The 286,049-nt window shown below is 43.2% G+C and overlaps 17 protein-coding genes, 1 long non-coding RNA gene and 1 pseudogene across 35 annotated transcripts in view; 11 read left to right on the forward strand and 8 right to left on the reverse strand.

The window, feature by feature from the left end:
- Positions 1–11,364: 11,364 nt before the first annotated feature.
- LOC112214753 (PHD finger protein 23B) lies at positions 11,365–16,814 on the reverse strand. Its single transcript, XM_024373745.2, has 5 exons — positions 16,252–16,814; positions 15,071–15,102; positions 14,847–14,939; positions 14,033–14,666; positions 11,365–13,377 (listed from the first exon to the last, which is right to left on the reverse strand). Exons 1-5 carry the CDS (start codon positions 16,277–16,279, stop codon positions 13,184–13,186), a joined length of 981 nt encoding a protein of 326 aa, XP_024229513.1. The 5' UTR covers positions 16,280–16,814; the 3' UTR covers positions 11,365–13,183.
- A 630-nt stretch (positions 16,815–17,444) lies between these two features.
- elp5 (elongator acetyltransferase complex subunit 5) lies at positions 17,445–19,789 on the forward strand. The gene is made up of 8 exons (XM_024373746.2): positions 17,445–17,802; positions 17,900–17,960; positions 18,061–18,141; positions 18,251–18,462; positions 18,667–18,842; positions 18,942–19,037; positions 19,129–19,229; positions 19,317–19,789. Exons 1-8 carry the CDS (start codon positions 17,748–17,750, stop codon positions 19,423–19,425), a joined length of 891 nt encoding a protein of 296 aa, XP_024229514.1. The 5' UTR covers positions 17,445–17,747; the 3' UTR covers positions 19,426–19,789.
- A 6,600-nt stretch (positions 19,790–26,389) lies between these two features.
- On the forward strand, positions 26,390–43,358 carry LOC112214756 (CTD nuclear envelope phosphatase 1A). The gene is made up of 8 exons (XM_024373747.2): positions 26,390–27,165; positions 30,761–30,827; positions 32,688–32,806; positions 32,939–33,010; positions 36,687–36,803; positions 36,947–37,058; positions 41,920–42,004; positions 42,123–43,358. Exons 1-8 carry the CDS (start codon positions 27,061–27,063, stop codon positions 42,181–42,183), a joined length of 738 nt encoding a protein of 245 aa, XP_024229515.1. The 5' UTR covers positions 26,390–27,060; the 3' UTR covers positions 42,184–43,358.
- Positions 43,359–44,438: 1,080 nt separating this feature from the next.
- On the forward strand, positions 44,439–51,533 carry LOC112214757 (gamma-aminobutyric acid receptor-associated protein). The gene is made up of 4 exons (XM_024373748.2): positions 44,439–44,749; positions 50,110–50,188; positions 50,288–50,406; positions 50,714–51,533. Exons 1-4 carry the CDS (start codon positions 44,660–44,662, stop codon positions 50,792–50,794), a joined length of 369 nt encoding a protein of 122 aa, XP_024229516.1. The 5' UTR covers positions 44,439–44,659; the 3' UTR covers positions 50,795–51,533.
- Positions 51,534–58,320: 6,787 nt separating this feature from the next.
- On the forward strand, positions 58,321–65,477 carry LOC112214758 (G protein pathway suppressor 2). Of its 5 annotated transcripts, none has more exons than XM_024373750.2 (10): positions 58,321–58,527; positions 58,807–58,924; positions 59,158–59,267; positions 59,367–59,479; positions 59,707–59,786; positions 60,024–60,103; positions 62,004–62,208; positions 62,354–62,511; positions 64,506–64,601; positions 64,969–65,477. In XM_024373750.2, the coding sequence occupies exons 2-10, from the start codon at positions 58,831–58,833 to the stop codon at positions 65,062–65,064; spliced, it is 1,032 nt and encodes a 343-aa protein (XP_024229518.1). In that variant the 5' UTR covers positions 58,321–58,527; positions 58,807–58,830; the 3' UTR covers positions 65,065–65,477. The 5 variants fall into 5 exon arrangements, with proteins under 5 accessions (XP_024229518.1, XP_024229519.1, XP_024229522.1 ...); XM_024373751.2 differs by having other exon boundaries at positions 64,972–65,477; XM_024373754.2 differs by having other exon boundaries at positions 58,323–58,527; positions 59,047–59,267.
- Positions 65,478–68,154: 2,677 nt separating this feature from the next.
- Positions 68,155–77,081, reverse strand: LOC112214759 (eukaryotic translation initiation factor 5A-1). The gene is made up of 6 exons (XM_024373755.2): positions 76,711–77,081; positions 74,571–74,740; positions 74,183–74,287; positions 73,224–73,355; positions 69,807–69,879; positions 68,155–68,329 (listed from the first exon to the last, which is right to left on the reverse strand). Exons 2-5 carry the CDS (start codon positions 74,736–74,738, stop codon positions 69,817–69,819), a joined length of 468 nt encoding a protein of 155 aa, XP_024229523.1. The 5' UTR covers positions 74,739–74,740; positions 76,711–77,081; the 3' UTR covers positions 68,155–68,329; positions 69,807–69,816.
- A 4,375-nt stretch (positions 77,082–81,456) lies between these two features.
- On the forward strand, positions 81,457–86,169 carry LOC112214761 (Y-box-binding protein 2-A). Of its 2 annotated transcripts, none has more exons than XM_024373758.2 (9): positions 81,457–81,638; positions 82,920–82,983; positions 83,168–83,201; positions 83,417–83,518; positions 83,816–84,058; positions 84,336–84,418; positions 84,555–84,771; positions 84,870–85,019; positions 85,184–86,169. In XM_024373758.2, the coding sequence occupies exons 1-9, from the start codon at positions 81,560–81,562 to the stop codon at positions 85,217–85,219; spliced, it is 1,008 nt and encodes a 335-aa protein (XP_024229526.1). In that variant the 5' UTR covers positions 81,457–81,559; the 3' UTR covers positions 85,220–86,169. The 2 variants fall into 2 exon arrangements, with proteins under 2 accessions (XP_024229526.1, XP_024229528.1); XM_024373760.2 differs by having other exon boundaries at positions 81,461–81,638; positions 83,417–83,506.
- A 46-nt stretch (positions 86,170–86,215) lies between these two features.
- On the reverse strand, positions 86,216–106,291 carry LOC112214760 (solute carrier family 2, facilitated glucose transporter member 4). 2 transcript variants are annotated; one of them, XM_024373756.2, is made up of 11 exons: positions 105,856–106,290; positions 101,928–102,023; positions 95,791–95,951; positions 92,753–92,877; positions 92,404–92,519; positions 91,972–92,134; positions 91,533–91,720; positions 89,907–90,011; positions 89,397–89,498; positions 88,021–88,224; positions 86,216–87,857 (listed from the first exon to the last, which is right to left on the reverse strand). In XM_024373756.2, exons 1-11 carry the CDS (start codon positions 105,886–105,888, stop codon positions 87,633–87,635), a joined length of 1,518 nt encoding a protein of 505 aa, XP_024229524.1. In that variant the 5' UTR covers positions 105,889–106,290; the 3' UTR covers positions 86,216–87,632. The 2 variants fall into 2 exon arrangements, with proteins under 2 accessions (XP_024229524.1, XP_024229525.1); XM_024373757.2 differs by lacking the exon at positions 101,928–102,023 and having other exon boundaries at positions 105,856–106,291.
- Positions 106,292–111,085: 4,794 nt separating this feature from the next.
- On the forward strand, positions 111,086–126,377 carry LOC112214763 (cellular tumor antigen p53). Of its 4 annotated transcripts, none has more exons than XM_024373767.2 (11): positions 111,086–111,242; positions 112,762–112,947; positions 113,053–113,119; positions 113,343–113,579; positions 116,134–116,320; positions 116,610–116,722; positions 117,163–117,272; positions 124,567–124,697; positions 124,767–124,864; positions 125,003–125,106; positions 125,274–126,377. In XM_024373767.2, the coding sequence occupies exons 2-11, from the start codon at positions 112,859–112,861 to the stop codon at positions 125,359–125,361; spliced, it is 1,224 nt and encodes a 407-aa protein (XP_024229535.1). In that variant the 5' UTR covers positions 111,086–111,242; positions 112,762–112,858; the 3' UTR covers positions 125,362–126,377. The 4 variants fall into 4 exon arrangements, with proteins under 4 accessions (XP_024229535.1, XP_024229536.1, XP_024229533.1 ...); XM_024373768.2 differs by having other exon boundaries at positions 113,373–113,579; XM_024373765.2 differs by having other exon boundaries at positions 124,567–124,864.
- Positions 126,378–127,221: 844 nt separating this feature from the next.
- LOC112214762 (receptor-type tyrosine-protein phosphatase eta) lies at positions 127,222–138,463 on the forward strand. Of its 2 annotated transcripts, XM_024373762.2 has the most exons (13): positions 127,229–127,708; positions 129,043–129,138; positions 129,257–129,319; positions 130,127–130,215; positions 130,504–131,089; positions 131,300–131,557; positions 131,765–132,022; positions 132,303–132,429; positions 136,078–136,226; positions 136,596–136,856; positions 137,140–137,409; positions 137,610–137,707; positions 138,119–138,463. In XM_024373762.2, exons 3-13 carry the CDS (start codon positions 129,289–129,291, stop codon positions 138,209–138,211), a joined length of 2,220 nt encoding a protein of 739 aa, XP_024229530.1. In that variant the 5' UTR covers positions 127,229–127,708; positions 129,043–129,138; positions 129,257–129,288; the 3' UTR covers positions 138,212–138,463. The 2 variants fall into 2 exon arrangements, with proteins under 2 accessions (XP_024229532.1, XP_024229530.1); XM_024373764.2 differs by having other exon boundaries at positions 127,222–129,138; positions 131,807–132,022.
- Positions 138,464–152,328: 13,865 nt separating this feature from the next.
- Positions 152,329–163,084, reverse strand: LOC112214765 (nuclear factor 7, brain). The gene is made up of 8 exons (XM_024373769.2): positions 163,009–163,084; positions 162,558–162,605; positions 159,704–159,843; positions 159,242–159,340; positions 157,450–157,731; positions 156,842–156,970; positions 153,955–154,060; positions 152,329–153,664 (listed from the first exon to the last, which is right to left on the reverse strand). Exons 2-8 carry the CDS (start codon positions 162,595–162,597, stop codon positions 153,132–153,134), a joined length of 1,329 nt encoding a protein of 442 aa, XP_024229537.1. The 5' UTR covers positions 162,598–162,605; positions 163,009–163,084; the 3' UTR covers positions 152,329–153,131.
- Positions 163,085–168,282: 5,198 nt separating this feature from the next.
- On the reverse strand, positions 168,283–182,980 carry capgb (capping protein (actin filament), gelsolin-like b). 2 transcript variants are annotated; one of them, XM_024373771.2, is made up of 9 exons: positions 182,842–182,980; positions 175,758–175,951; positions 173,378–173,532; positions 172,759–172,920; positions 170,498–170,647; positions 169,860–169,946; positions 169,494–169,626; positions 169,190–169,281; positions 168,283–168,843 (listed from the first exon to the last, which is right to left on the reverse strand). In XM_024373771.2, exons 2-9 carry the CDS (start codon positions 175,948–175,950, stop codon positions 168,778–168,780), a joined length of 1,038 nt encoding a protein of 345 aa, XP_024229539.1. In that variant the 5' UTR covers position 175,951; positions 182,842–182,980; the 3' UTR covers positions 168,283–168,777. The 2 variants fall into 2 exon arrangements, with proteins under 2 accessions (XP_024229539.1, XP_024229538.1); XM_024373770.2 differs by lacking the exon at positions 182,842–182,980 and adding an exon at positions 180,084–180,421.
- Positions 182,981–184,563: 1,583 nt separating this feature from the next.
- On the reverse strand, positions 184,564–188,373 carry LOC121838717 (annotated as a pseudogene).
- Positions 188,300–209,402, reverse strand: LOC112214767 (DNA-directed RNA polymerase II subunit RPB1-like). The gene is made up of 28 exons (XM_042298394.1): positions 209,064–209,402; positions 208,048–208,180; positions 207,736–207,872; positions 207,024–207,200; positions 206,551–206,832; positions 206,275–206,436; positions 205,688–205,908; positions 205,269–205,401; positions 205,024–205,148; positions 204,497–204,707; positions 204,140–204,349; positions 203,833–204,001; positions 203,549–203,643; positions 203,148–203,351; positions 202,608–202,830; positions 202,188–202,371; positions 201,448–201,619; positions 200,636–200,741; positions 199,410–199,615; positions 198,905–199,168; positions 198,555–198,762; positions 198,225–198,430; positions 195,052–195,234; positions 191,325–191,528; positions 190,803–190,989; positions 190,389–190,502; positions 188,824–188,973; positions 188,300–188,664 (listed from the first exon to the last, which is right to left on the reverse strand). The coding sequence occupies exons 1-28, from the start codon at positions 209,148–209,150 to the stop codon at positions 188,435–188,437; spliced, it is 4,983 nt and encodes a 1,660-aa protein (XP_042154328.1). The 5' UTR covers positions 209,151–209,402; the 3' UTR covers positions 188,300–188,434.
- Positions 209,403–209,831: 429 nt separating this feature from the next.
- On the forward strand, positions 209,832–212,083 carry LOC112214768. The gene is made up of 3 exons (XR_002948150.2): positions 209,832–210,225; positions 210,328–210,381; positions 211,563–212,083. It is a non-coding gene; the product is annotated as an uncharacterized LOC112214768 (long non-coding RNA).
- A 16,203-nt stretch (positions 212,084–228,286) lies between these two features.
- On the forward strand, positions 228,287–243,349 carry LOC112214769 (zinc finger and BTB domain-containing protein 38). Its single transcript, XM_024373773.2, has 2 exons — positions 228,287–228,565; positions 233,908–243,349. Exon 2 carries the CDS (start codon positions 233,924–233,926, stop codon positions 239,645–239,647), a length of 5,724 nt encoding a protein of 1,907 aa, XP_024229541.1. The 5' UTR covers positions 228,287–228,565; positions 233,908–233,923; the 3' UTR covers positions 239,648–243,349.
- A 9,198-nt stretch (positions 243,350–252,547) lies between these two features.
- On the reverse strand, positions 252,548–256,176 carry LOC112214771 (UDP-glucuronosyltransferase 2A1). The gene is made up of 6 exons (XM_024373777.2): positions 254,542–256,176; positions 253,930–254,078; positions 253,686–253,817; positions 253,345–253,432; positions 253,024–253,243; positions 252,548–252,923 (listed from the first exon to the last, which is right to left on the reverse strand). The coding sequence occupies exons 1-6, from the start codon at positions 255,263–255,265 to the stop codon at positions 252,641–252,643; spliced, it is 1,596 nt and encodes a 531-aa protein (XP_024229545.1). The 5' UTR covers positions 255,266–256,176; the 3' UTR covers positions 252,548–252,640.
- Positions 256,177–257,952: 1,776 nt separating this feature from the next.
- LOC112214770 (protein ALP1-like) lies at positions 257,953–265,337 on the forward strand. Of its 6 annotated transcripts, none has more exons than XM_024373776.2 (5): positions 257,953–258,558; positions 261,655–261,770; positions 262,529–262,637; positions 262,777–262,910; positions 263,383–265,337. In XM_024373776.2, the coding sequence occupies exons 3-5, from the start codon at positions 262,553–262,555 to the stop codon at positions 264,514–264,516; spliced, it is 1,353 nt and encodes a 450-aa protein (XP_024229544.1). In that variant the 5' UTR covers positions 257,953–258,558; positions 261,655–261,770; positions 262,529–262,552; the 3' UTR covers positions 264,517–265,337. The 6 variants fall into 6 exon arrangements, with proteins under 6 accessions (XP_024229544.1, XP_024229542.1, XP_042154329.1 ...); XM_024373774.2 differs by lacking the exon at positions 261,655–261,770 and having other exon boundaries at positions 257,953–258,365; positions 258,473–258,558; XM_042298395.1 differs by lacking the exon at positions 261,655–261,770 and having other exon boundaries at positions 257,953–258,302; positions 258,473–258,558.
- Positions 265,338–274,613: 9,276 nt separating this feature from the next.
- The window catches only part of LOC112214773 (equilibrative nucleoside transporter 2), a 39,346-nt gene continuing 27,910 nt past the window's right edge, over positions 274,614–286,049 (forward strand). For both annotated transcript variants that reach the window (XM_042298399.1, XM_042298400.1), the window contains exon 1: positions 274,614–274,960. The gene's annotated coding sequence lies outside the window, so the exon portion shown is untranslated. The remainder of the gene's footprint in view (positions 274,961–286,049) is intronic.

Raw genomic sequence — 286,049 nt, forward strand, 5'->3', positions numbered from 1 at the left:
CTTGTGAAAAAGAACTTACCACTTAAGGCCTTGAATTGTGTGAAAGATAAATTTGGTCGCTTTGTTATAATTAATGATACTTTATAAGGGCAGAACATTTCCATAATTAATATTGACTTCCCCCCTGCCCACCCCCCTGATTTCCTCACTAAGGTATTTCTAGACTTTTCAGAATTAAACTCAGACACTGCAGTGGTTGGAGGAGATTTTAATTGTTTGTTGAACCCCCTTATTGATAAGTTTCCCAGCGGTATAGCTTCACTCTCTCCTCAAGCTAAGTCACTTAAAGTTATTTGTGATGATCTGGGGGTATGCTGATGTTTGGAGAACTTTTCATCCCTCCAACAGAGAGTTCACTTTTTTCTCTGCACCTCATGGATGTCAGACTAGAATAGATTCCTTTTTATGCCCAGGATGTCTTTGCAGTCTGTTTTATCCGCTAGGATAGGAAGCATAGTCATATCTGATCATGCTGAGGTGATCCTGGACATAAAACTCAACGGGGCATTCAATCGGTCAAGACATTGGAGGTTGAATACCACCATTCTTAAAGACCATACATTCACATCATATTTTATAACAGAGTTTAAAGCATTTTTCTCTATTAACTCTCAATCAACAGATAACCCCTCGCTCCTTTGGGAAACCTGTAAAGCCAGGGGTCTGATTATGTCATACACAGCTACTAAGAGACGGAAAAAGCGGGAAAAGCCAAAAATGTTAGAACTCCCACTCCTGCCCTACTAAAGGAAATATCAGTCCTTAGATCAATGTTGGACTCTCTCCTAACACAGGACGCTGAAAAGAAAATGAGATTTATCAAGCAAAAGCTATATGAACATGGTGATAAGCCACGAAAGTACTTGGCATACCTAGCTAAAAAAGAAAAATGACTCTCAGTCAATTGCCACTATTACTGATTCTGATGGCAATCAATTATATGAAAATAAATGTATAAATGACTCATTTAAGACATTTTATGCAAACCATTATGCCGCAGAACTGCCAAATGATTCACCCAAATTAATGGAGAACTTATTTTCTAAGATTGAGCTCCCTACTATCTCCGAAGAACAGAGGTCTCTCCTTAATGCCCCTATTACCGAGGAAGAGATAATGTTTGCAATTAAGAATTTGCAAAATGGTAAGGCCCCAGGACCAGACGGATTTTGTAGTGAGTTCTATAAAGAGTTCCATGGTCTGATCCTTGAGCCATTGCGTGATATGTTTAACCACTCGTTTTCAAATGACCAGCTCCCTCAAACGCTGAGAGAAGCCAACATTCACTTATTCTCAAAAAGGGAAAATGTCCAGAGTCTTGTTCCTCCTACAGACCAATTTCCCTTTGGAATGTGGATAGAAAATGGCTTTCTAACATTTTAGCCACAAGATTAGAGGACTAACTGCCACTAAGTGTGAAAGGAGACCAAACTGGCTTCATTAAGGGCCGTAAGTCATGCAACAATGTCAGGCGGCTTCTTAATGTAATTCAAGCCTACCAACAAAGTGCTACGGATGGTCTTGTGCTCTCCCTAGATGCTGAGAAAGTATTTGATCGTGTGGAGTGGTCTTACCTATTCTTTGCTCTAAATCAATTTGGTCTAGGGGACAACTTTATAAAATGGGTGAAATTTTTATATGATGATCCTCAGGCTGCTGTTCTTACTAATGGGCTAAGGTCAAAAAGCTTCTCTATATACAGAGGTACCAGACAGGGCTGTCCTTTGTCCCCTCTCCTCTTTGCACTCGTTATGGAACCACTGGCCGAGGCCATCAGGGTAACGCCTGCTATACAGGGGCTGCTCATTGGTGATGTTCACCATAAAATAAGCTTGAATGCTGATTATGTCCTGATATTCATCTCTAGTCCCGAGACTTCAATTACATCTCTTATTAATATTATTGAATTATTCAGCGAATTCTCAGGCTACAAAATTAACTTAACTAAATCAGAGGCTATGCCAGTTGGTAACCTTCACTCTGTACCTAATAACTCTCCCCCCTTCCCTTTTAAATGGTCTCTCTCAGGTTTTATGTATCTGGGTATATTTGTAACTCCTAAATTCCAGCAAATGTACAAAGCCAATTTTGTTCCCTTGTTTGATACAATAAGACAGGATCTGGAGCGCTGGAACGCTCTCCCGATTTCTTGGTTTGGTAGAATATCTCTCTTGAAAATGAACATTTTACCTAGACTACTTTACCCAATCCAAATGATCCCAGTATTACTCTCCAATAAGGTAATAAAGGATGTAAATGGATGGCTAAGTTCCTTTATATGGAGTAAACGCAAGCCAAGGCTTAAGATGGCAATATTGCAGCTACCAAGTTCTATGGGTGGCTTGGATCTGCCCAATATCAGGTTCTATCAGTGGTGTGCCCACCTATGTTATATTTCTGACTGGATCACAAACGATGACTCCTCTGTTTGGTTAGACATTGAGACTTCTTTTTCATAATACCCCTTACAGGATCTTTTATTTTTCAGAAGTTTCAAGTCTGTAGAAGATCACTGCAATAATCCCATTACACTTAACACACTCAGAGTATGGAGGTCAGTTCAACGCTTCCTGGGAAGGTCCAAACTAACCTCTGCTCTTACCCCAATTGTTAACAACCCAGATTTTGGTCCAGGATTGCTGGATGCTGGCTTTCACTTTTGGCTTAATAAGGGCATACGCAGACTAAATGACTTATTTGCTGATAAGATTTTATTGTCATTTGAGCAGATGGTCGACTCCCAAAGCAGGACTTTTTCCGCTTCCTACAAGTAACACATTATATTCTGAAGAGCACCACCTTAATTGGTAACCCTGATATGCCTGTCATTGAAAGAATGCTTTTTTTCCCCCACAAAGGAAAATGTCTGTAAGTCTGTTTTATGATGCTTTAAGGTCCTTTTCTGCTGTCAACACACAGAGGGTGAAACAAGTGTGGGAGAAAGAATTGTCTGTTACTATTGACGAAGAGATATGGGAGGACATTTGGAGATATGCAAAAACAATATCTATCTGTAATCGTACTAGAGCAATCCAATTAAGAATAACACAAAGATTGCATATATCCCCAAATCGCAGACATGCTTTTAGCCCCTCTTCCTCTTCTCCTCAGTGTCTTAAATGCAAAACTGATACAGGCACCCTAACACATTGTTTATGGTCATGTACCAACATACAAAGATACTGGTCTGGTGTTCTGCAAGAAATTGAAAAGATCCTAGGGGTTGATCTAGAATTGGACCCAGTGTAACGGCATTCCTCCTCCTCTTCTGAGGAGGAGAAGGATCGGAGGAACAATGCGCAGCGTGGTAAGTGTCCATAACGTTTATTTAAAGACATAAATTGAACACTACAAAACAATAAATGTGAAACGAACAAAACCGAAACAGTACCGTGTGGCAAACAAACACACACACGGAAAACAAACACCCACCACTCAAAAGTGAAACCCAGGCTACCTAAGTATGATTCTCAATCAGGGACAACAATTGACAGCTTCCTCTGATTGAGAACCATACTAGGCCGAACTCAAAAACCAACATAGAAAAACAAACATAGACTGCCCACCCAACTCACGCCTTGACCATACTAAAACAAAGACAAAAACAAAGGAACTAAAGTCAGAACGTGACACCCAGTTTCTTTACTGTTGGGTCTCCCTAGTAGGCATGTTACTTCTGTGGGTAAGAGGAGGCTTTAAAATATCCTTACCTTTGCAGCGAGGAAAAACATCCTTTTATAGTGGATTAGTGATAAGGTTCCTTCCATTAAAGATTGGCATAAGATACTATTTGAATGGGTGCCTCTGGAATATCTGACATGTACATTGCATTCTAAAACAGATCAGTTCTACAAAGTATGGGAACCTTATCTAAATGACCTAGAACCTGAGGTATCAGCTATTATGCTGCAAGGATTCTCTTAGAATGGTGGTGATCTATGTATTTCAGAATTACACTGTACGTTCCATGTGTGGAACCTAACTTCTTGGTTTAAACTGAGCTTTTTTGTTTAATTTCTGTTTGTACATTTGTTTAAAATGTATGTATTGAGAGACGCAATGATGGGGATGGGGTGAGAGAAGCGCCGAGCGGGAAGAGGAAAATAGTGTACGTGTATGTGTGTGTGTGTGTGTGTGTGTGTGTGTGTGTGTGTGTGTGTGTGTGTGTGTGTGTGTGTGTGTGTGTGTGTGTGTGTGTGTGTGTGTGTGTGTGTGTGTGTGTATGTGTGTGTGTGTGTGTGTGTGTGTGTGTGTATGTATGTATATACACTGCTAAAAAAATAAAGGGAACACTAAAATAACACATTCTAGATCTGAATGAATTCAATATTCTTATTAAATACTTTTTTCTTTACATAGTTGAATGTGCTGCAAAAAAAATCACATAAATTATAAATGGAAATTTAATTTATCAACCCATGGAGGTCTGGATTTGGAGTCACACTCAAAATTAAAGTGGAAAACCACACTACAGGCTGATCCAACTTTGATGTAATGTCCTTAAAACAAGTCAAAATGAGGCTCAGTAGTGTGTGTGGCCTCCACATGCCTGTATGACCTCCCTACAACGCCTGGGCATGCTCCTGATGAGGTGGCGGATGGTCTCCTGAGGGATCTCCTCCCAGACCTGGACTAAAGCATGGAGCGAGACATGATGTCCCAGATGTGCTCAATTGGATTCAGGTCTGGGGAACGGGCGGGCCAGTCCATAGCATCAATGCCTTCCTCTTGCAGGAACTGCTGACACACTCCATGTCAGAGATATGTGTATAGGTGGCAGGGAAGTCATGCGCAGGAGAGTCAAACAGAGTGTAAAATGGAGTCTTTTAATAAATGTCCAAGTAACATGCTCCATAACACTAAATAGAAAAATGAATATAAACAAATATGGGTACGAAGACCCGTCGCGCACCTATACAAAAAACACTACACTGACAATAAACAATCTCTGACAAAGACATGAGGGGAAACAGAGGGTTAAATACACAACAGGTAATGAATGGGATTGAAAACAGGTGTGTGGGAAGACAAGACAAAACCAATGGAAAATGAAAAATGGATCAATGATGGCTAGAAGACCGGTGACGTCGAACGCCGAGCACCGCCCGAACAAGGAGAGAGTCTTTGACAATTTTTAGGGCCTTCTTCTGACACTGCCTGGTATAGAAGTCCTGGGTGGCAGGAAGCTTGGCCCCAGTGATGTACTGGACCGTACACACTACCCTCTGTAGTGCCTTGCCTTGGAGGCCGAGCAGTTGCCATTCCAGGCTTTGATGTAACCAGTCAGGATGCTCTCGATGGTGCAGCTGTAGAACCTTTTGAGAATCTGAGGACCCATGACAAATCTTTTCAGTCTCCTGAGGCTTTGTCGTGCCCTCTTCACGACTTCACGACTCTTCACGACACTTTGGATGATGTATCTATACACCCAGTCACTACAAAGATACAGACGTCCTTCATAACTCAGTTGCCAGAAAGAAAGGAAACCGCTCAGGGATTTCACCATGAGGCCAATGTTGACATTAAAACAGTTACAGAGTTTAATTGCTGTGATAGGAGAAAACTAAGGATGAATCAAGAACATTGTAGTTACTCCACAATATTAGTCAAAATGACAGAGTGAAAAGAAAGAAGAAAGTAAAGAAGAGAAAAATATTCCAAAACATGCATCCTGTTTACAATAAGGCACTAAAGTAAAACTGCAATAAATGTGGCAAATAAATTAACTTCATGTCCTGAATACAAAGCGTTTGGAGAAAATCCAACACAACACATCACTGAGTACCACTCTTCATATTTTCAAGCATGGTGGTGGCTGCATCATGTATGGTATGCTTGTCATCTGCAACGACTAGGGAGTTTTTTTAAGATAAAAAGAAACAGAATTGAGCTAAGCACAGGCAAAGTCCTAGAGGAAAACCAGATTCAGTCTGCTTTCCAACAGACACTGGGAGACAAATTACCTTTCAGCAGGACAATAACCTAAAACATAAGGGCAAATATACACTGGAGTTGCTTACCAAGACGACATTGAACGTTCCTGATGAGTGGCCTAGTTACAGTTTTGATTTAAATAGGCTTGAAAATCTTAGAAATAAAAATAATAATATGCAAATATTGTACAATCCAGGTATGCAAAGCTCTTAGAGACTTACCCAGAAGAGACTTACCCTTCAAGTTCCTTGGTGTCCACATTATCAACAATGGTCCAAACACATCAAGACAGTTGTGAAGAGGGCACGACAATGCCTATTTCCCCTCAGGAGACTGAAAAGATTAGCCATTGGTCCTCAGATCTTCAAAAGTTCTACAGCTGCACTATCGAGAGCATCCTGACTGTCTGTGTCACTGCCTGGTATGGCAACTGCATTGTTGGTTAAGTGCTTGTAAGTAAGCATTTCACAGTTAGGTCTACACCTTTTGTATTCGGCGCATGTGACAAATATGATTTGATTGATTTGAAAGAATCACAGCTGTAATCGCTGCCAAAGGTGATTCTAACATGTATTGACACATGTAAATGAGATGTTTCTATATTTCATTTTCAATAAATTAGCAAAAATGGCTAAATTTTCACTTTGTCATTATGGGGTATTGTGTGTAGATTGGTAAAATGTTTTTATATTTAATCAATTTGAAATTCAGGCTGTACAACAACAAAATGTTGAATAAGTGAAGGGGTATGAATACTTACTTAAGGCACTGTAGAAATATATATATATACATATATATATTTATTTTGGGGGGTTTGGGGTCCCCGTGGATGTTGGGGTGTCACGCCCTGATCTGTTTCACCTGTCCTTGTGATTGTCTCCACCCCCTCCAGGTGACGCTCATTTCCCCCGGTGTATTTATCCCTGTGTTTCCTGTCTCTCTGTGCCAGTTCGTCTTGTATGTTCAAGTCAACCCGCGTGTTTTTCCCGTGTTCCTGCTTTTTCTATTCTATTTTTGCAAGTCCTCCCGGTTTTGACCCTTGCCTGTTTCTGGACTCTGTACCCGCCTGCCTGACCATTCTGCCTGCCTTGACCTCGAGCCTGCCCACCACTCTGTACCTCCTGGACTCTGAACTGGTTATGACCTTTTGCCTGTCCATGACCATTCTGTTGTCTACCCCTTTTGGTTAATAATAAATATCAAAGACTCAAACCATCTGCCTACCGTGCGCACATCTGGGTCTCGCATTGTGCCCTTATACAGGGGCCCCCAGGTAGTTTATGAACACGTCATAAGCAATGTCAAAATGCAGGAAATTAGCTTCAATGGTTGACATTGGGCACGAAAAACAGTCCATCACCTCCTCTTTCTCAATTTTCAAATAGAAATGGGGTGTGCCTTTGGTGATTCATGGATGTGTCATTCCGGTCATGGTGTAGCTAGTTTGTTAGCTAAGCTAAGCTGATTGTAGCTAGCCAGTAACTCCTCCAGTATGTGTTGACTCATATCATATTCATCCATTTGTTTTGTTTTAAGCATGAAATGACTTGGTATGATCGTGTATTGATTAATTATACAGTTTAAACCGTCAACCTTTATGACATAGTTTTCCTTACAAATGTGTTTCTTAAGCATGTTAAAAAGCAACTTTTCTGTGTTGGAAGGGTGTGGGTGTACCCCAACAACAGAATGGTGTGGCCTTATACCAGTCAGTAAAACTATTAATGTGAGTAGACCGCTGATTAGCCAGCTCATCCTCCTCAGGAGGATTACATCATCCTCTATTAGAAAATAGCAAGGATTTTTGTTTAGGATGAATCAACAACCTTATTGACAGAATATTAACTTTTAAAAGTGAGACTTTCACTGGACAATTACTTTCAAACTCTCAGCCTCATTTCGAAATGTGAAGGGTAGCAGGAAAATTAATTTAAAACTGCAACATTTTCTCTTATCCTCATTGAAAATGTTGAAAAAATAGTATGAGATGAGCTATAAAACAGAAACAAAAAAATCTGTGACCCATGGCAAAATGTGTAGAAACTGGAAATGCCTGAAATTAGCTTTAAAGCGGCAACATTTTCTCTGACACATGACAAAATGTGTGGAATAGCATTACAAAACTGCATTTTTTTCTCTCTCCCTAAGGCAAAATGTCTTGAAATGCAGGAAGTTAACTGTTATCACAAAAATAAATCTGTTTGGAGGGTGGCCTTCCACTTATTCTTCCACTTATACTGTTTTCAAAATACCCGTTCAGATACTCCTCAAAATACCTGTCCATATACCCCTCAAAATACTCCTCAAGAGAGGCATAATAAGTCATGTCAAACTGAGTAGAATTGCAGGAAATACATTATTAAACGTTTTTAAAAATTCAGGGGGAGGACTCCTAAACCACAATTTCGCATTGTGATTTATCAGCTCTTGTTCTAAATTTTGCACACACCGTCATCCCGGATACTTATAGGGCAGCCGGGTGTGGGGAAGCAGGGGGGCGTCATGCTGGCCACACACACACATACTTACAGTTAAACACACACACAATCACACACATTTGGGTGGAGGAGTCTAGAATGAGTCGACCGCACACGCACACACAAACACACACTGGTAATGACCAGCGGTACCACGAGTTGTGTCTCCATAGCTCTGTGATAATTAAGGTAATCAGTGCTGCCTATCTAGTCTCTGCCCCTGTTGACAGACTCCCGGGCGGGCCTAGCAGGGCCACATTCAGCCCCGTCAGTTGATTTTTTTGCATGGCGATCTATCAGCATGGCTCTACGTTAGGTTATTTGTAGTGGCCCCGAAATAGAAATAATTAAGACATGGGCGGGAAAAGAGGAAAAGTGAAAACGTGTCAGACCACGCATACACTCCATGCACGGCCCTTAGACCCCCTCCTCCATCTCCTTCTGTCCTTCCCTCCCTCCTTCACTGTCTTCCCTTTGTTTCATACTCCTCTGTGTGTATGGACAGAGTGTGTGGGTGGTTGGAGGTCGCAATCCAATGCTGAAATTAGGCGAGACGAGGTAGTCAGGTTTTCCAGTTGGCCACACACACAGCATAGACATCCATCTGATCTGATGCTATCACTCACTGTGTCTGTCTGTCTGTCTGTCTGTCTGTCTGTCTGTCTGTCCGTCTGTCTTCTCAAAGTACTGACCAGGTGATGGCTTATGTGTAAGTCTAAGATGGAGAAGTCTACAAGTGATTTATAGATCTCGATGATTCATGTCCCTCAGAACACTATTATCATATAGTATCCTATAGTAAATATAACACAGGAAAACCCAATAGCCTACAGTTGTTCAGAGTACTGTATTATGTCAAGATGAAGATGTCCTTTCTAATGTCTTCCCTATGTGAAATATAAGATATGCAGATAAGGATATAAAGAAAACATGACATCTTTACCAATCTTATCTCGATAAGCACAAACAGATGAAAACCAGTCTGAACCAGTTGGAACTAGTGTAAACAATGAACTGTAGCATCCCATCCCCAATGATGGCCTAATCATTACCTCATCTTTCTTCCTTAGTCCAGAGGAAGGTGGAGGGTGGAAGTGGTGGAGTGGTGTGTGTGCGTGCGTGTGTGTGTATGAGTGTGTGCATGCATGTGTGTACATATGCGTGCATGTTGGTGCGTGTATGTGCAATTATCTAAAGTCCTGAACCGCCTAAAAGCTTTGACCCCAAGTTCAGCCATGGCGAGGCCGGGCATGAGATATATGAGATATAATTGTCACGTCTGAAGTCCCATAGTCTCCCACACACCCCCCTTCATCCTACTCCAATATAAACCCACCCCAACCGCATGCCTACAAATACCCTTAACACCAGCAGTCTGCAGAGAAGTCAGAAGCCAACAACCCAGAGGAACTAAATAATTTGCACCAACTATCTTCACAGAACAGATAAGTCTTAAGGTGAGTACATCTTTGATTGCACTCTTTCGTTGACATTGTGGAAAATCTTTACATGCGTTTTTTTCACGAGAACGTTTTTGTGTGGTATCAGAATTTGAGCTACTTCAGTATATTTGGATTGTGTTACCTATTTCACAACACATCAAGTCAACAAAAGAATGATGATCATCATCTAATAAACTGATGAATGTCTAAAATATAATATTTTCTGTCTGCCATACAGATGCTTTACTCAAGGTGTGTGTTAGCTGTCCTGGGACTTTACCTGATGTTGGGAGACTTGTCTGCCTTCCTGCTGCCTGATATGCTGAGACAGAAACGGGTAAGGAAGTTACACATGCTCAGTGGATTTTCTTAAACAGTTTAAACATGGATAGTGGCAAAAAATATCCTTCATCTTGGAAACACCATGATGCCATTCTTGTATTGCTTTCATATATAGTTGCTCTTTTGTGTGACTGGTGCATCTACTTCAATGAAAATAACAAGGTTTCAAATAAATCCAGATTGGTCATTTTATACGAACTGCATTGTCTGCTTGTCTGAAAATAACCTCCCCCTCCATGTCCACAGGACGTCAATTGGCTGGACCAAGAGTTCTTCCCACACCTGTCTGAGGTCTCTGACCTCGCCATCCTTTCGCCACCCGGAGACGCCGGGGAGATGACCCGGGATTGGGAAGAACGGCGTTTTCAGTCTGCCACCTTCCTCGCCCCTCTGGAACGCATATCCACCTCCGGGGAACGCAACCCCACCCCTGTGGAACGCATCTCTGTCCATCATCACAACCACCACCGTCGCAAACCCAAGGACAAGAGGTGAGAGAATGGAGCAGTGGGCGATGATGTAACAACGTTGAGACAAGGAGTATCCGCTGATGTAATAGTGTAACGTTGTAGCGCTATATTAGTGCTGTGTACTTGCATCACTTTAGCTACCAAAGAAACAAGTCCAGTCTGAGTTATGTAAGATCTTTCTCTTCCCATCACTCCAGGAGGAAGGCAACAGTTCCTCTGGATTCTATTGGAAGCGGCCTTATGTCCAACCAGCGTAGCAGAAAGGTGAGAGCACAGAACAAGGAGGGATACCATCTGTTTATTAGGATGTTTGTCCAGAATGTGAACCAGCTAATGTGTATCTGTTTGTCTTGCAGGATGAACCAGAAAGCTGAATGAAGGAGCAACAATAACAGCTTCCAACCCCTTCAGTCTCATCCAATACTAACTTTACTGTCTTACAGTCAATCCAAATCCAATTAGTTGGTTGTTTTGTAAAGATGCACTCCCACAAATATGTTATAACTATTTATTTATATTTAAGATGCTGTACTAGTGTACTAACCTGCTTAGATGTTTGGGACTCATCCCCCTCTAGTGGTTCTGTAAGTATGTACAATGACAAACACATCATGTGTGCCTAACTTCAATAAAATGCATTCCTTGCAATATATTAATCTACTTTGCATATATTGGAAAGATAAGATACAACACAGGTGCTCCCCCAAAAAAGAAACATTTTTATTTTTCAAGCTACAGTTAAAGAAAAACAATATCAGATGCCGAAAATATAGCATTTGCTTGGCTCTTTTCCCCTCTCTTTTCACTTTCACATATGTACAGTCATCGAAGAACAGGGTATATACAGAGAATCGAAGGGAAAGATGGTGGTGAGAGTGCATTTGCTTTTTGGGGACTAAACATGACTCTCCCACCAACAAAAACAGGTAAAACCTACCAACATAAACTGCCACGAGTCCACTACTCCGATATCAACTGATTTTTCTGTACACTACAAACAGTCAACTTTGTTTTTCGAATGAGAAGATCATGAGTGGAAGAGATTTGTATGCTATTCTGATTAGGGAGCAATGTCAACCAGCATTTTCTGAAAAGTTAACCAAAAAACAATAACATGAAAAAAAAACACAAAAAAAAACATTTTTACAACCATTCATGCAAAAAGATGTTAGAGCCACTTCGACAAGGTAAAGCGACGATTCTCCAACTTTCCCACCACGACAGTTCACAACAATGACATATTTCCAAACCAGAAGTATCTTGATGAAAAACAACATACAACACAAAATGTAAATAAAAACAAAACAAGCATTATAGATTGAATTTGAAGGCTGTAGCCATGTCAAACTGTAACCAAATGGGCAGTCATAGGACGCCATTGTCATGCTGAGGGAACTCAAAAGTTATGAAGCTGTGCTGTAGCAGATGTCTGTTGACAAAAAAAAGAAAGGGCGAATAAATCAATAAATACTTCTGGATATGGGCTGCATCAAAAACACTTTACGGCACAGCCCCCAGTTTATGAGTTACAGGCTCTTAGCAGTTGCTGAAACTAAAGAAATTAACTTTCCAATGAAAAATAACACCTCAAAGGGGTGTTTGGTTTGGGCTCGCCTTTTAAAACGTGCACTCTTGTCGCACCAACTGTCTTTGCATATGTCAATGGAATAGATTCAACATTTCAGATTTGATCTGGTATTTGTTAGAATCTGAAAACATCCAATGAGAGACATCTCATAGGGGCTTAACACTCAGTGATAAGGTACTGAGTGTTATATTAGACAAAGAAATTAATAAACAATCGCAAATCGAAAGCTTACACGAGAAAAAAGTAGCTACAAAAACAATCAAATAAAACGAGAGCTGCCCTTCTAACACTAAAAAGAGAAACTTAAGGACAAAAATAATCAGGAGTATCCGTTTTCTTTTCAGAGAAAGAAGGGGGTTGTGCCTGTGTCATGGTGTAGCAGTCGCATTGCATTGATTACTGGTTGCAGAGGGTCTCACAATAGTTAATGTACCATTATAAAATACTAGCTTTTTTCCTTGAACGTTGACAGACAGAAAAGTTGTCCATCAATGTCCTAAATAAATAATTCTCTATAACTTGTCATGCACCTTATGCTATGACCTTAACATGAAAACCAGGAGATGGATATCTGTTTGGGAGTCTAACATTCCAATGAAAAAATCTCAATTTAGTAAGAATACTGAGCAAGAGAAGCATATCTATTTGTATGTTACAGATAATAAAGAGATCTCCCCCCAATGTCTTCCTGTTTTAGCCCAGTTTTCACAAAGGCAGAAAGTGACAAAGAACCTACATGAATAAGTAAGGATAGTGATTGTCAAAAAATAACACCTAGAAAACAAACGATACAGTTGCTGTCCAGGTGAGGATTAACAATCAGCTGCAGGCATCGCAGAAAAGAACATGGATGTTGTAGTGGAACACAGAAAATAGGGTAGATTGAAAAGGGATATAGGAGGGATATAGTCCCTCCCACCCCCTCTCTCTTCAGGGATCTTTCTTTTGCCCCGACCGTCGAGTGTCCCTGCACTTGTGGCAGTAAAAGATGTCAGGGACGTTGGACTTCTTGATCTTGGCGCACGACAGATGGACCCACACGCCGCACTGGTTGCACTCGATCATGGGTCGCCCCGCAAACGGCTTGCCGCAGTAACAGGTGATTAAGTCCCAAGAGTCGTCACCTGTGTGAGGAAGGAGGGAGAGAAAAAAAGAGGTAAGAGGGGGCATATCATAGTGGGACAAGTAGCATTGGGTTCAGTGGGCACCTAACAGGGGCAAATGTTTTCAAAGAAGAGGAACTTCAACTGTTTTTTTTGTTGAGGTTTTATTTTATGGGCCCCTAATTACTTATTTACTTAGAAACTACATGAAACTACATGAAAACAGAGTAATTACAGTTATTATCCATTCATTATTTATTGGTTACATGATGACTCAAGCTCCAGAAAGTACCAATCATTACCAAGTTGTTTCTCATTAAATACAATGTTTCCCCTGACGTGATTCCTTATTCTACATATCAGAGAGGCATGCTTGTTCAACATAACATTTTTTTATTTAAAAAAAAATCTGAAGCATACAAAACATTGTGTCCTGCTGAACACACCCCAGGTATGAGCCTCTGGTTTAGAACCCACGGAACAGACCAGTGCATTAACATTGATGAATTACATGCCAAGCATATTACCAGCCATCACTGCAGCCATAGACTGACACTGAAGTGATGCATCTTGTGTGAGGAGATTACTGCACTCGCGTTTACAACTTGTCCACGGCGTGGTCAGTAATGAAGTAATGTAATGAATGAAGTAGTAATGAAGTAATGAAATGACTTACCCGACTCCACCATGATGTCCTCATCAGCGATCCAGGTCTCGCCTTCACTCGAGCTCATTTCTGCCTCCCGGTTGGACTCCTCCACCTGAATCTTAGCCAGCCCCTGTATTCCTGGTGAGGAGACCCCGTGCCCTGTCAGGTCATCTCGGACCAGGCGCTCCCCGGGATGGGCATGGCCCGTCTCAGAGTCTGTCTCACTTTGGGTGGCCGAGCTCTTAAGCTTTTTGAGGGCTTTGGCCTGCTTAGGGTTTTTGCTGCGCTTGATACGGGCCCTCTTCTCCCCGCCGCTACTCCCACTTTCACCCCCGCCGCCAATGGCAGAACCCATCGACAACTTTTTTAGCTTTTTGTCCTTCTTGCGCTCTGCCTTGCTGCCTGCCTGGCTGTCGTACAGGGAGTCTTTCAGGCGCATCTTGTCCAGCAGGGAGCTGTCGGAGTGCATCCGGCGCATACTCTTGCCCTTGTTGGCGCGGGCCTTGCGGACAAACGTGTGGATGGTGTGCAGGTCGTTGCCGCCGTCTCCCCAGCTGGCCCCCAAGGAGCTGCCGCCGCCTCCTTCACCACCACCCCCGCTTTCCCCTGACGCCCCTGAGCTGTGCGGGGAGCTGGAGGACGCTGGCGACCATGGACCTTCCTACACAGCCACAGGTGTAGCAGAAGAAAAATAAAGAAAACAGTACAGGACAAACAATAATTGATGCATAGGGTCATAAATGTTGTTTAAAAATGCGGTAAGTTCTCAAACCCTATTAAAAGACACACACACCATCAATAATGGGGTAACTTGATGTCCTGGTGTGCCTAGTTATCCTACCTCTTTAGGATTGGGGATATAGCCTGCATATGCCAAGACAAAGTTGCAGAACTTGTTAAAGTCTTCTACGGTCCTCTTTCTCCTCTCTGGAGGCTAAAGAGATAAAAACAATGGCATTCACACAAATTAACCAAGCTAATAAGTCTTGCATACAACACCCAAAAAATTGTGAACAGGATCAGAAGGGGGGATTAAAGTAAACGTCACATCAGAAGTCTATTTACCAGAGTATCCGTTTTGCACTTCAATAACGAATCTGTGTGGAAGAAAACAATATTACTATACTATAATCTGTTCAGATTTGTAAACAAAGTCATTACGTATAAAAACAAATACTTCATTATCTCCACTAATCCATCGGCAGTGAAGTATTGTTAGCTGCTAGCTTGCTGTTGGTCTATTTTTGTTCGGCCTTGCGATGTATCTATTCTAGAGAATATAACGATAACTAGCTAACATTAGCAATGAAGCATGCAATGAAACAACAACCAGGCAATGATTCAAAACGCCAAGTCTGCAACCTAACGTAGCAGAGGGGCATTTCTATTCTAAAAGTAGCAAACTAGCTAAGTTGATGTCTAGCCTCGTGCTGCAACGTCAGTCAGTAAGGATAACGCATTGCCTTTTTAGCTAGCTAGCGTTTAGTTGTCTAAAAATGAGTGAATACCTTCTCTGCTCACAAACTAGCCAACTACCGCCAACAACGTTGTCGTGGTAGTTTCTACTAACGGGTGACGCAAAGTGAATACGGTTTAAGTTATCCATGGTTGGCTATGTTGGCTAACATTAGCTCGTTAACAAACGTGAAACATGCATTGTGAGCCAACATTAGCTCACGGCTGCGATGGCGTGGGAGCCTCCCGAATTTTGAACATGGCTAGGTAGCTAACAGCATTTGGCTAACTAGTTACAGTAGCTTGTTAACCAACGAGCACTGTTTGCTAGCTAACTAACGTTAGCTACTCAAGACATGTTAACGTTAGCTTGCTGGCAAAACAACAGACATTATGGCTCCATTTGCTTAGCACAAACTTCTAGTTAGCTAGCCAGCGGTTAACATACCATTAGCTACCAATGGCATGGTTAGTTAACAAACATGTGCTAACTAGGTACAGTAGCATATATATAGTTATCGTTACTGCATAAAAAAGATAACTGTGTATATAACTATGCAAGCTAATTGTCGTTCTCGACTGTTAGTAGAGATGTAACAAACTTCGCTAACTAGTAACTGCCAGGTAATGTTAACGTTGGATAGCGTTAGTTCGCTAGCCAACTAGCATGGCGATTGAACAACCAACAGTTGCTTCACTGACTGAGGATTTTTAACAAAACTGATAATGTCTGCCAACTAGCAATGAACTCAATATAAATCTACTTTGTGAACTGACACTTTTAAACGTACCTTGGTGTTCAGACATTATTTCAAGCATTGTCGCCTCAGCAACAAGGCCCGTGATGGTAGCTACCAGGTAGCTAACAGCGTCTGTGCTTTTCTCCTGACTTGACTACTGACTGTGCGGGAGAAGCCCTAGCCAAGAACGGAGTAGTCAACACCACTCCTCGAAGACAAGCGAATTTATTGGAGTTTTTTGGCTTGTTTTCTGGATAGCTTAGCCGGCAAGGTACCGGGCTAACCAACAAAAAAATGCAACAATAATTCCGATTAGCCCGAGATAGCAAGATAGCTAGCTAGCTAATTGCTAATTTCTTCGTCACAGCTATTGCATACATAATCCTGGCAATAAAACTACTTTAGTTAACTAACGAGCTAAGTCACCGGAGAAAAACTGCAGCAGGTGCATCCATTGTATAGGACAAAAGCATTCAGGTAACATATTTTTTAGATGAAGTTGACGTTGTTCCATAACACGAGCAACAATCGACAAGAGTTTAACTAAATATACGTCTACTCCGTCTAGCCCCTTGCGCGCCTCCTCGAGCCATCAGCGATGTCAACTGATTGCAAAAGCCCCTTGTGGTTGCCACAACGCAGTGACAGCTCTGCGCTTTGCTGGGTAGTGTAGTTTAATGTGTGAATATTCTTCTTAATGAGGACGGACGATAAAATCCCTAAAACTACACTACCCATGTGCCATTGCACCTACCTGAGGTTTATTTGTATCTAACTCAGTGGTCTGTAAAGCAAACATGTAAAAATGGTTTATTGCACCAAATACAACCACCACACCATCCAATTTCAGTAAGACCACAGTGTCGTTTCACTAAGATTGAAATGCCTGTTCTCCGAGCATTATCTGCAAGAAAATGTGGTCAAATAGAATTCTAAACTTTTGACAGTTAACAATGACCCTTACTGAATCAATTTCAATGTCAGAAAACATGCGCAAAGAAAAACAAATTGTCTGCATCTACCATAAGAACCTTCATTAGGCCCCTGCAGGGACCATCAGAGGGGTATATATAAAGTAGTATCAACGAGTTAACTTAGATACGTATTTTTGGTTGTTGAGTCAGTTAGACTATGCGCTTTTCAAGGTTATCTTTCAGGCAGGCTTGTATAAATCATGTAAGAATCAAGTTTAATTTACTACATTAATGATGTCATGACCAAAATATAGACAAGAACGGCATCATGCTCAGGCGCAAGCGCGAAAGGGGATACAAACCGGATGCTTATGGAGCATTGAGTTTTCCCTGGCACGAGCTGCGTGACTTGTACATGGAATACAATCGTACAACTTCATTATTCTCCTAAACGCAAATTTCGATGCTCCATCTATGTCCAGCTGACAAACGCTTGTCATGAGAATTGTCGTCAGATTTGTAGGGCAGCATCAATATTTGAAGGCGGATGAAGAGGAATCACACGTAATAACCGACACTCTTGCTACAACGTTAGCTAACTACCTGGGCAGCTAGGAAGCCTGTAACGTTAATATGTTGTTGGAAGTTTTGCAAGGAACAGAAGCGGGAGGATTCATTTTGATACAAGGTAAATATACTTGCTGATGGTAAACTCGTCATTGTTTTCAGAACCACAGACATTAGCTAACTGACTTGCTTTTTTTGCCTTTGCGTTACTTTGACAGATTCTGTGAATTACTGTGGTCGACACCTCCTGAAAAGCTGCATCAATGCAGCACTTAAACGGTAAATAACTTAGCCGTGACATGAACGTTTCCGCTGTTATCTAGTTCGTATTCATTTAGTTTGTTGTGCGCTAATGTCATACCAATATATTGTGTTTCAGGGAAGAAGTGGTCCATGTATTGGGGTTTGAAGTTAGTCAAGAGGAACTCAATGATGGACTGGACAAAACATCTGCACAGAGGTGACTATAAACAAATAAGAAACTCCCTTTAGGTGGGAGTCAACACAACAAGCAGATTTCTTGAGATCAAGTGTTAACTTGCTCATGTTTTCCCCAACTTTGAATATAGGCTGCACTTTCACAATGCCTACTCTGACCCTCTCGGCTGGACCGGTAATTCACCGTTTACGGTCCACCAGTTTACCCTAGAGGACATCGGCACTCTTCTCAAACAAACACCTCAGGCCAAAGCAGTGACACTTGTCATTGACTCTCTGTCATGGATTTTGAGGCATCACGACCCTGCTGCTATCTGCCAGAAACTTCAGGCTCTCAAAAAAGGTTTGTCATGGTATTTATAAACACTGTCTTTCTGACTTGACCAGCTCCGTTTTATTTCAGCGCTGCAGAAAGAGGTTAGCTAAGTTTCTCCAATTGCATCTATATTGATGCCATGTTGTACATTGAAGTCAGTGAAATTGTTAGGCTCCGGTTCAGTTCAGGCTCCAGTTCAGTTCAGACTCCACTTTATTCACTCGTCTTTAGGTGGAGTTGTGAGAGCTGTAATTGGTCTGCTGCACTCAGACCTGCATCAGCGAGGCACTGTGGGAAGCATATGCCACTTGGCTACCTCAGTCATCACTGTGGCCCCAGGGACCAGAGGACTAGGGGCCTTCGCCAAAATAACAAGACGCACCAAGTCGGGCAAGCTTATGCAAGATGTAAGAGCAGTGGAGCATGGAGTGCTGCTGGTTTGAATTGAAGAATTTAACTGTCTTAGCCATTTTCTGCTGATTGAAGTGTTGTGTGTCTGTTAACAGGAGGAGATATTCAGCATCAATGAGGACCTGACAGTTACAATACAGAGCAAACGCAGTCATCCTGGAAGCACACCGATGAATACAGACGAATCTGAGGTAGCACAGCTGTATTGATTCCTGACATGCACAATGTGAGAATGATAAGGAAAAAGCCAATGGTATTGTATTATTCTCTTGTTTTCCCCAGGTGGATCCGACAGCCAACCTGACCTTTAACCTGCGCCTGTCTGATACACAGAGAGAGGCCAAAGAAAAACTGCCGCTTCCCTTCGTCTTCAGTAAAGAGAAGTGAGATTTTGTTTTCTGCCATGCCTTATGCTGTCTTGCTACTGTCTGAGGTGTTTTATCGAACTCTCCCCATTTGTCTTCTTCCAGGAAGTCAGCACTTCTGCACCCGGGCACCGGTTCAGGACGGATCCTTTACGAGCCTGATGCCAATGATGATTATGACCAGGAGGATCCTGATGACGACCTTGATGTCTAGAGGACAGGCTACTAGCCATGTAGAGCACAGCTCCTTGCAGTTAATGCCACTTTTGGACATTTACATGCCGGAAACCACAATAATAGCCTGGGTTCCTGCCTGAGATATTTATTTTACTTGAAATGATTTAAAGATTTAAATGAAAGTTTAACAAAATACCAGGCTTACCGAATGCCAGTTTTTGCAGTGGAGGAAGTTTATTAGGGTGGAGTCTGTAAGTATAGGAGATATATTGCTTGTTACTACAATCAATTCAGGAAAATTTCAGCGTAAGGACAGAAGGACACTGAGATCAGATGCCTACAGCCTAAGACAGGTCTCTGTTTAAATAAAGGCTACTGTTTGCAGTTTGTATATTTTCTAACAATTTAGTTATTCTTTTGTACTGAAAATCCCTATGCTATCACATTTGTAATGTCTCAAATTGACACCTTTTTTTTTACAGAATGCTTACAGTTTCTACTGCAAACCACTGGAGTGTGAGCTTGAGTCTGTGGCCCTATTGTTCGGTTCTATGCATGTCTAGTCAGACCCAACACATTAGCTACATGAACTCACAGAGACTTATGAATAATGATAAAATAGTTCCTGTAGTTTGTTGCTACTTTTAGGCCTTTAAAGGAGCAACTGAGTTCTTGTGATGGCCCTTAACGATGCAAGTGTATACCAACTTAATAATGGTCAATAAAAGCTTGGCCCTGGTCTACTCTAAAAACAATCAACAACATCACTGGCATGGAATAGTCAGCAATGAATATACATGAATACAACTTGAATAGCTTGGCTGGACTTCTACGTCGTCATCATCAATGATGACAATATTAAACAACACAATGCTTATTGGAGTGGCAGGTAGCCTAGTGGCTAGAGCGTTGGGCCAGTAATGCAAAGGTTGCTGGATTGAATCCCCGAGCTGCCAAAGTAAACATTTATCGTTCTGCCCCTGAACAAGGCAGTTAACCCAGTAGGGTGTCATTGTAAATAAGAATTTGTTCTAAACTGACTTGCCAAGTCAAATAAAGGTAAAATAAAAAAAGATTATCTGTGTATTTCACCATGTTTATTCAGGGTAATAATTGCAGGTGAATAGTGGGGAACTGCCACTGAGAATAAGGCAGGACAAACTTGCATTAGTGTACTGGGTGAGGTTGAAAGGGAGTTCAGAAGGACATCCAGTGGTCACTGCAACTGGGGAATGCTGGGAGCAAGGAATGGGTAAGCAGAGGGTGTACATGTGGACAATCGGCCAGAAGGTGGTAGAATTATGGACTGGGAGAGAGATAGGGTGACAATTGTGTTGGGGAACGTTCCTCTGTGGCTGCTTCCAAAACCAAGTGTAGATGTGGTTATGAATGGGGTGAGGATGTGAGACGGTGTGTGGAGAGATATATAGATAATCAGTTTAAAAAAGTTTTACGGATATTTATTGCTTCAAAGGATCCAGTCAGTGGTAGGGTGGGGGGCAGGGGTGTATGTCCCAGATTTCAATGTTAGTGTATGTGAGCGGTTAACTGATTATGTGTCAGTGTATGCGGCAGAGTTTATGGCCTTGACTTTAGGTTTGAGATGGGTGGAGGAGGTGAAACCACTTAAGACAGGCAGGTTGGATATGGGAGACTTGTTTGCTTAGCATTTGATTTGTTAGTGGAGATGATGTTGCTGTTAATGGGATTGGAGACAATGGGAGTGGTGGTAAGCTTTTGCTGGGTTCCCGCCCATGTGGGTGTGAAGGGTAATGAGAAGACCGATGTGGTGGCTAAGAGTGTTGCGAGGAGAGGGGGTAGATATTCAGGTCCCACTGGGCCGCCGGGAAGTCCTTAATCCAGGCAAAAAGGCTTGATCTTTGGTAAAGGGAGTGGGATGTTAGTAGTAAGGGGAGGCAATTTTATCACATGTACCGGTCAGTAAAGGAAGAAGTGGGGAGTATTGGATACAGGACAGAGGAAGTTGTGTAGAGTAGACTACGGTTTGGGCACACAGGTTTGAATGCCACGTTGTGGATAATAGGGAGACATGAAACCAATCTGTGTGATGACTGTTTAGTGGAGGAAACGGTGGAGCATGTGTTGATATTTTGTGAACAGTATGACGTAGACAGGGAGAGATTGTGTGAAGGGGTTAGAGAGGCTGGATGGGGTTGGGGTTTGCATGGTGTAGTGGGGGGAGGGAAGTGGTGTCTAAGGTTCTATTTCACTTTCCTAAGTGGAACAGGACTAATGAGGAAAATTTAATGTAGGTAGGCTGTAACACGCCACATACTCCAGTACAGTAGGTGGCGGTGTTTGCACCTTAAAAGTTGTGATCCACCAACCCAACCCAATCACACATAATCAAAACACATTTTTAGAATCCAGAGAGACACGTAAAGTATATTACGCTATAGACAAGTTACATTTTGAAAAAAACTGTACACACTTCTTTGATAATTTGGTATTTATATATTTTGGGATGTTATATAATATTGTAAATCCATTTTTAAAATATTGAAACTTTTTTTATCCCATGAACTTTTTTTATTAATACATTTTTTTCCCAATAAAATCAAGAAATTCAAAATCCAATCAAATTGAACACATACCAATATTTAGCAATGTCATTGCGGGTGTAACGAAAAATGCTTGTGTTCCTAGCTCCAACAGTGCAGTAGTATCTAACAATTCATAATAATACACACAAATCTAAAATTAAAATAATATATTTAAGAAATAAATATTAGATTGGATTCTTGTTAACAAACTATAGTTTTGGCAAGTTGGTTAGGACATCTATTTTGTGCATGACACAAGTAATTTTTCCAACAATTGTTTACAGACAGATTATTTCACTTATAATTCATTGTATCACTATTCCATTGGATCAGAAGCTAACATACACTAAGTTGACTGTGCCTTTAAACAGCTTGGAAAATTCCAGAAAATTATGTCATGGCTTTAGAAGCTTCTGATAGGCTAATTGACATAATTTGTGTCAATTGGAGGTGTACCTGAGGATGTATTTCAAGGCCTACCTTCAAACTCCAGCCTCCTTGCTTGAAATCATGGGAAAATCAAAATAAATAAAAATATTGGACACGTCTGGTTCATTCTTGGGAGCAATTTCCAAACGCCTGAAGGTACCACATTCATCTGTACAAACAATAGTACGCAAGTATATACACCATGCGACCACACAGCCGTCATACCGCTCAGGAAGGAGATGCGTTCTGTCTCCTAGAGATGAACGTACTTTGGTGCGAAAAGTGCAAATCAATCCCAGAACAACAGCAAAGGATCTTGTGATGATGCTGGAGGAAACAGGTACAAAAGTATCTATTTCCACAGTAAAACGAGTCCTATATCGACATAACCTGAAAGACCGCTCAGCAAGGAAGAAGCCACTGCTCCAAAACCGCCATAGAAAAGCCAGACTACGGTTTGCAACTGCACATGGGTACAAAGATGGTACTTTTTGGAGAAATGTCCTCTGATCTGATGAAACAAAAATAGAACTGTTTGGCCATAATGACCATCGTTATGTTTGGAGGAAAAAGGGAGAGGCTTGCAAGCCGAAGAACACCATCCCAACCATGAAGCACGGGAGTGGCAGCATCATGTTGTGGGGGTGCTTTGCTGCAGGAGGGACTGGTGCACTTCACAAAATAGACAGCATCATGAGGATGGAAAATTATGTGGATATATTGAAGCAATATCTCAAGACATCAGTCAGGAAGTTAACCTTGGTCGCAAATGGGTCTGCCAAATGGACAATGACCCCAAGCATACTTACAAAGTTGTAGCAACATGTCTTAAGGGCAACAAAGTCAAGGTATTAGAGTGGCCATCACAAAGCCCTGACCTCAATCCCATAGAACATTTGTGGGCAGAACTGAAAAAGCGTATGCGAGCCAGGAGGCCTACACACCTGACTCAGTTACACCAGCCCTGTCAGGAGGAATAGGCCAAAATTCCCCCAACTTATTGTGGGAAGCTTGTGGAAGGCTACCCAAAACATTTGACCCAAGTTAAACAATTTAAAGGCAACGTTACCAAATACTAATTGAGTGTATGTAAACTTCTGACCCACTGGGAATGTGATGAAAGAAATAAAAGCTGAAATAATTCTCTCTACTATTTTTCTGACATTTCACATTCTTAAAATCAATAAAATTTCAATCAAATATATTTATAAAGCCCTTCTTACATCAGCCGATGTCACAAAGTGCTGTACAGAAACCCAGCCTAAAACTCCAAACAGCAAGCAATGCAGGTGTAGAAGCACGGTGGCTAGGAAAAACTCCCTAGAACCTAGTAAGAAACCTAGAGAGGAACCAGGCTATGAGGGGTGGCCAGTCCTCTTCTGGCTGTGCCGGGTGGAGATTGTAACAGGACATGGCCAAGATGTTCAAATGTTCATAAATGACCAGCAGGGTCAGATAATAATAACCACAGTGGTTGTCGAGGGTGCAAAAGGTCAGCACCTCAGGAGTAAATGTCAGTTGGCTTTTCATAGCAGATCTTTCAGAGTATCTCTACCACTCCTGCTGTCTCTAGAGACTTGAAAACAGCAGGTCTGGGACAGGTAGCACGTCTGGTGAGCAGGTCAGGGTTCCATAGCCGCAGGCAGAACAGTGGAAACTGGCGCAGCAGCACGGCCAGGTGGACTGAGGACAGCAAAGAGTCATCAGGCCAGGTAGTCCTGAGGCACGGTCCTAGGGCTCACGTCCTCCGAAAGAAAAAAAGAAAAAGAGAGAGAGAGAATTAGATGGAGCATACTTAAATTCACACAGGACACCGGATAAGACAGGAGAAATACTCCAGATATAACAGACTGACCCTAGCCCCCCGACAAATAAACTACTGCAGCATAAATACTGGAGGCTGAGACAGGAGGGGTCGGGAGACACTGTGGCCCCATCCGACGATACCCCCAGACAGGGCCAAATAGGCAGGACATAACCCCACCCACATAATCCCACTAGAGGGATATCTTCAACCACCAATTTACCATCCTGAGACAAGGCCGAGTATAGCCCACAAAGATCTCCGTCACGGCACAACCCAAGGGGGGGTGATCCTAACTGACCTAAAACAGGGAATTTTTACTTGGATTAAATGTCAGGAATTGTGAAAAACTGAGTTTAAATGTATTTGGCTAAGATGTATGTAAACTTCTGACTTCAACTGTATATACAGTACCAGTCAAACGTTTGGACACACCTACTCATTCAAAGGTTTTTCTTCATTTGTACATTGTAGAATAATAGTGAAGACATCAAAACTATGAAATGACACATATGGAATCATGTAGTAACCAAAAAAGGGTTTAACAAATCAAAATATATTTTAGATTCTTCATAGCAGCCACCCTTTGCCTTGATTACAGCTTTGCACACTCTTGGCATTCTCACAATCAGCTTCACCTGCAATGCTTTTCCAACAGCCTCGAAGGAGTTCCCACATATGCTGAGCACTCGTTGGCTACTTTTCCTTCACTCTGCAGTCCAACTCATCCCAAACCATCTCAATTGGGTTGAGGTCAGGTAATTGTGTAGGCCAGGTCATCTGATGCAGCACCATCACTCTCCTTCTTGGTCAAATAGCCCTTACACAGTCTGTAAGGGCTTTATATTTCCATACTTGTACAAAACATTTCACTATGTAATCAATCACAATATAAATGCTCTAGAATGACATTTTCCAATTCACAAAAGCTACATTAATTACATATTTAGAAATAAGACTATTACAAGGATAACATCTGTGAAGGATCATGTAAGAGACTTCTCTGACTTGATAATTTAGCAAAAATGTGTGTGGATTAGTTCTCCCACACTGCCATTTCATATCAAATGAAGATCCCCACCGAAAATTTGCAGCAGCGGTAAACTTGCTGTTAATAATTTCTCGGACTAAATCGTCGTTACATTTCTTATTTAATATATTGATGCCATTAATTTATACACTATCACTGTAACTTAGTGCAAGTAATGAAAAGCTTAATCGATCTATCAGTTAAGTAACGATTCAATTGGGAATAGCTTTCATTAAAATGTCATATTCTTTACACAACATAACAAAGTTAGATTTGGCTAAACATTCATTGTAAGTATAAAGATTACCTTTGTAATTTATAAGCTGATTAACCACGAAGATGTTATTGGAAAACCAATTGTGAATTTTTTATATTATTTCTATATTTAATATCACTGTTATTGTAAATAAAACATTTGTGTGGAGAGAAGTGGTGCTTGTATAAGATAACAAGGACCAGCACATTACAGGTTGTTTATGAAATTTGACTTAACTTAACAGGAAGTTTACCCACAGCATTAGGGCATTGGAGTAAAAAATGAAGCCCCACAATATTCTGGAAAATAAAATGTGGTATTATATTCAAAAGAGTAAGGTTTTTGAGATACCTTTTAACCCAGTTCACTTTTGTAGTCTGGTTAAACAGCGTAAAATCTAAAACATTAAGACCACCGTCACATATCTTGTTGGAAATTACATCCTTCCTGATCTTGTCTGGCTTATTTTTCCCAATATTAATGAATAATAATTGGTCGAGAGTGGTACACATAGATTTACGAATCTCTTAATTAAGATGTAAAAATATAAAAAGCTAGAGATAAACCCTCCGCCTTTGACAACAGAACTCTAACCTGAAGAGAAAAATCTCTCGTCAACTATGATCATTTTTTATTTTTTATGTTTATATATTCAATTCAGCGATGTACATTAATTGCTTTCATTTCGTTAGTATTTCGTGTAATTTTGACACCTAAGTAGGTTACTACATATTTGACAGCAATTTCACATATTCTAATAGTCACTGCATCTTTAAGTGCGCACATATCACATTTTACAATATTCAATACCAAATCTTACACTTGAGATAATTGCTCTACTGTATGTATAGCTACTGGAGCCTGATTTTAATTACTTAAAAATGTACTGCTCGTTCACTTTTTGTTTGTCTGCTTTCCACGGGGACGTGCTGCGCGCAACCGTCAGTTTCGAATCGGTTTGAGAATACTTTTCTCCCCGCGGAAGTGACGGCAAGGCGGCTCGCAGTTCGATTCCGGATTTGCTATAGACTGCAAGCAGTTTTCATGTTGACGTTTGTTTGTTTTCCATCATTATTTTTCTTCAGATACCACGGAGCAAATACGCGCACGAATTACTCCTTTCAAATTGCAATGGCCGAAAGTTTTTAGTTATTTTAGTCAAGGGTTCAATCAAGGTGGTGGTCAGCCTACCGAGCGAGCTAGCTACTAGCTTGTCAGCGAGACGAGCTGCGTGGTATATTCTGACCGTAGCTAGCCAGATTGGCATTGGATAGCAGTCATCGTGCTAGAGTAACTAGCTACTTCTGTTTTAGCTATTGTTTTTATAACATAATTATTCTGCTACACAATGCCAATGCATTCCAATCGATGAGAGTTGTGCAGCAAGCGTGCAGAGGCTCTCACGTTTGCTTGGTCTAGTTTGGTTGATTTGGACGCATTTGGTTCGTTTTGGAGAGGTTGTAGCGAAAGTATACCGATTCAACTCTACGAAGCCTAGGCCGAACCAAATTGGTCAACTTTGTTGAGAGGGCTGGCTTGTAGTCCCTTCAATATCCTGTTCCTGTGTGGGTCCCCGTGTGGTCGCCGACATGCTGAAGACCCGACAGTGTCTACTTGGCATCCGCACTTTCCTAGGTGTAACGTCCAGAATATGGGGCTTCTTCTTGTACATTCTCAGGAAGCACCTACGCACGGTAAGCATTACCACAGATAGAACAGGGGTTAGGTATAAAACATCTTTGACATTATTATTGTGAAGTTGTTAAACCAACTCACTCCTCGATTCTCACGTTATTTTTGCTATGTCTGGAGAGTGGGTCCAATGATATATACACTGAACAAAAATAAACTCAACATGTAACAATTTCAAAGATTTTACTGTTAATACGGAAATCAGTCAATTTAAACAAATGCATTAGGCCATAATCTATGGATTTCACGACGGAATACATTTGAGTCTTGGTCACATAACTTTTAAAAAAGTTAGGGGAGTGGATCAGAAAACCAGTCCGTTTCTGGTGTGACCACAATATGCATCATGACATCTCCTTTGCAATAGAGTTCATCAGGCTGTTGATTGTGGAATGTTGTCCCACTCCTCTTCAATGGTTGTGCGAAGTTGCTGGATATTGGCCGGTGCTGGAACACTGTCATACAACTCGATCCAGAGCATCCCAAATATGCTCAATGAGTGACATTTTGGTGAGTATGCAGGCTATGGAAGAACTGGGACATTTTCAACTTCCAGGAATTATGTACAAGCATGGGGCTTGGCATTATCATGCTGAAACATGAGGTGATGGCAAAGGATGAATGGCTTGACAATGGGCCTCAGAATCTGGTCACGGTATCTCTATGCATTGAAATGACAATAAATTGATAAAATGCAGTTGTATTCGTGGTACAAAGCTTGTGCCTGCCCATACCATAACCCCACTGCCACCATGGGGCACTCTGTTCACAACGTTGACGGTAGCAAACCGCTCGCCCACACACGCTGTCTGCCATATGACCGGTACAGTTGAAACCGGGATTAGTCCGTGAAGTGCACACTTCTCCAACTAGTGGCCATCCAAGGTGAGCATTTGCCCACTGAAGTCGATTACAACCCCAAACTGCATTCAGATCAAGACCCTGGTGAGGATAACGAGCATAGAGATGAGCTTCCCTGAGATGGTTTCTGACAGTTTGTGCAAAATTTCTTAGGCTTTACAAGCCCACCGTTTCATCAGCTGTTTGGGTGGTTGTTCTCAGACGATCCCGCTGGTGAAGAAGCTGGATGTGGAGGTCCTGGGCTGGCGTGGTTACATGTTGTCTGCGGTTGTGAGGCCAGTTGGACGTACTGCCAAATTCTCTAAAACAATGTCGGAGGCTGCTTATGGTAGAGAAATTAACCTTATATTCTCTGGCAACAGCTCTGGTGGACATTCCTGCAGTCAGCATGCTCCCTTAAAACTTGAGACATCTGTGGCGTTGTGTGACAAAACTGCACATTTTAGTGGCCTTTTATTGTCCCCAGCACAAGGTGTGCCTGTGTAATGATCATGCTGTTTAATCAGCTTCTTGATATGCCACACCTGTCAGTTGGATGGATTGTCTTGGCAAAGGAGAAATGTACACTAACAGGGATGTAAACCAATTTGTGCACAACATTTTAGAGAAATAAGCTTTTTGTGCATATGAACCATTTCTGGGATCTTTTGATTTCAGCTCATGAAACATGGGACCAACCCATTACATGTTGCGTTTTATATTTATATCATGCGTCATTGGATGTGTGAGTCTGAGACAGACACTCAACTCGCATATTCAAATGTCTTGGTTACAGCTGTCATAACCCTGTCACAAACCCAAAGCACAATCAACCTAAAATTAGAACCAATCATCTCACCAAGAGCACAAGCCTTATCAGAGCCATAGTCAGAATAGAATTTGCTGGAAATGTGCTTCCAGTGGGGCTGTAGGAACCATTGATATAAACACAGACAGAACCTATGCTATGGACTCACATTAACCCTTCTGATTCTGACATTTGTTAATTGAATGCCGCTGCTCATGTTTGTGGGTTAACTTTTGTAGCCCACTACTGTAGTGTGATGTGAGTGTTAAGGTGACAAAGAAAGGATCTTGTTCGACAGAAGTCTTTGATATATGGACTTGACCCAGAAGACTCTGGTCACCTACTGGTTCACTGATGCTCCTAATATAAACTTGACATTTTGAGGTGTTCAAGGATCCACCTGTTCAAGTAATGCACAGTCGGGTCGGGTGATGCATATTGTTTGTTTATTATATACTGTCTCTAGGCTGTAAACTCAATGCCGCGGTATCAAATTATTTAGTTTCCGACTTAGTTTTGCAGCGAGGGAGGGGGAGGTGTTACGTCTAAGTATGGTGTAATATTAGTTTCAGTTTATTTAGCTTCTGGGTTAACAGAGGGTAGTCCACATTAGGGCCAAAGGGTGAGTGATTACTGAGCCACAAAGACTACCCTGCTACTGTTCACTCTCTCACGGTTTAGTCAAGCTCCAGTGTTTACGGCTTGTACTGTATTACCTAACAGTAATACATTGTCACTGACCAGAAAGCCTAAGGGCCTAGTCGGTGGGTTGCAGGCGCAGTGTTTGGATAGAGATACTCTATGATGTGTGGGGTTGATGTAACACATCATGTAACACATAGTGGGAAATAATTTATTCCACAATGTATCAACCTGTTACTCCCCTGAACGAGTGGTTTAATGTTAATTCTCTGGAGTATGATATTACTGGTGCGACGGTGGTTTTCCCACTCCCAATGACCAAGGTGACGACGGGCCTAGCTGTCTGGCTGAAGCAGGTTGCACATTCATACAATAGAGAGCCTGGTATGCTGTAGCCATGTAGGTCTAGACCAGGGCTCTCTGACCCTGTTCCTGGAGAGATACCCTTCCATAGGTTTTTTGCTCCAGGTTGGAGGGCTGCAGAGTGGTTCCTGGGTTAAGGGGGTGGCATACAGACAACACCCCAGGGGGGTACAGAAAGTGGGGCTGTGGGTTCCCCCCATGGCTTCCACCAGCTGCTCATGAACAGGCTATCCCTAGGCCTGGTCAGCCGTGCCAAGCCCCACAGGGCATGAAACGGGCCTGGCAGGGAAGTGCTGTCGAATGGTTTCGGACAGAACAAGTTTTTTTCCTGCCCCAGTCAGTCACCCTGCGGGTCTCCCTTTTCCACTTGGTCCCCTATTCTAGTGACAGCCGCGGACAGCTGGGGGAGCTAAATATAGCCCTTATGGAAAACAGGGCCCTGGGGCCACTGAGTCTGAAAACTGTCAAAGAAGCAAGGAACCATGAATGAATGAATGAATGAATGGAGTGAAGAAAATGGGTGTGAATAATCTGATATTGCTCCCTCTCGTCACATCCTTTTCAACAGGTGTCTCATCTGCACTGACGGGTGTAAGCAAATTCCCAGTAGGCATCCACAATACTACATAGTGCTGACAAGTAAATGCAGCAGGTGTAACCACAACTTTTCAAATGCACACAAGGATAGCAGCATAGGTAGCAGACAATGGAATGACGAGGACTTTTACTGTAAAGTGGGGTTTGATGCGTTCCATCCTCTTGTAATAGTTATCTATAGCTTGGATTGTTTTTGACATTTTTAGTCCTGTAACATGGCCAATACCACAGTAACCAAACATCGTCTTCTGTTCTGTTTTCAATTCTTGAATTTCATGCTCACAGATGGACTCTGTCGTTGGCTGAGTTTACTATGTTTAATCTCTTTCGGTCTGTCTTTCTTTCAGGTTATCCAGTACCAGACAGTGCGGTATGACACTTTACCCCTGTCCCCTATCTCCAGAAACAGACTCAGTGAGTATATAGTCCACTTGTCTAAATTTAGTTAAGTCATTGTTCAGTAATGCCTGTAAACTGATCTGCAAAGAAAGAGCTGTAACTTTTTCAGTTATTTTTGTATAAAAAAAAATATATAGACAAACAAGCAAAGTGAGAAAATATTATCACAAATACAGAACACACACACACACACACAAAAACAAAAATGAAAAATCAACTGGTACAATCTGTACAAGGAAGCTAGTACAACAAAGTGATGGGCATCTAATGGTATACATATTTAAAGACAACCTACTGTATGTGCATGAAACACGGGTGCTCTCTGGGCATTAGGAGGTCCAAATACTACTGTTTTAAGAGCTTGTCTCAATAAAGGAAAACGGGGGACTGTGCTTTCACAAATGTGGGTTCTTGGTCCTGTAAATCCATTGTTAATTTCAGTTCTTAGGCTGAAGAGTATGAATGCACCCCAGTCTTTTCAAATGGCTTTTCCGTAGGACAGCCCTGCTCAACTGTCTTATCCTGTGGTGCCTGGAGAAGTGGGTATACTCAAATTTGGCACAAAAAAAAATATCAGAAGCGGGGGGGGGGAAAGCTGTTGACAAGCTCTGCTTTCCCATAGTTTATACAATTGGATGTTCTAAGTTCACAACAATGCTTAACTCTCATCCAGAGACTATTTTTTTTAGGTCCAGGGAAAAACATTTCAAATATAATTTTGGGAGGGTGTAGTTGCCCTTTCATTTAATTGCTCACCTAGCAAGAGACCGTTTTGCTAGCGGTGTTTCTGTCCAATGTAGCTAGCCCTACAATTTAGGCTACAGGTGATGGCAGAGTTTGCAAAACAAATGCCCTCCCGATTGATACAAAGACCTACTTTGCAGTCAACATTTAATTGGGAAGGTTTTTTGGGAAATCGTTTTGAATTTAAATTTGAACTGCCATGATGACCGAATTACACATCGCAAAGATTCAACTAAGATTTAGGACCAAACTTATTGAATAACTGGTTTGCATACCCATTGTTGCCTAAATTAGCATTTACTGGTAGATATAATCGATTGAAACGTCTTTCCTAACCTTCCGGCTACCGATGTCGTTAAATTCTGTGAGCTGCTCAATGAGAACCAGTTGAGAGCTACATGCTCTTGCTGCCTGATATTCTGCTGAAACTAGATGTGTGCTGCGGGCATGTGGATATATTTCACGTGCTTTGCAATTGTGTAGGATACTTTGTGCATGATTTCTCTTTTGCGCTATATAATTGATACGGCGTATATACTTGCACTATACTATTGTGATACACATCAGTGTGGATTAAGTAATGTGTGTGTGTATACGCAATGCCCACTGAAAAAAAAAAAAAAAATATATATATCACTGAACTTATCACATATATCGGATACCTTCTGTTGAAGCGTGTGTTCACAAAACAAATATGTGAGCGCATTGGCGCAAACAAACCATTTTTTCACTTGTAAGATGTAAGATGGTAAAATCATCGCTATTACTGTTATGTTATTTTATGGTCTTATAGATTAGACCTAGCATGGTGTGTGTATTAAGTAAGCCATGTTCAAGCTAGAGCGGCCCATAGTGCACACAAGCCTCTCCTGTTTCCGTAGCGCCAGGCAGCTTGATGTACAGTACGCCCCCTGGACAGGACACTAGTCTCTCACAGGGACTTGCCCCCCAATCTTCTTTATGCTGAGTGCCAAGCAGAGCGGCATCGGGTCCTATTTTTTTTTTGTCTTTGGTATGATTCGACCAGGGAGTGAACCCCCAATCTCGGGGAGGACAATCTAACCACAAGGCTAAGTTGGTGAGGTATATATTATTGAACAGGTAATAAGCAGGTGTGTGTTTGGTATTCAGATGCAGTAAAGAGGAAGATTCTGGTGCTGGATCTAGATGAGACGCTGATCCACTCTCACCACGACGGGGTCCTCAGACCCACAGTGAGACCTGGCACACCACCAGACTTCATCCTCAAGGTAAACGCATGCGTGTAGAGAATTGGGGGGGTAGCCAAACCTGGACCCTCTGGTCCAGAGTCAAGCATGCTGCGCGTACACCCATCTGACCCAAGATGATACTACTCCTAGTCTGTTTCCTCTCTCTTGCAGGTAGTCATTGACAAGCACCCTGTCAGATTCTTTGTACATAAAAGGCCGCACGTCGACTTCTTTTTAGAAGTGGTGAGTAAAAGTTAGCAGTTTTTGTCCTTCGTCAACTATGAGTTCTATTTTGTACGTCAGTAGCTAGGTTCCCATCCAATTGGCGACTGATTTTCATGTGAAGAGTCTAAAATCCTCAAAGAAATTATGCACTTTTTCACACCAGTGGTGTTTCCACCAAATTGACTTGTAGCTGATTTATAAAAAAAATATATATATATATATTTATTCGGTACCTGAACTTAATGTTCAATGTGTTTACATCGCATTTTCCACTTGAGTGATAGTTTTGTCACAAACTGTTGCATTAAATAGCAAATGTGCCTACTCTGGTGTTGACACGTGGCCAACAGCTGGCAGATACAGTGAGGGTAGACTAGTGATGAGGTTATGGCTAAATCAGTCATGCATCGATCACCATGTCACCTGAATCAGACCCTCAATATTTATTTAAAAGGAGCACCAAGATCACCATGCACTTTCACCGCCCTGTGAAGTTAATTTATTTTATATATAGCCTAATAAACTGCATGGTTTCCAGAGTCGTAGTGGGAGGGCCACACAACATGTCATCGCGTGACTTGATATGATAGTTTTATAGTAATAATAATTATTTGTGTGTCCCTTATTTGTGTGTCCCTTACTGGAAATGTCTCAACAAACAGCACAGCATCACCAATTGGTGCATAAATGTGGATACAGTTCGTAATTCAGTTAGTAAATTCTCCGGGGGAGGGGCATCGAGCAGTTATTTATTCAGTTGATTTATATTGGTAGGAATTAATTATTTCTTGGCTCTGTTGGTTTTGTAAAGATGGACTCCGTGTCGGCGGCCTGATGGTAGGAGCTGGTACTCCTGGTTGAGTGGGAGTGTCAGGTTGGTGGCGGTCTTGCCCTCACCACTCCAAGAACAGTGCTTTCATGTTCTCGAGATGAATTTAATTTACAGCTTTACTACTATTTTGTGTAGTGGGTTTTTATTTGCGATATACCAGGCTTTGAAACCAAGAGTGATGTCTGAGCAAAGGATGTGTAGAATATGGTTGTTATTCTTTTGACCTAATTTATTTAGGGTGCGTTTGTAAATTCACCTTGGCTATCAACTCCAATTTCAGAACAGTCTCATTTCAGTATGACAGAGCCCAGAATAACTGATGAATTTACGGACACTTAATATGAATATGACCGGAGTCAGTGAACGTCGGCAAAAAAAACATATTGTTGTCATTGGCACAGTTGGTCGCCAACGCTCTAGATAACATGAATACAGCCTAACCAGCTCTGCTAGGGTGAGTAAAATGGTCAGTTGAGGGATTCTATTAATTGTGTCTGGAAGTAGCTAGCTAACTTTAGCCAGTTAACCCAGTTAGCTTGGGTTCTGACTGTGAGGTCAGAACGCTCAGATCAACCCTACTCCTCGGCCAGAGTGTCCAGTATGCGCTCTGAATGGTCCGAGAGCGAAACACTCTGAATTTACAAACGGCCTGAGCGCACTCAAGTACATCTACGAACACCCTTATTCTCCTCATGAAATAGTCATTTTCCATTTTTGTATATCTGTGTGTTGGCATTCCAGGAGAGTTTTGAGTCAATTATAGTTCAAAGATATTTGTATTGCTCAACTGACACTATTTGTTCTGAGTCAATGTGGATGGGCCCGCTGTCATCTTTTATAGATCTAAAGTCATTTCCTTGGGGGGGGTTTCACATTAAGAATGTTTTCCTTGCCCCATTGGGTGGAGTGTGCTATTTCTGTCCTGTAGTCATCCTCTGACCCCTTAATTAGACCAACGATTGCTGTATCTTCTGCGTACTTTATTGTTGCACATTCTGATGTTATTTGGGTGCAATCGTTGGTGTAGAGCAGGGGTGGGGAATTTGGGCCACAAAAAAGCGGTGGGGGGGGCACAGTGGCTCGTGGGTCTGAGAATTAAAAAAATATATATATTGTCTGCGTCCCTAAAAAGGGGGGCATACAGGCCACCAGTTGCCCATCGCTGGTGTAGAGGGTGAACAGAACCGGTGAAAGGACACTGCCCTGGGGTACCCATATATTGGTGGTTAGTGTGTCCGATGTATTCACATTGAACCTCACTGTTATGACACAACTGGTGAAAATACCGGATCCAGTTGATTAGAGGGGCAAGTTTTTTTTAACAAGTATATCAAGGTGTAATAAGTAGAAGGCAGATGAAAAATCCACAGTTCTGGCATTTATCTGGGTGCATGTAGATTTTATGGAGAAGGAAGAGCAGTGCATCCTTATCTCTGGCCTGGTTTACATGCAAACTGGAATGGGTCCAGTAGGCTCTCCGTGTGCTGGAGAATGTGTCCCAGGACAATGCTCTCCAAGCATTTGATTATCACCAAGGTCAAGGAGATGAGACGATAGTCATTCAGGGATTTGGGATTATTCATTTTAGGAATGTGCACAATGGTTGCAGTTTTCCAGAAAAAAAGGATTCTGTGTATGTCACTTGCCATTTACACTCCCTGATAATCCGCACGCTTAGACCATCAAAGCCTGTTGTTTTCCGAAGATTGAGTTTAGAAAGGACAATTTTCAGCGACGATTATGGGACTGTCATTCGGGAGGGTTAAGTCATTTACAGGAAGCCTGTCCGTTGTTTAAAATCTAGGTTCATTGGCTAGGTTGTTGTCATTTGTTTAAGATATTTCCATGCCTCCCTTGCTTTGTTATTTTCAAGCGTGTTTTCCATTTTGAGTTTGTAATCCAACTTACTATTTTTTTAATCTATTTTAATGTCTCTCTGTATGGATTTCATCAGTTGTCCTTCGCACACATTGCTTTTCACTTTTGGTCAATTAACTGTTTTAGTTACTTAGTTATCCAGGGTTTTGCATTTTGGAAAAATGTTTAGTGGTCTTTACTAGAATTACAGAGTTAATGCAACAATGTAGCTATGTAGTCAGTAATAGTTCAGTCCTTTAATGTTTTTGTTCGTGTCACAGAATTTCTTCCAAATGGTAGTCAAAGCAGCCTTTCAACATGTCCATATTTGTTTCGGACCAATCCTTCACATACCTTTTTATACAAGGTTCCTCAGATTACATGTTCTGTTTGTAGCTAGGTGAGAGCAAAATGGAATTGCGATCCGAGTCCCCAAGTGGTGCTGTATGCTTTTATAGCCATGCTTTGTACTTAAATAACAGAGATCTCGAGTTTTTCGATTGCAAGTGTGGCAGGTTACATATTGTTAATAATTTGGGAGGGCTTTGCTTAAGGTAAGGTTTTAAGGTTTTAATATCATTGCAGATGAGTTGTTTGGGTACCTCTGGTGCTACGTTCTCCAATCTCCTGATGAGATCATGGATTATGTCAGCAGCCTTGTCGTAGTTGGCTTTGGTGTGTGTGTACATTTTTGAGCATTAAGGCATTTCCAGCGCCATTTCTCGTACAATTCATTTTACCAACACAAAGATCCCACCATGTAGAAGGAACAAATGATCTGTCGGCATTTAAAAATTGTACCAAAACTTCCTTTTTCCATCACAGCTGTTGTGGTGATAAAAAAAAAAAGTTTTTAGTTATACAAGATGACTAACTTAAATAACTGTGGATGGAAATGTGGTTGTCAATGATGTTTACCTCTGTTCTGCTTGGCCAGTTCTTTGACTGTAAATGATGGCGTGAGCCTTACATGTATCCCTGGATGTGTGTCACCCCTGTCTCCAGGTCAGCCAGTGGTATGAGCTAGTAGTGTTCACAGCCAGTATGGAGATCTACGGCTCGGCAGTGGCAGACAAGCTGGACAACAACCGGAACATCCTGAAACGCAGATACTACAGACAGGTATCACTCTCCCCTTTTCATATGAACACAACTGATTTATGTCCATCCATAGTGACCGAATGTACTCTCTATGGAGATAGAATCGATCAATCGTGTATTTGCAATCTGCTTACATCCTGTGTGTATTTTCCCTGTGTCTGCAGCATTGTACGTTGGATCTAGGTAGCTATATTAAAGACCTGTCAGTAGTACACGACGACCTGTCTAGTATCGTCATCCTGGACAACTCGCCCGGAGCTTACCGGAGCCATCCAGGTGAGACGACACACACACTCATATGGTGGTCCTGTATGGCTCAGTTGGTAGAGCATGGCGTTTGCAACACCAGGATTGTGTGTTTGATTCCCAGGGCCACCCATAGATAAAATGTATGGATGCATGACTAAGTCTCTTTTGGATAAAATGAAATCCAAGTTTATTTGTCACCTGCACCGAATACAACAGGTGTTTCACCTTACAGTGAAATGCTTACTTACAGGCTCTAACCAATGGTGAGAGAAAAAAAAGGTGTTTGTGTGTGTGTAGGTAAGTAAAGAAATAAAACGATAGTAAAAAGACATTTGAAAAAAGAGTAGCAAGGCTATATACAGACACCTGTTAGTCAGGCTTATTGGGGTAGTATGTACATGTAGGTATCGTTAAAGTGACTATGCATATATGATGAACAGAGAGTAGCAGAAACGTAAAAAGAGGGGTTGGCGGGTGGTGGGACACAATGCAGATAGCCCGGTTAGCCAATGTGCGGGAGCACTGTTTGGTCAGGCCAAATTAGGTAGTATGTACATGAATGTGTAGTTAAAGTGACTATGCATATAAGATAAACAGAGAGTAGCAGTCCGGGTAACCATTTGGTTACCTGTTCAGGAGTCCTATGGCTTGGGGGTAAATACTATTGAGATGATGCAACCGGTCAGGATGCTCTCGATGTTGCAGCTGTCAAACCTTTTGAGGATCTCGGGAACCCATGCCAAATCTTTTAAGTTTCCTAAGGGGGAATAGGCTTTGTTGTGCCCTCTTCACGACTGTCTTGGTGTGTTTGGACCAATCTAGTTTGTTGTTGTGGACACCAAGGAATTTGAAGCTCTTAACCTGCTCCACTACAGCTCTGTCGATGAGGATGGGGACGTGCTCGGTGCTCCTTTTCCTGTAGTGCACAATCATCTTCTTAGTCTTGGTTATGTTGAGGGATAGGTTGTTATTCTGGCACCACCCGGCCAGGTCTCTGACCTCCTCCCTAATAGGTTGTCTCATCGTTGTCGGTGATCAGGCCTACCACTGTTGTGTCGTCAGCAAACTTAATGATGGTGTTGGAGTCGTGCCTGACCATGCAGTCGTGCGTGAACAGGGAGTACAGGAGGGGACTGAGCATGCATCCCTGGGGAGTTCCAGTGTTGAGGATCAGCGTGGCAGATGTGTTGCTACCTACCCTCACCACCTGGGGGCAGCCTGTCAGGAAGTCCAGGATCCAGTTGCAGAGGGAGGTGTTTAGTCCCAGGTTCCTTAGCTTGGTGATGAGCTTTGAGGGTACTATGGTGTTGAATGCTGAGCTGTAGTCAATGAACAGCATTCTCACATATGTGTTCCTTTTGTCCAGGTGGGAAAGGGCAGTGTGGAGTGCAATAGAGATTGCATCATCTGTGGATCTGTTTGGGCGGTATGTAAATTGGAGTGGGTCTAGGGTTTCTGGGATAATGGTGTTGATGTGAGCCATTACCAGCCTTTCAAAGCACTTCATGGCTATGGACGTGAGTGCTATGGGTCTGTAGTCATTTAGGCAGGATGCCTTTGTGTTCTTGGGTACAGGGACTATGGTGGTCTGCTTGAAGCATGTTGGTATTACAGACTCAATCAGGGACATGTTGAAAATGTCAGTGAAGACCCCTGCCAGTTGATCAGCAAATGCACGGAGCACACGTCCTGGTAATCCGTCTGGCCCCGCAGCCGTGTGTATGTTGACCTGTTTAAAGGTCTTACTCACGTTGGATACGGAGAGCGTGATCACACAGTCGTCCGGAACAGCTGACGCTCTCATGCATGCCTTAGTGTTGCTTGCCTCGAAGCGAGCATAGAAGTGATTTAGCTCGTCTGGTAGGCTTGTGTCACTGGGCAGCTCGCAGCTGTGCTTCCCTTTGTAGTCTGTAATAGTTTGCAAGCCCTGCCACATCTGACGAGCGTCGGAGCCATTGTAGTATGATTCAATCTTAGCCCTGTATTGATGCTTTGCCTGTTTGATGGTTCGTCGCAGAGCATAGCGGAATTTCTTGTAAGCTTCCGGGTTAGAGTACCGCACCTTGAAAGCGGCAGCTCTACCCTTTAGCTCAATGCGAATGTTGCCTGTAATCCATGGCTTCTGGTTGGGGTATGTACGTACAGTCACTGGGGACAACGTCCTCAATTCACTTATTGATAAAGCCAGTGACTGATGTGATGTATTCCTCAATGTCATTGGAAGAATCTCAGAACATGTTCCAGTCTGTGATAGCAAAGCAGTCCTGTAGTTTAGCATCTGCTTCATCTGACCACTTTTTTTATAGACCGGGTCATTGGTGCGTCCTGCTTTAATTTTTGCTTGTACGCAGGAATTGGGAGGGTAAAGTTGTGGTCGGATTTACCAAATGGAGGGCGAGGGAGAGCTTTGTACGCGTCTCTGTGTGTGGAGTACAGGTGATCTAGATTTTTTTCCCCTCTGGTTGCCCATTTAACATGTTGATAGAGATTTGGTAGAACTGATTTAAGTTTCCCAGCATTAAAGTCTCCGGCCACTAGGAGCGCCGCCTCTGGGTGAGTGGTTTCCTGTTTGCTTATTTCCATATACAGTTGACTGAGTGCGGTCTTAGTGCCAGCATCTGTCTGTGGTGGTAAATAAACAGCCACAAAAAGTATAGCTGAAAACTCTCTAGGCAAGAGTACTGGCCTGCAGTTTATCACAATATACTCTACTTCAGGCGAGCAAAATCTAGAGACTTCCTTAGATTTCGTGCACCAGCTGTTGTTTACAAATATGCACAGACCGCCCCCCCCTCGTCTTACCGAAGTGTGCTGTTCTATCCTGCCGGTGCAGCGTGTATCCCGCTAGCTGAATATCCATGTCGTCATTCAGCCACGATTCCTTGAAGCATAGGATATTACATTTTTTTTATGTCCCGTTGGTAGGATATTTGTGATCGTACCTCGTCTAGTTTATTGTCCAATGATTGCACGTTGGCGAGTAATATTGACGGTAATGGCAGCTTTCCTAGTCTTCTGCGGGTCCGGACGAGGCATCCGGCTCTTTTCTTCCGTAAGATACGGCTGCAGAAACATTATGTACAAAAAAACACATAATAGCACAATTGGTTAGGAGACCGTAAAACGGCGGCCTTCTCCGGCATCATTCCTAAAAAGAGCCTGCTAAATGGCATATACTGTATTCTATGCATTTGTATGCTACTGTTCAAAAGTTTGGGGTCACTTAGAAATGTCCTTTTGAAAGAAAAGCACTTTTAAGTCCATTTTAATATAACATCAAATTAATCAGAAGTACAGTGTATATTGTTAATGTTGTAAATTACTATTGTAGCTGGAAATGGCAGATGTTTTATGGAATATCTACATAGGCCCATTTTCAGCAACCATCACTGTGTTCCAATGGCATGTTGTGTTAGCTAATCCAAGTTTATCATTTTAAGACTAATTGATCATTAGAAAATTGCAAAAGGGTAATGTTAGCACAGCTGAAAACCGTTGTCCTGATTTAAAGAATCAATAAAACTTGCCTTCTTTAGACTAGTTGAGTATCTGGAGCATCAGCATTTGTGGGTTCAATTACAGGCTCAAAATGGCCAGAAACAAACAACTTGCTTCTGGAACTCGTCAGTCTATTCTTGTTCTGATAAATGCAGGCTATTCCATGCGAGAAATTACCAAGAAACTGAAGATCTCGTACAACGCCTTGTACCTCTCCCTTCACAGAATAGATGTCTCTAACCAGAATAGAAAGGAGTGGGAGACTTCGGTGCACAACTGAGCAAGAGGACAAGTACATTAGTGTCTAGTTTGAGAAACAAACACCTCAAGTCCTCAACTGGCAGCTTCATTAAATAGTACCTGCAAAACACCAGTCTCAACGTCAACAGTGAAGAAGCGACTCCGGGATGTTGGCCTTCTAGGCAGAGAAAAAGCCATATCTCCGACTGGCCAATAAAAATAAAATATTAAAATGGTCAAAAGAGCACAGACAGTGGAAGATTGGAAAAAAAAGTGTTATGGACAGATGAATTTACAGTGTTCGGATCACAAAGAAGAACATTTGTGAGACGCAGAAAAAATTAGAAGGTGCTGGAGGAGTGCTTGACTCCATCTGTCAAGCATGGTGGAGGCAATGTGATGGTCTGGGGGTGCTTTGGTGGTGGTAAAGTGGGAGATTTGTACAGGATCACTCCATTTTGCAACACCATACCCTGTGGACGGCACGTAATTGAAGCCAATTTCCTCCTACAACAGGACAGTGACCCAAAGCACAGCTCCAAACAATGCAATAACGATTTAGGGAATAAGTAGTCAGCTGGTATTCTGTATTTCATGGAGTGAAATTAAAAATCAATTAAAAATCATTATTTATAACCTTGTCATTGACTTTTCTATTCATTTTGCAGCTCATTTCATGTATGTTTTCATGGAAAACAAGTACATTTCAAAAGTGACCCCAAACTTTTGAACGGTGGTGCATTTGTATATCATTCTAGGTCATATCCTTGGAGGTGAGCTTAGATAATTGTTTTTAAACTAAAAAGGTTGTGAAATCAGTTGCATTCAGCTTGCTGGGTGTGGGTGGAAGGTTGCCAAGCAGCTCTTGCACGTTTCATGCAAACAAACCACGCACACCAATTCAAATGTTTCCTATAGAAAGTGTGATTAGTCTTGTGACAGGCTTGTGAGAATAAGGGTAAGTTGGCATCTATACAACACTGCGCACCTTAGTAATACAAGGAATGTTTTGTTGATTTTCTAACCGCAGATAGTTTTGTCCAACTCAACTTTTTTTTTTACCTATCAAATATTATGTTTCATACCTCTCCTACTTTTGTCACTCAGAAGTACTCTCCTTTGTTTCCAAATCTCTGTATTTGCCTTTTAGACAATGCAATACCTATCAAGTCCTGGTTCAGTGACCCTAGTGACACAGCACTCCTTAACCTGCTGCCTATGCTAGATGCACTTAGGTGAGTATTTCAGGTATTCAGACTGATGGATGAGCATCCTGCACTGTAGCAGTGTTTTTTTTCCATTTACCTGGTAGCATGAGAAATGTATTACCCTGACAACTGTCTTCTCTCCTAGGTTCACCGCTGACGTCCGGTCCGTCCTCAGTCGAAACCTCCACCAGCACCGGCTCTGGTGATTGGCTTATTCTGCAGGGAGGGTTTGGCTGATTAGCCCTCTTTTTAAACCCCTTCCCCTTGCCGACTCCCATCGCTCCTCCGTTTCCACGCAGTGGACCTCTCCCCTCACCCCTCAGAAAGGGACAGAGGAGAGTCTCAGCATAACATGAAACAAGGGATGAACAGAGCGAGATCTGGAAGGCCAGGAAATGACTGGGGGGAAAGCCAGCTTTTCTTTTTCTTGTTTTCGCTTCTTTATTTCTATGTTTTTTTAACAAAATGGAGTCTCAGCCTTACAGTTCCTGATACTGACTCTGTATGTACGCATGGGGCTGCGTTTGTGTACGTTTAGTTGGGCGAATGCTCACATTTGTACGTCTTGCTAAACCTTCGACGTTACAAAAAGAGAAGGAACAGCAAGGCAACGAACGAGACAAGTTTCCACCTTTTGCTTCTTACCCTGGTCTCTGCACAACAAAAACAACAGGCAATGGCCTGTAATTTTACACACTCTCTACTTGGTACTGGACTTTACTTCACTTAAGACAGCCAAGAGCAACCAGACAGGAGAAAATGGACGATGATAAGTTTTGAATGGGGGGTTTTGGGGGAATATAGGCCCTATCAAGGTCATTCGTGTGTCAGGGGTTACCGATGATTAAGACGTTCTACATAACAGATCTCTGGATGAATTACAAATCAGTCTAATTTGTTTTATCAAATGACTGACATGATCATGTCTATCTTGGATGTGTTCCCCCAAAAAGGCTTGTAGGATACATCAAGATGGAAGGATGGACTAAAGAAGTTATGAAAGAAAAGAGTGGTTTAAAAGAAAGACTTTGGATGGTGGAACCTCTTTAAATTTCTCATCTTTCAGTTACCGTGATGTGTATCGTATGACCTGGACATCTCCGTTATTGCAAATCTTATGCCTGATACCATTTCAATTTATGAGATTTGCACTTAATTTCTGGATTTTTTCTTCATTTTTCTGCTGCTAATTTGAAGCAGAATGAGCAGCCACCTGAATGTTTTACCTGCTCCCTTGACTGTATTGGTACCATTGTCCGCCACCTCTGTCTTTTCAATGCCATTTGAACAATTTCAATCTTGTCAAGGCTCCAGTCATGACTGCTTCTTTTTGATTCAGTCCCCAGGTCTGTGTTACTAATAAAACACTTGTCAGTGTCGACCACTTTTACCTGGTGCTCCTTTTTAATTCACTCTCCCTGGAAAATACTTGAAAGTAAAGTCTGGATTATACTTTTGTGTTAGCTTGTATCTTGACAATAGTATGCCTTTTGTGTGAATATACATAACTACCTACGCTGGAAAGGAACACATGTTGTAAATTGCTCGTATTGCAGTTTTATTCCAGATCAGTAATCGTGAAATTCTGCTCAATGAGTTCCACAAGTCTTCTGACACTTGACTGCTCTCATGTGGTAAGATTAATAACTGCATCGCTTGCTCTCGTTCACCTTAGTCGTGGCCTCCGCTTGACTTGAAGGCTACCTGTTGAAGTAGCAAGGCACGTCTTCCTATCCAGGCTGGCTGCTGGAGGGCAAACACAATGCTGGTCTATGCCTTCTATTCAGAGACTGGCCTAAGAAAACAGTGCGTAACTCTAGCTGATCATTTGCTAATCAACTGCTAGTAGAAAGCAACCAGCAGGGGCGTATTAAGGTTAGTTAACTAAAAACAAGTACAAAATATAAGAAATTGCTCAAATTGGAATATGAAACTGGTATATAACCCCCCCCCGGGATATACCTTACGTTTCAATCGTATGATCAGACTACGTGTATTGTGACCGTTACCATTTTATAGCAGCAGCTACATCAGCTGACATGACTGAAGCATATCATGACTTCACTTGTGTAACTGCCCACGCAAACTGCTACATGACACCCACCTTGAAGCTTAAGTGTGAATACAAACTATGGGAACATTGCGAGGAATTATTACAGCCCCACAATAACTTACTTCCAGCGCTGTCAAAATTAATAATATATTTCAGACATTAATTTGGCAGTCTTGAATTCGCTTGCTGCCAATGACTGTTCGCCACGGAAACTGCAGTGGATGGGTCATATGACTAGGGCAACTGCCTCATCACAGCCGATTGGACAAAATAAAGTAGTACTATTGAAAAAAAATGTTTTGGGCAACAATGAAACAAAACCACTGCTAATTTGTTAATCATTACATTTCGATTAATTGATGAATCTGACTAAACAATAACAACCTATCCACAAACAGTGTGGTTCTTTGCGATCAACGTTCATATTTCCACAATCAATTTTAGCTGTGCGGCGTACAAACCTCCCTTTCGCGTCGTATATTATGGTATCCCTCCGCCGCAGTCGCACTAGGAAAGAACCCGAACAAAACAGTAGCCCAACTAGCTAGCGTTGTCGACGAATTACTATTTGAGAAATCCCAGTCGGATATCTCAGATATACCTACCGACAGCCTGTCATTCGTTTGACAATGAAGTTTCAATACAAAGAGGAGCACCCATTTGAGAAGAGACGGTCTGAGGGCGAGAAAATAAGGAAGAAGTATCCGGACAGGGTACCCGTAAGTAGATGCCTTCTTTGCTAGAAGCTAGCCTACTAGCTACAGTACCCTGGCTGTTTTACTTCTCAATATGGGTTACTTTGTAGAAAAAGTGTTGATGTTAGTGAGCCCAATTACGACACAACTGACGTTCTATAATATCCCCATGTCATGTTTGGTTAGGTGAATGTTCACATCGACGCCAAAGAACAAGCTTACTAACTAACGTTGGCTAGTTGGGCAACAACAAATTGCTTCTAAAATGGGCCTAGCAAGCCACCCTACTTAACAGTCAAGTTGACGCAGTTTGGTTGAAAGACTTGAGGCATAGTTTCTACACTGAATGGGAATTTGTTTTACTAGCTATAGCAAGCTGTCAACTTATGTTATTTCATTACACACAGCTAACAATAACAATTTAATTGTAGCTATGTTTGTTTGAAGGTCCAATGCAGGCGATTTTTATTTAATTTTTTTTTAACCCTAACACATTTCTGGGTAACAATTGAGTACCTACTGTGATTGTTTTCAATTAAAATGGTCAAATAACTTCTAAGCAAAGAACAATTTTGCTAGGACTGTCTGGTAGGGGAAAGCGTATCTGTTATCAACAATAATAGTGACGTGTGGTTGCGACCTGCAATTAGGGGCGTTCCAGCATGTGGACATTTGCGTCTTCAGTTAGCTTCACATTCCAACTCGGGCATCATCTGTACTACGACGGTGGATATGGCTTGTAACGCTCGATCACACCGACAGTATTTTGCGAAAAAATAGTATGCAGCAGCATCTGGATATGTATGCAAAAAAAAATAAAAATTCACCTTCTGCCACCATTTCTGTCAAGCCGTCAAAGCATACAGTTTGACGCATACGTTCGATAAATCCCGCTGGAAGGCAAACGCAGCGTTTTATTGGAAATGTAATGTAATTCTGGTGTACCAAAATGCAATAACTGTCGGTGTGATCTAAGCATAACGCTTGGAACACACCGACAGCCTCATTGTGCAAAATAGTATGCGCCATCATCTGGATATGTATGCAACCGAAGTTCAACATTCACGTTCTGTTACCATTTCTGTCAAGCCGTCTACGCATACAGTTTGAGGCGTACTTTCGATAAATGCAACTGCCTCCTCAACGCAATGCTGCAAGGCAAACGCAGAGTTTAATTGGAAATGAATGTAATTCTGGTGTACCACAATGCAATGACGCTGTCGGTGTTCGAAGTGTAACACCTGCCGTCGTGAACAGAACTGTGGGAAAACAGTGCCAGACAGGCGGGGGGCAAACGACACTGTCTACCGGTGTCCTAGCTGTCATTAGCTAGCTAGCTAGCTAGCTACCTATCCTGCCTGCTGTGTACTTGGAGTCCTACCTAGCTAGCATCAAGTGTCTTGGCCTGCCAAACACCCGCCCTCACTGTCGTTAACAGAACTGCGCGAAAATCGTACCCGGCAGGCAAGGGCGAAAAAAAGAAGTAAAATTTAGACCCTGGTGGGGTTTATCGGCTGATGGTGTCCAATATTGACGCATTACCGCCACCTATTATACTAGTGTTCCCGCCTATGTACGGGAGTCCTAGCTTAAAAATGTATGAATAGGGGTTTCTGCAGATGAAGGAACGGCCTGAATTGCAGTCCTTTACGCTGTTATTGATAGAGTTTGGAACTCTATTATTGGTCGAACTAATTCACCGCCTGGTGATGTCACCAGGCAGGCCAAAACTCCATCCCACCAAAACATAAAAATTTCAGGTGGTCTTTTCAAACAGCTCTTACACTGTCATTATTTTCACAATTTCAGTATTATTCCAACCTCCTAGTGTGGAAATGTATATAAAACAGGGAAATCATGTTTTTCCACTGCACAGTGCCTTTAAAACAGTAACTAGCTACCAAGCTTGGGACTGTTTTCAAAAAGCAAGACCTCATGACTTACAAATAGTCATTTACTTCCAAAGTAATACCTTGACAGGTTAATAGGTAGCTGTAAGAGTTACGGTGTGTGTTTTTTAAAGAGGTTTTATTTAACTAGGCCAGTCGGTTAAGAACAAATGTGTATTTACAATGACAGCCGAGGAACAGTGGGTTTAACTGCCTTGTTCAGGGACAGAAGGATATATTTTTACCTTGTCAGCTCGGGGATTCGATCTAGCAACCTTTTGGTTACTGGCCCCAACACTATAACCACTTAGGCTACCTGCCGCCCCGATGTGTAATGTTAGCTACCCCAAATAGCCTAGAGCGGGTGTCAGTAAGCAGTTCAGTTGTTTATTTCACATTTAGGCCATCTATAGATGTATTGTTTTCAGTCTACACTGTGTCCCTTTAGTTATAAAACCACCCTTTTGTAAGAATGTCTTAGGCAGAAATGACAATAGGTTCCTAACCTTAATTTTCAGGGTTTGCTTAAAGCTGTAACAGTCGACTGAATCAGTGGAATGTTATCAAACACATGGTTTCCATTAGAGGTCGACCGATTAATCGGAATGGCCAATTTTAATTAGAGCCGATTTCAAGTTTTCATAACAATCGGAAATCTGTGTTTTTGGACACAGATTTGGCCGATAAAAAAATAAGTAAAAAATAATAACAGTAAAAACATTTTTTAATATATATTTTTTTACACATTTATTTAACTAGGCAAGTCAGTTAAGAACACATTCTTATTTTCAATGACGGCCTAGGAACGGTGGGTTAACTGCCTTGTTCAGGGGCAGAACGACGGATTTTCACCTTGTCAGCTCGGGGGATCCAGTCTTGCAACCTTAGTTAACTAGTCCAACTTGCACTCCATGAGGAGACTGCCTGTTACGTGAATGCAGTAAGCCAAGGTAAGTTGCTAGCTAGCATTAAATCAATCATAATCACTAGTTAACTACACATGGTTGATGATATTACTAGTTTAAATATGTCCTGCGTGTCCTGCGTTGCATATAATCGATGCGATGCGTATCGTTGCTCCAATGTGCACCTAACCATGAACATCAATGCCTTTCTTAAAATCAATACATATAAGTATAGATTTTTAAACCTGCATATTTTGCTATAAGAAATCCAGGTTAGCAGGCAATATTAACCAGGTGAAATTGTGTCACTTCTCTTGCGTTAAATGCACGCAGAGTCAGTTTGGGCCGCCTAATTTGCCAGAATTTTACGTAATTACGACAACATTGAAGGTTGTGCAATGTAACAGGAATATTTAGGCTAATGGATGCCACCCCTTAGATAAAATACGTAACGGTTCCGTATTTCACTGAAAGAATAAACGTCTTGTTTTCGAGATGATAGTTTCCGGATTTGACCATAGTAATGACCTAAGGCTCGTATTTCTGTGTGTTATTATATTATAACTAAGTCTATGATTTGATCGAGCAGTCTGACTGAGCGGTGGTAGGCAGCAGCAGGCTCGTACGCATTCATTCAAACAGCACTTTCATGGGTTTTGCCAGCAGCTCTTCATTGTGCATCAAGCATTGCGCTGTTTGACTTCAAGCCTATCAACTCCCGAGATTAAGCTCGTGTAAACGATGTGAAAAGGCTAGCTAGTTAGCAGAGTGTGCGCTATTAGCGTTTCAAATGTCACTCGCTCTGAGACTTGGAGTGGTTGTTCCCCTTGCTCTGCATGGGTAACACTGCTTCGAGGGTGGCTGTTGTCATTGTGTTCCTGGTTCAAGCCCAGGGAGGAGCGAGGAGAGGGACGGAAGCGATACTGTTACACTGGCAATACTGAAGTGCCAATAAGAACATCCAATAGTCAAAAGTTAATGAAATAGTCCTATAATTCCTAACTACAACCTAAAACTTCTTGCCTGGGAATATTGAAGACCCATGTTAAAAGGAACCACCAGCTTTCATATGTTCTCATGTTCTGAGCAAGGAACTGAAACTTTAGCTTTCTTACATGGCACATATTGCACTTTTACTTCTCCAACACTTTGTGTTTGCATTATTTAAACCAAATTTAACGTTATTTATTTGAGGCTAAATTTATTTTATTGATGTATTATATTAAGTTAAAATAAGTGTTCATTCAGTGTTGTTGTAGTTGTCATTATTACAAATAAATTGTAAAAAATTGGCCGTTTAATTTTTTTTTTTTTTAAAATCGGTATCTGCTTTTTTTTGGTCCTCCAATAATCGGTATCAGCGTTGGAAACTAGAGGTCGACCGATTATGATTTTTCATGTGTTAATGCCATTCCATTAGCGCTGTTGCGGCCATTAATATGAGCCGTCTTCCCCTCAGCAGCCTCCACTGATCTCTGGGCTATCCAAACCTGTGTCTGGAGAGTGACAGTCCTGTGCGTTTTCACTCCAACCCTAATCTAGCACACCTGATTCTAATAATGAACTGAATCGGGTTAGTTATAACTGTGGTTGGAGTGAAAACCAAGAGGGTGTAGCTCTCCAGGAACAGGGTTGGAAAACCCTGGTGTAAACAATCTGCAGAAAGACTCAGTGTAGGTTTTATGCACTGAATACAGGCCTTGTTGTTTTTCTGGGAGATTTGGGTCTTCATTCAATCCGCATCGCTGAACTTCACATTTCAATCATGCTGTAAAAATGAAGGCAATGTTCTTGCTTTAGCGGAGACTGCGTTCCCGGTAAACACTGCATGTGTCGGCTCAATCTGAAATTACTTTTACATTTCTATCGGTGACTCTAACGCTTCAGTTTTGCAGATTGAATAGATCCCGTGGTTGTATTTCAGGCCCCCCAACTAAATAATCCTGTGTTGTGGGTATTTACTACGAGTGCTGTGTGGAAAACCAACTTGTCCGCTACACATCAGCAAAATAGACATCTGCACTGTGTGTGACGCAACCACAGGTTAAGATGGCATAATTGGCCTTTTTGACCACGTCTTTTTGTTTATCGAGCTTGACCAGAGGAAGAAGCGACGCGAGCTGTTTCCCTCTGCCCATAATCTGTCCAATGTGTTCCTATTGGCTTATTTTGGACCTCAGCTTGTCGCTTGCCTTACTGCCTTTGGTACAACAACTCCTGTTGTTAGTGCGGCGACATGCATATCTCGTCATTTATATGCAGATCTCTGGCTTGACACAGCAGTAGAATCCAAATGCAGAAGCATTTAATAATCCCATGTCAGTGTGCCATAATGGTTTCTGAAAATCACCTCGCACGATGGAGTTTCAGTGGGTCTGAGACTTATTTTATCAGATCCCCTTTCCTCGAAATGTGAAGAAAACAAGCTTGAATAGTGCAATCGTATGTGACCAAGTTAATTTACCAGTAAGTGGAAATGTATGTAAGAGCTATGAATGTAACAAAGTCTAGGTAATTATTATTATTTTTGGACACAGCCACACAATATTAAGGCCTTTCTAAATGTTTTTTCCCCGCCTTCTAATTGTAGGTAATTGTGGAAAAAGCCCCCAAAGCAAGGATAGGAGATCTGGACAAGAAGAAATACCTTGTGCCCTCTGACCTCACAGGTAGGTAATCAGTTATTATGGTTATGTGCCATCCATGTACCACTTCTATACCACTCTCTTCAGAACTTTAATAGTTAAATTCATTTCTCTCTACTACAGTGGGCCAGTTCTACTTCCTCATCCGAAAACGAATCCACCTGCGGGCCGAGGACGCCCTGTTCTTCTTTGTAAACAACGTCATTCCTCCCACCTCAGCCACCATGGGCCTTCTATACCAGGTATGATTCCTCCCCGCTCCCTTCAAATGCTTTTCTGCTGCTTTTCCTCCGCACACTGACTCGGTACCTGTACCCCCTGTATATAGCCTCGTTATTATTTTATTGTGTTACTTTAGTTTATTTAGTAAATATTTTCTAAACTCTTCTTGAACTGCACTGTTGGTTAAGTAAGCACGTCACGTTAAGGTCTACACTTGTTGTATTTGGTGCATGTGACAACGTTTGGATTGGGGATGCCTTTCAGGGAAGCCTCCCCCCTCTGTTTTGTCAACTCATACCAACACCTCTTTATTGCTCTCTCTTTCAGGAGCACCATGAAGAGGACTTTTTCCTCTACATTGCCTACAGTGATGAGAGTGTCTATGGAGACAGCCAAACGGAAGTCTAAACCCCTCCCTCCTTCGTCACCCAAGTCTTCTCCCCCAAACCTCCCTTATATCCATTGAAATGCTATATCCAGCTCAGCAGCCTAGTTCCCCGAGCAAAGATGTCAGATGCACTTTCCTCTCCCCCTCATCCATCCATTTTTACCTCTTTAATACTCTTCGCACAATCTGAATTTTATTTGCCTCCGGGTCTCCGAGATGGGGATTTCGGTTGAATGGTCCCGTGGCCAGTTTTCATAGTGCTTTAATCATGCTGAAATGGATAGAGGAGAGATGCCATTTTGAAATGAGTGTTAGAATTAGACCATATTACCAGTCATTATAAAGATACGTGGAAAATAAAATGTAAACTTTGGATGTAGCGTGATAGGTTAAATTCTGCTCCATTTGGCAATGATAAAATGTCATGTTTACTAATGTATTAGCGCTGGTAAGGTACTCTGACGACGTAGTGTATTTGACGTCTGACTGAGTAGAATAGAATTCCGACTAAACCATCTTCCGCCTGTCTCCGCTTTCAGTGGTTTAAAAAAATCTATTTGGATTGATTACTATTATGATTCTTTATTATTGTACTTGTAATTTTTAGATGGCTTCATTTCTGAAAAGTATTGTGAAGCTCAGTGCAATTTTACTTTTTAAAAGTTTTGTTCTACTTTAAAAAAGTTAGAACTCGGTATAGCTGTTACTGGCACTCTCCACTCGTGATAAAATGTGCTGAAAAGCCAACTTTGTTTCCTGTCTTTTCGTTACTGTCTTTTTTTTTGCCTGACTTGTCCTGCATATCTCTACTGTATGTGAACATATGGAAAGTTTCCGCAACCATAATCTTGAAAGTGGAGAACACACATTTCTCTCTTTATTTAGGCTATTCTCCTATTTACACCTGAGCTTTCAAAATGGAATCCGTTTGATCACTACACCACAGACTGCACTCACTGTGGAGACATCCAATCCCATCATCACATAGTGTAGGGAAGACGAGACAGAAAGTAGTATTAATCTTGCTATTGACACAAGATTGAGTAGTGCTAAGGTAGTTTCCTCACCTTCACTGTCAGATGGGTTTAGTTTGGTATCAGTCTAGGTTGAAGATGGAAAAAGGTTAAGACAACAGAATTCTAATACCCCATGACGCTTTGCAACAATGGGACCAGCTATGCTAGTTAGCAGCAGCCAATGAACTTGTTTATTTTGTAACGCTGCCGCATTGAATTATTACGTTGTCCAAACCTGCATATTTTTGACATTATACAGTACCAGTCAAAAGTTTGGACACCTACTCATTCAAGGGTTTTTCTTTATTCTTACTATTTTCTACATTGTAGAATAATAGTGAGGACATCAAAACTATGAAATAACACATATGGAATCATATAACCAAAAAAGTGTTAAAACAAACCAACATATATTTTAGATTCAAAGTTGCCTCCCTTTGCCTTGATGACAACTTTGCGTTCTCTTGACATTCTCTCAACCAGCTTCACCTGCAATGCTTTTCCAACAGTCTTGAAGGAGTTCCCACATATGCTGAGCACTTGTTGGCTGCTTTACCTTCACTCTGCGGCCCAACTCATCCCAACCATCTCAATTGGGTTGAGGCCAGGTCATCTGATGAAGCACTTCATCCTTCTCATTCTTGGTCAAATAAGCCCTCACACAGCCTGGAGGTGTGTTGGGTCATTGTCCTGTTGAAAAACAAATGACAGTCCCACTAAGCGCAAACCAGATGGGATGGAGTATCGCTGCAGAAGGCTGTGGTAGCCATGCTGGTTAAGTGTTGCTTGAATTCCAAATAAATCACCAACAGTGTCACCAGCAAAGCACCCCCACATCATTACACCACCTCCCCAATGCTTTAAGGTGGGAACCACACATGCAGAGAATATTTGTTCACCTATTCTGTGTTTCACAAAGACAGCAGTTGGAACCAAAATTCTCAAATTTGGACTCATCAGACCAAAGGACAGATTTCCACCAGTCTAATGTCCATTGCTTGTGTTTCTTGGCCCAAGCAAGTCTTCTTATTGATGTCCTTTAGTAGTAGTTTCTTTGCATCAATTTGACCACATGAAGGCCTGATTCACGCAGTCTCTGAACAGTTGATGATGAGATGTCTGTTACTTGAACACTGAAGCATTTATTTGGGCTACAAGTTCTGTGTCTGGTAACTCTAATGAACTTAGCCTCTGCAGCAGAGGTAGCTCTGGGTCTTCCTTTCCTGTGGCAGTCCTCATGAGAGAGTTTCATCATAGAGCTTGATGGTTTTTGCGACTGCACTTGAAACGTTGAAAGTTCTTGAAACTTTCCGGATTGACTGACCTTCATGTCTTAGTTTTGGACTGTCATTTCTCTTTGCTTATTCGAGCTGTTCTTGCCATAATATGGACTTGGTCTTTTACCAAATAGGGTTATCTTCAGTATACCGCCCCTACCTTGTCACAACACAACTGATTGGCTCAAATGGAATAAGAAGGAAAGAAATTCCATAAATTAACTGTTAAGACACCTGTTAATTGAAATGCATTCCAGGTGACTACCACATGAAGCTTGTTGAGAGAATGCCAAGCGTGTGCAAAGCTGTCATCAAGGTGGTTACTTTGAAGAATCTCAAATATAAAATGTGATTTAACACTTTTTTGGTTACTACATTTTTTAATTTAACCTTTTATTTAACTAGGCAAGTTAGTTAAGAACACATTCTTATTTACAATGACGGCCTACCGGGGAACAGTGGATTAACTGCCTTGTTCAGGGGCAGAATGACAGATTTTTACCTCGTCAGCTCTGGGATTCGATCCAGCAACCTTTCGGTTACCGGCCCAACACTATAACCAATAGGCTACCTGCCACCCCTACATGATTTCATATGTGTTATTTCATTGTAGTTTTGATGTCTTAACTTATTTTTCTACGATGTCGAAAATAAACTCAGCAACAAAAGAGATGTCCCTTTTTCAGGACCCTGTCTTTCAAAGATCATTTGTAAAAATCCAAATAACTTCACTGATATTCATTGTAAAGGGTTTAAACACTGTTTTCCATGCTTGTTCAACGAACCATAAACAATTCATGAACATGCACCTGTGAACGGTCATTAAGATGCTAACAGCTTACAGACGGTAGGCAATTAAGGTCACAGTTATGAAAACTTAGGACACTAAAGAGGCCTTTCTACTGACTGAAAAACACCAAAAGAAAGATGTCCAGGGTGCCTGCTCGTCTGCATGAATGTGCATTAGGCATGAGGACTACAGATGTTGCCAGGGCAATAAATTGCAATGTCCGTACTGTGAGACACCTAAGACAGAGCTACAGGGAGACAGGATGGACAGCTGATTGTCCTCGCAGTGGCAGACCACGTGTAACAACACCTGCACAGGATCGGTACTTCTGAACATCACACCTGCGGGACAGGTACAGGATGGCAACAACTGCCAGAGTTACACCAGGAACGCACAATCCCTCCATCAGTGCTCAGACTGTCCGCAATAGGCTGAGAGAGGCTGGACAGAGGACTTGTAGGCCTGTTGTAATTCAGGTCCTCACCAGACATCACCAGCAACAACACTGCACAAACCGTCACTGGACCAGACACGACTAGCAAAAAGTGCTCTTCTCTGACGAGTCACGTTTTTGTCTCACCAGGGATGATGGTCGGATTTCCGTTGATCGTCAAAGGAATGAGTGTTACACCGAGGCCTGTACTCTGGAACGGGATCGATTTGGAGGTCGAGGGTCCGTCATGGTCTGGGGCAGTGTGTCACAGCATCATCGGACTGAGCTTGTCATTGCAGGCAATCTCAACGCTGTGCCTTACAGAGAAGTCATCCTTCTCCCTCATGTGGTACCCTTCCTAACATGACCTTCCAGCATGACAATGCCACCAGCCATACTGCTCATTCTGTGTGTGATTTCCTGCAAGACAGAAATGTCAGTGTTCTGCCATGGCCAGCGAAGAGCCCGGATCTCAATCCCATTGAGCACGCCTGGGACCTGTTTGATCGAAGGGTGAGGGCTGGGGCCATTCCCCCCAGAAATGTCCGGGAACTTGCAGGTGCCTTGGTGGAAGAGTGGGGTAACATCTCACAGCAAGAACTGGCAAATCTGGTGCAGTCCATGAGGAGGAGATGCACCGCAGTACTTAATGCAGCTGGTGGCCACACCAGATACTGGCTGTTACTTTTTTGACCCCCCCTTTGTTCAGGGACACATTATTCCATATCTATTAGTCACATGTCTGTGGAACTTGTTCAGTTGTTGAATCTTCTGTTCATACAAATATTTGCATGTTAAGTTTGCTGAAAATAAAGTCAGTTGACAGCGAGAGGACGTTTCTTCTTTTGCTGAGTTTAGTAAAAATAAAGAAAAACTCTTGAATGAGTTGGTGTGTCCAAAATTTGGCTGGTACTGTATATACAAAAGTATTTAGACACCCCATCAAATTAGTGGATCTGACAGGTGTATAAAATCAAGCACACCGCCATGCAATCTCCATAGACAAACATTGACAGTAGAATGGTCCATACTGAAGAGCTCAAAGACTTTCATTGCGGCACCGTTATAGGACGCCACCTTTCTGTAGCACATAACAATCGTCTGTTCTCGGTTGCAACACTTATTTCCGAGTTCCAAACTGCGTCTGAAAGCAATGTCAGCACAATACGTGTTTGTCAGGATTTTTGTGGAATTGGGTTTCCATGGCCAAGCAGCCGTGCACAAGCCTAAGATTACCATGCGCAATTCCAAGTGTCGGCTGGAGCGGTGTAAAGCTCGCCGCCATTAGTGCTCCCAAGTGGCGCAGAGGTCTAAGGCATGGCATCTCAGTGCTAGAGGCGTCAATACAGACACCCTGGTTCGAATCCAGGCTGTATCCCACCCGGACGTGATTGGGAGTCCCATAGGGCGGCGCACAATTAGCCCAGCGTCCTCTGGGTTTAGCCGGTGTAGGAAGTAATTGTAAAAAATAATTTGATCTTAACTGACTTGCCTAGTTAAATAAAGGTTAAATAGAAATATATATATATTAAATTGGACTCTAGAGCAGTGGAAACGCGTTCTCTGGAGTGATAAATCACGCATCACCATCTGGCAGTGCGACAGACAAATTTGGGTTTGGTGGATGCTAGGAAAACGCTATCTGCCCCAATGATTAATGCCAACTGTAAGGGAATAATGGTCTGGGGCTGTTTTTCATGGTTCGGACTAGGCCCCTTAGTTCCAGTAAAGAGAAATCTTAATGCTACAGCATACAATGACATTCTAGACGATTTTGTGCTTCCAACTTTGTGGCAAAAGTTTAGGGATGGTCCTTTGCTGTTTCAGCATGACAATGCACCTGTGCACAAAGTGAGATCCATACAGAAATGGTTTGTCTAGATCAGTGTGGAAGAACTTGCCTGTGAGGAATGAACACGGGAGAGCCCCTTGAAGGAATGGAAATGACTACTGTGAACAACCTGTATATACATAATTAAAATAAATGACTTTAAAGGGTTATTCACCATTAGAGTCTAAATCATCTATACCAGGGATCATCAACTTGATTCAGCCGTGGGATAATGCTTTTTCTTGAGTGGATGGTAAGGAAGCCAGAACATAATTATAAATAATTTGTTGACTGCAAATTTACCCAAACAGATATATTTAACTTAAACATAATTTCAAACCTTGCGTACCATCACATACAGTGGGGCAAAAAAGTATTTAGTCAGCCACCAATTGTGCAAGTTCTCCCACTTAAAAAGATGAGAGAGGCCTGTAATTTTCATCATAGGTACACTTCAACTATGACAGACAAAATGAGGGAAAAAAATCCAGAAAATCACATTGTAGGATTTTTTTATGAATTTATTTGCAAATTATGGTGGAAAATAAGTATTTGGTCACCTACAAACAAGCAAGATTTCTGGCTCTCACAGACCTGTAACTTCTTCTTTAAGAGGCTCCTCTGTCCTCCACTCGTTACCTGTATTAACGGCACCTGTTTGAACATGTTATCAGTATAAAAGACACCTGTCCACAACCTCAAACAGTCACACTCCAAACTCCACTATGGCCAAGACCAAAGAGCTGTCAAAGGACATCAGAAACAAAATGGTAGACCTGCACCAGGCTGGGAAGACTGAATCTGCAATAGGTAAGCAGCTTGGTTTGAAGAAATCAACTGTGGGAGAAATTATTAGGAAATGGAAGACATACAAGACCACTGATAATCTCCCTCGATCTGGGGCTCCACGCAAGATCTCACCCCTTGGGGTCAAAATGATCACAAGAACAGTGAGCAAAAATCCCAGAACCACGCAGGGGGACCTAGTGAATGACCTGCAGAGAGCTGGGACCAAAGTAACAAAGCCTACCATCAGTAACACACTACGCCGCCAGGGACTCAAATCCTGCAGTGCCATACGTGTCCAGACCGTCTGAAGTTTGCTAGAGAGAATTGGGATGATCCAGAAGAAGATTGGGAGAATGTTAGATGAAACCAAAATATAACTTTTTGGTAAAAACTCAACTGGTCGTGTTTGGAGGACAAAGAATGCTGAGTTGCATCCAAAGAACACCATACCTACTGTGAAGCATGGGGGTGGAAACATCATGCTTTGGGGCTGTTTTTCTGCAAAGGGACCAGGACGACTGATCCGTGTAAAGGAAAGAATGAATGGGGCCATGTATTGTGAGATTTGAGTGAAAACCTCCTTCCATCAGCAAGGGCATTGAAGATGAAACGTGGCTGGGTCTTTCAGCATGACAATGATCCCAAACACAAGACAGGACAGCTTAGCAAGACAGGAAACTGGTTCAATTAAGTAATCAAATCAAATGTTATTTGTCACATACACATGGTTAGCAGATGTTAATGCGAGTGTAGCGAAATGCTTGTGCTTCTAGTTCTGACAATGCAGTAATAACCAACGCATACTCTAACCTAACAATTCCAAAACTACTACCTTATACACACAAGTGTAAAGGGATAAAGAATATGTACATAAGGATATGAATGAGTGATGGTACAGAACGCCATAGGCAAGATGCAGTAGATGGTATCGAGTACAGATACATATGAGGTGAGTAATGTAGGGTATGTAAACAAAGTGGAATAGTTTAAAGTGGCTAGTGATACATGTATTACATAAAGATGCAGTAGATGATATAGAGTACAGTATATACATATACATATGAGATGAGTAATGTAGGGTATGTAAACATTATATTAAGTAGCATTATTTAAAGTGGCTAGTGATATATTTTTACATCAATTTCCATCCATTTCCATTATTAAAGTGGCTGGAGTTGAGTCTGTGTTGGCAGCAGCCACTCAATGTAAGTATACTGTATTTTAGCGGTTACATTTACTTTTGATACTTAAGTATATTTAAAACCAAATACTTTGACTTTTACTCAAGTAGTATTTTACTGGCTGACTTTCACTTTTACTTGAGTCATTTTCTGTTGAGGTATCTTTACTTTTACTCTCAAGGTCCCCTGGGAAGTACTGAATAGAAACCCCAACTCCCAGGGCTTCACTGACGTCAAAACAGGAAGCGTCCTTTCACACCGGAAGTGTATCAGTTCGGGGAAAAAAACTCATTTATGAACACGAAATTCATAATATAGAAACAAAGTTACAGTTTTTCATAGCATAACAAATGTTCCGCTTTATAATCCACATCAAAAAACACACACCAAGCGGAGACAAAAGTTTTCATCTTGGAATACTCGCAAAGCAACGAAAGTAAGTTCTCTGTTTACAACTTCGCGCCTGCTGGCCCTTCATCGATCTAACATTAACAATGTAACGTTAGCTAGCTGCTAGCATAGCCAGATCAGATGCAATGCAACGTTAGCTAGGTGGGGGTGAATGCATGCAATTTATTATTTCTATTAAAAACAAAGTAAATATTTAAAAAAAAAACAAGTGTCAGTTTCTAGCAAATAATTGTCACCTTTTGCTGTTGTTGCCTGTAACTATATTTACTTCCCATATTTTCTCAATTGATTCTGCTGCATTCAGCTGGCCCGTCCACTTCCTGTCACCATGCCTGCTCTGCAGGACAGACCGAAGCTGTCCAACGCCATGGCCAGAGCCCTCCACAAGCACATTATGAGAGAAAGAGATCGCAAAAGACAGGGTGAGATATCACAAGACTGGCTTGGCTTGACTACTGCATTTCTTCCCAAACATAACCAAAAAGCCAGATTTTTCCCACAATTATGTCATTGTAATTGGTGTCTCTTTTCTTCCAAATCTTAGAGGAGGAAGAGGTGGACAAGATGATGGAGCAGAAGATGAAAGAGGAAGAAGAGAGAACAAATTCCACAATTATGTCATTGTAATTGGTGTCTGTTTTCTTCCTAATCTTAGAGGAGGAAGAGGTGGACAAGATGATGGAGCAGAAGATGAAGGAGGAAGAAGAGCGAAAGAGAACAAAAGAGATAGAGGAGAGGATGTCACTGGAGGAGACGAAAGAACAGGTCAGAGAACGTCATAACAAACAGATGGGAGATAACTAACTTCAGAGGATGGGCTATCTCACCTTAACCCTCTCTTACATTCCCTTTTCCTCCTCACAGGTGATGAAGATGGGGGAGAAGCTGCAGGGACTGCAGGAGGAGAAGCATCAGCTCTTCCTCCAGCTGAAGAAGGTCCTGCACGAGGAGGAGAAGAGGCGCAGGAAGGAGCAGAGGTGAGCGGAAGGGAGCCTCTGACTCCTCAGGTGCATCTCAATAGTCAAGCTTCCTTAACGTTAGTGAACCTTGATGAAATAAGGTCAATAAGCCACATTAGATTATTGAAATGCAACCCTCCCAGTTTGGAGTAGGACTGAGATTTTAATAAGGCCATATATAAAGGATTTGCTGATTGTTAGAAATCTCCTGTCAGATATCTCATCTGTTTTTACCTCTCCTGCAGTGATATCACAACACTGACGTCAGCCAGCTACCAGTCCAGTCTAACCATGCACACAGGACAGCATCTCCTCAACATCCAAGGTAAGCTATACACGTGTTCATGACTGTCATCTCCTAAGCAATTACATTAAATGAACATCAAAATAACGTGGTAATTTTCCAGATGTATTTATCACAAGCTGTTTACTTTGAACACATTAATTCAATATATGTGGCACTGGGCCACAATTAGTCTATCCACAAATGACTTCTGAGGTTCCCGCCGGTCACTACACCATACTCCCTCATCACTTTTTTGTTCTCTCTAACCTCTATCAGGCAGTCCAGTCAGTCACAACAGGCCCGGGGCTCTCATGTCGGAGCGCAGTAAGCAGTTGTTTCCAACACCTGTCATCCCGGTGAGTCACAACTGGGTGGCCCTCTGTATGTGTAATGTCTCATCTAACCACTAGCTGTCGCTATTGTAATGGCCATCTTTTTATCAAGCAAACTTTTCAATTCTAGTTGAAGTCAGAAGTTTACATACACTTAGGTTGGAGTCATTAAAACTCGTTTTTCAACCACTCCACAAATGTCTTGTTAACAAACTATAGTTTTGGTAAGTCGGTTAGGACATCTACTTTGTGCATGACAAAAGTAATTTTTCCAACAACTGTTTACTGACAGATTATTTAACTGTATCACAATTCCAGTGGGTCAAAAGTTGACATACACTAAGTTGACTGTTTAAACAGCTTGGAAAATTCCAGAAAATTATGTCATGGCTTTAGAAGCTTCTGATAGGCTAATTGACATAATTTGTGTCAATTGGAGGTGTACCTGAGGATGTATTTCAAGGCCTACCTTCAAACTCCAGCCTCCTTGCTTGACATCATGGGAAAATCAAAAGAAATCAGCCAAGACCTCAGAAAAACAATTGTAGACCGCCACAAGTCTGGTTCATCCATGGGAGCAATTTCCAAACGCCTGAAGGTACCACTTTCATCTGTACAAACAGTAGTACGCAAGTATAAACACCATGGGACCACGCAGCCGTCATATCGCTCAAGAAGGAGACGTGTTCTGTCTCCTAGAGATGAACGTACTTTGGTGCGAAAAGTGTAAATCAATCCCAGAACAACAGCAAGGGACCTTGTGAAGATGCTGGAGGAAACAAGTACAAAAGTATCTATATCCACAGTAAAACGGGTCCTATATCGACATAACCTGAAAAGCCGCTCAGCAAGGAAGAAGCCACTACTCCACAACTGCCATAAAAATGCCAGACTACGGTTTGCAACTGCAACTGGGGACAAAGATTGTACTTTTTGGCGAAATGTCCTCTGGTCTGATGAAACAAAAATAGAACTGTTTGGCCATAATGACCATTGTTATGTTTGGAGGAAAAAGGGGGGGAGGCTTGCAAGCCGAAGAACACCGTCCCAACCGTGAAGCACGGGGGTGGCAGCATCATGTTGTGGGGGTGCTTTGCTGCAGGAGGGACTGGTGCACTACACAAAATAGATGGCATCATGAGGATGGAAAATGATGTGGATATATTGAAGCAACATCTCAAGACATCCATCAGGAAGTTAAAGCTTGGTAACAAATGGGTCTTTCAAATGGACAATGACCCCAAGCATGCTTCCAAAGTTGTGCCAAAATGGCTTAAGGACAACAAAGTCAAGGTATTGGAGTGGCCACCACAAAGCCCTGACTTCAATCCTACAGAAAATGTGTGGGCAGAACTGAAAAAGCGTGTGCGAGCAAGGAGGCCTACAAACCTGACTCAGTTAAACCAGTCTGTCAGGAGGAATAGGCCAAAATTCACCCAACTTATTGTGGGAAGTTTGTGGAAGGCTACCCAAAACGTTTGACCCAAGTTAAACAATTTAAATGCAATGCTACCAAATACTAATTGAGTGTATGTAAACTTCTGACCCACTTGAATGTGATGAAATAAATAAAAGGTGAAATAAATCAATCATTCTCTCTGCTATTATTCTGACATTTCACATTCTTAAAATAAAGTGGTGATCCTAACTGACCTAAGACAGGGAATTTGTACTAGGATTAAATGTCAGAAATTGTGAAACTGAGTTTAAATGTATTTGGCTAAGGTGTATGTAAATTTCCGACTTCGATTGTATATCTTGGCATCAATTGTGTCAATAAAGTGAGTTCCAGGCATCAGCATTCGACCCAAGCTGGAATCAAATCCTTAACTCTGTAGTTAAAAAAAACACCCACTGAAACATAGTAACTGTCAGTGATGTCAACAACAGACACATAACCCATGCTCTGTGTGACCTCTTATAGAGTGACCGTTTCACTCTCCTCGCCCCACAGGGCCGCCACTACCAGAGCCAGCCTGGATTCAGTGCGGGCCTGGCAGAGCACGGCCAGTTCGGTGGCAGTCAGTCAGTCCACGAGAGCTACAGCATGGCCCAGACACAGCACCCCTCCAGCTACGCCCCCAGCCCCTCTGTACCCGTCAGCTTCGCCAATAGTTCCCAGATCAGAGGTAGCATGTGTGTGCAAGCTGAATATTAATGCCTCCGACAGGAAATTCCATTGTGGACTATGTAGTAATTAAAATTGCTAATCATGACAGCATCCTGCAGTATTAGTTTCCAAAGTCTGACTCTTGCTGTCTGTCTCCTGTCCAGGTGCGTCTGCGTTCCAGGCCATGCAGTACCTTCCTCAACAGCCTGGCTACGCTGTTCACAGTCACTTCACCTCCCAGCAAGGATTCATCCCTGTTGCTGGAATACCCCTTCAGAAGCAGTTGGAACATGCCAACCAACAGTCTGGCTTCACTGACGGGGTAAGACCACTGGTCAGACAGATTGGGAGGAAGATGCTCTTTCAAGACATGCACATAAGGTTAAGTTTTCTATTCAACCACTAAACCTAGTTGTGAATCTGTTTTAATATAAGTTCATATTGTACAAATTCAAATCTGAGTTGTCCTTGATACTCCTTTATACACCTTTTGAATTCGGAAGTTTACATACACTTAGGTTGGAGTCATTTAAACTTGTTTTTCAACCACTTCACAAATTTCTTGTTAACAAACTATAGTTTTGGCAAGTCAGTTAGGACATCTACTTTGTGCATGACACAAGTAATTTTTCCAACAATTGTTTCCAGATTATTTCACTTATAATTCACTGTATCACAATTCCAGTGGGTCAGAAGTTTACATACAATAAGTTGACTGTGCCTTTTAAATGGCTTGGAAAATTCCAGAAAATGATGTCATGACTTTAGAAGCTTCTGTTAGGCTAATTGACCTCATTTTAGTCAATTGGAGGTATACCTGTGGATGTATTTCAAGGCCTACCTTCAAACTCAGTGCCTCTTTGCTTGACATTATGGGAAAATCAAAAGAAATCAGCCTAGACCTCAGAAAAACAATTGTAGACCTCCACAAGTCTGGTTCATCCTTGGGAGCAATTTCCAAACACCTGAAGGTACAACGTTCATCTGTACAAACAATAGTACGCAAGTATAAACACCATGGGATCACGCAGCTGTCATACCGCTCAGGAAAGACACACGTTCTGTCTCCTAGAGATGAACGTACTTTGGTGCGAAAAGTGCAAATCAATCCCAGAACAACGTCAAGGGACCTTGTGAAGATGCTGGAGGAAACGGGTACAAAAGTATCTATATCCACAGTAAAACGAGTCCTATATCGACAACCTGAAAAGCCGCTCAGCAAGGAAGAAGCTATAGCTTTTCAGGTTGTCGATATAGGACTGATTTTTACTGTGGATATAGATACTTTTGTACCTGTTTCCTCCAGCATCTTCACAAGGTCCTTTGACGTTGTTCTGGGATTGATTTGCACTTTTCGCACCAAAGTACGTTCATCTCTAGGAGACAGAATGTGTGTCTTTCCTGTTCCAAAACCACCATTAAAAAGCCAGACTACGGTTTGCAACTGCACATGGGGACAAAGATTGTACTTTTTGGAGAAATGTCCTCTGGTCTGATGAAATAAAAATAGAACTGTTTGGCCATAATGACCATCGTTATGTTTGGAGGAAAAAGGGGAGGCTTGCAAGCCGAAGTACACCATCCCAACTGTGAAGCACTGGGGTGGCAGCATCATGTTGTGGGGGTGCTTTGCTGCAGGAGGGATTGGAGCACTTCACAAAATAGATCATTATGGGGGAGGAAATTTACATGGATATATTGAAGCAACATCTCAAGGCATCAGTTATGAAGTTAAAACTTGGTCGCAAATGGGTCTTCCAAATGGACAATGACCCCAAGCATACTTCCAAAGTTGTGGCAAAATGGCTTAAGGACAACAAAGTCAAGGTTTTGGAGTGGCCATCACAAAGCCCTGACCTCAATCCCATAGAAAATGTGTGGGCAGAACTGAAAAATCGTGTGCGAGCAAGGAGGCCTACGAACCTGACTCATTTACATCAGCTCTGTTAGGAGGAATGAGCCAAAATTCACCGAACTTATTGTGGGAAGCTTGTGGAAGGCTACCCAAAATGTTTGACCCAAGTTAAACAATTAAGGCAATGCTACCAAATACTAATTGAGTGTATGTAAACTTCTGACCCACTTGAATGTGATGAAAGAAAAGCTGAAATAAATTATTCTCAACTATTATTCTGACATTTCACATTCTTAAAATAAAGTGGTGATCCTAACTGACCTAAGACAGGGAATTTTTACTTGGAATAAATGTCAGGAATTGTGAAAAACTGATTATTTGGCTAAGGTGTATGTCAACTTCCAACTTCAACTGTACCTCTTGACCTTTCCTTGTGTTTCCCTAAACTCCTGTTGTTCCAGGGTGCTATGAGACCCATGCACCCCCAATCCCTCCATGCATCTGTTGATGGCCTGCTGCCCACCCCCCCCTTGGCTGTCCAGATCCCCACTCCAAAGGTAACTCTTAGCCACCCCTCCCCACCTCTCACTGTTACCGCCCACTGTTGACCCACCACCCCATCAGAAATATGGGTGCATCTGAAAGTGGTTATTTCAATTTAAAAAAGTGGATTGCTTTGCTTATTGTTGCAGTATAGATTGAAAAGTGATTGTATTTTTGTTTTGTCCAAGCTCTCATAGTTAAAGCCATAGTCAAACCAGTGTGAATCTTGAATATGAATTCATCTTAATAGTGAACACACATTTTTTTTAATGTATCACCTGAAATTCTCTTTCAATTATGACTTGGTCATTTGAAATATGGATGGTTTGTCTTAAAGTTCTTTACTGTTGCTTGGTAACATTTCATTGACGTTTCGTCCAGCAGGCACCTTTCCAGAGCTCTCCCCAAACGGCTCCCCGCCATGCCTTCCTCCCCCATGCCCAGAGTTCACAGAGGTTCTATCACCACAGCAAGTAATCATGGTTACCTGCCTAAACTATCTCCCCTGGGAGTTCTTATCGTTCAGATTTCATTGGCTCACTCAAGATTCGAGAAGACTGGAATTATGTCATAGTAAACTTGGATTATGATGGTTGATTGTAAAGCCCAAACCCACAGGCTTGACTTTAATATTTATTGTATAGTTAATTTTATTACTGCTGAATTACTTGAGTTTTAGTGGCCTAAATGTTCTAGGAAATTTCTCCTGAAACTGTATAGTGTTTTACTTTTTGATTTTGTGTTTGGATCTATTACCTCGGAAACTGTCCTCCAAAAATTTTTAAAAAAAATCACAATTTAACAATTTGTCTTTAATTTAGTTTGGGATGGGAGACGTTCTGCACAGTTTGGACTTTGTGAATACAATAAAGCAAAAAACATGCCATAACTTTCTCATGAGTTTGTACAAAGTAATAATGGGTCAACTACATGGTGCCTCTCCCTATAGGTGACCCAGTGTGTCTACTAGCTAGCTACCTGCTCTGTTGGCAGCCTCTAAGGGTCTTTGCCAAGTTCTTTGCTGAAAGGTCCTGTACGTGGTCTCAATCAGATACTTGTGAAAGACTGAAATTAAACACTGGAATTGGCATGCGCGTTTCCTTTCTCCCAAATGCTTCTGTGTGACGCTTGTTCAACTCTTACTCTGAAAGGTCTTATCCTGGCATCTTTTAACAGACAAGTTTAGGTGATATACGATACACACAATATTGAATAGGACATATGGGGCTCATTCAGAAGGGCGGATCACTCTGAAAATCAGTAATGTATAGACCTGACAAGTCTCCATTGTTACATTGAAAATGGTGCCAGTTCTATATTTCTATTGCAACATGAGCACAGCGCTCCCGCCGAATGCGCTCCTAAACAGAACAGCATCACTCTTCATAAATCTAGAGTTGAAGAAGCCCTTGATCAATCAGGAGAGAATTTACAAAAAAGACGAGACATTTCCACCAGCCCTCCCCTCGACTGTAGGTGCAGTAGCTACCTACGCCCTTACAGGCGGCATGTTTGTGAGAGCACTTCTTTCTCCATTTCTTCTCTCTCCGTTAGTCTGTACTGGTGCTGGCTTGTATGCTGTGTGTGTGTGTACTGGTGTTGACTTGTATGCTGTCTGTGTGTACTGGTGCTGACTTGTATGCTGTCTGTGTGTGTGTACTGGTGCTGACTTGTATGGTGTGTGTGTACTGGTGCTGACTCATATGCTGTGTATGTGTGTGTACTGGTGCTGACTTGTATGTACTGGAGCTGACTTGTATGCTGTGTGTGTGTGTGTGTGTGTGTGTACTGGTGCTGATTTGTATGATGTGTGTGTGTGTGTGTGTGTGTACTGGTGCTGACTTGTATGCTGTGTGTGCGTGTACTGGTGCTTATTTGTATGCTGTGCATATGTACTGGAGCTGACGTGTGTGTTTGTGTACTGGTGCTGACTTGTATGCTGTGTGTGTACTGGTGCTGACTTGTATGCTGTGCATATGTACTGGAGCTGGTGTGTGTGTGTGTGTGCTGGTGCTGACTTGTATGCTGTTTGTGTACTGGTACTGATTTGTATGCTGTGTGTACTAGTGCTGACTTGTATGTTGTGTGTGTGTGTGTGTGTACTGGTGCTTACTTGTGTGTGTGTGTACTGGTGCTTACTGTGTGTGTGTGTGTGTGTGTGTGTGTGTACTGGTGCTTACTTGTGTGTGTGTGTGTGTACTGGTGCTTACTTGTGTGTGTGTGTGTGTGTACTGGTGCTTACTTGTGTGTGTGTGTGTGTGTACTGGTGCTTACTTGTATGCTGTGTGTGTGTGTGTGTGTACTGGTGCTTACTTGTATGCTGTGTGTGTGTGTGTGTGTGTGTGTGTGTGTGTGTACTGGTGCTGACTTGTATGCTGTGTGTGTGTGTGTGTGTGTGTGTGTGTACTGGTGCTGACTTGTATGCTGTGTGTGTGTGTACTGGTGCTGACTTGTATGCTGTGTGTGTGTGTGTGTGTGTGTGTGTGTGTGTGTACTGGTGCTGACTTGTATGCTGTGTGTGTGTGTGTGTGTGTGTGTGTGTGTGTGTACTGGTGCTGACTTGTATGCTGTGTGTGTGTGTGGTGTGTACTGGTGCTGACTTGTATGCTGTGTGTGTGTACTAGTGCTGACGTGTGTGTGTGTGTGTGTGTGTGTGTGTGTGTGTGTGTGTACTGGTGCTTACTTGTATGCTGTGTGTGTGTGTGTACTGGTGCTTACTTGTATGCTGTGTGTGTGTGTGTGTGTGTGTGTGTGTGTGTGTGTACTGGTGCTTACTTGTATGCTGTGTGTGTGCGTACTGGTGCTTACTTGTGCTGTGTGTGTGTGTACTGGTGCTTACTTGTGCTGTGTGTGTGTGTACTGGTGCTTACTTGTGCTGTGTGTGTGTGTACTGGTGCTTACTTGTGCTGTGTGTGTGTGTACTGGTGCTTACTTGTATGCTGTGTGTGTGTGTGTACTAGTGCTGACTTGTGTGTGTGTGTGTGTGTGTGTGTGTGTGTACTGGTGCTTACTTGTATGCTGTGTGTGTGTGTACTGGTGCTTACTTGTATGCTGTGTGTGTGTGCTGATTTGTGTGTGTGTGTGTGTGTGTGTGTGTACTGGTGCTTACTTGTATGCTGTGTGTGTGTGTGTACTAGTGCTGACTTGTGTGTGTGTGTGTGTGTGTGTGTGTACTGGTGCTTACTTGTATGCTGTGTGTGTGTGTACTGGTGCTTACTTGTATGCTGTGTGTGTACTGGTGCTGATTTGTGTGTGTGTGTGTGTGTGTGTACTGGTGCTGACGTGTGTGTGTACTGGTGCTGACTTGTATGCTGTGTGTGTGTGTGTGCGCGCACTGGTGCTGATTTGTATGCTGTGTGTGTGTGTGTGTGTGTGTGTGTGTGTGTGTGCACTGGTGCTGATTTGTATGCTGTGTGTGTGTGTACTGGTGCTGACTTGTATGCTGTGTGTGTACTGGTGCTGACTTGTATGCTGTGTGTGTGTACTGGTGCCGACTTGTATACTGTGTGTGTGTATATATATATTTATATATATATATATATATATATATAGAGAGAATGTTTTGACTGTTTGCAATTCCCAATTATTTATTGAAATTAGTTTCCAATTTTACCCAGAGAAGGGTGAGAAAGTACAGAGAGGGAGAGAGTTGACGAAAAAGAAAAAAAGAAAGAAAACGAGAGAATAGCATTGACATGGCCGTATTCCCTCCTTTTTCAGATCCAGTGCATCTTGTTAACCCCTGAAAGAGAGTGGGGAGGACAAGGAAAGTACAGGGGTGGGATAGGTAGAAAACGAGAAAAAGGGAAAAAGAGCAAGAGGAAGTGAATGAGGAAGAAAGAAAAAAAGCGGACAGTGTAGTTGAGTGTGCATCAATACAAAACAGTTCACAAGTTCTTTGAGGTACAGTACACACTCCAAACACAAAGATCCGTTCACACATCAAAATACAGTAACCAACAGCACATTCATCAACCTTGACCTCACATTTCATATCCAGTGGTATTCAAAGTCTGAGTCGAGGCAGAAATTCAAGGGGGTCGGTACTCTTGATTTTTCAAATAAAGGGATATTCAGGATTTTGGCAATGAGGCCCTTCATCTGACTCTGGGGAAGTAGATAAACTTGTCGATACCATTTTTATGTCGGTGCACATTATGTAGGAAGTTAGAGGTAGTTTAGCAAGCTAATGCTAACTAGTATCAGCACAATTACTGGAAGTCTATGGGTATCTGAGTCTATGGGTACCTGCTAGCATGCTAACAGATACCCATACACTTCGTCATTGCGTTAACGCTAGTTAGCAATTGCACGCATAGACATAAAACTGGTAAACACAGGTTCATCTGACTCTGGGAAAGTAGATAAAAGGCCTCACTGCCAAAATCCCGAAGTATCCCTTTAAGAGTACAGATTATTGCACGGGACAATATACAAACCTTTTGAGAAAGATAATTAGAAAAAACAATTTTATGGACTAAATGTATTTATTGGGTTCTTTTCATTTTGATAAGAGACGAATGCAATGAATTTAAGGTTATTTGTTGATGTAAAATAATTTAACTGATTTTGTCATTAGATTTGGGCCAGGGTTGAGAAATTCTTGGGGGGGAAAAATTGTGTCACCACTGAAAAAGTTAGAAAACCACTGAAATACACCATTACACTCACACAAATACACCAAGCATGGGAATCTATATAAAAACAACTCTTTATACAAAATAGAGAGATAAATATATATATATATATATATATATATATATACACACATTGTGCTTGTACATAAATACCGTAAATGAATAATAACAAGTAAGCAGTAAGTGCATAAGGGGTAGAAAAGTCCATTGATGTAACATATTGCTTCACAGGTACCCTTCAGAGATTTAATGTAATTAACATGTAAGACATCCTCAGTATACAGTCCAGTTACTTCCCCATGTTTTTCCAAAACAGACATATGCTGTAGTCAGCATAAAGACTGCACAGCCTAGTAAATGAAATAATTATAAAGAAGCATGTGTAGCAGCCAAAGCGTTTCAGTATGTTGTTAGGCAAAGTAAAGAGTGGACCTAGCCTTGGCTGATAAATAAACATACAAATAAAGTGCATGACACACACATACCGCACATTTCCAGACACTTGTCACAGGCAGTGTGAGTATGAATCGGGTGAGGGGTGACGGGTAGGTCGGTTGGGATACAGAAAGCTTCTGTGTTTACCTGTAGTGTCTTATTTAGCCATGGCCTTGATGGCAACTGCAGCCTCCTCGTTCATTGCAGACAGAACCGTGATCTGGGAAACAAACAAAAAGGATTTTAAAATTATTATAAGAACAACTTTGTAGGTGTAGTGGAAGTGAACTAGGTGTGGCCATCTTAGGCTGTGACATCATCCCCTTCCCTGAGACTTGAAGTAACTGTAACCCACAAACCATAACACTTCAACTTTTACAGCCGGTAGACTTGGGAATGCAGAGAGCTGCTGGGAGTATGGTACAGTCTTACTGATGAATTCCATGTATCTAGTGCTGCCAATATTCATTGTTACCTGTGAAGTGAGGGCATTTGTTTGCTCTGCTAAGCCAGTGTGTGCTCTGGTATTTTGAACAGTTTGTGACAGGGACATTCGATTCCCAGAAGTAAACGGGTTCAACGTGACAATAGCAGCTGTAATGGGTTACCAATAAAACATCACAATCAGTTGCAGAGCGTTTGATTTGATTTCCGGGGGGCTTGGAAACCCGCAGCCTCTCTAAAACCATTGACAACCGAGTGCCGGTTTCAAGGGATTATTATAGAAATGTTAACTATTTGGTTGTAATGTCATCACCTCTTGAAGAGCATAGTCAGAACTACAAATGTCAGATTATTCCATTGCAAAACAATTGTGCACATTTCGCTCTATCGTCAGAATTATAAACTTACAGAAAGTCGGCATAACTGCATGCTTTTCATGATCAGTAAACATCCATTGATCATGTAATTTCAGATACATGAGGGTAGAGCCTCACGATATGTCTCAATATTCGCCACCATTAAATGGATATTTGAGTGATATAAAAAAAAGTGAACTATACCTGACAGTGGTGGTTTAGGTTCATTCCCCATCCTTTTTTTTTATATATATTTTTTTAACCTTTATTTAACCAGGCAAGTCAGTTAAGAACACATTCTTATTTTCAATGACGGCCTGGGAACAGTGGGTTAACTGCCTGTTCAGGGGCAGAACAACAGATTTGTACCTTGTCAGCTCGGGGGTTTGAACTTGCAACCTTCCGGTTACTAGTCCAACGCTCTAACCACTAGGCTACCCTGCCGCCCCTTTGTGGGGTCTGCCTGTCAAGCAGCAGAAGGGAACATTTGCCGATGTCACGTTACTGATGGCTGATAATGTTTACTTTGCAAGCTACTGGTATAAACTCTTTACAGTTGGCTACACATAGTGGTTGGTTAGTAGAAATAATGTACTTTTTTCTCCAACCAACACAAGCCTACTTAGCCTACATTATCCCCTTTTCAACATTGTTTTTAAATAGTGTTTAATCACGATTGCTGCTGACAGACAGAGTACATTGATTGATGGGGCACGTCAAATTGGCTAGCTCGCTAATAACTTACAGTTGAAGTCGGAAGTTTACATTGCCAAATACATTTAAACTCAGTTTCAGAATTCCTGACATTTAATCCTAGTAAAAATTCTGTCTTCGGTCAGTTAAGATCACCACATTATTTTAAGAATGTAAAATGACAGATTAATAGTAGAGAGTGATTTATTTCCGCTTTTATTTCTTTCATCACATTTCCAGTGGGTCAGAAGTTTACATACACTCAATTAGTACTTGATAGCATTGTCTTTAAATCAAAACGTTTTGGGTAGCCTTCCAAAAGCGTCCCACAATAAATTGGGTTAAATTTGGCCCATTCCTCCTGACAGAGCTGGTGTAACTGAGTCAGTTTCACAGGTCTCCTTGCTCACACATGCTTTTTTGGTTCTGCCCACACATTTTCAATAGGATTGAGGTCAGGGCTTTATGATGGCCACTCCAATACCGTGACTTTGTTATCCTTAAGCAATTTTGCCACAACTTTGGAAGTATGCTTGGGGTCATTGTCCATTTGGAGGACCCATTTGCGACCAAGCTTTAACTTCCTGACTGATGTCTTGAGATGTTGCTTCAATATATCCACATAGTTTTCCTCCGTCATGATGCCATATATTTTGTGAAGTGCACCAGTCCCTCCTGCAGCAAAGCAACCCCACAACATGATGCTGCCACCCCTGTGCTTCACGGTTGGGATAGTGTTCTTCGGCTTGCAAGCCTGTGGATATAGATATTTCTGTACCCGTTTCCTCCAGCATCTTCACAAGGTCCTTTGCTGTTGTTCTGGGATTGATTTGCACTTTTCGCACCAAAGTACATTCATCTCTAGGAGACAGATGAACGTGGTACCTTCAGGTTTGGAAATTGATCCCAAGGATGAACCAGACTTGTGGAGGTCTACAATTTTTTGGGGGGGGGTTTTGCCTGATTTCTTTTGATTTTCCCATAATGTCAAGCAAAGAGGCATTGAGTTTGAAGGTAGGCCTTGAAATACATACACAGGTACACCTCCAATTGAATCAAATGATGTCAATTTGCGTATCAGAAGCTTCTAAAGCAATGACATAATTTTCTAGAATTTTCCAAGCTGTTTAAAGGCACAGTCAACTTAGTGCATGTAAACTTCTGACCCACTGGAATTCTGAGTGAGTTATAAGTTAAATAATCTGTCAGTAAACAGTTGTTGGAAAAATTACTTTTGTCATGCACAAAGTAGATGTCCTAACCGACTTGCCAAAACTATAGTTTGTTAACAAGAAATTTGCAGAGTGGTTGAAAAACAAGTTTTAATGACTCCAACCTAAGTGTATATAAACTTCCGACTGTATCAAGTCAATATGGCTAGTTAACAAGCAAACTTTCAGCAGATAAACTAGATGTCGTCCGACTGACAACTTTACCAGGATGAAGACAAGCTCTTTCCCGAAAGGCTACTCTCTGATGAAGCAAGCTAAATGGCACATGTTGTTTGCTTTAGCTAGCTAGCTACATGCCAAATGGATTTGGTTACCCTCACATATCTGAAAAAACATGTTGAATTGATCTTTACTGATTGCTGTATAACTCTGATGATAGAGCTAAATGTGAAATAATCGGAAATGTGTAGTTCTGACTGTGGTCAAGAGGTGATGATGAGCCAGAGGTCTCCTTGCCCCCCAGCAGACAAATCAAATACTATTGTGACGTTTTATTGATAACGACCTATAAGTAAGGAATTTCCACCAAGCACACACTGAGTACATGGATCAGAAGAAGAGAGGAAAACATGAATCAGATATGTCTATCTACACACCTGATTAGAGCTATGAAACACTGTCTTACAAAACCATAATGCTAAAAAGGGACATATGTCGTCCGGGTTTGGCCGGTTTAGGCCGTCATTGTAAATAAGAATTTGTTCTTAACTGACTTGCCTCGTTAACAAAAGGTTCAATAAAAAAACCAATGTAATTTTCTCTCCAGGGAGAATCATAGAAGAACAAGAAAAACCAAGAACATGAACAACAAGAAGAGAGGAAACGGGAACACCACTGACCAGAATCTCCTCTCCAGCGTCATACTTGGTTTCGATCTCTTTGCCCATGTCTCCCTCTGGCATCTTTAGGTCCTCTCTCACCTCACCACTGTCCTGGAGCAGAGACAGGTAACCATCCGTGATCCCAATCAACTGCAGGGGGAAGTGAGGAGGGAGGGAAAGGATAAGAAGAGATGAGAATAAGGTTGTGTTATGATGACAGAAAAGATAAGAGACAATGTATGAAATAGGCTCTTTGTTTTAGTTTCTGCACCTTTTGTGAATGCCAATGCACTGCCAGTCTACCAATTTGAGCTCTTTTGTGCCCTCCAATCAACTGACTGTCACCCCCACCCACAGTCTCCCAGCCCAAAGAGAATGAAAATGAGCACAGGAGAAAGAACAGCTACCTACTTGAGGTTCCCTATCCAGCTCTAAGGACCATGAAAAAGTTTGGAACATGTGCTGGTGTAGCTCAAAGGCATTCCATCCCAGTGTTTTACTAAGTAATGACCTTCACCTACATCAGCACAAATGCTACGATGCATTCCTCTACCCTCATGGACTTTCCCTCACCTTCTCACTGGATTGGTACAGGAATAATGCTGATGTCTCCACTTAGCCTGTAAATAGACTAGAGGGAGTTTCCACGATACTGTTGACACCTAATCAATCCCCTCAGATCTTCCAGTGTGCGTCAACAAGGGCACGTCGACACCTATTATATTCACCACATGTGAGAAATTAAATTGGATTTGATTTGAGGCAGGGGCGTGAGTCAGAGAATTAGAAATAGGGAATCAGAATACTCAAGGGCCATCTATTATTTGATTAGATTTTTACCAGTGACGTGGCCATTCGGTTAGAGAGTGAGTTTTGGGTAACTGGCCATCTCACTCAAACTGGCAATACCTCTTTCTCTCTACTTCTCCCTCTCTCCCTCCGTCCTTTCTGTCCTCCTCACTACTTTGGCCCTTCACCTGGTAGTCCAGTCTCTTGATGTTGGGGACGTCCATGTTGTGGGTGGAGGGACAGATATCTTCATACTTCTTGCCGTTGAAGATGTCAATACCAACCATGTGGACCTGCCCATAAAGAAAACAAAACAGAAAACTGTTTATGGAGCTGGCAGACACACAGCACATAGACACACACACACAACACATAGACAAGACATATAGTGTGAAGTTCAGGATAACGCTGCAAATGTGAGAAAGTCTTCTTCTTCTTTTGACTGGAGGAAAGTCTTAACGTCCTACTCTTTCTCATTACTCTGATCAATGTAATTATGTCTGCATGGAACACAACATCTTTATTATCACTCATTAGCCAGAGCTATAAAAATGGTTACAGTCAGACACCACTGACCTTAGCGTGGCCGTGTTTTCCGGTCTTGGAGGTGGACATCTCCACGATCTTGCAGGGTCGTCCTTTCAGCACCACAAAGCCGTTCTTGCGCAGCGCGGAGCACTGCTGGGGGAAGGTGGCGGATGCCCCGGCATCGCCTGTCTGGAAGTCGACGTCTGCGTCTGCCATACCTGATCCCGAGCCCATGATGTCAAAGCGGGGAGAGGGAAAGGGGGATATGGAGAGAGGTTAACGAGGACTAAGAACTGGTTAATGACACTGCTGGTAATGACATCACTGGTCATGGCATCACTCAAATACTGAGGAGTCCTGGGGTAGAAGTCATGGGGAGGGGGATGGGAGTTCAGGGTTGGGGGAGGAGTCCTGGGGTTGGGGGCAGAGGAGTCCTGCCATAGGGGGAGGAGTCCTGTGGGAGGGCAGTTCAGGGCAGAGACCAATGACTCCAAGTGGTCTACATGCCTCTAACTCCATTCTAATCCATATTGGTTATGGCTTATGCTTTGGAAATTAGCTATTTGTTGATAAGTCTAAAATAGACGTTTAAAAGGCATTGCTAAAGAATAAATGTATACAAAGGGAGTGTACTCCTGCAAACTTCCTATTATTAACAATAAACACATTAGTAATCAAAATAAAAATGATTACCTACAGTGTAATGAAGTGTGCAGTAGGTCTATACTGTCTCCCTCTGTGAATTTTCAATAATAATTTTAAATGTGTCCAAATGACCAGCGACGTAATTACATATTTTACTTAAGAACTTTAAGAAATGCAACATTATTAATTGAATACAAAATGTATGAAGAGCTGGTTCCCTGCCATAAGGAGAGAGAAAAAGAGCAGACTGAGCTAAATAAAGTAACAGAGATATGGCACCTGGACCAGTCAGCCATAGCCTACTCACCATAAGCAAAAAATATATAACAGTTTACTCAATAATTTATAGGCATTATCTTTGTTATTTTTGCGCAATTGACAGAAAAATAGGAAGATTTTCAAAATAATTAAATATGGAAACAAGCAGGTGTATTATTTGCTGAGTGTGTGTAACTGATTATGTGGCGGCGGAAGAGTTGACGCGATTCAAGGAAAGGCCCAGCGCACGGGTGCGTCTTGCATTTCGGTTAGAATGTCAAGAATATTACAAAGGTCAACTTGCTATTAGAATAATGGCAAAGATAAAGGTGGAAAGTAATGTCCATTCAAGAGAATACTCTACAAAAGTATGGCCGGCCCCATATTCCAAGTAATCTACTATGATTTAATTCGGTCTGCAGCCATAGCCTGGTAAACGACACTGATTATACTGGTAGCATCTTATCGACGGCGCTTGACACACACAAGGCCACTTTGAGATTAAGAGACTCACGTAAACACACTTATTAATAATAAGGATATGTTAATTTAACATATTAGTGGCAGAAAAACTGTCGCTGCCACCTTTTTATAGCACGCGTGTCTTTGCTCCGCAGTGTTGGAGCCGAGTGCGGCCTTGTGCGCACAAAACGTTAACGGGCTGTCAGTGACGGCGTCGCTGCATGCATGAACACTGCTCAGTGGCTGAGGCCCACTATAACTGGGGGCTCCGCTCCAGTCGAGAGCCAAGTACAACATTGTTGCATTAGCGCGTGGTCATTTCAGTGTGTTACATTGTTACATTAAGCACACAAGGAGATATCTTAATTGTGATACATTGAATAGGCGACGTTGCTAATTGGAATGTAGGATACTAGAGTATAATTATTACGCTTATGCGTATGATAAGGCTACGGCGTGCATACCTGCAGGATGAGTTTCGGTCCAAGTTATTTGGGTCAATTTCTATGCGTAAAATCGTACCACCAGTTATTTGGATTAAATACATGTAGTGGGATGATACGTAGCGAAAACTTTATTAGTGAGCAAGGGCCAATTTAACAGCATATTGTTTATCAAACTGGAAACAACGATTGGCTGGAGGGTTATCCAACAATACAATGTTGTTTTATTACTAGGCTATCATCACACAATGCTCACAAGTGACCAGCTATGTAGCATGAAAATAACGTGACAGCTATGAGCAGCCATGTGCATATGCAATGTTATTCTCACGCAAGATTACGCCCTTTATATTCACGTTATGATAAGTAGGCTAACTTACCCGGTGTACTAAGGTTTCCACAATTTGGTTACTCTGTGCGCTTTACACAAATGTCAAACCGTCCCCCTTTTAATTTTTTCCTTTTCTCTCTCTCTCCGTCGGTAGCTAACGGTTGTCTGGCTGGTGTCTACCGCCGCGGTGCCTCTGCTTGTCGTTCCTTTACTCCTAAATCAGCTCTCACTTTATTCTTCTCTCATTCCAGTCGCTTTCACTAGCCTCCGCACGGTCGAAATCGTTCTCGTCGGGGGGCGCACGCTTAGGTCAGCCGCCAGCCTAAAAAGAGTGTGAACCTTAAAGCCTAGCACTCTCCACCTTTCGCTCACTCACTCCCTCACCCAGCCTTTCCAAATACCCATGAAATTAACCTCGGCAGTATGGTGCTCAGTGCGCAGGCGTGGTCACCCTCAATCCTCCGATTCTAGAACAGGGGAGGGGGGCGAAATCACGGGAATATCGAGAGACTTGGAATGGAACCTCTTGTCCAAATGAGCTCAGAACCAGAAGAAAATGACATACATTTACCTCAACTGCATCAAATAACAGAGATTCATATTTTCTTGCCAACAAGACCGAGTGCATGTACTAAGCATGGGGACCCTCTCATTCATTCTAATGACTGTTATCTTCGGGAATAACAATATGGGCGCTGTTTTACACACCATGTAACTAGTATTTTAGTATCTTATTAGGATCCCCATTAGCTACTGTTAAAGCAGCAGCTATTGTTCTTGGGGTCCACACAAAACATGAAACAGGACAATAAATTACATTAATAGACAACAGCTCGAGGACAGCATAGTACATGCTTTCATACACGTGTGCCTTAACATTTCATGCATCATACTCATATTCATCATCAATGTTAACAGCTATACTGCAGCCATTCATTGGTGCTCAACATGCTCAACTCCTACAACTGATTTCTCTAAACAGGTGTTGTGTCGAAAATCTCCCCCCTGACAGAATCCCCCCCTTCGCGTGAACGCAATTTTTCATTGCTGTGACTTGCTTGCTAGTTGAGATTTCTGCTCTTCACTCCGTTGTCAGTTTAGCCTACATTTCACTGATCTTAGTAGCAGAAAACATGTTTTATTTGTGCCCTTCAAGGCAGCTGTCAATGATCACATTAGGCTGCATTTCATTTGATTTTAATGGCGGTTTGATCTGCAGTTTTCGGTTTGGCTATTTGTACATTGGTCTATAAATAAACCTCTTTGCCAAAATGTGTCATCTCTCCCATGTCTTATTCGACTAGTAGTTGTTCTGAAATGTTTACTCTAGTTACAAAATGAAGGAAATTAGAAGGGGGGGGGGGTCGGCAGGCAAGAAATGGTCTTGCTGAAATACTCCCCCCCTTCTAATTTCCTTAATTGTGTCACTAGAGTCGAACATTTCATGTGGCACACATTAGGGTCAAATACTTTCTATAGAACAAACTTCACGTAGGCAACCAAGATGAGTAATTAATGTATATGTGTTATATTAAACATAGAGGAGGGGGTAAAATGTAGGCAAGCAATAAACATTTCAGAACAATTACTAGTCGAATAAGACATGGGAGAGATGACGAATTTTGGCAAAACTATTTATTTATAGACAAATACACTTGAAACAAATAGCCAAACCATAAACTGCAGATGTTAATAGTGCCTCCCCCTCGATAAAACCGCCATTAAAATATAATGAAACGCAGCCTAACGTAATCATTGACAGCTGCCTTTAAGGATACAAATAAACATGCTTTCTGCTACTAAGATCAGTGAAATGTAGGCTAAACTGACAACGGAGTTAAGTTCAGACATCTCAAGTAGCAAGCAAGTCGCAGCAATGAAGAATTGAGTGTGTGCGCGTTCACGTAAATGGGGGGAGGATTCTGGCAGGGGGGAGATTTTCGGCACAACACCGGCACTGATATCCTTATCTCACAGCTCCAGTGTTCTGTAAACACCAGGAAGTCACACACGATACAATAACACAAACGTTCCCTGTCCTTGTTCCTTTTACCTTCAGCAGTCTGACGCCAATATTATCAACCGATATGAACGTTGAGTCTAACATTCAAGTCTATGAGCCCCAGTTTAACACAAACATACACTGGCAGAATCATGTGTTTACCATCCGCGTCCTTCCGTTTGACGTCAATACTATGCATAATACTACTATGCATATGCAATTGAACGTAAACGCGACACATAAAACAATAACGCACACTTGGATACTGACCGAAGCCTCAATAGAGAATGAACCCTTACCCTTCACATTTTTATACGTTCAAGGCAATATTACACTATAGTAAAATGTTCAACCTTTTTTGTAAGTAGATTTAGGTTTTAGGGGGTTCTGGTTTTAATGCTGAATATATGTCGCTGATGTAGCCCAGGCCTAATAACAGCGTCTTATTATTGGTAAAAAACTTGGCACTTTGTGAGAGGCTACCTATGGTGGTATTGCCCCCAATGGTGGCATTGACATGGTGGCAGTCACAGTCAGTGTCCAGTGGATGGCCCCAAAGAACTTGGCAGGTCCCCGCTGTGTTAAATTTATCCCAGTGAAACATGAATCCCATGTCCTACAGTACCAGTCAAAGGTTTTAGAACACCTACTCATTCAAGGGTTTTTCTTTATTTGGACCATTTTCTACATTGTAGAATAATAGTGAAATAACACATATGGAATCATGTAGTAACAAAAAAAGTGTTAATCAAATCTAAATATATTTTATATTTGAGATTCTTCAAAGTAGCCACCCTTTGCCTTGATGACAGCTTTGCACACTCATTCTCTCAACCAGCTTCATGAGGTAGTCACCTGGAATGCATTTCAATTAACAGGTGTGCCTTGTTTAAAAGTACATTTGTGGAGTTTCTTTCGTTCTTAATGTGTTAGAGCCAATTGTGACAAGGTAGTGGTGGTATACAGAAGATAGCCCTACTTGGTAAAAGACCAAGTCCAAATTATGGCAAGAACAGCTCAAATTAGCAAAGAGAAACGAAAGTCCATCATTACTTTAAAACATGAAGGTCAGTCAATTCGGAAGATGTCAAGAACTTTGAAAGTTTCTTCAAGTGCAGTCGCAGAAAACATTATGCACTATGATGAAACTAGCTCTCATGAGGACCATCACAGGAAAGGAAGACCCAGAGTTACCTCTGCTGCAGAGGATCAGTTCATTAGTTACCAACCTCATAAATTGCATCCCAAATAAATGCGTCACAGAGTTCAAGTATCAGACACATGTTCAGAGGAGACTTTGTGAATCAGGCCTTCCTGGTCGAATTGCTGCAAGAAACCACTAATAAAGAACACCAGTAAGAAGAAGTGACTTGCTTGGGCCAAGAAACACGAGCAATGACCGGTTGAAATCTGTCCAAATATGCAATTTTTCGTTCCAACCGCCGTGTCTTGTGAGACACAGAGTAGGTGAACGGATGATCTCAGCATGTGTGGTTCCCACTGTGAAGCATGGATGAGGAGGTGTGATGGTGCTTTGCTGGTGACACTGTCAGTGATTTATTTTAATTCAAGGCACACTTAACCAGCATGGCTACCACAGCATTCTGCAGCAATACGCGATCCCATCTGGTTTGCGCTTAGTGGGACTATCATTTGTTTTTCAACAGGACAATGACCCAACACACCTCCAGGCTTTGTAAGGGCTATTTGATCAAGAAGGAGAGTGATGCAGTGTTGCATCAGATGACCTGGCCTCCACAATCACCAAACCTCAACCCAATTGAGATGGTTTGGAATAGTTGGACCCCAGAGTGAAGGAAAAGCAGCCAACAAGTGCTCAGCATATGTGGGAACTCCCTCAAGACTGTTGGAAAAGCATTCCAGGTGAAGCTGGTTGAGAGAATGCCAATAGTGTGCAAAGCTGTCATCAAAGCAAAGGGTGGCTACTTTGAAGAATCAAAAATATATTTTGATTTGTTTCACACTTTTTTGGTTACTACATGATACCATGTATGTTATTTCATAGTTTTGATGTCTTCACTATTATTCTACAATGTAGAAAATAGTACAAATAAAGAAAAACCTTTGAATGAGTAGGTGTGTACAAACATTTGACTGGCACTGTATGTATGGAGGGCCAAAGGGCCAGGTGGAGGCTCTGAGGTCAAATGGAGGAATGGGGAGGATTGGGACTGGAGAAGGAGTCAGGGCATGGGCCTGAGAAAAGATGAGGGGCTGGGGTCTTTTGATCACCATGTCTGCCTGGGGTGTTTGTGCTGACTGATTTGGCGCGGGACCAACTGTTTAATTTATATCTGACGGCAGCTCGATGACCAAGCAAACTAAGCCTAGGTATGCCTTAGGCTAGAGCCTATTGTGTGCGTTATTGTTGTATTATTATTATTATTTTTAAATATATATAATGCGTTCATTGCTCATGCTATAGGAGAAGGTCACACCAAGAAGATCTAGACTATATAATATATGATAGATAGGCCATCTGAATTCCACTTTGCGTTTTAAACACACATGGTTTCCTATGCTAATGTTTCCTATGCTATGTGCATTCAAAATCATTTGTACATCCTATATATAGGCCATGCCCGCTCGTTCACAGTCCTGAGAGGTTGCATGCATAACAACAACTCATTCAGTCAATCACCGGTCTACCTACCTGCTTTCACTTTCAAACCTGTAATTATTCGCAGCCTTGGCCCTTCCAATTGCCTTCCTTGCACAGCCTATGAGATTGCTGGATTGGCTATTACGATGCCAATGAGGGCGCGGTTAACATCGGGAATCCCGGGAGGTTGTCTGGATAAAAAGTTTGCGGTGGTGATCTGAGCTAAGTTAAGACAAGAGGGGGACATTATTGTGAATCTGTATCCGTGCGAGTATGACCGACGCAGAAGAGCAGAGCGCCCCATCGTCGGCACCAGTGGAAGAACCGCCACAGCTGGAGAGAAAAATTATAGGTAGGGAAAGTATAATTACTAGTGGCGAAGAGACTTTGACAAAAGTTTGATTACTTCGTTAGTGTTGTATGTGTGTGGATTTATCAAGGCAGCAACGTTGGCCAGGTGTTTCAAATCAATGCGTAAAAGATGTCAGCTGGCTACAAATTGGGTAGATCGAAAGTGCGTAGGCTATATTTTCATTGTTTTGTCAGTTTGTAGGTCTTGGGTCATGTTAATCAATTGGAGTAGCCCACATTGCACACCCAGGTAAAATTATGCTGAACCTAAGCAGTTTTTGGATTGCATAATTTCTCGAGTTCCACGTCCATATTTTACGCACCGACTTGGGGTTTAAACAATTTAATATAATTGGTTTAAAAATCGACTCTAAGACTGACAGCAATGTTGATACATATTATTCAAGAAGCGCAGACGAAATACTTGTTTTCAAATTACCCATCGCTGGTTTGTGCGGTTGGTATTATGTGCCAACCAGTTTATACGCACTCGGTTTTATAAATTAATTAAAACAAATGTAGTTATCGACGTGGTTGAATGTAGGCTAATGCTGTCAAAATAATACTCTATCAGATGTTCCGTTTTCCAAGGCGGAGGGAATTCGTTCACAGGTGTAGGTCATTGATTGAGCATCGATTGAAGTCTGATTTTCACATCCGACAGTCCTTCGGATCAAAATAATCACTTATCCGTACTTATTTGCCACGTTCTGGTTTTCATTAAATGTCTTCAGCAATGCATTGCGCAGTAGTGCACATTATTTGACTGAAGTTGCAATTCAAAATTCCAATATCGGTGGAAATTACCTTTCTGTTTTTAGTTGCAACTACTGGGCGTATTCATATATTGCACTAACCACGATGTCGAAACTTAACTGTTTTCACAGGAAGCACTAGTCCCACTTGCCCTAGTCTGTGGGTTCTAGTCAAGTATTGTTAATGATTGATGCGAATGCTATATCCTGCAGCCTAGCTTGAAGTACTTTGGTTGATAAAAGAAGTTGCGATAAGGGAGAACATTTTAGACATTATGGTAGTGTATTATTTTCCAGTTAAGTCTTCAGATGCTATTCATTGCTGGCCAAGTGACTTAAAGGTTTGACTTGGATTTGATTTTTGTGAATAGTATTTATCCGAAAGTCGAGGGCCTTTTTACTGACAACTGTTTTCTATGGTGGTTTTACTTTTCGTGTGTGTACAGGGCTCATCTGTAAAATACCTTTTGATCCCAGCATGAATCCCTAATAAAATAATGGTAAAAAAAACAACTTTGTTTTTGCAGCCTCTGCAGTCCAAGGCACGGTGAAATGGTTCAACGTGCGCAATGGCTATGGCTTTATCAACAGGTACCATGTTATGTGCTAGAAGGTGCCCCTGAATTATTTTTTCTGATGTGCAAGTAAAATGTACACTAATGGGCATTACTTTTGTCACAAAGCTGTACTACAAGGCATATGCAATCTGATTCTTTAACATGGATATGGTTTGTCATGGATTGGAGATGTCATTACTGATATTTTCCCCCCTCAGAAACGACACCAAAGAAGATGTCTTTGTTCATCAGGTAAGCCCAGCAAGATTAAGACCATGTCAGCAAGAACACCTGCTGCTTAATACCACTGGGTCACATTCATTAATGCGCACTGTTCTACAATTGAAAAGGAGGGTTTCCTATTGGACCAGTTCAGGTAGTCCCTTACTGTATCAGTCTGCTTTCTTCTGTTTGGTGCCTAGTGAATACAACCCTGTATCACATCACCCAATCCATCTGCTGTTTAGACTGCCATCAAGAACAACAACCCCAGGAAGTTCCTTCGCAGTGTTGGAGATGGGGAGGTGGTGGAGTTTGATGTGGTCGAGGCTGCCAAGGTAGGTAAACCTGTAAGGATGGCCTTCATTTTATATCACCCATAATTAACCATCCTTAGAGGTGTCACAATTCAAATTGTGACAGGCCTTTTCATGCCTCCGACTTAGTTGTAAGCCATGTTCAGTTTTATGCCATAAGGTGTGCAGCTTTCTACATTCGGAGACATGACATATGAATGGGAAATATTGATTGTGTGAACTATCCTTTCAATTTCAATGTCACTAAAACTGTTTGAATTGCACATTGAGAATTCATTAACATTATCATTGTCTTAAATGTCTCTCCAACAAGCTCTTTCCCTCTCTCAGGGCTCTGAGGCAGCCAACGTGACCGGGCCTAGCGGGGTTCCTGTGAAAGGCAGCCGCTATGCGCCCAACAAACGTCGCTTCCGCCGCCGCACCTCCCCTCGCGGCCCTCAGCCCGATGATAAGGGTGACGGCACCTCTGTCCCCACCTCGGAAGGCGAAGGGGAGAATGGCAGAGGGGAGAATGGTGAACGACCCGCACCGCGACGACGCAGGCCCCGCCGACCCAGACGGGAAGGACGAGAGGTGAGGAGTAGATGGATGGAAAAGGTGCATCCCAACAGTTTAAAGTTCCTTTCCCTCCATGTTGACTTATTTGAAGACAAAAACCGATGGTTAAAGTAATATGGTGAATGGAACTTACTACCAGCAACTTCCTTCCACTTTAATTTACTCGGCATATTCTAGTTTAAAAGTCTGCAAATGGAGGGATGGGGTTGAGGTAGGTTGGACCTCATCATGTGGATATCTGTTGTGTAATCAGTTCTCTCCTTTAGTGCCGTGTTGTCTGTTCTCTCCCCAGGGTGAGTCAGGGGAACAGGAGGGAGCAGTGGAAGGTGACCAGCAGAGGCCACCACCGCGCAGGTTCAGGCCCCAGTACCGCAGGTGAGATTTGTGACATGGCATTTTTTTGCTGGCAGATTTATTTGGGATAGGATCTTAATGTCAATGGATCTTCTTGAGCCCATAGGCCTATTTGACTCTACATTTGACTTTGTCCCACGCCACCTAACCTTCTCAGGCCGTTCCGTCCTCGCCCACCACCTGGGGAGGGTAAGCAGGATGGCAGCGCCCCCACCGAGAGGCAGGAAGGCCAGGCAGCGGACGGACAGAAAGAGGTGGAGGCCCAGGAGGTCCAGCAGACAAACGGGAAGCCGGCCAATGAAGACGGCCAGAAACCCCGCCGACAGTTCAGCCGCCGCAGGCAGAGGAACTCCGAGTCGAACACTGTCTCTCAAGTGAGCCACTCAGTGCTGCCTATGTAATGTTGTGCTGGAAATTTCTCTCCCTGTACAATATGTTACGTGACAAAGTTTCTCCTCTGTTCATATCTTAGGATGGGACAGAGAAGCCAGCCTTGGGGCCTAGCACCACCCCTCAGACCTCCAAGCCAGCTGACGTCAAGGCCTCCCCCAAGTCTTCCCCTAAAGGCTCCCCCAAGATGTCCCCCAAGTCCTCCCCCAAAACCATCCACAAATCACCAGAGGTACGAGGCACCCCGAAATCATCTCAGTACTTCTCTTTCTACTGTTTCTTCTGGTCATAACTTGGCTGCTGAAGTCTTACTGTAGGTATTCATTTATGTAGTTTCATTTTAATATAGATTCTTTGGGTAATTATGGCAATTAAGTCTTAAATCTTCCTTTTCAGGCACCTGCCACGACAGTTCCCGTGGAGGCAGAATGACGCCTCTGAGCAGATGGTCACGTGACCCCAGGCAAGCGGTGGGACTCCGCGCTAAACTGATTAAACCTTTCAGGGGTTGGGTGGAGGAGGGGTTTGGGTTACGCCTATTGCACTACTACATTGCACTACAAAACCGCATCGTAGGCCATATTGTAGCTGATGTCACTAGTATGTGACCATTTAGTTCCTTAAGTAATTATTTTTCTACATGGGTTTTTAGAGGAATTAGATACGTTTTTGATGGGATGGAAAGCACCAGGTGGATTTTGCTTTTCCTGTTTCCTTTATAATTTTGGGACATTCTGGCGTTCAATGAAAGCCCACCTATATTACAGGTGTAATTTGGTTGCCAATTGAAGACTCAAATCCTGTGGGACCCACTGCTTGTTTTTGAGGTTGGAAGTTAAGTTGTGGCATTATTTTGTGTTCAGTTTATTTTGTTTTAATGTCAGGCTCTCTCCTCTTGGCATCCTGTCGGTCTTTGTAGGTCCTATGGACCGTTAGACGCAGTCCCCCATCTAACAGTACATACCCACCTGACTTGTCTACACACTACGAAGGGGAGGAGAGGAAGGGATATAGTGGGTTGTCTGTTTACAATTGAGAAAATACTCATTTTTAGAAAAAAGTGTGAACCTGCTTGGATGCCCATTTAAACCACAAAACCCACAGCAAGCTCTTTAATTGACTGAGAATGGGCACAAGCATTAGAGTGGCTCCAGCCTCTATTTAAGTTTGATAACATGAAAGCAAAGCAGGTGTGAGTGTAGTGGTACAGTCTGGGACCTGACCCCCCCGATTCTAAAACATGCTGCTGCCCACCCCCCCTCAAGGCATGAGGCTGGTTTAAAGAAATATTGTAATTTTTTTGGTTTTGTATGTGCTTGTTTGGAGGGGATTATGTGCAATGTCAGTGTCAGAATGTCTATAAAAATCATGTTTGCAAAGACTACAATGCATTTCTTTGTATGGTCACATTACTCAGTACAATGTAAAATGTCTTGACTCACATTTAGTGGGATAAAACTGAAGTTGGTCATTTAATTTCTTCAACTCAAGCTCCAGTAACATCAACATACCATCTAAACTATAACTTGACTTAAGTTGCAGTATATTTAATATATGCATTTTGACACTTCTTGGGATGGTAATATATGAAATGACTCACTGAAATGTCAGGTCCTCAACATGCCCATGTTTGTCAAATGGGGACAATTGTCACATGAACCACATCAACACTGCATTTTTTTTTTCTTCCCACACTACATAAGCCACAGGTCCTCCCTGTACAAATCTTCATGAAGACGGTCGCTCAACAGTACATAATAGATCGCTAACAGCACATGCGTCTCAGTTTCGGGGCAGATGGCTGCTACGGTTTTAGAGCCCTGTTGCCATATCAACTATGTAGGACTACGTTTGGAAACCAGTAGCATGAATACTAGTAGTGCTCACTTGGGGCCCTGTCCCATTCATAAACTGAAGATATACTCCTATATGGGAGTGGGTGAAGTTTGAGTATTTTGTAGCTCCTTGTACTGTTTTTATCAAGCAAACCAGCACACTGTCTACATTAAGTACTTAATACAGGATTTCCTCTGTAAAAGGAGTCTCTATAGGCTGTACATTGAGTAGCATGTTAAAGCGGTCCACTATTTTGTGTAATCAAGTTTAGGGACACAGAAGTGGGTTGCTAGTGGTGGAGTGGTTAGCCTGCTATGAGACTTGTCTTAACTTATCAGAAATAAAATACCTCGGTCAATGCCACACGCCATAGCTTTGTCAAAAGGTACATGTTTTGTCTTTCACCCAGATTCTTACCATCTCTGAAAACATCTAGATAAAGTGCAGAAATACCAGTTTCGCCAAGTCTCTTTCCCTTGAACATCTGTGCAGTCTCTCAGAATAAAATCACCCCCATCTGTACATGTACACTGGGGGCGGGGTAAATGCCTCAATGTTCAGAAATATTCTAGTTCCTGATCACCCATTATGGGTTGCTCTGGTAATAAATCTCCCACCCCACTGACCCTTCACCCTTTCTGGCATCTATTCAGTTGGTGCAATGCTTAGTAATGTTGTGCAACCTTTTCCTTGACTCAATTCCTGCAACCCCCGATTCTGCCAATATTTTTCACTCTAGTGTAATTTCCCAGTGGCAGCTATTGCATCAACTATGGCCCCCATCCCAAACAGATTCCACCTCCCTATCCCTGGACCCCACACGCCAAAGCCCCCTTCCCTACTTGATATGTCTAGACGCAACTCGATAAATGGTGAAAGGATGTTTGGAATGAGGCCCAAGCCCACCCCCAGTACCATTTCTCTTCCTCTACCCCCTTCCCTTGCCCACCACCCCACAGTCTGTCTGGCCTTCTCTGCCCACCTTCCCCAATTGCCCTATGGGATCCCTTCAGTTGAGGCTCCCCTCCTCCCCCAGGTAATCAAGCTCTGTGCTGCGTTTTCCCAGCTCCATGTCCAGGTCCATATCTATCATGGCGGGCGAGTGTTTGCTGAAGGTGTTGGAGATCTGGTCGAATGTCTTCCCCCGTGTTTCCGGCACCCGGAAGAAGGTGAAGATGAGGAAGAATAGCAGGAGAGCAGCGAAGATGAGGAAGACATATGGCCCACAAAGCTCCTGTGGAGTGGGAGAGGAGGGAATATGTTCACTGATGTATCTTAAGACATTCATTCACTCAACATTTCAACTCAGACACCATCCAATCGACTTCACTCATCAATATCCATGATATTACAATCCCAAAATTCCCCCAAAACACCATAGTGACCACTGTACTTACAGCAACATATTGGAAGCCAAAGCCGATAATGAAGTTGGCTGTCCAATTGGCGAATCCGGCCACGGCCATAGCAGCAGGCCTGGGGCCTTGGGAGAAGAGCTCAGCCACAAAGAACCAGGGGATGGGCCCGGGGCCCACCTCGAAGAAGGCCACGAAGCCAAAGATGGCCAGCATGCTGATGTAGCTCATCCAGGGAACACTGTCCTGCCAAGGGAAAGGAGATGGTTTAGCCAGAGGTACATGGCTGGTGAGCGGAGGACTGATCATAAATGATTGGAATTACTATAAGCCCGTCCTCCCCAATTAAGGTGCCACCAGCTGCCTGTGGTACATGCATAGAAATAGTCATACCACCCATTATGGCCTCATTGACTTGAATAGGGGGCCCCTTCTATACTGAACAAAAATATAAATGCAACATGCAACAAATTCAAAGATTTTAATGAGTTACAGTTCATATAAGGAAAAAAAAGGTAGGAGCATGGATCAGAAAACCAGTCAGTATCTGGTATGACCACCGTTTATCACATGCAGTGCGACATCTCCGTTGCATAGAGTTGATCCGCTGTTGATTGGGGCCTGTGGAATGTTGTCCCACTCCTCTTCAATGGCTGTGTGAAGTTCCTGGGTATTGTCAGGAATTGGAACATGCTGTCGTACACGTCAATCCAGAGCATTCCAAACAGGCTCAATGGGTGACGTCTGATGAGCATGCAGGCCATGGAAGAACAGGGCCATTTTCAGCTTCCATGAATTGTGTACAGATCCTTGCGACATGGGGCCGTGCATTATCATGCTGAAACATGAGGTGATGGCGGCAGATGAATGGCATTACAATGGGCCTCAGGATCTCGTCGTATTCAAATTGCCATCGATAAAATGCAATTGTGTTTGTTGTCCGTAGCTTATGTCTGCCCATACCATAACCCCATCACCACCATTGGGCACTCTGTTCACAACGTTGACATCAGCAAATCGCTCGCCCACGCAACACCATACACGTGGTCTGAGGTTGTGAAGCCGGTTGAATGCACTGCCAAATTCTCTAAAATGACGTTGGAGGAGGCTGATGGTAGAGAAATGAACATTAAATTCCCTGACAAAAGCTCTGGTGGTCATTCCTGCAGTCAGCATGCCAATTGCACGTTCCTTCAAAACATGACACCTGTGGCATTGTGTTGAAACAAAACTGCAAATTTTAGAGTGAATCTATGTTGTCCCCAGCACAAAGACCAATACTTTACATGTTGCGTTTATATTTTTGTTCAGTGTAGTAATTTTATGTTTATGGATACATTATTCCAGTCCACCAAAGTTGCCATTCTGATAATATGTTAATGGCTTAATGAGCTTGTTGGTATTCGTTTGGAACTGACCAATAGGGCGAGAGCCATTGTCATGACAATGGCGCATCCGCACATTCCAGACAGGCCCAGCATGTGTAGTGTCCGGCGACCAGTCCTCTCAACCAGGAAGAGCTGTTGATTGGATAAGAACAAGGTGACAAACAGGTCAGTAACAAGAGGTCCGTGTCATGCTCGCTCATTTCTAATTGAGGAAAAACTTTGCAGATGATTCGGTCTGAATTTTCCAACTGGCGTTTGCCTAAGGAATTCTCCAATCTTTATGTAGGAGCTTTCTACAGGATGGAAACACAAAAGTGATGGCTTAACTAGAGAAGTTTGCATTTTAAAATCAAAGATCAACCCTCAACCCAATCAATAACATTAAAAAAACAAATCATGACCTGGCAACCCAACTCTGGCCAATTTGGAGGGGAAAGTCTAGGTTGGGTCGACTCACTACGTTATCTTCTTTGTTCAGTGATAAAGGTGAAGAGTTAAACAGTAATGGAGGTGCCTGGTTACAGGACCTTGCAAGCGTACCGAGACCACGGTGAAGGCACAGTTGACCACGCCGGCTCCTATAGTGGCGTAGACAGGGCTCTGGACCCCTGCCTTCTGGAAGATACTGGTGGAGTAGTAGAAGATCTGGACAGGAGAGAAATAGAAGACGGTTGGTCAAGGAACGTGGTCCAGCTTTCTGAGTAATACTGACCAAATATGTGCTGAAAGGAAATATGGTTGTGTAACGGTGGAATTGTCCATTCTAACATTGATTCAAATTGTGAAAATGGCCAAAGAGGAATGACTGTGGAAGAGTTTGAACACACACACACACACACACACACTTTCTCTTTGTTTTGCTTTATTTTGACAAACACAGCTTATCTGGAGACTCAACACAGCAAGGTTACAGCAACACAGACAGACACACCCTGACACAAACTCAACCAGGTGTATAACACACATTGGGACATTTATTAATGAACCATTTTACCATGTCTCAGAATAGAATAGTATAGACCAGAACATAATGCATAGAATATTGTAGAATAGAACTATGTCCTCTGACACGTACTGCTTGGCACATTCTTGTTTAATTCAAATAAAACAAAAGAGTAAACACAGACACAATCCATGTCTCAAGCCTTAAAACTCCTTCTTTAACCCGTCTCCTCCCCTTCATCTACACTGATTGAAGTGGATTCAACAGGCGACACCAAAAAGGGATCATAGCTTTCAACTGGAATCACCTGGTCAGTCAATGTCATGGAAAGAGTAGGTGTTCCTAATGTTTTGTGTAGTCAGTTGAAAGCTATGATCCCTTTTTGGTGTTGCTTGTTGAATCCACTTCAATCAGTGTAGAATAAGGGGAGGAGACGAGTTAAAGAAGGAGTTTTAAGCCTTGAGACAATTGAGACATTGATTGTGTATGTGTGCCATTCAGAGGGTGAGACTAAATATTTAAGTGCCGTTGAACGGAGTATGGTAGTATGTGCCAGGCGCACCAGTTTGAATATGCCAAGAACAACAACGCTGCTAGGTTTTTCACACTCAACAGTTTCCCATGTGTATCAAGAATGGTCCACCACCCAAAGGACATCCAGCCAACTTGACACAACCGTGGGAAGCATTTGAGTCAACATGGGCCAGCATCCCTGTGGAACGCTTCTGACACCTTGTAAAGTCCATGGCCCGACGAGTTGAGGCCGTTTTGAGGTGCAACTCAATATTAGGAAGGTGGTCCTAATGTTTGGTATACTCAGTGTATATGTTTGTATTAATAACATAACATATTGATAACATTTTTGGAGAAGAAACTGTCAACCCTATCTAGCTATGATACGATATGAACTAAGTAACGGTGCATTGCAGCCCATGTTTAACTAATGTGAACTCAGTGGTATGTTGTGAAGGCTTGTGGAGCCAGTCAGCTTTCTGTGTTGAAGGTAAACAGATGTAAACAGTAGGAAGGCCTGGTCGGTCTCTCCCAGAACCCCTAGCTGTCAGTCACCGTGGCAACAGGTGCCTGTGAGATGATGGGAACTACATGGAACTCAGCGTTCAATCACCCAATCACACAATAAAGTCCTAGACACGGCTACAAAGATCCTTAGACACACACACACACACACTCTTCCCCACTCTCCTCCCTCCTCTAGTACTCACAGCGTTCACCCCGGACAGCTGTTGTGAGAGTTGCAGTAGGATGGCGATGATGATGGGCTGCCGGTAAATGGGGGAGCGGAAGAGCTCTGCGATGGACACCTTCCTCTCCATGTCCATCCTCCTCTTCTCCTCCTTCATCTCTGCCAGCATATCCCCCACTTCCTGTCTCCCCGTCAGCCTCCTCAAGCCTAGGGATGAGTGGGAATGAGAATCAGGCTGAGAATAGAACTTCAGATGGGTTTCAGAGTGTGTGAGTGGTGGGGGAGGCTGACTTGTTCTGGGGTTGCCCAGACTCCCTAGCCCCCCTGTTATTCAAACCCTGCCCCTGTTCTCCTTGTGGTCCTCTCCGTTCATCCAGAAAGAAAAAGAGACAAAGAAAGGAGACGAGCAAAAGAGGCCATCAGAGTGTCCTGGTACATGGTCGTGACTGGATCCTCACCGCTCTTGGCGTGGTGCTCCTGGGAACGGATGATGTAGAGGAAGCGGGGGCTCTCGGGGCAAAAGGGCAGCAGCACCATCTGCAGGACAGTGGGTAGAACGGTCACACCCACCAGCACTGGCCACAACTCCTCACTGCCCAGCAAAGACTCCAGACCCAGGACCTAAGGAAAAGGTAGGAAGGGGGAGAAAGGGAGAGAGGAAAGGAAAGCAGAGAGAGAGAGAGAGTGAGAGGGAGGAAAGAGAGAGAGAGAGAGCGAAAGAGAGAGGGGAAGGAAGGAAGGAGAGAGAGAGAGAGAGAGAGAGAGAGAGAGAGGAGGAAGGAGAGAGAAGTTGAATACTTTAATACTTGTTCAGATAGAAGGGTTGTGGAGAACAAACACCATTCTCTGGCCTGTAGAGAAAAAAATATTGTGTGGTCTGAGAGCTGTACCTGTGCCATGAGAATCCCTGTGACGATAGCCAGCTGGTGGAGCGTGCCCAATGCCCCTCGCAGACTGGTAGGGGCTATCTCACCCACATACATGGGCACCAGCCCCGATGCCAATCCTGGGAGAAAGAGAATGAGGCTCCGATTCAGAAACTGGTACGCCAAGGTGTGGAGAAAACCGAGCAGAGATAGTGGTTCCGATTAACTATTTCACTGGTCAGTACTGTTCATCTACAACCATAGAAAACAATATAGTCTGTCTACAACTGCACCACTGAAAAGCCATTCAAACAGCATTAAACCACATCAAAACACATTTCTGAGATAGTCAATCTGCAGGATGAGTGCTGACCACAGTATGCACCGATGACGAATCGTCCCAGAATCATCATCTCGAAGGACCTGCTGATCTTGGCCATGCCCATCAAACCTCCTCCGATGAAGGCAAACAAGTTGTTAATGAGCATGGCTTTCCTCCTGTCAGAATAAAGAGAAATATATTAGTTATCATTGGTATACTAGAAGTAAATACGTTATTAGTTGTTGGTTTGCAGATATACAATTGATATTTGTGAGTAGTGTGTGTTCTGGCAGTTAGACAGTATAAGAACAGGTCTTTGACAATTCCACCATTTAGCCTCTTAATGGCAGATCACAAAACAGAGATAATGCCTCTGCTGATATATCCATGTTACAAAGTGTCATAGGAGAAAGTGTCACAGGCTGGGTTGGGGAGTACAAGTAAGGGATTACAAAAAACTGTAATCCGTTACATTACAAGCAAAAATATTGTAATCAGATTACAGATTATTTTGAAAAACTAGATGATTACCTCAAGAATTACTTTAAGATTCAGAAAGAATGTTTGATACTTTTCTCAATGACATTCAAATCAGAATTGAAAAAAGGCACGAGTTTAAGTTTGTTCCACCTGAGCGAGTCTGACCACAAGTCAGAGACCACTATGATGACGCACCAAATGGGTTTGATGGATCGTGGGAAAAGAGCAGGAATAGGCTTTTGTAGGCTACAGTCCAAGCTAATTCTTCCAATGGTGCGACTGCTGTCGGCATCCAATGACTGTCCAACTTAAATAAACGCTTGGAGGTCAGGATGACAGCAGTGGTGTAGTCTACGGCGATACGGATATTATTGACATCTACATAGCGCATCGATGTGAATCACACTGCTGCTCTCTCATTTAGCTATTTGCTATTTATGGATTGTGGTTGTTGTGGATGGCTGTTCGCAAATCTAAATGTATAGTTGATGGTTGAATTCAAGAAGTTTAAGCTGCCTATCAATCTTTGCTTTTGAAACCAGTGGACAGCCAGAAAAATGTGTTCTTGCAACAGCTGCATAGTGCGGATCCCAGCCTATGGAATAAAAGTCTGGCTTCTATTACTCAGTCTAATTCATGCTGATAAAAAAAAATGGACACATGCTCAAACTTGCACACTTTTGATAGACTTAAAGGGGCAATCTGTAATTTTGCCCACCATGAGAAACTTAAGTCTAGGGGGAAAGACCGGCTCCGGCTTTCTTACTACCACTCTACTCGGGATCCCCTTTCAATCACAGAGGGCTCTGGGTCTGTGTCCAGATAACATCCCGGCTTGGGTTACAATAGGAAACTGAGTTGAGCCACTGCCTAATAACACAACCCTGCCCAGTAACACTTTCTCCCACTATCCATAGGGAACCATGTTGGATCTGACTGACACAGTCACTCCCACTGTTTTTCCTATATATTCCTCACTGCATTGTTGGGAAGGGCCCATAAGTAAGCATTTCATTGTTGGTCTACAAAGCATGTGACAAGTTTGATTTGCTAACACTATCCATAGGGAACCACATTGGATCTAACTAACTGACACTATCTATGGGGAACCACATTGGATCTAACTGACTGACACTATCTATGGGGAACCACATTGGATCTAACTGACTGACACTATCTATGGGGAACCATGTTGGATCTAACTGACTGACACTATCTATGGGGAACCATGTTGGATCTAACTGACTGACACTATCTATGGGGAACCATGTTGGATCTAACTGACTGCCACTATCTATGGGGAACCATGTTGGATCTAACTGACTGCCACTATCTATACGGAACCATGTTGGATCTAACTGACTGCCATAATCTATGGGGAACCATGTTTGATCTAACTGACTGCCACTATCTATGGGGAACCATGTTTGATCTAACCAACTGCCACTTTCTATGGGGAACCATGTTGGATATAACTGACTGCCATAATCTATGGGGAACCATGTTGGATATAACTGACTGCCATAATCTATGGGGAACCATGTTTGATCTAACCAACTGCCACTATCTATGGGGAACCATGTTTGATCTAACTGACTGCCATAATCTATGGGGAACCATGTTTGATCTAACTGACTGCCATAATCTATGGGGAACCATGTTTGATCTAACTGACTGCCATAATCTATGGGGAACCATGTTTGATCTAACTGACTGCCATAATCTATGGGGAACCATGTTTGATCTAACCAACTGCCACTATCTATGGGGAACCATGTTTGATCTAACTGACTGCCATAATCTATGGGGAACCATGTTTGATCTAACCAACTGCCACTTTCTATGGGGAACCATGTTGGATATAACTGACTGCCATAATCTATGGGGAACCATGTTGGATATAACTGACTGCCATAATCTATGGGGAACCATGTTTGATCTAACCAACTGCCACTTTCTATGGGGAACCATGTTGGATCTAACTGACTGCCATAATCTATGGGGAACCATGTTTGATCTAACCAACTGCCACTTTCTATGGGGAACCATGTTGGATCTAACCAACTGCCACTATCTATGGAGAACCATTTTGGATCTAACTGACTGACACTATCTATACGGAACCAGCTTGGTTTAACTAGGCAAGTCAGTTAAGAACAAATTCTTATTTACAATGACGGCCTACACCAGCCAAACCCAGATGACACTGGGCCAATTGTGCACTGCCCTATAGGACTCCCAATCACAGCCGGTTACAATACAGCCTGGATTTGAACCAGGGTGTCTGTAATAATGCCTCAAGCACTGAGATGCAGAGCCTTAGACCGCTGTGACACCCAGGAGTGCTGACAACTATGCATGCGTGGGTGTATCAGTGCGTAGGTCTATGTGTGTACATACTAGCCCTAAGTCTGTGAGAAAGTGAATACATCTGTCTATATACCTACATCTATGCAAAATAAAAAAACACATGTGCTATGATATTTACAAGTGTGTGTGTGTGCTTGTGTGTGTGTGCTTGTACTTGTGTGCATATGTGCATTCTGTGTGTGAGTGTGTGTCTGTGTGTCCGCTCCCGCATGCATACATGTGTGTATCATCTCTCCTACCTCCCCAGCCACTCTGAGATGACGCCCACACAGAAGGAGGAGATCATACCGCCTATAGAGAAGATGGCTACGGACAGGGACCAGAGGGTTGTGAGGGTACTGCTGGGGATGGGCTCTCCATACCGATGCACCCATGTAGCGTTGTAGTCCGCTTCAATGATCTGGACAGGCAGGAGAAGATATATGAGACATTTGATAGAGCTAATATTTTTCCTTAGGAAGACTATAGTCTAGTCCCAGGTCTGTTTGTGCTGTCCCAGCATGACAGTGATCATAGGAGTTGGTAAGACACAAACTGAGTTTGTGTTAGGAAGACAACAATGTTGTCAAGATAACAAAGATAACATTTCTTTAGTTGGTTGGAGCGTTGTGCTTCCTTACAACACCAGAGTTGCATTTTGGGCTCCCGAGTGGCGCAGCAGTCTAAGGCACTGCATGTCGATGCAAGAGGTGTCACTACAGTCCCTGGATCAAATACAGGCTGAATCACATCTGGCTGTGATTGGGAGTCCCATAAACCGGCACAGCATCGTTGGGGTTTGGCAGGGGTAGGCCGACATTGTAAATAAGAATTTGTTTTTAACTGACATGCCTAGTTACATTTTTAAAAATAATTTTAGAGTGGATAATATTTGGTTGAGACGTTGATCAATGAAATTACAACCTACATTCCATTGTGTTTCATCGAACAGCGGAACCAAATGACCTGGATTGCAGTTTGCGATTCTGTGTAGGTTATTACAGCCATTGTGAAGATCTCCACAGACCTGCGACAACCTATGCATGCTATCTTGAACATGCACGATTTACTGTATTACAAAAGTAATACTGAACTGTGTTTGGTTGACAAGGCAACCAAATATTAACATTTAAAGGAGATGTATCTACTGCATGGATAGTTGTATCAGAGCAACTGGCTTAATCCCATCCTTGAACATATATTTTTGGTTGAGTTGGAGACGTGAATCCAACTTATAATTAGTTAACTTGTCAACAAGTTAATAGGCTATTTATTAAATTTCAAAAGTGACACTGAATTGTGTTTGGTTGTCAACACAACCAAATATCAACATTTGAAGGAGATGTATCTTCTGCTTGGATAGTTCCATCTGTACCACTGACTTAGTCTGGCTTTAATTCCAGTTTGTCTACAAATTAATCATTGACATGTTGGATTCAGGTATCCATCTCAACTAAATAAATTCCAACTGCAAATAAAGTTTGATCCTATTCTTTTTTGTGATATCCAATTGGTAGTTACAGTTTTGTCCCATCGCTGCAACTCCCATACGGACTTGGGAGAGGCGAAGGTTGAGAGCCATGCGTCCTCCAAAACACAACCCTGCCAAGCTTCATGACACACTGCTCACTTAACCCTGAAGCCAGCTGCACCAATGTGTCAGAGGAAACACTGTACAACTGGCAACCGAGTCAGCGTGCATGCGCCTAGCCCACCACAAGGAGTCACGATGAGACAAGGACATCCCTGCCGGCCAAACCCTAGCCTAACCCAGATGACACTGGGCCAATTGCACACCGTCTCACAGTCACGGCTGGCTGCGACACAGCCTGGGATTGAACCCGGGTCTGTAGTGAAGCCCCTAGCACTGCAATGCCTTAGTCCACTGCACCACTCAGGAGGCCCTAAGTCCAATTCCTGAGATGCCTGAATAAAACATATGAATTATTCATTTGTAGACAAACTGGAATTAAAGTCTGTGGTACAGAAGGAACTATCCAAGCAGAAGATACAGCTCCTTCAAATGTTAATATTTAGGTTTTAAGCTGCTTCTTTTATGATAATGGTTATAACGTTGAAAATCTGATGTTGTTTTAAAGGTACAAATTCAACATATTGTATACAAGGTTAAAAATATGTACGTAGACATTTTGTTACTATGATGACATAATCCCGTGTTTAAAACTTTACCCTCAAAACAAGTTGATTACTTTTTACAAATCCAATGTATTTTCTACATAGATTCCACATCACAATACATTGACAAATTACGTTGAAACAATGTTAATTCAACCATTTTGTGCCTAGTGGGATGGCATGGGCCACATATACTGAATCTAGGTAGTAAGTGTATGTGAGGCCTCACAAAGTGTTACTTGTTCCTTGAGATACATACTTTGGTAATGGAACAGAGAGAGATATGCTTGGTGTGAATACTAGGACAAACTGTTCTGTGCAGGCCAGCTATAACCACAACCCAAAACTCTGTGCCTCTTGCCTGCCAATATGACTAACTTCCTACTCATTAATCCCTTACCTAGGCAGGTAGCCTAGCAGTTAAGAGTGTTGGGCCAGTTGTTGTGCCCTTGAACAAGGCACTTAACCCTAATTGCTCCTGTAAGTCACTCTGGATAAGAGAGTCTGCTAAGTGACTAAACTGTAATTTAACACAAATAGATGTCAGTTCAGTCTAAAGGTTTTTTTGGGCCTGAGGGTTTCGCCTGGTAAATAGATGGCACAGGGGTCAAAGTTTTGACACTCTGAGTTAAGAGTGTCAAGGGACCGGGACTCATGACCAGAGGAGCCACGTCGGTTGTAAGGCCCCTCTAAAACACAACTCACTGACTCCAAGTAAGTTCCTCTGTCTGACTCACTCACTGGCTGTATCTAAATACAGGTACTAACACTTGAATGATACTGCTGTATACCCACAATGCAATATATGCAGCATGAAACAATGCTACATTTGATATAATACGTTCTCTCCATGACATTGACTGACCAGGTGAATCCAGGTGAAAGCTATGATCCCTTATTGATGTCATTTGTTAAATCCACTTCAATCAGTGTAGATGAAGGGATGGAAACAGGTTTAAGAAGGATTTTTAAGCCTTGGGACAATTGAGACATGGATTGTGTATGTGTGCAATTAGGAGGGTGAATGGGCAAGACTAAAGATTTTGGGGTATGGTAGTAGGTGCCAGGCGCACCGGTTTGTGTCAAGAACTGCAAGGCTGCTGGATTTTTCACGCTCAACAGTTTCCCATGTCTATCAAGAATGGTCCACCACCCAAAGGAAATCCAGCCAACTTGACACAACTGTGGGAGGCGTTGGAGTCAACATGGGCCAGCATCCCTGTGGAATGCTTTCAACACCATGTGGAGTCCATGTCCTGACAAATTGAGGCTGTTCTGAGGGCAAAGGGGGGTGAAAGTCAATATTAGGTAGGTGTTCTTAATGTTTGGTACATTCAGTGGATTTGATGTATGGTAGCTGACATATGTTCCAATATATTCTCTATATTAGTAATTACCAGATATATGTTCTGACATATGTCACTTCCACATCAAAACCCCATGACCCAACCCCGACTAACACATTTTACGAGAAGGGGGCTTTAGGATCGTGAATCTAAGGGAATGTCTAGAAAGCAGCGAGAGCATCTAACTATATCTATATGGTTCAGGAGGCTGTACTGGACGTGCACTATGTAGTGTTCCACTCCGAACACGACACCATCTGCCCTTGACTCTGTCTCGGCGTGAACCCTCTGCGAATCTTGTGAGTGTCGCCCCCCCAAAGCCCAAAATAGCCCCCTTTTCCCATGACACCAGAATCACTGCCTTAAACCCCTCTGCCTCCAATTGCACCCCTCAGCTGTGAAGGATACCTGAGATGGGGGGGCAATGGAGGGGGTAAATAGATGTGTGAATTGTGAAGGCTTGCAGATGAGTAAGGGGGTGGAGGGGTGAGGGGGTGAGGGGGTGAGAAGGGGATGAGGGGTGAGGAGCGGATGAGAGGTGAGGAGGGGATGAGGGGTGAGGAGGGGGTAGATGGGTGAGGAGGGGATGAGGGGTGAGAAGGGGATGAGGGGTGAGGAGGGGATGAGGGGTGAGGAGGGGATGAGGAGAGGATGAGAGATGAGGAGGGGATGAGGGGTGAGGAGGGGATGAGGTGTGAGGAGAGGATGAGAGGTGAGAAGGGGATGAGAGTTGAGGGTTGAGGGATGATGAGGGGTGAGGATTGGAAGGAGTGGTGGGGGGGGTGAGGGATGATGAGGGGGATAAGGGGGATGAGGGGGATGAGAGCTGAGGAGAGGTGAGGATGGTGGGTATTTTTGGCAACGCTGTGTGTTTCGTCATGCAGCATGTGGTGCACACACCCCCTGGTGTTGACATTACTCAGATGTTCCCCTGGACACCCCTCGCTCTTTCTGATCTTTCCCTCTCTTGTATCCAATCTATTTCTTCCTCGCTCTCTCTTTATCCATCTCCTATTCTCTAAAAGTACATCCTCACTCTCTCTATTCCCCCTTTACCTATTTCTCTATTCCCCCTTTCTCTCTCTCTCTCTCTCTCTCTCTCTATTCCCCCCCCTTTCTCTCTCTCTCTCTCTCTCTCTCTCTCTCTCTCTCTCTCTCTCTCTCTCTATCCCCCCCTTTTCTCTCTCTCTCTCTCTCTCTCTCTATTCCCCCTTCTCTCTCTCTCTCTCTCTCTCTCTCTCTCTCTATCCCCCCCTCTCTCTCTCTCTCTCTCTCTCTATCCCCCCTCTCTCTCTCTCTCTCTCTCTCTCTCTCTCTCTCTCTCTCTCTCTCTCTCTCTCTCATCGACCAAGTTTCAATACATAATTGTTTGTACTAACATTAGGATGTTGCTTTTAAAACACATAGGGCTGGTTTTCCAGTCACAGATTAGGCTAGATTAGATTAGAAATAGCTTTCAATGGAGAACTCCATTGAGAATGTTTTTTAGTCCAGGACTAGTCTTAGTCTGTGTCCAGGAAACCGTCCCATAGACTACTGCACTGTGAAAGGGAGAAGACAACCTATGGTGTACAAATTCACTATATATACAATGAGTGGATTCGGCATTTCAGCCACACCCGTTGCTGACAGGTGTATAAAATCGAGCACACCGCTATGCAATCTCCATAGACAAACATTGGCAGTAGAATGGACTTACTGGAGAACATCATAGGATGCCACCTTTCCAGCAAGTCAGTTTGTCACATTTCTGCCCTGCTTGGGGTGCCCCGGTCAACTGTAAGTGCTGTTATCGTGAAGTGGAAACGTCTAGGAGCAACAATGGCTTAGCTGCGAAGTGGTAGGCCACACAAGCTCACAGAACAGGACCGCCGAGTGCTGAAAGGCGTAGCGAGTAAAAATTCTCTGTCCTCGGTTGCAACACTCACTCCCAAGTTCCAAACTGCATCTGGAAGCAACGTCAGCACAAGAACTGTTCGTCGGGAGGTTCATGAAATGGGTTTTCATGGCCGAGCAGCCGCACACAAGCCTAAGATCACCATGCGCAATGCCAAGCGTCGGCTGGAGTAGTGTAAAGCTCGCCCCCATTAGACTCTGGAGCAGTGGAAACGAGTTCTCTGGCGGGATGAATCACGCTTCACCATCTGGCAGTCTGATGGATGAGTCTGAGTTTGGCCGATGCCAAACATCAGTGCCCAACCTCACTAATGCTCTTGTGGCTGAAGCAAGTCCCCGTAGCAGTGTTCCAACATCTAGTGGAAAGCCTTCCCAGAAGAGTGGAGGCTGTTATAGCAGCAAAGGGGGGGACAAACTCCATATTAATGCCCATGATTTTGGAATGAGACATTCGACGAGCAGGTGTCCACATGCTTTTGGCCATGTAGTGTACCTGGTCCTTAGAGAAAACAACAACAATAATCGGTTTTAGAAAAGGTCATGCTAGAGGTATTAATTCCCAGGTCGGTTCTTAAACAGCAACTCTCTTTGACTCACTCATAGAGCACAGGGAGCTGTTTTCAGTCGCTGCCCTTTATCAGTTGAAACGGCGAGACTGAGCTTAGCTGGGTGGAATCAAGGGGACATCTGTTGTAAATGCCAACTCACTACCTGTCTCAGGTAGTTTTGCAGCCACACTCCCCTATCAGTGTGTGAAATGAAATGTGAGACAACACATTGAAGAGTTCTTGGTTAACAGTTATTCCGATGCTGAACCGTCTCACCTGGTTTTGAAGTGTATTACACTTAAGTATGCAACCGTCTGAGAACCATGGTTCTGGCACTAGCATCTATGTTTGCAGACCCATGTTTCATGATAACACTTTTGGTGCAAACATGGCATCTATAGGAAATTCTAAATCCCAATTTGCAGAACTCTGTATCAATAGCTCTGGTTGATGAGTGCAAGTCGGTCTTACCTTCTGAGGAGCGTTGATGACACCTATGTTGTACCCAAACTGAAAGGAACCCAATACAGCGGTGAACACTGAGAGAGCAAGGGTTCCAGTCACCGTCTGTAGAGCACATACAAGAACACAACACCTCACTGTTACCATGATGCAATTGTGTGGTTGTTCACAAAGAGATTGTGTGAAGGATGTGGAGAAGATGGACCATCTAGAAAGGTATGGTTTGTTGCACAGACAATGTCATGTCCATACACAGACAATGTCATGTCCATACACAGACAATGACGAAACTGCTGTTGTAAGATGACCATGGTCTAGACTGTTTACATGCCTCTATATTTTGGGAACTCTCCTGTCTTGGTAAAGGCCAAAACTACACACATGCAGACACACACACACACTCGCACAAACAGACCCCACATCTCTCCAGACACACCTCTCTAATATCCACTATATATACAGTGGGGCAAAAAAGTATTTAGTCAGCCACCAATTGTGCAAGTTCTCCCACTTCAAAATATGAGAGAGGCCTGTAATTTTCATCATAGGTACACTTCAACTATGACAGACAAAATGAGGAAAAAAAATCCAGAAAATCACATTGTAGGATTTTTAATGAATTTATTTGCAAATGATGGTGGAAAATAAGTATTTGGTCACCTACAAACAAGCAAGATTTCTGGCTCTCACAGACCTCTTCTTCTTTAAGAGGCTCATCTGTCCTCCACTCGTTACCTGTATTAATGGCACCTGTTTGAACTTGCCATCAGTATAAAAGACACCTGTCCACAACCTCAAACAGTCACACTCCAAACTCCACTATGGCCAAGACCAAAGAGCTGTCAAAGGACACCAGAAACAAAATTGTAGACCTGCACCAGGCTGGGAAGACTGAATCTGCAATAGGTAAGCAGCTTGGTTTGAAGAAATCAACTGTGGGAGCAATTATTAGGAAATGGAAGACATACAAGACCACTGATAATGTCCCTCGATCTGGGGCTCCACGCAAGATTTCACCCCGTGGGGTCAAAATGATCACAAGAACGGTGAGCAAAAATCCCAGAACCACACGGGGGGACCTAGTGAATGACCTGCAGAGAGCTGGGACCAAAGTAACAAAGCCTACCATCAGTAACACACTACGCCGCCAGGGACTCAAATCCTGTAGTGCCAGACATGTCCCCCTGCTTAAGCCAGTACATGTCCAGACCCGTCTGAAGTTTGCTAGAGAGCATTTGGATGAACCAGAAGAAGATTGGGAGAATGTCATATGGTCAGATCAAACCAAAATATATATTTTTGGTAAAAACTCAACTCGTCGTGTTTGGAGGACAAAGAATGCTGAGTTGCATCCAAGAACATCATACCTACTGTGAAGCATGGGGGTGGAAACATCATGCTTTGGGGCTGTTTTTCTGCAAAGGGACCAGGACGACTGATCCGTGTAAAGGAAAGAATGAATGGGGCCATGTATCGTGAGATTTTGAGTGAAAACCTCCTTCCATCAGCAAGGGCATTGAAGATGAAACGTGGCTGGGTCTTTCAGCATGACAAGGATCCCAAACACACCGCCCGGGCAACGAAGGAGTGGCTTCGTAAGAAGCATTTCAAGGTCCTGGAGTGGCCTAGCCAGTCTCCAGATCTCAACCCCATAGAAAATCTTTGGAGGGAGTTGAAAGTCCGTGTTGCCCAGCAACAGCCCCAAAACATCACTGCTCTAGAGGAGATCTGCATGGAGGAATGGGCCAAAATACCAGCAACAGTGTGTGAAAACCTTGTGAAGACTTACAGAAAAAGTTTGACCTCTGTCATTGCCAACAAAGGGTATATAACAACGTATTGAGATAAACTTTTGTTATTGACCAAATATTATTTTCCACCATAATTTGCAAATAAATTATGGCTGACTAAATACTTTTTTGCCCCACTGTAACTGTGGTAAAAATGTTGAAAGGATCTTTATAGCCATGTCCAGGACTTTCCGGTGTATCGTGTTATTGGGTGACTGAACGATGAGTTGCCTATAGTTCCCATCATCTCACAGGCACCTGTTGCCACGGTGACTGACAGCTAGGGGTTCTGGGAGAGACCGACCAGGCCTTCCTACTGTTTACATCTGTTTACCTTCAACACAGAAAGCTGACTGGCTCCACAAGCCTTCACAACATACCACTGAGTTCACATTAGTTAAACATGGGCTGCAATGCACCGTTACTTAGTTCATATCGTATCATAGCTAGATAGGGTTGACAGATTCTTCTCCAAAAATGTTATCAATATGTTATGTTATTAATAAAAACATATACATGGAGTGTTTACTGTTTTGTTTCAACTAAACAAGACTGCAAGCAGTTCCCGTCAGAGGACATAGTTCTAATCTACAATATTCTACGCATTATGTTCTGGTCTATACTATTCTATTCTGAGACATGGTAAAACGGTTCATTCATAAATGTCCCAATGTGTGTTTTACACCTGGCTCATTTTGTGTCAGGGTGTGTCTGTCTGTGTTGCTGTAACCTTGCTGTGTTGAGTCTCCAGATAAGCTGTGTTTTGTCAAAATAAAGCAAAACAAAGGGAAAGTGTGTGTGTGTGTGTGTGTGTGTATGTCTGCGTCCCACATCGTACAACAAAGAAAACATTTCTAGTCTAAAGGCAAGAGTCACGCTCTATTTCACTTCACAGAACGTGCTTCACAACCTTTCAACTGTAGCCTGCATATGTAGAACATATTGGGAAAGACAGAAACAAATGGGACAGAGTTGAGGTCAAGGCAAGATAATATTGTTTCTCACTGTCTCAGATTCTGTCATCAGCAACCAATTTAAACGTACCGGCATTTTGATATAACAGTTTGGTGATGTGTTTTTTGCTATTGTGCCACCAATCATGAAAAGAAAGAATACCTCAACGATGCTGAAATCCTAGTAAGTTTAAGAAGAATGCTTTTGAATTAAAGTGTCAGTAACCTTGTTGGTGTCAGCTGTGGGAAGGAACAAGGTACAGGTTGTACTGGGTGATCTACCAACCAACCCATATTCATCTCAGCCCTGATCAGTAAGCCCGCTCTTCTCTCTGCTGATCAAGGTCACTATATAGGACCAATAAAACTACGGCTCTCATGTCCAAAATAAAGGTTGACTTTATGTTTTGTCAATCTTCCAGAGAATAGAACATTATGTTTTGTTTAATGTATGAATAGCAATTGTTATAATTATTCTAATAACACAAAATGTCAAATTTAATTTCACTCTCAATAGAAACAATATGTCTTTTCTTATCTTGTTATATTTGACGGACACTAACAAACAGCGGTTGCTCTGTCCTTATTTTGGTCAACCATGTTGTTGTGAACCACGTCATAGATCACAAGATTCTGCAGTGGTATTAGTGACCGTTTGCTTGGATGGAGTCATCATTGTCATCATTGTATGCACATGCGAAATTACATTGAAACAACGTTGATTCAACCAGTGTGTGCCCAGCGGGATTCAATGCCACTGGCAGACCAGTTATTTTGTCAGGTGAAAAGAAAATCGATCATGCACTCAGAGGAGGATGAGAATAAACACATAGAGATACTTAGAAATATATATATTAGGATAAGAGTGCGTGATCGATTTTTCTTTTTCCTAATGAGAGCCTAAAACTTGGATTATAAAATATAAACAATAAACCTATAATTTGTGGAATAGATAAATTGATAATTATGCTTTTACAGTCGTAGAAAAAGGTTTTAAACAACACAATAAACATTTTAAATCACACATTATGCAGAGACATGGGCTAGACTATTGAACATCTGTGTCAATAGTGAGTAAATTATACTTCATCCATCATAGGCTACTCAGTGTTAGTGCGCATGAAAACATTTCATTGCAATTTACTTATTGCAAATCAACTATTTTCTTATAAAAACGAGTGTTGTTTAGATTACCTCCCCTCCGAGTTGCTGAAACCCAGACGGCATGTCTTTGACAGCGCGAGACACAGATTACAGTCGGTGACAGTTGTGTCCCGCTCCCCCGCGCGCTATCCCAACTGGACACCACGTGAAAAAAATTCAATTGGAATAAGGACAATAAACCTGGTACTTGTATTAAAAGTCGAAAGGAAGAGTAAAACCCAAGACAAAAACTGGAACCAAAGTGAAAACCGACGAGGTGGCGATAGTTCTAAATGTTTAACGTGTCCTCTCTTTGATGTTTGTGGAGCGTCTGGGTCCAGTTTGCATATAATGACATCAGTACACCGGCGCACAACTCTTGGTATTTTCAAACGACGGAGAGAAGGTGCGGAGAGAACGAGGGGCGACGGGAGGGTGTTTTAGCCGCCCCCTACTCTTGAAGGCCTGTCACAGAGGTCGTCTTTCGGGGTGAGACGGAAGCAGAAAGCCATGTCTTGACCTTATACACCATTGGCTGAAGTCAAGAGGAGCGCTTAATCAGCATACAGAATAATCACCATCTCACTGTAACTTCTATGCACTGTGGGTTTTTCAGATTCCATGAGTGGCCTAGATACAGTATATGGGTTTTTCAGATTCCATGAGTGGCCTAGATACAGTATATTGGACATATTGAAGCTGAACAGCATGTGCAAAAGAGATAGTCGTGATGGTTCATGCCATTGTTAAATTCAGTTAAAAAGCATTATTTTAAAAAGTGCGGTAGACTAGTTAGTCTACTTTTAAACTAATTCCTCTTCAACCTTAACATGTGATTTTCTCCACCACCATTAAGAATGGTTATAATTGGGTGAAGAGACACTTTCCTCTTATTGATTAGATTGAGACCTGCAGTGGCTGAAAAAGGTACATCTATAGAAAGGACTATATTTATGATATGCTTATTAGATATGTAGCCCATTCCTCTGCAGGGGATGGTGTGCAAAGGCTGGATGCCTGGACCTTGGAAGAAAGCCATTGTCCACCACCACCAATCTGGACCTATGACTCAACACTTCTTCTGGATAGTCAGATGGGCTTGTCTACATTGCCCTGGCAGTCATTCTGTCTTTCCGCTATTTTAGAACACATGCCAAAAGGGTGACGCTCCCCACCAGTACACCACAGCTAACTCACCCCATCCACCACAAACACTTCCCTATTTCACACAAAAATATGAATCCTTTCCGAGGCAACCAGTGGGCCCTAAATTTGGAATGTACCACTTGGGTCGGCGAAGTAGGGGTGGCTGGGGAAATTGGGGACAGCAAGCAGGTGTGAATTGGGAGGTGTGTCTTGGTAGGGGTTATGAGGGGCAAGGCAGGACCTGACAAAAATGCAATGGAAAAATGTCTGGACTAGATCTATCAATCCAACTCACCCACACCCTCTGTGAACAAGCTCGCATCTCACCCCACTTTCCCTTCCTCACATCTTCCCCTTCCCCCCTCCCCTCTATCATACTCTAATCTAAGGCACAGATTGAGAAAGAGGAGCTGAACCTGACACCATCGTCCAAAGCCAGGGCCCCAGGCCAGTGAGTCATGTGTATGGCCCACACTAAATGAGGAAGAAATTCTATACCAGGAGAACAGTGGCCTAGGACCTCCAGACGACATGACATGCACTCTTAAAAAAAGGGTTCTACATGGAACCCCAAAAGGTTCTACCTGGAACCAAAATGGTTCTACTTGGAACCAAAAAGGGTTCTTCAAAGGGTTCTTCTATCGGGACAGCCAAAGAACACCTTTATGTTCTAAATAGCACCTTTTCTTTCTAAGAGTGTGTGGGTCTATGTAGACCTACATACCTGTATCCCGGGACAGACACAGATAATACACAGTGGTGCCTGTAAGAACCAACTGTCCCAATCAAAGATTTTTAAAAAAACAGAACTGGCCCAAACAAAGAAATTAAAACAGAACAAATATACAATGTTTGGGCAGTCACAGTGCAAATGTCAGTTGTGTTGTTCCAAAACTGGAAGTGACACCAATCAGAGAGTGTTATCTGATGGAAAGTCACACCGCCACACTGACCGACACACATGGACCATGTGACTGCCCCACCGCCAGTCAAACAGGTGACCTGCTGTGTGTCAGGCGATGTGATTACTGTTCCTCTGTAATGATTCGCTCCCGCACTGTGTGTGTGTGATTAGCAAAATGGGGCTGCCAGAGTGCCAGTTCTTAAACATTTTACAGTAATGTGATGTGTGACAGAAAACGGATGTCGCATTATAGCCAATTGTGCGTTCAACAAGTCTCAGACTTAGAAAGCAATGGTGTCTATTGGCAAAAAAGGAGCACATACTATACTAGTATGGATGTCTATCTATGCTTAACTTAGATTCTAAATAAAAGACTGATTATAACTAGTTAGACTTGCATAGCCAACTCCTTGAGACCTGTAACCATAAGAGCAAACACACACTCTTAGAAAAAAAAGCGTGCTATCTAGAACCTTACAGGGTTCTTCGGCTGTCCCCATAGGAGAACCCGTTGAAGAACCCTATTTGGTTCCAGGTACCTCTTTTCAGAGACAGTGGTAGCTCACTAATGATGAGGAAACTCTAGTGTGAAGAGTAGACTAGCCTGATAACCTAAATCAGTTCCTAGCAATGGGATATTTTCAAAGTTCAGCAATCAGCCAGAGTCACAATATTGAAGGCATTTTATTTTAGCAATGTTTTTACCAGGCAACCGCTCTGTTTGAAAATCCCATCACCGCCTCTCTTCTGCAAATAACACAGATGCCTCAGCAAAGATGTATTCTCATCGACTAGGACCCGTTCCCTGTATCTGTCGTTGTGTAACGGTAGGACTGGTTTCAAAAAGTAGATACAGTTGAAGTCGGAAGTTTACATACACTTAGGTTGGAGTCATTAAAACTCGTTTTTCAACCACTCCACACATTTTTTGTTAACAAACTATAGTTTTGGCAAGTCGGTTACGACATCTACTTTGTGCATGACACAAGTAATTTTTCCAACAATTGTTTACAGACAGATTAATTCACTTATAATTTACTGCATCACAATTCCAGGGGATCAGAAGTTTACATACACTAAGTTGACTGTGCCTTTAAACAGCTTGGAAAATTCCAGAAAATTACGTCATGGCTTTAGAAGCTTCTGATAGGCTAATTGACATCATTTGAGTCAATTGGAGGTGTACCTATGGATGTATTTCAAGGCCTACCTTCAAACTCAGTGCCTCTTTCCTTGACATCATGGGAAATCAGCCAAGACCTCAGAAAAGAAAATCGGGACAGCCAAAGAACACCTTTATGTTCTAAATAGCACCTTTTCTTTCTAAGAGTGTGTGGGTCTATGTAGACCTACATACCTGTATCCCGGGACAGACACAGATAATACACAGTGGTGCCTGTAAGAACCAACTGTCCCAATCAAAGATTTAAAAAAAAAACAGAACTGGCCCAAACAAAGAAATTAAAACAGAACAAATATACAATGTTTGGGCAGTCACAGTGCAAATGTCAGTTGTGTTGTTCCAAAACTGGAAGTGACACCAATCAGAGAGTGTTATCTGATGGAAAGTCACACCGCCACACTGACCGACACACACGGACCATGTGACTGCCCCACCGCCAGTCAAACAGGTGACCTGCTGTGTGTCAGGCGATGTGATTACTGTTCCTCTGTAATGATTCGCTCCCGCACTGTGTGTGTGTGATTAGCAAAATGGGGCTGCCAGAGTGCCAGTTCAGAGAATCACCAGCAGCAAGAGCGACATCATTGATGTCTACAGAGAAAAGAGTCTGCCCGAGAATTGAACCCTGTGGCACCCCCATAGAGACTGCCAGAGGTCCGGACAACAGGCCCTCCGATTTGACACACTGAACTCTGTCTGAGAAGTACTTGGTGAACCAGGCGAGGCTGTCATTTGAGAAACCAAGGCTGTTGAGTCTGCCAATAAGAATGTGGTGATTGACAGAGTCAAAAGCCTTGGCCAGGTCGATGAATACAGCTGCACAGTATTGTCTCTTATCGATGGCGGTTATGATATCGTTTAGAACCTTGAGCGTGGCTGAGGCGCACCCATGACCAGCTCTGAAACCAGATTGCATAGGGTAGAAGGTACGGTGGGATTCGAAACGGTTGGTGATCTGTTTGTTAACTTGGCTTTCGAAGACCTTAGTAAGGCAGGGTAGGATAGATATAGGTCTGTAGCAATTTGGGTCTAGAGTGTCTCCCCCTTTGAAGAGGGGGATGACCGCAGCAGCTTTCCAATCTTTGGGGATCTCAGACGATACCAAAGAGAACAGGCTAGTAATAGGGGTTGCAACAATTTTGGCAGATCATTTTAGAAAGAGAGCGTCCAGATTGTCTAGCCGGCTGATTTGTAGGGGTCCAGATTTTGCAGCTCTTTCAGAACATCAGCTATTTGGATTTGGGTGGAAGAGAAATGGGGGAGGCTTCGGAAAGTTGCTGTGGGGGGTGCAAGGCTGTTGACCTGGTTAGCGGTAGCCAGGTGGAAAGCAAGGCCAGCCGTAGAAATATGCTTATTGAAATTCTAAATTATTATGGATTTATCGGTGGTGACACTGTTTCCTAGCCTCAGTGCAGTTGGCAGCTGGGAGGAGGTGCTCTTATTCTCATATCATGTGTACATGACAAATAAACAAGCTTGAATATTCACTCAAAGGTCAGCTAGTCAGCTATCCCTCTTAAGAGCAGGGCTACTAGTGCTATCAATGCTAGTAGCCTATCGACTCATCAACAACAATATTCCATAATTTAGGCATATCAACTAGGGTGGAAGAATGAATATTGGTGAATTACATTAAGCCGTTATAACAGTTGAAATAAGGACATTTTGAGGAGCAGGCATGTCTTTTCTAAATGAATGCAACTTTTTATGTATATATTTTTTATTTTGAAGGAAATAATTTTGCATGAGTTCATAATCTTTGGACATGCACATAATCTGAGAAATTAGACATCATTATCAGACATTATTATCACAAAACATGAACTATGCAATGCAATGTGATGATACAACGCATGATAACCAGTGTGCAATGAATGGTGTGCCTCAAACGCCACAATATTTGTTTTCATTCCTGCATTCAGCCAATATAATTTTAGCAATACCAAAATGTAAAATGTATCCACCTAATATTTTGTTTTTGGAATATTTCGCGCAATTTCATTTAAAAACATACACCTCGGTGGGCGCGGCCTCTGATTGGTGGCCTGTGAACTCTGCACAGCCCCTCCCCTATACTGGTTATTGGGGAAATCCCCGAAATGCACGCTTTTCACTGAAACAAAATATTTTGCTTTATAGCTGCTACGGATTGCATTGACAGAGAACCAAGGTGCTGCAAGAAAATATTCATAAACGGGAGGCGAGGTATAAATCCATGTTTTATTTATTTTAGGCAGCGTAGCAAATTATTTTGCCTGGAAAAGTTTGTGGTCGTTGTTGATTTGAGATTCTAGTAAAAAAGCCAGTCAAGCTTACAGCTGAGCTAGCAGATTTTAGTGGAAGATGGTGGGTGAAGTTTGGTGTGTCTTGTATTTCGTTGTATTAATACAAATTTAACCACTACACATTGTAGTATTGTATGACATGGAAGTGGGATGATGATCACGAATCGCTTACGTTTCAGACTGTTTTGGGTGTCTAACCTGCTCGCTAATTAGCTAGGACATGCTAGGCCATAACTGAGGAACGCTCAAACCCTCGCGCGATTTGTCAGAAACAAGATTGAGCCACCTTCAGTCGATACTTGTAAAAAGGTCCATTCTGAAAACGCTTATCTGTACCAATGTGTTTCATGTACAACTGCGGCCTTTCCGCAGGGTACTGAAATTCATATTTATAATAATAACTTTTATCTAACAATTTGCGCGCATCTCCCTCGTGCGGCAATGTTTGGGAACACCGAAAGCGGTCTATGCCAGTTAACATGATCTTTATGAATTATGAAACCTTTTTTATTATTATATAAATTCTTCAGAATTTACAAAAAAGTTATTTAGCTGGTTCTCATAGAACAAGAAATAAGATATCCTAAGCCTGTGTTTACCATAGATCTTATTTTCACCGTGTATTCATTTAACTTTACATTAGAACAGGGTTCCCCAACTGGATTTGGCCCACAGGTGGTTGTATTTTGCCCCCAAGTTCTCTGAGAAAAAAAAAATTCTTTATTTTTAATTTTTATTGTCAGACATGACTGAAAAACCCCCAGGAAATCCGCTTCAAGTGATTTACTTTAATAAAAAAATGTTCCCAAGTATTCCCACGCATAAGAGAGATGCATGTGATCATATACAAATGTAGAAATCTAGTTGATGATCCCTGCCCTACAACAACGACGTTAATGTTCCTCATAGGCTCTGTCCAATGAACCATGGCATGGCAAAGACCCCTTTATTATTTCTCTCTGTATAGGGTGGGTTGCAAGTTAATCATAGATTTAAATGAGGATTAGCCTAATACCGTGGCACCGCTTGCTCACATTGCTGTCTAGCTAACTACACAACCCAGTCGGTCATTACCCGTCCCCTGTCTGCATTCTAGCCTTTTTAATTTAACTAGGCAAGTCAGTTAAGAACAATTTCCTATTTACAATGACGGCCTACCCTGGCCAAACCTTAACCAGGAAGACACTGGGCTAATTGTGCGCCGCCCTATGGGACTCTCAATCACTGCCGTTTGTGATACAGCCTGGACTCGAACCAGGGTCTGTAGTGACGCCTCTAGCACTGAGATGCACTGCCTTAGACTGCTGTGCCACTTGGGAGCTGTTGTCCCCCTTTCCCCACTCGTTCCATAAATGTATTGTTTTGAAGACACCGGTAGCTGCTAAAACTAGTATAGATTTTTTTCTTAACTAATTACATGTGTGTGCTCTCTCTCCTAGATCCTATCGCCTTCCTCCCTCCCTCCTTGTGTCCCTGTGTCCAATCCTCTCCTCCCAAACGGTCTTGTGAGCTGTCGAGAAAGTGAACGGATACAGGATGGAAGAGCTCAGCCCCCCCCTGGGCCAATGTTCCTTCCAGCAGCTTTGGGCGGTAGCTACTTCTAGACTAGATCGAGGTGGTTCTGTGTGAGTGGAAGCCCAGAGACATTGTTCAATGTATTAAAGCACCTTTTCTGCATAGGTCTTTTCAGGGCCATAATAATGACTGAGCCGGTGATTTCTTTTCTATAGTATGACACCTCAGGGGCCCAGTATTCCACTGGTTGCTACTGAAAACTGGTCTGACCTGGATGTCTCGGTACGTTTGATTGTCTACCTCGTGACATAAAGGAAGTATTTTCGTGACGCCACACATTTTTAGAATGGGCTAATGAGCCCCCCCCCCAGTGATTGTTTGAGTTCGATTTATTTTAATTTTTTTTCCTCTGGTAATTTGATTTCCATGGTGGGCACTCCTGTTTCATTATTCAGACAGAAATGTAACGAGCAACTGATAACTTGAATGCTTTACTCCTCTGTAGATAAATGGCATTCACTTACCTCCCTCACAGCTCCTTCCCGACGCGACTCTCCACAAGGTCTTTGACGAGGTGCTGTTTGAACTGCTGGAGCCCCCGGTTGTGGAGCCCTCTGTGTCAACCCTGGACAGCGTGCCTCCCCCCGCCTCCACCGTCCCCTCCACCAACGACTACCCTGGGAAGCACGGCTTCCAGCTGCGATTCCAGAAGTCGGGTACCGCCAAGTCTGTCACCTCCACTGTGAGTGTCATGCATATGGCTTACTGCACATGCTCATGCCTGAATACATGCACACACGTATAGTTAAGGCCTGAGGAGGTGTGGTATATATGGCCAATATACCATGGCTAAGGGCTGTTCTTCTGCCCGACAGAAGTGCCTGAATACAGCCCTTAGCCGTGGTATATTGGCCATATACCACAAACTCCAGAGTTGCCTTTTATAAACTGGTTATTATCATAATTAGAACAGTGAAAATATTTTACCAATGCTCAGACTACCCAGTTTAAAATTCATGATAATATGTTCATTTATCACTTAAAATAAGTGATGTGTTTTGCGTGGGCTTACCCTGGCGTGTAAGTATGTAAATCTCTCTCAAACAAGGTGACTTTTTCAATCAATATATTCGGCTCTATTTATTCTGTTTCGAAAATGCTAATTAGCATCAGAGTAGACATGATGGAATACTACAAATCCCTGCAACCTCCTGCACGTCATCTCTAGCTGACTCCTTTGCTAACAGGTGTTGTGTCCATTAAAACATATATTTTTTTTACCTTATAAGAACAAATTCTTATTTTCAATGAAGGTCTAGGAACAGTGGGTTAACTGCCTTGTTCAGGGGCAGAACGACAGATTGTTACCTTGTCAGCTCAGGGATGATCTTGCAATCTTGCGACCTTTCAGTTACTAGTCCAACACTAACCACTAGGCTACCTGCCGCCCCATTTAAAACTTGCACAAGACACTTCAGAATTATACGTTTTAAAGACATTTAGCCAATTTAATCATTACAAATTTTAACTAACATTAGATAATTAATCCAAAGATTCTTAGCTTTGCCTCAAGTCAGTCTCATCCAGATAATCACGGCATTTATAGTTCTTTACGATAGCCACATTAGCAACTAAATAGCTGCACTTTTAATTTTTGAGGGGTAAATACAGGTGAATATATTATAAGTCACCTTGTCCTAGAGCGATTTACGTGGTTATCAAAACGTCACACCAGGGTAAGTCTAAACAAAACACAGCCCTTATTTTAAGTGTTTCTAAAATCCCCTATGGTTGGGGTTCCCACACTTTTCCCCTCAGGGCCCCTAGCATTGGGGGACATTCGGTGCCACGTCTATTTCTATGGGCACTAACAATATTCATGAAACACTTTTCACACCCCTCTTGTTGGCGGAGAACATTTCGCAGGTTTAAAGCGGATTTTCTAGCAATTCTATACGTTTTGGCATGTCTAATGGGTATTCATGTGATATTTGAGTGACACAAATTACAATATCTATGGGCTACAAAACCTACCTAAAAACACTTTGGCTGACATGGACTAGTTGATCTGGACATTTCTGGCAAGTTATAAATGTCTTTCTACGGTATGCAATGACTAACATGACAAGAGAAACTGATGATGCACACTGCCAAATATAGAAATTGCACCTTGTTCATTCTACTATTGCAATTTTCAAGAGGAAGTTTAAAGCTAGAATGAGCCCCACAGTTTGGGAACCACTGCCCAGTGGGAACAATTTATGGTGGACAAATGGTTGGAACCCTTTCCTTGTTTGACTGCTAGGCTTTATGGGTATTATGACTCATACTGTGGTACTCTATAGGAATGAAACACAGCCTTCCATGGGGTCCAGCCCCACCCTTTAAGAAGCCTTGTCTCACTGTATATTCACATGCTATATATATATATATATATATATATATATATATATATTATCTCTCTATTGATTTCTCTCTTTCAACTTTAGAATTACTTTTCTCTTCTGGAGGAAACATCTATTTTGAAGTATTTTGATTAAGGTACCTATTGTGATTGTCAAAAAAGTAACAGTAAAATGGCTTCATACCAGTTTAATCCATGGTCTCATTTCAATCAATTAATTGCAGTTACTTTACCTCAGACAGAGATGAAGGATATTCCACTCATTATAATTCCCTGTGGTTGCATTCAACTGGAATCCAGTTCATTGTGACGATTTGCTGAAACTCAAGGTTTTGGCGAAAAAGTATTTGGATTAAAACAGCCAATAGCAGCAAGGTTTCCACAGTGACTCACATGTCACCGTACTATGATAGGTCTATCAGGCTTGAGTTAGGGTGTGCTGCACTCAAAATAACGCCCCCTGCAACTCATTCATTGGAACTGAGGAGTTGCATGCTGGTAGGTTGCAGTAATGCATGGGTCTGACATGACAGGGCATGTTCCACACAAGGGCTCCATTATGGAAAGGGTTCAAATGCAGCCCTTTTGGTCAAAATGTATAGTTATAAACAGGGTATTTACAATTTCTTCAGAATATTAATATAATTGTTCATGTGTATTATGATCTTATACCTGTCGGTGTTAAGCCCACCCTTTGCTAGTGTTCAGTATTTTATGTAAACTTTATAAACGGATAATACTCACACACACAAAATATCGCCGAAGTGAAATAACTTCACCAAAGTGCTTATTTTTTTCCACTTTATCAATTCAATTCACCACTTTGTTTCACAAAATAAAATTCCTATAGACACATACAACTGGTTGCTCATTGTTTTCGCTCCCCTCCCAGTATTCTGTGCAGCTGAACAAGCTGTACTGCCAGCTGGCTAAGACGTGCCCTGTGGAGGTGTTGATGGCCATGGATCCCCCGCCAGGAGCCATCCTCAGGGCCACCGCTATCTACAAGAAGTCTGAGCATGTCTCTGAGGTGGTCCGGCGCTGCCCCCACCACCAGAGCGCCTCAGATAACAATGAAGGTGGGTGTGTGTTTATAGTCTAAGGTAAACATTCAAAACTGATGAAGATAAGTATTTTGCCCTTAGAGTGGGAAAAAATGGACTAATATGCATGATTTTATTTTGGCTCAGTTTTTGTATTTAGCCATGTAAACGAATAAAGAGGAAATGAAACCCATGCAAATCTAATCATAATATTCTCCTTGGTCTCAGAGAGATGGAGTGAAGGTATACCTCATGTAAAAGATTGTCCCAGAAACAGAGGAGACTCCCCCTCACTACTTGTCTACTTCCTGTTTTTTTTGTCTAGGCGTGGTCCACCGCAGTCACTTGATTAGGGTGGAAGGGAACCAGTGGGCTCAATACCTGGAGGATGGAAACACCAAGCGTCAAAGTGTGCTGCTGCCCTATGAGCCTCCTCAGGTATACCATATAGAAAGAGAATTAATAGAACGGTCCTCCCCATTCAAGTAAATGATGGCATAATGGGTGGACTGGCGGCCATTGCAAGTGTACCCAGATGAGCAAGGCAGGAAGTGTACCCCATCAATCTGTTCTGCGATTTGTTGAATCAACTCAAATGAAATTATTTTAACAATAGCCACGTCAGTTTGTATCATTTGAATGAACATTCTACATTACCATGGAAATCATTATATCACCATACCAGGAAGCCATTATGGACCAATGCGTTTACCAGTTAAATTGGCTGGATTTGAGCTTCCAAGACCGTTCTATTCATTCTTATCAATGGTATTTTATTTGCCATTTCTCTTGACACTTTCATTGAGACATCTGTCTATTTTGCATTTGTCAATGTACATTCAAGTGAAGCTTACCATTGTGTATATGTGTTTGTATAGCTGGGTTCTGAAACGACTACTGTTCTCCTGAACTTCATGTGTAACTCCAGTTGCATGGGTGGTATGAACAGGCGGCCCATCCTCACCATCCTGACCCTGGAGACCCAGGAGTAAGTGTCTCTCCATATCCCTTCTCACTGTGTTTGTTTATTTTGGAAATTGCGCATCAGGGTCTGAGTTTGCGTTACATTTTCCGTAATGTGTGTTTTTTTTCGGGGTGTATGATCTGTCCCCGGTAGAAAAATTTAAGATATGAGTGCGTCTGTCAGCGGGACTCCGATCCGAATGTAGCATGCATCTGTCACAAAATTGGTTCAAACGTTAAGAATCTCCTAGAATCGCAAATGTTAAGAATCGTGACAACTGCGTCCGTGCCTTCAGCATGTCATTGTTTTGAGTCATTGATCTTCAAGTCATTTTGCATGCCGAACAACCCCACGAAATTTCAGTAGCCTAGTAAAACTGCATACTGTGCGCAGCTACGAGCACTGAGTAATGAAAAGTAGGCCTATTCCTGATCTACCATATTTGCATGTCACTGTCAGCATGCAAATATTTGGAAAATAGCATGCGCAATATTAGGCTTTTTTTTGTGACAATGAATTTGCTCGGTTATGTTTTAATGAAATGTAGTGTTAAATTGTTATACCGGAATAAAAGTAGCCTAAGCTACCCGCACTGCATGGTTGACACAGGAGAAGAAGTAGAACTGTCAACTTCCAAACGGTCTAACCTGGGGGGGGAGTACGGACTGCCGGCACTTCAAACCGGCCCGCGAGACATTTCGTGGTATCCAACTGGTAGTTAGTCTTGTCTCATCGCTGCAACTCCAGTACGGACTCGGGAGAGGCGAAGGTCGAGAGCCGTGCGTCCTCCAAAACATGACCCAGCTTCTTGACACAATGCTTGCTTAACCCGAAAGCCAGCTGCACCAATGTATCGGCGGAAACACCATACACCTGGTCAGCGTGCATGCGCCCAGTACACCACAGGAGTCGCTAGATGGTGGTGGGAAAAGGAAATCTCAGCCTGCCAAACCCTCTCCTAACCCGGACGACACTGGGCCAATGGGTCTCCCAGTCACGGCCAGCTGTGTGTCAGCCTGGAACAAACCCGGGTCTGTAGTGACGACCGCTGCGATGCAGTGCCTTTAAACCGCTGCGCCACTCGGGAGGTCCCCGCAAATTGTTTTAACAAAAAAAATGCGACCATCCGTTGAATTTCAAAATCCCGATGTGGCCCTCGAGCCAAAAAGTTTGCCCACCACTGGTCTATACCATTAAATTATGAGACAGTGGTGAAATCTTATTACACGACCACAATACCTTTTTGGTTTCGAAGGTGTTCAGAACAATGTTAAGGGCAAAGAAAGCTGTCTGAACACTGAAAGCTTTGTTGAACTCTCTACAACACAAAATCTGTGTAGGGGCCAGCTGGGTAAAAGACTATCTGCATATAATTGGACGAGGGCGCTTCCTACTGCCTGACCTATGTTGTTGATGTAAATTGAGAAGAGCATGGGGCCTAGGATCAAGCCTTGGGGTACTCCCTTGGTGACAGGCAGTGACTGAGACAGCAGATTTTCTGACTTTACACATTGCACTCTTTGAGGTAGTTAGCAAACCAGGCCAAAGACCCCTTTTGAGACACCAATACTCTTTAGCCGCCCCAGAAGTTTGGAATGGTGTACCGTATCAAAAGCTTTGTCCATTAAGATAGCAGCACAACATTGCTTAGTCACAGGCAATGGTGACATTGAGGACCTTAAAGTTGCAGTGACACAATCATAACCTGAGCAGAAACCAGATTGCATACCAGAGATAATACTATAGACATCAAGAAAGCCAGTCAGTTTTTTGACAAGTTTTTCCAACACGTTTGAAAAATAGTCCTATAACAATTAAGATTGATCTCCCCCTTTTAAATAAAGGAACCAATGTGACTGCATACTAAGCACTGCCTTCCAACCACTACAACCACACAGACGAAATGATCTAAATGAGTTTAAGGAGAAGCTGTGTAGCAGGGCAGGGGGGAAAGAGGGTGGAGCGTTGGGAATAGTCACATTAGAAGGGCTGGTATATGAAGGAGGCGTGTCTGAGTCATAGGAATCCTGACTTAATAAAGTGATTTTTAAAGAGCTCAGCCATACTCTGTTTTCTTTTCTTATATTTTGACCCCCTTTTTCTCCCCAATTTCGTGGTATCCAATTGTTAGTAATTACTATCTTGTCCCATCGTTACAACTCCCGTACGGGCTCGGGAGAGACGAAGGTCGAAAGCCATGCGTACTCCGAAACACAACCCAACCAAGCCGCACTGCTTTTTAACACAGCGCGCATCCAACCCGGAAGCCAGCCACACCAATGTGTCGGAGGAAACACTGTGCACCTGGCGATCTTGGTTAGCGCGCACTGCGCCCGGTCCGGAGTCGCTGGTGAGCGATGAGACAAGGATATCCCTACCGGTCTAACCCGGATGATGCTAGGCCAATTGTGCGTTGCCCCACGGACCTCCCGGTCACGGCCGGCTGCGACAGAGCCTGGGTGCAAACCCAGAATCTCTGGTGGCACAGCTAGCGCTGCGATGCAGTGCCCTAGACCACTGCACCACCCGGAAGGCCCTAGCCATAGGCTCTTTCAGAGCCTTTCAACCAAATGGTGTTCTTGAGGTGGAGTAACACTGCCAGATCACGGTTGAACCAGGGGCTGATCCTGTTGTTAATTTTCTTTATGGGGGCATGCTTGTTAACAATACCACTGAAAAAATGCAACAAAAAAAGAGGTTCCAAGCATCTTCAACAAAGGGGATCAAGCTGACTCTATACCAATTTACAGAGGCCAGGTCATGAAGGAAAGCATTTCAGCAAGCGTCTATGACGAATCCGGAGAAGTCATTTTCACTGGGCAGCCATTGCGAACACAAGCTGTAAAACAGTGATCACTTAATGTCATTACAGAAAACACCAGACTGATACTAATCAGGATTATTTGTGAGGATAACGTCAAGGAGAGTAGACTTTTCTTGGTATTTGGGGTCATTCCATGTGGGATTGGTGATCAGAGAGATTTAGGGAGTCCCCTTGTTTTAACTTGGCCAGGTGGTTTAGGCATGTACTGGTTTAGGTCACCTAGCAGGACAAATTAAGACTTGGTGTAAAGGGCCATGAGAGAGCTTAGGGCAGGTAGGGTACAGGCTGGTGCTGATGGAGGACGATAGCACCCAGCAACAGTCAACAAAGAGCTATTTGAAAGCTTAATGCTTAAAACCAGCAAATCAAATTGTTTGGGGACCTGTTGGAGACAACCGAGCACTGAAGGTGATCCTTGGTAAAGATGGCCACTCCCCCATCTTTGGAAGATCTGTCTTGCCGAAAAAGGTTATAACCTGGAAGTTTAACATCAGCACATTCTTTCTTAACCATGTCTCAATAATGACCAACATATCTGGATTGGAGCTGTGAACCCACACTTTCAATTGATTCATTTCAGGTAATACGCGTCTAGTGTTAACGTGCAGACAACCAAGGCTGTTACAAGGGCAGAAATCATCAAAGCAAATATCAGAATTGTGACTAGCAACCGTAGACAGGCCAGTGTGTTCATGCACATTTCCAGGGCATGGTAGAGGACAGGGAGAGCTCTGCAGTGTTGATATTTTTAATGACATTTGAATGTGCATCAGGTGGCAACAAGATTATATTGTACAGCAATTTAATCAGGTAACATGAATACAAAGCCAGTGAGAGCGGGTTAGAATAGGATGGGAGGCCTAGAGTACATGTAACCAATAAAGAAGTTTGTCGCGAGGGTGGGAACCAACATTGTCTAATCCACGTTCTGGTAAATGAGCAACTACATACTCAACAAAGTGTGCAGGAGTCATGGAGCAAATGGCACAAGAAAAAAGTGAAATGGCTTGAGGCTAGACATAGTAAGTTGAGTCAATCGCCCCAACACAATAACGTGGCTCTGAGTCCAATAGGCTATAAAAGTTTGAGATTAATAAATAGTAGACCGATGCTAGCTAATGAAAAGCATTTCTGAATAAAGCTCACATAAGATTCACAAGTTAATTAGCCTAGGTAAAAATTCAGATCAGTCCAAAGTCTACGGCGTGAGTGTGTGCTGGAGCCAAGCGAAAGCTCGGGGGAGTGTGGCGGTGGTACCTGTACCAGACTGGGAGACAGGCCAGGGCAGACGGGGAGTAGATTGCCGGGTGGGATCGAAGCAGCAGGTAACGGGAGCAGGTGGCCCACCCGCTTGGGAGAGCTTTGGTCGGGAGGCTGAGTGGGAGAGGAGGCGTTCAACCTTACCAGACGTGCGTGGTGGAGCAGATAAAGCATCTGGTGCGAAAAAGCTGAACGCCAAACTTGAGAGACAACCATACACACAATTTACGCATGTTCGCGCACAAGTCCGCTCCTACAGATCCAACTCGGAGAGGCCCAGCTCATGAGCTCCATCAGCAGCAGATTTGAATTTAGAATGGAAAATGAATGTTTATGCAACAGAAGTTGGTGCATCTTATCACACCGAATCAATTCGTTTCTCTAATCGCACTGAATCGTTTCAAACTAAAAATGTATTGTATCCCGTATACAGTGCATTGAAAGTATTCAGACCCCTTTTTCCACATTGTTACATTATACCCTTATTCTAAAATGGATTAAATGAAATAAGTTACTCAATCTACACACTATACCCCACAATGACAAAGCGAAAACAGGGTTTTGCTAATTTATGTAAATACGTTTTATTTTTTTATAAGTATTCAGAACCTTTGCTATGATACTCGAAATTGAGCTCAGGTGCATCCTGTTTCCATTGATCATCCTTGAGATGTTTCTTCAACTCATTGGAGTCCACCTTTGGTAAATTTAATTGATTGGACATGATTTAGAAAGGCACACACCTGTCTATATAAGGTCCCACAGTTGACAGTGCATGTCAGAGCAAAAACCAAACCATGAGGTTGACAGAATTGTCCGTAGAGCTCCAGAGACACGATTGTGTCGAGGCACAGATCTGGAGAAGGGTAACAAAGAATGTCTGCAGCATTGAAGGTCCACAGTGGCCTCCATTCTTAAATGGGAGAATTTTGGAACCACCTAGACTCTTCCTAGAGCTGGCTGCCCGGCCAAACTGAGCAATTGGGGGAGAAGGGCCTTGGTCAAAGAGGTGAACAAGAACCCGAGATCCTCTGTGGAGATGGTTGTCCTTCTGGAAGGTTCTCCCATCTCTGTAGCACTCCTCTAAATAGGCCTTTAGTAGTGGCCCGACGGAAGCCATCCGTAAAAGGCACATGACAGCCCCCTTGGCGTTTGCCAAAAGGCACCTAAAGGACTCTTAGGCCTGAATGCCAAGTGTCATGTCTGGAGAAGCATGGTGGTGGCAGCATCATGCTGTGGGTATGTTTTTCAGCGGCAGGGACTGGGAGACTATTCAGGATCGAGGGTAAAGTTGAATGGCACAAAGTACAGAGGGATCCTTGATGAAAACCTGCTTCAGAGCACCCACCTCCCAACTGGACAATGACCCTAAGCACACAGCCAAGACAACGCAGGAGTGGCTTCGGGACAAGTCTCTGAATGTCTTTGAGTGGCCCAGTGAAAGCCAGGACTTGAACCTGATCGAGCATCTCTGGAGAAACCTGAAAATAGCTGTGCAGCGACGCGCCACATCCAACCTGACAGAGCTTGAGTAGATCTGCAGAGAATGGGAGAAACTCCGCAAATACAGGTGTGCCAAGCTTGTAGCGTCATACCCAAGAAGACTCTTGGGCTAGGCTGTAATCGCTGCCAAAGGTGCTTCAACAAAGTACTGAGTAAAGGGTCTGAATACTTAGGTAAATGTAATATTTCAGGTTATAATTTTTTGCTAAAAAATAAAAACTATTTTTGTTTTGTCATTATGGGGTATTGTGTGTAGCTTGAAGGGGGGGAAACAATTTAATCTATTTTAGAATAAGGCTGTAACGTAACGATGTCAAGGGGTCTTTCTAGGGCAGGCGTTCCGCTAGCGGAACACCCGACAACATTCCGCTGAAAAGGCAGCGCGTGAAATGTAATGTAACTTTCACACATTAACAAGTCCAATACAGCAAATGAAAGAAACTTCTTGTTAATCTACCCATCGTGTCTGATTTCAAAAAGGCTTTACAGCGAAAGCACAACATGATTGTTAGGTGATAGCCAAGTAAAAAAAAACACAGCCATTTTTCCAGCCAAAGATAGGAGTCACAAAAAGCAGAAATATAGATAAAATTAATCACTAACCTTTGATCAGATGACACTCATAGGACATCATGTTACACAATACATGTGTTTTGTTCGATAATGTGCATATTTATATCCAAAAATCTGTTTACATTGGCGCATTACATGCAGTAATGTTTTGATTCCAAAACATCCGATTTTGCAGAAATACTCATAATAAACATTGATTAAAAGATCCAAGTGTTATTCACAAAATTAAAGAGACTTCTCCTTAATGCAACCGCTGTGTCAGATTTCAAAAAACACTTTAAGGAAAAAGTATAATCTGAGTACGACGCTCAGAGCCCAATCCAGCCAAAGAAATATCCGCCATGTTGGAGTCAACAGAAGTTAGAAATAACATTTGATCTTTGATCTTCATCAGAATGCACTCCCAGGAATCTCAGTTCGACAATAAATGACTGATTTGTTCCATAAAGTCCATCATTAATGTCCAAATAGTCATTTGTTAGCGTGTTAAGCCCAGTAATCCATCTTCATGAGGCACGAGGACTATGTTTTTTTAACATAAATCATCAATAAGGTTCCAACTGGAGAATTCCATTGTCTGAAAAAAAGCACTGGAACGAGAGCTAACTCTGTCATGAGCGCGCATCACGAGCCTGAGACACTGCCAGACCCATGACTCATTCAGCTCCCATTCCCCCCTCCTTTATAGCAGAAGCCTGAAACAATTTTCTAAAGACGGTTGACATCTAGTGGAAGCCTTAGGAAGTGCAACTTGACCCCATAGACACTGTATTCGGTTGGCCAAGCTTTGAAAAACTACAAACCTCAAATCCAACCAGGAAGTGGGAAATCTTTCTCAGGTTTTCGCCTGCCATACTCACAGACATCATTCAAACAGTTTTAGAAACTTCAGCGTTTTATATCCAATACTAATAATAATATGCATATATTAGCATCTGGGACTGAGTAGAAGGCAGTTCACTCTGGGCACGCTATTCATCCAAAAGTGAAAATGCTGCCCCCTATCCCAAAAAGGTTAATACTTTCCGAATGCACTGTATCTAGATGCATATCGAATCATCTTGGAAGTGAAAGATGCACATCCCTAGTGTGTTTTGCTCCCCGTGAGTTTATTGCCTCTAACTTTCACTATTCTTCACCCCTTTGCTTCCTTTCTAGGGGTCAGGTTTTGGGTCGCCGTTGTTTCGAGGTCCGTGTGTGTGCCTGTCCCGGCCGGGACCGCAAGACCGAAGAAGAGAACACAAACAAAGTTCTGAACGGGACCAAGACCACCAACGGCTCCAAAAGAAGTAAGACTCGGGCCACGTCTCAACCCTCGTCTCTTATGTCATTGTTGACATTGTCTCCTCTCCCCTCAGAGTCCCAACAGGCCCTGCCCCCTCCAGGGACCAGCAAGAAGATCAAGAATGGCTCCAGCACCGAGGATGAAGACAAGAACAATGTATTTTTGTTGCAGGTGAGGGAATGACACACACACACACACACACACACACACACAAGCTGACAGAGGCACTTTTGTGAGGGAGAATTTGTATCTCTACTGCATGGTTGTGCCCAAGGGAAATCCCCTCTCACTTCCTCCCTCTCCTCTCAGGTCCGTGGCCGAGAGCACTATGAGTGGCTCAAGAAGATCAATGACAGTCTGGAGCTGATGGACCACATTCCTCCCGCTGAGCAGGAGAAATACAAGAAGAAAGGGTAAGCTACCAGCGGCAGCCATCCTGACGACAGGAACTTCTCCCTAAAATCCCCATGTACCATTTACATGCATTACCCCCCCCACATCTATTACCTGCAACATACATGTTCTCCTCTCAATGGTAAACAGTCTCACCCTCTATTTGTCCTGTATTTGTCTTTCTTAGTTCTGCAAAGATCCTCAATCAAGAAGCAATGGCCCCGAAGAGCGGAAAGCGGCTGCTTACAAAGGAAGACAGGAGCGACTCGGACTAAGGCCAGGACACGTCGGTCCTTATTCTCCTGTCTATTCCAGACCAACATTAAGTTGTGACTCCCAAGTTAAATGCCCAATACCAAACCCTAGTCCCTACATGTAGGCACTTCTGAAAGGATAGATATTAGCAAGATGGTAATAGCTCCACCTAGACAGCCATACGCTGGACCCAGAAAGGGGTCAATAGGGACGGACCAACATTTTAATAAATGTAGTCATATGAACATGCAAGACATGGCAAAATGTGTAGAATTGCAGGAAATTAGCTTCAAAACAGTTCAAACTGTAAAGTTTTATTTTTTTATTGTATTGTTTTTTTATACGGTAAATGACTGTCCATCCGGATCTTTTGACAGCTAGGAAAATTGTGACCGGACCTTCTCAGATAGTACAAGTACCATGTTGGGATTTTCACCATATTTCGGATACCAGTCCAACAATTTCAGTACAACACAAACTGCGTAAGTGTAGGGCCTAGGGTTTTGTTTAGAATTAGCTAGGTAAGCTAAGACCCCTCCCACTGCCTTAACCATCTGGTGGGACTTCCTCCTCCTCACCTGCCCCCAAACAGCACTTTAGCTTGTGCTTTTATGATTTGGACCAATTAAATCAAGTATTCATATCTTGACCTGCCTAGCCACGATGCTTTGTTACCAGTTAATTGGCCAGTTGCCTGTTAGTATTTTTTATACCTGTTGAACATAACTGCTGTTATCCCTCCCCCTGAAACGGTGACTTTCTTTTGCCCCTTTTGTTTTTACTTGTAGCTCTGGTTATCAGAATGTTTTTTTCATTGTTAAAAAAATATATACATTTGAGTTCTCTCTTGTGAAGCGGTCTGATACTATGATTATGATACACTTAGCACATGTATATTTGTTTAATTTATCGTTCTCTGATGGAAACTCTTTTTGATGTCATTCGGTGCTGAGACATGAGGCTCTATTTTGTTTAGGGGGAAAGGAAACATTTCAGGGAACTTTTCAAATCAATTAAAGCAATTTCTTAAGTAATACTTAAAATCCTCAGTCTTTTCTCAATACCTGCAGTCTTTTGAGTTATGAGGTTTTTTTTAATATACAAAGTCCCTGCGGATGAACAAGGTGACATGGGTGCGTGACAAGGTTGTCTAGAGACTACCCGTAATCTCGGAACCCAGAACCAAATGTTGCGTACTCTATTATTTCAGCTGACCTACTTCACTGTCCCAGACCATTCTCTAAGTATATTTTATTTATTTAACCTTTAACTATGGGAACCCCAATTACGGCCGGATGTGATACAGCCTGGATTCAAACCAGGAACTGTAGGGAACTGAAGCTTCTTTCACTGAGATCCAGTGCCTTAGACCACTGCGACACTCTGGAGCCCTACTGCTATGTTTACATATCGACCCAGCATGCTTTGCATGTGTGGAGGAAAAACGCAAAACCAAGTATCTCTCTTGCATCCATTTAACAAATTCTTCTTTGTAGTTCCATTTTGTTTGTATGTGGGAGCCATGTTGATCCAGTAGATAAGTTCCCAAATGGGAGTGAGATAGTCATCTATCAAATACCAGAAACTACCATCTGTAATCGAGTGGTCGTTGATTTCAAAAGAACATTTGTGGTACACCTGTGGGTTATGCAAGAAACACAGGTGGCCGTGGCACCTTTAATTGAGGAGGACGGGCTCATAGTAATGACTGGAATGGAATATCTGGAATGGTGTCAAACGGCAAACATATGGATTCTATGTGTTTGATACCATTCCCTCTATTCCAGCTTTTATTATGAGCCATCCTCCCCTCAGCATCCTCCGGTGGCAAGAACTCTATTAGTGGTTTTGGCTCCAAATCACATTTTATACGTCACATACAGATTACTGCAGGTATAAAGGTGCTGTGAAATGCTTGTGGGAGCTCCCTCAGCAGTTCAGGACATTATCAGTTAATGACGACAAAAACAGTCAAGTTATAAATAAGTCATAGAAGTAAGAGGTAGTATTCATGGTAATAATGGACTATTAGTATTTACAAATATAAAGTGGGTAGTGTCTTGGTCACGCAGTGGAATAACGTTAAATTGTATTCTGTTGGATTTCTTGAGAACCCGAGAGCCCATGCTTAATTTCTTCAGTCCCCGCGGTGGTGGTGTGACTGGACCATACCCGGTCATCTGTGACGTGCACACCAAGGAACTTGAAGCCTTTGAACCTCTCCACTGCAGCCCGTCGCGCCTTCACCCCGTTTCCTGTAGTCCACCATCAACTCCTTGGTTTTACTGTCAATGAGACCGAGGCTGTTTTCCTCGCACCTCTCTGCCAGGACTCTTGACCACCTCCCTGTAGGCTGTTACGTCTGCGGTAAGGCCCACCACTATCGTATCGTCAGCAAACTTAAATGGTGTTGGAGTCATGGGTGTACAATGAGTACAGAAATGGGCTGAGCACTAATTCGCGGGTGAGCTGTTTGTTCACCCGCACCCACCTGCAGTAGCTAAAGATCCATCCGCAACCACCCGACTCACTATGCGATAAAGTGAAAATCTGAAGCCAGCACTGGACCCAAACCCGCAAATATGGAAAATGCGCAGTAGCCTACAGACTGCGGGGGAAAAAAGTGGACAGGATATCAAAAATAGGTCTATGTTTCTGTTTTATATTTTTGCCAACTCTCAGGCCGTGAAACACTAATCACGGCACACCTTATCTATCTAACGCGCATTGAAAAGTACTGCTTTTATTCTTCTAATTAGGCCATTATAGTCAGTGCATTAACTTTTCAACTGTGCTCCAAATCGTTTTGAAACCGGAGCATCTGCGACTGCAATTGAACATCACGAGCGAAAATCTACCCTGTCTTGCTACAACGCTGAAATGCGGAACATTGAAGCATATTACTGGTGAAGTTATGTTAAGGATCAAGGGGATTGGATGCATGTTTTAAAGAAACACCCCTCAAGATTAGAGTGGAAATGAATGCGGATAGAACCTTTATTGTTGAGTTTAAAACTGTAAAAAAAAACTTATGTACAATGTTGTCAACAAAATTAGGTTGCTGTTACTCCCGCACCTATTGCAGAATGCAGCCTTTTGACAGCATATTTAATCCACACTTGCAAAAGTGTTTTTGGTGATTGGCATTTAGGCTGTGACAGACCCAGAGTATGTTTTAGCAGGGACGTTTGGTACAGTGACCTGATTTGGAACTATGAAAAATAATTTCGTCAAACAGATTATGAACCCAAAAGTGTCCATTTTATGGGTGGACAATAAATAGAAACAATTTAGTTTAGTGTGTAGGGGCAGATTTGTCATCTTGTCTTCGGGATATTTGCTGTATTTAGTCTGATCAGTGGAACAATTGTCATTCTTAACAATGAGCAACAATATAGGGTCATTCCTGTGCTTGTCATCAAGAACACTACTGTTATTCCCCACACTTATTTTATAGTTCCACTTCCCAATGTTGCCAGTGTTATCACATATTTGAAATCTGATGTGACAACTTGTCTTTGTAAATTAATTATATGAGGCTATGTATTTTTGCAGCCATTCATGGACGATTTTGAATAAGTCATACAAATAAGCATGGGATATTAAATGCTCTAGGAATCAAATATAATTTGACATGTTAGGGGGACTCCAATGACACTCCCTGTGAGTCTTCTCTCTCCATCCCCTCATTCTGAATGCAGTCCGTGTGTCCATATTCAAATGAGAGCGAGACATTGCCTGCACAGGTGTTAAGGTCAAATGCTGCGTCCGCAGTTGGTTTGTTCTCACTCCTTTTGGTAAGTTTTGGGATATTGATTAACCTCTTCAGTTCATCTTGGATACATTTAGTGGATTTCAACAGCTGTTTGTCTGATTTAAATGTATTCCCGTGTGAATATCTAAAACGGTAACCAGAACAAAGAAGTCTGAATCGTTCCAGTCGAAGGATGGGCAGGATTCAACACCTGATATTATGGGGTGAGCTCAAGTCTTGCGTTTCACAAATGTATTGTTTTTCATGTGTTGATTAAAGGTCTACAGAAAGGTGAACCTTTTTAGGGTCTAAAAAACAAACAATCATTAAGTAAGTTCTACCAACAAGGGAAGCAAAACTAACATGGAAAGCAGATATTGTATTTGGCAGGTTATTAAACCAGAAAGAAAGGCGCAAGAGTGAGAATTGTTTCATTCTTTTTAATAAAAAATGTTCAAGTGACATTTACAATGGATATTCTGTTTGGAAAAAATATATCCCAAACTTCCTGGACTAGCATCCCCTCATATGCAAACTCATGCAAAGACATCCCATCAAACAAATCTAATGGCACCCAGTTGTAGACATGGAATAACAGTGGTGTCAGTTTACTTACCTTTTGAATCAATAGTGCTGATTTTGGAACAGTTTTGCCTTCTAGTTCACAATGAACATGATTACATGGGCAGGGGGAACCTGATCCTAGATCAGCACTCCTACACTGAGACACTTGATATGGCCCCTGATCTAGGATCAGGTCCCCCATGTCCATGTAATTATAATCAATATGATCTAAAAGGCTAAATTAATCTGATATCAGCACTTATATTCTGATATGCATTATGAGTATGGCCCTGAATGATACACAGGTGCTAAAAATCAATCAGTCAAATTTTAACATGACTTTTAGCCTTGCATTATAAAGTTTGCTGAATAGGATCATTGATTATCATACTGAAAATGACTGTAAGCTGTATATGAATGTTAACTCAAAATCATATTCAGATGTCTTCCTCGTTCCCTCCTCCCAGCTGTGTTGGTGGTGTGTTGTGTAGCTGAGAGACAGTACTTCTTCCAGTCCAACTCCTCCACTTGGGAACAGGCCAGGCTACACTGCCAGGTAGAACACTAAAATATGGAAACATCTTTATTGTCCCCATGGGACACTTTTCCTGGACACACAGACTTCTTGTACGCAATGTAAAACAGCAGTGTCCAATGTGTGCAGGCTTTTGTCAACCGCAACCTAGCTTTAAAACGCCTGGTTAAACCAGTGACTCGATCGAGGACAATGATTAGATGATGATATCAAATATTATTGCTGGACTGGAACAGAAGCTGGCACACATTGTGGCCCTCTAGGACCAGTACTGACCCAATATACCTGATATTATCCTTGTCCTATTAGGTGTGCTACAAGGAGATGGTGAGCCTGACCCCTGAAAACATCCAGCAACTTGCCCAGAACCTGACCTCTTCATACTGGATCGGCCTCCGCAAAACCATGAACAACGGCTCCTTCCCCTGGTCCCGCTGGTCCAACGGAAACCCCCTCGCCTTCCAGAACTGGTACCCCGGTCGCCCCATACTCTCCAAGCCCAAGAATCCTGTGAACATCTATAACAACTACTATTCCATCCTCCCCAATTACTGTGGGTGTTGCTGCACCAATAACAGCAACTCTACCAGTGTTCCCCCGGTAACTACTGTTAATAGTAGCTACCATGGTACTGACTTCACAGAAAAGGTAAACATGACTGCATCGTCAACGAAGACACCAGCCGTGACAAAGATGACGTCTGTCATGACGGGATCAACGTTCTTTACTGGAGTTACTGGTGGCATCAATGGCACCAATATGACTAGTGGGAACAATGGGACGAATGAAACTGAGACCGACGTGTACATTGAGGAGCCTTGCATAGCCATGCTCAGTTTTGGACTTTGGTTCGATAAAATCTGCTCAGAGCTTCTTCCTTATATCTGCTATGAAGGTAGGGGGGTGGGTTTAAAAATACAAATGTTTCTAATTTACTATGATGTTCCCTTGAAGTGGACTGAGATGTTGATGTTTGGGGTGCATAACTTACTGATTAACATATTGATGTGTTTTCTTTGACTTGCACCCTTTCCCCCCCCTCTTTCTCTTTCCCCCTCACCCCAACCCACCCCAATCAACAACCGCACCTCACCTGTGTATGTAGACCGTTTCTACGGTAATGCCACCATGACCAACAAGACACTACACAGTGCGACTCTGAGCTGGACCCGTGGGCCTGGTGACATCAGCGGATACAGGATGGAGGTCAAGTCCACTGACTACAACCTGACCCTAAACCACAGCTGTCTGAACCAGACCTATGACCTTTCCAACCTCACCGCCGGAACCCAGTACAGAGTCCAGGTGTTCCCCATTAAGTGTGGAAGAGACCTCAACCCACAGAACGTCTCCTTCTACACCAGTGAATATGGGGAATACCACTAGTAGTTAATGTTGAATAGGGCCACTACAGCTGCTGTTGTTGCTACTGTTCCACTACTTCTAATACTAGTAGTTGTAGAGATCCTAGACAGATATCTATGTGTACCGGTAGATATTTATTATGATATTGCTGTAACAATATGAAGACATCGATTATGCTAACTACTGATCATGAATTCTCTCTCAGAGCCTGGCGTGATCCAAAAACTCAATGTCGCCAATGTCTCAGAAACAAGCATCTTCCTGACCTGGTTCGCTCCTGAGGGCAACAGTGACTTGTACAACATTCAGGTGAGGGGTGAACCCGACCTGAAAATGACCACACGCACAGAGAGCGCCCTGGTCAAAGGCCTGATACCAGGAGGGTTCTACACGTTTGAGGTCAATGCCGAGGTGGAGGACAAGTCCATCGAGGGAGATCGGATGGATATCCCCTCCTACACCAGTGAGTCAGAGCACTGTTGTTGTTTTTCCTATGCAAATGTTTAACTTGTTTTCCTAGAGGAACGTTTCCATAGGGGAAACTGTAAATAATAAGACATTCTGTTTCAAATTCCATTTTAATTTCATTCCATTGAGAAAGTTAATGTAATTTGATTTGAAAAGGTCAGTTTTATACATTTATATTTGCAGTTAAGAATTTGTTCTTAACTGACTTGCCTAGTTAAATAAAATAAAAATGTTCAGTGCAGCTCACACACACTGATCTCTCCTTTCCCCTTCAGAACCAGGAATGGTGTCAAACTTAAAGCCGTCTGCTCTTACTAATGACAGTGTCCAATTCCAATGGGAACAGCCGACAGGTAACACCTCTGGGTACAGAGCGCACGCCTGGAGAGAAGAAAAAAACATGTATGTAGGCTGCTATAGAAACATCAAGTATGTAGGCTGCTATAGAAACATCAAGTATGTAGGCTGCTATAGAAACGTTATCAAGTATGTAGGCTGCTATAGAAATGTTATCAAGTATGTAGGCTGCTATAGAAATGTTATCAAGTATGTAGGCTGCTATAGAAACGTTATCAAGTATGTGAGCTACTATAGAACGTTAACAAGTATGTAGGCTACTATAGAACGTTACCAAGCATGTTGTTTACTATAGACATGTTATCAAGTATGTAGGCTGGAACTCAGGACTCCCTTGAAAACAGTGGCAATTGTTACTGGGTGCAGTATCCTGGCTAACTAAATAAAATGAATGAATGAGGAGACTATAGAAACTGTATCCAGTATTTTTGGCCGCTATAGAACGTTAACAAGTCGTAGCTAAAAACAAACGGCAAATAAAATGATTGGTCACATGCACATGGTTAGCAGATGTTATTGCAAGTGTGGCAAACTGCTTCTCATGCTTCTAGTTCTGACAGTGCAGCAATAAATAACATGTCATCTAAAAATTCCACAACAACTACCTAATACACACAACTCTAAGTAAAGGAATAGAATAAGAATACGTACATAAGCTCAGCAAAAAAAAGAAACGCCGACTGCGTTTTATTTTCAGCAAACTTCACATGTAAATATTTGTATGAACATAAGATTCAACAACTGAGACATAAACTAAACAAGTTCCACAGACGTGTGAAAGATTAGTGGAATCTGAGTAGCTGGACAGGTAGGATGACTGACGGTGAACAGGTGGTCACGGGTCAGGTGACAGAGGAATGCGTGAGACTGAGGCAGGAATTCCTTTAAACATAAAGTGGTATATTTACTGGGTAGTGTGGATTCATGGATGCACAGAACTTCTGGATTAAACAGAGTTATGGAAGTGAAAGCGAGATCAGGCCATGGCGGTTTCCTCCTTTTATCGAGTTGAGATCTGTCGGACATTTCCACCTGACGTAATTAAAGCGCCCCTAGCCCAGCTGAGCAAGTGGCCATGAATTAAATTATTCTTCCACCAACTCCATGGGCCTTTTCTACAATGTGACTAACAGAAATGGAATAATGTCCCTGAAGGGGGGGTCAAAATCAAAAGTAACAGATTTGCCAGTTCTTGCTGTGAGATGTTACCCCACTCTTCCACCAAGGCACCTGCAAGTTCCCGGACATTTCTGGAGGGAATGGCCCTAGCCCTCACCCTCCGATCCAACAGGTCCCAGATGTGCTTAATGGGATTGAGATCTGGGGCTCTTCGCTGGCCTTGGCAGAACACTGACATTCCTGTCATGCAGGAAATCACGCACAGAACGAGCAGTATGGCTGATGGCATTGTCATACTGGAGTGTCATGTCAGGATGAGCCTGCAGGAAGGGTACCACATGAGGGAGGAGGAAGTCTTCCCTGTAACGCACAGCAACAAGCTCAGTCCATTGAGCACGTTAACGCGCACAACAAGCTCAGTCCAATGATGCTGTGACACATCGCCCCAGACCATAATGGACCCGCCACCTCCAAATCAATCCCGCTCCAGAGTACAGGCCTCGGTGTAACGCTCATTCCTTCGATGATAAATGCGAATCTGACCCATCACCCCTGGTGAGACAAAACCGCAACTTGTCAGTGAAGAGCACATTTTGCCAGTTCTGTCTGGTTTGTGCCCATAGGCGACGTTGTTGCCGGTGATGTCTGATGAGGACCTGCCTAACAACCGGCCTACAAGACCTGAGTCCAGCCTCTCTCAGCCTATTGCGGACAGTCTGAGCACTGATGGAGGGATAGTGCGTTCTTGATGTAACTCTGGCAGTTGTTGTTGCCATCCTGTACCTGTCCCGCAGGTGTGATGTACCGATCCTGTGCAGGTGTTGTTACACGTGGTCTGCCACTGCGAGGACGGTCAGCTGTCCATCCTGTCTCCCTGTAGCTCTGTCTTAGGCGTCTCACAGTACGGATATTGAAATGTATTGCCCTGGCCACATCTCCAGTCCTCATGCCTCCTTGCAGTATGCCTAAGGCACATTCACACAGATAAGCAGGGACCCTGGACATATTTCTTTTGGTCTTGTTCAGAGTCAGTAGAAAGGCCTCTTTAGTGTCCTAAGTTTTCATAACTGTGACCTTAATTGCCTACCGTCTGTAAGCTGTTAGTGTCTTAACGACCGTTCCCCAGGTGCATGTTCATTCATGCGTGTAGGGGGCAGAATTTTCATTTTTGGCTAAAATGCGTACCCATTTTAAACTGCCTATTTCTCAGCCCCAGAAACTAGAATATGCATATATGGTCAGTTTAGAATAGAAAACACTCTAAAGTTTCCAAAACTGTAAAAAAATATTGTCTGTGAGTATAACAGAACTGATATTGCAGGTGAAAACCTGAGGAAAATCCAATCAGGAAGTGTCTCTTATTTTGAAACCTCTCTGTTCCTATGCATGCCTATCCTCCATTTAAAGGGATATCAACCAGATTCCTTTTTCTGTGGCTTCTCTAAGGTGTCAACAGTCTAGATATAGTTTCAGGCTTTTATTTTAAAAACTGAGCGTGAAAGATCACATTGCGTAAGTGGATAGGTGGGGGCTCTCAGAGTGAGTTTTGCGCTACAGAGTAAAGCGGCCATTGTTTCTCCCGGTGTTATTGAAAACGAGTAAACGATTAATTTGATTGCTTTTCTGATTTTCGTGACCTAGATACTTAATGCTTAGCATGACATAACATTATGTACACTATCGATAAACTTACACAAACGCTTGGATTGCTTTTGCTGTAAAGCATAATTTCAAAATCTGAGACGACAGGTGGATTAACAAAAGGCTAAGCTGTGTTTTGCAATATTGCACTTGTGATTTCATGAATATGAATATTTTTTTGTAATATTATTTGACTGTGGCGCTATGCTATTCAGAAAATGATCCTGCTAACGGGATGGGTAGCATCAAGAAGTTCATTAATTTTTTATGATTCATTGAACAAGCATGGGAAACAGAGTTTAAACCCTTTACAATGAAGATCTGTGAAGTTATTTGGATTTTTACGAATTATCTTTGAAAGACAGGGTCTTGGAAAAAGGGATCTTTCATTTTTTGCTGAGTACAGAAATAAATTGATGAGCAATGACAGAGCGGCATAGGCAAGATGCAATAGATGGTATAAAATACAGTGTGTGTGTGTATATATATATATATATATATATATATATATATATATATATTAGATGAGTAATGCAAGATATGTAAACATTAAAGTGACTAGTGATCCATTTATTAAAGTGGCTAAAGATTTAAGTCTGTATGTAGGCAGCAGCCTCTCTGATTTAGTTATGGCTGTTTAACAGTCTGATGGCCTTGAGACAGAAGCTGTTTTTCAGTCTCTCGGGTCCCAGCTTTGCCATTTGACTTTCTACTGCTAATTCTTTCATAAATAAACAGACCCAACTGTTGCATTATGGGAACAGTCAGAACATGCATGTAAAAATGGCATGCGAATTCACATAGAAATGTAATGTATAGAACACACTCCATTACCCTGCTTTATGGAACAGAGAACAGACTCTGAACTACAGTGTATGACAAGGACGCATGTGAACAGGATTGACACAAGGCCATTGTTTATTTTGAGTATAGAACGGTTCACATATTCTGGAAGAATCTGACATACACGAATCTGACGGTGGGGAACCAGTCGCCAGGTGACAAGATCTGGCTGAGCGTTGTGGCACTGGTGCCCGACGGATCGGTTGAGGGAGAACCCAGCAAAGTGATTGGCCGCACCAGTGAGTATGGACAGATGATAATGGTGTAAGGTGAAATTACCCCTGGGGACACTGATCGGGGGTCAGTTTTGCATTTTCCCCACTAATGGTTGAGGCGAAGCTGATCCTAGACCAGTACCTAGGGGAAACTTCTCACCGGAGTGACGATAATGAGGCATTAGTTCATTGAGATGGTGGTTGATTGGGTAGTGGATTTATTTGGTGGTTGATTGGTAAGGTGGATAGTATTTTTGTGAATGGTGTATAATAACTGAATATTATTATAGCAATAGCCTAATCATTTCACACTACCATTATTATTCTCAATTTGTCACTTTTATATCTTTCTCTTGTCTCACATTCATCCTTCTTTCCCTTTCTCCCCCATAGCTCCAGGTGAAGTTACAAACTTACAGCTGAACATTACTGAGGACACCATCATAGTGTACTGGACACCTCCTCAGGGAAACTACGAGACATTCAGTGTTCAGCTCAAGCTAAATGCTTCTAACAAGGAAGTGGATACAGAGAATACAACTGACAGTCAACTCTCATTCACCAACCTAAAGGCAGGAGCTGAATATTTAGTGACAGTCACCACTCTGAATGGGTATCTCAAGAGTTACCCAATTTCCACTGCAAATTTCACTCGTGAGTTACTAGTTAATCTTTCTCTCTTTGAATAGATGAACACATCAATATTGATACATAGCAGTAGTATAAAAATACAAGAAAGACATTTAGACTTTTTATTGTTGACATCTAGTCAATATTATTCTTACAATGTACAGTACAGTGTCAAAGGGCAACAGCTGATGTGAATTTCAAAAGCTTTTGACCTTTGAGAGGTTTTGCACTTTGAAATGTATTATTTTTCCCTTCTACTTTTAAGTCACTCCTCTCTCTATCGTTCTTCCCTGTCTCCTTCCCTTAGTTCCTCTCCCACCGCAATCAGCCCAAATCGATTTCTTCAATAAGAGTCATGTCATCCTGTCATGGAAAGCCCCCGTGGCATCCCAAGGTGTACAAATAATGTACCTGGTGAAATACATAACTGAATTCTGGAATGATACGCAGACGTACGAGACACACACAACCAACTATACATTTCATGAGTTGCATGCTGGGACCAAGTACACCTTCGAAGTAAGAGTGAAGGCGGGAACCCAGGAAAGCCAGCCCGTCCAAACATCACAGACCACAAGTAAATTACTCACCACATCAGACATATTTACATGTTGTTGAAATATCTTGCTTACATATCTAATAATGAACGGTGACAATGTTTGTTGTGGGTGACCTTTCTTCATCACTCCCTTACATTACATCTTAACTCACATGGATCTCTCTCTCTCTCTCTCTCGCTCGCTCCCTCTTTCCTTACTCTTCCCCCCTCTCTGCCAGGTGCTACGGTGAGAGTTCGAACTATGACTATGGCGTGTTCCTCCAGCGAACCTTCCATCTGTGAGAATAGCGGCACACGGACAGAGGTCCTGCAAAATGTGAGGTCATCACAACATCCTCCAATCACAGTACATTCATCACCAGATCCTCCAATCACGTTACATTCATCCCCACATCTTCCAATTACATTACGTTCATCACCACATCCTCCAATCACATGACATGTATAGTGTAGTCATTTTTAGCAGCTGCTCCTATCCAGAGCCACATACAATGAATTGGTAAAACAACCACATAGCAGGATAATTGCAAGAAAAATATTTTTGTAAAAAGCTGCAATGAGCAACAGTAGTTAGTGAGAATATAGAGAAAAATACGTACAGAAGTTCAGTGTCAGATGTTTTCCTCCATCACATACCGAATAAATCAAAAGGAATATATTGTCTTACACGTTGAATACAAAACAAGTTTTTGTTCTGTATTTTTATGTCTGTACTTTTTTGTTACAGTTGATTAGCCATTTCCGCAAGTGGTTCAGCAAGATGGAAAATGAAACTTTGGTTGATAAGGTGTTCTGGGAACTGGAGTGGCGAGGGGCATAATTACACACACACACACACACACCATCTATTCAATATAATTTCTTAGTCAAGATTAACATGAATTGTATTTTGATAATAAAAAAATTATAACAATAGATAAATGAAGAGTTGGATGTGTGCCAAGAAGGTATGTGTTTTGAATTTCTTGTCTATCCTTGTTTTGCTTGTTTTCAGGATGTGATGTATGTTTTACAAATGCATTTTAGTAAGGTATTTTCTCTGACCAAATTACTGAATAAAGGGCTGACTGTCTTGGTGTGCATTATATACAGTATATATATCTTTATTTTTCTTACTAGTGTTTTCGTTAAAACTAGGTTTTTGCATCTCCATCAAGAAGGAACCTGATGTTAAGGACGAATATGTGTTGGAAGTTGGTTATTCAATTCAACATCTTTGCTGGATGTTGGACCCCCAGCAATCATGTGACATAATAGTTTTTTAAATGTATTTTTTTATTTAATTGGTTGGCCATGTTAGGCGGGGCAGTGGATTACTTTTGTATGGTTGCTCAATGTTGAAAATGAAATTGTATCAACTCAGATCCATTGATGTCCTTCCTATAGGTAGTTGTTAATTACTATAGCTGTCTATTAAACAGCTTTGTATCTATTGTAATGGACGGCTATAGTGCGAGGTAGAACCTTCAGAATAAGCTGGCCTGTGGCTTGCTGACACCTCCTGTTTGAGAGACAAGGCAACCTCCAGAGTAGCAAAGGACAAGAGGGCAAGGGACAGGTAATCCTTCACACTGTGTCACAGGTTGTGCTGTCTGGTTCAGTCTGCTTTCCAACAGAGACAGGGAGACAAATTCACCTTTCATCAGCACAATACTCAAACACAAGGCTAAATATACACCAACGTTGCTTACCAAGATGACATTGAATGTTTTGATTTAATTCGGCTAAACAATCTATAGTAATCTAAAATTGCCGTTTAACAATGATCGACAACCAACTTGACAGAATTTGAAAATTTTTCAAATGAATAATGTGCTAATATTGTACAATCCAGGTGTGCAAAGCTCTTAGATACTTACCCAGAAAGACTCACAGCTGTAATCGATGCCAAAGTAATTCTAACATATATTGACTCGGGTTGTGAATAATTTTGTTAATGAGATATTTCTGTAATTCATAAAAATTGGCGAGAAACTCTATTTAATCCATTTTGAATTCAGGCTCTAGCAAAATGTGGAATAAGTGAAGGTGTATGAATACTTCCCGAAGGAATCTATTATATATAAATTGTTTTATTTGTTCAATTGTTTTTTAAAACAAATTTCCTTCCATTTAGTTGATAAAAAAAATGTAATCCCACCTTGTAACACAACAAAATGTGGAAGAATTCAAGGGTTGTGAACTCATTCTGAAGGCAATGTACAATGCAATCAATCTATCTCGGCTGTGTTAGTTGGCTATTATGATCTATTGACTCAATGTCAAAGTACATTGTCAATATACAATTGAAGTCGGAAGTTTACATACACCTTAGCCAAATACATTTAAACTCAGTTTTTCACAATTCCTGACATTTAATCCTAGTAAAGATTCCTTGTCTTAAATCAGGTAGGATCACCACTTTATTTTAAAAATGTGAAATGTCAGAATAATAGTAGAGAGAATTATTTATTTCAGCTTTTATTTCTTTCATCAAATTCCCAGTGGGTCAGAAGTTTATATACACCCAATTAGTATTTGGTAGCAATGCCTTTAGATTGTTTAACTTGGGTCAAACGTTTTGGGTAGCCTTCTCACTATAAGTTGGGTGAGTTTTGGCCCATTCCTCCTGACAGAGCTGGTGTAACAGAGCTGGTTTGTAGGCGTCCTTGCTTGCACATGCTTTTTCAGTTCTGGCCACATATTTTCTATATGATTGAGGTCAGGGCTTTGTGATGGCTACTCCAATACCTTGACTTTGTTGTCCTTAAGCAATTTTGCCACAACTTTGGAAGTATGCTTGGGGTCATTGTCCATTTGGAAGACCCATTTGCAACCAAGCTTTAACTTCCTGACTGACGTCTTGAGATGTTGATTCAATATATCCATATAATTTTCCGTCCTCATGATGCCATCTATTTTGTGAAGTGCACCAGTCCCTCCTGCAGCAAAGCACCCCTACAACATGATGCTGCCACCCCCCGTGCTTCACGGTTGGGATGGTGTTCTTCGGCTTGCCAGCCTCCCCTTTTTCCTCCAAACATAACGATGGTCATTATGGCCAAACAGTTCTATTTTTGTTTCATAGGACCAGAGAACATTTCTCCAAAAAGTACGATCATTGTCCCCATGTGCAGTTGCAAACCGTAGTCTGGCTTTTTTATGGTGGTTTTGAAGCAGTGGCTTCTTCCTTGCTGAGCGGCCTTTCAGGTTATGTTGATATAGGACTCGTTTTACTGTGGATATAGATACATTTGTACCTGTACCTGTATAGATACAACGACCCTGAGTACACAGCCAAGACAACGCAGGAGTGGTTTTGGGACAAGTCTCAATGTCCTTGAGTGGCCCAGCGAGAGCCCGGACTTGAACCCGATCGAACATCTCTGGAGAGACCTGAAAATAGTTGTGCAGCGATGCTCCCGATCCAACCTGACAGAGCTTGAGAAGATCTGGAGAGAAGAATGGGAGAAACTACAGGTGTGCCAAGCTTGTATTGTCATACCCAAGAAGACTCAAGGCTGTAATCGCTGCCAAAAGGGCTTCAACAAAGTACTGAGTAAAGGGTCTGAATACTTGCATAAATGTGATATTTCCATTTTTTATTTTGCTTTGTCATTATAGGGTAGTGTGTGTAGATTGAGTAAACATTTTTTTTAAATACATTTTTAGAATAAGGCTGTAACGTAACAAAATGTGGAAAAGTCAACGGGGCGGGTCTGTTTGATGTGGACTGTGAGGCCTACGGACCCTAGATGTGTGAGGCTTAATGCCAAACACATGATACCAAAAACCTCCGGTATATGTCCACTTATGGGACCTGTTTAAATCATCACCAACCTTTTAGAACTTTTCATTGAAGTAACTAAAACATACTCAACTCCCACCCTTGTAGATATTGCAATACTATTGGTAGTTATCTCGAGGGGGATGGGAGTGTGCTCACGCATTGAAACTCTAGGCATTAGTATCACATTATATAGAGATGTTTCTGTATGGCAGCCACACTTGTAATATACTGAATTGTCTCATATGAAATTTGGTATTTTATTAGGATCCCCCATTAGATTTTGCAAAAGCAGCAGCTACTCTTCCTGGGGTCCACACAAAATATAATACAGAACATCATTAGACAAGAACAGCTCAAGGACAGAACTACATGTAATGTGACCTTGGTATGCACCATGACCATCACCACTATAAACTGTCAATAAATGGTTGGATAAAGATAAGCGAAAGGACATATACATGAGTCTATGGCTGTCCCTGACTAAAAAAAAATCTTGTTGAACAGAAAGTTCTTTTGACCAATTTATTGAACATTTTTAAACTTGTATTTTTCCGTATATAGACACACCCTATGTGTTTGAATAAAATCAACTTTATTCATTGAGCTTGTCTGATGCTTAAAGCTTACGGTTTGATGAAATAAGACAAATGCATCGAGAGTGAGCCACGAGATATAGATAAAAAGAAGAAAAAATCTTAACTGTTCTCATGCTGGCTTTCACAGATTCTGATGTTACTCTCCAGAAGTTGCCGGTGGTAGGCTACACGTGGAGTCGGCCAACTTTCTCATGTGGAATGACAAGTTATTTTACCATTTCTACCAATCTGCGTGCCAGTTACGGTTTTTATATGCACATTTTCATTAAACAGTTTAATTTAATTTATAATAACGTCTTCATATCTCAAAATCATTGCAATATGTTTAATCAAAATTTTATCCAATTCTAAATTAAAATTATAAACCTTTGCCAAATATGTAAAAATAGCCTGCATAGAGCCAAAAAATAAAAACATTGCTATTTGCACAAGGGATAAGAAGCAGTGCTTGACTTTGGCAGGAGCTCACCGGAGCTGAGTAACCTCACCACAAACGTTCTACTGCTTGAGCTCCTGTCATCAGGGCATGACATTTTTCCCTTTCACGCTGAGTTGTTATGGAAAGGGAGATAGCTGGAAAGTTTTTCTAATGCAATGAGGAACTGTTGTAATTTTCAATGGATGTAAAAACAGACTTTGTTTGCTTGCTGTTTGAGCTGAACAAAACATTTCTTTGAGAAGCTCCACAGGTCATTAGCGGTGGTGCATTAAGCCAATCAGAAACACAATCAGACCCCCAAATGGATACATTTATATGCACCAAGGTAAAGACAGTTTTAGGTTGGATATTTGCCTGTAGTTTTCCTTACATCCACCAACAGCAGTTAGGGACCATCAACATCGTGACAAATCAAACATTTCAAATTTCAATAGCTTTTTAACCGTTACTCCTGACACTTTCAAAACAGGTTGTAGCTAACCTGATGGCATAGACACGCATTGCACACCCTTTAGTTTGTCCATTTTCATCTCACATGGTGTTACATGAATGTCACTGGTCACCACCACCTCCATTTTCATCTCACATGGTGTTACATGAATGTCACTGGTCACCACCACCTCCATTTTCATCTCACATGGTGTTACATGAATGTCACTGGTCACCACCACCTCCATTTTCATCTCACATGGTGTTACATGAATGTCACTGGTCACCACCACCTCCATTTTCATCTCACATGGTGTTACATGAATTTCACTGGTCACCACCACCTCCATTTTCATCTCACATGGTGTTACATGAATTTCACTGGTCACCACCACCTCCATTTTCATCTCACATGGTGTTACATGAATTTCACTGGTCACCACCACTTCCATTTTCATCTCACATGGTGTTACATGAATGTCACTGGTCACCACCACCTCCATTTTCATCTCACATGGTTTTAGATACATTTTTCAAAATGTAAAATTTCAATAGCTCATTGGTCATGTGACCTAATGTCCACTGACATTAGTTTCAAATTAGTTTCAAATTTGCAGTAGCTCCTTGGTCATGTCAATTACACACCTCAGAAGCGTGCAGTGGATATACACCCATATTGCATAACCTCTTGTCATGTATCTTCTATATTGTTCTACATTAATATTAGTTTGACAATTAAGGGGTTCAGTCCAGTGTTCTGTTTACCCTTTTCTTTAATATTTATCTATAATAATTGGTAGTTCTAAGTACTTATTTCCCCTGTTTTTTGTTTTTTCCCCACGGTATTTAACAGTGGTACACAATAGGAGAGAGACACATAATATCTCCTTTCGTCGTTAATATCAACCATAAAGGAAAAGGGCAAAGTACGAGAGTCGTGCTATTAATTGTCCAAAGCAGGGATGGAGAGTGAGCTAGTGAGGTAGGCTGGTCAATACATATACTGAACATGTAACCACAGTAATGGTGGCCAGTAAATCAATTAATAAAAATGTAATATTGACAAATTAAACAGAAATTGTAGACCTTTAATCTTTTCCAACATGTCAACAGACACTTAACTTCAAATAAGTATGAAACATTTCACAGTGTTAACTTTCTCTTTATCCCTGGTTGATGTACATGTCAGAGCCTCTTCAGTGTGGATGGGGTATAGCATACATTAACCCTGGTTGATGTACATGTCAGAGCCTCTTCAGTGTGGATGGGGTATAGCATACATTAACCCTGGTTGATATACATGTCAGAGCCTCTTCAGTGTGGATGGGGTATAGCATACATTAACCCTGGTTGATGTACATGTCAGAGCCTCTTCAGTGTGGATGGGGTATAGCAGACATTAACCCTGGTTGATGTACATGTCAGAGCCTCTTCAGTGTGGATGGGGTATAGCAGACATTAACCCTGGTTGATGTACATGTCAGAGCCTCTTCAGTGTGGATGGGGTAGAGCAGACATTAACCCTGGTTGATGTACATTTCAGAGCCTCTTCAGTGTGGATGGGGTATAGCAGACATTAACCCTGGTTGATGTACATGTCAGAGCCTCTTCAGTGTGGATGGGGTATAGCATACATTAACCCTGGTTGATGTACATGTCAGAGCCTCTTCAGTATGGATGGGGTATAGCATACATTAACCCTGGTTGATGTACATGTCAGAGCCTCTTCAGTGTGGATGGGGTATAGCATACATTAACCCTGGTTGATGTACATGTCAGAGCCTCTTCAGTGTGGATGGGGTATAGCATACATTAACCCTGGTTGATGTACATGTCAGAGCCTCTTCAGTGTGGATGGGGTATAGCATACATTAACCCTGGTTGATGTACATGTAAGAGCCTCTTCAGTGTGGATGGGGTATAGCAGACATTAACCCTGGTTGATGTACATGTCAGAGCCTCTTCAGTGTGGATGGGGTATAGCATACATTAACCCTGGTTGATGTACATGTCAGAGCCTCTTCAGTGTGGATGGGGTATAGCAGACATTAACCCTGGTTGATGTACATGTCAGAGCCTCTTCAGTGTGGATGGGGTATAGCATACATTAACCCTGGTTGATGTACATGTCAGAGCCTCTTCAGTGTGGATGGGGTATAGCATACATTAACCCTGGTTGATGTACATGTCAGAGCCTCTACAGTGTGGATGGGGTATAGCATACATTAACCCTGGTTGATGTACATGTCAGAGCCTCTTCAGTGTGGATGGGGTATAGCACACATTAACCCTGGTTGATGTACATGTCAGAGCCTCTTCAGTGTGGATGGGGTATAGCATACATTAACCCTGGTTGATGTACATGTCAGAGCCTCTTCAGTGTGGATGGGGTATAGCATACATTAACCCTGGTTGATGTACATGTCAGAGCCTCTTCAGTGTGGATGGGGTATAGCATACATTAACCCTGGTTGATGTACATGTAAGAGCCTCTTCAGTGTGGATGGGGTATAGCAGACATTAACCCTGGTTGATGTACATGTCAGAGCCTCTTCAGTGTGGATGGGGTATAGCATACATTAACCCTGGTTGATGTACATGTCAGAGCCTCTTCAGTGTGGATGGGGTATAGCAGACATTAACCCTGGTTGATGTACATGTCAGAGCCTCTTCAGTGTGGATGGGGTATAGCATACATTAACCCTGGTTGATGTACATGTCAGAGCCTCTTCAGTGTGGATGGGGTATAGCATACATTAACCCTGGTTGATGTACATGTCAGAGCCTCTACAGTGTGGATGGGGTATAGCATACATTAACCCTGGTTGATGTACATGTCAGAGCCTCTTCAGTGTGGATGGGGTATAGCACACATTAACCCTGGTTGATGTACATGTCAGAGCCTCTTCAGTGTGGATGGGGTATAGCATACATTAACCCTGGTTGATGTACATGTCAGAGCCTCTTCAGTGTGGATAGGGTATAGCATACATTAACCCTGGTTGATGTACATGTCAGAGCCTCTTCAGTGTGGATGGGGTATAGCATACATTAACCCTGGTTGATGTACATGTCAGAGCCTCTTCAGTGTGGATGGGGTATAGCATACATTAACCCTGGTTGATGCACATGTCAGAGCCTCTTCAGTGTGGATGGGGTATAGCATACATTAACCCTGGTTGATGTACATGTCAGAGCCTCTTCAGTGTGGATGGGGTATAGCAGACATTAACCCTGGTTGATGTACATGTCAGAGCCTCTTCAGTATGGATGGGGTATAGCAGACATTAACCCTGGTTGATGTACATGTCAGAGCCTCTTCAGTGTGGATGGGGTATAGCATACATTAACCCTGGTTGATGTACATGTCAGAGCCTCTTCAGTGTGGATGGGGTATAGCATACATTAACCCTGGTTGATGTACATGTCAGAGCCTCTTCAGTGTGGATGGGGTATAGCAGACATTAACCCTGGTTGATGTACATGTCAGAGCCTCTTCAGTGTGGATGGGGTATAGCATACATTATCCCTGGTTGATGTACATGTCAGAGCCTCTTCAGTGTGGATGGGGTATAGCAGACATTAACCCTGGTTGATGTACATGTCAGAGCCTCTTCAGTGTGGATAGGGTATAGCAGACATTAACCCTGGTTGATGTACATGTCAGAGCCTCTTCAGTGTGGATGGGGTATAGCATACATTAACCCTGGTTGATGTACATGTCAGAGCCTCTTCAGTGTGGATAGGGTATAGCAGAATTAACCCTGGTTGATGTACATGTCAGAGCCTCTTCAGTGTGGATATAGCAGACATTAACCCTGGTTGATGTACATGTCAGAGCCTCTTCAGTGTGGATAGGGTATAGCATACATTAACCCTGGTTGATGTACATGTCAGAGCCTCTTCAGTGTGGATAGGGTATAGCAGACATTAACCCTGGTTGATGTACATGTCAGAGCCTCTTCAGTGTGGATGGGGTATAGCATACATTAACCCTGGTTGATGTACATGTCAGAGCCTCTTCAGTGTGGATAGGGTATAGCAGACATTAACCCTGGTTGATGTACATGTCAGAGCCTCTTCAGTGTGGATAGGGTATAGCAGACATTAACCCTGGTTGATGTACATGTCAGAGCCTCTTCAGTGTGGATGGGGTATAGCATACATTATCAACAACAAAGACTGCACTTCCAGTTTGTGTTCTTTACTCTGTTGAACTCTTTTGTCTTCCTTCCTAGGCACAGCACATGGAACCACCGTTGGTATGCAAAACATTCAATCAAAACAAAACGTAACACGTTATAAATAATATCAAATATCAATGCAGTATGACGAATGACGAATTAGCCATCCATTGTGTTATATCATAAATTGTCTTACATGCCGTCACTGTTCTCAAAAGATTATAAACATGATAAATAAAGTTACTAACCCAGTCAGTCTTTGGGCCACATCCAGGTTCTTTATCAGTGGCACACATGAAGCTGTTGTTGGCTTTGCTGAACTCTGAAATCATAGGCATGAACTGAACATATGGCTGTCCCACACAACCACATAAAAATAAAGAATTTACATTTACTTTGAATGAAATGTCATTACATACCAGACATTTTTAGTATATCCTCAGCCATTTCTTCTCGCAGTTGCTCCATGTGTTTTTGAAGGTTCCACATCAATTTGGGAGGGGATGTTGGGGAAGTTCTGTGCAACTTCCTTGGCCATCTACACCAAAAAATAAAATAGAGTTTTTGACCTAATTGTCACTTAATAGCTAACCATTGTTGTGTCTTTGGCTATGCCGGATTAAGTGATATGTCATGGTATTCTATCAAATAATTTCTCTGTAATTAATATTACCTTATTAAACTAATCATGTAAATGTAAATAACTTGAAAGTCGGGGCACCACGAAATAATGTTTATAGAGCTGTTATCTTCTGAATAAACTCTTAAAGACCTGGTAGTCTTTTACATCAGTAGCAATCAATTATTAATCGTCACCTTATTCAGTCTCATCTGAAAGTTGTAAATTCTTGGTTATCTTCACAAACCCTGGCTAACATGTTGAATCAGCAATACAAAATTTGGTTTAATTATTTATTTACTAAATAATCACACAGAATTACATATACAGAGAATGTATCATACATTGATTACAAATTATGTCATAAAGAAAAACGTCCCTGGCGGACGGAACAGATATGACGGCTGGTTACACAAAGAAAGGGTTTTGGGTTTTGAATGAAAGAGCGGGAAGACTGAGTAACAAAGGGAGAAGCTATGCTATCGTAAATAGAGAATCTTATGCATTCTAAATAACTACCCATTTGGAGAGAAAAAAAATGCAAGGAATATTTACTCTGAGCTGCGGCTTCAATAGGTTGGTCGTAGATGGAAGGCCGTGTTGCTCAACAGAGATCTTCCTTGTCCTCTGAAGAATGTCTCTGGTGGTAAACTGGATACATTATAGTATCGTTGTTGTGTGTTAGACTGGATACGTTGTCCGTCCTTTCCTAGCCCACGTTTACAGTTGCTGCGGCTAACTCAATCGGCTATAAGGTATCACTTCTTTAGTGAATAAGAGTTCAAAGTTCATACCAAGTTGCCATACTTTAAGCTCATGCTATATTCTGGCTGGTATAGTCGAAATTCATCCTTTCGGCGTGTTGATCGTCATCTTCACATTGAAATTCGATTCTAAATTCTTTAGGTTCTTGTCATTCAACCAGAGCTCACACTGAGGTTGGCTTAGTTCTGTAGGTGATCTTGCCCTTTTAACGCAGGGACCGCAAGTCCTCACGTCCTTGGAACAGAATATTGCATTTCCGTCAACGGGTTTATATAGTGGTGAAGAGAAGGGCATGTTTCATAGTTTACAACTGATGTCTGTTCACTTGGGCGGGGCCTATGAGTGAGCAGAGTTTACTCTATGACAAACCAATTCTCTCATTTTAGAAGCTAAAATTACATTTAAACTGCACAACAATTCCATGTGAATCTGATAACTAGAATGTGTAGACTTTCCAAGATACAATTTATGTCATACCATCATTAGTAGTAATGTCTCAGACAACAACTGATCTGACATCATATTCATTAAGTACCAATGCATGTTTTCAACTGGTTGGATTACCGAAATATGGTTCCATTTCCCACCTTTTGATGTTACCAGACTCTATGTTAACAAAGGCTTTCCAAGAGTCAACTCTATAAAGTAGAGAGAGAAGGGGGAAAGGTATTTATGGGGGTCATAAACCTCTCCCAACAGGCCAATGTCAAGACACCATTCATTATAGAAAATATAACTATCAAACCTGCATTACAAAGACCCCGCAGCTGAAGGTGTCCTGCTGCATGGTGTGAGTTATTTACCCTCCTTTCTACTTTATGTCCACCCAGTCATCTTTTCCATGGAAGGATCTTCTCATTTTGAAGTATTCTCTTTATGTAAACATAATGGAATTCTGATTAGTTATAGGCAAATGAATACACAAGCCAAATTTGTATGCTGTTTTCCTTATATTCCTTATAATCTAGTAGTAATTTATTACCTCTTTATTAGTAGAGGTAAGGCACTGAACCATTTACAGGACAATAATAAAAGTAGAATTTTGGATTCAACCATAACACAGAGTGAATAAATGTATAGTTTGTAGACTTTAAGAAAAAAATACTAATTGAAAGTTTCATCAGTACATGCTTAAAGAAAGTCAAATCACAAAAATCACAGGTGACGGTGCCCACCAACTCTATGACAATAGAGAATGAATTGTAAGCCCCAAAGTGTGTTTGTCAAAATAATATCTGAAAATGTCAGTTGAACATAAATACTTCTATTTGCAATAGCAATTTATCATCTATGCAGTTGAGGAATATTCCATGTACCAACAGTACATGTAGGACGGACATAAGACATTCCCATATACAGTATTTTTTTATCTCACCTTTATTCAACCAGGTGAGCCAGTTGAGAACATGTTCTCATTTACAACTGCGACTTGGCCAAGATAAAGCAAAGCCGTGTGACACAAACAACAACACAGAGTTACACATGGAATAAACAAACGTACAGTCAATAACACAATAGAAAAGTCTATATACAGTGTGTGCAAATGAAGTAAGATTAAGGAGGTAAGGCAATACATAGGCCGTAGTGGCAAAATAATTACAATTTCGCAAATAAACACTGGAGTGAGATGTGCAGAAGATGAATGTGCAAGTAGAGATACTGTGGTGCAAAGGAGCAATATATATATATATAAATAAAATAAATAAATAACAATATGTGGATGAGGTAGTTGGATGGGCTATTTACAGATGGGCTACGTACAGGTGCTCTGCTCTGATTGCTGATGCTTAAAGATAGTGAAGGAGATATGAGTCTCCAGCTTCAGTGATTTCTGCAATTCGTTCCAGTCACTGGCAGCAGAGAACTGGAAGGAAAGGCGGCCAAAGTAGGAATTGGCTTTGGGGGTGACCAGTGAAATTCATGTAACACCATGTGAAATGAAAACGGACAAACTAAAGGGTGTGCAATGTGTAGGCCCACTGAGTGGACATTCTGAACCTAGTTTGAAGTCATTAGGTGACATGACCAAGGAGCTATTGAAATTTTACATTTTGGAAAATTCATGTAAAACCATGTGAGATGAAAATGGACAAACTAAAGGGTGTGCAATATGTAGGCCCACTCAGTGGACATTCTGAACCTTGTTTGAAGTCACTAGGTCACACGACCAAGGAGCTATTGAAACTTTACATTTTGAAAAATTAATGTAAAATCTTGTGAGATGAAAATTAACAAACTAAAGGTTGTGCAATATAGAAGGGTAGTCAGTGGACATTCTGAACCTTGTTTGAAGTCAGTAGGTCACATAACCAAGGAGCTATTGAAATTTGAATGTAAAAAAGGTTGTACTTTGTTTACGCTCCCTAACTAATTCAACTAGGAATACAAAATGCTGCTCACAATTCCACATTTATTAGCTTTGGAAAGCGAATGAATGTCCAAATCGTGAAAATAAGACGTGCAATGTTGTGCGCAATTTTTCCAACATCATGACACTTATTTGGAGTCTGTGGTTCAAATGGTTTGAAAGCGCGAATATCCAACTTGAAACTGTCTTTACCTCGGTTTCATAGGAATACATTTGCGCGCAGGCCAGGAAGCCTATAAGCCTACTTCTATGCATGTGCATCCTTACTCCGACAATGAAAACGGGAAGACTAGAATAATATTGAATACATTAACAAATTCCCAGGAAATTATAGGAATTTCTACTGGTGATATGTAATGAGTCATTGATATACACTTACAATCAAACGCAAACAATTTACACAATTAAGTTGGCGGGAGAAAGCGCATTCTGGAAAGAGAAGCCCATTGTGCATCTGGGCATGGTCAATCGAGGTCTGCATTGGCCATGCAGCACTTACGGTGGGTGATACGGCCTCAGCAGAAGTCAGGGCATTCATTCGCCTCAACAGAAGTGAGGGCATTCATTCATACTTCTTGCGCTTTGCGGAGCAGGGCCGAGCTGTTGTCAAGGAAGTGAGTTTGTTTTCTACAGGATGTACCGCCCTATACAGAGCCCTCCGCATTGTTACAAAATGTAGAAGGCGCATGCCGATGTGGCACGGAGCTCGATGTGGCCTATGTCTGCCTCTGGAGGCTCCGCAATTGCATCACACCCTCCATATGGAGCCTCTGAACACATTTTCGGATCAAGCATAAATTGGTTTTTAGTCTTGGCCTCCGCAATGGATTAATCAGTGGTTCTCAATCCTGGTCCTGGGACCCAAAGGGGGCACATTTTAGTTTTTGCCCTAGCACTACACATCTGAATCAAATCATCAAAGCCTTTTGAGTTGATCATTTGAATAAGCTGTGTAGTATTAGGGCAAAAACAAAAATGTGCCCCCCTTTGGGTCCCAGGACCAGGTTTGAGAACCAGTGGATTAGTTCACTGAGATGGGCACAAATAAAAATATATTTCTTACTGATAGACTAAAACAATCTTGGTTTACCAACAGCCTAATGACTAAACAATCAACCAGTCGACTAATTAGGGTCCGCCCTACTTGAGTCAGAGAGAAAATGTGATGCACACAAATAAATCCATGTTTTGTAGACAAAAATATTCGTATTTGGTGACAATTTTGTATTTGCAGATTATGCCAGTGCATTATAAAGTTTATAAATATAGACATACATATTTATATAGGTAGATACACAGTAATATATAGGTTGATTTAAACAGTAGTGGGAAAAGTACTCAAATGTCATACTTGAGTAAAGATACCTTAATAGAAAATGACTCAAGTAAAAGATACCCAGTAAAATACTAGAGTGAAAGTCTGAAATTATTTGGTTTAAAATATACTTAAGTATCAAAAGTTGAAGTATTAATAATTTAAAATTCCTTATATTATGCAAATCAGACAGCACAATCTTTATTAGATTTTTTATTTACGGATAGCCGGGGGCACACTCCAACACTCAGACATTCATTTACAAATGAAGCATTTGTGTTTAGTGAGTCCACCAGATCAGAGGCAGTAGGGATGACCAGGGATGTTCTTTTGATAAGTGTGTGAATTGGACCATATTCCTGTCAAAATGTAACGAGTACTTTTGGGTGTCAGGGAAAATGTCTGGAGTAAAAAGTATAGTATTTTATTTATGAACGTAGTGAAGTAAAAGTAAATGTCAAAAAAATAAATAGCAAAGTAAAGTACAGATACCCCAAAAAACAACTTAAGTAGTACTTTAAAGTATATTTACTTAAGTACTTCACACCACTGGATTTAAAATAACTAGTTCTCCTCATTGTACATTTTCCATCTTCCATTTAGCTAGCTGTTTTAGTGTCATAATGCAATTTATATACATACAGTATTTTACAAAAAGGTTATAAAAATGTGGGGCTGTTAAAACATTTGATGTTTAAATCTAACTTGTCAAATGTGCGTGTTAACAGACACTTTTTATTAGAGTGTGAAGTTCCTTCCTTTTTGATTCTATCCATTCAGTTATTTCAGATCTATAAGGGGCCGTCCAGAAGTGTCTAGGCCAAGGCTAGGGATTGATGTGGGAACAGGGCCCATGCGCAACCCAAGTCTGTGATGGTCAGTGTCAGCTGCTTCTCCTACTGTTTTCTATTCTTCTTGGCACTTCCTTGATTAATTCATGTTATTGATTGGCCGGGCAATTAGTTTGATGCTGCAGAGAGAGAGTGAGAGAGAGCGAGAGAGGAGGGAAAGTAATAATTTAGGAGAAAACCCTTGAGGGAGAAAGTTGTTGAAGTAAGTTTCTGCAGACGGTGCAGTTCGGACAGAATGTCACTGGAGCAAGCTGCTCATTACACACACACACGTGCGCCTAGACGCACATGATGACACACCTGGTTTACCATGTCCAAATCAGACAGTGATTGAAAGGCAAAGGAAAATAAGCTAACAGAGCTGATGTTTGGGGAGAACCTACAAACCAAAGGAACCTGATGTCTTCAAAACGTAGAGACCTTATGCGGCGAGATGACGGTGATGAGTGTGCGCCCGTCCAGTGGGGAAAACACCGGGTACAGCTTCTCCTTGAAGGTGTCTGTAAATGTATAGATGTGTGACTTGGTCTCCGCGTTGTAGAAGGAAATCTGTCCTTCCTCATAGTCTAGATAGATCCCCATCCGGCGGGCCACCAGACCCAGGGGCAGAGGCGTCTCAGGCTTGGTGCAGGCATAGAATTGGTGGGTGCTGCGCCACAGGGTCCAATAGCCCATCTGGGGGCTCATGGGGAAGCGGCCGTGGCGTTTGGCGCCCGCCGTGGTCAGGCCCACCCGCCAGTAGCCGTTGTTGGCTATTTCGACCTCCCAGTAGTGGCGTCCAGAGGCGTATCCCTCCCAGCCCAACACGCCAGGCCAGGCGTCAAAGCGCTGGGGACTAAAGGGCAGGTTGGACTCGGATATGCCCTCCTGGACCTTTCGGTGGTCGTCGGAGAGCTGAAGCCATGAGTGGTTGGTCATGGGGTCAAGGGTCACGTCAGCTTTAGGGAGGAGGGGGGAGAGAGTTGGTTGAGTTGGTAGCTTTCTGAAATGTGCCGCACATTTTTTACTTTCATAATTTTAAATGACATCGTCATCTGTTTTCTATTCTATTCTACTTTTCTATGCTAGTAGCTATTACCATTATGTAAGCTGTAGTTCAAGGTTTGGGCAAAATGTTTGGAAAATGCTTTATATTGAATATTCTATTCATTCTTATTTTCTGTGCTTTTTAATTTTTAAAAATGAATATGTTAAACTAAAGTACATGTCCAAATAGGAGGATAGTTACCTGATGCACTGACCATCCAGTTCCACACCGAGTTAGGGATGTATCTTGCAGTGCCTGCCTTCCAGGTGCGCTGCTTGGCTGACAGCCACAGATGAGCAATAACACCCTGAAAATAGGAACACAGGCAAAGAATTGGCATTAAGAGTTTCATTTTCACCTCTATTTTTTACTGTGACTTGAAATGTACAGATCAAAGTGACACAGACCAGATCAACAGATTCAAATGTATACATGTTCCGGTCAACCCTGACCAACAAGGCAGATCACACTATGCTGATACAGAGGAAAAGTAGGACATAAATGACATGCTAGACTGGCAGTTCTCTTGACATTATGTTTTAGTGCACTATAACAAATGACCTGGGGTCTTATCACAACAAGGCGAAGGTATGGCGGTCGTGAAGTTTAGACAAGACAACGGTCAAATCATTCACTGTATGGGTGATGAGACAGATAGGGCTGTATGGAGTTTGGTTTTGGGATGGCTGTCTTGTGATGTTCATTTAAAATGTATTGTAACATATCCCAATATTATTACTAGATATTGAATTGGAAAAAAACAACACTTTGATATGGTGGTTTAAATACGTGGTTTAAATGTCATTTTAAAAAATACCTCTTATCTAATCCATCATGATCTTGCCAAAGAACTTTACTTTTGCTCCTAATTTCCCTACCATTATGAATAAAGAAATAGTACCTTGAGCAAATATTATGAAACAGAAACATGGATTAAATAGATTATGATTGGTTGAGTCCTAGATTTCCTGTGGACCAGGTAGGTAGCTAATCAGTTCTATGTGATAAGCCCTACAGATTCTGGTGGAGCATTGATCTGTGTCATGCTTCCACCACAAACCTTGCCACTATTTGCACACCTCTAACACTCTGTAGCCCACCCAGTTATGATTTTACAGCTTTATTAGTGGAGCGGTCTATCTCTGGTTATGTAAGCTGCTTTCATAACACTTTAGGTAAGTAGGTGGGTAGAAATCAAATCAAGCTTTATTTATACAGCACATTTCAGACATGGACATCTTTACACGAAAAAATAAATAAACAATGAAAATAAAAGCGGAAATATTTACGACACAAACATATTTTTAGCTTTGCTTTTCCTTAGGATGTGGTTTTTAGTTGTTCCGTTTGTCATTTTAATTATTTTTTTTTATCTTAAGATCTCTTAACTTTGTCCACAGTTCCAGCCCCCCTGGGTTCTCTGGGCAGGCTATTCCAGAGGCTGGAGGCATAATAACTAAAGGCTGCCTCTCCATACCTCTGTCACACCCTGATTTGTTTCACCTGTTTTTGTGCTTGTTTCCAACTCCCTCCAGGTGTCGCCCATTTGCCCCATTATCCCCTGTGTATTATACCCGTCTTCTGTTTGTCTGCTGCCAGTTCGTCTGGTCTCGCCAAGCCTACCAGCGTTTGACCTTACCCCATTTTCTTGTTTTCCCAGTTTTGACCATTTTGCATGCCCTGACCCTGCCGTTCTGTACATTGTGACACTGCCCTGGATTAATGACCTCTGCCTGCCCTGACCCTGCCTGCCATTCTGTACCTTGTGACACTGCTCTGGATTAATGACCTCTGCCTGCCCTGACCCTGCCTGCCATTCTGTACCTTGTGACACTGCTCTGGATTAATGACCTCTGCCTGCCCTGACCCTGAGCCTGCCTGCCATTCTGTACCTTGTGACACTGCTCTGGATTAATGACCTCTGCCTGCCCTGACCCTGCCTGCCGTTCTGTACATTGTGACACTGCCCTGGATTAATGACCTCTGCCTGCCCTGACCCTGAGCCTGCTGTTCTGTACATTGTGACACTGCCCTGGATTAATGACCTCTGCCTGCCCTGACCCTGAGCCTGCCTGCCATTCTGTACCTTGTGACACTGCTCTGGATTAATGACCTCTGCCTGCCCTGACCCTGCCTGCTATTCTGTACCTTGTGACACTGCCCTGGATTAATGACCTCTATCTGCCCTTGACCTGTTGTTTGTCTGCCCCCTGTTTTTGTAATAAACCTGTGTTACTTCGAACTGTCTGCATCTGGGTCTTATCCTGAGGTCTGATACCCTTGGTTCTAGGCTTTGGGATAGTTAAAAGGCCAGTGCCAGAGGACCTGAGGGACATACTGGGTACATTACTTAAAAGCATGTCTGACATGTATTGGGGTGCACAATCGTAGATTGATTTAAAAACCAATAGAATCATTTTAAAATTAATTCTAAAACTCACAGCCAGTCAGAGATTTTAAAACCGGTGTAATGTGTGCTCTGTCTGGTCTTGGTCAGTACCCGTGCTGCAGCATTCTGTATGTTTTGTAGTTGACCAATGGCTTTCTTGGGTAGATCAGACAGGAGAGCATCACAGTATTTAAGCCTGCTTGTAATAAAAGCATGGATGAGTCTCTCTGTCTCAGCCTGAGAGAGAAAAGGCCGCACCTTGGCAATGTACTTCAGGTGGTAAAAAGCTGTTTTGGTCACATTCCTAATGTGTGACTTGAAATTTAGTACAGAATCAAAAATAACACAGAGGTGTTTAACCTGGTGGAGGTATGCATATTTGAGCATGTATAGACTATATAATTGTATTGCTGATCCTCAATCAACAGAAATGTGAATGTTTAAGAGGGAACATTGCTAACTAATTATAATGGATTCAGGTGAGGGTACGACTTCAGAAAATAAAACGCTGTAAACAAAACATCAAGAGTTGTGTTATGTTTAATGAGAAGACCACGAATAAACTATTCAACTATGAAACTAATAAACTATGAAACTAATAAACTATTAAACTAGTTCTCCAATATATAATGTTGACCTCTTTTTTCCCCCTTCTTTTGTTGTTGTGTGCGCCTGCGTGCGTCGGTGTCTGGAGCTCACCTTGCAGTCCTCCTTTAGCAGTGACCAGGTAATGAACTCCAGTAAGGGCAGGAGGTTGACCAGTCTCTTCTTCCTCAGGCCCAGCAGACGCAGAACCTTGCCAAGCTCATCGCTTTGCACCCCACAGCTCTGTGTAGACACAGACACATGGACGTCAATACCAAGTCATCTCTATGGGTCTCCTATTGGGCTCCCGAGTGGTGCAGCGGTCTAAGGCACTACATTTCAGTGCAAGAGGCATGACTACAGACATCCTGGTTCGATGTAGGCCGTCATTGTAAACTAGAATTTGTTCTTAACTGACTTGCCTGGTGAAATAAATGTAAAAAATAAATAACACTTTTTTGACCTTTTACCCCTTATGCTAAGTGTTTAGTTTTTGCTAGAAAATCTGCAAATAGCAGATTTGTTCCCACCTGGCAGTCATACGCCAGAGGCAAGCTCAGCACTCCCGACCCAGCCTTACCTCCAACCCCCACCTGGCCCAAGGCTGTTTAGGTTATAGAAATGACTATCATTAGGGAACACGTATTTCCTCCGTTTCTTTTCTCAGTGGTGTTCCTTTAACTCTTCAAATATATTTGTATCCTTGACCCCTGATCTCTCACCTCTGAGGCGCTCTGCAGCTCCTTGGCCCATTCCATGATCCTCTGCTGCACTTCCTCGTTAGGATCCTCCTCTCCATCCCTGTTTTCTTCCTCCTCCTCCACCTTCTCACTTCTTTCCTGCACCCAGGGGCTTTTCTTCAACTCCTTGTCGACACTTGTGAGCTCATTGGCCCACAGGAGAATGAGTTTCCTGCTCTCCTCCAGACTGCGTTCTGTTCTTGGGTCTTTCAGTTCCTCAGGGGTCTCTCCTTTACTGGTGCCTTCCCTTGCATCACTGCCACTCTGCAACAACACAAAACAGCAACAAGGTCAATATCATGCTGTACATTCTCAATAGCATGTATAGCTATGTCATGTCAACCATCTCACTATTGTCGTAGCAATACTGTGTTGTCCATTGATAGTACAGCTTGTGATTGTGAATCAAGCTACATTACACGCACAAAGAAAATAGGCACAAGGCGAACATCTAGCCATGCGTTGCAAAACTAGATCAAATAAATGCAAAATGGGATGGTTGAGTGTTTTTTTCGTTTAAGTAACCCTGTTCCACCTGGCAGTTATACGCCAGAGGCCAGCTCAGCACTCCCGACCCCGCCTTACCTCCAACCCCACCTGGCCCAATTGTAAAAATCCACTGTCCATGTTATCCTGTAACCTCCCCTCCCACCCTGGAGGGGTATCTGCCTAAGTTACATAGTTTGACTATAACCCTGTTTGTTCCAGCTCAGCCCCACGGGGCATTGGGATGGGTTAACAGAGCTGTAAAGAGTGATAAGAACCCCTGTATCAGTACCCTCCTTACCCATCACCTCATTTAACTGTCATCTGTCTTGCTTAGCAACGCGTATCCAATATCGGTGAACCAACACTTGCACTTGACTTCCTCCCTTCCCCTTCTAGCTCTGACTTTTCTGATAGCTACTTTATTGAGGAATAATTTATTTTATATCCCTGTGATATGTGGTTGTCCCACCTAGCTATCTTAAGATGAATGCACTAACTGTAAGTCACTCTGGATAAGTGTGTCTGCTAAATGACTAACATGTCAAATGTGAAGGTAATAAACAAGCGAAGTTTGTCCCGCTAAGAACAATTTGGTTATGAGAATCAATACTTTTTCTTCTAGGAGGGAAAGTATTAAAACGGTCCAACTGTCAACATGTTGACTAACTAGAGGACAGTCAACCCAGGTGTTCAAGCTATAATAACATGGTGATCAACCCAAATGGGTCATTTCACCCTGTTTTACTCAAGAGACAGTTGTAAAGTCCCTTTGGGGACAACAAAGCCCTTTTTTTATATTAAAAAATATATACATTCCTTTCTCTGTAAAGTCACTAAATTAAATGTTGCATCATTTTTGTGAACAATCCCTGACCGACAGACAGGCCTTATTCACTATCTAGGCTTCATTCAACACCTGTCTCATAGTTCCCCAATGATTGACGCCATCCCCACTAAACCAGGCCTACTGTTTCTCCTTCATCGCACATCCCTGTGCATTTACTTGTCCTTTGCCCTCACAATCCATAATTCCAGAGGCATTTTGCAATACAAAATATGGGTCAAATTAATACTACCGCTAATAGTAACGTTAATACAATCGCCAAAACTACCGCTAAAACTATCATACTAACATTGGAAATCAATGTGCATCCCTGGTCTGTCGGGGCTTTTGTTTCCTCATCCTCTTACCACATCCCTCCCCCCTTGTTCTTTCTATAAATGTATGTCTCCCCTATCCCCCACTCTCTTTCTCGCTCTCTTTCCCTCTCAGGGGTCTACTTACCTTACAGACTTCGGCCACCTGCTCCTTCCAGTGGTTGATGAAGCGGACACACTCCTGCAGGCTGCGCAGGTTCTTCAGGCCGTTTTGACGAGGATGTTGCTACAAGACACATATATACAGGTTGAGCAGGCAAATGTAGAAAACCAGTACAAACAAGCACATACAGGTAGAAGAGTACACAAATGAATAGAACGACTTTTAAATAGACTGGATGCTCCCGAGTGGCGCAGTGGTCTAAGGCACTGCGTCTCAGTGCTGGAGGCATCACTACAGACACCCTGGTTCGAATCCAGGCTGTATCACAACCGGCTGTGATTGGGAGTCCCATAGGGCAGCGCTCAATTGTCCCAGCGTCGTCCGGGGTAGGCCGTAAATAAGAATTTGTTCTTAACTGACTTGCCTGGTTAAATAAACAAATCAAATGTGATGCTGTGAGTGGATGGAGGTTTGTGTGTAACTTACCCGTAAGCGGCTTGTGGAGGGGGCGCAGCTCTTGGAGGGACTGGTAGGGGCTGAGCTGTGGGCCTGGAGGTCTTCTTCAGGAAGGTTCCATCGCACCGCCCCGATGGAGTGACTCTGGGTAGAGCTCTCCAACTTCAGCTCTGGAGGTGAAACAGTGATAAAATGAGATTAGAGGGGTGGGGACACACAGATACATTTCAGAGTTAATTTCAAGTGCCCCTGGCATGGGGGGGATTAAAACATTTTCGGATTAAAACATTGTGAACCGACCGTTTTATGTACAGACCTGTGAATGGTATGAATGATTAGGAGTCAAATTACTGACCTAGTTCATTAGAGTAAAAGTCTCTGGTCTCCCCTACACTGGCAGTGCTATATAGTACACAGAAAGTAGTAGATAGATAGTAGTGCTCTAAAATGGATTGATCTATGCTTGTTTTTAATGATTGCCTCACTATTGGACGGTTGTGATGTGTTCTAATAAAGATTGAATGCCAGTTTGGAATCAATTCTAGATTCATATTACAACAATAAATAACTACCAATGTAGTCACGTTTAATAGGATGACAGGCAATTCAAAATAGTTCTAAATAAAGATGACTTGATTTGTGGTCAACTAAAAAGTCACATAAAAAAAAAATATATATATACACATATACATACACACGTCCTCAAATGATGTCACGTTCTGACCTTAGTTCCTTTATTATGTCTTTGTGTTAGTTTGGTCAGGGCGTGAGTTGGGTGGGTAGTCTGTTCTTTTTTCTATGTTGTATTTCTGTGTTTGGCCTGGTATGGTTCTCAATCAGAGGCAGCTGTCGATCGTTGTCTCTGATTGAGAATCACACTTTAGGTAGCCTGTTTTCCCCATTTTGGTTGTGGGTGATTGTTTTCTGTGTCTGTGTTTTCCACACAGAACTGTTTCGTTTTCATTTTGTGTAGTGTTCAGTTTTAATTAAAAGTATGATGAACATTTACCACGCTGCATTTTGATCCTCTTCTCCAGATGAAAATCGTTACAAATGATGCCAATTTAGCAATTTTGTTGCTAGATTTAGCAACTTTTCAGACTACCCTGGCAACTTTTTTTTCAAACAGCACCATAGCAAGAAATGTAGCTACTTTTAAAAATGGATTTAGAACTTTTAGCAACTTTTGAAAAGTGACTCAAATGCTAAAATGCACGCATTTTCTTTCTAAATGACACAAACTATTTTCTCTGTCACAATCAGTAACAACACGTGCCATGCTGCAAAAGTGCATTGTGAGTGACGTCAGCAGCAGGTGCTCAGCTCATGCACAGGCAGCAGCAGGCCAGCAGCAATTTCAGCAAATTGCAAATCATTGTTGGCTGACTGCAGCAGAGGTACGGTTCGATGAGCCAAACCCAATGAATATAGTTGGTCACGAATGTTTGATCTTGAACAGAACTTACAACATCAATCAATATGTCTCCAAAATTGTGCAGAAAAGAGTGGGAGTCTGTACCTGAACAAATGTCAAATCATATTTGGGTAACATTATTGTGTATTCTATGTAATGACATCACAACATCATTTAGCAACAATTCAACCTGCCTCTAGCAACTTACCCTGAAAATTAGTTGGCAACACTGCTCAACTGGCAGCTTCATTAAATAGTACCCTCAAAACACCAGTCTCAACGTCAACAGGGAAGTGGCTGGCCTTCTAGGCAGAACACTTTTTTCCAATCTTCCTCAGTCCAGTGTCTGTGTTCTTTTGCCTATCTTAAACTTGTTTTTAATCAGACAGTCTGGGATATGTTTTTTTCTTTGCAAGTCTGCCTAGAAGGCCAGCATCCCGGAGTCGCCTCTTCACTGTTGATGTCGAGACTGGTGTTTTGCGGGTACTATTTAATGAAGCTGCCAGTTGAGGACTTGCGAGGTGTCTGTTTCTCAAACTAGACACTAATGTACTTGTCCTTTTGCTCAGTTGTGCACCGGGGCCTCCCACTCCTCTTTCTATTCTGGTTGGAGCAAGTTTGTTCTGTTCTGTGAAGGGAGTAGTACACAGCGTTGTACAAGATCTTCAGTTTCTTGGCAATTTCTCACATGGAATAGCCTTCACTTCTCAGAACAAGAAATCGAGTTTCAGAACAAAGGTCTTTGTCTCTGGCCATTTTGACCCTGTAATCGAACCCACAGATGCTGATGATCTAGATACTCAACTAGTCTAAAGAAGAACAGTTTTAGCTGTGCTAACATCCTTACAAAGGGGTTTTCTAAAATGGGAGGATGGATGCATGGAGCCCCAGACCGAGAGTGATTGACCGTCATCTTGAACTTCTTCCATTTTCTAATAATTGCGCAAACAGTTGTTGCCTTCTCACCAAGCTGCTTGCCTATTGTTCTGTAGCCCATCCCAGCCTTGTGCAGGTCTACAATTTTATCACTTATGTCCTTACACAGCTGTCTGGTCTTGGCCATTGTGGAGAGGTTGGAGTCTGTTTGATTGAGTGTGTGGACAGGTGTCTTTTATACAGGTAACGAGTTCAAACAGGTGCAGTTAATGCAGGTAATGAGAACAGGAGGGCTTCTTAAAGAAAAACTAACAGGTCTGTGAGAGACTGAATTCTTTCTGGTTGGTAGGTGATCAAATACTTATGTCATGCAATAAAATCCAAATGAATTACTTAAAAATCATAATGTGATTTTCAGGAATTTTGTTTTAGATTCCGTCTCTCACAGTTGAAGTGTACCTATGATAAAAATTCAAGATCTCTACATGCTTTGTAAGTAGGAAACACTGCCGATTTTGCAGGTTATCAAATACTTGTTCTCCCCACTGTGTGTGTATATATATATCTCAGTAAGGAAAGGGGACAAATACTTACTCGACACCTTCAGAATGCTCTTCATTTCGAAAGTTGCCATCCTTAATCCTGCATGAACATAAATTGACTCCTTACAAAATATTCCATATGACAGTTGAGGCCACCAAAGATTGAACTTATTCATCCATATCCACGTTGAATTGTACAAAATGGCAAATTTGACGGTCACACGTCAAATACGCTTAACTTAAAACTGAAAGTCTACTACCGAGCTTTGAATATACATTGAAATGAAATACACATACACAACATTCTAAATGCAGAACTAAAAACAATGTCAGGTGACATTGTTGAAGCTATGAAAAAAAACTTCAGTAGATAAGGAAATATCATAAATATAATCTTTATCACAATTAAAACGAAACATGACAATGAGTTTATCATTATATTAGATCAAATGACAAAGAATAACACATTTAAGATAAAAATGAAAAAGAAACCAAAATCCTACCCTATGTGTGAAGGTCGGTCTGGTGCGTGTTCTTGGTAGTTTGTACAGCAAACCCTCCCAAGTCTGCTGTTTTTGTTACAGTACTTGCAGTTTGAACTTTGGACTTTTTTATGGTCCTTGGCACTGAGATGGAGGGGGGGACTTTTCTGCAAGGATATAAAGTATAATCAGTCTACCTTCCTAGCAATCACTGTTGGCTTTACCAAAGAGAGAGCGCGAGATATTATAGCGATAAGGGGTCACGAAGGTCACATGTTGATGTGACGCGGATTCACCATCTTTGATGCCATTTTAGTGGATCAATCATTAGCAACTATACACTTATGCCTGTACAGAACAGTATCCCAATTTTCATGTCTAAATTAAAGCCTCTTGAGGCTAGGGGGCAGTATTTTGATGTTTGGATGAAAACATGCCCAAAGTAAACTGCCTATTTCTCAGGCACAGAAAATAGAATATGCATATAATTGGCAGATTCGGATAGAAAACTCTCTAAAGTCTCCAAAACTATCAAAATATTGTCTGAGTATAGCAGAACTGATATTGCAGGCGAAAACCTGAGGAAAATCCATCCAGAAAGTTTTTCTGAAACTACATGTTTCCATTGCAAGCCTATCCTCCATTTAAAGGGATATCAACCAGATTCCTTTCCCTATGGCTTCCACAAGGTGTGAACAGTCTTTAGACATAGTTTCAGGCTTTTATTCTGAAAAAATGAGCGAGAATGATCACACCGCGTCAGTGTCCTCAGATTTGTGCACCCACGCCTGGAGCGAGACCTTTTCTTTCTCTTTTCTATTGAAAAGGCTACCGTCCGGGTTGAAATATTATCGATTATTTATTGTAAAAACTGATTGATTCTAAAAAACGTTTGACATGTTTCTACGAACTTTATGGGTACTATTTGGAATTTTCATCTGCCCTTCGTGACCGCACGAGCCTGTGGATTTCTGAACAAAACGCACCAACCAAATGGAGGTTTTTGGATATAAAGAGAATCTTTATCAAACAAAACAAACATTCATTGTGTAACTGGGAGTCTCGTGAGTGCAAACATATGAAGATCAAAGGTAAACGATTAATTTGATTGCTTTTCTGACTTTCGTAACCAATCTACTTTGCTGCTAGCTGTTTGTAATAATCGCATGGTTTGCTTTCACAGTAAAGCCTTTTTTAAATCTGACACGCCAGTTGGATTAACAAGTTAAGCTGTGTTTTGGTATATTGCACTTGTGATTATGAAAATGTAATATTTTTAGTAAATTAGTTTGAATTTGGCGCTCTGCAATTCACCGGATGTTGACGAAAATGATTCTGCTAAAGGGATCTGTGCGCCAAGAGGTTTTAAAGGATTGTATTTTGTATGAATCTCTTCTCTATCCCTAACATAGTTTCATTTAGTGATGGCATATACATTTAGGATTTGAGTCATATTCTGGTATTGGAAAAGAGGGTCCCTTATCTTGTGTACACTCATACTTGATTCTCCCATGATGTGGCTGCTTTCTCCATTCAGCCAACCATTTCAGGGACAGTAATACGGTTGGTTAGAAACGAGGGAGAGCCACACAAACAAACACTCCTGCCAGCTCACACATTAATAGGCTTATCACAGGCCATTCATTTAATAGACCTTACACGCATCTTTACATCATCGGTACCGCATTGTGACGCAAACTATAAGCTACCTGATAGAGTAAGGTTTAATGTTGCTTTATGATGGGTATCTCTCTGTTGAATAAACAATCATATAACTGCCACATTGGCATTTCCTGATCTGAACGGCTAAATAATTGCCCTACTGTTACTAAGACCTAAAGGCAATAGGGAGCATACATTTTAAATAATATGGATCACAGTTGAGAATTAGCTTTGGCTCTTCGCATCATACTGACCAATCATCACACACCTGAATATTTTACTGTTGCCAGGCGAAGTGTCAGGAATAGGCCAGAAATTGATCAAGGTCTTGTGGACATGTTTTTCCATAAGTGAAAATTGTCTGTGTGTGTGTGAGCGCATAGCCGTGGGAAGGACTAGGAAAGGCACTACTTTGTGACAAAAAAATAAATACAAATCTTTTTAAAAAATATGATTTTTCAGGGGGTGCTGCAGCAGCGTCAGCACCCAGCGGGCGGCTCTGTGTGTGTGTGTGTGTGTGAGATCTATCCATCTGAGACAGCGGCAGTGCGTGTCGCTCATACGTCAATGGAATTAAGGTCATTATTATCCTAATTATCTCCAGAGTCCAATGTTCCAACGGTCACCTCCACTTCAGGACAAAAACTCAGTCCCCAGTCAAAGAAAGTAATTCTGAAAGTATTCACACCCCTTTAGTTTCCACATTTTGCTGTGTTACAGCCCAATTTTTTTAGATTGGGTAGTCAATCTCTGTACCCCACACATACAGGTAATTGTAAGGTCCCTTAATTGAGTCATGAATTTCAAGCACAGATTCAACCAAAGATCAGGGTGTGAAAAGGAAGCCTGCACAGAATAAAACATATTCCAAAACATGCATCCTGTTTGCAACAAGGCACTAAAGTAATACTGCAAAAAAATGTGGCAAAGAAATTAACTTTTTCTCCAGAATGTAAAGCGTTGTGTTTGGGGAAAACCCAACACATCACTGATTAATATTTATTCTCAAGCATAGTGGTGGATGCATCACGTTATGGGTATGCGTGTCATCGGCAAGGACTAGTTTTGGCGGGGGGAGAAACGTAATACAGCTAAGGACACGCAAAATTCTGGAGGAAAACCTGGTTCAGTCTTCTTTCCAACAGACACTGGGAGATTCACCTGTGTGGCTCAGTTGGTAGAGCATGGCACTTGCAACGCCAGGGTTGTGGGTTTGATCCCCACTGGGGACCAGTACAGGAAAAAAATAATGAAAATACAGTGCCTTGCGAAAGTATTCGGCCCCCTTGAACACTGCGACCTTTTGCCACATTTCAGGCTTCAAACATAAAGATATAAAACTGTATTTTTTTGTGAAGAATCAACAACAAGTGGGACACAATCATGAAGTAGAACGACATTTATTGGATATTTCAAACTTTTTTAACAAATCAAAAACTGAAAAATTGGGTGTGCAAAATTATTCAGCCCCTTTACTTTCAGTGCAGCAAACTCTCTCCAGAAGTTCAGTGAGGATCTCTGAATGATCCAATGTTGACCTAAATGACTAATGATGATAAATACAATCCACCTGTGTGTAATCAAGTCTCCGTATAAATGCACCTGCACTGTGATAGTCTCAGAGGTCCGTTAAAAGCGCAGAGAGCATCATGAAGAACAAGGAACACACCAGGCAGGTCCGAGATACTGTTGTGAAGTTTAAAGCCGGATTTGGATACAAATTTTTTCCCAAGCTTTAAACATCCCAAGGAGCACTGTGCAAGCGATAATATTGAAATGGAAGGAGTATCAGACCACTGCAAATCTACCAAGACCTGGCCGTCCCTCTAAACCTTCAGCTCATACAAGGAGAAGACTGATCAGAGATGCAGCCAAGAGGCCCATGATCACTCTGGATGAACTGCAGAGATCTACAGCTGAGGTGGGAGACTCTGTCCATAGGACAACAATCAGTCGTATATTGCACAAATCTGGCCTTTATGGAAGAGTGGCAAGAAGAAAGCCATTTCTTAAAGATATCCATAAAAAGTGTTGTTTAAAGTTTGCCACAAGCCACCTGGGAGACACACCAAACATGTGGAAGAAGGTGCTCTGGTCAGATGAAACTTGAACTTTTTGGCAACAATGTAAAACGTTATGTTTGGCGTAAAAGCAACACAGCTCATCACCCTGAACACACCATCTCCCCACTGTCAAACATGGTGGTGGCAGCATCATGGTTTGGGCCTGCTTTTCTTCAGCAGGGACAGGGAAGATTGTTAAAATTGATGGGAAGATGGATGGAGCCAAATACAGGACCATTCTGGAAGAAAACCTGATGGAGTCTGCAAAAGACTTGAGACTGGGACGGAGATTTGTCTTCCAACAAGACAATGATCCAAAACATAAAGCAAAATCTACAATGGAATGGTTCAAAAATAAACATATCCAGGTGTTAGAATGGCCAAGTCAAAGTCCAGACCTGAATCCAATTGAGAATCTGTGGAAAGAACTGAAAACTGCTGTTCACAAATGCTCTCCATCCAACCTCACTGAGCTCGAGCTGTTTTGCAAGGAGGAATGGGGAAAAATTTCAGTCTCTCGATGTGCAAAACTGATAGAGACATACCAAGCGACTTACAGCTGTAATCGCAGCAAAAGGTGGCGCTACAAAGTCTTAACTTAAGGGGCTGAATAATTTTGCACGCCCAATTTTTCAGTTTTTGATTTGTTAAAAAAGTTTGAAATATCCAATAAATGTCATTCCACTTCATGATTGTGTCCCACTTGTTGTTGATTCTTCACAAAAAAAACAGTTTTATATCTTTATGTTTGAAGCCTGAAATGTGGCAAAAGGTCGCAAAGTTCAAGGGGGCCGAATACTTTCGCAAGGCACTGTATATCCAATCACTACTGTAAGTTGCTCTGGATAAGTGTCTACTAAATCACAAGAAAATTTAAATCAGGACAATAACTTAACATATCAGTTGCTTACCAAGACTTGATTGAATGTTCCTGAGTGGCCTACTTACAGTTTTGGCTTGAAAATGGCTTTCTAGCAATGGTCAACTTAAGAGCTTGAATAATTAAAAAAATAGAAGGCAAATATTGTACAATCCAGGTGAGGCAGTATTTTGTGTAGATCGTTGACCAAAATGTACAATTAAATCCAACCCCCCCACATTTTGTAGTGTTACAGTCAAGGGTGTGATTACTTTCTGAAGGCACTGGGTACAGCTTTAGAACATGACATTAACATAGGCTCTCTTTGTCAACCCCAACGTATTATAGAAGGTTACTTAAATAAACTGTTGAGTCTACTGGTAGTTCCCTTAGGTGTAGGCAGGTTTAACCTGTTAAGTGTTTATCCAGGGAACTATGGGAAGAGGTGTAACAACCGAAGCAACGTCATCTCACCGGGTGAAAGGTGAAACACATTGATTATTTCAGTAATGAAAACAAGCAGGAGAGAATTGACAAGTAATTACAACTTAGTCATTGTTGTATCCCAAATGGTACCCTATTCCTTTTTTAGTGCACTACTGCCCTAGTGTCCTGGTCTAAAGTAGTGCACTATATAGGGTACCGTTTGGGACAGCCAATGACATGCCATAAAGTTGTCAGGAACCAAAGCACGAAGCCACACACTGTACCTGTTGTTTCAGTTTCCATTTATTTTCATAATCTGTAGCCTACTACATGTATTAGTGGAATATGTCCTGTTATTCTTAAACAAATGTTAAAAAAAAAATGTAAAAAAGAAAAGACTAAACCAAACAAATTCAACTTATAGGATTTGTGGAATGTCATCTTGGCTTTAAATGAGACTAGTAACCAGTGAGTACACGTTTTCCTCCCCAGTCGGAAGCAGAAGTAGTGACTTCGGGTTCCATTTGGTGTGAAATCATAAATGCTCTTATTATCTGGAGTTTATTTGCTCTAAGCATGACTAAAGAATTGTTTTCTATGAGTATAGTACCTTACAAATATGTACATATAAGTAAACACATTTTTTTTTAAAGTTTTTGAATTTGAGATGCTGTCACTCCTGAGAAGACCAAAACATTGAGATATTTTATTTTCCAGGTCTCAATTTCATAATATTTTACGAGGGCGTCATTGAGACCCTTTTCTGAGAGCCATTGTAGTTCAGTTCCAGTTTTTGAAGAACTGCTTGAAGATGATTGTCTCCCTCCCTTGTGGTAGTATCTCCACCTGTAAGAGAGAACAGAGATTTGACTACCCGGTCATGACTGTATCTACTGCGTCATACACATACACCACCCCATTGTATATGCATAAAACATTATGATACTGGGTTCATGACCTGCTAGTTAGTGGTTACACAACGGAAATTGCAGTGTGACAATGGAAGAAGACATACGCGGGATTCGGTTTGACTAAATGGAATTCAAAACGCGCAAAATTATACTGTTTTCAGGTATAATATAATCACGATGCTATCATTTGCTGACGTTATGTTGCTGGGTGGACTTAATGGCTGGACAATGAGGAAACAATGTCTGGGTTTTTGCCATTTGTGAGATCCTGCTTGACTCACCTGCGTTTTCATCCTGGGGTAGTTCATCTGTTGGATGAAGTGATCTGCCATTTTCAGGGCCTCCCTCTTCTCCTCTGCATTTGCTCCCATACCTGTCAATCAGTGGGATAATGGCCTCACCATGTTTTACCTCAGTCTAACCCATAGAGGTCTCAATAAGGCCTCGAAACGATAATGTATATTCACTTTATTCAATACAAACCCTGATTAAATTAGTATTTCATTAGACATTGGATATCTCAAACATTCTAGGGATACATTTCACAGAGCAGAAATGTTAGTCGAGGTTCAAGTGCTTTCCTACCTTTCCAAACAAAGATCTTTCCGTTGGCCCCGTTATCCAAAATAAAGCAGTCGTCACGCACCAGAAGGTCCTTGGCAAATGGGCTCTTTTCCGAGACATTGGTCAGTTTCATCTGACCTGTCGCATCGGACACCTGTGGAAGACAGCAACACAGGCCATGACTTTTAGTTCCTTTGTGAACTAGTTTGCCCCCCAAAAATCTTGTTTATCTTGGAAAAAAAGATCTCCAAAGTATAGCTGTGCAGTCTAGAATCCAAAATATCTCAAATTCTGTTATTGGGGTGAACGATCCAACAGTAATTATGTGATGCAATAGAACAGTTCTGGAGAGAACTGTTTACCAACGGAATTGTAATGTCCAGCTACCTTGTAGAGGGAGGCGGAGTTGGAGATGTCTGCGCGACTGTCCTCCTCTGGAGTGCTCTCTGCCAGCTCTCGCATTGGTCCCAGCACCTGTCAATCACAGGGCAGAGTGGAACATGGATTGTGGTGAGGTTTCTATCAGTGGAGGCTGCTGAGGGGAGGATGGCTCAACATAAATGGCTGGAATGGAGTGGTAAACAAATTCAAACCACGTTTTTGATACCATTCACTCCATTCCAGCCGTTCTCCCCTCTGCAGGCTCCACTGGTTTGTATATATTTTAAAAGTTAGATCCTCATTAATTATATCATCAACCTCCGCCCACAAAACATGACTATCGACTCATTACCTTCCTATACTCGATTTCAAAGTCTCTAAATATGCTTAGATATTACAGGATTGACAGGTCTCAAGGTCACAGGAGGTTGTTGGCACCTTAGTTGGGGAGGAGTCTCATGACAATGGACGGCGCAGAATGGTATCAAATAGATCACACACACTGTAGCTTGCATGCGTTTGCCATTCCATTCACTTCTTTCCGCCAATTATTATGTGCTGTCCTCCCCTCAGAAGCCTCCTGTGTATTAGGTCTGACTTTGTTTTCATTTGCTTAGCTTAAAGAACTAAGCCGGCAATTGTACCTTGAGCATCTCCGGCGTCTCCTCCCCCTCATTGACGTCAGTGATGCGTGCTTTGCCATGTCTCTCAGTGTCACGGATCAGGCTAGCGATCTCACGCGACTTCTGCTTCTCAAACATGTTGGCCTGCGAGCCGATCCAGGAAAATATGGTCTAAAGACATAGACGTTTTTTTTTATTGTCTCATCTGAAGTGAATAATATACAGTGCATTCAGAAAGTATTCAGACCCCTTGACTTTTACCACATTAAGTAACGTTACAGCCTCATTCTAAAATTGATTAAACACATTGTTTTTCCCTCATCAAGCTACACTAAATACCCCATAATGAAAGAGAACAGGTTTAGAACATTTTATGAATTAAAACAGAAACACCTTATTTACATAATTATTCAAACCCTTTACTATGAGACTCGAAATTGAGCTCAGCTGCATCCTGTTTCCATTGATAATCCTTGATGTTTCTACAACTAGATTGGAGTCCACCTGTGGTAAATTCAATTGATTGGACAGGATTTAGAAAGGCACACACCTGTCTATATAAGGTCCCCCGGTTGACAGTGCATGTCAGAGCAAAAACCAAGCCATGAGGTGGAAGGAATTGTCCGTAGAGCGTCGATTCAGGATTGTGTCGAGGTACGGATCTGGGGAAGGGTACCAAAAGAATTCTGCAGCATTGAAGGTCCAAGAACACAGTGGATTCCATTCTTAAATGGAATTAGTTTGGAACCACCAAGACACTTCCTAGAGCTGGCCGCCTGGCCAAATTGAGCAATCGGGGGGGGAAAGGGCCTTGTCTAATGAAATACTAATTTAAAATCAAGGTTTGTATGGAATACAGTGAATATACATTATGGTGTCGAGACTTTACTGAGACCTCTATGGGTCAGACTGAGGTAAGACATGGTGAAACCATTATCCCCCTGAAAATGGCAGATCACTTCATCTAACAGATGAACTACCCCAGGCTGAAAACACAGGTGAGTCAAGCATGATCTCACAAATGGCAAAAACCCAGATATTATTTCCTCATTGTCCAGCCATTAAGTCCACCCAGCAACATAACGTCAGCAACTGATAGCATCATGATTATATTATACCTGAAAACAGTATAATTTGCACGAGAGATCCTCTGTATAGATGGGAGAACCTTCCAGAAGGACAACCATCTCTGCAGCACTCCACCAATCAGGCCTTTATGGTAGAGTGGCCAGACAGAAGCTGTTCCTCAGTAAAAGACACATGACAGCCCACTTGGAAATGACCAAAAAGCACCTCAAGGACTTTCAGACCTTGAGAAACAAGATTCTCTGGTCTGATGAAAGCAAGATTGAACTCTTTGGCCTGAATGTCAAGTGTCACGTCTGGAGGAAACCTGGCGTGATCCCTACAGTGAAGCATTGTGGTAGCAGAATCATGCTGTGGGGATGTTTTTCAGCAGGAGGGACTGGGAGACGAGTCAGGATCGAGGGAAAGATGAACGGAGAAAAGTACAGAGATCCTTGATGAAAACCTGCTCCATAGCGCTCCGGACCTCAAACTGGGATGAAGGTTCACCTTCCAACAGGACAACAACCCTAAGCACACAGCCAAGGCATTGCATGAGTGGCTTTGGGAAAAGTCTCTAAATGTCCGAGTGGCCCAGTCAGATTCCCGGACTTGAACATCTCTGGAGAGACCTGAAAATAGCTCTGCAGCAATGCTCCCCATCCAACCTGACAGAGCTCGAGAGGCTCTGCAGAGAAAAATGGGAGAAACTCCCCAAATACAGGTGTGCCAAGCATGTAGTGTCATACCCAAAACAAGTAATCGCTGCCAAAAGTCCTTCAACACAGTAGAGTAAAGATGTCTGAATACTTATGTAAATGTAATTGTTAATTTAAAAAAGTATACATTTGCAAACAATTTCTAAACCTGTTTTTGCTTTGTAATTATGGGATATTGTGTTGAGGGGATATTGTGTTGAGGGGATATTGTGTTGAGGGGATATTGTGTTGAGGGGATATTGTGTTGAGGGGATATTGAGGGGTGAAAAAAAACCCATTTAAATCAATTTTAGATTAAGGCTGTTACAAAATGTGGGAAAAGTCGAGGTCTGAATACTTTCCAAATGCACAGTACAATTTAGTAGGCCTACTTTACTGATCACTAATTAAGGAATGTGCCATTCAAGGCAATGTAATATATTTCTCCAAGCCCTCACTGCTAAGAGCCTCCTGCAGGGAATTAGTAACACGCACTCTCACCTCCCTCCCCCCGCTCACCTCTCCCAGGTCCAGGATGAAACAGTCTCCCTTGTTGAAGTTCTCCCAACTCAGCTCCACCTCCTTGGCACGGATGTTCTTCTTCCCTTTGATCTGGTACAGCCTGTGAACGGGCCCTGACCCGCCCTGGGGCCGCCTGAAGCCAGACTCCACACCACCCTCCTACACGTGTGATTGAGGGAGAGAGTGAATAAAAGGAAAAAGAAAAAAGGTAACAATATGAAAATGTTGGTTCGATTTTCTCAACATTGTATCTAACCAGGAAGTCTAAGGATTTACGAACTGTCATTTCAACGAGAGATATGTGGAATGATATGACAAATCAGAAGCATGTGATGAGGTCATGAAAAGTAGTGCTTGTAAAGTCATTTCATCAATCATGGATTTAAAAAATAAAAATACATTCGCTATCAGTAGAGGACTCAATCCTAACACTTTAGATACACATCCATGACTCAGTGGGCCCAAATCTAATGTGGGAAACACGTGGATTACAGAAAATCACACAATGTCCAAGAGAAACAAAAGTTTGTGCACAAATTCCCATGCAAGTACATTTCTTAAACAGATGGGCCCTGTGTTTTCAGTAAGTATGAACCAGGGCTATTCTCCTGCTCACCTTGTAGCTGACCCCTCTGGGGAAAAGGCTCATGAACGCCGGAGACTCGTAGCCCTGGACCTGCCGGTGCTGGATGGGGTCACCACCCAGGAAGCTGTCCAGCTGGGTGGCCAACATGGCACACGCCACCTGCTCATCGCGAGATGACTTCTCACCTGGAGAGAAAGGAAGAGAGGGGAGGGGTGAGTTGTGTGAGTCTGAGGTGGGGTGTGGTGACAGACACATAGCGGGGAGTAGGGGTGTGGTGACAGACACATAGCGGGGAGTAGGGGTGTGGTGACAGACACATAGCGGAGGGAGAATGAAAGGAGGAGCAGCGGTTTGTGGAAGGGAGACATGGGAGAGTTAGAGTCAGGAGGTAAAGGGAGCGAGAAAGATGGAGGAAGCCTGCCTACATAATAATTGAAAAAGGAGGACAGAAAAGGAGAAAGGTACATACCGAATGAGTGAGCTACAGTTAAATAAATATATACTACGTTACTATATTCTGTACTTATCATAAGGTGATCTTGCAGACATTCAGCTTTGATCTAACTTTATTAAGCGAGCAGCCTAGAGCAGAGCATGTGGGTTAGTAGAGAATCCCGCCCATGCGCAGAAACGTCAACCTTTATTATTGTGGTCCACTTTTCTGGACCTGGGGGCTAAAGGCCATATAGGGGTCGGGCCGGGCTTTATGTGAAAGGTGGGTGTAGGGGTCACAGAGAACAGGGAGAGGGTAGAGGGGGGCTTTTAGAGAGGAGCACTGACAATCAGCTTAGTGCATTTTTTTATGAACACACACACACACAAACCCAGCCCTTCTTCCTTAGGGAGCTCTTCTTTAATTCCCCCCCATCCTTCTTCTGTCATCATCCTTCCATCTGTCAGTCTTAGTCTCCTCCCTCACATAAATTATTGGGTCAGTGTCATGTCATCACCATTAGCACGCAGGTTATTCGCTTGGCAACGGCACAGAGGTTAATATGGTGTGGAAACAGTGGGTTGGCTAGTACATTACATGAAAAAGTATGTGGACACCTGCTTGTCGGACATCTCATTCCAAAATCATGGGCATTGATGTAGATTGCATGGCTGTGTGCTCGATTTTACACGTCAGCGACGGGTGTGGCTGAAATAACCAAATCCACTTATTTGAAGGGGTGTCCACATACTTTTGGCAAGTAGTGTAGTTTGGATTTACAGAGCAATACTGGTTACAAGCTTACACTCTTAGCAAATTATTTTCTAACTAGAACCTAAAAGGGTTCTTTGGCTGTTCCCATAGGAAAACCCTTTTGGTTCCAAGTAGAACTGTTTTGAGTTCAGTGGACAGGGTTCTACATGGAATCCAAAATGGTTTTACTTGGAACCAAAATGTTTTTTTTGCGCCTCGTAATCTTCAACTGGTAGTTAGTCTTGTCCCATCGCTGCAACTCCCGTATGGACTCAGGAGAGGAGAATGTTGAGATCCATGCATCCTCTGAAACACAACCCTGCCAAGCTGCACTGCTTCTTGACACACTACTCGCTTAACCCCAAAGCCAGCCGCACCAATTTGTTGGGAGTAAACACTGTATAACTTGCGACCGAAGCGAGCATGCATGCACCCGTCCCACCACAAGGAGTCGCTAGAGCGCGATGGGATAAGGACATCCCGCCCGGCCAAACCCTCCCCTAACGATGCTGGGCCAATTATGCCCCACCTCATGGGTGTCCCAGTTGCGGCCGCCTGAGACGCAGCCTAGGTTTGAACTTGGGTCTGTAGTGATGCAGTGCCTTACACCGCTGCACCAACCGGGACCCAAAAAGGATTTTACCTGGAACCAAAAAAAAGGGTTCTCCCATGGGGACAGCCGAAGAACTCTTGAAACCTTTTTCTAAGAGTGTAGGAAACACCATCCATAAATGATAATAAAATACTCTTATCCCAAGAGGACAGACAGTTTCATTCCACTCATGTACACACTAATGTACACAGATATCCCCGTCCTCCCCATCCCCCATGATGACCACAACTCACCCATTTAATAACAGATCGAGGAGTAGCACACTCAAAGGCTCCTATAGCTGTTTCTATTGAAGTTCTAGCAAATATCAGTATGGATCAAAACATTGTCTTGCACTTCCATAAAGGTAAATGGTGGATCATTCTATTACAAAGTTCTACAGTGTTTTATACCTTAGTGGGGCACAAAGTTTATCATGGCCACGTGAGTCTCTCTATCAGAGAAGGAGTGCTGATCTAGGATCAGTCTTGCCTTTTAGATCATAATGAATAAGACAGAGGAACTTGATCCTAAATCAGTACTCCTACTCTGTCAATACAGACCCTGGTCAAGTAAAACTCTTGACCCTACTTATTTGACACACAACATGCATCCATTTTCCTACATCTCACCTATCCACATGTGTAGGTCGGCCCCCTGGTCCCCCCTGTGCTCCAACACCAGGTAGGAGTCGCCGTTGAAGAAGGCTCCAACCTCAGCTTGCTTCAGCAGCACCGCCTTCATCTTCTCCACCCGCCACACCTTCAGCCCCGGCTCCTGCGTCTCTGGCCCAAACTGTCCGGGTGCTGCCATGTTGGGGAACATTCTGTACAGGGAGAAGGAGAGGAGAGAGTGGGTCAGTGGAGGTGGATGTAGGAGTATGGGGAGGGGGCTGCCTGCATAGGGAGCATTCTGCACTGGGTAGAGGGAGAGCAGGTCAGGGGAGGATAAACAAATGGTAGATTGGGGAGGGAAGAGTTGGAAGAGCGAGGGTGTAAGTCAAATCAAATGTTATGGGTCACATACATGGTTAGCAGATGTTATTGCGAGTAGCGAAATGCTTATGCTTCTAGAGCTGACAATTCCAGAACAAAACCTAATACAAACAATATTTAAGTCTAAAATATATGGATGAGCAGTGAAAGCGGCTAAGATGCAATAGATAGTAAAGAAGTAGAGTGTTTTATTATTTGGGGTGGGGAAGGGGGGTGTATTTCTTTGCTATGAAATGAGTGAGACAAATAGACATGGGGAGATGTTGCCGCTAGAGGTGGCAGAAAGTTGCTTTTACTTGTCGTGGCAAGAATACTTATTTCCATATTGGAGTCCAGACAAAACACACACAGAAAGCGGCAGTGGAGGATGGGTGAGAACTCATCATCATGTCATGACATGAATAACTATTTCTGCAGGAACTCAGAAACAGGAAGAAAAAAAAAAGGTAGAAATGAATAGGAGAAGACTCCAAATGAGGGGTCAAGTTATTTTTATTTCAGCTTTATTTAACCAGGTAGGCTAGTTGACAAAAAGTTCTCATTTACAACTGCGACCTGGCCAAGATAAAGCAAAGCAGTGCAACAAACACAGAGTTACACATGGAATAAACAAGCGTACAGTCAATAACACAATAGAAAGTCTATATACAGTGTGTGCATATTGCTTGATAAAAGACCATAAGGGTAGATGGGGCTACATCATTGTTGTGTAATACAATACGAGAGCAGGCATACAAACCCATAATGCACTAGTCATTCATTGTACAAAAGAGGGTGTGTCTATAGGGCAGGTCTTATCACGTCTCACATGCCGACACTGAAAACTAAGTCTCTCTCTCTCTCAAGCCACAGTTGCCAAAGCTATATCACGCTTTATTGATTTGTAGCAGGGCATGTTTAAGCATTCCTGATGTTACTCAGACAAAAACAATCACTTATGATTCCTCCGATCACCTCTGTCAATGTTACTTCCCTGTAACAATCGGATTCAATAAATTAGTCATATTCAAAGATAAATCAATGTTGAAACACTTGATAAACTCAAGTCACCAAGCCTTAAACGCTGATTTTGTCTATACTGAAGATGCACAGTGTCCCTTGCCAGGCATTTGTTTTTCTATGAAACAGAAGGCAGGTGGAATCATTTGACAGGAAGTATTGATGTTGTCCATTAGAAATAATTCCCCCTGAATCACAGCACCATGTTGATTGTTTCTACGGTCTATCCACATTCAATGGGATATCCTGTCACATTATACGCCAAACAAGTGTAAGGTGTAGATGGGTCAATAAGCATGCAGGTTCTGCCTACTATGTGGTGTATTACACTTGTAGTAAGTGCACTGTTAGACACTTGAAATGGAGTAGGCTATGGAAAACAGAACAAATAGAAAAACACAAAAGCCTTTAAGGGGGATCACAATGAAATAAAAGGTTTGAGATCCACCTGTACTGTATATACACACATACACGCCAAGCAGACTGACATTTTAGTGTCCTATAAACTTTTTAGAGCCAACAAAACTACAACATTCGGAGTTAGTTCATTCCGGAAACCTTTTGGCCAGCAATGTGACACTCAACAAAGGGAACACCCAACTCACAGAACATGTGGTGCTGCACTATAATTACACTGTAGGCCAACCCTAACACTAGGCTAACACTAGGCTAACACTAGGCTAACACTAGGCTAACACTAGGCTAACACTAGGCTAACACTAGGCTAACACTAGGCTAACCTAGGCTAACCCCACTAGGCTAACACTAGGCTAACAGGCTAGGCTAACACTAGGCTAACACAAACCCCAGGCAAAACACTAGGCAAACCCCAGGCAACACTAGGCAAACCCCTAACACTAGGCAAACCCCTAACACTAGGCAAACCCCTAACACTAGGCAAACCCCTAACACTAGGCAAACCCCTAACACTAGGCAAACCCCTAACAGTAGGTAAACCCTAAAACTGGGCTAACCGTAACAGTAGGTAAACCCTAACACTAGGCTAACCCTAACAGTAGGTTAACCCTAACAGTAGGTTAACCCTAACAGTAGGGTAACCAGCATGCAAAATGGGAGCCAGACTGGCAAAGACTTGTCATCGGTGGCAGGTAGCCTAGTGGTTAAGATTGTTGGGTTAGTAACGGAAAGGAGGCTGGTTCAAATCACCGAGCCGACTGTTGATATCAAAGGCACTTCACCCTAATTGCTCCCGTTAGTCGCTCTGGATTAGAAAGTCTGCTAAATGATGTAAATGTATGTACTTCTAATAACAACATAAAGGGAAATGGCCTGGGTATTGGGTAACCTTGAAAGAAGCCTGTCTGAAATGGAAACGTTCTGTAAAATGTTTCCCCCAAAGAAATGAATATGCTCTCAATTCATTTCAGTTTTGCACTCACAGGGGCCAGTGAAAAACCCAGTACTGATAAAGTTTGATTGGCACAACGACATATTGTATTGTGAAGCAAGATGATGGCTACAGGGAGTAGCTTCAGACAATAAAACTTCAATCTGCAGCTTTTTTAGATAAAGCTTCACCCCCATTAACAGAGATTGTGGCCGTTTGATCAGCTTCTATGGAAACTGCTAATCTGACTCCCTCTCCCTCCAAACACTCACCTAGAGCTTAAAACACCACTGTGTCTAACAATGGTTCTTACTGAGAACGATAGAGGTGCCAAGAAGCTGAAGTCCTCCTCCCTATCCTCAATCTTTAGATGAAATGTATCCGGTTGAGCATTTTCTCAATAGCAATCTTTCACAATTGCATATTTCATCACAAGGCATTAAAATGCATGGTTACCAGGTTCAGAAATGCTTACTTAAAAAGGAGACATTTCACTTGTGGCCAGACAGTTTCTCCTAGCCACCATGCTTCTACGTCTGCTCTCTGGAGTTTCAGGCTCAGTTTCTGTATAAGCACTTGTGACAACTGCTGATGTAAAAAAAGGTTTTATAAATACATTTGATCGATTGTATTTCAGTGTTGGTGAGCCACAGTGGTGTAAAGTACTTTAAATTATTTTTTACTAAAGTACTACTTGAGTAATTGTTGGGGGTATCTGTACTTTACCACTACATTCCTAAAGAAAATGTACTTTTTACTCCAAGCTTTTTTCCTGACACCCAAAAGTACTTGTTAAATTTTGAATGTTTAGTAGGACAGGAAAAGTCCAATTCAAGCACTTATCAAGATAACCAATTAATGGTCATTCCTACTGCCTCTGATCTGGCAGACTCACTAAACACATGTTTTGTTTGTAAATTATGATTGAGTGTTGGAGTGTCCCTGGCTATCAGGAAATAAAAAAAATAAAATTGTGCCATTTGATACATAAGTATATTTCCACAATTGCATTTACTTTTGATACTTAAGTATCGTATATTTAAAACCAAATACTTTTACTTGAATAATTCTCGTTACTTTCTCAGGTATTTTCCCTATCTCCGGGTAGCCACGTCACAGGATACCATAAGCACAACCTCTTTCCGTATACTACTATAGCGGAGTCACACTAAAACTTTAAACATATTCACCTAACCTAAATAAAATGTCTCTACATCACAGGTAAGGATGTAGGTATAAGGAAGTTCATGCACGTAGCAACAACCCAGTGAAAATAGAGCCTATCCTTCATGCTATCAGCAAGGCCATGCCCTCGTAAAAAACAGAAGCGCCCTAATTCCAATCAGCAAAACAGATACAATTTATTGGCCAGCTCCAAATAATCAATAAACAGAACAAAAACAAGCTGGTAAAAGTAACCAGTCAGAGAAAGATTGATAGATACAAAGATAGAAAAAGTAAATATTTGAACACACATGCTAGCCTATGTAGGATAGCACATAGCCAAGGGGACACCAACCACTGCACATAGGGCTGCAGGTGTCCGGCGGTGGGGTTTAGGGTTACAACGCTTAGACAGCGTGGTGAAGAGGAGGTTTAGACGAGAGAAACTTAACTGCATGATCCCCTCGGCTAGCTCCGGCACCGCACCTGACTCCAGCTCCATTCTGCCTGATGGCTGCTCGAGTGTTTGTGACTGTAAGTGGACAGAGGAGGCCTGGGCGAGGCAGAGTGTATCGTTGCTCCTCAGCTGGCCTGGTTAGATTATATGAGGAAGGCAACGTGAGCCCGGAGAGTGATCTGAGCAGCCTTGGCAAGGGCGCCCTATGGGGGAAGAGTCGGGTTCCTGACAAACGCTAAACACCACGGTGACAATGATGACTGCTGGGCCGGCTCCCCCATCTTCAATGCCTAACCACTTGCCATGGGCCAGAGCAGAGTAATGAGAGAGGGGAAAAGAAGATGCGTCTTGACACTGACAGATGTCTAACTTGTGCGACAGGCAATTTGTACATAGTCCCTAACAAATGAGCACCCTCCTTTCCTCATCTCATGTCTCTCATGAGCATTGATTGGACAGGACAGTACAATTGGGGTGCATATACACAAGTCCAATTATGATATTTTTTCCACTAATTGGTCTTTTGACCAATCACATCAGATCTTTTCACATCAGCTCTTTTTCAGAGCTGATCTGATTGGTCAAAGACCAATTAGTGTAAACACATCCTTAGTCTCCATTGCATCTCCCAATCAGATCAGTGATAAACAAAAATAAACAAGGTTACAAGCAAAGGAGACCATGTAAGATCATTGGGATGTAACCCAAGAGACAGGAACCTCCCAGCTAGCACATTTGGTTCCTTGGAAGTTGTGGGAACGTACATTTTTGGTTTCCCATTATTTCTGGAAACAAAGCCATATGCTTCCTGACATGTAAAACTGGACATTTTTTAAAGGTTCTGAGAATGGAAGTGAACATTTAGTTTCTTCTGGGAACATACATTTTTAGGTTGAAGGGAGGTTTTGAGAACATTTTGCTATGGTTTCTTAAACTTTTCCTGTAAGGTGTTATTAACGCTCTGAGAAGGTAATTAAATAAAGTTTTTAGAATGTTTCACTATGACTTTTAATAACACTGCTAGCTTAGTTGAACTGTTTTGAACTCCAAGCACTCGTAAGACACACAGAAATGCATTCGCTTAGGCATTAATCATGCAAACACAATTCATTTTTATTTTGGAATGGCATCAGTGGGATTCAAACCTATGGTCTTCTGTTCTCTATCCATGGAATCAATCCATTGCACCACTAGGATAGAGCTAGCATGCCAGTTTTTTAAACTCATGCAAGCTGTTCATTTTAGTCTATTCTAAAAGGCCTCGTTGCAAAGAAAAAACACTCATTAAGATCAGGTGTGAACACACTTAACAAGATAGAGGATAGAAAGAGTTTTGTTGATGCCGAGAACAGAATGTGTATGTTTTTAAATAACATCCGTAGAACCTTTTTTGAACAATACTAATGTTTTCTTGTGTTTTTTCTCGAAAGTTTTCTTAATGGTATGAGAACCTGTAGGAAACGTTGTACTGAAGTACTGAAATTCTCACTTAAGAAAGATATGGTTCTTAGAACATTATGTGCTAGCTGCGTGTAGAACTTTATGAGCTATCTGGGTATCCTGTACCATTCCCAGAATATTGTGGGTAGTTTGTATGCAAAATAACCATAGGAACAACCACGCTCTCACCAACATATGGTTCTCAGAACATTATGTGTTAGCTGAGCTGGGCTAGGCCTTTGGCCCTGGGCAGCAGAGGGCATTTGGCTTCAGGTTAAAGAGAGAGACGGGGTCAGAGATAGGGTGCTGGGGTCACTGAGCGAATCAGATCATTCATGCGTTCTTAATCAGAGGGAGTGACAATACACAAACAGACAGAGGGAGATATGAGTGTAATGATTATTTTTTTGCCTTTATTTAACTAGGCAAGTCGGTTAAGAATAAATTATTATTTATAATGACAGCAATCGGGGAACAGGGGGTTAACTGCCTTGTTCAGGGGCAGAATGACAGATTTTTACCTTGTTAACTTAGAGATTTGATCCAGCAACCTCTGACACTAACCATTAAGCTACCTGCCGCCCCTGTAGTGTAGTGACTGTAGTGACGCCTCTTGCACTGAGATGCAGTGCCTAAGACCGCTGCACCACACGGGAGCCCAGTTTGCCAAATGACAGTGTGTGTGTGTGTGTGTGTGTGTGTGTGTGTGTGTGTGTGTGTGATATGTGAGTCTGCGTGCCAGTGGAAGCTGCTGAGGAGAAAAAAACAGCTAATAATAATGTCCGGAACGGAGCAAATGGAATGGAATCAAACACCTGGAAACCATGTGTTTGATGTAGTTGATACCATTCCACCAATTCCGCTCCAGTCATTACCACGAGCCCATCCTTCCCAATTAAGGTGCCACCAACCTCCTGTGGTGTGTGCAAGGTGTGTGTGTGTGAGGTAGATAGCGAGGGATTAAATTCAAGGGAGAAATAATTACATTGAGATAACAAGTGATAAAGGAATACGTGCAGAGCAGAGTCCATAAACAATCTGTAAACAGAGAGAGAGAGAAACAGAGAGGAGAATGAAGAGATGGCTAACAATATGATTGATAGAGATATCGAGAGAGGATGGAGGGTGTTAAAGTCAGGGGTGGAAAAGGGAGGTAAGTGAAGTTTCAGTGTTCCCTCAGATTCCTCAGCTAATTTGAAGAAAGAACGCAAGATGGATGCATCCTGTTTCAGGACAAGTTGGGTAGAAAAGAAAAAGACAAAAGACAAGTGAAATGTGAAGAAAAAAAGTACAAGTTATTTCGTAGATCTTACCTTGTAACTTTAGTTGAGGAGGTAGTGGATTAGGACACGTCTGTGGAGAGAGAGAGAGGAAATGTAGTCATGCAAAGGGAACGTCTACACACACACACACACACACACACACACACACACACACACACACACACACACACACACACACACACACACACACACACACACACACACACACACACACACACACACACACACACACACACACACACACAAACAAACAATCTCAACCACACATCCTGTCTGTCTCAAACAGTCATAGCCCAGCCCCCTGGTTTACAGAAAAAAATAAACTGCAGAAAAAGTAATGAGAGAGAGAGAGAGAAAAGCTAAGGAAGCAGAGAGTGAGAGAAGGGCTGAAAAGAGTAAGAACAGGGTGTGAGAGTATGGCATTAGTGAGACAAAATTAGCAGAATAGAATAAGAAAGAGTTGTGAATGACTTTGTGGCATGAGAATTTGTTTATCTTAATGATTCAGCCACTATTCCTTCACCATAGCAACATAACCAAACTAACCAGTATTCATATGGCCTCTCCCATAGACACACCTTGTATGGGGAACACTTACCTGACTGAGTGCCCAATATATAGTGATATGACCTCCTACACAGTGACACACTGCACAATCACCAGCCAGGACATTCTTATGTGGTTCTACGGGGACCTAATTACACTTTGACCCTTGGGGATTCCTTAATGATGATAGTGGGCTGGGCTGACATTACTATTTCTTAACACACATTTTTTACTTATGTGGGGCACTGATTTTTAGGCGTGGTGTCCAGCAAACTCCATAACTTGAACCTTGTTCCACATAGTACGTTTTTTGTAAGGTCAGTCCAGACAATGGTGTCTGCTAAATGTGAACATCTGTAGTTTCTCTCATTTGGTCAATATTTCAGACTGTTATATTGATATGTATTGATTTAATCAAGGCAACCTAAACTGGCACATTTTGAGGCCCGTCTACATCCTCAGTATTTCCCTGGAACATCCCATTTTGATTACCAAATACACCAACCAAGACAGAAAAAGAGAAGTCCACATTCTAAATAGACTCAAGTGTGTGACTGTGATTCAGTGTACTATATCAGGTGACTGGAAAATAGTCATCTTTGGCATTCAATCAGTATTAGGCTCCAGTTCCATTTCAGCCCCTACACTTTGTGTTCACAGATCTCAAATAACCAATGGTCTCACCAAGCCGTCTCATAGGCTTAATGGAGTGTCTACCATGTTCCTTTCACCTATTCATATTTTCCAGATCTTTTGACACGGAACGTTTAGGGGCTAGAGTTAGCGGATAATGTTTGAAATGGAACTAGGCCCTAATATCTGTAGCCATGGCGACAGCTGGCTCTATGTCACTGAACCACAAACCAAGGAGAAGATGTGTAAGGAAATGAAGCAAGCTCTCCTGTCATGCAGGGTTGTTAACTAGGAAATGACTTGTATAGCAGTAGCTATGATATCTATAGTGATGTGCCCTGAAAAAGAAACCAATAGCCCTTATAGCAGTTTTATTGTATAGTCATATGGGGCCTATTGATCAAAACCTCAGATCCAGAATGCGTTCACCCTAACCCCAAATTCTAGGTTTACCCAGTAGAAGGTAAGATCTATGAAATACTTCCTCTTACACATATCCACTTATATAAAAGGGATTTGTTAAATCACTCAGCTTACTGGTAGTGCTGACAACTCTTACAAATAAGACACAACCTGTAGTAAAACTTTATTTTTTTCTCAAGTCAAAAAAACAAAACATACAGAGAATGACATATTGGATTGATTTCAATACAGTGGCAATTTTAATCCTTCCTTTTCCCCAGACACCCTGTCCAGTCTTTTCTTCAACTCAAGAAAACCCTGTCTCTCCTACGACACACACACACACACACACACACACACACACACACACACACACACACACACACACACACACACACACACACACACTCCCAGGAGTCCTGGTATGTTTGAATTGACCGGACGACAGGTAAATCAATAGGATATGATGGTAGTGGACAAAGTCACCATGTCATGAGGCGATGATGGGAGAGACCAACTGCATGGATTTCAACAGTGTATTGCCAACACCTGTATCCAATGCAGGTGATACAGTCCAGTCAATTCAAAATCACCCCTGTTGAAACGCATACGTTCCCGACTATGATTCAGATTAAGATCCCGACAAATTCAGACTGCATCAGAGTACCAGTCCCACCATGGAAGTCCACAGGGATCGAATTCCATTCCCTCAGGACTCCCAGTTCCATACAGTACTCCACCCCCTTCCCTCCCACCCACGCCGAGATTACCAATCACAGGTACATACACTGGTAGAAAAAAGGACAAACACCGATTTCAGAAAATAATCAGTATCACTTGTGGATGAAGAGGGGGGAGGGAAAGCCAGCTAGTCCAATCAAAAGCCTGTCCTATTGCTTGGAGGGAACACCGGAGGGAACACCAGAGGAAACACAATCTGTGTTCCATAGTCATAAAGGCAAGAGAATCAAACACTTGTCCACTTCATCAATCAAACTAGGCCTAGTAAAGTGTAAAGAGCACCCGGAAGTGAATGTTAAGTTTGTCTATGCTTGGTCCGTGGTTTTCATAAACTTCAAGGATTCACTGACGCACTAATGTAGTGGGTAGGGGGATGTAGAGGCCAAAAGTGCTCCGAAATGGCTGGTCTCCTTTGTTAAAAATCACTGAACTGAAACTGACACTTCTAGAGAAGTCAACTCAACTGAGGGCCTATGTCGCCCTCCAGTGGTCAAGAGCGTAACTGAAAACACTAAGCTGAACATTGAATTCTCTTCCTTAACTGTAGTAGAGCCACTTAGCGGAAGCCTCATGAATGGACTGCATGCAAAATTTTCCTTTCTACAACTGAACGAGAACGCGGCGGCCATCTTGGCTCAAATCGGAGCCGGAATGGCAGAAACTGAACAGGGCGATTGGGAAACAGAATGGAAGAGAGACCTTAAGGGGGAGAAATCGAACATACCCCCTCCGTTCCCTGCCCCTTCATCCAAAGTACCTGAACACAGACCCTCTTTGCAAACAGCTCTTACCAAGTCAGAAGCAAATGAGAAAAAAACTTTTTTTTAAATCATTGGATTCTCAATTTATCCTCTATACTGATTCACACAAGTAGTACGTTTCGCTTTTCTTTCTTAAATAAATTGAACGAGTATTGAACAAAGTATTGAGAACTCATTTACATTTCCTAATTAGAATTATGGAACACGTATTATTGAAAGGTGGGAGGGATTTCAAATAAGAGCGCTTCAACCTAAATCTGGATAATTAAAATGTATTAGCAGGTTGCTACTCATTCCTAAACAATGACAGAAGCAACAACACCGACCAACTAGTATCCCTCTTCCACCTAGAAATGCCCCATTCTCTCCTGAAACCAAACAGAATCAAATAGTAATAATATTATCTCATTATTCCATTCTAAGTCTTTCATAAACCTCATAATTCCCAGTATTTTAAGAAAGAAGTGGTTTGCTGGAAAAATCAGCTTTTTGCTGTTGTACACAAGTCTCATCTAATGGTGAAGAGCACAGGGATGCTGGTGGCTGTTTTTGACATCTTTCAGGCTTGTCTTTGGAGTGAGGGTAAAGGGGTTTATTTGGAATGTCATAGAGAGGTGACAATACGTCACCATCTCCCTTTCGGGTTTCTGCATCCATGACCTGACCATCTGTCGTCCTAGGCAGTCTTCAGCCCTGGACTATGTGCTGAAAGGAATACACCTGCAGTATCATGGCAACCCTTTCCACTACTCTACTTCCACTGTTCTGAACTGCACATTTGTAATCTTTTATGCTGTTCCCCTCAACGCTGGCCAGCCTTCTTTAGTTTATTTAGTAAATATTTTCTTAACTCTTGAACTGCATTGTTGGTTAAGGGATTGTAAACTAAGCATTTCACCGTAAGGTCTACTAGCCCTGTTGTATTCGGTGCATGTGACAAATAAAATTAGAAACATTAGCTAAATTTTTTCTTCCAACCAAAACAGGAACTGTAGATTTAGAAAAACTGAAAAACTAAAATATACGTTTTAGTAAAATATGCAATAAAGATCACCTCAACTCTTCTACTCTGTCTTTTTTTTGGAAGCTTAAATGCTTTTTAAGGAGAGAAATACAATCCACTGGTAGATTTTTCAAGGCTTTTGGCAATACTCCCCCTACAACTACACATCCAACAGTGAAGTTCAGAGAGAGAGACTGGGTGCTGGGAAACAGGGGGGTGAAAAGGAGGGAGGTTTTTGTCAATGTGGTAACCACATCTCCCTCCCCTCTGCTTTCCTCTAGGTACTTAGAACTCTGCTTCAGCCCCCTGTATGAAAATTAATAACAGAAACAAAACTTCTAGTTCAAAAGGCAGCCATTTCTCCTGGCTAAACTGTTCAAGTCTATCAAATACAATAGTAGGAAATATTTTTAGGGACCCCCCACCCCCCAAGTTGGACAAGGCTGGGGGTACAATGGTCCCCAAAATATAAAATTCACAAGTGGGATGCCCAGGGTTTAGTTTTTTTCTTTGTCCACCCAAACCAGCGACACCTCCAGCAGAAAGGCGATCCTTCAGTTATCCAGCCCAGGAGCTTGGACTGGGACAGTCAGCCCCCTCTTCTCCTGGCTCCCTCAGTTGTTCTCCTCGTCACTGTCATCTGGGCTGATGGCCGGGCTGGTGAGGGTGAAGCTGGGCGAGGGGTTGCTGTAGCCCGGAGACAGGGGGCTGTAGGTGGACCCTTTGGGGCTAGTTGGTGAGTAGGTGGGGGAGGTGGGAGAGTATTTGGGTGAGGTTGGAGAGTATGTTGGGGAGGTAGGGGAGTACTTGGGGCTGGTGGGGGTGTAGGTGGGTGAGGTGGGCGAGTAGGTGGGCGAAGTGGGGCTGTACTTGGGCGTCGTCGGTGAGTAAGTTGGGGAGGTGGGTGAGTATTTGGGAGAGGTCGGAGAGTACTTGGGCGAGGTGGGGGAGTATTTGGGGGAGGTGGGGGTGTACTCTGGAGAGCTGGGGGAGTATGAGGGGGACGTAGGGGTGTATTTGGGCGAGGTGGGTGAGTAGGAGGGCGAGCTGGGGCTGTAAGAGGGAGAACTGGGGGTGTAGGTGGGCGACTGGGGGTGAAGCGTGGGCTGGAGGGAGAGTAGGACGGGGAGGTGGGGGAATAAGAGGGGGAGGTCGGGGAGTAGTTGGGGCTGGTGGGGGTGTAGTTTGGGGAGGTGGGGGAGTAGGAGGGGGAGGTGGGTGAGTAGGAGGGGAGGTGGGGGTGTAGTTGGGTGAAGAGGGGCTGTAGCTTGGAGAGGTGGGGGAGTAAGAGGGTGAGGTGGGGGAGTAGGAGGGTGAGGTGGGGGAGTAGGAGGGTGAGGTGGGGGAGTAGGAGGGTGAGGTGGGGGAGTAGGAGGGTGAGGTGGGGGAATAGCTAGGCGAGGTGGGGGAGTAGCTTGGGGACGTAGGGCTGTAGCTTGGGGATGTAGGGCTGTAAGAGGGGGACGGGGGGAGTAACTAGGTGAGGTTGGAGAGTACGAGGGGAGGTTGGGGAGTAGGAGGGGGATGTGGGGAGTAACTAGGGAGGTTGGGGAGTATGAGGGGAGGTTGGGGAGTAGGAGGGGGAGGTTGGGGAGTACGAGGGGGAGGTGGGGCTGTAGTTGGGGCTGGTGGGGGAGTATGAGGGAGAGGTTGGGGAGTACGAGGGGGAGGTTGGGGAGTAGCCCGGGCTTTGGGGGGTGTATCCCCCAGGAGAGCGGGGCTCGTAGGCCGGGGAGGTGGGCGAGTAGTTGGGAGACATCGCACCTCCTGGAAAAGTAGAAATGAAGAGACATGAGAAATAAAGAAAACTTGTACACAGAACATCAAGCTTCAGTGTTATTCCTATAACATGGAAAAAGGTAATGCAGTCACTCCTGTGTCAGTTGGTATTTCAAACCAAACTGGTTGTTTTGTATGGTGACCAACCTGGAGAGGGGATGTAGGGGCTGGCTGGCCCCGGGGACCCAGGAGATCCAGGGGTAGGGGACCAGGCCGGGGAGTAGCCCGGAGAGAAGCCACTAGCGTCGGACGCTGCGCTGGGAGAGAAGCCTGCTGCTCCAGGAGTCATCCCGCTACCTGGAGGTCAGAAAGAGTCAGGGCATGAGTCAACGGAACAGTAGAGAGAGTCAGGGCATGAGTCAACGGAACAGTAGAGTCAGGGCATGAGTCAACGGAACAGTAGAGAGTCAGGGCATGAATCACAGAACAGTAGAGAGTCAGGGCATGAGTCAACAGAACAGTAGAGAGAGTCAGAGCATGAGTCAACGGAACAGTAGAGAGTCAGAGCATGAGTCAACAGAACAGTAGAGAGAGTCAGGGCATGAGTCAACGGAACAGTAGAGAGTCAGGGCATGAGTCAACGGAACAGTAGAGAGAGTCAGGGCATGAGTCAACGGAACAGTAGAGAGAGTCAGAGCATGAGTCAACGGAACAGTAGAGAGAGTCAGAGCATGAGTCAACGGAACAGTAGAGAGAGTCAGGGCATGAGTCAACGGAACAGTAGAGAGAGTCAGGGCATGAGTCAACGGAACAGTAGAGAGTCAGGCATGAGTCAACAGAACAGTAGAGAGTCAGGGCATGAGTCACGGAACAGTAGAGAGTCAGGGCATGAATCACAGAACAGTAGAGAGTCAGGGCATGAGTCAACAGAACAGTAGAGAGTCAGAGCATGAGTCAACAGAACAGTAGAGAGTCAGGGCATGAGTCAACGGAACAGTAGAGAGTCAGGGCATGAGTCAACAGAACAGTAGAGAGAGTCAGAGCATGAGTCAACAGAACAGTAGAGAGAGTCAGAGCATGAGTCAACGGAACAGTAGAGAGTCAGGGCATGAGTCAACAGAACAGTAGAGAGTCAGGCATGAGTCAACAGAACAGTAGAGAGAGTCAGGGCATGAGTCAACGGAACAGTAGAGAGAGTCAGAGCATGAGTCAACAGAACAGTAGAGAGTCAGAGCATGAGTCAACAGAACAGTAGAGAGAGTCAGGGCATGAGTCAATGGAACAGTAGAGAGTCAGGGCATGAGTCAACGGAACAGTAGAGAGAGTCAGGGCATGAGTCAACAGAACAGTAGAGAGAGTCAGAGCATGAGTCAACAGAACAGTAGAGAGTCAGGGCATGAGTCAACGGAACAGTAGAGAGACAGGGCATGAGTCAACGGAACAGTAGAGAGTCAGAGCATGAGTCAACAGAACAGTAGAGAGAGTCAGGGCATGAGTCAACGGAACAGTAGAGAGTCAGGGCATGAGTCAACGGAACAGTAGAGAGAGTCAGGGCATGAGTCAACGGAACAGTAGAGAGAGTCAGAGCATGAGTCAACAGAACAGTAGAGAGAGTCAGAGCATGAGTCAACGGAACAGTAGAGAGAGTCAGAGCATGAGTCAACGGAACAGTAGAGAGACAGGGCATGAGTCAATGGAACAGTAGGGTCAGGTGGGATGGACCATGCTGTACCCCCAGGATATTGTCAAAGTCCACCCAGGTTGAGCCTTACCAATGCTGGGGGACCAGGCACCATAGGCGGGGGTGGCTCCAGTGTTCCAGGGGGTCATGGCAGGGGACATGCCACTCATGGGGCTAGGCGCCGAGCCAAAGAACATTCCGGTGGCTGTGGAAATGAAGACACATTTTAGACCACATTTCATATGTGCATACTTTATAATCTATCGTCATTGAGATGTATCCATATACATGTGTTGATAAATGCATGGATACTTTGAAGTCAAACAGACATTCTGACATACGTGTACACATTTCCTATGTTGTTCAATGAGTCCACACCAAGACATTTCAACATACAATCGAAAATGTAAATCTGGTGATTGAAAATGCCCACAGGGTGAACAATTCCATTTCAATTCTTGCTTAATTTTATTATTCACTGTGTGGAATATTTGTAGCCACTCACGTCCAGCCACGCTGATCCCGGGGATGTTGGTGGGGATCTCCATGCCGTATTTGCACTTCTCAGCGTCCAGCAGCAGGTCGAAGCAGCCCGTCCCGCAGGGGGCCAGCTGGCCCAGCATGATGTTCTCAGACACACCCTTCATAGGGTCACTCTCCCCGTGGGATGACGCCTCCATCAGCACATCCACCTGGGACATGAAGGGAGTGTAAGAACAGAAGGCCCCCTTTTCTCAAATCCAGACCTCGAGGTCAAAAGTAGCTTAATGCTGATTTTCATTGTTTCCCACTAGGGTCCGATCCAAACCTGGGAACAAGGTGAGTGGAATCTCTGGCCAATCAGTGACACCTGGACCCCCAGGTTAGGTACTGGACATTTGAGTACTCCTACTATTAAGGACTGTGACTAGAATTGTTACGCAAGTCGTAAATATGTTCTAATGAAAAAAAAAAACTTATACCAATACCTCTGCAACATCCTCCCCCTGCCCTTCCACTTTTCCCTGTCCCCTCACGTGACTCTTACCGTCTCCTCAAAGGAGCACTTCATGAGAGGTCCCGTGTCCTGTCTGTTGATGCCATGACGTGTGATGGCCATCAGGTGACCGCGGCACGTCATGGTGTCGCAAAGCAACGACAAGTGGCGGTAGTTGACGTAGGAACCGTCAAAGGAGATGACGTGGTTTAACTCCCTCTCCAGCGCTTTACGTACAGCCTCAATACCCAGTACCTAGAAAGGAGGGGAATGAGTTATGAATATCGCAAAAAATACTGACTGACATGTTTGGGCTATGCGGCAATTCATGTACTTTTCAGGTTTAGCAGTGGAGCAACATTTTTTATGTATACAGTGCCTTCGGAAAGTACTCAGTAGACTTTCCCCACATTTCGTTACGTTAGAGCCTTGTTCTAAAATGTATTAAATAACTTAAAATCCTCAGCAATCTACACACAATACACCATAAAGACAAAGTGAAAAGATTTTAAAAAAAATGTTTGCTCATTTATTAAAAATGTAAAACAGAAATACCTTGTTTACATAAGTATTCAGACCCTTTATTATGAGACTCGAAATTGAGCGCAGGTGCATCCTGTTTTCATTGATCATCATTGAGATATTTGTACAACTTGATTGGAGTCCACCTGTGGTCAATTCAATTGGACATGATTTGGAAAGACACACACCTGTCTATATAATGTCCCACAGTTGACAGTGCATGTCAGAGCAAAAACCAAACCATTTAGGTCAAAGGAATTGTCCGTAGAGCACCGAAACAGGATTGTGTAGAGGCACAGATCTAGAGAAGGGTACCAAAAAGGTTCTGCTGAATTGAAGGTCCCCAAGAACACCGTGGCCTCCATCATTCTTAAATGGAAGAAATTTGGAACAACCAAGACTCTTCCTAAAGCTGGCCACCCGTCCAAACTGAGCAATCGGGAAAGAAGGGCCTTGGTCAGGGCGGTGACCAAGAACCCAATGGTGACTGACAGAGCGCTAGAGTTCCTCTGTTGAGATGCGAGAACCTACCAGAAGGACAACCATCTCTGCAGCACTCCACCAATCAGGCCTTTGTGGTCGAGTGACCAAGGCACATGACAGCCCGCTTAGTTTGCCAAAAGGCACCTAAAGACCTTGAGAAACAAGATTATCTGCTATGATGAAAGCAAGATTGAACTCTTTGGCCTGAATGTCAAGTGTCACGTCTGGAGGAAACCTGGCACCATCCCTACGGTGAACCATGGTGGTGGCAGAATCATACTGTGGGGATGTTTTTCAGAGGCAGGGACTGGGAGACTAGTCAGGATCGAGGCAAAGATGAACAGAGCAAAATACAGAGATCCTTGATGAAAACCTGTGCCAGAGCACCCAGGACCTCAGATGGGGTGAAGGTTCACCTTTCAACAGGACAACGACCCTAAGCACACAACCAAGACAATTACAGGAGTGGCTTTGGGAAAAGTCTCTGAATGTCCTTGAGTGGCCCAGCCAGAGACCGGACCTGTAATCGCTGTCAAAAGTCCTGAGTAAAGGGGTCTGAATACTTATGTAAGGCATGTGTATCTGTTTTGTGTGTGTATAAAACCAGTTTTCTTTGTCATTATTGGGTAGTATGCAGATTGATGAGGGAAAAAGTCAATTTCAGAATAGTCTGTAACCTAACAAAATGTGGAAAAATTCCAGGCATGTGTGTGTGTGTGTATATACAGTGGGGCAGAAAAGTATTTAGTCAGCCACCAATTGTGCAAGTTCTCCCACTTAAAAAGATGAGGGCTGTAATTTTCATCATATGTACACTTCAACTATGACAGACAAAATGAGAAAAAAAATCCAGAAAATCACACTGTAGGATTTTTAATTTAATTAATTAATTGGCAAATTATGGTGGAAAATAAGTATTAGCCAATAACAAAATAAGTCAATAACAAAAGTTTCTCAATACTTTGTTATATACCCTTTGTTGGCAATGACCGAGGTCAAACATTTTCTGTAAGTCTTCACAAGGTTTTCACACACTGTTGCTGGTATTTTGGCCCATTCCTCCATGCAGATCTCCTCTAGAGCAGTGATGTTTTGGGGTTGTTGATGTTATGGACTTTCAACTCCCTCCAAAGATTTTCTATGGGGTTGAGATCTGGAGACTGGCTAGGCCACTCCAGGACCTTGAAATGCTTCTTATGAAGCCACTCCTTCGTTGCCTGGGTGGTGTGTTTGGGATCATTGTCATGCTGAAAGACCCAGCCACGTTTCATCTTCAATGCCCTTGCTGATGGAAGGAGGTTTTCACTCAAAATCTCACGATACATGGCCCCATTCATTCTTTCCTTTACACGGATCAGTCGTCCTGGTCCCTTTGCAGAAAAACAGCCCCGAAGCATGATGTTTCCACCCCCATGCTTCACAGTAGGTATGGTGTTCTTTGGATGCAACTCAGCATTCTTTGTCCTCCAAACACGACGAGTTGAGTTTTTACCAACAAGTTATATTTTGGTTTCATCTGACCATATGACATTCTCCCAATCTTCTTCTGGATCATCCAGATGCTCTCTAGCAAACTTCAGACGGGCCTGGACATGTACTGGCTTAAGCAGGGGGACACGTCTGGCACGGCAGGATTTGAGTCCCTGGCGGCGTAGTGTGTTACTGATGGTAGGCTTTGTTACTTTGTGGTCCCAGCTCTCTGCAGGTCATTCACTAGGTCCCCCCCCGTGTGGTTCTGGGATTTTTGCTCACCGTTCTTGTGATCATTTTGACCCCTCGGGGTGAGATCTTGCGTGGAGCCCCAGATCGAGGGAGATTATCAGTGGTTTGTATGTCTTCCATTTCCTAATAATTGCTCCCACAGTTGATTTCTTCAAACCAAGCTGCTTACCTATTCAGTCTTCCCAGCCTGGTGCAGGTCTACAATTTTGTTTCTGGTGTCCTTTGACAGCTCTTTGGTCTTGGCCATAGTGGAGTTCAAACAGGTGCCATTAATACAGGTAACGAGTGGAGGACAGAGGAGCCTCTTAAAGAAGAAGTTACAGGTCTGTGTGAGCCAGAAATCTCGCTTGTTTGTAGGTGACCAAATACTTATTTTCCACCAAATTTGCAAATAAATTCATTAAAAATCCTACAATGTGATTTTCTGGATTTTTCCCCTGCATTTTGTCTGTCATAGTTGAAGTGTACTACCTATGATGAAAATTACAGGCCTCTCATCTTTTTAAGTGGGAGAACTTGCACAATTGGTGGCTGACTAAACACTTTTTTGTCACACTGTATATATATATATATTTTTTTTAAACTTTATTTGTTATCATTTAAGATTGTGAGTCAATGTCCCAGCTTGCAAGCTGTGAGTTTGGTGGCCATTAGACCTTTTGTGAGATTTTTTAGGCATGCCTGTCTTTTTCCGTCCTGTATCTATTGGTTTCTGTCACCATCCTAACATAATTCACTAGGGCTCACCGACCCAAAGGAGTCAAGACAGAGCTGGCCCTGGACACAACGGAAGGTTGTTGTCTCCCTGGGCACATGTGTATCCAATACGGTCCTAAAAATGCTGATTTCTCACATTAATGCACACATTTTGGTTACAGACCATGTACCTAGGTAGGACTACGACCCCTAGTCTTAGCGGGTGCTACAATATTAGCAGGTTAGTTATTAGGTTTCGTAACACCATAACTACCGTAGCAATCGGTTGCCATCATTGCTATCGGTAACTATCACAACTAGCGTAGCTATCGGTAACTATGGAATCTATCCGTACCGTGAAGATCTCTACAATATCATTGGAGGTGGTCCTGACAGGGTCCACGTCCTTCTCACTGAGGACCCTCATCAGTCCCACGCCATCTGTCTCCAGGATCCACTCCTGCAGGGCCTTGAACTCTCCCTCCTCTGTAATGATGATCTTCTTCTTGTTGTCGGTCTGGGGCAAGTGCATGTACACCTAGGGAGAGGAGACAGACAGGACGAAGATCAATAGCTGATGGGTTAACGATCTGGATAGGTTTCAGCCATATTGTTAAGGTCAACCAGTGTGTGTTAAGTCAGTGATAATGTAGTAACAGATAAGGGAGGTAGCTTAGAGTATTAGATGGTAATGTAGTAAAGGATAAGGGAGGTAGCGAAGAGGTAGATAAGTGAGGTACGTCTGGTAAGACAAAGGGTGTGGGTGGGTGTCTATTTGTCAATAACAGCTGGTGTGCAATGTCTAATATTAAGTAAGTCTCGAGGTAGACCACACTATCTATATTTTTCGTATCCGTCTATTTACCGCCACAAACAATGCTGACTGCTTATGGCTTTATACAGCTCGTTGAGTGCAAAAGTCTATAATCAAACAAGAAAATGCTCATGCAGAAGCGGCGCTCCTGGTGGCCGGGGACTTTAATGCAGGCAAACTTAAATCAGTTTTACCTCATTTCTACCAGCATGTCACATGTGCAACCAGAGGACAAAAAACCCCAACTCTAGTCCACCTTTACTCCACACACAGAAACTTAAGCTCGCCCTCCATTTGGCAAATCTGACCATAATTCTATCCAAAAACTATAGCAGGAAGAACCAGTGACTCGCTCTATACAGAAGTGGTCAGATGACGCGGATGCTACAGGACTGTTTTACTAGCACAGACTAGAATATGTTCCGGGATTCATCCAAAAGAATTGAGGAGTATACCACCTCAGTCACCAGCTTCACTGATAAGTGCATCGGCGACGTCGTCCCCACAGTGACCGAATGTACATATCCCAACCAGAAGCCACAGATTAAGGCAACATTCGCACCAAGCTAAAGGCTAGAGCTGCCGCTTTCAAGAAGCGGGAAACTAATCCGGACGCTTATGAGAAATCTCGCTATGCCCTCAGATGAACCATCAAACAGGCAAAGCGTCAATAGAGGACTAAGATTGAATCCTACTACACCGGCTCTGACACTCGTCGGATGCAGCAGGGCTTGCAAATGGACTACAAAGGGAAACCAGCCGTGAGTTGCCCAGTGACGCTAGCCTACCAGACGAGCTAAATGCCTTTTATGCTCGCTTCGAGGCAAGAAACACTGAAGCATGCATGAGAGCACCAGCTGTTCCGGACGACTGTGTGATTACGCTTTCTGTAGCCGATGTGAGCAAGCCCTTAAAACAGGTCAACATTCACAATGCCGCGGGGCCAGACGGATTACCAGGACGTGTACTCAGATCATGCACGGACCAACTGGCAAGTGTCTTCACTGACATTTTTAACCTATCCCGGACCAAGTCTGTAATACCTACATGTTTCAAGCAGACCACCATAGTCCCTGTGCCCAAGAAAGCGAAGGTAACTTGCCTAAATGACTCTCGCCCAGTAGCACTCACGTCAGAAGCCATGAAGTGCTTTGAAAGGCTGGTCATGGCTCACATCAACACCATCATCTCGGAAACCCTAGACCCACTCCAATTCGCATCCACATCACCAACAAACTATCATGGTCCAAACACACCAAGACAAGAGGGCACGACACAACCTTTTCCCCCTCAGGACACTGAAAAGATTTGGCATGGGTCCCCAGATCCTCAAAAAGTTATACAGCTGCACCATCGAGAGCATTCTGACTGGTTGCATCAAAGCCTGGTATGGCAACTGCTCGACATCCAAACATAAGGTGCTACAGAGCGTAGTGAGTACGGCTTAGTCTATCATTGGGACCAAGCCCCCTGCCATCCAGGACCTATATACTAGGTGGTGTCAGAGGAAGGCCCCAAAAATTGTCAAAGGCTCCAGTCACCCAAGTCATAGACTTTTCTCTCTGCTATCGCACGTCTAGCTGTCCCGGAGCGCCAAGTCTAGGCCCAAAACGCTCTTAAACAGCTTCTACCCCAAGCCATAAGACTGAACAATTAATCAAATGGCCACCCGGACTATTTACATTGACCCCCCCTTTGTTTTTACACTGCTGCTACTCTGTTTATTATCTATGCATAGTCACTTTACCCCTACCTACATGTACAAATTACCTGTACCCCTGCACATTGACTCGGTACCAGTACCCTGTATATAGCCTCTTTATTTTATTGTGATCATTTTAATATTTTTTTTTACTTTAGTTTATTTAGTAAGTAAACTGTCTTGAACTGCATTGTTGGTTAAGGGCTTGTAAGTAAGCATTTCACGGTAAGGTCTACACCTGTTGTTATCGGCGCACGTGACAAATAACATCTGGTTTTGAGAGTATTCAATGGTAATGTAGTAAAGGGTAAGGGAGGTAGCTAAGAGTATTCGATGGTAATGTAGTAAAGGACAAGGGAGGTAGCTAAGAGTATTCGATGGTAATGTAGTAAAGGACAAGGGAGGTAGCTAAGAGTATTAGATGGTAATGTAGTAAAGGACAAGGGAGGTAGCTAAGAGTATTAGATGGTAATGTAGTAAAGGGTAAGGGAGGTAGCTAAGAGTATTAGATGGTAATGTAGTAAAGGATAAGGGAGGTAGCTAAGAGTATTAGATGGTAATGTAGTAAAGGATAAGGGAGGTAGCTAAGAGTATTAGATGGTAATGTAGTAAATTATAAGGGAGGTAGCTAAGAGTATTAGATGGTAATGTAGTAAATTATAAGGGAGGTAGCTAAGAGTATTAGATGGTAATGTAGTAAATTATAAGGGAGGTAGCTAAGAGTATTAGATGGTAAATACCATCTAAAAGATGGTATAGTATTAGATGGTAATGTAGTAAATTACAAGGGAGGCAGTAAATTTTAATGTAGGGAGGTAGTATTAGATGGTAATGTAGTAAATTTTAAGGGAGGTAGCTAAGCGTATTAGATGGTAATGTAGTAAATTATAAGGGAGGTAGCTAAGAGTATTAGGGGCTGAGATGTAAAATGGTTCCCTAGTGAAGTTAAGACATCAGACATGATGGTGTATTTTGAGTGTGTGTGTGTGTGTGCACGTGACCCCTCGGTGACCTTGCTGATCTGCTCGATGCCCTGCAGTGTCATGTCCGTCAGCATGTTGGACTCGATGCACCTCAGGAACACGTCGTCGTCCATCTTGTCCACCACTTCCTCATCCTCATGGAACTTGTTCTCGTCGCTGTTCATGATTCGAATTCGCAAGACCAGCTTCTCGGCGTTGTCGTCATTGAAGATACAGTTCAGATCATCTCCGAAACCTTCAGGGAGAAAAAAGGTTGCATTTTGCAGTAGGTTGTGTAGGGATTATATGGTCCTTTTTTACTTACAACACTTCCTTATAGATCCATCAATCGGTGTTTGCTTGTGTTCACTCATCCCCACCTGCATTGATCTTCTCTGCGATCTGCTCCATGGTCAGCTTGCGGTCAGTCATGTGTTTGCGGTCGAGCTCGATGCGGAGGAGCCAGGGGGAGATGCGAGTCACGTCAAAGTCGGGCATCTCATAGTAGACGTTGACCCACTCCTGGTCCTCCGTCACCACCGTGCTCTGGGGGTTAGGGTCGTAGTAGATGGCTGTGTTGGCCGTCACCTGGAGAGAGGAGGAGAGAAAGAGAGAGGTTGATAATCGTTGTATAAATCAGTACGCAAAGAAAAGGAACAACCTAAGAAAGGAGACAGTTGGCTTAAAGTTGTTGACTGTGGTCTACCACATCACATTCTCCACTGTTCACCTTTCTGAGGGTGGTGTGTTCCAGCCGACAGAGGATATCCTTGGCCCTCTCGGCGTCGCGGGCCGCCTGGCCCAGCAGGAACACGGTTAGGGAGGGGGTCTTGGGCCGCTTGGAGATGTTGATCAACTCCTTGAGACGCGGCACGCCCAGAGTGACGTTCTTGGCCGACACACCAGCGTAGTGGAAGGTGTTCAGGGTCATCTGGGTGGCGGGTTCTCCCAGCGACTGGGCAGCTAACGCCCCCACCATCTCACCCGGGTGGGCCTAGAGGACAGAGAGGGAAGTAGAGAAGTAATTACATTAAATTATTATGATTTAATTAGATTAGTGTAACAAAAAAAATATCCCATCAAGCTCTAGGCTTGGTTTTCTACTCCTTCACACTATCCATTTACACGGTCCATTTCAATCTAATAACATCTTTAATTCATAGCAACCAGTTTTGGTGTTGACCCTCCCCCTTCCAGTCTCTCCCAGCATGCTGTGCGTGTATAGCTCCACTCACAATAGACTGGTTGAATTTGCTCTCGATCTCCCCCAGTAGCCAGTCGTAAGCCTCAGTGCTCAGTCGGAACTCGTCTGTCATGCGTCGGGAGCTGAGCGTGGAGCGCAGGTGGATGTTGAAAAGCAGCGTGGCGTTCTGCTGGGCCTGTCTGCTCAGGTGGTCCTCGCCGTTCACAATCACCAGCTTCTTACTCAGCTCCTGGACACCTGCGGCGTGTGAAAGAGCGGGGAGACGTTTTAGAATGTCAGACCGTGTCATTTTATTTTAGGATTATTTAGCCTGGCTTAGTGGCCGAGTTAAAATTGCTTTATGTGAGAGAAATTTGGTACCAAGATGGCAGATGTCAACAACATTTACTTAGTTACTGAACGAAGTGCAGCAAGTCCTTATATTTTAAAATCTAGATAGATGCATTGTAAACCAAAAGGTTAGTCATTGGAATGACAAAATGAATCGGGTAACCTCTTACTGTAGCATATCAAGTGCTATGGTCTTCTAACACAACACGTCTTTGTCTTCATGACAACAAACGTTACTGTGACCGAGGCACTTGGTGCCCAATTCAGGCTTGAGATACGTAGAATTAACGTGGATTTAAGTTAATAAAACATGGACTTAAGTACAACATATTCTGACTTCAGTACATGTCAAGTCAACTTACTTCCAAGTCTGAATAGGGCCCTTGAAGCACAATACTGTACCCCATGTAGTGCAGTACTGAGTAAAGGATCACACCACCTCTCTCAGCACCCTAGTCTTCAGTGTTAGGACTATGGTCGGGCACCAGAAGCCGTCTGTAAGGAGTGCAGCTTGGGGGTAGGCCACTGGCCAGACTAGAATCACTTTGTCCACATGATTTGTGAATCATTCCAATGAATGACATGGTTGACAATGGGTGTGATCAACTTTCACCTATCAAGGTCACTTCATGTGATGGTGTGATAGCTGGTGTGTTGGTGTGATAGCTCAGAGGCCTATTCACAATCCAAGTGGCCATAGAAAATGAATGGCATCAGCCTTTTACAACACACCAGGGCTAATCAATACCGGTCTGCTTAGTGTTTCTAACTATAGTTATAATTGTACTCGTCTGGTGTCCCAGGTCTGAATCAGTCCCCGGGTTACAAACAGAAGTGTTCTGGCTCTGACTGACTACATGGCACATCTTTAGACGGTCTACAATATGGGTCTATGGTGACTGCAGAGTGTATGACTGTGGTACCCACCCTCTACCACTCGAAGGGGGTTGAGGTCTGTGGGGGTGCGGGGGTTGATCCGGAAGATCTTCTGGGCGTTCCAGATCATCCTGGCCAGGTTGCATGGAAGCACCACCTAGTGGGGAGCAGGGATATCGGTCTTTACAATACTAAAGAAGTTAATGCATTGGGCTGAATCAGTGGGATATGTTTGCAGTGGTGACGTGTGGGAGTGGGAGAGTTCCTGGGAAGACATGGAAGTGAATGAGTGTGCATGTGTGGAGATATGTACATGTGTGGAGAATCAGGAGATGCGCAAATAAGCCAGTGTGTGTTTTTTTTACACCGTTTTCTCCCCATTTCGTGGTATCCAATTGTTTAGTAGCTACTATCTTGTCTCATCGCTACAACTCCTGTACGGGCTCGGGAGAGACAAAGGTTGAAAGTCATGCGTCCTCCGAAACACAACCAAACCAAGCCGCACTGCTTCTTAACACAGCGCACATCCAACCCGGAAGCCAGCCGCACCAATGTGTCGGAGGAAACACCGTGCACCTGGCAACCTTGGTTAGCGCGCACTGCGCCCGGCCCGCCACAGGAGTCGCTGGTGCGCGATGAGACAAGGATATCCCTACCGGCCAACCCCTCCCTAACCCGGACGACGCTAGGACAATTGTGCGTCGCCCCACGGACCTCCCGGTCTCGGCCGGTTACGACAGAGCCAGGGCGCGAACCCAGAGTCTCTGGTGGCTGCAGTACAGCGCCCTTAACCACTGCGCCACCCGGGAGGCCCAAGTGTGTTCATATGCTTGTGTGCGCGTGCGTCTCAGTTACCCTCTCACCTTGCTGTCCCCAGTCGGGAAGATGGCCCTCAGAATCTCTCTGTCCTCCTTCATCTTCTCATACTCTCTCTCCAGAGCACTCTGCACCTGGGCATTGGTCATCACGTCCTTCACAACGTCCTCCTGCAGGGTGCGCCGCAGCGCCCGCTCATTGGTGCAGTCAAACCTGAACCTAGTGGTCAAGGGAGGAGGTTTAGGGAGGAACGGGATAAGAGGGGAAGAGGTTAAGGGAGGGACGAGATAAGAGGGGAGGAGGTTTAGGGAGGGACGGGATAAGAGACTGACAGACTGACAGTGGAGAGTTAAGCCAGTTGACCCTGAATGTGTGGCCTGTGGACAGTGAGCTGCTGTCCTTAAGAGTGTTGGCATTATGTGTATATGTGATAAATAAGATGGTCGTGGAGAGGTGGAGACTATGAAATTCAGTGTTTGGTGTTGTCGTTACACTGTCAATCATTACGAGAAGAGAAGGACTTGTACTAGTTCAAGAACCGTAGTAAATCCTCGAATGACTAAGATGCAATATGACATTAACACAGAATTCAGTGAGAGCCCCAGTCTGGTCCCAGATCTGTCTTTCCCATACAGCTAACTCCTATGCTTGTTGCCATGACCTTAGGCGTTGGCAAGACAGCTCAAACAAATCTGGTACCGGGGTAGGGGTGAGCCGAATTACACCACACCCAAAACTTTAGCCGTCATTGTCCTCCCCGGCAATCCCACTTCCCTTCACCACTCACTTCTTCTCGAAGGCCTTGTTGGAGGGTTTGAGCGTGGCCATGTTCTGGAACTCCACAGCTTCCCCGGCCAGGCCATCCTCTCCGTAGCGCAGCTGCACCACCTGGTTGATGGAGTTCCTCACGGTGGCGTCGTACTTCACCATCACAGACTCCATGGACTTGATCAGACGACGCTGGATGTAACCTGAAGGAACCAGATGAGGAAAGAGGTCCGAAGAGCATTTCAACCACCGAGTCAACTAGCTATGCGATCACGTCTGTAGTCCCCTCTCCCTAATCGTGCCGGGGTCGTAACCTTCCAACCCTTCTTACCCCTCGTACCCTTCATTAACCAGTGCTTCTAACCAGCTTAAACCCTGAACCCTAACCCCTACCCGTCTCTGTCCCTAACATCTCTCATGCCTCAGCCCCTTCACTCACCAGTTTCGGCGGTCTTCACAGCCGTGTCAATAAGCCCCTCTCTGCCTCCCATGGCGTGGAAAAAGAACTCCGTGGGCGTGAGGCCGGCCAGGTACGAGTTCTCCACGAAGCCTCTGCTCTCAGGGCCGTAGTCATCCTTGATGAAGTGGGGGAGCGTGCGGTGCTTGAAGCCGAAGGGGATACGTTTACCCTCCACGTTCTGCTGCCCCACCACAGCAATAACCTGAGGGCCACAGAGAGAGAGAGATGGTGAGACAAAGAAGACAATTGAAGTTAGTGGGTGTAAATTGAGGACCGTTTTCTGCCGTCATCCATATAGGAATAAAGTGCCAATGATTTTGTGCCATAGTGACCCATCGATGTCTGAAACAACCCTGGGTCGTGCTCGGAAGAGCACACCCTAGTGAAACATTTTAAAGCATTTTTAATGGGAAACGAAAATGTGCGTTTCTTATTGGATAGGTTGAGGTAGTCCCTGCCTGTTTCAAAAAATGTTCACCTTTCTGAACACAGCCCTGTTTTAAAGACCCCTGGGCGTACCTGGGAGATGTTAATCTTGGAGCCTTTGGAGCCGGCCACCACCATGGACTTGAAGTTGTTGTACTCAGACAGGGACTTCTGGGCGGAGGAACCCGTTTTGTCACGGGCGTCGTTTAGGATGCGATTCACCTGGTTCTCAAAGGTCTGCCTCAGCGTGTTACCAGGGGTGGGCTCCAACTCGTTGTTGTGGGCCTTCTCAATGACCTGGAGAGGAATGCAGGAAGAAAATGTGACAGAGTTAGATAGTGGAGCTTGGCTAGGGATCACATCTATTCTACTCCATTCTATATTTTTTCGAAGGAATTTTCAGGGGATTTCCCCATCGTGAGTACAAGAGGAATTATTTTTCAAGGAATATTCTGGAACTTTGAAGACAGCTCCCGATGAGAGAAGGGACTTACCTCTATTACATCCTGCTTGGCCTTCTTGATGGTGTTCTGAATGTCAAGGTAAGTCTTTGCGTCAGCAATAGAATCACCAATACCAATAGAGGCACCTAGAGAGAGTATATGATTATTAAGAACATATTGACTAAAATATCTGCATTTAGATTAGCTTATACACGAAATGGAACCAGTTTACTTCAAGGGGGTTTCAAATGAGTTGCCTTTTCCTAATCTGACCATTCCACCCACTGATGCCCTCCTCCAGTACCCACCCAGCTCAGCCCAACCCAGGTCCTTACCCTCAATGAGCAGCCAGTTATTGACCACCGTCTGGATGTTGGAGTAGAAGAGGCGGGTGACGTCGTGGCCCATCTCCAGGAAACAGATGTGGACCAGGGAGCCAGCAGAGGTACCCAGGGACTTCTTACACAGGATGCCCATGATCAGCTCTCCGTTCTCCACTATCACCTGGGATGTACACAATGACAGAAATAAGACCCTGTATTCTGCACACACTAACAATACAAGAGGATTTTTTTCCTACAAATCCTCATTACCACATGAGCATCTCAGGGTGTTTAGCCAGCTGAGTGTTCAGTATTTTACCTTGGTGTCCCCAGGGGAGATGTGTTTGTATGGCCCACTGTCCTCCTCGTCTGGATGGGTGCTGTGTGTTCGGATGGCGTTGATGTGGCCCGGGATGATGAGGCTGAAGATCTGCTTGCCCGTCCAGAGTGGCCGGGGCTTCAGGATGGCTGGCTGGGGCACTTTGCCGTCCCACGTGGACAGGAACATCAGGAGGTTCATCACATCGCCCTTGGGGACAGATCATGTTCCAGAATGAGTGTAGGAAGATGAGTGTAGGAAGATGAGTGTGTACAATATAGTGCAGTGTATAGATGTCTAAAATTCCTGACAAACATTGACTTTGGGCTGATCGATCCCTAATGCGGCCCTCCTTACCCGCTCTAGGAAGACATCCCTCTTGGTGAACTTGCGCACCGCGGTGAGGGTGTCCTGCACGATGCCCATGACGGGCCTGTTGGACTGGGGGGTGACGATCATCCGAGGCACCATGGCAAGCTCCTGGATCTCAGCTCTCGTCTCCAGGGACTGGGGTAGATGCAGGTTCATCTCGTCCCCGTCAAAGTCAGCATTGTACGGGGTGGTTACACTGTGGAGCAAGCGGGAGGAGGGATCCAAAGAGTGGTTAATGTCACCATCCAGGATCTGTTTGATGTCATATGTTCAATGATATGTAATGTGTCTTATGCGTTAACATTTGCTTTCAATTTGAGAAAATTTAAGTTGAGAAATTATATTTGATGACAATAGCTTCTATATCTATTTTCTAACCAACACTCTTGTCAGTGTTTACACCAACAAACAATAACTCCTCAGGTATCCGAACTGGGCGTGGCCTGTAACTGGGCGTGGCCTGTAACTGGCTAACAGACTTGAATGGATCATTCAGGACTTGATAGTAGTACCTGAGGTTCATTCGAAAGGTGGACCAGGGCAAGATTCGGACTCTGTGCCCCATCATAGACATTTTATGTAGCGTGGGCTGTCTGTTGAAGATAATGATGTCACCGTCGCACATATGTCTTTCCACCTGAGGGAGGCAAAAATTAGTTTGTAAAAGTGACATTGCATTACATCAAGTTCATGTCAATCATATTCCTTAGAAAACATTACATGATAAATTACGACCATCTGGTCTTTTGAGGGTTACCTTGTAGCCAATCTGCAGGTGAAGGTCACTTGGTTTGGGGTGAAACCGCAGGTCGATTCTGTCCCCGTTGTCGCGGATGATATATTTGGCTCCGGGGTACTGGCTGTTGCCTCTGCGCACCAACTCCTGTAACCTGGAGACATATAGGACAGCCAGCATTAGAACCAATACACAATTCTGTCAGTTTAATCAATTACTTTATCTCAATGAAATATAGGTAGATGTCAACGTTTCAGGGTGTGCCCGTCCACGTTTCAGGGTGTGCCCGTCCACGTTTCAGGGTGTGCCCGTCCACGTTTCAGGGTGTGCCCGTCCACGTTTCAGGGTGTGCCCGCCCACGTTTCAGGGTGTGCCCGTCCACGTTTCAGGGTGTGCCCGTCAACATTTCAGGGTGTGCCCGTCAACTTTAAAGGGTGTACCTGTCAATGTTAAAGGGTGTGACGATTTCTGGGAAGGTCATGTTGGCTGCGATGGAGCGCGGGACACCCACTTGGTCGATCTGGAGGTTGGGGTCGGGGGTGATGACGGTTCGGGCGGAGAAGTCCACACGTTTCCCCATCAAGTTACCTCGGACTCGCCCCTCCTTCCCCTTCAGACGCTGTTTGAGGGATTTAAGTGGGCGGCCTGATTTTTGCATCGCCTGGGAGTTGAGATTAAGTCAGAGATGAGCACAGGCATATTCAGAACAGATGATCCTTTACAACAGATGATCCTCCTCATCAATCATTGAAAACTAAATAAACCCAGTTATGGGTTGAATAGTTGTCCGTCTTATCAGCTTAACAAAATAACACTTTTAAAGCATCCAATAGTCTGTGAATGTATTTTTCAATGTATTCTGAAATTTTATTTTGGTGTTACTTCTAATTTAATTTAACAGTCTTCAATTCAAACAAAAACAGTAAGAGTAAATCTTTATAGTAACACTACACATCGGCATGGGTAAGAAGTACAGTAATGTTGTGCCTATTGGTGCCCTCCCAAGTGTCACTGCAGCTGTGCGTACCCTGGGCAGGCCTGGCAGCTCATTGTCCACCATGGTGGCCACGTGGAACTGCAGCAGCTTCACGTCCTCGGCGATGACGTGGGCCGCCGCGCCGCTCTGCTCGTTCCGTCGCAGCTGGTTGTTGATCTTGACGATGTCGGCCAGCTTGTGTGTCAAGTCGTCCTGGGCGAAAGAAACAAAAAGGATACGATGTGGTTAAACAGAGGTAAACGACAGAGGTAAAAACTTAAACAATCTCAAACTTTCTCTTTAACAGTTAAGTCTTTCCAGGCCCACCTGGTTACGAGCAGAGCCCTGCATGACGACGGCGGGCCGGACAGCCAGTGGCGGCACGGGGAGTACTGTGACGATCATCCACTCAGGCCGGGAGAACTTGGGGTCCAAGCCCAGGATGACATCCTCCTCATCCGAGATACGCTTGAAGATCTCGTAGACGCGCTCTGGGCTCAGCAGGATCTTCTTCTCCTGCGAGTCCTCGTTCACGTGCTTCCACTCGGCGTACAACTCCAGGCCTGACCGGCGGATACGCGGCTGGTAGCGTCCACAGCCACCGTGCCCCTGGGAGTGTCAGGGAGAGAGTGTGTGTGCATGGGAAAGAGTTAGAGGGTGTGTGTTACAAGAGGAAACAGAATCAGACACATGTGACTAAGGGAGATGAAGCAGACAAAGAGAACAAAAAAATAATACATGTTTTAAGTATCGATGGCCTAGAAATGACATGTCGACAAGCCACACGCCGGTGAAAGTACCTTCTCCTTAGTGATGTCCTCACTGTCGTGCTCCTGCTGGTCCACTCCAAACTTGTTGTCCATCTCCTCTCCGCCCTCGCAGATGTTCTTGCCTTTACACAGGTCGTACACGTGGGTCAGACGCTTCCTGGGCTGCCCCTTGGACTTCTGCAGGATGTCTTTGATCTTTGGGTTATTCTAGAAGGAAGGAAAGACCATCACATAATTTATGGGGCAGCAGGTAGCCTAGTGGTTAGACCGTTGGGGCCAGTAACTGAAAGATTGCTAGATCGAATCCCCGAGCTGACAAGGTAAAAATATGTTGTTAGGGCCCTGAACAAGGCAGTTAACCCACTGTTCCTAGGCCGTCATTGAAAATAAGAATTTGTTTTTAACTGACTTGCCTAGTTAAATAAAAATATATATAAAATCAACAAGTCATTGGAATATGTGTAACGCAATTCCCAGGACTAATATGCAATGATTAGCACGATTTATTCAATAGTGCTTATACCCATAAAATGACAATCAATTACACATATCAGGAGTTAATGTAGTGCTATATATTCTGTGTGTATGCTGTGCAGCGCAGATGTTTGGAGGTATAGTGCTAGTCAATTTCCATTAGCCTCACAAGAGAATCGAATGCTGGAGGGGATTAGTAAATGTTACATATAGGTTGCGTAGCTGCATTGTAGGTAGTGATATGAGTTGGGAATGGAGGATTACTGACCGTGTCGACCAGAAGCTTGGAGCACGAGTAGCAGACACATCGGAGGACCTTCATGATCTTGTTGACGAAACCCACGTGGAAGACAGGCTTCGCCAGCTCTATGTGGCCGAAGTGGCCCGGGCATTCTGTCATGTTGCCTGAATAGCAAAAACAACAATGCTTTGTTGACAACATTCCAATACAGTAGTGGTGACCTAACCTTAACCACAATTGTTTGGGTTTGAGAATCAATTTTTAAAAAGACTATCAAATTCAAAACAAGTGTTTTATTATCATTGAGATGAAAATTGATTGCCTGGTAACTTTCGATACCTGCACACGTTTGACACCTTCCGGATCGTTCGATGACCCCTTGTCTGGGGTCCATCAGCCCACCAAGTTTAGGACGTCCTCCTTCTGTGGTCTCTGGGTACTTGATTCCCCCTTCTGTGACCGACATCCGTTTCTACAGTGACACATCCATGGTCAACATCAAATCTGGCTCCAAAATATGAATAGCCCAAGTACATACACAAAACAATAAAGCTGTCAAAAGTTCACGACAACATTGGAAAATGGCTTAAATATTTCTCAAACCAACCTCTTTCAGGCCACATGGGAAACTAATTCAAATAAATAACTGCTCCAAAACCAGTAACTGAATCAAGATATGACAGTACCTACACTTCAATTAGAACATGGTGGTACACTTCGATCAGTTGCATTTCTAAACCAATATTGGTACTATCTGACAAATCACTTGTGTGAGGACCAACTCATTAGATGAACATCAATTGGAGGCGAGGAATTGACAATGCAATGATTAAGGACTGTGTAAACAACGTATTCTTTTATACCAAACTAATAATAAAACAAAGTAAAGAAACATGCATAACTTTGACTTTATTGACGTGACCTTTTATTACGATGTAGCTCCCACATATATAGTAGGTCATAACAAGAGGGAACATCTAGACTTGCTAATGTTTGTGCATTTAACTTTTAGGGAACACCAATATAGCAGAGCAAAATAGCCAAGTTCAGCAAAAGTAGCTAAAAGTTGTCTTTAATTACATGTAGAACTTTCCATATAAAAAGGGAGTTTGATTCATGATATGGCTTAGCTCAGATGAAAAATACTGTGTGTGCTGAAAGTTGGTCGAACTTCCTACAACATGCTGTTGCTAGCTCAAGCTCCAACATGGCTTAGCTAGCTAGGCTATCTAAAAACGAATTGCTACATCCATTTCATTGTCATAATACATTCTAGGTATTATCATGTACAGGTAAGATCAATGTGAGAACGTTCATAAAGTAAACGAATCCCCCCACCCCAAAGCAAAACCTACAAGCTCATCTGGGCTGATGATGCCGAATTGCACTCTCTTGATGAGGCGCAATGGGCATGCGCTGTCGCCGGAGGGCGGTCCGTGCATCCTGTCTATTCAAAGAGAAGCGTCCTCCCTCGGCACGCCGCTTTTGTAAGAAAGAACAGCTTTAAATGCCACCAGGACTCTGGCCAAGCCGCCAACGGTGACCGGAATGTCTCCGAAGGCGATATCACGAAGACCCACGTTGGTTATTGCCCTTGGAGTCTATTTATTTACGTTTTACTCCTATCCACTATGGCTACCAGCTGACCCCTTCCCTTTTTCTGATCTACACTCCAGTGCGCTCTAAGCGCATCTGAGTTTGAAAGTAGCCAACGCGTGTTTATATAGACTGGATACTTTGGTACAGGTTGACACACTCAACGAAGCAGGGGCTGAACGGTCAGGAGGCGGGTTATAGATCTTTGTAGTAAAACGTTAATTGGCTACACAAGATCATAACATGAATAATACATTTCATAAGACGCATGACCAATTGTAGCTTACGTTTTCTTCTTTAGCCAATTGAAACATAAAGCAGGCACTAAATTGAGTGAAATGCTCACCATTGGTCAGAACAGATCAGAGGCGGGGCTACAATGTAAATATGGTTGTAGTTCTATAAATATTCAATAAAATGCAGTGTGGTTGGTCAATTACATCATTAATATACATTAATAAACAGAGATTAACCAATGGCTATAGAGATACGATGGCGTTGGAAAAACCCGCCTTATTTCCGATTTTTGCCGAATTTCACCGATTCTTATTTTTCCTCTCTAAGCAATTTTTTTTTTTTTAATCCGTGTTGTCTCGTTCGTCTCGCTCTGGATCGGCTACAACTCTTGGAAAAGAAGCTCGTTCACGAGGCCTACCTCGACCTTTCGGAAATCAAAGACATATTTAAAGTGTTTTTTCGCTTAGTATTATTATTTTTAAACCAGTTAAAACTAGTTATTTTTCTTACTTTTTTAAGAAGATGTCGAAGTTACTATTACTTTACAACAACATTTAGTTTTTTTACGGGACTACGCGAGAATCCTCGGTCTCAAGTGGAAACCATGCCGGCGTGATCAGTGTTATTTGAAGTACTCCAACTGGGAAAATCCGACAAAAGCCTGCGGTGTTTAATACAATAACGGTGAAAGACGTTACCGTAATTATAACGAGAACGCTTGAAATACTCGTTTTTAGAGTAAATTTCGTTAATGTTATGTACATTTTTATTTATATTCTGAAATAGGGACGAGATTGGAAGGCCACGTCTAAAACGAAGTGACCCAGCTTGGCTTTGGCGGTAAGTGTCTAGACGGCAAGCCAAAGTCTTATGTAAAATCAGATTTCCACATAGTAGTACTAGAATATTTGGTGCCGCAGAAAACAAGAGTTTGTTCCAATTAGGCACCACACCTGACCAACTAATTGGTCATTTCGGCGATTGCCCAAATTCAACACACTTTCCCTTTTCACTCCAGGACCAGGGTTGCCTACCCCTGGCTAAGTACTTAGCACGATGTAGCTCATGTTAGTTGCCAGCTAGCTAACGTCGGTACCTCTTTGTAGGCACTGTTAAAACCCGCGATTGGATAGGCTATGTAACTAACGATGGAAATTTAGCAACAAATGTTTTATACTATTTTAGCGCTGGTTTTGTTTAAATATCACCGAGGACAATAGAGACGCATTGGCTTGCTAGTTAGTGTTTCATTTTTAAATAGGAAAACATCTAGCTAATATACCTAGCTAGTTGCAAGCAAAATGGCATCCGGAGCGACCAGGTAACGTTAACTAGCCAACCTCAGTCACTAGCTACCCTGTTGGTCAGTTGTATAAATATGTTAGCTAAGTCTGTAAATTCATAGAAAAAAGGTTGGCATGGAGTTTGTTAGTTTTGATATAGTTACGATAGTTGGCTACCGAATTGCTTAAGTTATTTGTATACGTGTTGCGTAATCTTGCTAGTTAGCAGAGTTGGCATGCTAACTTTAATCTATACAACATGGTCAAAACACTGCTGGTTGTCTGTCTCTCGGACGGAGTAGTTAACTAGCAGCTCATGACATTCTCTGGTCGTCTAGTTTTTTTTTCAACATCGTTGCTATACATTTATTTTGTTTGATACTTGAATGTTAATTCATGTTTTTTTGTTTTTTTTTGGGACAATTTTGTTTCCCGTCTTAATTGCTAGCTACTACCAACTAACTTAACGTTGTACATTTAACGTTGAAACCTCGTCTCAACATGGCGGTGTTGTGGCTTGTGCTTCTTGTTGGCAAGAAAAATGGAGTCCTGTTAGCTACCAGAGAAACTGAAAGTTAGCGTTCATGCAGACCAGTTGTTTGATATACTTTTAAATAGTAGATTTGTTGTAAAACGTTGACAGCTTACATATTCAGGTACCATCTAAATTGAGTTCAGGGATTGTACTAACTAGGTAGCGAGCTATTTCTCCGTTTCACGAATTTCCTGTGTCACTAGGTACCAGAAGTGTTTTCACCATGGAAGGACCTGGTTGTTGCCACTGACTGGCTCAGGAGTGGACCAGCCACTGTAGACATTGTTCACAAAACTCTTGCAACAGAACATTACCACAAGACCAATAGGTCTTCAACTAAAACTTTACACCTAAAAGCTGATGTTACATATTGTAGAATGTTGTCCCCCTTAACAACTTTTTTGTTTGTTCTTGCATGAGTGTGTAGCCAGGAGGACTTTTTAAAGACTAGAGCAAGTAGGTTTAACACGGAAGTTGTTACAGATATATGATCACATTGATTGCACTGCATCGGTTGATTTTTAAACGGCAAGTCCATAAACCAATCAGTTTGCATTACCGATTTGCAAATACTTTTCTTAGTGGCTAGGCTCTTCTGTATGCTGCTCCTTTTTAAAGTATAGAATGGTAGTTGCAAATGTACACCCCCGATTGTTGAGCGATTTTTAAATGAAAGGATTGTAGTAATTGTATTTTGTTTAAAGTAATAAAGAAATCAAAGTTACTTATTGACTCTGTTTATGTGTTTGGGAATTTGAAGGGTGTTTGACTGTTGACAGCATGAACATGCCACTTTGCTCTCATTTATTTGGCAGACTCTGTATATGACAGTTGTTCCCACCCTCAAGCTGTTGTAGTAGTCAGATCAGCTGTATCCTTATTATTTCCAAGTGCTTTGATAAAAAAAAAAATACAGCCTGAATTCAAAATATATTTTAAATGTTTTTTTTCTCTTACACACTACCCCATATTGACAACATGTTTTTAGAAATGTTTTGTATTTTATTCAAATTGAAATGCATCTCATTTACATAAGTATTCACACCCCCGTGTCCGCTGTGAGTCTTTCTGGGTAAGTCTACGCTTTCCACACCCCGGTTGTGCAACATTTTCCCATATTTTTTTTTTTAAAGTTCTTCATGTTCTGCCAAATTGGTTGATTTGTCAAAACTAACTCGGCCACTGGAACATAACCTGTCTTCTTGATAAGCAACTCCAGTGCATATTTGGCCTTGTGTTTTAGGTTATTGTCCTGCTGAAAGGTTGAGGATTTTGCCTGTGTTTAGCACAATTCCTTTTCTCTTTTTTTTATCCTGAAAAAATCCCCAGCACTTTCGATTACAAGCATACCCATACTATGATGTGGCCACCAGTATGCTTGAAAATATGGAGAGTGGTACTCACTAATGTGTTGTATTGAATTTGAAACATATTTTGCAGTATTACTTTAGTGCCTTGTTGCAAACAGGATGCATGTTTTATTCTGTACAGGCTTCATTTTCACTCTGTCAATTAGGTTAGTATTGTGGAGCCCCTACAGTGTTGATCCATCCTCAGTTTTCTATCACAGCCATTAAACTCTAGCTGTTTTAAAGGCACAATAGGTCTCATGGTGAAATCCCTGAGCGGTTTCCTTCCTCTCCGAGTTAGGAAGGACGCCTGTATCTTTGTAGTGACTGGCTGTATTAATACACCATCATAAGTGTAATGAACAACTTCGCGATGCTCAAAGGGATATTCAATGTCTGCTTTTTCTCTGGTCTTTGTGGAATGTGTGGGGTACAGAGATGAGGTAGTAGTCACGTTAAACACTGATTGTACACAGTGAGTCCATGCAACTTACTTTGTGACTTGTTATGCACATCTTTACTCCTGAATGTTCCATAATGAAGGGGTTGAATACTCATTTTTAATTCATGAGTAAAAATGTTGATAAAACATAATTCCACTTTGACATTATGGGGTATTGTATGTAAGCCAGTGACCTCTCTAATCAATTTTAAATTCAGGCTGTAACAACATGTGGGGAAAAAAGTAAATGGTTGTGAAGACTTTCTGAAGTCCTGTAAAAGGATACCACTGCTGTTATACAAACAAACCATTATCAGTCTTTTGGCTCCCCCTTATGGTCTATGATGCCAATGGCATGCTTGGTAATGAAATTGCGCAACAACAGTTCATATGCGGAAATGTCCCCTGCCTTGCTCTCAGCCTCCTACTGGTGCTGCCTACATTCAAAACAGGTAACCTGGTCCAATATACTGTATTATGCCAACAGCTTAGTATATGTATATAATGCTTATTCAAAACAGGTAACCTGGTCCAAAATACTCTGTTTATTCATTAGCACCACCCCTCTTGCATGGTCCTAAAGTTGACAATGGATTCTAATGTCTTTGTCATATGATATAGGCCTATCTTAGTTCACATTTTATGTTGAGCCACATAGGCCCAGATTATGGACCTTATCACTCAGGCACTTCGAGTTGTAAATTGTGACTTATTTTCCTAGAGAGGGTGACTAATCTACCATGTGAATACTGATCTGTGAGAATGTCATTTGTGGGTGTGTGTAACACTTCAAATTTGAGACTAGTGTCCTCAGTGGGATGGGTGACGTACATGAGTGTGCTTGTTTTTGTGTGTTATATTCATTGAATGGCTTAAAATGACCCTTGTCCAGAAGGAGTTCTCGTTTTCAGTGTTTGCCTGGCAGTGTGCGAGCCAGCGACAGCTGGGTGAGTAAGCGAGGGAGTCCTCTGTAGCACAGTGAGGAAGGGAGGGACGTTCAGAGATAGGGAGGGACCCAGGAACAGCAGGGGAGGAGATAGAAGTGACTCCATTTTGACTCTTGAGATTCTGGACCCCTGTTTAAACGTCTCCGACGGAAGGTAGGCTAAGAGCCGGAGGAAATAGTGGGGAGGGAGTGTTAGATTATGTAGCTTTTTATCCCTGCCTTTACCACCGATTTCCCAGGTACACATGCACCTGTAGTGCAGGCCTATTACTAACTATTGGGCTTGGTTTACTATGTGTGTGTATTCTTGTCTTTGCCACTTTAAAGGTACGCATAAAGCGTCTTAACTAAACACATGAGATGACATACTATGTAATACCATAGGTAAATGTGGTTCTATCATACTCATTGTTTATTCGCACTTGATTTAGAAATAGTCAGCCCTGTTACATGTGCCTGATTTCTCAGCCAGGTTTGCCATCAGTAGGCCACCTGACCGGGTCACAACACGGGACTGCGGTTTATTAATCAATTGTGAATTCCTTCCATTCAGGACACGTTGCTGTGCAAATCACTTCTGAAGGCGCCTTGTGGAAATCCAGTATCCGCAATTATTGAATTATACCCCGTGTCTAATCACATGATCAAAAGATGAATTTATGTTTGGATTCAGCCCATTCTGATAATATTAGTATCTAACAGACTAATTGGTCAAGCATAAATGTTTAGCTTCCAACTCCATAAAAACAAATGACGTTTCAGTTTATATACACTGGCCCGCTGTTTCGTAATAAAATGGATCATGACATTTAGTAAGAGGCAAGCTCTTGCTTGTTTAACAAATCTAAACGGAACAAGCGAGCTGTTCTCTTGAAAGGCATCCCAGACCTTCACAGGGAGCCCAGGGAATGTCCTGTCTCCTTTACTGTTTGTGTTGATGATGTCACCAAGTGGCTCTCTTTTAGACATCCCTAATAATCATCCACCCATCAGATGTAACCTTAGTGTCTCACGTAAGCATTTTTTATTGTCATTCTTGCGTCTTCTGGCAAACATGCTAGTAATTTAAGATGCTTTGATATTTAAGGATCCAAGTCTGAGGGAACACTTTGTCTTCTTGCAGGAGGCACGGAGCGCTTTTGGAGGAGATTCACACACGTGATGTTCCATTGTGTGAAGGCTTTTAGAGCCTCTTTCTTTTCCCGGAACTATCTGAGGTGCTAAATTAATTGCACTTGATCCCACCTCCCGTCACAATCGGTTTAGTGCTAATCTGGGCTCCGTGCGGTGCGACAAAGTCTGGCACAAGCAGCACGGTTGAGTCCTCCTATCTTCCCCCAGAGGACTGCCCCTGACTCCGGCCATCTCCCCTTCCCTCTCTTGGTCTGTCTATCCTTCACGCCCTGCCCTTTCCCTAATTCTATTTACCTCTCCCCTTTTTTGCTGCCTCGCTCACACCCGCACCGCCTCCCCTGTCCTTTATTCTCTCTTCTCCCTCTCTCTTATGTTCTTCCTCCCTCTGTCACTCTCTCCCATACCACCTCGATTCACCCATATTCTCTCTCCATCTCTTCTCTGCCTCCCCCTCCCTCTCTCATACTGAGCTGTAGAGACTACCAGATGCTGGCTGCACGGACTCTCCCCTTGCCCAACCACTTCTCTCTCTCTCTGTTTTTTTGCTCTGCCTCTTATGTTTTCTCTGGCTTGGTGCCACCGCCTCTGACCATCTGCCTCTTTCTTTCTCGCACTCTTTCTCCCGATGTCAACGGTATTATCATAGTGTTTGTCCTTTTTTTTATCACTGGGGAATGATTTGATTTAGTCACTCCCCGCTCTCCCTCACACTCCCTTTCTCTTTCTTTTGCTGTTCTTCACATCCATTCTCTTTTCTCGGTGTCAAATTGAGGTGTGCCTGCTATTTAAAGAGGCATTGCGGAAGAGCTGGGGTGTTGACAGCGCTCTGAAAAAGTATGCCGTTTTAGGAACAGGAAGTATCATAAACCCGGATTGCAGCACTAAAGGCCCGTCCGCCACACAGTCAACGCACAGCTACTTCCTACTCGCCACTGAACACCAGCAAAACAACCCTCCTCTCCTGCTTATGAGAATTATGCCCCACTCTTCCCTCACCAATACCCAGGCCCCACTGCCCCCACCCTCCCAGCTCTCCTGAATCGAGCACATATAACAGGCTCTTCACTCCTCCCTCACCAATACCCAGGCCCCACTGCCCCCACCCTCCCAGCTCTCCTGAATCAAGCACATATAACAGGCTCTTCACTCCTCCCTCACCAATACCCAGGCCCCACTGCCCCCACCCTCCCAGCTCTCCTGAATCGAGCACATATAACAGGCTCTTCACTCCTCCCTCACCAATACCCAGGCCCCACTGCCCCCACCCTCCCAGCTCTCCTGAATCGAGCACATATAACAGGCTCTTCACTCCTCCCTCACCAATACCCAGGCCCCACTGCCCCCACCCTCCCAGCTCTCCTGAATCGAGCACATATAACAGGCTCTTCATTCCTCCCTCACCAATACCCAGGCCCCACTGCCCCCACCCTCCCAGCTCTCCTGAATCGAGCACATATAACAGGCTCTTCATTCCTCCTCCCTCAGGCCCCAATCCCAGCCCAGGCCCCACTGCCCCCAGGCCCCCTCCCAGCTCTCCTGAATCGAGCACATATAACAGGCTCTTCACTCCTCCCTCACCAATACCCAGGCCCCACTGCCCCCACCCTCCCAGCTCTCCTGAATCGAGCACATATAACAGGCTCTTCATTCCTCCCTCACCAATACCCAGGCCCCACTGCCCCCACCCTCCCAGCTCTCCTGAATCGAGCACATATAACAGGCTCTTCATTCCTCCCTCACCAATACCCAGGCCCCACTGCCCCCACCCTCCCAGCTCTCCTGAATCGAGCACATATAACAGGCTCTTCACTCCTCCCTCACCAATACCCAGGCCCCACTGCCCCCACCCTCCCAGCTCTCCTGAATCGAGCACATATAACAGGCTCTTCACTCCTCCCTCACCAATACCCAGGCCCCACTGCCCCCACCCTCCCAGCTCTCCTGAATCGAGCACATATAACAGGCTCTTCACTCCTCCACCAAGTTCTCTGCACTCTCTCTTGTGTACACTCTCCTTCTCCCTCTCTTTGCCAGTACAGCATGCCTGAGTAGCTGCCTGGAGATGAAGAAGCTAATTAATTTGATTTAGCCGTTCTTTCCCTGGCAGTGGAAAATTCACCCCCCTTCTCCCTCCTCCTCCTCCTCCTCCAACACCACCACCACCACAAACCATATCAGTCACCCCTCCCAGATGATTTTCCACCAATCTTTTCCAGCCTCTTTTAGAGGTGTTCCCTTTCCTTTCCCCTTCTCCTCCTCTCCTTTCCTTTCCCCTTCTCATCCTTTCCCATTCTCTTCCTCTCCTCTCCGTTCCTTTCCCATTCTCAGCCTCTCCGTTCCTTTCCCCTTCTCCTCCTCTCCTTTCCTGTTCCCTTCTCCTCCTCTCCTTTCCCCTCGAAGCAACCATGTGTTTTAGGTTTGCTCTTGGTTGTATATTAAATCAAATCAATATCCACTAGTCACCTCCGTACTAAACTAAACTGAATCACTATCCACTAGGTTCCCCCATATTAAAATAATATGAATCACTATCTATTAGTCACCTCCATATTAAACTAAACTAAATCACTATCATCTAGTCATCTCCCTATTACACTAAATCACTATCAACTAGTCACCTCCATATTAAACTAAACTAAATCACTGTCCACTAGTCACCTCCATATTAAACTAAACTAAATCACTGTCCACTAGTCACCTCTGTATTAAACTAAACTACATCACTGTCCACTAGTCACCTCTGTATTAAACTAAATCACTGTCCACTAGTCACCTGTGTATTAAACTAAATCACTGTCCACTAGTCACCTGTGTATTAAACTAAATCACTGTCCACTAGTCACCTCTGTATTAAACTAAATCACTGTCCACTAGTCACCTCTGTATTAAACTAAATCACTGTCCACTAGTCACCTCTGTATTAAACTAAATCACTGTCCACTAGTCACCTCTGTATTAAACTAAATCACTGTCCACTAGTCACCTCTGTATTAAACTAAATCACTGTCCACTAGTCACCACCATATTAAACTAAATCACTGTCCACTAGTCACCACCATATTAAACTAAAATCACTGTCCACTAGTCACCCACTGTACCTGTGTAAACTAAATCACTGTCCACTAGTCACCTGTGTATTAAACTAAATCACTGTCCACTAGTCACCTGTGTATTAAACTAAATCACTGTCCACTAGTCACCTGTGTATTAAACTAAATCACTGTCCACTAGTCACCTGTGTATTAAACTAAATCACTGTCCACTAGTCACCTGTGTATTAAACTAAATCACTGTCCACTAGTCACCTGTGTATTAAACTAAATCACTGTCCACTAGTCACCTGTGTATTAAACTAAATCACTGTCCACTAGTCACCTCTGTATTAAACTAAATCACTGTCCACTAGTCACCTCTGTATTAAACTAAATCACTGTCCACTAGTCACCTCTGTATTAAACTAAATCACTGTCCACTAGTCACCTCTGTATTAAACTAAATCACTGTCCACTAGTCACCTGTGTATTAAACTAAATCACTGTCCACTAGTCACCACCATATTAAACTAAATCACTGTCCACTAGTCACCACCATATTAAACTAAATCACTGTCCACTAGTCACCTCTGTACTAAACTAAATCACTGTCCACTAGTCACCTGTGTATTAAACTAAATCACTGTCCACTAGTCACCTGTGTATTAAACTAAATCACTGTCCACTAGTCACCACCATATTAAACTAAATCACTGTCCACTAGTCACCACCATATTAAACTAAATCACTGTCCACTAGTCACCACCATATTAAACTAAATCACTGTCCACTAGTCACCACCATATTAAACTAAATCACTGTCCACTAGTCACCACCATATTAAACTAAATCACTGTCCACTAGTCACCTCCGTATTAAACTAAATCACTGTCCACTAGTCACCACCATATTAAACTAAATCACTGTCCACTAGTCACCACCATATTAAACTAAATCAGTCCACTAGTCACCACCATATTAAACTAAATCACTGTCCACTAGTCACCACCATATTAAACTAAATCACTGTCCACTAGTCACCACCATATTAAACTAAATCACTGTCCACTAGTCACCACCATATTAAACTAAATCACTGTCCACTAGTCACCACCATATTAAACTACATCACTGTCCACTAGTCACCACCATATTAAACTAAATCACTGTCCACTAGTCAGGGCCCTCGGAGTGTGGTGTCCTCACACTCAACTCAACAAAACTAAGGAGATGATTGTGGACTTATCCACATCGATGGAACAGTAGTGGAGAGAGGGTAGCAAGTTTTAAGTTCCTCGGCATCCTCGTGAGGAAGGCGCAGCAGCCTCTTCAACCTCAGGAGGCTGAAGAAATTCGGCTTGTCACCAAAAAGTACCACGTTTAAACTAAATCACTGTCCACTAGTCACCACCATATTAAACTAAATCACTGTCCACTAGTCACCTCCGTATTAAACTAAATCACTGTCCACTAGTCACCTCCGTATTAAACTAAATCACTGTCCACTAGTCACCTCCGTATTAAACTAAATCACTGTCCACTAGTCACCTCTGTATTAAACTAAATCACTGTCCACTAGTCACCTCTGTATTAAACTAAATCACTGTCCACTAGTCACCTGTGTATTAAACTAAACTAAATCACTGTCCACTAGTCACCTCTGTATTAAACTAAACTAAATCACTGTCCACTAGTCACCTCTGTATTAAACTAAATCACTGTCCACTAGTCACCTGTGTATTAAACTAAACTAAATCACTGTCCACTAGTCACCTCTGTATTAAACTAAATCACTGTCCACTAGTCACCTCTGTATTAAACTAAATCACTGTCCACTAGTCACCTGTGTATTAAACTAAACTAAATCACTGTCCACTAGTCACCTCTGTATTAAACTAAACTAAATCACTGTCCACTAGTCACCTCTGTATTAAACTAAATCACTGTCCACTAGTCACCTGTGTATTAAACTAAACTAAATCACTGTCCACTAGTCACCTCTGTATTAAACTAACCTAAATCACTGTCCACTAGTCACCTCTGTATTAAACTAAATCACTGTCCACTAGTCACCTCTGTATTAAACTAAATCACTGTCCACTAGTCCCCTGTGTATTAAACTAAATCACTGTCCACTAGTCACCACCATATTAAACTAAATCACTGTCCACTAGTCACCTCTGTATTAAACTACATCACTGTCCACTAGTCACCACCGTATTAAACTAAATCACTGTCCACTAGTCCCCTGTGTATTAAACTAAATCACTGTCCACTAGTCACCTCTGTATTAAACTAAATCACTGTCCACTAGTCCCCTGTGTATTAAACTAAATCACTGTCCACTAGTCACCTGTGTATTAAACTAAATCACTGTCCACTAGTCCCCTGTGTATTAAACTAAATCACTGTCCACTAGTCACCTCTGTATTAAACTAAATCACTGTCCACTAGTCACCACCATATTAAACTAAATCACTGTCCACTAGTCACCACCATATTAAACTAAATCACTGTCCACTAGTCACCACCATATTAAACTAAATCACTGTCCACTAGTCACCACCATATTAAACTAAATCACTGTCCACTAGTCACCACCATATTAAACTAAATCACTGTCCACTAGTCACCTGTGTATTAAACTAAATCACTGTCCACTAGTCCCCTGTGTATTAAACTAAATCACTGTCCACTAGTCACCTCTGTATTAAACTAAATCACTGTCCACTAGTCACCTCTGTATTAAACTAAATCACTGTCCACTAGTCACCTCTGTATTAAACTAAATCACTGTCCACTAGTCCCCTGTGTATTAAACTAAATCACTATCCACTAGTCCCCTGTGTATTAAACTAAATCACTGTCCACTAGTCACCTCTGTATTAAACTAAATCACTGTCCACTAGTCACCTCTGTATTAAACTAAATCACTGTCCACTAGTCACCTCTGTATTAAACTAAATCACTGTCCACTAGTCCCCTGTGTATTAAACTAAATCACTATCCACTAGTCCCCGCTGCCCAGTTCGAATTTCCCATCTTCACAAGGCGCACGTTGTGTGACTCAACACTAGCTGTGGTTGCGCAGACAGAAGGCATGCCACCCTAATCCGCTGTGACATGCTGCATGTTCGATCACGTTGCTGGTTTGGGGCATCTGCCAAATTGATGCAGGTAATCATTTGGCAGACATGATGTGCGCTGTAAATCATGTGCATTTATGCAAGAGTATGTATTTGTGTGTTCGTTGAAGAGTTCCAATATGTGTGTGTGCTTTTGCAAATTTGCTTGCATGCAATTCTGCATGTTTGTGGGTGTGCAAGTGTTGCCCATGTAAGTATGCATGTGTAATTGATTTTCTAATAAAAAAAGTGTCTGCTGGACAGAGTGAATGCTCGCCAACCTGACCCCTTCGTGGGGCGACTCACTTCCTGTTCCCATTTAAGATGACCCCTGACCTTTTAACCTGAGGTAAACTTCTCTGGACTTCCCACTTCAGCAGATTTGTCTCTTTAGGGGTAGTTTTGGTTCTAGATTTTTCTCTTGGCTTCCACCATGAATTCAAAGCTGCTAGTCAATTACATCGAAATGCAGTAGTTGCCGCCTCGGTATCAGTATCAGCCACAGTACTGGCGGTTTCAAGCAGGACTCATGAAAGATACTGTAGAGACCGGATTCTATTGAATACAAAGTCAAGTGCTGTTGGATGTATGATGTCCGCTCACTGTTGAAATCAATTGCACTGTTGAAATTATTGAATGTTTTTCAGGTCCCTATTTTTCAGTCGTTCTGTCAAAACTGACAACCATGATACATTTTGAGAAAATATATTTATGTTGTGTTTATAGATTATATTTATTTATTTTAATAGTTTACAATCACACACTCCATATAGATTGCCCAGCAAAACAGCCAAAAGGTATTTTTTCTTGTGTTTTCAACACACTTCAAGACTGCCTTTGGGCATGACTTTTTAAAACGATATGAATGGAGAATGGTTTTACAATGAAACTCATTCTAAACTCTTTGACCGAAAGTATCACTCCATAATGGCTCGGGTTTTCCAGCAAGATGGCTGCCTCGGCGCTTCCATCTCTGTGTATTCAGATGTGTGTGTCGCTTTGTAGCACAGCATGAAAAGCCATGATCATGTTTGGGCAAACGGGCATGAATAGGGACGGCTGGACGACGGGCCTCCCTCTGAATACAGAGTTTGTGGCTGGCCGCCACTGCAACAAGACAGGGGAAAAACACTCGTGGGACTGGTCAGCCACACTCCAGTAACGTGAGCATGTGTGCACACCCCTCACTATAATTACCGCCAACAGCCGCAATTACCCAACCCCCAAATCACACACACTCACCACTTTATGTGAAAAATGCACACACTGTCACAAGCACACTCATACTCTGTAACCCACCGACTCTCTCTCTCTCTCTCTCCATTGGTGAAAGAGTGTATTGGATGGGAGAGAAAAGCAACAAAGTTCCTTGAAGAGCTGGAGAGGTTACAGAAGCATCACCCAATCCCAGCACCGTTCCCATGGAGACAAGTGTGCTGGTATACAGTCAGGTCCATAATTATTGGCACCCTTGATAAACATGAGCAAAAAATACGGTATATAAGAAATAATACAAATACTGAGCTGTATACAATACAATTGAGAAGTTATATTATTTTATACTAATACAATTGCTCAGAGAAAGAGATTTTGTTTAAGTAATATAAAAAAAATCTCAAACATAGGGCTTAAGTTATTGGCACCCGTTTTCAATACTCCTGCACACTCCCCTTGTGAAGAGAACGTCACTGAGCCTTTTCCTCAAATGTTTTGTGAGATTGGAGAACACGTTGGGAAGGATGGACCATTCCTCCATACAGAATCATTCCAGATCCCTGATATCCATCGTCTGCTCTCTTCAAGTCTGGAGACTGAGATGACCATTGAAAAATGTTGATTTTTGTGGTCAATTAAACAATTTCTTTGTGGATTTTGATTAGTGCTTGGATAAAAAATTTGGGGAAGACAACTGATTAAATTGTTTATTTATCAAATGTGTTTTGTGTTTACAGTTTTATACCTATCAAAATACACATTTAGTAACGACAGTTTAAACTACATGCAGAGTAAAACTTTTCTATGACTTAATACAATTATTTTATCGTTAAGAGTGGGAAAACGTTGCTTCTGCATCGATAAGCACACCAAAGTAATAAAATAAAGACTGCACTTCTTAAAGTTAATTTCACACCATAGCCTCCTGAATTTGGAAGATAACTTTTCTTTCATTTTGATTTGGGCACAAATGAAAATGTGGCACTGAATTGTCCACGCGCAGTTACAAGCCTGCTAGAGTTAGCGGCAGGAGGACGAACAATATCCACCATCGGATGAAGCCTGAGCTGGAATGTGAAGCAAACTGAAGCTGTCTAGCTTTAGAAAACCCTGAGTAGATGTAGCTTGCTTCATAGTATACCTCTCAGACTGTGCTATGGTCAGATGACGTGAAAGTAAAGCTCTTTAGCCACGCACACCAGTGGTGTCGGAAAAAAAACAGAAGCATATGCAGAAAAATACCTCATACCAAAGGTAAAACATGGTGGTGCACCTTTGATGTTATGGGGCTATTTTGCTTCCACTAGTCCTGGGACCCTTGTTGAAGACATGCTCCTGAACTTTGGCGACTACTAAGTATTTTTTTAACCTCCAGCTTTAGGCTGGATGTATCAATGTGTAGTTCATACATGCAAACTCTATGAGCAGAATTACTGTTTTACCTCAATTAGCAACAAAATCCTTAGTTTGAAAGCGACTGTTTTCCTGGAAGATGTGCTGCGCCATTTCCCCTAAATTTCCCCCACATGGGCCAGCCCCCTAGCTATTCGAGTCCTCGCCAATGAGCTTCGGCCTCTTTTTAATTTTTAATTTATTTAACCTTTATTTTACTTGCCATTTGAGTGACACACAGCAGTGCAAGAGAGAGAGCATTGATGTACACATACACTACATTACCAAAAGTATGTGGACACCTGCAAGTCATACATCTCATTCCAAAATCATGGGCATTAATATAGTTGGCCCCCCCCTTTGCTGCTATAACAGCCTCCACTCCTCTGGGAAGGTTTTCCACGAGATGTTGTAACAATGCTGCGAGGACTTGCTTCCATTCAGCCACAAGAGCATTAGTGAGGTCGGGCCCTGATGTTGGGCGATTAGACCTGGCTCGCAGTCGGCGTTCCAATTCATCCCAAAGGTGTTCGATGGGGTTGAGGTCAGGTCTCTGTGCATGCCAGTCAAGTTCTTCCAAGCCGATCTCGACAAACCATTTCTGTATTGACCTCGTTTTGTGCACAGGGACATTGTCATGCTGAAACAGGAAATGGCCTTCCCCAAACTGTTGTCTAGAATGTCTTTGTAATGCTGAAGCATTAAGATTAATCGTCACTGGAGCTAAGGAGCCTAGCACGAACCATGAAAAACAGCCTCAGACCATTATTCCTCCTCCTAACTTTACAGTTGGCTTTACACTGCTCCAGCCGACTTGGCATTTTGCTTGGTTATCTTAGGCTTGTGTGCTGCTGCTCGGCCATGGAAACCCATTTCATTAAGCTCCTGACGAACAGTTCTTGTACTAATGTTGCTTCCAGAGGTAGTTTGGAGCTCGGAAGTGAGTGTTGCAACCCGAGAACAGAACATTTTTACGCTCTACGCGTTTCAGCACTTGGCAGTCCCATTCTGTGAGCTTTTGTGGCCTACCACTTCACAATTAAGTCAGTGATGCTTCTTGACGTGTTCACTTTACAGTAACAGCACTTAAAGTTAACCGGTGCAGCTCTTGCAGGGCAGAAATTTGAGAAGCTGACTTGTTGGAAAGGTGGCATGCCGTCCTATGACGATGCCACATTGAAAGTCACTGAGCTTTTCAGTAAGGCCATTCTACTTCCAATGTTTGTCTATGGAGATTGCATGGGCGTGTGCTTGATTTTTATGCACCTGTCAGCAACGGGTGTGGCTGAAATATCCAAATCCATTAATTTGAAGGCGTGCCCCTTACCTTTGTACATATAGTGTATGTGCATTAGGGAATCACATGGGAAATTGGGATCTCGGGACTGTCCCGGGAACACACTTCACATTTCCTGAAAAAATAAAATGACAAGATCCGGGAAATTACATTTCCCCCAAATCAAATTGTATTGGTCACTTACACATGGGTAGCAGATGTTATTGTGAGCGTAGCAAAATACTTGTGCTTCTAGTTCCGACAGTGCAGCATTATCTAACAAGTAATATCTAACAATTCCACAACAACTACCTAATACACACAAATATAAGTAAGGAATGGAATAAGAATATATAAATATATGGATGAGCAATATCAGAGCATGCAAGATGCAATAGATAGTGTAAAATACAGTATATACATATTAGATGAGCAAACCAGTGTCACCACTAATGCAATTCCACAAAATACACAACATTCACAGTATCAGATTAGCAAAACGTAAAACAGCACATTATCCGAACATGTTGTCTGTGGAAGCCTTTAGTCTAACATGTGTACTGCACACAAAGTTGCCATAAAAAAATAAACATGGACACTGCCGGATTGCACACGCGACCCGGATGCAGTTAATAAACCCTCCAGTAACCCCCGACACACCTATATAATGTATACAGCCTTTAAAATAACGCTTGACTCTTTGAACTGTCATTGTGACTCTTCAGACAGTGACAAATTTGATAGGCCTTGGCACAATTCACTACATAGGCGTGTCTCTGTTACAGACATGACGTCTGTTAATAATTCAGAGAGGCATGAATAATGGTGATTGAGAAAGTTACAGACGCACAAATATCATACCCCCCCCAAAAAAATCTAACCTCCCCTCTTATTGTAATGGTGAGAGGTTAGCGTGTCTTTGGGGTATGATATTTGTGTGTCTAACTTTCTCACTCCTCATTATTCACGGTTCATTCAGGACTATCCGTAATCATGGTAGCATCCACATCAATGTCGAAGTTTTTAGAAACATTATTTACAATAATTACAATTTCTTTTGGGCACAAAATCATCTGAACAACTAAACCAAAACAAACAGCAAATGCATTCAACAAGTTTGTAGCGTCACAAGCGTGATGTAATCAATGTGTACTAGGAATATGGGACCAAATACTAAATGTTTGACTACTTTAATACACAAGTGAATTTGTCCCCCCCCTAAAATGGGGGGACTATGTACACAAACTGCTGTAATTTCCAAACGGTTCACCCAATGTCGATTTAAAATGTCCTCAAATTAAAGCTGACAGTCTGCACTTTAACCTCGTAGTTATTGTATAATTTCAAATTCCAAGTGCTGGAGTACAGAGCCAAAACAATAACAAAAATGGTCACAGTCACAATACTTTTGGAGATCACTGTATGTGACCTAATGCGTAATTTTCGGAGGCTACTTTTGGCTCGTGAGCTTTACCTTCAGAACTACTGGCTAAAAAGTATACAAAAGAACCGGAGAATCTCTTTAAGGTCAATGGCATCATGAAGTTTACCAAGTACCAGGATATTTTAGCCAAAAACCTGGTTGCCTCTGCCAGGAGGCTGAAACTTGGCCACAAGTGAATCTTCCAGCAAGACAATAACCCATAATCCACAAAGAAATGGTTAATTTACCACCATCAGCCTCCAGACTTGAACCCCATTGAAAACCTGTGGTTTTAATTTTAGAAAAAGGCTGTGTCATTATCCTCGCAAGGGTAAGGTCCTGGAGTACTGAAAGCAGGGTTGCCAATAATTTAACAAAAATTACTTGTTAAAGAAAATCTCATTCTCTGAGCAATTATATTAGTATAAAATAATCATACTTTCCCAAAAATTGGAGCATGCAATATAGCTCTCTCTCTCCCTCACTACCCCCCCAACATAAGATTCACACCGTTTTTGAATGGTTCCCAAACCAAGGGTGTATTCACTAATGCACACCGTAGCAAAACTTATTTCAACGGAAATGAGTTTGTTGTTGGACAAGCTGAGGTAGTTCCTCCCCGCTTTGTTTTCTTCAATTTGTTTCAAAGACATTCTGACAACGGCAAGGGAAGATGTTATCATTCTGACATAAAGTAACACAGCAAGGCCACGCAGATGTCTGTTGACTGTCAGTCAAACTATCAATCATACAGCAGAGCAGGGTGGAGTTGGATTTAGGGTCACTCAATCATGCAGTGAACCCCAAACACACACCTGACTTCTTCTCCATCGCTCGCTCCCCATAAACTTCAACCCTTTAAACAGAGGCAATAAAAACAAAGACAGTGTGTCCCTGCTGTTCTCTCTCTCTCTCTCCCCCCTCTCTCTCTCTCTCCCTCTCTCTCCCCCACCCCCCTCTCTCTCTCCCTCTCTCTCCCCCACCCCCTCACTCTCGAACTCTCTTTGATCTCTGCTTCCCTCTTTCCGGCAACTTCACTTCCATCGGCCATCCAACTATTGTCTGTAGTCTCTCTCTTTCTCCCCCCTCCCCCTTTCTTTCTTTCTCTCTCTCTCTCTCTCTCCTAGTGCCCAGGATTTTTTTGTTGTTGGCATTGCTCCTGTTTGTTTTCAGCCATTTTGGGGACTGGCAGTGCTCGTAACAAACTGCTTAAATGGCGTCCTCTGCCTTTCTCTCTCTCCCTCTCCCTCTCCCTCTCCCTCTCTCTCGCTCGCCCTCCCTATCTTGCCGGGCTTTGTGTATATAAAGTAGTGTGTCTGTGTGTGTGGTTGGAGAACAACACTTCCAAATAAAAAGAGGATTGGATTCGGGGTGTGGGGGGGAATTCACTTGCTGGAAAAAAGGCAAAAATACTGACAATCATGTGCACAACTGAAGTGAGAGAAAGCGAGTGGAGCAAGTGAGAGAGAGTGGATCAGGTGAGAGAGAGTGGAGCAAGTGAGAGAGAGTGGAGCAAGTGAGAGAGAGTGGAGCAAGTGAGAGAGAGTGGAGCAAGTGAGAGAGAGTGGAGCAAGTGAGAGAGAGTGGAGCAAGTGAGAGAGAGAGAGTGAGGGGGAGAGAGAGAGAGAGCGAGGGGGAGCGAGTGAGAGAGAGAGCGAGCGAGAGAGACAGAGTGTGAGAGTCGCTCCTGCCCTCTGTCTTTACACACTGCTGCCTGTGTGTGCGCCGTCTCTCCTTGCCTGCACTCTCTCACACACACACACTCACGCAGACGCACGCTCACACAGACCGAGGGAGAGAGCGGATAGAGCGAGCAAGAGAGAGAGGAGGGAGAACACATCGCAGCAGAGATGCAGCAGGAGGTTTTCCGAGGTACGTTGTCTTGTTGTGTGCTTGCCTAGCAGTGAAAGGGAGGCTGATATGTTTCTCTCTCTTTTTCGTCTGCTTGTTTTTCTCAGTCACGCCATTGCCTGGTTGTTTTGTATGTCAGGAGAAATGTAATATTTGTTTTAAGTGTGTGTAAGGGTTGGTGTGTGTCTGTGTGTGTGTGTGTGTGTCTGTGTGTGTGCGCGTGGGTGTGTGTGTGTGTGTGGGGGGCCAATAAGAGGCCTTGTCTCCCTCCTCCTCCTCGGTCTCGCTGGCGTACCACGCAGTTCTTTTTCAGGAGCGATGACTCGTTCAGAGATTGTGATGAAACTTAAAAAATCTCTGCGTCTTTCGCATCTGCATGAAACACTCCAGATTGGGGGGTCTAGCTAATGTGTATCAGAGCAAGGCGGTAGACGTGAGCATGACATGGGCTCTGTGTGAGAAACCTTTTCTCACTGTGACTGGTCAGCCGACTTAACTCCCAAAATGACACAAGGAGTTGGTGAAAAACTTGCACATACACGTCCCTGATAGCGAATCTAGCGCCGAGGTTAAATTATTCTCGCCTCTCCTGTCTGTTCTTTGGTGTGTCATCAAAATATCCTTCTAGTGCCAGGTTGTTATTTTGGAAGCGGAAGGAGGTTCTTGCTAAGCCTTGGAGGGCATTTTAACGTCACAGACCCATTGTTGTTTCCCTAACCAACCCTGCTTTCTTTTTCCAAAACAACAGTCCCTCTGCCAAATATTTCCACATTCCTGGTCACCATGGCCACCAAGCCTCTGCCTTCACTGTATGGGAAATATGACCTACAATGCCACAGGGCTTTAGGGGTCAGAGGTCAGGAGTTATAGGGAGCCTCGTTGCTTAGCGCCAGTGGCAGTTGATGAATTTCCAGCCAACAGTTTTCTGTTTGACTTGTTGTTCGTATACTGGCTAGATTATGTCAATGGCATCCAATGGAAGACTTGAATACCCTGGCAATGTTGGTTTTGCGTACAATTTCCACTTAAGCCATTCCAGTTGTCCAGTTCGGAAATGGAGATTTCAGCGTGCAATGTTACACATAAATCTCTCGTTGATATGAATGACTTTCGCAGAAGTATGATTTGACCAGAGGTTTGAGTTATGTATGCATCTATAAAGTCAGGATTTGTCCCTTTGCTGGGTGATGCGCTCTAGTCGTACGGTTGAGAAATGAGGAGAGCAGAAGACACATTTCCGTTGTTCGCTGTAACTGTGGACAATAAAGTTGTATTGTTTTACGCTGCACAAACCTAACTGACCTGCACTGTGTCTTCAGAGGGACTGTGTGCAAAATTTAAAATGGTTTTGGGGAAAATTACCCCAAAAAGGTCAGTGGGTGTTGTTTCCATTCTCTATTACAGGGGTCAGAATGATGATAATTATGTGCCGGGTTGAGAGCTAACGGACCATGGAGTGTGGCGTTTTAACATGGAGCAGGCTCGCTGGTGCGTGGAGTGGCATGCCAAATTGTAGCGATACCAGAGATTACACTGAGGGGGAGGGGGGGGGCATGTTGACACGCTGAGCAGGATCTGAAAGACAAGGAAACCATGAAATCTGGACCAGGAAGAGATGTGTTTGAAGTTACACTATCTACCCTTCCAACCCTCCTCTCTCCACCCACCACTCCCCGACCCATACCATCATCCCTTCCTCCCCTGCTCTTCTCCTCCTCCTCCCTCTGCCCATCTGGCTGGCTCCTCCATGTTTTCTGGGCCGGGGGGTTATGGAGAGTTCAGTGTCTCTCCCTCTCTCTGTCTCCAACGACAGCCCCCTTTTCACGACCCAACTGGTGCCCCCCTTGCTGGCCGTTCCACACTGGGGAGAACCCAACCGACACCTTCCTATTTCCACAATCCCACTCCACTCGCTCACAGTGCGGAACGAGTAAACCCACCCCCCACACACTCCAATCTGGCCCCCACATTTCCCCCCTGGCTGAAACCCACCCACCAGTCTCTTGCAGTAACTAGTCTATGGCTGGGCTGTACATATAAAGGAGATGGGATCAGAGCTATTGCATACTAACTGATTAGGACTCTAGGTACTTTTAATAGTGGCATGGTCACTGTGACCCGAGTGTAGTGTTGATGTTTTTTCTCTTGCTGACGTTGTGATTCTGCCTTGTGTTCATCTACGTAGCTTAGTCAGTCATTTGTGCCACACAAACCGTACTTGCACTTGCTGTTCTGTTTTTGTGTGTGTTTTTTTTCTCTTTTCAGCACCGTGGGTGAAAATAGATGTACAATCCTTCAGCGGACATGTTTGTTTGTGCGGAACACTGTGCTTCAGCAGGGCACTGTATTTTGTGGGGGGGGCGAGGCTGGGTCCTTGGCACACTGAGGGTCAGATGCTTGCTTGCGTGTGAGGGGGGAGGGGGTGTATGCATGCGCGTGACTGTGTGCGGTGCGTGATTGTGTTGTGTGTGTGTGTGTAAAGCTCCCTGTCACGCTTGGCCAGACCGTCGTTCAGGGCCTGTTTGTGGAGAGGCAGTTGTGTGCGTCACAGCGAGATGAAGAGAGAGAGAGGGCGGCAGACGCATTTTCCCATTTGCGGCGTAAACACCAGATGAAATCGTGACATTTTTTTTGCCCTCACGCCGTCTCACGGTGTGTCCGCCTACGAGTAGCTGGCGTCTAAATGACATTTGTTTGTCATTTAGCAGACACTCTTATCCGGAGCAACTTGCTGTAGTGAGTGCAGACATTTTTCGTACTGGTCCCTCATGGGAATCGAACCCACAGCTCTGGTTTTGCAAGCTCAATGCGCTACCAACTGAGCACCACGGGACTAATACCAAGTGACAGTGTGTTGTCAGAGCAGACTGCACAGTAAACATCCACATATTTCTCAAGAAGACACATCTACTTTAAAGGGAGACTTCAGGATTTTGGCAATGAGGCCTTTTATCTACTTCCCCAGAGTCAGATGAACTTTTATGTCTCTGTGTCCAGTATGAAGGAAGTTAAGCCGTGTGCGGACAGGATATGGTTTACTGGGCATGAGCACAACCCACCACATTTGTCATTTTAGTCCCGTCTGAATCTGCCATGTCAGTCATGTTTACTTGGCATGTAGTTATTATTCCAGCCCTGAAAAAACCCTATTTTTTGGCTGAACTCCCAGGTCCTCTGATAGTCCCGTGTGAATCGTCATCCCTGTGTTTTGAGGGATATTAAAAGAGTTAAGCAGGTGCTGTACCCAGGTTGGGGAAGAACACGGGACCAAATTGATGCGTAAAACAAAGTACTATGCCCGTAGCCTACAGATGAACAAACTGTTTTGTCACATATCATATCACATATCTTTCCTAGTGCCATACTTCTCTTTTTTTTTTAAAGATGAAGTGGACGATATTGTGCCAATGAATTGATAAATTGCCAAATCCGTCAGGTAGTTAAATGTCTGCGTAGGTTAGTTCATGGTTGTCATTGATATGGATGGTTAAGCTGACTGTCTTTGACCTGAAGGTCATTAGGTCAACATTAGGCCATCCCTAGACATTTGAAATATCTTTACGACAAGAAGAGCCTCCAGGCATCTGTCATAACGGTCCATTTTGAAATACAGGGGCAGTTTGGGAAAACTAATTCCCTCCGTGTTGTGCTGGAGTAACCATTACATAACCGATGTTGTATAGTAATACTAGTCCTGTGCGAATAGGGCTATAGAGGTAGGTTGCTAAAATAGTCACTGTGTTTGCCTGTATATCCAGGGAAATACAGAGCAAGTGGGATTAGCAGCGTAGTTGTGCGACTTTACTGTGTATTTCGTTGTGTATCATTTCGGTGTATGGCTGGCGTGTCCCTTTCCCCCTTTATATCCTCTTTCTTCAAAGCTCCTCTTATTCTGTTCTGTAATTCAGTTCATTCCACCTCTACAGACTCTCTGTTTGTTGCGGATTGCGCCCCTGCTTCTCCCCATTGTTTTACTTATAGTTTTACACCCATGGCATCAGTAGTTTGTTTTTGTGGCTGTGGGTGCTTGCCGGTGCCTGTATATATGACTGCATGCATTTCTGCCAATGGGGATGTGTTTGTGTCTGTCTGTCTGTGCGCTATCTGCCTTTCCGTCGGCCTGTGCTGTGTGTATGTGTGTTCCTGTTTCCAGCCTGGCCCTCTCTCTTCCTTTCTCTCCCTCTCTCTCCCTCTTCCCTCTGCAATAACAGTGCTGACCTAGTTTCTGCCTGTTCAGGGCTGCCTGTGGAATTTTACAGAGGCCTTTCTGCCTTGCTGCTTGAAAACACAAGCAGAAAAGCATGACTGTGGATTTTTATTTTTGTCGCATCATTAAGGCCTCAACATCCATCTCCCCAATCTGCAGACCCCACAGAACGGCCTGTGCTAAATAAGTAATTACAATAAAATTGCCTATTGCAGGCGAATCTGCGAGCTGGCGTGTATGAATAGATAGCAGGCGAGTGGATCTGCCGCAATCGCTGCTAGAATTAGAATGGAAATGGGAAGCGCCCCGTCGATCTTTGCTCGTCCTCTCGAGCTTAACTGCGACAGAACCGGATGCAGCGGGCGGAAAAACACCCCTCCTCCACTATCCTCCCCTACCCTGCCTCTCTCCCTGGCTTCCACTTTCCTTCCCTCCCTCTCTCTCTCCCTCTGCCTTCACAAATAATGGTTAGAGTCATGGCCGGCAGATTCTGACCACTACCAGGAATGGGCCAGCAGGCTGTGATGAGAATCACCCCCATTTCCCCCCCACCATGTCTGTTAAACGGGACCTATTTGTTTTAAGTCCACAGGGCTATGGGATGCAAGTCGACACTCTATTCCAAGGAAATCTTGATTAAATCTTGATTAAATCTGAACGCCTTCCAATTAGGTGATGTGAATGTTGTGACACAGCCAAGATGGATCCCTGGAATTTCTTTCCAGTCTCTGTGTGCTGAAATCTAAACCAGCATTACCACATATTCCTTCTTCTTCTCTCTTTCCCTGCTCTCGCCATTCCTTTTTGGATTTTAATATCAGCTGACGTTTGTTGCGCTCTTAAGCAACTTTAAGCATTTCCTTAGCATAATTTCCTTAGCATCGTTTCCTTAGCATCGTTTCCTTAGCATCGTTTCCTTAGCATCGTTTCCTTAGCATCGTTTCCTTAGCATCGTTTCCTTAGCATCGTTTCCTTAGCATCGTTTCCTTAGCATCGTTTCCTTAGCATCATGAAGGAATCTTTTTTTGGATAGGAATGGGCATTTTCTTTCTTGTATAATACATTCAAATGTAGTGCTTATCCACAGCGACTTACAAAACTCGCATGCAGGGATCCATTCTAGCTGTAACACTCATCTCTTCTTGTTGTTTCGCAGGTTTTGGGGGCTGGTCATGGTGTCCTGGCTGGAGGTGTTGGACCCCCTCCACGCAGGCCTCTTCTTGCTACGCCTGAACGAGCAGCGCCTGCCCGCCGGGCCCACCCTCTTCTGTGACGTCAACCTCATCGCCACCAGCAACGCCAAGTTGGCCGCCTGTTGCCAGTACTTCCGCCAGCTGCTGCTGTCGACGTCTTCCCCACCGCCTACAACTCCTGTATTAGGCAGCCACCACCTGCCGTCTACCCCCTCTTCCAGGCTCATCCAGGGGGCTGAGCTGGACCTGCCTAACCTGCAGTCCTGTGTGCTGTCCAACCTGCTTGACTTCATCTACTCCTCCCGTGTTGCCCGCAAGGGCTCCAAGGGGACCAGGCATCTGTCGGAGGCGGGCCTCAGCCTTAGGGTGCCCATCTTGACCAATCTGGTTGAGGAAGAAGAGGAGTCGGAACCCGGGCAGATGAAGGGTAAAAGCCGGCAGTGCCGAGGAGGGGAGGCCATGATGGAGGGGCTGATGAATGATGAGGCAGACGGCCCCGAGAACGCTAAGATCACCCTCAGCTTCCCCCTCAGTGCCGCCCTGCCCGCCGCCCTCACCGTTCACAACCACCGCCCCTCCTCAGCCACATCCTACCCCCGCCGCCGACACTCCTCCTCGGCCTCCAAGGCGTCCAACGAGGTGTCAGCGTGGAAACTGGATGCCACCACCACAGACAAACGGCGGCCCTTTAACCCCCCCCAGCGGGACAGCTCCCCGTCCTCTTCCTCCACCTCCTCTTCCCCTTCCTCCTCTTCCTCTCCTATGGATCTTACCGCACTGGTCAAAAAGGACATCAAATCCCCTCCACCTCTTTTCAAAGCCGGTCTGGACTCCCAGTTCCACAGGTTCCCCCCCAGGTCTTCCAATGGGCCTTTAGGTGGTTACCCAGGGGAGGGTCACAGACTGACCAATGGCACGGCCTCACCCTCAAAGACTGCACAGATTCTGTTCAACCTGAGCACCGTGGCCTATCGGGGCCAGGGGGGGCGGGGCACAGACAGAAAGGAGAAAACAGGGAAAAAAGGAGGGAGGGTGGGCAGCCCCCAAGTTGGAACAAACCTACGTCCACCCAACCTCCACCTTTCTCCTCCTCTTCCTCACCCCTCTGAGTCTTTCACTCTTCCTCCTCACTCCTCCTCTACCCCCCCAGATGGCCCCGAGCCGGAGCTGATATGTGGGGTGTGCCACCGCCTCTTCAGCTCCGCCTTGTCTCTCACGGCCCACATGCGGCTGCACCGTGGCGGCCGGGCCCTCAGCTGCCAGCACTGTGGCAAAGCCTTCATCCACAACAAGAGACTGCAGTCCCACGAGGCCTCCTGCACGCACGCTCTGAACCCGGCCCTCCCATCTAGCATCCCCCTTCTCCCCATCCTGGCCAAAGAGGAGCCCCTGGAGGAAGGGGAGGTTAGGGTGGAGGGAGGACAGATTGTGGGGGCAAGTGAAGAGGATATGAAGCCTGGGAAAGGGAAAAAAGGGCGAGGTCTCCTGGTTCGGCATGAAGGCGACGTGTCAGAGCTGGTGGGGGACGAGGACCACTTTGTCAAGGTGGTGGACGGCCATGTCATCTACTTCTGCTCGGTGTGCGAGCGCTCCTACATGACCCTGTCCAGCCTCAAGCGTCATTCCAACGTGCACTCGTGGCGCCGCAAGTATCCCTGCCACTTCTGTGACAAGGTGTTCGCCTTGGCCGAGTACCGCACCAAGCACGAGGTGTGGCACACGGGCGAGCGACGCTACCAGTGCATCTTCTGCTGGGAGGCCTTCGCAACGTACTACAACCTGAAGACCCACCAGAAGGCTTTCCACGGCATCAGCCCGGGCCTCATCTCCAGCGAAAAGACAGTCAACGGTGGTTACAAGCAGAAGGTCAACGCCCTCAAGTTCTACCGCCTGCTTCCTATGCGTTCCCAGAAGAGACCCTACAAGACCTACAGTGACTCCCTGGCCAACAGCCTGCTGCTGCCCCCGTCTGACCCCTCTGCCGTCCCCTTGCCTCAGCCCCTGGACTGCAGCCTGCCCGGCTCCCTGGACCTTCACAGCCTCATCAGTTGCTCTCTACCCAAGGGTGTGAAGCCTGACCCTGACGAGTTCCCTGCTGGCTTCCCCCTCTCAGTGGGCCTAGAGCAGGGAGAGATCCCCACACTGCCCCCCTCCCTAACAGGTATGGCCTTAGGGAGAGTAGCTGACAGAGAGACAGAGTCAGAGCAGGTCGATAGCTGTGGCAGCAGCTCCAAGGCATCCGTTCGTAACAAAGTCAAAACTCCAAAGGTCAGCGGTAGCCCAGAGTTGGGTTTGTCTTCTGTCATCACATACGGCCACTCCAAGCCCTCCGTCATAGTGCATGGCACAGCGGCGCCATCCGTCATTGTCCATAGCAACCAGGTCACCTCTGGGGCCGGGAAAGGCCCCCTGAGCAGTCCCTCCCCTGAAGCTAGCAACAGCCAGACACTCCCCAAGGTCAGTGCAAAGCCTGTTAAAATTCACAGGGAAAGTACGGAGAGCCATAGGAAGAGAGCTAAATTAGTGGATAGTTCAGATGCCACAGAGGAGGGGGAGAGGAGATCAGAAACAGGTAGGTACCATCATAAGTCCCGCAAGGGGCACAGCAAGAGTGACAGCTCCTCAGCCAAACAGTCATCCACAGGGTCAGAGGGCAAAGGGGCCGGGCCGCTGTGCCAGATCACGGTGCGGATAGGCGAGGAGGCCATGGTCAAACGCAGCATCTCCGAGACGGACCTCAAGAGGGACAGGAGCCCCCCTCCTTCCAGAGCCAAAAGGATGGACTCCTCCCCACATGACTCCAAGGAACCTCGCCACTCCCACCACCACCACCATAAACACCGCTCCCATCGCAGCTCTAGTGTCGAAGCTGAGGGGGAGAGAGGAGGAGATGGGGAGAGAGAAAATGGAGAGGGGGACAGCCGGAAGAAAAGCCCAAAAGCCACGGGCAAGGTCAGAGAGTACTACTTCCGCCAGGAGGTGCGCAAGCAGGGGCAGAGTGAGGATGATGAGGACAACCTCTGGAGGCCCTACTACTCATACAAGCCCAAGAGGAAGGCCCCTCATGCCCACAAAACAAAGAACTGGCAACGCAAACTCCACTACAAACGCTCCCTCCGGCTAATGAGGAGGGCAGAGAGACTCATGGACCATGTGAATAAGGAAGACCAAGAGAAGGAGGATGGAAAGATGGATGAGGTGGAGCAGGAAGTGGGGGAGGTGAAAGATCACATGGAGGAGGGAGAGGCACCTGAATCGTTCAGTACTTCCTCTATACCTTCAAAAGAGAAGGACAAAGAGGGGGAGGAAGAAATCGGGGAAGCCCCCCTTCAGCTCGCTGATCCTCCCCTGGTCTCTCCCCAGCCCCCATTTTCTACCTCAGTCCCCCCTATGGACACAAAACGCCGGCCCTGGTCCGATGGAAGTGCGTCGGAGTGCGATACGTGTGGCCGCTGGTTCTCCAGTTCCAGGAAGCGGGATAAACACGAGCTTAGCCACCTGCTGGAGTTTGTGTGCCTCCTCTGTAGGGCCCCCTTCCCTTCCAGGGACCAACTAGAGGACCACCAGAGAGCCCAGCACCCCAAAGCCCCCAACCCCTCGTCTGTGCCATCCCGAGCGGGGTGTCAGTCTCGAGATGAGGGCATGGAGACAGAGACGGAGTTAACAGAGGTAGACAGGGCGAGAGAGAGGGTTATACTAGGGAAGGGAAGTCCAAGTTGCCTAAGCAGGAGGTCATTGGCGAGACACACCTGTCCGCAGTGCCATAAGGTGTGCAAGACATCCTCAGCGCTAAACCGCCACGTGAGGCGCCACGAGTTAAGCAGCTCCCCGGAGAGAGAAAAGGAGGAGAGGCAGACAGAGTCAAAAACAGCAGCAGCAGCAGAGACAACAGTTAGCACTGTTAGAAAAGACGTAGACACCACGAGTGACCATGTTCCCATTGTTCACTCTGTCCCTGTTATCAGCTACCCTATCCCAGAGACACAGCATAGTAGCGAGGCCATAGAGCCGCTGCAGTGTGCGAGCCAGCCTGGCGAGGTGAAAGCAGAGCACCAAACTCCAACACTGTGCAGCGGCCCTGAACTCAACGAACTTAATGAACTCACAACTCCCATTCCTGTCAGAGAGCCCAGTCCTCAGATTATTCAGCCCCCTCCAGCGATCCCCACAGCCGACCGGCGGACACCATCTCCCTCCCTCTGCTGCTCCTCGGCCCTCCAGGGTGTGCTGGTCATGAGCAGCGGAGCTGAATGTCTGGACTACCGGACCCCCAGGAAGAGGAGTCTGGAGGGGCAGAACCACAGGAGGACCAGCCCTGCACCTGTCACTTCTCCAAATATGGCCCCGACCTTGCAGATGAGAATCAGCCATACTGCTGCTCCTCTGTCCGTTGCCATGACAACAGTGCCCCTCCAAGGGGTCTGTGGTGTGAAGCAGGAGGGTGATATTGTGGGAAAAGGACAGAGGGAGGGATGTGGCATGGGCCTCCTCCATCATGCTGGTTTTAAGAACTCACCAGTGGCCCAAGATCTCAGGGTCCCACCCTTGTCCAGGAGCCCCAGTCCCAACCAAGCACAAGACCTGACCATGTCCTCGATTCTAGCCAGGGAGAGGGAGGTGGAGAGGGAAAGGCAGAGAGAATGGGAGAGGGAGATGAAGAGAGAGCTGGAAAGGGAACAGGATATGGAGAGAGAGTTGGAAAGGGGGAGGCAGAGGGAAAGGGATATGGACAGAGAGCTAGAAAGGAGGAAGCAGAGGGAGAGGGAGATGGACAGAGAGCTAGGAAGGAGGAAGCAGAGGGAGAGGGAGATGGACAGAGAGCTGGGAAGGGAGCGGCAGAGAGAAAGGGAGATGGAGAGGGCTCAGCAGTCAAGGGGAGCATCACTACAGGAGCAGCCCAGAGACATGGAGGGGACCCTCCTGGTACCCAAAGAGGAGCCGATTAGTCCCGCACCGTCCCCGATACACACACCAATTCAAACTGCTATTAACAGCCCACCCTTGCAGAGGCGGCCCTCCAAGTTTCCCCGCCGCTTCCCCACTGCTATGGACCTGCTGATGCAGGCAAACCAACAGGTTGCCCAGTCCCTGCGTGGCACACAGGGTCTCCAGAGGTTTCAGTTGCCCCCTGGGTCGGTCAGTGGCAGCGACCGCCCTTCTGCCCATGCCCTGCTGCTCCCCCGGGACCCCCCACCGTCCGAGGAAGAGCCCCTGGACCACTCCCCAGCGCCATCGAGAGACCCTCACAGAGGGGAGGTCACTGCCAGGGGATACCCCATGCAGGACTACCCGCTGCCACTCATCGTCCAGGGTGGCTACCGCTCTGGCAAGAAGCAGGAGGACAACCTGCTCATGTCCTACCCGACGGGGCCTCTCTCCTTCGGGCCACTGGGGAAGATGGTGCCTACCGGGGATCTTGCCAAACTGCCATTCTACCCCGACCCCTACCAGCTGCTTTACGGGCCGCAGCTGCTGGCCTACCCCTACAACCTGGCCACCCTGCCCATGGCTCTGAACATGATGGCCCCCGGGGGGGAGAAGGTGGAGCCGTTGCCCTTCCTCCCTGCCCTCTTCAACTACGCTGCTGCAGCTGGTCCCTACGCTGGCATGGCGCCACACCACCTAGTGGGGAACCCCAGCCTCTACAACAGCAGCGGCGGCAGCAGCAAGAAACAGCGGGACAACAGCAACGGAAAGTTGTAGAAGGTGTATATAGAAATGACATCTGAGGAATATTTCAAAGCGGACGACCAGTCCCTGTAGTGGAGAAGGAAGGGTGCCATCGGCTCCTTTGTAGTGCGTACACTTGCACAGTCCCCTGCCTCTCTTTTGTAAAGTAGCGATCAGAGCCAAAGCGTTGAATCAGGAGGAGGGATGATGGGAAGTGGGGGAGTGAAGTAAGAGGAGGAGAGAAAAAAGACAGATCCATCATTCCCCTCTCCTTTCCTCTCGCTCGCCCCATTCACCTCTGGTTTCTGTTCTCACGTCTTTCAGTAGTAATAGTTCTAGAGCTTGATTAATTGTCCTCTCAAACTTGTTACGACAATATCTATAATATAAGAATAACAACAGCTAACAGGGTGTGTTTTGCGAATCATTTGTTTCGGTCCGCTTCCCATTCTGTTGACTGCATATAAATACAGGGGAGGCCTTGTTTTAGGGACAGAAGGGATCAGCCAAAATGGACATAATTCGACACGGTGGGAGTCGGAGCATTAAATTACACTGTGTGAGTGTGTGATATGTGTGATTGCTTTAGTAAACTTGTGCTCCAAGTGTCTGTGAGAGCTTTATATGAACAGGTAACATGCACAGTATGTAGGAATTCTGTTTGTGAACGCTGAGGTGGGATTCTGCTTGTTTGGCGTGGATGTGTGTGTGGATGTGTGTGAGTGGCTGTATGGCTGCCATCTGAGTGCTGATCGTTCCATGGGGTTCTGAGGTGTTAGCAACATTCTAACACTAGATGGACTAGGCATTATAGGTCAGTGCATAGAAGCATTAGAAGGAATTCCTCTATTTCCCGTTCACAAAGCAGCAACTCTAGCAAACCTTTTGCCTGGAGTAGAATCTGTCAATTACCGATCTTGTGAGCTTATGTTACCTCCAGTAACCATAGTGGCCAGATGAATTTCAGTCCAGGACACTAACATAAGTCCATAGTGGCCAGATGACTTTCAGTCCGGGTCACTAACCTAAGACCATAGTGGCCAGATGACTTTCAGTCCGGGTCACTAACCTAAGACCATAGTGGCCAGATGACTTTCAGTCTGGGTCACTAACCTAAGACCATAGTGGCCAGATGACTTTCAGTCCGGGTCACTAACCTAAGACCATAGTGGCCAGATGACTTTCAGTCCGGGTCACTAACCTAAGACCATAGTGGCCAGATGACTTTCAGTCCGGGTCACTAACCTAAGACCATAGTGGCCAGATGACTTTCAGTCCGGGTCACTAACCTAAGACCATAGTGGCCAGATGACTTTCAGTCCGGGTCACTAACCTAAGACCATAGAGTGGCCAGATGACTTTCAGTCCAGGTCACTAACCTAAGACCATAGTAGCCAGATGACCCAGGTCTGCTTCGAGGTTCATGTTAGTTTTTACCTTGTGCATAACAACTGGAAAACATTCCTAGAAAAAGGGGGGGGGGAAGACTTGACACTTGTAGCTGTTATGCACATGTACTGTAGCTGGCCACTGGGTGACAATCATAGGCTAGTGTAGACCATACACTTCCAGTTGTCCTTGTACTCATCTCATTTCTTCCAAGGATTGAAAATAATAAAACAAGAATCAGTCAACCTTTTTATTCTTGTGGCCTTTTCCCTCCCCCTGATGCCCCCTGGTGTCCACCAAAGACCCACTCCATTTGTTAGGCCGTGTTGAAGAGAGGGAGTGTACAAGGAAATACATAGAGATGGAATCAGGGCAGGGCAATTTCCGTGATCCTAAGAGAGAGATTAAAAGAGAAACACAGAGGCCAGGGCGCACCTAGGCCAGTACCCTCAACGGAGCTTCCTACATCTTGATGTCGAATCAAAAAAGACCCCTCCCCCTCCACTGAAAGGAGATAGAAAAGGACAAGGCGAATGGAGTCGGAAGACGCAGTAAGATCACGCCACACTGAGGTCTGCTTGTCTCAGACAGCTTTTTGTGTTCCAATAGCTCCTCTCCTCCCTCCCTCCTTCTGCGCTCTGGGGTAGAGAAGCGAGAGGTGACGTAATCGTCTCCCACAGAGCTGGTTTTGAAGGGCCGGGCTTAGCAGCATCCACTGTGCCGCTCTGAGTTTCCCAGAATCCTGTGGGACTTTTTCCTGTTCTGAGTCTTTCTCTGTGTGATTTATGTGTTACACTACATTTTTGGATTTGTTTAACTTTTTCTACCCCCTTTAGCTAGCGAGACAAAAGTGGATTCAGCAAAAGGGGGTTTGAGTACACTTATAAATATGAATGTAATTTTAGTCAAGAGGTTATTGAAGTACAAAATGCATTAAAGGTAGATGGATTTCAGTTTTTCTGACTTGAAAAATAACATGTGTAAAGAGTCGTTATGAAGTCTGGTATGCATATATACTGTACAGTCCTAGGAACGTCAAGAAACTTGGGTTCTGTATCCACTAAAGCATGAGCAACACTCGCTTCCTAACAGTTTATATCCTCCTAGGTATCCAAAATCACTCACTTTCTCTTCCCCATAACTTTGTTTCTTTATCCTTCCACATCCTGTCCTTTTCCCCATTATCTCAGCTCTCAATCTCGGTTTTGTCTCGGTTGTATTTGTTCCGGAGTATAACCCCCTCAAAAAGAGCAGCTGCCACGCTTATTTCTCAGAATCAGTATGGGAGCTGTCCAATTATCCCCCTTCCTCCCCAAACAAACACACACTTTACACCACCTCTTTGAAGTGTGTAATGGGTATGTGTGTATGATGCCACCGCTGTGCTGTTCGTTTCGGGCAGGAGGACGAAAACACAGCGTGACCAACCGCAGGGGCTTGCGGCCTCCACTTGGGTGTGGTTACAAGCCTTTTGTGCATCTTGTGTGTGTGTGTGTGTGTGTGTGTGTATCTCTCTGTGTGTGTGTGTGTGTGTATGTGTGTGTCTGTGAAAAAGGAAAACCAAAACAAATCTGCTTCTATGCAGCATATCCCTCGGGTATAGGGACCTCCTGTATTTTTTTTGTTGCCTTTTTCAGTGGTTTTGTTCCAGAGCCCCCCCCTCCCTACCCAGCTGTAAAGACTCTCTCCATACTATACCTATCAAAGGCCATTTCACTATATGGACATATTTGTGTTTTGTAAAAAACATTTCTTATGCCATAGTTTTGCCATCATGGCAATCAATCATTGACCAAACGCCTGCAAATAGACATAAAGAGTGAATTCTGGTGATGATATACACATTTACAGTATGTTCAGTAAGTTCAAATGAATTGTGCCTCCGCTTTGATATATTGAAATGTAGCTGTATTGAAATGGTGAGGATCTTCCAGATTTCAGACAAGGTGCCTTTTTATGGCATAAGAAATGTAAATGGTATATGGCTGAATTGATCAAAATGGCAAATAACTTGAAGAAAAACCATGTGGTTTAGAGTGCTATGAAGCTGGTCATAGTTCTAGGGGTGTGGCTAAACAGTTTGGTATTGTGTATGTTTAGGTAAATACTGTGCCATAGTTTTTAGAGTCCACAAATACGTTACCGTTTTCTTTCTTCTTCAAATATATCAAATGTTTTACTGTTGCCTGATAACGTTGTCTCTGGATTTGGTACAAAGGCTTGTAGCCACAGCTTTCCCAAAGTCTCTTGTTTGTTTACTTCCTTGTTTCTTTAACTCGTTCCTCTTGTTCTCCTCTCTCCTCTTCGCTACAATCAAACAAATAAAGTATTAACCTGATGACCCAACAGAAAGAAAGTCTCATGTCTGATTTGAACATCTGCACGGAGATAAAAAACGATTTGCCCTATTATTTTAATCACTGTATAACGTGTTCCTCAACGTTCTTTGTTCTCCACAAGGTGAAGTGGTGGTTGGTACTGTGTTTGTTGAAGCAAATTCAAAGTACATAACAATAACAATAGCATAACAATAGCTGGTGTTGTACTACACCACCAAGCAATACAGTTAGCTGTTACTGTTGTACTACACCACCAAGCAATACAGTTAGCTGTTACTGGTGTACTACACCACCAAGCAATACAGTTAGCTGTTACTGTTGTACTACACCACCAAGCAATACAGTTAGCTGTTACTGTTGTACTACACCACCAAGCAATACAGTTAGCTGTTACTGTTGTACTACACCACCAAGCAATACAGTTAGCTGTTACTGTTGTTGTACTACACCACCAAGCAATACAGTTAGCTGTTACTGGTGTACTACACCACCAAGCAATACAGTTAGCTGTTACTGTTGTACTACACCACCAAGCAATACAGTTAGCTGTTACTGTTGTACTACACCACCAAGCAATACAGTTAGCTGTTACTGTTGTACTACACCACCAAGCAATACAGTTAGCTCTTACTGTTGTACTACACCACCAAGCAATACAGTTAGCTGTTACTGTTGTTGTACTACACCACCAAGCAATACAGTTAGCTGTTACTGTTGTTGCACTACACCACCAAGTAATACAGTTAGATATTACTGTTGTACTACACCACCAAGTAATACAGTTAGCTGTTACTGTTGTACTACACCACCAAGTAATACAGTTAGATGTTACTGTTGTACTACACAACCAAGTAATACAGTTAGCTGTTACTGTTGTACTACACCACCAAGTAACACAGTTAGCTGTTACCGTTGTACTACACCACCAAGTAATACAGTTAGCTGTTACTGTTGTACTACACCACCAAGTAATACAGTTAGCTGTTACTGTTGTACTACACCACCAAGTAATACAGTTAGCTGTTACTGTTGTACTACACCACCAAGTAATACAGTTAGCTGTTACTGTTGTTGTACTACACCACCAAGCAATACAGTTAGCTGTTACTGGTGTTGTACTACACCACCAAGTAATACAGTTAGCTGTTACTGTTGTTGTACTACACCACCAAGCAATACAGTTAGATGTTACTGTTGTTGTACTATACCACCAAGCAATACAGTTAGATGTTACTGTTGTTGTACTACACCACCAAGCAATACAGTTAGCTGTAACTGTTGTTGCACTACACCACCAAGCAATACAGTTAGATGTTACTGTTGTTGTACTATACCACCAAGCAATAATACAGTTAGATGTTACTGTTGTTGTACTATACCACCAAGCAATACAGTTAGCTGTAACTGTTGTTGTACTACACCACCAAGCAATACAGTTAGCTGTAACTGTTGTTGCACTACACCACCAAGTAATACAGTTAGCTGTTACTGTTGTACTACACCACCAAGCAATACAGTTAGCTGTTACTGTTGTTGTACTACACCACCAAGTAATACAGTTAGCTGTTACTGGTGTTGTACTACACAGTTAGCTGTTACTGTTGTACCACACCACCAACTAATACAGTTAGCTGATACTGTTGTTGTACTACACCACCAAGCAATACAGTTAGCTGTTACTGTTGTACCACACTACCATGTAATACAGTTAGCCGTTACACTTGTGGGGGGGGCATACTAAATCAACATACGCATGGCTTTTCACCCTTAAACCTAATCATAATTGTACATAGTTCTTCGTTCGTGAAAGGATATGGTTATTAGGAGGTAGGTAGTGAAAGGATAGGGTTATTAGGAGGTAGTTAGTGAAATTATAGGGTTATTAGGAGGTAGTTAGTGAAAGGATAGGGTTATTAGGAGGTAGTTAATGAAATTATAGGGTTATTAGGAGGTAGTTAGTGAAAGGATAGGGTTATTACGGGGTAGTTAGTGAAATGATTGGGTTATTAGGGGGTAGTTAGTGAAAGGATATGGTTATTAGGAGGTAGTTAGTGAAAGGATAGGGTTATTAGGAGGTAGTTAGTGAAATGATAGGGTTATTAAGAGGTAGTTAGTGAAAGGATAGGGTTATTAGGGGGTAGTTAGTGAAAGGATAGGGTTTTTAGGAGGTAGTTAGTGAAAGGATATGGTTATTAGGAGGTAGTTAGTGAAAGGATAGGGTTATTAGGAGGTAGTTAGTGAAAGGATAGGGTTATTAGGAGGTAGTTAGTGAAAGGATAGGGTTATTAGGAGGTAGTTAGTGAAATGATAGGGTTATTAAGAGGTAGTTAGTGAAAGGATAGGGTTATTAGGGGGTAGTTAGTGAAAGGATAGGGTTTTTAGGAGGTAGTTAGTGAAAGGATATGGTTATTAGGAGGTAGTTAGTGAAAGGATAGGGTTATTAGGAGGTAGTTAGTGAAAGGATAGGGTTATTAGGGGGTAGTTAGTGAAAGGATAGGGTTATTAGGGGGTAGTTAGTGAAAGCATAGGGTTATTAGGGGGTAGTTAGTGAAAGGATAGGGTTATTGGGAGGTAGTTAGGGTTATTAGGAGGTAGTGAAAGGTTTTGTTTGAGGTCGGAAGTGATTTCCAAGACCAATGTCTATTTCCGAGAACATGTAACTTTTTGAAACCCCTCTTAAGAGTGACACACAGTGGCACAAGAAGGTACTGCAAGATTATATCCTTGTAACGTAAAACCGTTGAACTCTTCTCCAGTTAACTCTGTGGAATCCAGGTTGTCTGGTTATTAAAGGAGCTTTCCAGTAATACGCTGACGGGAAAAATGTTAATCAGGGCATTTGACTTGCACTGCAGGAGTAGAACAGTGCTGATCTGGAAGTGGTCTCAACTGCCAATCACTAAAGCAATTTACAGATTTATTTTTAGGTGCACTAAAGAAGTAATCTCATATTTTGCAAAAACTTGGGGATGTCAAACAGAGCAAGATGTCGGGACACTGTGACGTAAAACCAATCAGACAAAATATTTGGACTCCTTCATCTGGTGATAGCTTTCCCATTGCAGGGTATGAGAGAGGACTACTCTTGTCAGCATCACCGTACCCTTCCTGGAAGCGGAGTGTGTCCTCAGATGACCATACAGGAATGCTGCCAAGACGGCAGCGTAAAGACACCCCAACACACTTAGCCACTGCTCTCTCAGCCAACAGTCAAGGTCTCAGTGGAACTGGTAAACAACCATCAGTCGACGCTGACGGCTGTTTGACCATAGATAGAGAGGTTGTGGTGGATCACATCGATCAGTTGCGCTTTCATTATCAGCTGATAAAAATCATGCCAGGATCTCCTGTTCTGTAAGAGAACATTCCGTATTGAAAAGTTGGTCTCGGATGGCCTATGAGCTCATCAATATTTTGTCCTGGTTTTCTCTGTCACTGACACTTCCTCTTTCCCCCTCTTGTCTTTTTGTTAGTCTCTCGCTTTATTTTCACTGGTTTTCTGTGTTTCCCCTTGCACTTTCCCTCTCTCTCACCTACAAACAGTTACATTTGACATTTGGGCAATTTAGCAGATGCTCTTATCCAGAGTGACTTAAAGTTAGACATAAACAAGCAACAAATACTCCTGGGAATCAATAGCCACAGCATGTACACTAAATTAACAAAAGTATGTGGACACCTCCCTGTGGAACATCTCATTCCAAAATCCTGGGCATGAATATGGAGTTGGTCCCCCCTTTGCTGCTATAACAGCCTCCACTCTTCTGGGAAGGTTTTCCATGAGATGTTGGAACATTGCTGCGGGGACTTTCTTCCATTCAGCCACAAGAGCATAAGTGCGGTTGGGCACTGATGTTGGGCAATTACGCCTGGCTTGCAGTCCACTTCATCACAAAGGTGTTCACTGGGGTTGAGGTCAGGGCTCTGTGCAGGCCAGTCAAGTTCTTCCACACCGATCTCAACAAACCATTACTATATGGACCTCGCTTTGTGCACGGGGGCATTGTCATGCTGAAATAGGAAAGGGCCTTCCCCAAACTGTTGTCACAAAGTTGGAAGCACAGAATGGTCTAGAATGTCATTGTATGCTGTGGCGTTAAGATGTCCCTCCACTGGAACTGTCAGACTGCCAGATGGTGAAGCGTGATTAATCACTCCAGAGAACATGTTTCCACTGCTCCAGAGTCCCAATGGCGTTGAGCTTTACACCACTCCAGCCAATGCTTGGTGATCTTGTGTGCGGCTGCTTGGCCATGGGAGGCTTGTGTGCGGCTGCTCGGCCATGGAATCCCATTTCAAGAAGCTCTCAGTTAACAGTTCTTGTGCTGAAGTTGCTTTCAGGGGCAGTTTGGAACTTGGTAGTTAGTGTTGCAAACGAGGGCAGACGATTTTTACGCACTACACACTTCAGCACTCGGCGGTCCCGTTCTGTGAGTTTGTGTGCCCTACCACACAAACTAGACGTTTCCACTTCACAATAACAGCGGTTACAGTTGACTGGGGCAGCTCTAGAAGGGCAGAAATTTGAAGAACTGACTGGTTGGAAAGGTGGCATCCTATGACGGTGCCAAGTTGAAAGTCACTGAGCTCTTCAGAAAGGCCATTCGTTCTACTGCCAATGTTTGTCTATGGAGATTGCATGGCAGTGTGCTCAATTTTTTTTTTTACACCTGTCAGCAATGAGTGTGGCTGGAATAGCTGAATCCACATACTTTTGTATGTATAGTGTATTTGCCCTATGGTCTCTTTGAAGCACAGAAGGTTGGTGCCATCTTAATTGGGGAGGATGGGCTCGTGGTAATGGCTGGAGCAAAATGCTGGAATGGTATCAAATACATTAAACACATGGTTTCCATGTGTTTGATTCCATTCCATTTGCTCCATTCCAGCCATTATTATGAGCCGTCCTCCCCTCAGCAGCCTCCACTGCTTTGAAGGTAGGATTCTGGCGGGCTCACGTAGCTCTGGCTCACTTCAAGTCAGGCGTCAGAGTGTCATGGTAGATCACTAGCCCCACCACTACTACCACAGGGTTAGTTCAGAGTGAGTGGAATGGATCAACTACTGTGTGGTTCTGGATACTGGTAGGGTGGCTCGTTGAAGATGATGTCAGGTGGACTGCTGCTGGGTTTATGTCTCACTTTGCTGGGATTGGAAGCTGAGGGACAAGGGAACGAACGCCGAAAGGTACGTAAAAATTCTCTCACAACTGAAAATGTACAGGTTTCAAATGAGGTCCAAGGTGTTTTTCTCATGATATTTCTTTTCTAGGTTCATTATCATTGGATTTGGGAAAATATACAATATTGGTTGTAGTATTGCCTTTACTGTAATCTCTTGTGGGCAGACTATGTAAACGAAACATCTGACCAAATTACGCATGATTTTACTTCTGGGCTTAAAGATGACTTTTACTGTAATACAGAGAAACTGAATGGCGCAGTGAAAGAGACTTTGCTCAGTAGTCTGTGGGTGTCACGTTTGTCATAACGATGAGACCAAGGCGCAGCGTGATAAGCGTACATAACTCAAAAAAACACACATACCATCCTCGTCACACCCTGACCTAACCAAAATAATAAAGAAACCTAAACCTATATGTGAGGGTCTGGGTGGGCATCTAACCTCTGTGGCGTCTCTGGTTCTGGACGCCGCCCCCTTTCTTTACCCTGAGTCCGTCTTGTAGTACTGATCCGTGGATCATCGTTGGAGGCTCTGGACTGCAGATCCTCGCCGTAGGCCCCGGGCTGGGGAACCTCGCTGCGTGTATCATCGCCGGATGTTCTGGACTGAGGACCGTCGCTGGAGACCCCGGGCTGGGGACCGTCGTTGGAGGCCCCGGACTGTGGCCCGTCGTTGGAGGTTCCGGACTGTGGCCCGTCGTTGGAGGTTCTGGGGTACTGTCGCCGGACGCTCTGGACTGCCGAGGCGCACTGTAGGCCTGGTGCGTGGTTCTGGCACTGGTGGTACCGGGCTGGTGACACGCACCTCAGGGCGAGTGCGGGGAGGAGGAACAGGGCGTACTGGACTGCCGAGGCGCACTATAGGCCTGGTGTGTGGTGCTGGCACTGGTGGTCCCGGGCTGGGGACACGCACCTCAGGGCGAGTGGGGGAGGAGGAACAGGGCGTACTGGACTGCCGAGGCGCACTATAGGCCTGGTGCGTGGTGCTGGCACTGGTGGTACCGGGCTGGTGACACGCACCTCAGGGCGAGTGCGGGGAGGAGGAACAGGACGTACTGGACTCTGGAGGCGCACTGCAAACCTGGTGCGTGGTGTCAGCACTGGTGGTACTGGGCTGGTGACACACACCTCAGGGCGAATGCGGGGAGCAGGCACAGGACGTACTGGACTATGGAGGCGCACTGGAGGCCTGGAGCGTAGAGCTGACACAACCCGTCCTGGCTGGATGTTTATTTTTGCCCTGCAAATGCAGGGCACTGGTACAGGACGCACTGGGCTGTGCAGACTCACCGGAGACACAGTACGCAGAGCCGGCGCAGGGTATCCTGGTCCAAGGAGGTACACTGGAGACCTGGAGCACTGAGCCGGCACCCTCCTTCCTGGCTGGATGCCCATTCTAGCCCGGCCAATTAGAGGAGCTGGAATAGAATAGCACACTGGAGACATCGTGTGCTCTACCGCATAACACGGTGCCTGACCAGTAACACGCTCCCCACAGTAAGCACGCTCCCCACAGTAAACACGCTCCCCACAGTAAGCACGAGGAGTAGGCTCAGGTCTCCGACCTGACTCATGCAATCTCCTCGTGTGCCCCCCCCCAAAAAAATTATTGGGGCTGCCTCTTTGGCTTCCGTGCTAGACGTGTACCCTCATATTGTTGCCGTTCCATCTCCACCTGCCTTCATGGTAGACGATCCTCTCCTGACAGTATTTCCTCCCACGTCCAGGATCCTTTACCGTCCAGTATTTCGTCCCATGTCCATGCTTTCTGCTCCATCAAACGCTGCTCCTCCTTTTCACGCTGCTTGGTCCTTTTTGGTGGGTTGTTCTGTCACGTTCGTCGTAACGATGAGACATAGGCGCAGCGTGATAAGCGTACATAACTCCTTTAATAAAAGAGAGAACACTGAACAAAACTATACAAAACAACAAAATGAACCGTGAAGCTACGTATATGACTAGTGCAAACAGGCAACTAAACATAGAATATAACCCACAAAACCAAAATGGAAAATGGCAACTTAAATAGGATCCCCAATCAGAGACAACAATAAACAGCTGTCTCTGATTGGGAACCAATTCAGGCCACCATAGACCTACATACCTAGACATACCAAAACCCCATAGATATACAAAAATCCCTAGACAAGAAAAAAACACACATACCACCTTGGTCACACATGACCTAACCAAAATAATAAAGAAAACAAAGATAACTAAGGTCAGGGCGTGACAGTGGGCGGAAAGAGCGTGTCAGGTCACCCTAACTCTACTCCACTGGTTTGAACTCACCCACATTTAGCTGTATCACTCTATAAATGTATAATTATGACTGGTACATAAGAGAATGCCATATGTTCAATTGACTTTGCCATACATTTGGGATAATGTTAAATATATGCACAAGTAAAGAGTGTGGGTGTTCTGTGTATATTGAGACTTAGGGGTGTGCCACTGGGAAAAAACTGGTTGAATCAACGTTGTTTCTATGTCATTTAAGGTATTTTTTATCAATGTGATGACCTGAACGTGGAAAACTGATTGGATTTGCAAAAGGTCATCACCATAAGGGCATGTGTAAACCATAAACTAAAAGCACAGCTATCATGCTTGTAAACCAATCATAGTGTTCCAAAAACATATGAATAGATTGCTCTTCATAAAAAAATGTTTTGTTGTTACATTTAACTGCTGAAAATGCCGTTATTTTCTTAGTAGGTAACATCAGAGGTCGTCAGCCTGTGAGAAAAGTCGGAGCTCAGGGTGTCACGACTTCCACCGAAGTTATTCCCTCTCCTTGTTCGGTCGGTGTTCGGTGGTGTCCGGTGGTTCGGGTGGTGTTCGGTGGTGTTCGGTCGGTGTTCGGTGGTCGAAGTCACCGGCTTTCTAGCTGCCACAGATCCATGTTTCATTGTTCCTTTTGTTTTGTCTGTTTACACACCTGGTTCCCATCTCATAATTATGTTCCTTATTTAACCCTCTGGTTTCCCTTTCTGTTTTGTCCTTGTTTTGTAACAGGACTTTTGTTCCGTTCTTGGATTGAGTAAATACAGTGTTTTTTTACTCTTACCTGTGTCCTGCACCTGACTCCTTCGCTATCTTCTAGATAGACTCTGACACAGGGATGATAGACGAGTTTCACCACTGTTAATGCTGCATTCATAACCAAGTGGGAAGGTGGTATTTTTACTGGGAAAAATCCACTTGAATGCCCCTCCAACTCCTAATTACTAGTGGGAAACTCAACTATCATCCCTCAGCTCCGACTTCTCCCACATGCTGACCTCTGACGCCACCTACTAAGGCAGGGGTCAAAGTCATTCCACGAAGAGCCTAGTGTCTGCAGGTTTTTGGTTTTTCATTTCAATTAAGACCTTGACAACCAGGTGAGGGGAGTTCTTTACTAATTAGTGACCTTAATTCATCAATCAACTACAAGAGAGGAGTGAAAACCTGCAGACACTCGGCCCTCTGTGGAATTGACACGTGTACTCAGTAAATTCCCTCCATAACAGTATTTTCGGCAGTTAAATGTAACAACAAACCATTATTTATAAAGAACAATCTATTCATATGGATTTGGAACACTACGATTGGTTTACAAGCATGATAGCTGTGCTTTTGGTTTATGGTTGACACAGTTTGTAGGCTATTAGCCAATCAGTGTTTCTCAACAAGTTCAAAGCATGTGAATGCATTCAAATAGTATTTAAGACTTCACAAACGTGCACATGATTCTTTCACTGCAATAATACCTGACATTAACATTATTCCAGGTGGTCACTCTTATCTTCTGTCTTCGGTTCTCCCTGTTGCACACAACAAGCTTTGATTACCCGTCACAATGGGAATTATGGCATATTTAAGACGACATCATCAACCCTGTTACAGTCAACTCGGCTATACTTGATTTGGCAAATAATAATAGGCACTTACCATAGTATTTTTTTCATTTAACCTTGATGGGCAAAATATTTTTTCAATTAAAGTTCAACATGCATATTTGTGACAGAATGTTAAAATGAGGTGAAATAAAACATTTATTTTTCACGAAGTTACACTACCCAACAAGGTACTAATTTGGTGGAATGACCCTTTCACATTATTTCAAGGGGTCACTCTGTCTTCTGTCTCGATTTAGTTTTCTTGCAGCACTTGCGGAAGCAGAAAATGCATGTTTTAATGGATACAACTATGACAAGTGCCACTATGGTGATCAGAGCAGCTGCCACATCTAGACAGTGGTACTGGTACCAGCTCAGGTTATGGGCCTCCACCCTCAAGTGCTTAGCCCCTTTGTTACGCATCACAAACTCGATCCAGAACACAGCTGTATCCAAGGGTTTCATTGGTTGGTCGTGATGGATTCTTGACAGCCTCATCATGCTTGCTTTATACCTGGTGAAAGGGGAATAGAGACAATTATTTCACTGCACATTTTCAACAGTTGCCCAAAAGGTAGGCGTGAGGAAACCACAGTTGTGTATTTGTGACTTACGATGGATCATTGATCACACTGTTGAGGCCATCCACAAGGTCTTTGGATGTCATCGTGTTGAAGTCCACCATTACAGCAGCTCCCTTGTTTGTCATGTGGATGATATTGTCTGGCTGGTCAGCGAACAAGGGGATGCCCACCATTGGGACTCCATGGTAAATGGATTCATATAGTCCGTTAGTCCCACCGTGGGTGACGAAGGCTTTGGTCTTTGGATGACCTTTTTGATACAGCACAACGAGAGGAAGCAGGGTTGTTGAACACTGTTGTACGCAAGGAATGTTTATATGTTTATGACTGTTATCAAGAAAGACATATCACCAAGTAAATCATTTTGTGGAATCCATTCATAAACTCTTGTGTTGGGGGCGAGAGTCTCTGGTTTCTCCCCACCGTATCTCCACAGCACCTATGGTGAGAAAACAGGAATATGAAGGAGAACCTGCAATGAAACGGTACTTATAACAAGAAGCTATGTTTTTTTGAAGGGTCCCTGATGACCAAATGCAATATCTCTGACAGAATTCTATGTAAAGGAAAAGTGTAAGCTAGCTTGTTTGAATCGTACAAATGGATCCAATATCGGGATCAAGGAGACGATGACACCTCTACTTATAACAATGTTACAAAGCTTCTTAAAAAAAAAAAAGCAACAGACTAACCTTCTGTGGTATTTGTCCCAATGCAGTGGCTATGGTGTTTCCTCTCTCTTTAGTGAGGTTCTTGATCATCGATCCCAGGGAAAGCACCACGATTCCATCATCGCCTGAACTCTGCACAAAGTCCTCCATGGCCTGAAATTCAACACAATCTGTTTCCTTATGGTTCAATGTTATCAGCCCAATAGACTGTAGATAATAGATGATCTTGTAAGACAGTTGCTACGTTTGTGTTGAAAAGCCTTACTTTTGAAAGGGGTTTTGCAGGTTTGCAGTGAAGGCCTCCCACAAATTTAAAGTTGGGAAGGAAAGGTCGAGGATACTCAAAGTCCCAGTAGGTCCGTATCAACCAGATATCTGCCTTCCCCAAGATCTCGCATAAAGTCGTAGGTCTGCCTGATAAATGTCGAGATGCATTATGAATGAGACGCAGTACTGCTGAATAAGTGGTCCACAAAACCTATACAAGCTAATGAGTAATTATATTGTTACAACTTTTACAGCGGATTCTCTCTCTCAGAATGTTACAGTTATTGTACTAGAAAGGCCATTGTGCATATGAATCATTCAATAACAAACATGTTGCAGATTTGCACACAGAACAGCTTCAGTAGAGTGTAGACCTAGCCCTATATATATATAACATCAATGGGGAAAGCACTGCTTCAATCAGAGCTCTGTCAAAGGAGTACCTAACTTGATTTAGCTTATCCACTTAATCAAATATATACACAAATAAACCAAGTCATGATATTACATTCTTCTTGTAGATATTCCAATCTTTATAAAAACCAAACCTGAGATTGAGCTTGTGGTGCAAGGACCCTTCCAACTTTTTGACAAATTCTGATCAACTTACCCTTGATCCCACTGTAGTACTTATCAATGGTCTGTAGGCAGTGTATAGAGAAAAAAGTAGAATGTATCATGTACGTAACAAAATTGTGAACCCGCTCAAAAAAACTCATTTGGTCTGTGTACGTCAAAGGGGGGGCAGGAACAAAAGAGGGGGGCGCTGGTATCTGCCCGCAGTGCCTCTCCATAGTCATGCCAAATGTAAACCTCAGCGAGATAATGAAAGGCACGTTAAGAGCATCTGCCATTAAGTCACTGCATGGCATCATTGGATCAGAAAGGACTGCGTCAAACTTCCACTGTCTCAGTGTGTCCATAAGCTCTTTGTTGTGGAACATGGCATCACACATGTTGAGATGTAGAGCTGTCATACTTCCCAACACCTCCCGGATCTTCAGGCCCACCTGCAACATTGAGGCGTTCTGAGCCTCGTATATCCAGAAGTTTAGGAAGTCCTCCTGGAGAGACTCCAAATCACGTCTCTCAAAAGGAACATTATACACCTTGAAGCTGAAACCCTCTGGTTTGGTATAGTTGACTGAAGGTGAGGCAGAGCAAACCAGCACTGTGACACTATGGTTTCGCTCCACTAGTTCTTCCAGGATCACACGCATGTTGAGCCAGTGACTGAACTCCCCAGGAAAGACCAGCACATTACCACTGTGTGTGCACTGACACCCACAGAGAATGAGGAGGGCCATGGACATCAACAACCTCCCAGACACCATTGTAGCGGAGTAGATAGACAGAGAGGACCTCTATGCGTTCAACAACGACATACAGGTTTTGACTAGAATTGTGTAAGATCAACCTGACTATAAACGAGTTATGTGTTCTCCTCTGCAGTCTCAAAGTCTATAGGTTATGTCAGAGATAACCATGGTACACATTTGCACACTGCACAGCTGTGTAAAATCTGCCACTGTCAATTTACCTTGGACTTCAGAACCTGAACCCTCTTTCTTCAATGAGGCAAAAGTGCATGTCTAAAACGACGTATACTCGTTCACCTTTCGGTTTTTGTAACTTTTTCCAGAGTAGTATAAAAGAACAGGGTTTCAAGTTTACAATGGGGTATTAGAATCAAAGTTTGATGAACCTTAATTTGCTTACTTCTGACCGCAAGAGCTGTCTGCCCAAAGTAGTTTTAGGAAGGCACCTGTGCGACCAGTTTCTATCCGGTAGATGGCAGTGTTCCTTTCTCTATGGTGGCAATGCTTTTATGTTGATTTCTTTCCTTGACAGACATGCTAAAGGAAAGGAAGCTAGCAGCAGAACGTTCAAAGGACTTAGTATGTTCATACATTCACATACGTGTCATTGTATAAAAATACAATTATGGCGAATTGTGACTATTTAACAACTCAGCTAACATCTGTCTTGAACCTGCTTTTGAAAATTGTGGTCCTGGAACGATTGGGAATTGTAGAGGATGGCGCATTTTCAACTTCGGCTGGAGGTGTCCAAGATTAAACTTGAGAACGAACAGTGGTGTAAAGTACTTAAGTAAAAATACTTTAAATAACTACTTAAGTCGTTTTTTGTGGTATCTGTACTTTACTATTTTTTTAAACAAATTTTCTTCACTACACCCCTAAAGAAAATAGTGTACTTTTTACTCCATACATTTTCCCTGACACCTAAAAGTACTCATTACATTTCGAATGCTTAGCAGGACAGGAAAATGGTCCAATTCACGCACTCATCAAGAGAACATCCCTGGTCATCCCTACTGCCTCTGACCTGGCAGACTCCCAAAACATAAATGCTTGGTTTGTAAATGATGTCAGTGTTGGAGTGTCCCCCTGGCTATCGATAAATAAATAAAAAACAAAAATTGTGCCATCTGGTTTGCTTAATATAAGTCATTTGAAATTATTTATACTTTTACTTTTGATACTAAAGTATATTTTTGCAATTACATTCACTTTTGATACTTACATATATTTAAATACTTTTAGACTTTTACTCAAGTAGTATTTTACTGGGTGACTTTCACTTGAGTTATTTTCTATTAAGGCATCTTTACTTTTACTCAAGTATGATAATTGGGTACTTTTTCCACCACTGACAACAAAGCACTGAAACTGTTGAATGAATCTAACAAAAATAAATTACAAAGTTTGGAAGCAGAACTGTCGACAGCGGGGGATCGACAATGTTCCATTTGTCGTCGTCATTTCGGATTTCCAGCTCCTGGTAATGGTAGCTAGCTTGCTCTCGAAAACCTTTCTTCTTATCGATAGGGTTTACATCGGTTAGCTCCGCCCATGGTTGGCTGCGCGTGAACTACAATTATGATGCGGTGTTTCAACGTTTAGAAACATAAATCATCCCTTGCGAAACGGCTTTTCGAAACTTATGCTGTTATGGATATGTGTACGGTTCGTTCAATCACTATCTGAACTTAAACAACTAAGACGGATAATCATTTGAACAGTGCAGAAGAGAACCTCACTCCAAAATGTCCCCCCCCCCCCTTCCGTCAAGACCAGTATGTAGATTTGTATGTAGAGAGTGCCAATCGAAAATTGAAACAGCATGGGAAAGAGAACACTGAAATGGCTTATTTCTTTAAGTCTCGACGTAGCCTCGAGACAGTGGAAAGTTTTGCTGGAGAAACTGAGGAACAAGGGGAATTTCCAACACCAACATCACAAATAAGGGATCCGGGTGACTCAAAGTGAAAAGGAAACCCAAACCGGGGTGGTGCGAATAGTTTCCAATAGAAATGAATTTTCATTTGGCAGGATTTGCAGAGGCGCTTGGGAAGATGCCTTTTGTAGACCTGAGGCCAGAGATCAAAATCAAGAGCATCATTATGGCGAGAAGTGGTTCGGACAGAGCTGGGGTTGCCCAGCATTCAAATCCTGGAAGATGAGTCAAAGTGGCAATGCAATGTGGGTGTAGAGTAATTGTTTTTATTTGACATGCTACTTCAGTGATGATTCATGTCGCAACCATAGATGTGTGGTACTGTGATACCAACGTACTGTTCGTAGAGGACTGTCAGATTTATTAAAATGTTATTTTCTTTCTGTTCATTTTCTATTGAATAATGTTATTTGACTCATTAATTAAATACATTTTAACAGATCAAATAAGCTTATTGACATGTTTTAAATGTGTGTGTTTTTAAAAACCTTTCTATTGGTATTCTAAATATACTGTAATTGATTAATATTGAGATTACAGTGGGAAGGCACATTTTAAGATAGAAAGACAATTTGTAGCCTATGAAGTTAATATAATATTGTTTGACCAGTGACCTCATTGTTGCTTGCTTTATAGTTGTGCAAGTACATTTTAAATGCATTTTAAAATCTTAATCTCAAATTGAAATCATAAAATTCTAAATTCCTTTTGGTACTTGCACCACACCATACTTACTGCATGACCAACTCGTCAATAGCTCCTCCCCAAATAGGAAGTCGTGCACAAGCATTGTTTACAATTTGCCAGGCAAAGGTAGAAGACAACGTGAATACGTGTAGGTTTTGATGACAATTCATCACATTATTGTTGTTTTCTAAAAAAAAAAGTTTAAGATTTATTAGCAAATGACAATGGAGAATGCTGGCCACTTTCAAAGTCAGCTAACCTCTTTCATGAACGCGGTAGTGACGGCAGCGGTCGTGGAAATAGTCCGACTTGTAGAGGACAGCGCCGTGGTCCTTCGCCAACAGTTGTCCAAGAGTAAACTGGAGAACGAAGCATTAAAAGTCGAAAACGAGTCGAATAAAAAGAAGCTGCAAATTTTGGAAGGCAAGTCGATGGCGGCAAAGCAGCGTTCTGTCGCTCGTCGTCATGAAGCTGATGGCAGGAAATGTAACTCGTGTGGATGGTTGGAAACTAAGTTGATTGCATTTGCTTTGTTACATTATTTATTTTTTAGCAAATGGTTGTGGTTTCTTTTGTTTATGGTAATTGTATAGATGAACTTGTCCACACAAAAGACGATGGAAAGAGAGAGAAGACAGGTGCAGGGCTGCAATCTCAGGATCCGGCTGGCCAATCCCAGGTTTGTATACGGGCATTTCCATGTAAAAGGCCCATGAGTACTAATTATTAGCTCATAGGAGTACATTCAATTTGGTGTCAAATGAAAGCTAAGAGGCTAAATGAAGGCATATATAAATGTTTCAACCATTTTCCATCCTAAAAATTAGCAATAAGCAAAGACTGATTTCTGGTCAAACATGGAAAATGGATCTTACTACTACTACTAGAGGTCGACCGATTATGATTTTTCAATGCCGAAACTGACTATTGGAAGACCCCAAAAAGCCGATTAATCGGTCGATTTTTATATCTATATTTGTAAAAAATGACAATTACAACAATACTGAATGAACACTTATTTTAACTTAATATAATACATCAATAAAATCTATTTAGTCTCAAATAAATAAAGAAACATGTTCAATTTGGTTTAAATAATGCAAAAACAAAGTGTTGGAGAAGAAAGTAAAAGTGCAATATGTGCCATGTAAGAAAGCTAACATTTAAGTTCCTTGCTCAGAACATGTGAAAGCTGGTGGTTCCTTTTAACATGAGTCTTCAATATTCCCAGGTAAAAAGTTTTAGGTTGTAGTTATTATAGGACTATTTCTCTCTATACCATTTGTATTTCATATACCTTTGACTATTGCATGTTCTAAGAGGTACTTTAGTATTGCCAGCCTAATCTCGGGAGTTGATAGTCTTGAAGTCATAAACAGCGCAATGCTTGAAGCACAGCAAAGAGCTGCTGGCAAATGCAGGAAAGTGCTGTTTGAATGAATGCTTACGAGCCTGTTGCTGCCTACCACCGCTCAGTCAGACTGCTCTATCAAATCATAGACTTAATTATAATATAATAACACACAGAAATACGAGCCTTAAGTCATTAAATGGTCAAATCCGGAAACTATCATTTCGAAAACAAGATGTTTATTCTTTCAGTGAAATACGGAACCGTTTTGTATTTTATCTAATGGGTGGCATCCATAAGTCTAAATATTGCTGTTACATTGCACAACCTTTAATGTCATGTCATAATTATGTACAATTCTGGCAAATTAATTACGGTCTTTGTTTGGAAGAAATGGTCTTCAGACAGTTCGCAATGAGCAAGGTGGCCCAAACTGCTGCATATACCCTGACTCTGCTTGCACAGAACGCAAGAGAATTGACACAATTTCCCTAGTTAAGAGGCAATATTACCTAAATATGCAGGTTTAAAAATATATACTTGTGTATTGATTTTAAGAAAGGCATTGATGTTTATGGTTAGGTACACATTGGAGAGAAACGGCAGTAACGACAGTGCTTTTTTCGCGAATGCGCTTGTTAAATCACCTGTTTGGCGAAGTAGGCTGTGATTCAATGATAAATTAACAGGCACCGCATCGATTATATGCAATGCAGGACAAGCTAGATATCATCAACCATGTGTAGTTAAAATTGATTGTTTTTTATAAGATAAGTTTAATGTTAGCTAGCACCTTACCTTGGCTCCTTGCTGCACTCGCATAACAGGTAGTCAGCCTGCCACGCAGTCTCCTCGTGGAGTGCAGTGTAATCGGCCATAATCGGTGTCTAAAAATACGATTATGTAAACTTGAAATCGTCCTAATTAATCGGCAATTCCGATTTATCGGTCAACCTCTACTACTACTACTACTACTACTACTACTACTAATAATAATAATATTAATAATAATAATACAAAGAGAATCACAAAGATGCTGTGAAAACAAACAAAACCAATGTAGAGATCTGGCAGGTCTTGGGCAATCGTCTTCCACAGCTTCAGATGATAAGGTGCTGTTCAGCTGGGCAGTAATTTAAGTGGAACAAGTGGAGTGGATGTTTTCTTAAACGACATCTAGCAGAAAAAGTCTTACAAGGTATTTGAAATGCATCAAAACACAATGTTACCACTACCAACTAATATCAACATTTAAATGTAGTTTTGCAGAAATCATTAGCCTGTAAGTTTAAGAAATATATTGTTATACTTTTACCAAAACACCACATATCTTTAAGTGGGAAGATTATGAAAGTTTACAGAAGTAACAATTAAAGGTAGAGCTACCAATTAGTTGTAGTTTACTGATCATTTGGTTTATGATTTATTTAGTGATTAAAACGTGTCACTCTGTTTCCAAATCGGTAACAGAATGACCAAAAAATTATTTGCAAAATGACTGCAACTGAATTGGCTACAATAGGAAATCATGGTAGACACAAACCACAGTTGTGTCTCCTGCTACTGTCCTGCCTTCCACCAGCCTACTGTTATGTTCAGTTCATAGTGTCTCCTGTTACTGTCCTGCCTTCTACCGGCCTACTGTTATGTTCAGCTCATAGTGTCTCCTGCTACTGTCCTCCCTTCCACCGGCCTACTGTTATGTTCAGCTCATAGTGTCTCCTGCTACTGTCCTGCCTTCTACCGGCCTACTGTTATGTTCAGCTCATAGTGTCTCCTGCTTACTGTCCTGCCTTCTACCGGCCTACTGTTATGTTCAGCTCATAGTGTCTCCTGCTACTGTCCTGCCTTCTACCGGCCTACTGTTATGTTCAGCTCATAGTGTCTCCTGCTACTGTCCTCCCTTCCACTGGTATAACTGTTATGTTCAGCTCATAATATTTATTTATTTTTCTGTCCAGTGGGGTTCACAGCAAGAGTGTGAAAACAGTCTAGACAACCCCCTCACTCTCCCTGTCTCCTGTCTCTCTCCAATTAATGTCACTTCTCTTGGCTCTTACTGACGCCTACCCATGAGTCCCCCCTCTTTCTATTTACTGTAACAACTTACCCACTGAGCACCAGGTTTCCATGGATGTTGAAAAGTAGTTGAAATTTGGTCAATCCACATCTGAACCAATCATAGACATCTGTTTCACAAGTTTGGACAACAGTAGGGAAAAGTAGAGTATAGCTCAGTACAGTCGGAGAACTCCTGTAAAATATTGTACATATTTAGTTGATTTAAGTGTTGTTTTTTAAAATTGTATTATCTTTTTGTGTGTTTGGTAATTTTTAGCGAATATGTCTAGTTTCCTTGACCAATGGAATGGCAGATTGATTTGTTTGCTTTGTTTAGTTAACTTACTACTGTTTGCATTACAGAGATGCATTCAGCACCGCTTCTAGTTCAACCCAGCCAAAGTGAGAGGACTACAGTGTGGAGATGGCAGAGGGCTCCCTTGTAGTGAGGGTGGCTTTATACACTGGACTGACGTGTGGTGAGTTTTTAGCGCCGTATCGGCAGCAGAAGAAGTGTCTCCCAAGTGGATGTTACACATCACTAGTGGAGGAGTCGTCCTCCACTAGGACGTGGCTACCGAGGGCTGGGGACTGAGAACAACGTCAGGACCGGCTAGCTAACTCTGCCATCATCTAACCTGTCCCTCCCTAGTACCATCTAACTCGGCTGCCAGACGAATAGAGGCCTTCACCAAGAGCAGGCACCATCTGAAGCTGTCAAGAATTCACTCTCATATTTTTTCTTAATTTTTTTTACTGCAGTTTTGTGTTCTTTTACCGATTTGTACTGTGATGTCCAAACTTGTGAAACATAGACGTCCATGATTGGTACAGATTTGGTCAAGCCCGGACCAACCAAATGTGGTAGCCAGTATGTAGAATAATACTCAAAATTATATTATATTTTTGTACCATGAAGAGAATGACATTCTTAATTATGCATTTCTGTATAGCACAAATCAGAGACCCATGATGTCATTCTGTCACTATAATTGTGTTATAGGGTGTTAATCCACTTAATTTACTATAGTTCAATAACTAAAATAGTTTTTTTTTTTTTTCAATTTGAAGGTGTCATGTCATTCTTTCTGCAGACATCATTCTGTCTTAATTCAAAGTAGATATTTAAGAGTTTTTGGAAAATGTAACATAAAAAAACAGATTTGACCTGCATTCTGTTACCAAACTTTACATCTGCACTGCACTTCCTGTAAATTAGTTTTTGTAACATTTTCAGTGGAAATTGTTAAAAGTTGTTACCATGGAGAAGGATGGAATGAAAGTACTTCGCATCAAGAAGGAAATAAATGATGACACAGAACATGACACACCATCTCCAGTGACAGGTGAGTGTGACAGTTTGATGTATCACAGTTCTATGTTTGAGAATAGTGCATAACCTTTTGCCCAGACTGTACATATTAAGCTTTTTGAAGTGAATTTCATACGTTGTATTTACTGTAATGGCACCTGTGTCTGTTTCAGATGAGCAGCTGTGTTCCAAAGTGGACATGGTGTTTGTTAAGGAGTGGAGCCAAAGCCTATGGCGAGACGACAGAATAGACAGTAAAGACAGAACAGAGGAAGAAACTCCAGGATCTTCAATGACCCAGCATCAGGTCAGTCCACTTTCCATCAGAGTTTTTTAAATGTTTAAATCTTAGTTAAGGCCTATGTGATACAAACACACATGCTGTTGAGATGGTTGGTTGTGAGATATACAGATCTATTGAGCCATGTTTTGGTCATTAAAAAAAACTAAAAACTAATCAGAGACATGACAAAAGATGGGAAAGGGAAGTAAAATACAACAGTCAAATAATCAAACCCAAACAATGGGAAAAGTTCTTCAAGAAGTGAACCTGTCCCAGTCATCTAAGTGTCTCCAAAGGTCCAGCAGCATCTGGAAATGAACAACAAACTCAATCCCTCAAACAACAAAGACCGACACATAAAAAACCCCAAAAAACGAATGAAGCTTTTTGAATGTACAGAAGTGGCGTGTTGTATCGACATAGGCCTCTGACTACCAGGCAGGCTACCAAGTCCCTCTAGGTGTTTACTTACATACAGTTGGTTGTCTTCTTACAGAACGGAGGGCTACTTCAGTGCAGTAAGCTGAATCCCTCCACTCCCATCCTCAAAGTCTTCTGTGATCCTGAACGAGACACGTATCCCGACTACCGACTGAAGAGGGAATCTCTGAATTATCTGTTCTCCTTGGCCCTGACTGGTCAAGACAGACAGACGGCAACATTCAAGATCCTCGTCTTTATTTACTGGTTGGCCCAGGGGACCTCCTATAAAACTGTCTCGGAGACTTTCGGAATCCCTCTGTCCAATGCTACCAGCATCGTCCGCGACGTTGCGGACAAACTGGTCAAGCTCTCTCTGAAGATTGTGAACAAGCCCTCTTCAGGCGAGCTGGCTCTCACGATGCAAGGGTTCGGCAGACTGGCCCGTCACCCGGTGTTTGAGAAGGCTGTGGGGGCCATAGGTGGGTGCCACGTCAGGGTCAAGATCCCCGGTGTACCGCAACCCCAACAGCGTCCAGGTGACCAGCCCCTCCCTGAGAAGGTCCTCCCCACCATCAACTTCCAAGGGGTCTGCGACCACACGGGCAGCTTCATCGACGTCTTTGCGGGGCTGCCTGGGTCTATGACCGACGTGAGGATCCTGAGGCACAGTCCCCTTTACAAATGTGCCCTCTACCCTCCACCCGGATGCTTCCTCCTAGGCGACAGCGGGTACCCTTGCCTACAGACGCCTGTGTGCATCATCACACCCTATTCAAAGTCTGACCAGAACCCGGTGCACGTCCAGTTCAACCAGCACCACGCCATGGCTCTTTCCTCCATCGAGAGGACCTTCGGCATCATGAAGAAGCGCTGGCACATGATCTTCCTGCAGCCTCTTGAGCTCCACCCAAGCTTCATCCCCAAAGTGCTAGCGGTGTGCACCGTGCTGCATAACATCTGCCTCAGGTCAGGAGACTTGCTGGAGCCAGTGAAGATTGAGGATGGAAGCAAGGTGACAGAGGCTCTGAAGGAGTGGCTAGCGTCCAATGAGACCAGCGGAGAGGCGTTGAGGGACAGTTTGGCTCAACAGATCTCTACAATGAAATGCATGGCCACTGTGAAAGATGAGCGAGGTACATCTGCACCAGCAAACATGACGGCAGTGCAAAAAGAACACGCTTACAACATAGTGGTGATGGAACATTGATTTGGTGATCACAATTGATGGGTCGAATAAGTCACCATCAGTCACCGATTACACCACTGGCTAGCTGTGATACTTTATCACCCCTTAAGTGGTGGTGGAACTGTTACTACTGACATTTTTGACTTTTTCACTAAAACAATTAAGCATAGTTGCCTCATGCCAGTGTTTCTTTAACCATGTCAAAAATCATCCACTTTATTTCAAATATTATTTCCTTTATACTGTACACAGTATAGTGAAACACGATTTGGATTATGTTTTTGTGAGTGGTGTAAATGAGTGGGGCAGGTATTCAAATATTATTTCCTTTATACTGTACACAGTATAGTGAAACACGATTTGGATTATGTTTTTGTGAGTGGTGTAAATGAGTGGGGCAGGTATTCAAATATTATTTCCTTTATACTGTACACAGTATAGTGAAACACGTTTTGGATTATGTTTTTGTGAGTGGTGTAAATGAGTGGGGCAGGTATTCAAATATTATTTCCTTTATACTGTACACAGTATAGTGAAACACGATTTGGATTATGTTTTTGTGAGTGGTGTAAATGAGTGGGGCAGGTATTCAAATATTATTTCCTTTATACTGTACACAGTATAGTGAAACACGATTTGGATTATGTTTTTGTGAGTGGTGTAAATGAGTGGGGCAGGTATTCAAATATTATTTCCTTTATACTGTACACAGTATAGTGAAACACGATTTGGATTATGTTTTTGTGAGTGGTGTAAATGAGTGGGGCAGGTATTCAAATATTATTTCCTTTATACTGTACACAGTATAGTGAAACACGATTTGGATTATGTTTTTGTGAGTGGTGTAAATGACAGGTATTCAAATATTATTTCCTTTTTGGATTATGTTTTTGTGAGTGGTGTAAATGAGTGGGGCAGGTATTCAAATATTATTTCCTTTATACTGTACACAGTATAGTGAAACACGATTTGGATTATGTTTTTGTGAGTGGTGTAAATGAGTGGGGCAGTATTCAAATATTATTTCCTTTATACTGTACACAGTATAGTGAAACACGATTTGGATTATGTTTTTGTGAGTGGTGTAAATGAGTGGGGCAGAGTATTCAAATATTATTTCCTTTATATTATTTCCTTTATACTGTACACAGTATAGTGAAACACGATTTGGATTATGTTTTTGTGAGTGGTGTAAATGAGTGGGGCAGGTATTCAAATATTATTTCCTTTATACTGTACACAGTATAGTGAAACACGATTTGGATTATGATTTTTTGTTTTTGTGAGTGGTGTAAATGAGTGGGGCAGGTATTCAAATATTATTTCCTTTATACTGTACACAGTATAGTGAAACACGTTTTGGATTATGTTTTTGTGAGTGGTGTAAATGAGTGGGGCAGGTATTCAAATATTATTTCCTTTATACTGTACACAGTATAGTGAAACACGTTTTGGATTATGTTTTTGTGAGTGGTGTAAATGAGTGGGGCAGGTATTCAAATATTATTTCCTTTATACTGTACACAGTATAGTGAAACACGTTTTGGATTATGTTTTTGTGAGTGGTGTAAATGAGTGGGGCAGGTATTTGAACTTGTTGCTGTCCTTTTGATCAATTCAGTGATTATTACAAGTGTGTTCTACTCAATGAGTTATACTGTATACTCTAGATGACTGATAGGGGGCGCTACCACCTTGCCCCCATCTTGGCACTCCCTTTTTTAGCATAAAAATTAAGTGAAAAAATATATGAACATTTTCCTTAAAGTACATTTATTTTTAGATGACTAATGTTACCGTCCCCACTACGACAACAAAAATACTTAAATACATGTTATTTTGTCCTTGAATCCATTTAATTAAACTACTGTAGATTCCTATGGAGGACTGCTCCTACTAGGGAGTGTCATATGGCTGACTGGTGGCTTCAAAGCCTCTCAATGGCCAATACATAGCATCAGTAGTCCAGGGTTTATATACATCGTTTCTACTTGTTACCTTTTCTTTTTCGAAAATAAATTTTTTGAAAATAAAGCAATATATCTACCTCCAAATCCTTTGTAATGCGAATGGATTAATAGTTTTTCTTGTGCCTTAGCCTTTCTGCCCTATAATACTATGGTTTATTCAAATGTGTGTGTGTGTGTGTGTGTGTGTGTGTGTGTGTGTGTGTGAGAAGTTTTTCCTGAATTTTCAATGCAGTAGTTTCGGCTTAGAAAAACTGAAAGGTTATGTTACTTCCCAAAGGTACCACCAGGAGCCACTGAATGAATTAGTGTTATTACTGTATGGATACTCAAAGCATCCCCTATAAGCAGGCGGGTTTAAATCTGTCTTCGGGGACCCGCAGCCGTTTCATGTATTTGAACTATTCCATAGCTAGCTCACCTGATTCATCTAGTCACCTAAGCATCAAGCCCTTGAATAGGTGAGTTGGGTCAAGGCTACAACAAAATTGTGAAGCATCTGGGTGGGGTCTCCAAGGAGAGGTTTGAAAACCACTACCCTATAGTCGGCAGGCTGTGGTATGCAATCAAGTCTTTGACAAAAGCATTCTTCATTGTGCCACCTAAAGGGACATTTTTACCTTAGAGAAAAATACGACATGGTAGGTTCATGGTGCCAGGCTAATTTCAACCACCAATGCACTCCGTGATAAAACAGACCAAAGCACTCTTCCATCCTCAAGGCATATATTATTTTGGCAACTGATTTCAATGTCTCATTGATTCTCATTTATTATTTGGTCTTTTCACAGAGAAGGAAAAGGAGAGTTGTAAATTATGCAGATGATTGGATTAAAGAGGAGGATGATTGGATTAAAGAGGATGAGGACATCCTAGAGCAAACCCATCCTGAGAGATCTACTGCAGCCCTCATCCTCCACATACAACACCCGTTCTGCCAGTCACATTCTCTTAAAGGTTCCCAAAGCACACACATCCCTGGGTTGCTCCTCTTTTCAGTTCGCTGCAGCTAGCGACTGGAACAAGCTGCAACAAACATTCAAACTGGACAGTTTAATCTCAATCTCTTCATTCAAAGACTCCATCATGGACACCTTACTGACAGTTGTGGCTGCTTTGTCTGATGTATTGTTGTCTCGACCTTCTTGCCTTTTGCTGTTGTCTGCCCAATAATGTTTGTACCATGTTTTGTGCTGCTACCATGTTGTTGTTGTTGTGTTGCTACCATGCTGTGTTGTCATGTGTTGCTGCCTTGCTATGTTGTCTTAGGTCTCGTTTTATGTAGTGTTGTCTCTTGGTGTGATGTGTGTTTTGTCCTATATTTAAATTGTATTTATTTTGAATCATAGCCCCCCATCCCCGCAGGTGGCCTTCTGCCTTTTGGTAGGACGTCATTGTAAATAATAATTTGTTCTTAACTGACTTGCCAAGTTAAATAAAGGTGAAATAAAAAAAGTACAAGTTGTAAAAAAATATATAAATGAAGTACAGATACCCCAAAAAACTATGTAAGTAGTAGTTTAAAGTATTTTTTTTCTTAAGTACTTCACACCACTAAATGCCAAGAAGAAACAGAATAATACAACTAATCTGGATGGACAATGAACAAGAGCAAGAGTACAAGCAAGTCAAGACGGTTAACAGTGGAGGTACAAGACACTGTTGACAGAAAGGAAAACCTTTGAGGCAGTCCAGGTAATGGCAGAGGAAATGTTTTTCCCAAATGGACTTTCAATTAAAAAAAGACAACTGAAGGACTATCATAGAGAAATCAGATAGGTATTCTAAAGTAAACAATTCAAGCACTGTGAAGGAACGATATGAGGAAACCAAAGTCTGAGGTCTTTGACTCTATCTTTGTACAAAGGCACACATTAGAGATTTTACCTTTGTCGTACTTCAGTTTGGTGGTAGTTAGCCTTATTTAGGAAGTGCCTAGTTCTTGTGTACACAAGTACCATGTCTTTGATTCATTTGATTATATTCGGCTATATAAAATATGTGAGTGGAACTCTTCAGTCTACTGTGCTATATGTAGGCTAATCAAACTGCAGCCTACTTTTTTTATTTTTTATTGATCTCGGGTAAAGTTTATCTGCTGCTGTTTTGGATATGTCATGTATTTTCATATTCCCTTATTGTGTGCTTTGGCTATGTATGGGGAGATTGAAAGCACAACTGTAAATTCAATGCACTCCTCCCATTCTCACCTTCTAAACAGGACCCTGTCTTTCAAAGATGATTTGTAAAAATCCAAATAGCTCACAGATCTTCATTGTAAAGGGTTTAAACACTGTTTCCCATGCTTGTTCAATGAACCATAAACAATGAATGAACATGCACCTGTGGAATGGTCATTAAGACACTAACAGCTTACAGACGGTAGGCAATTAAGGTCATAGTTATGAAAACTATGGACACTAAAAGAGGCCTTTCTACTGATTCTGAAAAACACCAATAGAAGGATGCCCAGGGTCCCTGCTCATCTGCGTGAATGTGCCTTAGGCATGCTGCAAGGAGGCAAGCGGACTGCAGATGTGGCCAGGGCAATAAATTGCCATGTCTGTACTGTGAGATACCTAAGACAGCGCTACAGGGAGACAGGACAGACAGCTGATCGTCCTCGCAGTGGCAGACCACGTGTAACAACACCTGCACAGGATCGGTACATCCGAACATCACACCTATGGGACAGGTACAGGATGGCAACAACAACTGCCCGAATTACACCAGGAACACACAATCCCTCCATCAGTGCTCAGACTGTCAGCAATAGGCTGAGAGAGGCTGGACTGAGGGCTTGTAGGCCCTTTGTAAGGCAGGTCCTCACCAGACATCACCGGCAACAACGTTGCCTATGGGCACAAACCCACCATCACTGGACCAGACAGGACTGGCAAAAAGTGCTCTTCACTGACGAGTTGCGGTTTTGTCTCACCAGGGGTGATGGGTCGGATTCGCGTTTATCGTCGAAGGAATGAGCACTACACCGAGGCCTGTACTCTGGAGCGGGATCAATTTAGAGGTGGAGGGTCCGTCATGGTCTGGGGCGGTGTGTCACAGCATCATCGAACTGAGCTTGTTGTCAGTGCAGGCAATCTCAACGCTTTGTGTTACAGGAAAGACATCTTCCTCCCTTGTGTGGTACCCTTCCTGTAGGCTCATCCTGACATGACCCTACAGCATGACAATGCCACCAGCCATACTGCTCGTTCTGTGTGTTTTCCTGCAAGACGGGAATGTCAGCGTTCTTCCATGGCCAGTGAAGAGCCCGGATCTCAATCCCATTGAGCACGTCTGGGACCTGTTGGATTGGAGAGTGAGGGCTAGAGCCATTCCCCCCAGAAAGGTCTGGGAACTTGCAGGTGCCTTGGTGGAAGAGTGGAGTAACATCTCACAGCGAGAACTGGCAAATATGGTGCAGTCCAATAGGAGGAGATGTACCTAATGCAGCTGGTGGCCACACCAAATACCGACTGTTACTTTTGATTTTGACCCCCCCTTTTGTTCAGGGACACATTATTCAATTTCTGTTAGTCACATGTCTGTGGAACTTGTTCAGTTTATGTTTCAGTTGTTGAATCTTATGTTCGTACAAATATTTACACATGTTAAGTTTGCTTAAAATAAACGCAGTTTACAGTGAAAGGACGTTTCTTTTTTTGCTGAGTTTATTAGTGATGGGTCGTTCGCGAACGAGTCGGCTCTAAGAGCCGGGTCTTGTAGGTGAAAGTTGGGAGCCAGCTCATGTATCAGAAGAGCCTAATCTATTTATAAAAAAATAAGGATATGAATAATCAAAAGATTTAAATGAATAGAATTGACTAATTCAAAGAACTAAAAAATGTAATAATATAGGCCTAAATGCTCAAGCGCACACATTCGTTCTGACTGTCTGCTCAGACTAACAGCCTCACCTGTTGTTCCTGTCAACCAATGAACCAAAGATGCGTGAGGGAGGGCCGAGCCAATTCACTCACAGTCACACACTTAGCAGCCGAGGAGAGAGAGGAAGGACAGCTGTGAAAACAACAGCTAGAAAATGAGTCGGAAGCACAGTAGCATTTGGGTGCATTTTAGTAATGTAGATAATATTAGAGCACAGCATAGAATTTGTCAAAACAAAATCTCATATAAAGCCGGTTCTACACACAACCTACACCGGCATATGCAAACTGTGCACCCAACTGTGAAGCTAGCTGTAGCGGAGCTTCGAGAAACTAGCGGGCCTGCTTGTGATAGTGGTGGAGCCAGCAATGTGTCCAGTCAGTCAAGTAGGCCTACTCCTGGACCCACAGCAACACAGTCTTCTATGGACCAGTTTATGCCAAAGTCTATGTCTGTAGCAAAACAAGGCCAAATTGATATTGCATTGGTTAAAATGATTGCCAACAATTTCCAGCCATTTTCAATCATGGAGATATTATAGCAATAGTCTAAATCCAATGTACACAATTCCAAGCAGGAAAACCCTTTCAAAATCACATATTCCACAACTGTACGAGAGGACACAGGCTTCAGTGCGGGAAAGAGTCCAAACGGCTACTGCAGTTTGCCTTACCACTGACTGCTGGACATCAAGGATAACCACTTCTTACATGTCGGTTACATGTCACTTCATTGAAGATTCTTCGGTGTCTAGCTGTCTTCTGGACTGCTTTGAGTTCAGTGACAGACACACCTCAGAGAACTTGGCAGAGGAACTGTTGAGAGTGGCCAGAGAATGGCAAGTAGATGGAAAGGTGGTCTGTTATGTTAGCTAACATAACCAAAGCCATGAAAATGTTTAAATGGACTCATCATCCATGGCTTGCCCACACAATCAACATGATTGTAAGAGATTCTCTGAAGGTGAAGAAGCCCACTGTGGACAAAGTTAAAGCAGCTGTGGAATACTTCCACAGGGTACAGTAGGTGCTGAAAAACTAAACTCTACACAACGCCAGATGGGGATGCCTGAGCTGAAGCCTTAACAAGACTGCACTACAAGGTGGAATTCAACATTTTATATGTTGAAGCGGTTTCTTGAGTCAAAGGATGCCATCATCTCTACCCTGGCCATTGTCAATGCATCTGTTGATGCTCTGACCCAAGAGGAATGGGAGGTGGTGGAGGAGGTGTGCAGAGTCCTGGAACCCTTTGAGCAGGTCACTGTGGAGAACAGTGGAGAGAAGTAGAGTAAGCAGTTATTACTACTGTACATCATTATTTAATCCAATATTATATATGTACAGTTGAAGTCGGAAGTTTACACACACCTTAGCAAAATACATTTAAACTCAGTTTTTAACCATTTCTGACATTTAATCCTAGTAAAAATTCCCTGTCTTAGGTCAGTTAGGATCACCACTTTATTTTAAGAATGTGAAATGTCAGAATAATAGTAGAGAGAATGATTTAAGTTGGGTGAATTTTGTCCCATTCCTCCTGACAGAGCTGGTGTAACTGAGTCAGGTTTGTAGCCTCCTTGCTTGCACACACACTTTTTCAGTTCTGCCCACAAATTTTCTAAAGGATTGAGGTCAGGGCTTTGTGATGGCCACTCCAATACCTTGACTTTGTTGTCCTTAAGCCATTTTGCCACAACTTTGAAAGTATGTTTGGGGTCATTTTCCATTTGGAAGACCCATTTGTGAAAGCCTTAACTTCCTGACTGATGTCTTGAGATGTTGCTTCAATATATCCACCTAATTTTCCTTTCTCATGATGCCATCTATTTTGTGAAGTGCACCAGTCCCTCCTGCAGCAAAGCACCCCCACACAACATGATGCTGCCACCCCTGTGCTTCAAGGTTGGGATGGTGTTCTTCGGCTTGCAAGCCTCCGCTTTTTCTTCCAAACATAATGATGGTCATTATGGCCAAACAGTTCTATTTTTGTTTCATCAGACCAGGGGACATTTCTCCAAAACGTATGATCTTTGTCCCAATGTGCAGTTGCAAACCGTAGTTTGGCTTTTTTATGGAGGTTTTGGAGCAGTGGCTTCTTCCTTGCTGAGCGGCCTTTCAGGTTATGTCGATATAGGACTCGTTTTACGTGGATATAGATACTTTTGTACCTGCTCTGTACCTGCTTCCTTCAGCATCTTCTCATTTTTTGCTGCTGTTCTGGGATTGATTTGAACTTTTCGCACCAAAGTATGTTCATCTCTAGGAGACAGAACGTGTCTCCATCCTGAGCTGGCTGTGTGGTCCCATGGTGTTTATACTTGCGTACTATTGTTTGTACAGATGAACGTGGTACCTTCAGGCATTTGGAAATTGCTCCCAAGGATGAACCATACTTGTGGAGGTCTACAATTGTTTTTCTGCGGTCTTGGCTGATTTCTTTTGATTTTCCCATGATGTCAAGCAAAGAGGCACTGAGTTTGAAGGTAGGCCTTGAAATACATCCACAGGTACACTTCCAATTGACTCAAATTATGTAAATTAGCCTATCAGAAGCTTCTATATCCATGACATAATTTTCTGGAATTTTCCAAGCTGTTTAAAAGCACAGTCAACTTAGTGTATGTAAACTTCTGATCCACTGGAATTGTGATGCAGTGAAATAATCTGTCTGTAAACACTTGTTAGAAACATTACTTGTGTCATGCACATAGTAGATGTCGTAACCGACTTGCCAAAACTACAGTTAAGAAGAAATTTGTGGAGAGTTTGAAAAACAAGTTTTAATGACTCCAACCTAAGTGTATGTAAACTTCTGACTTCAACTGTATATGAGCAGTAGATGAGAATGTAGTATCAGTAGACAAAATATGAACCTGAACTCATAACTTACTGTTCTCTCGTTTCAGCTATGTGACAGCCTCAAAAATGATACTCCTGTGTAAGGGCCTGCAGCGAATCACAGCCAGCCGCCAGAGAGAAGCAAATGTAACCACAGGACATGTGACAGAGTTGATGGACTCCCTATGTTCATCAATGTACAGAAAGGTCCACAGAATGGAATATGATCATGCGCTATCAGAAACCGCTGCACTTGACCCCAGGTTTAAGAAGTTAGCCTTCAGTGATGCCAGAGCGATTGATGAGCCTCTTCAAATAATAACCTCAGCAGCAGGGAGGGACAGCTCCAGCAGTCAGCTGGCTCAGGCACCAGGGCAACAGGAAGAAGAGGGATCAGATGGAGCAGAAGCACCAGCAGTAGTTGACTTTAGTAAGACGTGGGTAGACAGAGGCCTTGTTCTTCCACCAGCTCAGAGGATCTGCAGATAGGGGCTCCTCCAAATAGGATCGGACCTCCATTATGGCATCTGCTGAGGGATTCCTTCGTGCTGCATCCCCAGTTTCTCTCTCGTCAAACAGCATCCAAACACTTACTTACTAAAGTCATGACAGGGACTCTGTATAGTGGCCACATCCGTTCCCTATGAGAGGGTCTTCTTGAAAATGGGACAAATAATTACTGAGAGAAGAATCCGCATCAGCCCCTCGAAAGTGAGGCAGCTTGCTTTTCTGAATGCAAATCTCTCATAAAAGCAAAATATGATCAGCATTGCTGTGTGCTGCTGGTTATAACATGGCACTAAAGAAGAGAGAGAAAAGGGACCAGTTTAATGTTTTAAGTGAGATGCTGCAGTTTTGCACATGATTTATTTTTCTTTGATGTGGTGCATTATTCTATTATTATGTTGTTCAGATTGTATTCGTTTTGAATTGTTACATTTATATGCACTTTGTTTATATACATTAAAAAAGTTATACTTTAAATGCACATGTGTAAAAACATCATTTTTACACCTTTTTATTTCAATTTGTGGGATGCTGCAGTTCTGCAAATTGTTATTTATTTTTCTTTGATATTGTGCAATATTCTATTATGCTGTTCAGATTGTATTCGTTTTGAATGGTTAGATTTATATGCACTTTGTTTATATACATTACAAATGTATAATTTAAATGCAAATGTTTAATAGTATTATATTACATAACAAACCAATGCATTTTTAAATACATTGTGGTTAAGGTAGATTATGATTTCATTTAATAATTTAATTATAATTGTTTTCACAGCAATCATAGTCAAACTATCGCAAACGGTTTGACTTGAAAAAATACAAAACATATTTTTTTAAAGAGCCGTTTGGGAGCCAAAAGAGCCGAGCCGAACGAGCCGACTCACTGAAAAGAGCTGGAATGCCCATCACCACCTTTTGCCGATGGCCGAAAAACTAGTAGTGCGCTATGATGACATATGGGGAGGGGCATCCGAGCAGTGAGCTATGTTGTATTTGGTTGTATGTGTAACTTCTTATTTATACCTCAGTGTGTGTAACTCCGAGTCGGGGAGATGATGAAGATTAGCCTACGCGCTATGTAAAATTGTTACAGCAGCACTGCCATCCGTAACTATAGGGCGCTCGCGCCACGTGGAGCGAAAGGCTACATTTATCGTGTTACATTTTATCCTACATGTTATCGCTTTGGTTTTTAGCAACAAGCGTTGCAATAATGAAAAAAGAGTGATCTGACTGCCGCACTTCTCATCTCTACAAGGTTAGTAGGCGTGACATGACTCTTCTTGCCTACACCACGATTTGACATGAAAGGCGGGAATTAATTGTTACAGTGTTAAACTTAATTGTAGCAATTAATTGTTTTACAATCGTGTAAACGGGCAACAGTCCATACGTTTGGCAGGTTTTCTTTGTTATTGGTCGTTAGGTGATGCGACACGACAACGGCTCTTGTTCGCCTGGCTGCGCGGTTTCTGTGACAGATAAATGGGCCTCTGCTCTCTTATAATTTTGCTAGAATAATGTCGCATGCTACAACGGTCAAATGGTTTGTTTAGTGAAATTAGATGATTGGAAATATGCGGACGCGATTTTTCTTTTTTTCTCAAAATCACATTCCCAAGGTCTTTAGGCCGAGCACTTACTCAAAATGCATATGCCAACGGAGGCATGTTGTCATTCACACATGGCTAAATCTACATAACAGCCATGTGTGGATTACAGCCTGCCTCGGTTGGCATATGCATTTTGAGTAAGTAACTAAACAACTCATTTGACCATCACTCACAGAGAGGCTGCTGCCTATATACAGACTCAAAATCATTGGCCACTTTAATAAATGGATCACTTGTCACTTTAATAATGCCACTTTAATAGTGTTTACATATCTTGCATTACTCATCTCATATGTATATGCTGGGTTCTATACAATCTATTGCATCTTGCCTGTGCTGCTCGGTTATCGTTCATCCATGCATTTATACGTACATATTCATATTCCACCCCTTTACTTAGATTTGTGTGTGTTAGGTAGTCGTTGTGGAATTATTAGATTACTTGTTAGATATTACTGCACTGTCGGGAACTAGAAGCACAAGCATTTCGCTACACTCGCATTAACATCTGCTAACCATGTGTATGTGACCAATACAATTTGATCTGATATATATATATATATATATACAATTTATGCTTGCCCTGGCAATGGGGTCCAGAGCGTACTGAGGGTTTTGCACAATAGCGGAGTCTGGAAGCCAAATCTAGCTCCATCCATCCCCATGCGCCTCCCAAATGTAACAATGGCCTTCTCCCATTTGACTGTCTGCCCATCTAATTTCATTACTGTCTGAATAGTGTCAAACTACCTCATATATATATATATATATATATATATCTTTCAAAAGATATTAGCATACTTTCAGTTTCATTCCTCAAAAAAGTAGTCAAATTTTGAGTGCTCATTTAATGTTCAAAGCATCTGACCTGTGTTTATTTTATGTTCCACCTGGACATATCCCTAAACCATGTCAAAATATGTAGAATAGCAGGAAATTAGCTTTAAAATATTAAATATCCTCCCTTCTATGGTTTGTGCCAGTGGGCAAGGAAATTCACACAGCAAATCTCACTCCAAACTTTCTTCAAAAGTTGGCAGCCCTGAAAATGCATATGTGTTGATGAATTGCAGGTGGCCAGTCCACCTGCATTGTGTGTGTGAGCTTTGCGAAATAAATGTACACGTTATTCAATTGTTTCACCCGAACTGCTTGCGCGCGCCAAGGGCGTCTGTGTAGCCAGGTTATATTTTAGATGCACGATGCGCTGCAAGCTCCGCCTCTCCCAGCTACTCATTGGTTTTTAAAAGCATGGACACGGGTGGGTGATTAACTAGGTGTCCAGTTGGTGGCGGTAATGCACCTTAAATTTGTTTGCCAACCGCCATATAAAATCCACAGAAGAAGAAGACATGAAGGAGGAGAGATTTATCAAAGAAAACAAACAAAGCTAACCTAGGTTTCCTCTTTTTATATGTGGATTAATTGTCGGAGTAGAGAACACATGATTTTGTTTGAATCAACATTGGTCAAAATTCTACAAAGATCCAGTTGGTAGAGCATGGTACTTGCAACGCCAGGGCTATGGGTTCGATTCCCACTGGGGACTTGTACGAAAAAAATATGAAACTGTAAGTCGCTCTGGATAAGAGCGTCTGCTAAATATTATTATTATTATTTTTTTAAAGGAGCATATGAATTTCAGGTAAAATAACAACCCAATGTTTATTTTCCAGGACAAATTAGCTAGCCACAGCAAGCTAGCTAAATGTCCATGAATGTTTCATGTGTGTTTCGACCTATCCCCAAATTAATATAGTTGGTTCACAGTTGATTAACCAATGAGTAGCTGGGAGAGGCGGAGCTTGCAGCGCATCATGCAGCGCATCACCTGCGTGTCATGAACATGTCTGGTGGAGATAGACAAAATCAACATGCACAGGATGGTGCACGTGCGGAGCCTGTCTGATCAGCTTGTTACGCCTCGTTATTGAGCAAAATGTTATGCAGCAGCATCATATGTATGCAACAAAAGTTCAACATTCACCTTCTGCTGTCATTTCTGTCAAGCCGTCTACACATACAATTTTTTTGTGTTTTTTTGTTGTTGAATTTTTACCCCCTTTTTCTCCCCAATTTCATGGTATCCAATTGTTAGTAGCTAGTAGTACTATCTTGTCTCATCGCTACAACTCCCATACGGGCTCGGGAGAGACGAAGGTTGAAAGTCATGCGTCCTCCGATACACAACCCAACCAAGCCGCACTGCTTCTTAACACAGCGAGCATCCAAGCCGGAAGCACCAATGTGTCGGAGGAAACACCGTGCAACCTTGGTTAGCATGCACTGTGCCCGGCCCTCCATCAGGAGTCGCTGGGTGCGCGACAAGAATATCCCTACCGGCCAAACCCTCCCTAACCCAGACGACGCTATGCCAATTGTGCGTCGCCCCACGGACCTCCCGGTCGCGGCCGGTTACGACAGAGCCTGGGCGCAAACCCAGAGTCTCTGGTGGCACAGCTGGCGCTGCAGTACAGCGCCCTTAACCACTGCGCCACCCGGGAGGTGCTACACATACAATTTGATGCATGCGTTCGATAAATCGAAAGTATGCACCACACAGAACGCATTGCAACTGCTTCTGCAACGCAATGCTGCAAGGCAAATGGAGCGTTCCATTGGAAATGAATGTACAGTACCAGTCAAAAGTTTGGACACACCTACTCATTCAAGGGTTTTTCTTTATTCTTACTATTTTCTACATTGTAGAATAATAGTGAAGACATCAAAACTATGAAATAACACATATGGAATGATGTAGTAACCAAAAAAGTGTTAAACAAATCTAAATATATTTTATATTTGAGATTCTTCAAACTTGCCAACCTTTCCTTTGATGACAGCTTTGCACACTCTTGGCATTCTCTCAACCAGCTTCACCTGGATTGCTTTTCCAAGAGTCTTGAATGAGTTCCCAAATATGCTGAGCAGTTGTTGGCTGCTTTTCCTTGACTTTGTGGTCCAACTCATCCCAAACCATCTCAATTGGGTTGAGGTCAGGTGATTGTGGAGGCCAGGTCATTTGATGCAGCACTCCATCTTGGTCAGATAGCCTTACACAGCTTGGAGGTGTGTTGGGTCATTGTCCTGTTGAAAAACACCCAACACATGCGGAGATCATCCGTTCACCCTGTCTGTTTCTCACAAAGACAGTGGTTGGAACCAAAAATCTCACATTTGGACTAATCAGACCAAAGGACAGATTTTCACCGGTCAATGTCCATTGCACATGTTTCTTGGCCCAAGCAAGTCTCTTCTTCTTATTGGTGTCCTTTAGTAGTGGTTTCTTTGCAGCAATTCGACCACGAAGGCCTGATTCATGCAGTCTCCTCTGAATAGTTGATTTTGAGATGTCTGTTACTTGAACTCTGTGAAGCATTTATTTGGGCTGCAATTTCTGAGGCTAGTAACTCTTAATTAACTTATCCTCTGCAGCAGAGGTAACTCTGGGTCTTCCTTTCCTGTCGTGGTCATGAGAACCAGTTTCATCATAGCGCTTGATGGTTTTTGCGACTTGAAGAAACTTTCAAAGTTCTTGAAATGTTCCGTATTGACTGACCTTCATGGAACCCTACTAATTCCATGACTGGTCTATCGATGTCACCGCACGAGGAGGCAAAAACAGAGTTTTCCCCCATCGCGACATCCCTCTAAGGCCATTCTGCTAACTTGCTAGCCCTGGCCTACTAATTGCTAGCTTGCTAGCCCCGACCTACTAATTGCTAACTTGCTAGCCCTGGCCTACTAATTGCTAAGTTGCTAGCCCTGGCCTACTAATTGCTAGCTTGCTAGCCCTGGCCTACTAATTGCTAGCTTGCTAGCCCTGGCCTACTAATTGCTAGCTTGCTAGCCCTGGCCTACTAATTGCTAACTTGCTAGCCCTGGCCTACTAATTGCTAGCTTGCTAGCCCCGGCCTGCTAACTGTCTGAATCGCCGTGTCCCCAGCCAGCCCAACCACTCACTGGACCCATACAATTCACTTGGCTGCGCATGCCTCTCTCTAATATCAATATGCCTTGTCTATTACGGTCCTCGTTAGTGATTACTGTGTTATTTCACTGTAGAGCCTCTAGCCCTGCGCAATATGCCTTAATTAAACAACCGTTTTGTTCCATCTCCCACATATGCGATGACATCACCTGGTTTAAACGTCTCTAGAGACTATCTCTCATCATTACTCAATGCCTAGGTTTACCTCCAATGAACTGTCTTCCTATCATTCCTTTGTTTGTACATTATGCCTTGAATCTATGCTATCGTGCCCAGAAACCTGCTCCTTTTACTCTCTGTTCCAAACGTGCTAGACGGCCAGTTCTTATAGCCTTTATCCGTACCCTTATCCTACTTCTCCTCTGTTCCTCTGGTGATGTAGAGGTTAATCCAGGATCTGCAGTGCCTAGCTCCACTCCTACTCCCCAGGTGCTCTCATTTGTTGACTTTTGTAACCGTAAAAGCCTTGGTTTCATGCATGTTACCATTAGAAGCCTACTCCCTAAGTTTGCTTTATTCACTGCTTTAGCACATTCTGCCAACCCAGATGTCTTAGCCGTGTCTGAATCTTGGCTTAGGAAAACCACCAAAAGCCCTGAAATTTCCATCCCTAACAATAACATTTTCCACCAAGATAGAACTGCCAAGGTGTTGCAATCTACTGCAGAGAGAGCCTGCAGAGTTCTGTCTTACTATCCAGGTCTGTACCAAAACAAGTCGAGCTTCTTCTTCTAAAAATGCACCTTTCCAGAAACAAGTCTCTCACCGTTGCTGCTTGCTATAGACCACCCTCTGCCCCCCAGCTGTGCCCTGGACACCATATGTGAATTGATTGCCCCCCCATCTATCTTCTGAGCTTGTGCTGCTAGGTAACCTAAACTGGGACATGTTCAACACCCTGGCCATCCTACAATCTAAGCTTGATGCCCTCAATCTCACACAAATTATCAATGAAACTACCAGGTACAACCCCAAATCTGTAAACACGGCACCCTCATAGATATCATCCTAATATTATGGGCATCCGTAATGGGTCTGCGGTCAAACGACCACCCCTCATCACTGTCAAACGCTCCCTAAAACACTTCAGCGAACAGGCCTTTCTAATCGACCTGGCCGGGGTATCCTGGAATGACATTGATCTCATCCTGTCAGTAGAGGATGCCTGGTTATTCTTTAAAAGTTCCTTCCTCACCATCTTAAATAAGCATGCTCCGTTCAAAAAATGTAGAACCAGGAATAGATATAGCCCTTGGTTCACTCCAGACCTGTCTGCCCTTGACCAGCACAAAAACATCCTGTGGCGTTCTGCATTAGCATCGAATAGCCCCCGTGATATGCAACTTTTCAGGGAAGTTAGGAACCAATATACACAGGCAGTTAGGAAAGCTAAGGCTAGCTTTTTCAAACACAAATTTGCATCCTGTAGTACAAACTCAAAAAAGTTCTGGGACACTGTAAAGTCCATGGAGAATAAGAGCACCTCCTCCCAGCTGCCCATTGCACTGAGGCTAGGAAACACTGTCACTACCGATAAATCCACAGTAATTGAGAATTTCAATAAGCATTTTTCTACGGCTGGCCATGCTTTCCACCTGGCTACCCCTACCCCGGTCAACAGCCCTGCGCTTCCCACTGCAACTCGCCCAAACCTCCCCCACTTGTCCTTCACCCAAATTCAGATAGCTGATGTTCTGAAAGAGCTGCAAAATCTGGACCCCTACAAATCAGCCGGGCTAGACAATCTGGACCCTCTCTTTCTAAAATTATCTGCTGAAATTGTTGCAACCCCTATTACTAGCCTGTTCAACCTCTTTCATAACATCTGAGATTCCCAAACATTGGAAAGCTGCTGTGGTCATCCCCCTCTTCAATCGGTAGTGACATTCATGCTGCCAAACATACCCTCGTAAAACTGACTATCCTACCGATCCTCGACTTCGGTGATGTCATTTACAAAATAGCCTCCAACACTCTACTCAACAAATTGGATGCAGTCTATCACAGTGCCATCCGTGTTGTCAACAAAGCTCCATATACCACTGCGACCTGTACGCTCTCGTTGGCTGGCCCTCGCTTCATACTCATCGAATAACCCACTGCCTCCATGTCATCTACAAGTCTCTGCTTGATAAAGCCCTGCCTTATCTCAGCTCACTGGTCACCATAGCAGCACCCAACCGTAGCATGCGCTCCAGCAGGTATATCTCACTGGTCACCCCCAAAGCCAATTCTCCCTTTGGCCGCCTCTCCTTCCAGTTCTCTGCTGCCAATGACTGGAACGAACTGAAAAAATCTCCCTCACTAGCTTTAAGCACCAGCTGTCAGAGCGGCTCACAGATCACTGCACCTGTACATAGCTCATCTGTAAATAGCCCATCCAATCTACCTCATCCCCATACTGTATTTATTTATTTATCTTGCTCCTTTGCACCCCAGTGTCTCTACTTGCACATTCATCTTCTGCACACCCTACCACTCCAGTGTTTAATTGCTATATTGTAATTACTTTTCCACCATGACCTATTTATTGCCTTACCTCCCTTATCCTACCTCATTTGCACATGCTGTATATAGATTTTTCTACTGTATTATTGATTGTATGTTTGTTTATTCTATGTGTAACTCTGTGTTGTTGTATGTGTCGAACTGCTTTGCTTTATCTTGGCCAGGTCACAGTTGTAAATGAGAACTTGTTCTCGACTAGCCTACCTGGTTAAATAAAGGTGAAATAAATAAAACAAAATGGCAAAGGGTGTGTACTCTGAAGAATCTCAAATCTAAAATATATTTGATTTGTTTAACACTTTTTGGGGGTTACTACATGATTCCATATGTGTTATTTCATAGTTTTGATGTCTTCACTATTATTCTACAATGTAGAAAATAGTAAGAATAAAGAAAAACCCTTGAATGAGTAGGTGTGTCCAAACTTTTGACTGGTACTGTACATTCATTTCCAATGGAACGCTCCGTTTGCCTTGCAGCATTGCGTTGCAGAAGCAGTTGCAATGCGTTCTGTGTGGTGCATACTTTGGATTTATCGAACGCATGCATCAAATTGTATGTGTAGACGGCTTGACAGAAATGACAGCAGAAGGTGAATGTTGAACTTTTGTTACATACATATGATGCTGCTGCGTACCATTTTGATTGGTACAGTACTTCCGTTGTACCTAAACGCAATGACGCTGTCCGTGAGGCGTTAGGCCATGCCCTCATGGTTGTCTTTCAGCCAGTCAGCCTTCACAAATGGAATCTGTCACATCATCCGCCTTGACGAAGTGCTTGGTCACTCCTTCATGGAAATCATCACCAAGGACATGTAGGCCATCTTTGAATATTCATCATGTTAAATGGAAATTGCTGTAGTCCACCATGCGACATTGCTGCTTACTAGACACCACATGGCCAAGATTGACACAATGGAGGATTATTCCTACTCCCTGATAGGTGATAAACCGCGTTGCTTTTACGCCATTTCTTCTTGGTGACCAGACAGGTTTATTTCACACGGGTTTCTGCCATATGATTTCGAACTGGAAATGTTCAGCACTGAAATTCTACAGTTCTACTGAGAAGGGCCCAAATTATTATTTTTGGGATCACAATTTTCCCCACCAATAGATTCCATCAATGTAATTGTCTGCATAATTTACAAATCCCCCATATATTTTTTAGTACATATGTATTCCCTTATTTTCCCCTAACCCTACCACCCCTCACCTAATTGGAGCAAACTAATGGACAACAACAGGCTTCTACATCCAGCTTATACATACTATATACATTTTACGGACACAGTATATTTTACAATAATGATATTTTGTTTGTTTTTAGTCCCACACTTCAGCTCCCCTCAACCTCCCATCTATCTGAACACATCCAGTTTTCATGTCTATTTGCCATATATTTTTGAACTGTTCTGTGATGTTCCACAACAGTTCCGAACCTTTTCTATTCTCATAGTTTCTACAGAATGTAAATGAAAGATAAACATTTTTGCTAAGAGTATTATTGATTGATTGACTATGACTTTTTAAATCACTAAGCAGTGCTCTTTGCAGAGTTGGCTCCAGGTAAATGTTGCAATTCTTCAGCCATTTCTGAACCTGCGACCAAAAAATATGGACAGTACCAAAACAAATGATCTAATGACTCTGCCTCCTCACATCAAAATCTGAAGAGCTGGTATGGTTGTATCACCCATATATATAACATTATATTGGTTTCAAGAATTTTGTATAATTTAAATAGAACAGTTCATAAGTTTTGAATCCAGCTTAGTTTTGTGTATCAGTTCATAAACCATGGGCTCAAGCTGGCTAGATTTACATCTAGGTTATTTTGATTGTCTCCCTGTATAGCCTAAATAAATAAGCCTAATACGTAAAATGAGCTATTTGAGTACATTTATTTGAAAAATCTATTAATGGAGAAGAATTGAGAAAATTCCACCTTTTTATCATGTTAGATATGAAAACAGACCATTTGAAGAGATGGAAGGCCTAATCTTTCTGGTTTTGTTATGACAGTAACAACTAGGGCAGTTGGTGCTCGGAGACACTGATATATTTGGTAGTGGAGCAGCTGTCTGGTTTACTAGAGGCTGGAATGATAAGGTGTGGGGGGAGTAAAGAGACATTTACACATTGCTATGACACGTTAATGGCTTGGGAAAACTGGAAAATAACTCTTTGTAGTCCTGCTGTTCAAATGTCCGCAATAAAAATCATTTCAATTTGATGGAGGGCTGTTCTGTATAGAAAACATCCTGCTTCAAACCTGCTCAATCGTGGCTTTAAATAACTGGAATGAATGACATTCACCCTACTAATAGGTCTGTGGTTGCTAGGCTGCCAGTGTGTCTTCTAGAGGCGTTGAAATGGTGCCTGGGGCTGCTTTAGGGCAGTGACAGCCTTTCGAGAAAATAGCCCAGGCTCACCTCTGCACACATATGATTTATTCAGGAGACAAAGTGTGGTGTCCTGTTCATGGAGATCCTGAGCGCCCTGCTTCCCTCACCACAGAGCAGCAGCATATTTCCAACCCCACTCTGACGGCTCTGGGCTGCTACACCTCCACTCTATCCACCCACCCACCTTCACTTCACCTCCACTCTATCCACCCACCTTCACTTCGCCTCCACTCTATCCACCTACCTTCACTTCACCTCTATCTACCCACCTCCACCCCCCCTCTATCTACCCACCTCCACCCACCTCTATCTACCCACCTCTCCACCTCTATCCACCACCTCTGACGGCTCTGGGCTGCTACACCTCCACTCTATCCACCCACCCACCTTCACTTCACCTCCACTCTATCCACCCACCTTCACTTCGCCTCCACTCTATGCACCTACCTTCACTTCACCTCTATCTACCCACCTCCACTCCACCTCTATCTACCCACCTCCACTCCACCTCTATCTACCCACCTCCACTCCACCTCTATCCACCCACCTTCACTCCACCTCTATCCACCCACCTTCACTTCACCTCTATCCAGCTATATCCACCCACCTCCACTCCACCTCTATCCACCCACCTCCACTCCACCACTATCTACCCACCTCCACTCCACCTCTGTCCACCCACCTTCACTTCACCTCTATGTACCCACCTCCACTCCACCTCTATCTACCCACCTTCACTTTACCTCTGTACACCCACCTCTATCCACCCACCTTCACTTCACTTCTATCCTCTATCCACCCACCTTCACACCACCTCTATCCACCCACCTTCACTCCACCTCTATCCACCCACCTCCACTCCACCTCTATCCACCCACCTTCACTTCATCTCTATCCTCTATCCACCCACCTCCACTTCACCTCTATCCTCTATCCACCTTCACTTCACCTCTATCCTCTATGCACCCACCTCCACTCCACCTCTATCCACCCACCTTCACTTCACCTCTATCCTATATCCACCCACCTCCACTCCACCTCTATCCATCCACCTCCACTCCACCTCTATCCACCCACCTTCACTTTACCTCTATCCTCTATCCACCCACCTTCACTTCACCTCTATCCTCTATCCACCTTCACTTCACCTCTATCCTCTATGCACCCACCTTCACTCCACCTCTATCCACCCACCTCCACTCCACCTCTATCCACCCACCTTCACTTTACCTCTATCCACCCACCTCTATCAACCCACCTTCACCTCTATCCTCTATGCACCAACCTTCACTCCACCTCTATCCACCCACCTCCACTCCACCTCTATCCACCCACCCCCACTCCACCTCTATCCACCCACCTCCACTCCACCTCTATCCACCCACCTTCACTTCACCTCTATCCTATATCCACCCACCTCCACTCCACCTCTATCCATCCACCTCCACTCCACCTCTATCCACCCACCTTCACTTTACCTCTATCCTCTATCCACCCACCTTCACTTCACCTCTATCCTCTATCCACCTTCACTTCACCTCTATCCTCTATGCACCCACCTTCACTCCACCTCTATGCACCCACCTTCACTCCACCTCTATCCACCCACCTCCACTCCACCTCTATCCACCCACCTTCACTTTACCTCTATCCACCCACCTCTATCAACCCACCTTCACCTCTATCCACCCACCCCACTCCACCTCTATCCACCCACCTCCACTCCACCTCTATCCACCCACCCCACTCCACCACTATCCACCCACCTTCCACTCCACCTCTATCCACCCACCTCCACTCCACCACTATCCACCCACCTTCACTT

Source organism: Oncorhynchus tshawytscha, linkage group LG15, assembly GCF_018296145.1.
Source record: "Oncorhynchus tshawytscha isolate Ot180627B linkage group LG15, Otsh_v2.0, whole genome shotgun sequence".
NCBI classification, from domain to species: Eukaryota; Metazoa; Chordata; class Actinopteri; order Salmoniformes; family Salmonidae; genus Oncorhynchus; species Oncorhynchus tshawytscha.

Coding starts and splice junctions, on each gene's coding strand:
- LOC112214757 (XM_024373748.2), top strand. CDS start 44,660: ATGAAGTTTCAATACAAAGAGGAGCACCCATTTGAGAAGAGACGGTCT. Junction 44,750..50,109: donor AGTATCCGGACAGGGTACCC/GTAAGTAGATGC, acceptor TTCTAATTGTAG/GTAATTGTGGAAAAAGCCCC. Junction 50,189..50,287: donor TGTGCCCTCTGACCTCACAG/GTAGGTAATCAG, acceptor TCTCTACTACAG/TGGGCCAGTTCTACTTCCTC.
- LOC112214765 (XM_024373769.2), bottom strand. CDS start 162,597: ATGGCAACTTTCGAAATGAAGAGCATTCTGAAGGTGTCGA. Junction 159,341..159,703: donor CCTCCACAAGCCGCTTACGG/GTAAGTTACACA, acceptor TGTGTCTTGTAG/CAACATCCTCGTCAAAACGG. Junction 157,732..159,241: donor AGGTGGCCGAAGTCTGTAAG/GTAAGTAGACCC, acceptor GTGTTGTTGCAG/AGTGGCAGTGATGCAAGGGA.
- capgb (XM_024373770.2), bottom strand. CDS start 180,133: ATGGAGCTGGAGTCAGGTGCGGTGCCGGAGCTAGCCGAGGGGATCATG. Junction 175,952..180,083: donor CTAGCCGAGGGGATCATGCA/GTTAAGTTTCTC, acceptor CTCCCTGTACAG/AATGTTCCCCAACATGGCAG. Junction 169,282..169,493: donor AAAGATCTTTGTTTGGAAAG/GTAGGAAAGCAC, acceptor ACTGATTGACAG/GTATGGGAGCAAATGCAGAG.
- LOC112214758 (XM_024373750.2), top strand. CDS start 58,831: ATGCCTGCTCTGCAGGACAGACCGAAGCTGTCCAACGCCATGGCCAGA. Junction 58,925..59,157: donor AAGAGATCGCAAAAGACAGG/GTGAGATATCAC, acceptor TCCTAATCTTAG/AGGAGGAAGAGGTGGACAAG. Junction 62,209..62,353: donor CAATAGTTCCCAGATCAGAG/GTAGCATGTGTG, acceptor TCTCCTGTCCAG/GTGCGTCTGCGTTCCAGGCC.
- LOC112214769 (XM_024373773.2), top strand. CDS start 233,924: ATGGTGTCCTGGCTGGAGGTGTTGGACCCCCTCCACGCAGGCCTCTTC.
- LOC112214767 (XM_042298394.1), bottom strand. CDS start 209,150: ATGCACGGACCGCCCTCCGGCGACAGCGCATGCCCATTGCGCCTCATC. Junction 198,431..198,554: donor CGCAGAGAAGATCAATGCAG/GTGGGGATGAGT, acceptor TTCTCCCTGAAG/GTTTCGGAGATGATCTGAAC. Junction 190,990..191,324: donor AGTGCTCCTTTGAGGAGACG/GTAAGAGTCACG, acceptor TTCATGTCCCAG/GTGGATGTGCTGATGGAGGC.
- LOC112214762 (XM_024373762.2), top strand. CDS start 129,289: ATGGGCAGGATTCAACACCTGATATTATGGG. Junction 136,857..137,139: donor TTCCACTGCAAATTTCACTC/GTGAGTTACTAG, acceptor TCCTTCCCTTAG/TTCCTCTCCCACCGCAATCA. Junction 137,410..137,609: donor CCAAACATCACAGACCACAA/GTAAATTACTCA, acceptor CCTCTCTGCCAG/GTGCTACGGTGAGAGTTCGA.
- LOC112214761 (XM_024373758.2), top strand. CDS start 81,560: ATGACCGACGCAGAAGAGCAGAGCGCCCCATCGTCGGCACCAGTGGAA. Junction 83,202..83,416: donor AAGATGTCTTTGTTCATCAG/GTAAGCCCAGCA, acceptor TCTGCTGTTTAG/ACTGCCATCAAGAACAACAA. Junction 83,519..83,815: donor CTGCCAAGGTAGGTAAACCT/GTAAGGATGGCC, acceptor TCCCTCTCTCAG/GGCTCTGAGGCAGCCAACGT.
- LOC112214753 (XM_024373745.2), bottom strand. CDS start 16,279: ATGCTTGAAATAATGTCTGAACACCAAG. Junction 14,667..14,846: donor ATATCCCCAATCCTAAAGAG/GTAGGATAACTA, acceptor GTGGCTGTGTAG/GAAGGTCCATGGTCGCCAGC. Junction 13,378..14,032: donor GGACATCATGGTGGAGTCGG/GTAAGTCATTTC, acceptor TTCCTCACACAG/GTGACGACTCTTGGGACTTA.
- LOC112214759 (XM_024373755.2), bottom strand. CDS start 74,738: ATGGCAGACGCAGACGTCGACTTCCAGACAGGCGATGCCGGGGCATCC. Junction 73,356..74,182: donor TCAAGAGACTGGACTACCAG/GTGAAGGGCCAA, acceptor TTCCCCCTGCAG/TTGATTGGGATCACGGATGG. Junction 69,880..73,223: donor ACGCTGGAGAGGAGATTCTG/GTCAGTGGTGTT, acceptor TTTGTTTCCCAG/ATCACGGTTCTGTCTGCAAT.
- LOC112214760 (XM_024373756.2), bottom strand. CDS start 105,888: ATGCCGTCTGGGTTTCAGCAACTCGGAGGGGAG. Junction 92,878..95,790: donor ATCTCAGAGTGGCTGGGGAG/GTAGGAGAGATG, acceptor TTATTCTGACAG/GAGGAAAGCCATGCTCATTA. Junction 89,499..89,906: donor GTGCCTTCACCGTGGTCTCG/GTACGCTTGCAA, acceptor TCCAATCAACAG/CTCTTCCTGGTTGAGAGGAC.
- LOC112214770 (XM_024373774.2), top strand. CDS start 258,098: ATGACAATGGAGAATGCTGGCCACTTTCAAAGTCAGCTAACCTCTTTC. Junction 258,366..258,472: donor TGAAGCTGATGGCAGGAAAT/GTAACTCGTGTG, acceptor GTAATTGTATAG/ATGAACTTGTCCACACAAAA. Junction 262,911..263,382: donor CTTCAATGACCCAGCATCAG/GTCAGTCCACTT, acceptor GTCTTCTTACAG/AACGGAGGGCTACTTCAGTG.
- LOC112214756 (XM_024373747.2), top strand. CDS start 27,061: ATGCTGAAGACCCGACAGTGTCTACTTGGCATCCGCACTTTCCTAGGT. Junction 32,807..32,938: donor CACCAGACTTCATCCTCAAG/GTAAACGCATGC, acceptor TCTCTCTTGCAG/GTAGTCATTGACAAGCACCC. Junction 33,011..36,686: donor TCGACTTCTTTTTAGAAGTG/GTGAGTAAAAGT, acceptor CCCTGTCTCCAG/GTCAGCCAGTGGTATGAGCT.
- elp5 (XM_024373746.2), top strand. CDS start 17,748: ATGTTGTTGGAAGTTTTGCAAGGAACAGAAGCGGGAGGATTCATTTTG. Junction 17,961..18,060: donor ATCAATGCAGCACTTAAACG/GTAAATAACTTA, acceptor ATTGTGTTTCAG/GGAAGAAGTGGTCCATGTAT. Junction 19,230..19,316: donor TTCGTCTTCAGTAAAGAGAA/GTGAGATTTTGT, acceptor GTCTTCTTCCAG/GAAGTCAGCACTTCTGCACC.
- LOC112214763 (XM_024373765.2), top strand. CDS start 112,859: ATGGAAGAGCTCAGCCCCCCCCTGGGCCAATGTTCCTTCCAGCAGCTT. Junction 113,580..116,133: donor CCAAGTCTGTCACCTCCACT/GTGAGTGTCATG, acceptor CTCCCCTCCCAG/TATTCTGTGCAGCTGAACAA. Junction 117,273..124,566: donor CTGACCCTGGAGACCCAGGA/GTAAGTGTCTCT, acceptor CTTCCTTTCTAG/GGGTCAGGTTTTGGGTCGCC.
- LOC112214771 (XM_024373777.2), bottom strand. CDS start 255,265: ATGGTGTCTGGGAGGTTGTTGATGTCCATGGCCCTCCTCATTCTCTGT. Junction 254,079..254,541: donor GTACTACAGTGGGATCAAGG/GTAAGTTGATCA, acceptor GACATTTATCAG/GCAGACCTACGACTTTATGC. Junction 253,244..253,344: donor TCCACAAAATGATTTACTTG/GTGATATGTCTT, acceptor TGTATCAAAAAG/GTCATCCAAAGACCAAAGCC.